Raw genomic sequence first — 232,680 nt, 5'->3', positions numbered from 1 at the left:
TCTTCACAAGATACCAGTTGTAGATTGGACATGCGGATCAGATCTGTATAGAAGCTTCACCGTTAGAAAGACTTGGATACATATCGGAACGTATATGTTACTGAAAAAAATGTGATATAAGGTGTTTGTTAAAAAATAATAATAAAAAAAATAAAATAAATCTGATCTGCCTGTGTTCGGGGAAGCATACTGGTGTTTCCTGAGAGTCCTGCTTTTTAAGTAGAACTAGCATTTCTCTTAAGGTACTTAATAAATCAGAACACAACTCCTTAGGCACTCCCAAGTAAATCACTACCACGAATGTCACTAAAGGCTGTCTTTGCCCCATAAACAAGCATTTCCCCTTTTTGTGAAAGGTGAGTGCTCCTTCTTCCCCCAGGCCCTGTGAGCACACTCCATCCCAGCCTTTACATCCTGAAGCGCAGCTGATTTCAAGTACAGCCTGATCAGATTTCCATCCACCAGGAGACTTCTCAGTGTCCCCTTGGCCACATTTAGAAGTTAACTGGCATTGCTTTGATTTCATGCCAAGCCTCCAGATTTTTAGGGTATTTAGAGCTTTGTAAGTTCATCTTCTTTGTAGAAGTCCAAGAGGCAGGTTTCTAACTGGCTGTTACTGTTATGCTATCAGAAGAAAACAAAAAAACAATCTACAAAGTAATTGGAAATTGTATCTAAAATGGACACTTTGAATTCAGTGACCTTATGATTTGTAACAGGAGAGGTTAATAACAAACTAGCAAAATTTCAAGAAACAAATCAACTTGCTTGATAGGAGGGAACCCTAGACTAACCAAGGCAAAGTTTAATTTAAAACCACAAGGGGAAAAACAACCTTTCATGAATATATCAGCTCCATTGTCCACGTAGGATTCAGTTTGTTTCCTTCATTAAAATTTTTGTGCTTGTGTAAATAATTAGTGGCATTACAAAATGACTCCTTAGGAAGAACTGGTGAGTTTGTTAATTAGGAAAAGGATTTTAACCAATTTAAGTGATATTCATAATGCAATTGCTGTAATACGGTAAGTACTCACCTCACCAGGTAATCATGACCGTATCAGCATTGTCTTACCCCAGTCCTGTGTAAGCACAGGAGCAGACCCCAATGTATGCTGATGAACGTGACTCATATCCTAATATGCAAAAACATGAAAGCAAGCACCCAAAGCTTCTACAGTAAACATGCACAGGGCAGACTAGAGTGGGATTCATCGCCCAGAAACGAAACATTTGAAGTTCAGAGGCACAGAGTGACATAATGTCCTGCATCACAAAGGTTACTGTGTGTTAGCTGGGCTGTGGGAGCCCTGAATTGTGGGGTTTTTAAACAGGTGCAAAATGTTTTGGTTTAATGCTGTTACTGTAGGCCAGGTCAAATTATTTTGCATGCTTTTTGCTAGGTTAAGAGGATGCACAGGGAGAGTTATCACAGCTCAGATGGGGTACAGTAAGTTATTAAGCCATGATTATGAACTAGCTGTCATTTACCATAAAAAACAAACAAAAAAAACAACAACACAATACAACAACAACATAATAATGAAGTGCAAATGAGATGCGGGCAGCACTGTATTAGCTCAGTATTGGGAATCATGCAAACAAATGATACATCAAACTGCTTATGTTTCCCTGACTGCTTTCCTGCTGATTATTTCAGGCCAGCCTTTGAGTCTACAGAATTAATTAAAACAATAACCATTGGCTTCTACTTACTCATGAAGCGAGATGGTATTTAAATCCAGGGCTCAGTACGTACACCACAGAAAGGTAAGGGAAGAATGAGGTGTGTTCCTGTTTTATTTTTTTTAAGAAAAGCACTTTTATATAAAAGCTGTTCTACAGATACGTGCAGATAGTTTTTCATCACAAAAGCCAGTTAAAGATTATGAATTACTTCCATGAAAGGCATTTTGTCTGCTCATGGCAGTAAGCTGCATATTTTTTGAAACGTAGTTTTTATACTTTTGCTTGTCAACTATGTGTGAACAGAAAATTTATTAACCATATTTTTTTTTCCAATCTGCTGTAGCAGATTACAACTATACAAAACAAAAAAATCATGCAGAAAATGCAAATTTCAGTAGCTTGCATAAATATCCACACAATAGTAGTATCAGCACTCAGGCTGAATGTATGACTAGAACTTAAGACTTCTCTCTTGGGAAGTAAAGACTTCAATACTGGATGTTAAGAAACTGACATCTTATTCCTAAGTTTCTTGTTGTATGGGCTAAGTATTTTATATTTAACACAAGAAGTGTCTGTGTTCATGTATTTTAAAGTGACTGTAAGAATGCGTACACAATTACATAGAAAAACAGCTTGTCTTAAATGCAGAGAGAAGGGAACCATGAACATTGGTTAATACAGTGGAGCAATTTTGTGCATACACTCATTATTGATATGAGTAGAAACCTTTTAAGTCATTGACCTGGATACTATGGATGTGTTGCAAGCACTCTCCAAAGCAGTTGTGCCTGGCCAGAGCCAAGATGTGCACTGATGAGGGGAGGCCTCATGGCGGCCTGCAGCTCCCTCACGAGGGGAGCGGAGGGGCAGGCGCTGAGCTCTGCTCTCTGGGGACAGCGACAGGACCCGAGGGAACGGCATGGAGCTGGGACAGGGGAGGGTCAGGCTGGGGGTTAGGGAAAGGTTCTGCACCCAGAGGTGGTCGGGCACTGGGACAGGCTCCCCAGGGCAGTGGTCACGGCACTGAGCTGCTGGAGTTCAAGTGTTTGGACAATGCTCTCAGACACATGGTAGTCCTATGTGGAGCCAGGAGCTGGATTCAATGATCCCTGTGGATCCCTTCCAACTCAGGATATTCTATCATTCTATGATTGTGCTCACTCCAGCTTACGGTCACAGTAAAGCAGAGAGAGTAGAGTTCAAACAAGTACACACCCATATATATGTATAAAAGTTCATGCAGAGTTCAGGAGAACAATGCACATTGGAACAACGGAAAAGAAGAGTAGAATGCAAGATCCTGTTAGACATGCACACATGTGCACACACACCCCAAAGCAAACAACAAACACAATTCCTTAGAGCTTGGCTGTACACAAAATAGAATTTAGCAAAGAATAAAATCACAAAATTATAAAGACTCCTCAGAGAACAGGTAGATATTATAGTATTAACTCTAATCTACATATGGTTTAGTTCAATCATATTTTCTCGTAATATAAAATTTCACATATATTAGTATTGCTTAATCCATTTTCCTTCTAGGAGAATATAGCAAACAGTAACACTGCATCTCTGTCAAGTGAAATCGTGTTAGGCTATATGAGAAATAGGAAATCCTTGCACTGAAAAGCTATAAAATGTCTGAGTTGAGGAGTTCCTACCAAAACAACGCAATACTAAACAGAATAATTACCAGTACAAACCTGATACGTGCCCAAAACTTAAGCAAGCTGAGGCTGATTGAGTAGTTTCCTGAGTTTGCAACTCAGGTAGAAATTCTTGTATTACATTTCATCAGTTTGCCCACTGTTTCAGAGCTCTCTCAATCATCACTACTACTAGCATCTTGATTTTCTCTTCCCCCTCCATGAAAAAACCCTCAGACCTCTGTTGTGAATTGTTTCTAAGGATTGTTAGGAAGATTACACAGAAATCCAGGCTGTAGCTCTCCCCTTAAAATATCCTTTCATGGGACCTTTCATTAGCTTTGAAAAGATGGTGATTTTCTTCTATTACAGAACTGAGAGATAATTGTGACTCAAATTCTAATTATATTTTGTTTCCAGGCGCAGAATAGGAACTGTTGTCAGCTACAATATAAAAATGTCAAAGGTCCACACTGTAAGCAGTTTTATTCAGCTTATATAACAGCAAGTAGTAATAAACAGAAGTCTTTGTGCAAAAAAAGTGTAACAAAGTAGTCCCATTATTAAAATTAAATTGGCATTTTTTTAAATTCTTATTAAAAATACACTCATTGAAAAAGATACAAAGCTTTATAAAGACCAAGCTGTATTCCTTCTAACAATGAAAGATAATAAATATGCAAATAAAATAAAACCTTTTTCATTTGAAATGTTTTAAAAAATTAAAACTTTCAGTATAAAAAGTTTCAAAGCATGCTACTGTGCTTGAAAAGGAAGTCTGTATAATTACACTGACCAAAGTTCTTCTGATGCTTGCATATGTGTATGCATGTGTTATCCAGTGTAATGTTTTTCTTGCAATCAGAAGTGCTCTCTCTCCAGTTTCTAGGAAGGTGTGGATAGCAGGTAATCTACTTGCCAGATTTTTCCAAAACCCATTCAATCACCTGGGAAAATACATGAGAAAATTATTCGCGTAACTCTTACTATTGAAAGCAACTTAAGAACATCTGAGACATATTGTCAATTCTTTCTTGACCTGAAGACCTCTTGTTACTAAATGAGATTTAAAAGGCAATCCATTCAATGGAGAAAGTTTTTAATAAACTGAGAAGATAATGTTACCTCCCAAGAATTGTATTTAATTGAACAGAACACTTGTCTTTAGAAAAAGGCATTTTTAGATCCCCTGAACTGAGCTACCTCACCCCACGCTGTACAGTTTTTTTATAAGGTAGTTTCAAAATATTCTTTATTAGAGGGAGAGGTGGCCAGTTTACAAGATGCCCAATTTTACTGCTGTTGACAATGAGGTATTAATGTTCATATATAAATTAATGTTCATACTACTGACCGGTCTCCCCAGACAAAGACTGCAGTGAGGAACAGTGCATCAGCACAATATCCCAGTCCAGGACCAAACAGCACAACCCATGCAGTTTTTGAAACCTTATGATCTGTAGGAACCAGTTCACAAGGCAAAACAGTGCAGAACACAATACTGCCCTGGCAGGATAAAATTCTGTAGGGATTTAGCAGTTTCACTTAGAGTTTTGAGCGGAGACTATTTAACTAACTCTGTTCAAATCCTTATGTTTAATTTATAGTTTTGAAAACTGCCCTGTAAAAATGCAAGATCGTGTTATCCAGAATTTAAATCAAATATTTACTTACTTTCTGGAGGACAGGAGTGCTTACTCCTGTTGTTTGCTCTGTGCTAGCGTTCACAGAAGCACCCCTTTACACACAAGAAAACTCATTTGATGTCATTTCTGTTTATAGTTATTTCTAAGCTTAAAATTACTGTGTTTTTTTTCCTTATACAGAATTTATTTCCTTTGATAGATTCCTCTATTGGTACCTAAACTTTGAAGACAAATGTTATTTCCTTGAACACAAAGAAAGAAGAATTCCTAATGATTTTGTCTTCTCTCCAAGGAAGAAAAATTTTTTTTTTTTTTTTTTTTGAGTTGTGGAAAAATTTCCTTCATCTACATTTATCACTGTGACATAACAGATAGACTGTATTCTAGCTAGAATTGCCAAAACACTGATCATATGGAACGGAAAACTTTGCTTTAGAGAGAGTTTTTGTGAGATCAGAATGCGAAATGACCCACAGCCTAAGGAATGCTTCTCTTCATCTCCTAAATTTGTGGACCAAACCATCCTACAGCCAAGCAGCGGCAGTTGGACTTCGCCTAGGCTAGTGAATAGAAAAATATATGCAAATCAAACAAATGCTCTTACCTGTTTAGCATTATTATTTGCTGTTTTCTTCATTTCATCAAGAAGTCCTCTAGAAGTTTTAAGATCCTAAATATGAAGCACAAAGCCACTGAGATTAGTATACTCATATCCTCATTATAGGTGGATGATGAGGGGATGATGAGAGCCCTAGTTATCTTGGGGAATTTAATCCTTTCATGATTTTTTTTTTCAGAACTACAGAAAATCAGATTATTTGAATTCACTTTTTCTACAGATTAAGTAAATCTAAATTCACTCCAAGGGCCGTAACATTTCCTACAGCAGTCCAGCCCTAGTACTCAAGTGTGACTAAGCCAGACCTTTCCTTACTTTCAAAGTTCTAGAAATGCAGTTTTGTTGTTGTTTGTTTTTTTAAACACCAGAAGTTCTTACAGTCTTGATTGAAATCTTCCACGAACATGGAAATCAACCATCTGTTTAGACCACAATACAGAGTTCTGGCAAAGAACAGAAAAGAGGACTTGGAGGAACAGAATAAATGCAGGACGGGAATAATCTAGAGTGGTTTGTCTGCTTTGCCATTCAATTTTCCCAGGCTAATCCAAGCGCCAGATTGCTTGCATAGCAAGCATATAACACCATTGTCTGAAGAGAAACTAGAAACATGAATCTACTACTAGTCTCCAAAGGAAAACTGTGTCTATGATATCATGCTTCTGATCCATGCAGCACAGTAAAGTCCTACAGATCTGGAGTACAGTGTAAGAGAACAAAACCCTGCCACAACTCTCTAGAGCAGCCTTCTGAAGAAAAGGATCATTGTCTCATCTTCTTTTACTCTTCATTTGCAATGGAATCATTAACCCATCTGAATTCGCTTCCTCATCCCTACACACGGGCTCTGACTTCAGATGAGATCTTCCTTCAGGGCCTATTTTGGGCGGGTCTTGGGAGTGCTTACCAAACGAGCGAACAACTGTCCTCTAATTATTTAAGAAGCTGCTGCTCATCAGCAAGATGTTATAATGGTCTGTGTCAGCTTGTAGCCCTCTTCAATTGCAGAGCAACTTCATTTAGCTTAAATCATCTTCCCTGAAGCTCAAGCTAAACTGAGTTTGTTCACAAATGGTGGTAGGCTAAATGCATGCAGACGAACAGAAGAGCAGCTCAACTTGTGAAAAACAGCTTGTTAACCCAAATACTGTAATTGTACTCAATTTTGTGCTCAGGCTAAGTAACATAGGCTCAAGCATTAACTGACAAAGTCCCCTATGTATTGTGGAAAGAGATGCTCCTCATTATCTCCTAAAAATTAGGTTGATGCAATGCAGCATGGTGCTGCCAAGTCAGCACATCAGATAGATTGGCAATGCATTTACAAGAATTTCTGTGACCACGTCATGGCCCTGGAATTTCAGGTACCATGAGCTATTTACCCAATAGCCTAGAACAAGGGAGAAGCTGAGCTGTCACAGTGAAGGACAAAGATTACTTGGCATGAAGTTTTTTTTACTGCAATCTTTCTTCATTTGTAATCAGTGACCAACTGACCAACATACACAGCCTCCGTTCTGACAAAAGAAATGTGATCGTATTCTACAGTTTTATATGAGCTAAGAATTTGTTTCCAAAAGCTGCAACAACAATTTGTGAAATATATATAAAGGCAAATATGTAAAGCTACATTTACATAGCTCATTATACCAGTATTTATGACAAAACTAAGTTGATCATCAATTTGGAGACAAAATTATTGTGTTACAAGCAGAGACAAAGGTAGTACAAAATACAAAAAAAAAATGTAGGACAACACAGGACACTGACATGACTACATCTATACTTTAAAAAAGTAACGCACACAGGTGAATGTAAGCCAGCCTACACTGCAGTTCCACACAACTATATGTACATAAGTTAATTTGCATTCATCTGATGCTCGTTCCCAAGGGACTTGGCAAAGCAAGGGTAAACATGTCTTTGAAACTACAACATTTAAGTTCAAGCATTGGATTCTCTAGTAGAATCATCTGAATCATATCTCACTTTCATTCATCTGAAAGTGAGATATGATGGCCATAAAACAATTACAATTACAAAAAGAAAGCAGTTGCCTTACTGGTTACTTTTTCTTTTTTTCCCTCTGGCATCTCATCTAGCGCCCCCAGGATTTGCTAAGTTCCCACACAGTTGAGAGCAATTCTGCTTATCATGTGAATCACCCCAGATTCTATGAAAATGAACTTTATTTACACCTTGAAGACAGCTATAGCTTACAACAGCCCACAGATGATCTCATACTCTAGTCTCGCTGAAGGAAGATAAATTAGGAGAACCTGATGTCATGAACATTTTTTTTCAGTAGAATATAAACAGAAATCTATGGCCCTAAGCTATCTACAGCAGTACGGCAAGCTATATAGTATAAACACAACCTTACCTACCTGAACATTGCTTTTACATGTTATCTAACACACATAAAAGACTAGCGATTTATAAGGTTTGAAAACAAACAGTAAAACACCAAAATATACTGTAAAACTAGCTTCTGCACTTGACAAGACCACAGGTTTCTCCACATTCTACACATACTAGTGACATGCCACTAGGAAATATTAGCACCATCAGGTCTAAGTACACCCAATCTGAAATTGCATTCAGAAATAAATTCATTCAGTTAAGCACAAAGAACTGTAAAAGCATGCCTTCTAGTTACCTTTAAGTAAAACTTCGATATCTCAAATAGACGTTGGCTGCATGATTCAAAGCACTTGTGATCCTCTGGAATTCCATGTTTTTGAAGAGTCTTGGCTACCACCTCCTTCAGCATCTGGGAAACAATAGAAACACACTCAAAGCTTCATCCCAATTACTGGCATGAAAAACTGTCCAAGGAAAAACAAGCCACCCTTCTTTATATCTTCCCAACAAAGATCAAGACACAAGAGTCTTAATATATTGAGAAGACTGAAAGACAAAAAATCCTGATCTACTTTGATGCTGCCTCTGTCATTAATCCATCAGCCAAATGCCATCAACTCACTGACCAAAGTTAGGCAGAGCTATTTAAAGCTCTATTTCCATTTCTTTCACCTCAAAAATTAACAAAATGCTTACGTGTCAAAGACATGTAGAGAAGCAGTAACTATCCACACGGGACTTCAAAGACAAGAAAACTAAATTGATAATAGCATGGGTTTTCTCTTCTCTGAAATACAATCTGTATTACTTTGCTTTATATCGATATTTTCCTGTTTCATGCATGCATGCAAAAATAAAATCCAGGTACTACAGTCAAATTAGAAAATTTACTTTGTCATTCTTTATAACAAAGGCACTTAAACTCTGCTGTAGGTCTGAATGAGTTGCAATTTATGCTTACTAAGGTCTTCCTGACATGCCTTTGACACTACAGCAGTTACATTCAAGCATTGTCTTCTCTAGTAAGCAGGGATTAATTTAAAATTATCACCAATACAGAAAACAATAGCTGTTTTCTGTGCTGTATTTTAAAAGTGAAATTCCTACTATATACTGGTATTAATTTAACATTATTGCATCAATGTATTTAAATATTATCTCCGTTAATGGATTTGTACAACTACTGGAACACCTTTTTATCCCCAGAATAGTCCATTCTTTCACAATGACTTTCATCTTTCCACCAGAGTTTTCTCTGGTGGCTTTAGGTTTTATATTCATTTTCTGAATTTCATAACTCCCATTCACTGATATCTATTGCCATGTTTTTTTATTCCTATTTGTTATTTCTTTCAGCCTTAATTCCCTGGACGTGACATAATAATAAACCTTACAGATATTTTCACTCACTGCTTTTGGAGCACTCTCCTCAGTGCCTTCAGGATTCATTTACAAGAAGTTAATAGAATGAAATTTAGCAGTAACAGAGATGAAGACACAGTCCACATTTGAGTTAAAAGATATTAAAATAATAATTAAAAAATCAATATACAAAGAAAGAAATTAGGCAGACCTTCCCCCCACACACACCCCCAAGCAAACAAAATAAACCTTTACCCTTGTATGTTTCTGAGATCTTGATTCCTTAACTGGCTTTGAAGTCTGGGATTCTGTTGCACTTCTGTGACTTGCTGAGCCAACCTTAGTGGTGACTTTGGGGAGCTGACCAGATTGTTTCAACTGCACTGAAGTTAAAGAAACTGATCTTTCAGAGCGTTTCCTTGTTACCACCACTGTACTGTGACTTCCACTACCTCCGCTTGCCTGGGAGAGGAGAGAGTCTGTACTCTCAGATTTGGTTAGTCTAGAGAGGGAGGGAAAAAAAAAAAAAAGAGAAAAACTTACAGATTTTGTACTGATTCTTCTGGTAGCATTGTTTCTGCTGTAGAGGCAGCTGCATAATTGCCTAGCAGACTATACATAGAATCATAAAGGTTGGATAAGGCCTCCAAGATCATCTGGTCCAACCACCACCCTACTGCAAAGACCATCTCAAAACAGCACATAGCATTCTAGTATTACCCCCAAAAATTTGTGTATTAGAAGAACACTTACTGATTCGGTTTCTGATACTTAGAGACCCATTGCATCTCTGATTAAAAAAAATAAAACTAGAAACAAATTGAAGAACTAAGACAATTAAGAAGAGAAAACTCTTTGCAAGGAGGACTAGTTTTGCATACAGACGCTTTGTCTAGACAGCCAGAAGAGCTGAATTTCTGGCCTTCAGTCTCAGGATAAAATGAAACATCTTGAAACTGCCAAATATTTTTTGGCCTTACAGGAATGTCACAATTGATCTACTGGAAATTGGGCATTACAATGCCACTAGAACAGCGTAATGTTTGATCCTTCCAAGAGTAAGAGTGCTATCCTGAAACACCAATTATATGACATGCTAAGCATAATCACATCTTTTTTAACTACTCAGTAAGTTGTAAAAGATGCAGATATTACCAAAACAATACCTCTGTTAAAAAGGTAGGTAGCACACTTGTGACCAGATTGCAAGGGGATATTAAACTGGAGTGAAAGCAAAGTGAAGCGTTACAGTATAAAGGTATAAAGTGAATTCAGAAATAGTGTTACATGGCAGTTTTTTTTTGTTTTTTTTTTTTTTTTTTTTTTTTATTGATGCAAAGACTTTGCATTTTCAGAGTGAGGTCAAGGTACAAACAGAAGTACTAAAAAGAGAATTTTCAGTAAATATTTTAATAAACAAGGCTGTCAACAAGTTTAGATTTTTGTGGGTCATCTTATACTAGAAGTCCTTTGGATTAGGAATTCAGTCATTCTGTTTGTACAGTGCTTGACTTTCTAAACCTTTAGTTATTCCGGTCCTAAATGAGGCCGTCACCTTTACAGAGGCACTTTAGACTTTGCAAGATGCACTCACAAATCTCTTAAATAAAAGGTGCCTGTGCTGCATGGTTTTGATTAATCTAATGCTATCAATGGGAGGACACACTTGAGAAAAAACGAACTAACAGAAGAGGATTAAACAACTAAAACATTTGTCTAGATAGCTTCACTAAAAACATTTCAAGATGAAAGAAAAGATGCGTTTCACAAGAGACTACTGAAATATTTCATACCAAAGATTTATTTTATTCAGTGCATTACCTCTTCTTGGGATAAAAGCAGTCCAAGTCTTTTGATCTGCGTTTGAGCCTTGATGCCTCTGTTCTGAATTCACTTTGTAAAGACTCTCCATCGGGGACGCTTCCAGGCTCTGACAAGACTGCAGGAGATGGGAGAGGGCTCAGGACAACCGGCACAGGGCAGCACTCTTTGGTGCAAGTAGTCTGAGTTTCATAGCGAATAAGACGAGTTTGAAGTTCAGCATATCCCACATCTCTCTCTAGGGCTTTTCTGTTATCTAGACAGTATCTAAAATAGAAATTGGAGAGAAATCTGTGAGAATCTCTGCTTTATTACAGTCCAAAGGAAAAGAAAAAAAAAAAAGAACAATTTACTTTTGACTGTAATATAATCTCCAGCACTTCTTTGTTTGATACATTGTTCTGAAAGATACCTTAAAACAGCCCCACAAATTAAATATAGCTAAATCCATCAGGTGTGTGTTAAGTCGAACTGCGACATATAATTTAAATTTTGTACTATTTGTAAGTCTTTTCCTTGACTGGAAGCTGGCAAATGTTCCAATTTTCAAGAAGGGCAAGAAAGAAGACCCTGGTAATTATAGGCCTGTCAGTCTCACTTCGGTGCCTGATAAAATTACAGAGAAGATTATTCTGGGAATTATTGAACAACACCTGAAAGACAATGCAGTCATTGGTCACAGCCAACAGGGGTTCATAAGTGGAAAGTTCTGTTTAATGAACTTAATTTCCTTTATGACAAGGTTATCCATTTAGTTGACCAAGGGAAGCTAGTAGATGTAATTAATCCTTTTGGATTTCAGCGAAGTTTGTTTCTCACATTAGCCTTCTGGACAAAATGTCCAGCATGCAGCTAGATAAGTATGTAATAGGATGGGTGAACAATTGGTTGAAGAATTGGACTCAAAGGGTAATAGTAATTATTATGGCACAATATAGGAAAGACACAAAACTATTACAGAAAGGGTTAAAAAGGGATGCAAAAAATGATGAATGGTCTAGAGGGCAAGATGTGTGAGGAGGCACTGAAGTTTCTTAGTTCAGTCCCGAGCAGAGCAGGCTGAGGGGAGGCCTCATGGTGGCCTGCAGCTCCCTCACGAGGGGAGCAGAGGGGCAGGCGCTGAGCTCTGCTCTCTGGGGACAGCGACAGGACCCGAGGGAACGGCATGGAGCTGGGACAGGGGAGGGTCAGGCTGGGGGTTAGGGAAAGGCTCTGCACCCAGAGGTGGTCGGGCACTGGTCATGGCACCAACCTCTTTAATTCAGATTTTACTGCCTTTCGTATTCAGTCTGTACTTAACAGATATTACCTCTATTAATATACTAAACACTGAAGAGGAAAGCTCTAAAACCAACTCTATGAAGAACCCAGCACACCATCATGGATATAATATCTTCCAGACCTCAGGGCTTGCAAGCACTCATCAAAACTTTGAGACCCAGATAAAAACAGGATATTTTATATAAAATTATACACTCTGATATAATAGCATGATCATGGAATATGCCTCAGTTTTTCCCGGTGACATCCACGATACTTGAAACAAATATTGAAACTTAGATGATTTCTCCTCATTTATTCTATCTTCTGTAAGAGGAAAAATGCAACTTTCCTATTCAAAGCAAACAAAACCCACCACAACGTGATTCTTCAGTGCATATATCATAAGAGAATTGTATAGGAAATAGCTAAAGAAAACATCCCAAAGTAAAACATATATATTTTGCAGGTTTTAAGCACTTAATGAATACCAAAACGCAAGGACACTGACATAATTTTACGAAGAGCCAGGTTCTGCCAAAAACTAGATTGCTGTGAGATTTCACTAAGTGAGTGTAAATAAGAGGACAATCAGGCACAGCAAGTGCTTAAGTGCTATTTAGTACAAATTCTTTGCTAACTGCACTCTTTGGAAATGTACATTTAGCTTTGTCCAAGACAAGCACCACTATATGAGAGATACACATTTTTAAAAGTGCTAACTACAAAAGTATCACTGAACAAGCAAAATATACCCTAGCTTTTCATCTTTCTATTGATTAGGAGGATTAAATGGTTTAATCAATCAAGTGAAAAGAAGAAACTGTATTAAGACTGCTGGGACTGCAAACAGATCTATAACTGCAACATTTTTTTAAAGCAACCCCACAGTTTTATATAATTTCACATTTGAATTTGAAAGAGGACAAAAGAACAGCGCTAATTCACTGAAACATACTCAGGAAATTACAATACAAAACACATGAACTCTTTTCTTGTATAAACTATTTGCAGGTTTCCTTGCAAGAGCCCAAAATGAAATTTTAAGTAGGTAACTTACATTACCTCTCTACTGCAGAACAAAACATTATCATACAAAATTATTCTATCCATTACTCAAACAAGCATTCTGAGAAAAGTGATCTCTCTCTCAACCCACCCTACAAACTACTTACCTGTTTCCTATTCTTGGAAGCCATAGACACATTCTTTACTTTTATCTCCTCACAGAGAGTTACATTAAATTACTAGATCTGATTTGTACTCTTCCCCCCCCCCCCCCCCCCCATGTTTTCATATTCAGAAATTCACTTTTCTAATAACGTACCACTGAATCCATTTCTACAGCTGATTAAGACTTTCCACTGGAAATAAATACATTATCTGATAAGAGTAAGTTCTGTTAACTTACAAATTCCAAGGTATTTAACTTTCCTTATTTATATTCTCAGTCGCTTGAGTAATCACATTCCCTACAAAGATAAAAATGTTTTTATCTTTAGTAGTTAAGTTCCCATTTTACTCACTCTTCTTTACCTGCAATTACTTTCTCTTTGCAACACAGGATCTTAGTGTTTGGCACAGGTTCATTACACCAGAAATTTTATTAAATAACTGCTACGTCTGGTTTTGTTGACAAAACTCTACTTCCACGTATAAATACAGCAGCTATGCACATGGAAACAAATCACAACTGCATGGTCCGAAAAGCAACTGCTTCCAAAAGACCACGTGCTCCCTCCGATACTCCTACAAGAATATATTCCAGTCATAAAAATCAAGATTCTTTCCTTTTTACACAAGTTTCCACCACCTCATTCTACTGCTTCCCTCCCTTATTCCTAGCACATTCCCCTCATCACCTTAATATGCCAGGGTCTCCCATCTCCCCACCACACCCAGCTCTCATTGTGGTCTCTACCTGTCATTTTTTTTTTTTTTTTTTTTTTTGCTATGACTAGAGGTAGTACAAGCTGCCCTGTACCTAATTTAAACTCTCACATGCACTCCTTGCTGAGGTCAGACAGGTCATCAAGCTACCATATTCCAAGTCAATGGCCAAATGGTTTTTCTCCTACAGCTGGGAGGATGAATTTCTCCTATCTACCCAGTTGTCTCCTTGTGTTCTTTGTTAGATTTAATTTAGGAAGGCTAACAGGCTCATGAGTTACCACTTAGAAAAAGAGAAGAAACAGATAGCTGAAAAGAGAATGACTGCTTCATTTCTCCAGAGAACATGGCTGAAATTACCACATTTTCAACACAGGCTTAAACAAACTGTGTAAAGTTGATAGGAAAAAATACCAGTAGTATCATTAGCCACATGCTAATAATTTCAAAATGCAACTTTAGAAGAAGGCAGAGATTTGCATGAAGACCAGACTGCATACACTTTGTACCCAATGCATTTCTTAGTGGATATCGTATCACAGAATAGTTTTCTCATGTACTACTCCAGTGATTTGATACGTACTAATGAATCCTCATGCTCTTGCCATTTCCATTTCTGACCTCAGGTTTTCAGAGACATTGGTAATATACCGCAGTACAACTTAGGGAAAAAAAAAAAATACAACCTCTACCTCTCTACATTACCATCAAGGCAGGAGTGTTGCAATTAACCAATTAACCCAGTGAATCAAAGTTTTCCATAATTAATATTCATATTGCTTGAAATGTTTCTTCTTCTACCTTGACAGGAAATTGAAAAATAGTTTTTGGGAAAAGATGTGAGAAAACTTACTCAAGTCCATGATAATGGCACCCAGCTGCTTTTTCAAAAGGCAAGCCTCTAAGTTTCCGAGGAGTAAGCTCTGGTGTCAAAAGGAATGCATTTTCACTGAAAGGAAAAAAGTATAGATGTATTTTAAATAGTTGTAGTCAGGATAAAGTATTCTTTACAGAAGTCAAAAACAAATGCCTTGACATGGGAAGACCAAAACAGCATGTCCTGTAGCTCATGAAGGCCCTGAGACAGAGCATCATTGGGAAATTAAATCTTTATTGAAGTAAGAATTTCTGCTCAACTAATTACTATCTACTGAACTGTTATTATTACAGAACCTTTGATGTTTCAACCAGTTTAGAGGTCACTGCTCGAAATAATTTATCAATAAAACCAGGCAACTATCACATTTCACAACAGGGCACCTGAACAAACAGAGGAACCAGTAGCTCCCATTTCTCAATCCAGTGCTATAATCTGCAAATTCCTTTCTTTGAGCTTCAAGTTGTTGTCTCTCCTAACAGTCACCTTTCCCATGCTTCATATGAATGTGTTTGAAAGTATTTCAATGGAACAAGCTGTAACAAGATGGAGAGAACTCACTGCCAGATCCTAGCACATGCTGAAAAGTCACATCCCAATTAACTCTGAAGTAGGGAAGAAATGAAGACAAAAGATGCAGCAGTATCTGGAACCTATATATTGATTCAGGTTTTGTCATTCTCATAGATTGTCTCTGCACAATTACCACTGGAAAAGTTATCTGGGAAAAACATCCATGAAACCCAGGTTGGTGAATCTAGCAAGATGACTATTTAAAAAGACTATCAGCCAGAACTCCAACCTGTATTTTAAGCTCAGATATGGAAAACAAACTCCTTTAATTCAACAGTCTCTCTCTCAAAAAAAAAAAACAAAACAAACAAAAAAAAAAAAAACTTGTGTTTAGTCTGTAAAATTTTGGGCCTGTTTGAGACACTGTGCTCAAACATTTACTATTGCAAAGCTGCTGGTTATTCAAGAGAATCTAGCCAGAGAGCCTGCTAGGAGGTTGGGCAGCTCAAAGTAGAGTTCTGCTGGACACAACAGTAATGGCAATGTGGTATGTCAAAGGGAACTGTCCACTATCTTCCAGCCAAAAATCTCATTATGGGTTTTCACAGGTTTTCTGTTTTTTGTTGTTGTTTGTTTTTTTGAACCAAGCAAAACACATACACAGAGTATAAGTCACTGCCAGACCCTATAGCCTTCATGTAAAAACATGTAGTTTATTTTTTATCTAATATCTTGATTTTGGCTTTTTACTTCCCTCAGATCTCTAACTTGAACTATTAAGCAAGCGATTTGTGTTACAGTAAAGGACTTCAAAGCAAAGTTTTTCTAATCATCCTTTCTTCTGATAATTGACAGAAATCCAAGCAAATTGGGCCCAAGCCTCTCAAATTCAGACTTCACTTAGCTATGGCTCAAAGCAAGTCATTCGAAACAATCAAAATATTCTACACAGTAAATCTTCTCTGGGGGGTTTTGAAAAATCAAGGATTAAAAAGCATTTTTGTAGTGAACAAATTATTAACTTCTTTCCCACACTGCTAAATGGAATGAAAATATTTAATATTATAGACAAAATCCTAAATCATTTGCACTCATTAACTAACAGCTCTGTAGGACACTCAACCTTCACTGCTTATTTTCTACCTTACTTGAGTTATCTGCCCAGAACACCTTTTAGTTAGTTTCAAAACTTCAGTAAGTACTTTAACAGAAGTCTCCTAAGTCATACAGAACTTGCCCTTCTCCCTTGCCCTTTTAATTTATTACATATAATGAGTTTTATAAAAGGACCAGGGGCTGTACAATAATTCCATTAGACATTCTATTATTTAACATTAAGAAGGTCAACAAATAACTCCAGTGACTGCAAACATCATCTGCTTATCTAGCAGTTTTTTGACACACTGCATGAATAATACAGGCTCTGACTCTACAGACACCATCTGACTGTTGTGTAGGTTGGCCTTACTCTAACAGATGTTTAAACTCTGAAAATTATTCCTTTAAGTAATATCAATCTCGCTGCTGAAAAGGGAGCGGTCAATGCAGTAATACCAGCAGACACACTAAGAATGAATTCTCACAAAGCAGAGCAGACAAGCTTCCTGTAAGAAGCACCTCAGCACTTAAGAATATCTCAGCATGACAAGAGACACACATAGCTAAATAGGTTGGCTATTGTCCTTTTAAAATTGTAATTAATATTCTTCCTACTTAATCTCCTTCTCAGTAAATGAAGGAAATCACACCAATGAAACTGGGTTCTGCTGTGCTAGAAATACTCTTTTGGAAACGATGTGTGGTGGCAGTAGTTTGTAGAATGGCAAATGCCATGGCAAAGTCTGGTGCCACACTTTTGCACATCAGGCATTTCTTTTTTTTTTTTTTTTTTAATTTTTTTATTTTTATTTAAATGCATACAACCAACATCATCATCTCTGGCCATTTCAGACTCAAAGAAATAAATAAATAGCAAGACTAACCATAGCAGTTGATTGCACTGGCAGGTATGTGATGCAAGATGTTGCAAGTTACAAACTCAAACTTTGATTCTGTCATTTGGTCATTACTCTCATTCTCCTACATCACTCCTGAATATGGTCTTCAGTGGTTTTAATATGCTGAAATCATACCGTTTGGGAATCTGTAGTGGCTGAAGATCACCAACTGGCAGCCCTTCTGGTGTGAAGTACTTGAGCAATTCTTTAGCATCGAGCAATGTCAGTGACTCCCGCTGGCTATCTTTATGCCCCAGAAGTTGTTCAGATGAATGTGCAAACACAGAAGCCCTGGGGGAAGAAATAAAAAAAAAAAAAGAAAAAAGTAAATACTAATCTAAGAAAATAGTGTGCTTTTTTTTTTCCCCAGTTATTTTGTCCTTTAAGAAAAAAAAAAAGCACTGCTGCTCTGGAGCAATTAAACGTAGCTTATTTCCAAAGTAAAATAAACAAGATTGTTTCTTGAGAACATATGCACAAACCTTCACAATAAAATACATTTGATGGAAATTCCTACTGAAAAAAAGAAGTAATTTCTTCAAGTTTTTATAACTTGAAGTACAACATGGGAAGCACGTTATTCATTCCCTTTTTCCATTTATGGATTCTAAGATAAAAAATGAGTTTCCATAAAACAGAAACTTGTAACACACACCAAAGGAACCATAAAGACACTACTGCATATAACTTTTCACTCTATTTTTTCAAGTTTAGCAAAGTTCTCTTTTCTACTGCTAGCCACACATTTAAGATAAGTTAATGAGAAGGAAGAAACTTACCTGTTTGAGAAACAAAAGCCAAAATTTAATAACAACAACAATAAAAACTATGAGAAAGCACAGATCTAATTTATGATATACAGGACTCCAACCTAGGTCATGGACATCTATGGTATTTGAAAGACAAGAATGGGGTAGAAAAACTGTTTTACAATATTTACGATTTATTTATACTGCTGTGTTTGTTGGGAGAAAAAAAAAAAAAAAGCTTTTGTATGTTCTTCTTGTATGGCTGAAACCTAGGGGTATCATTCTGATAACTCAGCTTTGGAACTATGCTACTTGTAACTAATTTTCAGCTGTGTTTTGTCAATGAAAATAAAAAACAATACTACTAAATACCAAGAAATTACCCCAAAACAAACTTGGAAATTGACAGTGTAAAAAAAACTTGGTTTTAAAGTTTCCTCTAGGGAACGTGCTTTGGCAGAGGGAGCGGACCAGATGATCTCTTAAGGTCCCTTCTAACCCCTACAGTTCTGTGATTCCTCTGAAAGACTGTCAATATATTTGAAAACAGTTTACAAAATGGATATCAACACACATGGTTCATTTAGAGTGATATTCAATGCGCATTATGGAGAAACTCTCCAGTATCCAATTATTACCTCATTTTCTGCTTGATTTTTTCAAAGTTTTCCAAATTCTGAAGAACATGCCTTTCTGGCCAGTCCAATGGATTCAACTCCATTAAATCAGATTCTGCAAGAAAACACCCACCATGAAAGCAAAACCATTACAGTTTGCTCATAAGAATCAGGATGCAATTTGTCTCCAAATGCAAGGTAATTTATACCATCAACCACAGAAATACTAGATTTGTGGCTCTCAAGATTGTTTTTTTCTGCCCTTGTCACCAGCTATGATCCTACAACTACGCACATGAACTTTACAGGATCTAACTCTACAAAAATGAGACAGAGAGGAACTGGTCATACAAAAAAAAAAAAAAAAAAAAAAAGAATACCAACATTTTCCTTGAAATACAGGAGAGTCAAGAAAGAAAAGACGCATGCTTTCTTAAGATATTTAAACACCTGTACCAGAACGTGGGTAACCCATAACAGGACTAAATAATAATGGCATAAAGAAAATCAGCTTTGTGCTGTGGTCAAAAGTATTTTCTGAATATTTTTTTGGTCAAGAAAAAGAAAGGAAATAGTTAACACAAGGGTAATTTCAGTTTGAAAAAAAGCCTAGAAGGCTATTTTAGTTCTCATTCCCTTCCCCACCCCCTTCTGTTATAAGACTTTCATTCTTCTGATAAAAAAAAATTGAAAGCAGGTTTGAAAACACATCAGAGATCTTTTTAAAGAAAGATACGTACCAGAAGCCACAGTACATGACTTAGTTTTATTGGCAACCTTCTGTCGAACAGGTTTAGGAAGACTAGTGTCGCACAGGTCCAAAAAACATTTTCTTGTAAGTTCTAACAAGTTTTTGAGTTCACCAGCTGAAATAACTGGAGGTTGCTTGGTCAATTCCTTTCTCTCTATGAAAGGAAAAAGGAAGAAAGGAAAGCTGCTGCATTTGTTCAGTAACAAAGAGTAACTGTAGCCTGCTTAAAACAAATAAACAAATGAAAAAAAAAACATTTACTTGACATTAACAACATTGTTTCCTTTAGCAAGGTGCAGATGGTTTATTCCATAGACAAGTAGAATTGCTGAAACTACATGTGAATCACCCTTTTAATGGTCTTAACTTCTATATATGTGTATTTCTCAGTACCCAGTTCTGAATCCTACAGAGATAAGCATCTGGATTTGCTGATCTTAAATATGAAAAGCTCCAGTCTGCAGAGCCTCCTACAGGAGGCTCACACCCACCGCATAGCTATTTGTACTGCTGTTGCAAGAACGTGGCTTCTGTATAACTGATTGCTTTTTCTGGGCTCTTTGGTCAGAATATTAAGAGTCAGGTCATTCTGATATGATTTAGGATGACTACCAAATGCCAGCTGCTGCTATCCTGTCTTCATTCTAATGGAAATGGGTGACCCACCCATTACAAACTAAAACACAAGCTCTGAGGCACCCCCAAGCTCAGGGTTATAGTATAAAGGAAACCTAGAATGACTGAGGGGGGCGTGGTGGGAGGCAGACAATAAACACAAATCTTATTTTCCTTAAGCTGGTGTTCTGTTAATGATAACACACTTAGGTTATCTTCATAACATGCCATTTTCAACAATCTCTCAGATTTTTTTTTTGTTTTAATTGCGTTTCTGAGTAATGGATTTAGATGGAAAAAGTCAGGACATTCAAATTACTTCTCTGCAAAGTCATGAAAATCAACAAAAGATGACCTTTTGGTCGGGTTTATCATGATCCATCATTAATAATAACAAATCCCCAGTGCATTCTTCCCCTCTGTTAGTCAAGACTTTTGCAAGAAAGAATAAATCAACAACAACAAAACCCATAATAATCATTTTTGTAAAAAGGCACATCCAGCAGTAAGGTTTTTTTGTGGAAGAGAAAGCATTAAAAAAAAGCATAGAAAACCACAGAATTATTCTGAAATATTTAACGACCACAGAATTATTCTGAAACTATGCTCAAACTTTGGGAGTATCAGTGTAACAAAGACCCAGTAAATGAAAATAAAGTTCAGCTTTCTCTTTTCCCCAATATTTAAAAGGCATTATCTGACACACAATCATAGATATGCTGAAAAGTTTCTTCTTTAAAGCTTCATTTTTTCCTCACAAACTGACCGGCTTACCTCAGTTTTGTAAGGAGAGCAATCACATTCAATTTGAAAGAGACTTTTTTTTAAATACTTGTTTGAGAACTTTCGGTACGCTCTCCATTACTTACTTAGATACTCCTTCAAGGCAGATGCTTGGAGACAAGACAGTTTCTTTTCCCTCTGTACAATCTGCTTTCCACAAAAATGTGGCAGAGACTCAATAAAGTCAGCCATAGGAAAGCCTGTGCAAATTAGGAGAAATCTATTATTAAGTATCTCATAAGACTTCGGAGACACTAGGTCATTACCTCTCAAGAAAGTTTGCAGGAGGACACAAACACACCAGCTATACACATTTCATAATCCACAGAAATAACTAGATTTTCAAATACATCAAGTTTTATAGAAAAAGCAGGAAATTCAATTAAGACACTAGGAAGATAACTTGATATATATGACTGGCCATCAGTTTTGAATTTCTGTACAAAACCAATGTAATGATAATGCAGTTAACATGACTGACACTTTTAAGGAAGGTAAAAAAGATCATCAGCTTGATATTAGGAAATAAAAGTTTTCTCCCAACATATAGCCAAGGACTTTCAGTCTTCTGACATACTACTAAAGAGATTTTAATTAGGACAAATAGTAACCAGTCATATCCATACAGATTTATTTTAACAATAAGGAAATAAGAGGATACAGGTTATTGTGTTCTTTTCTTTGTCAGTTATTGAGAGCAAATACATGAATTTGCAGAGCTTTCTAATACACGTAGTAATAACAGGACAGCTACTCGAAGATAACTGTTCATGTACTTGTTCTTATCTAGTGGAGCTTCCGATCATCTCCTAGCTCATATTCTAATCACTCTGTGGTAATATCTGCCAATTATCTGAAGACACGCTCACAAAACTCAGCTTGTCTGCTTGCTTTGTAGCTTTTATTTTAAATCAATGAAATAGGTTTGTCGATAGATAATCGATTAGATTTTAGGCGTGGGCTGGTCAGTCTTTACACCAACAATGCATACCTTTAAAGCTTAAAGGTTTTGTATATTTGATTGCCATTCATATTTCCTTGACTTCTCTGTACAATAAACGTTTACATTGCTGCAACCACTGACAGTTGGTTGAAATGACTGACTACAACTTTAAGCAGTTGATTTACAAAATCCAGTAATAGTAAATACTGTGAATAAATGGATCTTATTTTTTCAAACTGATTAAAAAAAAAAAAGTATTTCTGAAAGAATACAGGTAAATTCATCAAAATGTAATGTTTTCTTCCTTTTAAGGCACATTGGAACAAATAAAGGGAACATATATATTTCAGTAGCATTTGCCTGTCTTCAGGCTTTCTTAAATAATTAAATACTTACTTGACTCTGTTTCTTCTGTGTTTGTCTTTAGCTTTCCATTTACTGCAGCAAGAGTGGCCATACCATTGATTTGAGTAGCGGAATGAATCAAGGTTGCTTTACATCCTCCAGAGCCATTGCCTTGTAGCAAGAAATAATATCGGCAAGATTCTCCTTTCAGTTCAATTTCTGGAACTTAAAAAAGAATTTAAATTAAATTAAAAGAAAAAAGAAACACAACGAGGACATAAGATGCCTTCTTATGGGTGTTCTACAGTTTAAAACAAGCCATAACACCTCATCAAAATTCTTTAGCTTGCTCTCTTTTGTGAGAAATCTCACTAACTAAATCTCTCTAAGCTTTTTAGAAGACACACTATGCATAGACTGTACTTACCTTTAAAAAAAAAAAAATGTTTTTTTTGGGGGGACAGAACGCAAATTAAACAAGCTACAGAAGCAGAGATGAGTTAGATTACATTGCTGGCTTTAAGCACATTACCTGCACAGAACTTCTTTAAATGCAACATAGGCCAGCTTCCTACTGGAGGCTACAAAGTACATCTGGCAACTGAAACCATCAACCAAAATAAGGTTTTTAACAGAGCTTAGTAAAAGGCAACTCCCCTGCAAAGATATATTGTTCTGTAGTAGAAATGTGGTGTTGGGGAAACAGTGTGCCACATACGCAATGATAGAGTAGGGTATTTAAAAGGTGCATTTCTGCATATGCAGATTGAAACGATAGTACGTGTTCTCTGAAAGAACATACATCTGTAGAAGAAAGGAAATAACGTACGCCTTCTTTCCAATAAAGTTATTCATTTGTAAGTTTCACCCACTGCTTTACATTTCTCATGCAGTCTATGCACAAATAAACACATTTTATTTTTATACACAGGCATACACTAATTACTTTTTAAAATAAATTCATGTAGGACTTGACAACATTAAAAGGATGTTTTTGTGATCTTTTGATGAAAAAAATGATGGCATATTAGTAATGTAGAGATTGAGAGAATGAAAACTTCTCAGTGTACTAAGTTTTAAAGTTCAAAACAAATTCCTAAAATATCTGCAGTACTGTCTCAACAAATAACTAAAGAAGAGGTCGAAGCTTATTATTATATACTTCTGTTAGTAACAAACAGAAAACTTTCCACTATGTAAGCTAGAGAGGGAATGGAACAGAGAAGTCCCTCTACCAGAATATATAAATCAAAGAAAGAAAAGAAGAAAAACAAAAACAGAACTTCACTATAGTCCTGTTCTTCACTCCCCTAGTCATTTAAATATTTCTCTTTCCAGGTTGTCTTGGCATCTGAAAAGTTGATTCCTCATGGGAAAGTTTTTTTTTTTTTATTCCTCATTTTAATCTGAATGGATATTTGAGAACTAAAAACATGAAGAATTACACCTCCCACAGATTGGAAAGATTACTGTTCACAAATCCTTAATATAGTCAGATTAGTGGCAACCACTAGAAAAGAGTTTTCAACTTACCGAATGAATATGTTTAAATGTGCATGTTTTTCCTCCTACTTAAGATTTTGCTCTAGAAGCTTAATGTGCAGAGATTAGTTTGATCTATAAACCACCAGCACCCAATCCATAGAATTTAATTCCTTGCTTTATTATTCTGCTCTTCCTAATTCCTCTTAATTTGTTTCCTGTCCCCAGACCTCCAAGAAAATCAGCCTTTGCCAGCCATCCACATCTATTTGTTGCAAATTCTACCTTTGGTTGCCAATAGAAGAGGTCACAGCTGCTTGGAAAATGTGAATTATGTATTAGAAGACCACAAAAGCACGTAAGAAGGCAGAATGCTACAACTTATCCTGTCTTAGATAAGTACTTTAAGCATTGGGCTATCACCAAGCTTCTATTCAGCCTGATGAACCTAAGTCACTACTTGTACAATGTCTCCACTTGCAGGGCAGCATGCAGTAGATTCTCACCTAAAATACTGGATGATTAAGAAACTCCATCCAACCTTGATCTGCACTGATTCTGTTCTCTCACTTCCTGAATGAAATTTCTAACCACTAGCATGCTGTGTAATAGGAATTGGCTTCCCTCATTATACCCCACTGAGGAAGAAGCAGCCTCAGATTCTCAAAGCACTATATTAGACACATTGGGTCTCAGGTGAATGGAGGCATCCAGCCTTTCCTGATGTTCTGTATTTTCCCTGGAAGAGACTGAAATTAAATGCAGGTGCACTTAAGAACCTCTGGAACTGAGATGAGAAGCACTTAAATGAAGTGCATTGGATTTCCACCTGCAGAAGCACCATCTGTGCCCACAGGTTGTACAATCACCTCAGAAAAAGCATGTGGAAGCAGGATCTTAACTGATGGACGAGACACAGAGATGGTTTAAAGGAAATGCATTGATTCCCTACAGCTCACCACAATGTTATTTTCAATTTTCCTCTGCAACTGGTATGCATAGGCCAACACACATTCACCAAAAACTTTTGGGCAAAGATCACAATCACTGACTTAATTTCATTGGAGAAAAAAAAGGAAACCCAACTTTATAGAATATATACATTTTAAACGCATATACACATAAAATATACTTGTAGCTGTCTTTGTTTCACTCACCAGTAATGTTCTTAGGTTTCCTAGCCATATATTCCTTCCATTTCTTTGTACTCAGCTGGGCAGGGGATGGGATCACTATACTGCTTACATTACATGGCAATGCAAATAAAGCTCCCACCTAAATAATGACAGCAAATATAAGACAAGCAATATTACTGAAGCCTACTTTATATTTCATTTTGAGCCACTAATTTGGCACTGTTTCAATTGTACTTCAATTAAAAGAGAAGCCTGTTTATTCAATGCTTCTTTTATTCACATCAATGGAGATGGAATACCATCTGACACATAAGCTGTAAAAACTGCTTGTTTTTGCTCCAATTGAGAGAAAACTAACTGTTGAATCACTTATTTTATATATATAAAAATACTATTTATGACATTAGTATCAGTATTTTCACATTGCAAGCAGTTTTGATTAGCACAGATTTATTTCATAAACATTACAAAACTTTCTTTACATTGTTATAAGCATTCAGGAAGAACATTTTAAAACTAGTATTGTAGCTATGAATAATACTCTAATATCTGGAAGAAAAAGGTAGGCTTGTAAATGTTTCAAGAGTTCTTATACAAAATGAGAGTAGAAATGCAGAATGCACATACAAAATGAGAAATCTTACTATTTCAGACTGCTTTTTCATTTTATAAGCTGCGTGAAGAACTGTCTTTTGCTAAAAAGCAACTGAATTATTATAACATGGAAATATCTGTCATAGCATGAATAAAACTAACAACATATTTTGGAAGATTGAAACCTCGCTGAGTTAAAGAAAAATCATTCAATGGACTTACGAATTGTCAGGACCTGTACAGCATGTACTTTTAAGTCATTTGCCTTTAGTATACTGAAAGAGCCCACTTAGAGATGAGGTATTAATATATTATTTCTGTATCTTTTACGAGTAATACATAAGTCTTTGTTTTCCTGCTAAACTTACATAAAACAAAACTTTACCTTCCCAGATAGAGAAGAAATCTGATCTAAAAGCAATGCGGATGTCTTCTTGATATTCTTTCTTGACAGGCTCCTGAACAGAATAGGTTAAGGAAGGAAGCTTAACTTCACAACGAACTGTATGCATTTGTATTTTATAAACCATGTTACCATCTTATTTCAAGTAAGGACTGTAAAAATATAATATTTAATACTTAGTACCACAAAATATATTAAGCTCACCCTTCCAGACAAAACAGTACACTTGGAGATGCTTGAAATATATGATGAAATATACTAGTGACACCTCTCATATAAGCAGACATTAACAAATAGTTGTATTTGTTTTCCAGTACAAAAAAGACAGGGATCTCCTGGAAACAGTCTAGTGGAGGGCAACAAAGATGATATGGGGGCCTCAATCATTTCCCCTATGAGGAAAGGCTGAGAGACCTGGGTCTGATCAGCCTTGAGAAAAGAAGACTGAGAGGGGAGCTTATCAATGTTTACAAATATCTTAAGTGTGGGAGATGAAAGGATTTGGCCAACCTTTTCAGTGGTTTGTGGGGACAGGACAAGGGGCAATGGCCACAAAATGGAGCACAGGAAGCTCTGCACCAACATGCGAAAGAATTTCTTCACGGTGAGGGTGACGGAGCACTGGGACAGGCTGCCCAGGGAGGTTGTGGAGTCTCCTTCTGTCTCCTTCTCTGGAAATACTCAAGGCCCGTCTGGACACCTACCTGGGCAATCTGCTCTAGGGAGCCTGCTTTGGGTTGGACCTGCTGATCTCTTGAGGTCCCTTCCAACCCCTACAATTCTGTGATATATTCAAGTTATATATTGGCAGGGTCATACAAGCTAAGCTACTATTGTAACATCAAGACTAGTACCCGAAGTTTCAAACCAATATGAATACACTTTGAAATCCCTGCAGTATACATAACTCAAACCAAAATTCCTCTGCCATACCTTGCCTCAGATTCTGCAGATTCTGCTTAGGGTTTTTTGAACTTACACACCAATAAATATTTCTGTTCTTACCCACAAATAGCATATCCATCAGTAGACAAATTATATGTGCAATAAAATAAAAACAAAAGCTGGTTATTGTTTGTGTACTTTACATTTCAACATAAAGAAATCTACTTATGAAGACACAATATATGACTATTTCAGCAGGCTGGTATGAAATGAATCCTTGCTACTCCTCATGTGTTGTTTAGATAGTTAGATAGCGATCATATTCTTTTTGCTATAAACCATTAGTAGGTTAGAACTTTTTTTTTTTAAAAAAAAAAAAAAGGATACAGCTCAAATTCCAGATCTGATACAAAAAAGGACGGTAGTTCAGAGAGGACAACCATCTGTAGAAATTCTAACGCAGGACCATAGTAATGAAAAACCTGAAAAGAGATTAAATACAGAATCTATAAGACTATACGTGACATGATCTCAGTAAAACTTTCTCATATGTTTTGCTGGACACGTGTCTTACAGGTACATCTGAAAAAACGTGTAAAGGAATAAAAAGAGAAATAATTCATAATACCATGCTAAATAATTATATAAAAACAGGGAAGGTATTTAATTCTACTTAATAATACTTGCTTCTTAGAATTCCAACCCTGTGCATCACACAGGTTGTTACTCTTACCCAAATTCAAAGAAAAACAAAATCTATCGGGACCAGTTAAATGCAATCCCAAATGCACATATTTTAACAGTGAAAATAATAGTCTGTTAACTGATGTCAGTTTTCATAAACAAGAATTTTTGTTTTCATCAACAAATGCAGAGTTCCCATTATATTTCTACTTCCAGGGGAAAACATGAAGAAGTAACAGTAATTTCCAAAAATCGTGTAGTTCCAAAATGATATCCAAAAGTTTAAATAAATACAGAATTCAAATATTATTTACATATTTTAAGCATTAAGATTGAATAAAGTTTAAATTTCTACTTTAAAGTAATTTTGTTATCACATTACTTAAGAGCAAACACATTTTTAAGGACCCATTTTATGAACACGCGTTAACAAAAGAAGTATTCCTCAACCTTATGCAATCCCTACTTTCACGTTTAATTTTCAGTTACTAATTTTCTCAGGAAGGTAAATCAGACGAATTCTGGTGGCTCAAAGAGCCACCAAGAATAAGACATACCTCTGGCAAAGCATCAGTATTCCTATATTGCTGCTCTTTTTCAAGAGCAAAGCAAGAATTTAAATGTGAAGTGCTGAATGGCTTTACTGAAGTGCTCTTCATACAAAATTCTGGAAACCTGACTTCTGATGCAAACTGAAAAAGACAATAAAATTTAGCCAGTTACTTATATTATTAAACAACTACTATTAGATTTCTTTTCACCTTAACTGCAAAATTAGGTAAAAAAAAAATGGATTTAGGTAACCAACTACTATATCCAAAACCTCAACACGAGAAGTGTAAACAAAGTCTTTCAGAATCACAAGCCTTTCTGCCTTTGCAGAAGCACTAGATATGTTCTTGCAACAATGACTTATGGAGCTATATGATAATGATTTGTGATAGAAACAAAAAATAAAATCTAATTTTGAACAAGAAGTTCTAAGGCAAATATTTCAGACGAGAATGCCTGAAGTTCACATTTAGATGCCTTAATATCATTTATCCTTTTACCAAGCAAAAAAGCATATTTTTCCTCCCACTACTCAGATACATTGAACCAAGTATTTACAAACGTAATGTCTTTAAATTAAATTTGCAAAACCAAATTTGAATTAACATATAAAATGCAGTGTACTACACATGGTATAAATGATATACAAAGATGCTTTAAAAAAAGTTTTTTTCACCTTTCTTTCCCATATCTGAATCTTTCCCCTCCAGAGTTCTTTGAAATCAATAATATTCATGACATTATCTGAAGATACAAAGTCTGCCGATAGGTAGTCTGCAATCTTTTGCCAGCTATTGGAAAAATAAATAAAAAGAGAATTAATCTTCCTGAATTTAACATTACATATTATCATGCAGTGCAATTTGATGGAATCCTGGTTCAGACTGTAAGTGAATTGTTCGTATCCTTCATGAACGTGGCAGCAAAGAACTTTGTCAGACAACTAAAACCTCTTGCAATGGCAAGCTGTAGGCATGACAGAGTAAGGCTGGCTGCCAGAAGCTGAAGCAGAGTTAGGTAGCCATCACTGGGGCTAATACTGGTCCATCTAGGTGGTTTTTAGTTAGCCTTATAAGTAAAGAGGTGTCTGCAGTATAATTATTAGCCAAATGCTGGGAGAAGGAGGGAGGGAAGGAGGGAGAGAAAATAGCCAGCACCCATAGGTCCCCTTAGCTTTATCTTTTGTGAGAAACATCAGCACCAGCAACACAACAGGAAAAGAAAGTACAAATTTTCATCAGAGAAACTGAATGCTCAAATAGCCTCATTTTACATAAAAGGCAGCAGAAAAAAAAAGAAGTTCAGTCAAAAGCTGGCTGCACAGAAAGACATCTCTGAGCACTGAGGTGAAGCATTTATAGAAGTCACTGCAATCACTTTATCTTCTTCCATATATATTAGGAAGCACTGTGTTGGTGGTATACTACCGATTCTTATCAAGGACCAAGCATTCAATTGTTTCATTTAATCAGTTTTGTTAATTTAAGATTAAGCTCTACCACATAATCTGCGAAGCAGACTTGAATCTTTTGGGTGGAAGAAAAAAAGGTGGACAAGGCCTTGCCAAGTTATTAAACACCCACACAATGCTTTACTGCACGGGAGAAAAAAAAAACAAACAACCATGGTTTACATCAGACACATCATGGCCTACTTATATCATTCAGGAGAGGACAGGAAGAGATTAACTTCTATTTGACTTAATTTCAAGTTGAGTAGTTTCAGGGTTAAAAGACTCCTCAGAAGCATACAGGAAGTAATTGAACATTTATATATCACTTTTCAAGAAGAGACATGACAGGCACCTTTTTTTTCTGCCTCCCCCAACTTTCTCCACTAAATGTTATACCAAAGGTTAGCAGTTTGAAGTCAGACCAGCAGATTTATACATTTGTTTTTACAAAAATTTGAAAACTATAGCCAATGCAATTTCATGCATAGCACGGTACGTCAAACCTTCAAAGCAGAGCACACACACTGAAGACATTAGTGATTTAAAGGAAAGTGAAAGACTTATTTTCTGCTCTCATCAGAACAGGTACTTGGGTTTTTTGCTTGCCTCTGCTGTTAGGACATGCGTTTACAATAAATCAGTATCAGCAATTCCTCTCCTCAAACAATAATAGAAGACAAATCTATGTATTTGCAAAGAATATATGTGAAGTACTAAATACGTTTCAGTGTTTTCTTTTAAAATATCCAAACACAAAACAAGAGTGACCTTGTTTGTAGACCTAAAATGAACAGCATACCCTTTAGAGTCATTTGCTGCAATGGTGATTTGCGCAGAGTGCCATTCTTTCAGGTGTTTCAGGGCACCAATAGCAGGTAAGCAGTCTTTTAACTTGGGTGCATCTCGCTCTACTGCCTGTAGTATCACATCAACCATTGCTCTTCCTGTAAAAACAGTTATTTATGACTTAAAGTATCATTATTCAGTAAACGATTCAGTCATTAGAAGATAGAAAAATAATGATTATCATTGACTGAAGTGAAATGGGTTTAAAGATCAACTTCATCTACTTTTGGCAATATTTAAAACACTTTTCACACATTTTTAGCTCATCTTTGTTCCTCTTGAATTAGCACAAAATACAATTAAATATTTTGTCATTCACTCACTCACAGCAGTTCCTTCTTTCCTTTCTTACTGAAACCTGTACTGATTAGAGTCCTGTCTCCAGTACAATTGTGCTGTTTACCTCCTTTCAACACTTCTAAATAGCTTATTTCTCATTCTTTCCACGTTCAGTTTCTTTGCTATTCTAACTCAACTACTGCAACATTACTTAACCCAAACACAAAAGGTGATACCCATCTCCAGTTTACAAAATCTGAATCCAATGTTTCTCATCTATTTTCCTTCACAACTTCTTGGCTCTCACCTGCTAACAATCAGCTGTAACATCTACACTTTCAATTTTATTTTATTTCTTTAGATAAAAAACTTCTGATGGTTGCCTGTTGAATTTTGCTTATTGTCTATTACTACTTCAGTGCCATTTCATATGGAAAAAAACATTACATAAATAACTACCTTAATCATGATTGAAATGTAGTCTTCCAAAAAAAAAGAATCAGCAAACTACTTCCTAAACTGATCTGCAAGGCCAATCACGCTCAAGTTCCTTAAACTACTTGCAAGATCTGCAAACAAGTTAATTCAACCAAACTAATATCCTCTGTTTTTTCTTGTGTGTGTGTGTCTTTTTGTTTTGTTTTTCCATTTGACTATGACTTTACCAGCTGAATTCTTAGACAAACAACTAACAAGATAAATTCCAAATTAGATTGCTCTTTTAAAAAAGGTTACCTGGGGCAGGCAACTTGTCAGCTAACTGATGCAGGCTTTCTGCAGCTTCATCATAAATGCTGAAAATGAAGAACACCATAGTTGGAAACTAAATATAAACAGTCATTTAGAAAGAAGTTACAAGTAACGAATGCTAACTGATGTAAATAACTTATCTTTAAAATTCAGCACAGACTTAATACTAGGCAATGAACTATACTTATCTCCCCTTTTACTGAGGCAGAAATAAATTCAAAACAATCTGCAGTAAAATTTGAAGTAGGATTTCAGACAGCCTGCTTTCCCTTAGCAAGAGAAAACTATCAGATGTTAGAATAATTGTTCTGTTATTCTATAAAAATCATTTGTAGCTAAAAAGAAACAACAATTAAAGCTATGTTAAACAAAGAAATATCTTCAGTAGTAGGAGTGGATTGTTCATAGTTAACTATATGCTTGGTAATAACTTTTACTGGTTGAATTTTCTCAATTCCCTTGGGTTATTACTGTTAAATGTCAGCTCACTATACTTGCAATAAAGATAACAATATGCATACTCAGTCATAGACAGTGACTCCCTACTGTTATTGTCTTCTTCCTCAAAATTATGTATGGCTCCCAGACATTCATCAATACTTGTTTGGAGAGAGTCTTCATTATTCTGTGTGTCGGAATTTATTTCCTCCCAGTCAGAACTGCAGAACTAATAAAGCAAGAAGAATTTGGAACACTACAGTTTTAACTTGCACTAGGCAGAGAACTGTGGAACTTACATTATGAAAAAAATATTTCTTACCTGATAATAACCACATATAACATGACTTGCAAAATACCATTTCCTTATGCCTGGGATACCAGCCAATGAACATGCTGAAAAGAGACACAACAAGGATTTAAAATAATCAATCCACTACAAACTAAATGTACTAAAGCAGATCTTCAGAACTCCATTTTAAGATGATAAAATGATTTAATAAATTCTCATGGTGTGGGGTTCTGAATTGCTATCCAACAGAAGCAAGAATGCTTCCACTGAAAAAAACATAGATCACAGGAGTAACAAAAATCATAGGCATGAAAATATCAAGCTGCACGCTGACATGAGAAACAAGCCCTTTTCTACTCTCAGTCAGTCTTAAAATAGATTGAAATTTGTCATCCTTTCAAAACACTTGTCTTTCATTTCCAGTGCCTGGTATATTTAATCATCTGCTAACAACTGAGCTGCTAAAGGAAAATCAGTTCACCATAGAAATGGTAGCAGCAAGAGCAAAAGAAACTGGATTTCCTCAAGTTTCTGATTTGTTTCATGTAAATAATAAATTTGCCTAGGCCAATTCCTTGACAACATTTGGCATATATTACTATGCTTACCTGGGAATGTTCTTGCATCTGTGTTTGTAGATGAATTACAGTTTTCTTTCAGAAGTTTATAAACGTTTGCAGCAGTCACAGCTGGAAAAAGAAGATTTTCTTAAATCCTCTGACTTCCAGAAGGTAAATCTCGCTTATTGCAAATGCGGTTTAAAGTTCAGTTTAACATGAAAAGTTTTGTTTAAAACAAGTGTCAAGTACAGATTTGCAGGAGTCTAAAAAGACTAATATAAAGTTCTAGTTAAACTACTGGATATATAGATTTACAAGCTGATGAAATGGGCTGATAAGAACCTCATGAAGTTCAGCAAGAAGTGCAAAGAACTGCACCCAGGAATATACAACCCTGGGCACCAGGAAATGCTGGGGGGCAGAAAAGGACCTGGGGGTCTTGGTGGACACTGTATTGACCATGAGCCAGCAGCGTGCCCTTGCAGCTAAGAAGGCTAATGGAATTCTTGGCTGCACTAGGCAAGCACCATCAGCAGGCCAAGGGAGGTGATCAGCACTGGGGAGGTTGCACCAGGACTGCTGTGACCAGACCTGTGCTAACTGGTACAAGAGAGACCTGGACGTACTGGGAAAAGTCCAGTGGAGGGGCACAAAGATGAGGCTGGAGCCATCCCTTCTACAAGGAAAGGCTGAGATAGTTGGGACCATTCAACCTAGACAAGAAAAGGCTGTGGGAAGATCTTATCGCGATATATCAGTATCTGAAAGGAGGGTGCAAAGAAGACAGAGCCCAGCTCTTTTCAATGGTGCCCAGTGGCAGGACAAGAGGCAATGGGCACAAACTGGAACATTGGAAGTTCCCCTGAACATCAGGAAGCATTTCTGTGCTGTGTGGGTGATCAAGCACTGGCACAGGTTGCTCAGAGAGGCTGTGGTGTCTCCACCTTAGTGATCCTCAAAAGCCACCTGGACGTGGTCCTGGGCACCCTGCTCTGGGTGTCTCTGCCTGAGCTGGGGTGGGACCAGGTGGACCCCCAGAGGGCCCTGCCAGCCTCAACCATCCCATGATATCTCTGAAATCTTCTAGTTAGCTAACATCAGTGTTTTAGCAAAACTCAAATAACCTAAGCTTCTGAAGGCTAAAGTCGTTAAAGCCTTCTATTCTGAAAGGAAAAGATTTTTATCAAGGTAATAATCATGAAAACAGACTTGCACACAGACCATAGACCAGAAAGCATAAAGAAAAAGTCTTCGAGAACAACCCCCGAGGCGTTTGAGGCAGGGGCATCGCTTAACCGGGTGAAAGCACACGAACTTAAGGAACATATCTCTCGGACACACACCTACGTGCCCCAGGAGAGCCGTACCGAGGCTAATTCCCCCTCTCCAGCCCCCACGATGGAGGCTCCCGCTCCGTGCCCTGCCCCGCGTCCCCCCCCTCTTCGGCGGCAGCCCCCGTTCAGCATCGCCCCCTTGATGCAGCGCTACCTGCAGCGGGCTCCGCACCGCCCTCAGCCCTGCGCTCCCCCCAGCTGAGGAGCAGCACGTAGCGGTCCATGGCCGGCCGAGGACGGGCAGGGAGAAGGAGACGGAGGAGCCGCCGCCACCATCAGGGCTCCGAGCAGCCCGCGCTGCCCGCCCCTGCACCGCCCCTCGCAGGGCGATGTTTCCGCTTCCCGGGGCCGATGGGCTCTGTTTCCCTTCCCCTTGAGCCGCAGCGGCCATGGCCAGTTACACCAAGGCTGCCCAGGTGAGCGCGGGGCTGGCTCTTCAGGCGAGGGGACACCGCGGTGGCCACTGCCCTCCGTGTGGCGGCGGGCTGCTGGCGGTCGCCATTTTGTGGGGGTGAGCGGGTGCCATGGCCGGGCACTGCTCGGCTGGCCTGGGCGCTGCTGGAAGGAGCAGGCAGTGCCCGCTGTGGGGCTGCTGGGGAAGGGAAGGGGGCTGAGAGGGACAAGGCTGCCCGCTGAAGGCGTATAGGGTTGTTAGTAGGCACAGAAGTGTGTTTAGGTGTTGCTCAGGCAGCCCAGAGAAGCTGTGGATGCCCCATCCCTAGAGGTGTGCAGGGCGAAGCTGGATGGGGCTTTGGGCAGCCTGGTGTGGTGGGAGGTGCCCCTGCCCATTGCAGGGGGGTGGAACTGGGTGGGCTTTAAGGTCCCTTCCAACCCAAACCATTCAATGAACTACTCCAAGCAGCAAGTGCAGCACAGTAGGTCCTAAAGGTGCAGGAGCAGGTTGTCCCTGTGCTCCGTAAGATGAGTCAGTGGGGAAGAAGATCGTTGTGGCTGAACAGGGAACTTCTGCTGAGTGTCCAGGAGAAAAAGAGAGTTTGTGTCTGGTGGAAGAAGGGGCAGGCAACACAGGGAGAGTACAAGAAAGTTGCCAGCATGTGCAGAGAAAAAATCAGGAAGGCCAAACCACTGTACAAGCTCAACCTGGCCACTGTGCTTAAAGATAACAAAAAATGTTTTTATAAATATATTAATGGCAAGAGGAGGACCAAGGAGAATCTCCATCCTTTACTGGATGCAGGAGGGGAATGTGACTACTGAGGATAAGGAAAAGGCTGAGGTTCTTAATGCCTTCTTTGCATGTGTCTTTATTAGCCAGAGCATTTATCCTCAGGGTACTCAGCCTCCTGACCTGAAAGTCTGGGATGAGGAATAGAACACCCCGCACACACACACAGTTCAGGTGGAAACAGTTAGAGACCTGCTGCTCCGTCTGGACTGTCAGAAGTCCATGGGTCCAGATGGGATCCACCTGAGGGTGCTGAGGGAGTTGGCAGATGTGATTGCCGAGCTGCTTTCCATCATCTATCAGCAGTCATGGTCATCCAGAGAGGTCCTAGATGACTGGAGACTTGCTAATGTGACGCCCATTTATAAGAAGGGTCATAAGGACCTGAGGAACTACAGGCCTGTTGGGCTGACCTCAGTGCCGGGAAAGGTGATGGAACAGCTCATCTGGAGTGTAATCACACAATGTATGCGGGACCACCGGGGGATTAGGCCCAGTCAGCATGGGTTCATGAAAGGCAAGTCCGGCCTGACCAACCTCATCTCCTTCTGTGACCAGGTGACCCACCTGGTGGATGAGGGAAGGCTGTTGACATAGTAAACCTAGACTTCAGCAAGGCCTTTCACACAGTCTCCCATAGCATTCTCCTGGAGAAGCTGGCAGCCCATGGCTTGGACAGGTACACGCTTTGCTGGATTAAAAACTGGCTGGATGGCTTGGCCCAGAGAGTAGTGATGAACAGAGTGAAATCCAGCTGTCAAATGGCCACCTGTGGTGTTCCCCAGGGGTCGGTGTTGGGGCCCATCCTCTTTAATACCTTTATGGATGACTTGGATGAGGGAATCGAGTGCACCCTCAGTAAGTTGCATCCTGAACATGAGCCGGCTGTGTGCCCAGGTTGCCAAGAAGGCCAAGAGCATCCTGGCTTGTATCAGGAATAGTGCAGCCAGCAGGACCAGGGAGGTGATCGTCCCCCTGTACTCTGCTCTGGTGAGACTGCACCTCGAGTGCTGTGCTCAGCTTTGGGCCCCTCAGTCCCAGAAGGACATTGAGGCCCTGGAGTGTGCCCAGAGCAGGGCTACGAAGCTGGGGAAGGGCCTGGGGCACAAGTCCTGTGAGGAGCGGCTGAGGGAGCTGGGGGTGGTTGGTCTGGGGAAGAGGAGGCTCAGGGGAGGCCTCATTGCTCTCTGCAACTGCCTGAAAGGAAGCTGTGGGGAGCTGGGGGTCGGCCTCTGCTCACAGGTAACCAGTGATAGGACCAGAGGGAACGGCCTTGAGTTGTGCCAGGGGAGGTTCAGGTTGGAAATGAGGAGACATTTCTCAGAAAGAGCAGTCAGGCACTGGGACGGGTTGCCCAGGGAGGTGGTGGAGTCCCTGTCCCTGGGGGTGTTCAAGGAAAGGTTGGACGTGGTGCTTAGGGACATGGTTTAGTGGTGACATTGGCAGTAGGGGAATGGTTGGACCAGATGATTTTGGAGGGCTTTCCCAACCCTGATGATTCTATGATACAATGTCTAGCACTGTGCTCTACCCTAATGCTACATGATGGGGTGTTTTTGAATATTAGTATTTCTTATGGTGCTTAAAATGTAAAAGAATGCATTGATCAAATCAGAGAAGCTAGATTCATTTATGCTAGTGTGTTCTTTTCCTATATTAAGTACCACTTCTCTTTCTCTTTAGCAATGGGCTACTTTTGCCAGAGCTTGGTATCTCCTAGATGCAAAGATGCAACCACCAGGAAAAATAGCAGCTGCGACTGTAATCAGACTTGAAGGCAGGCATAAACCTATTTATCATGCACTAAGTGAGTATTGCAGTACACAGAAGCATTTTTAATGTATTTTTCTTTTAATTTCATTCTTAAAAAACAGTGCTTTTTACAAAGTTGCATTTTTCAGTTTGTAAATTATAAAGGGTTCAATTTCATTTCCCGTGTTTTCCTTTCATACCTCTCCAGATGTTTAGGTCATTGTCTTTACCAATCCATATAAAGCTTGTTACTAATTCGTTATTCAATTTTAGTAGCAAAATTATGATGGGATTCAGTTGCCTCAGTTGTTATTTTTTTAAGTTTGAAATGTGTTTTGTTGCACTGTTTTTACACAAAAAAATAATTCACAGTGCATGTATTGAAACACCGATGTGATTCTTGATTAGATTTTTCTGAATGCTACAGTTCAGTAGTTGTACAGCACCACAGCCCCTTGGAGCAGTTCTTCATTCTGAACAACGTGCAAAAAAGTCCTGTGTGTATGAGCCAGGAGACACAAACTGGCACACAGGAGGTTCCCTTTAAACATCAGGAAGCACTTTTGTGCTGTGCGGGTGACAGAGCACTGGCACAGGTTGCCCAGAAAGATTTTGGGGTCTCCCTCCATGGAGATACTCAAAAGCCATCTGGACATGGTCTTGGGCAGCTGGCTGTAGGTGTCCCTGCTGGAGCAGGGCTTGGACCAGATGGCTTCCGACCTCAGCCACTTTCTGACGATGAGACTAGAACCTGTCTGATTTTGAAATAGGAGACACAATTATTGATGAAAGATATTTTCTTGATTCAATGAAAAAAAACCTTGCTTATCTACTGTTTAGAAGATTCAGCACTAAAGACACCTTGCTCATGATTGATAATACCATAGTGCTTGTCTCACTGTGATGAGCATTTTATAGATAATAAATGATAATCCCTGTTCAAGAGGCTTTACTGAAACATAAAGAAGCATTAAGCTTTGCTCATACATGTCTAATGTAAACACTAAAATTATACTTGATTTGATTGTCGTAATAAAAGGTAGTATTTGTAGTTTTTGGAAGATATTTAAAAATACCCAAATACTGCTACTGCAAAACGTGCCTTATCCACAAGATGTCACTGGAGTCTAAGGATATCTAAAAAAAAAATAAAACAGATGGAGGGGAAATTCTTTTGGCTGTCCCATGGGAAAGATCTTTGATGATTTTATGTTCATGAAGTTATAAAATTCTAGAAAGCCATTTCAAGGATAACTTCATTCGGTCTAAAGTATTCTATAAATCAGTACCAAATGCATTACACCTGAGATTGATAGATTGCTACCAGTGGGAGACATTTGATACTCTTTAAGGAAGCAAAGGATGGTTGAATTTATGGTTGGTGTGCTCAGCATGTCTTTCTTTTTTCCTAAACTAACAACAAATATTTTAGCATCTGCGAGATAAGAGTTCCTTAGGCAGAATAAGATTGTGAGGCATTTTGGTTTTCTGGGTTGACAGGCACCTTTCCATAAAATCATCATTTATTTATTGTTTTGAAAAATATCTGGAACTGAAATTAAGCTGTGGGTAGGGAAAAGAAATAAATATGTTTTTATGTACGTTTATTTTCTGTTTTAGGGATAATCTTTATTTATTCTCCAAAACGTTGGACTTTTTAGATGTTGTCAGGCCTTAAAAGGTGATACAAGTCTTGTTCATGAGATTTGAATCTGAATTTTTTTGCTTTCTTCTGCACCTTCCCTTCCCTCTATTCTCTTTCCCTTGCATTCTGTCTTTGCAAACAGCTTCACAGTAAGGAACCAAAAATAGTGAGCTAGGTTTTTCAAAAATTGTGTAGTCTGGTTCTTTGTATTGAATCATAAGCAAGTGTAGGCAAACCACTTGTGTTATTTGGGCAGGATTTTCTACGCGAGCAGCTGTTCTCTGCATCCTCAGAGAAGACTAGGTTAGATGGAAATGCTCCACAAGCCAGATCTGGCCCAGGTACTACTCTTGCTTGCAATGTTAGCTTCAAATGGCTCAAAACAGTAGCTCAAACTCGTAATGAAAGAATTGGCAAGTAGGTTGTCAGTCTTGTAAGCTAACAGTTGATGGTGTCTACCTTCAAAGACCATTTCGTCCATAATTGAAATGTAGGAGGAAAAATGCACTTATGTGAAGCCTGTGTTTTTATTGTGAGGTAGGAATTGCTGGAAAGTTACAAACATTCAGTGACACAGAATGGAATCCCTGAGCAGGTTAGCTTCATCTGAAGAGGTGTAACATTTACATTGTACTTAACAAGTAGCATATGCTATAGTGTGAGAGAATACTATGGCCTTGGTTTTGTGCATTTCTGGAGAAAACTATAAAAGAGTAATTCTGGATATTACATCATAACCTGAAGGAAGAGTTTTCTTGAGTAATCTTTTTCAGAAGTAGGATGCAATTTGTCTTTGTGCAGCTGGTAAGTATTTTTGTTGTCTTCCTCTTGAGAGTGGGTGTCCCTGAGGTGATGGAAGCAATGCTGTTAAAAGACAAGTGGAGACTAATGTATTAATTTGAAATTCTGAATTCTGTTCATCAATTTGGTCTAATATAAAAGAACAGGTTGCAGTCATTATTTGGATAGGTTAGTTTTTAACTTGGCTGCTTCATGTTGTTTGCAATGGATTTATCAGTGTATAGAATTGTTAATTCAATATTATTCAGGTGGAGAACTTTGGGCAAAAATTTCCATAGATGAACTTATTCTTTTCGTTTCCCAACAAAACAAAAACAAACAAACAAAAAACAGCAATAACAACAACAGCAACAAAAAAGGCACAAAATCCAATGTCAACTTCCTGGCAAATGCATTTAGACACAGTGTTTTAGAACAGATCTGTCAGTGGTGAAGATGATAAATATCAGAGAAGATACTGAAATTGTGTTTGAGCTTCAGCTGTAGTTGAAAATAGAGCAGTAAAGGAACAGAAGATTAGAAAATGGTAGAAAACTTTAACCAATCGAAGTTTCACACCTTATTTATTATATGCTCATGCGAAACATGAATATTCTATTCAGTTCCTTCTTTGTGTAGCTGCTTTGTAACCTACTAAGGAATGCTGTAATCAAAGGAGTTTTCAAATGCTTTTATTCTAATATTGTGATGCCTAAGAAGGTGAACTTTGGACAAGTCATTTTGCAGTTGATTCAGTGGGTGGTTGGTTATAGCTTGTACAGCTGATCACAATTACTTCTAAAATGAAAAACTCCATTTTTTCATATTTTCAACGTATTTTTTTAGACAGTAAGGGTTGTGTTAGTACTTCACTAGTAAATAAGATCAGTAAAGTAACTATTCCTGGCAAGGTATTGCTGACAGAACATAAGGCTTTGCAATTAAAAAAAAAATATTACAACAAACAGTTGCTGTTAGTACAGGAACCAGTAAATACATGTCTGCTGTAACAGTCACTTTTGCTTGATTAATGAGAATGTGCTGGGGGGGGCTGATGTTTTTTTTTTTTCCCCAACAGAGTTGATTTTTATTTGAAATCTCTTTGCATCTTAGATACATTGAGCCCTAGGCTGTAGTTCTTTAGTAGAACTATTTTACTTACCCAAAGTGTTCAGTCCTGTGGTAAACATTGGCAATGTTTTATAAGAAAACTAAAACATTTAGGATTGTTGTTTAGAGCTTACCTTTTTTCCCCGAATATTTAAAACAGGTTCATATGCAGCATGTGTTGTGTTGACTAAGATAAAATACTTGCTCCAAGGCCAGGCAACTGGATCTTAGGTGAACATATATACACCCTTTGTAGCTGTTATTTTGGTTGATTATTCTGGGTTCTCTTAATATTTTCTACTGCTTTCTACCTTGTAGGTGACTGTGGAGATCACGTTGTCATAATAAATACAAGACACATTGCTTTTTCTGGTAACAAATGGGAGCAAAAAGTATACTCTTCACATACTGGGTAAGGCACTTTGTAGTGATGAGCTGGTGGTAAATTTAATGTCATTTTCTTAAGAGTTGCAGTCTTTTTAGCATATTGTTTCAAAAGGGAATTGCAACTTATGTGTTTGTTTTGTGCTTGCATCTGTTACAATGTTTAAAAGTATGCAAGACTTTTTTTTGAAGTTTATATTGTTAGGGAAATAATCTGATTTAGTCTGTTTTAGCCATGGCAATGGAGTAAACTGACAGATTGGGTAGACCACATTATTTTGTGTGGAGATTAAGCAAAGATCATGACTATTGTATCTATTAAGCAGTAGAAAGCTTTCCTATTTATATGTTTAAGAGGTATACAGATGCCAACTACAATTACGTTATCCTATTTAACACTTGATACCAAGATTGATACGGTCTTGAGTCAAGGAACCAAAGAAAAAAGAAAATGTGCTTCGTGTTGGATATCAGATTTAAATTTCTCCAAAATAACTGGAAAAACTGGTAAAAAATGAGATACTCTGAAGAGGTACCGATGTATACAATAGTGTGTAGGATATTATTTTGTCAGATACAGCTTCTTTATAGATGGAAGTACAATAAACAATTACAGCATGGATCAGTTCAGTCAAACAAGAACAGTCACTACTATTTTATGCTGTGGCAACACTAGATAATTATTCCCAAAGTGTTAAAATGTATCCAGTTGGGAGATTATTAAATCAAGTTGAGAAAGCTAATTTTGCTGGTATTGATGTTTCAGTCCCGAAGTTCCTTTGAAGTTCCTTTTTTGAGTTGCTGAGAAGTTCTCATCAGAGTTAATGGAAATTAAGGTTTTTTTCCTCCCCTGCTCGTAATGACTTCTTTAAATTTTTCAATAAGAAAGTGAAAGCAATTGTGCAATTAAAGAAATACTTAAATCTGTACAGCTCCCTAAGTGGACAGTTCTAATAATGTTGGGTTTATTTTCATTTCAGTTAGGCTGATTCCTAGTAACGTAATTAAATGAAAGGAATCTGTTTTACCTGACATCTGTTTGCTTTCTTGCACCATTTAAAGTATATGCTTAAATGTAAATTAGTGCAACTACACCATTTCACTAAGACTAAGTAGGTCAGGTTGATGGTGGACTTGATGATCTTGAAGGTCTCTTCCAACCCAGATGATTCTATGATGCTAATATACTCTGATATTTGTGTTAACATCATGCTTGAGCATATAGCACTAAGCCTGTATGTTTCTTCTGTTTCTCTAGTTATCCTGGTGGTTTCAAACAGGTGACAGCAACTCAGCTCCATTTGAAAGACCCAACTGCTGTAAGTGCTTTGTGTTTTTTCTTTTTCATTTGGAAAGTAGGTGTGTTTTCATTTAATTTGTTCCCCTAAGCAGAATGGGTTACTCCTATCTGTGTTAAATGTGATTGTGAACGTTTTATTAATGGGGCTTGGCTTGTTGACTGTGTTCTTGGACACAGCGTGTTTTGAGGGTCAGATTGTAGGTCGTGAATTTTTGTGTTTCATGCATGCTGTCCAAATGAGCAAATCAGGATCATTTGCTTTGCCCATTTTTGACTGATTCACTTGCTTTTAGTTTCAAAGGTCTGACCTTTGTCATTGTCAAAGTGACTCAGCTTAGACTTAGCTAAGCAGTGCTTCAGTTTAACAACCCTAGCAGATTAAGAGCCAGCAAGAGTAAGGGTAAGATTAAAAATATTAAAGATAATATTAAAAAGTGTTAGAGAGTACACCTGCCTCCTTCTCCCGTTAGAATTCAACTGTAGGTTTTGTTAAATGATTTATTTATTTACTGAGATCTTGTCTACAATGCTGCGTATTCATGGTCTATGAGAGGGTTTGAAGTGGTGACTACATTGAGCTTCAGCCTCTTTAGTAAATGTCTGTATTGGACCATTATTAATTCTGCTGAACAACAGTGTTGTTGTTACTAATTAAAAAAAATAAACAGTTTTTGAAGTTTTGACTTCAAATACTTTGCCTTGGGTCACCTTATATGTAAAATATTAAAATACTTCTTCCTTTTCTTAGTGAAATTGTCTGCTGCAAAATTATTGGATTTTGTCACTGATGTTTTTAATCTGTGATTCAGATAAATTTGTTGGGATAAATTTGTTTATCCCAAGACTTTAATTTAAAAAAAAAAGTCTGCCATAAGAATTTATCTACTTTTTTTTATATATATATATTATTTATTTAAAACGAAATGGTGAAATAATTAAATCTTGCAGTTCAATAATACTTTCTACCTAGAATTGTTACAAAGTGCTTAAATGCTTTTAAGAAAAGGCTCTAACACAGTTGTAATTCCTTTGGGTAGTTCCACGTCTGAAACATTCTCCAACTTTTTCCATTTGAGCTTCAGACAGAAGCTATGCACTGGGAGGCAGTGTAACACAACTTGTTTGTTAGTGCCTGAGAATTAGATGTTCTATAAATTACCTACTGGCATTTGTTCTGAAATACCTCTTTTCTTGCCAGACTCCTAGATGAATTTCTGTGCAAACAGAGGAGGATTAAATGCATTGCCAATAACTAAAACATGTTGGACAGAGATTCGGCAAATGGTGATGTGGCTCAGGACTTGGTCTAATTTAGCAAGAGAAACTTTTTTTTTTTTTTTTTAAATAAAAAAGCAATTCTGGATAGCTCTCAGCAATTAACTCTTTAATTCTGTTGAAGTGCTTGAATGTCCCTATTAAAAAGTAGTGGGTGGTAATTTGGCAGGATATGTTCTATATGTGCAGCGGTCACAGTTTTTGGCTAGTAAAGGTTTTTATGGCTAGAAATATTTGTTTACTGTTTTGGTGTGAAATCTACTGGGATACGATGAAGATGGAAATTAGGGTGGTGATTTATTAACATGTTTTATTTTGGGAATCACGGAATAGTTTGGAAATAGAAGGGAAAGACCTTAACGACCACCCAGTTCCAGCCCCTTGCAATGGGCAGGGACACCTCCCACCAGCCCAGGCTGCCCAAAGCCCCATCCAGCCTGGCCTTGAGCACCTCCAGGGATGGGGCATCCACAGCTTCTCTGGGCAGCCTGTGCCAGTGCCTCACCACCCTCTGAGTGAGGAATTTCTTCCTAACATCTAATCTAAATCTCCCCTCTTTTAGATTAAAGCCATTACTCCTTGTCCTATCACTGCACTCATTCTTTTTTAAAGACCTATCTATATAACTCAGTACTGAAAAATAATTACCATGCAGAAGGCCAATGTCTAGCTGAAGCATCATTTGGTTCTTCAAAATACCATGGAGACTTAGGTAAACTACATTGTTTTCACTTTTTTGAATTAAAAAAACAAACTTTTTTTTTTTTTAATTGTGATAGATCCAATTGCTGAGAGGCAGTAGAACTATATAGGTTGTAGGAAGTTGAATACATCTTTTTCTGGAATCGGTCTTCATACTTTAAAGCATTGTTTTCATCCTGGAGGCTAGTACTTCTTTTCTGCCTGTGGTCCTGTTATCTCCTGCTAGCTCATCCTGATGGCTCTTCATTACAGGAGTCAACATTAATTTTGGAAAAAGTATCATTACAAAAATTAAGCCATTACATTCTTGGGAGCAAATTAAAATGGCTGTAATGAATAATTTGATACAAAATGATGTAATTTATTTGCAGGGAGGACAAAAATCTCAACTATAGTTGTTGGAATATAGACATGTTTATGGCATTATTGTTAAATAATCGTCCTTGGTCAATTCCTGTTTTGTCATAAGGAGGAAGACAAACATGATGATCATCTGATAATCTCACTTAACGTAGTTCAACGTCGTTGTATTTATCTCATTAACTTTGGACCTTATATTTTTCCCCCTTATGCATGGTAGTTAGTGCTTGAGAAGGATTTGTACTGAATTTTGAATGTGTGTGTATATGTTGGTTTCTTAAATATGATCATAGGGTGATTCAGGATGGAGGGAACCTCTGGAGATCCCTAGTCCAACCTGCTGCACTATCGCCTTCCAGGTCAGGTTGGGCTGGTGGGAGCTTACCCAGCCTGGTCTTGGAAGCCTCCAAGGACAACCTCTCTGAGCAGCCTTCTTCGATTGCTCAACTTTTAAGTTGAAAAGAATAAAGAAAAAAAAAAAAAGAGGTCTGTGTAGTTGATGTTCCATGCAGGACTTACAGTTCTGTGTGGATTGTGCCAATTTTTTCAGCAATTTGGAAACTTTTGTTTTTATAGAAATGTACGATTCTTGCCAAAAAGATATCAAAAGCAAATATTCTAGCACGTTTTTGCCTTTAACACCTGTGAATCCCTTTGGGAGGTGTGGGGAAGGGGATGTCTGTGAATTTCTATAAAAGTTCCACTGGTTTCAGTTGTCTGCTCTTCTGGAGAATACCAGGGAAGAGCCCTCCTCTCTTAGGCTTGGCCAGGCTGCTCCATGCTCCAGGAAGTGTTTAATAAAGAAAAAACAGCTTCGTGTTTCAGCATTTTCTTTCTCTTTCTTAGATACAGTGTCAATTCTCAGACAACCCATAGACTAAGGTATTAAACTTGTTCTCTAGGTGCAGCAGAGCAGCTTGTGGCCATACAAAATAGTCCCTCTCTTCATCAGAGTAATACAGTGTTAATACCTGTATGGTACAGACACTACTTTAGGATACGTGGTAGGTACAGCATTAATTTCCATTGTAAGTTGCTGAAATCTCATCTGAAAGGTTTAGTGTGCCTCTTCCAAGGAGTCTCAAAAATAAAGGAAACAGTTAAACTCCTTTATTTGAGGCACGGGTGTTTGGAATGCATAGACATTTCGTGTTTTTGTTGTTTTTAATAGAACTTGAAGCAGTTTTGTTTAGCTGGAAAAATGCTAATAGGTACAAGACCAACGTTTTCAAAATTAGGCTTCAGCGTAGTTGTATGGGAAGATAAGAGATCACGTGTACTTTTTTTTTTTTTTTTTAAACTGTCACAGATATGAGCAGGAACAAAATATTTGGAAAAAGCTTTCTGGAAAAATCATAAGATTTTTAGTTAAAATGCCTTCAGAATATGTTGACAGATTTAACGTGCAGAACCAGTTAATAGTCCAGTCAGGATAAAATTTCCAACCAATTTCTATTCTATTTCAAGTTTTAAAAATAATCAAAACTTGGCTTTAATTTTTTTTCTTATTTAGTTGCGCCAGAAACTCCCTCAAAAAAGAAAAACCACGTTTGGCTAATACCAAATACTTGGTGAGAGGACTGACCTCTGCAGCATTCAGAGGCTGCATTGCCTCTGACAAAGAAATAATGAGCAATAATTACTCGGGAGGAGCGACACCTGCTAAGGCAGATTATGAAGCCAGGGTCGCTCTGCAGATGCACGCTGTGAGGAAGCCTCGGGGGGTGTCAGGGTTTGGGTTTGTTCAGCTGCTGGCCCTGGTCTGAAGGGGCTTAAAACATTCCCATTCTCCTCTTGAGTGCTCTTTAGCAACCACTAACATGTATAGGCTTGCTGTTATATCTGCATAATAATGTTCTGAAGAAAAACTTGGACAGAAAATATGTTTAAACCTTGCTGCTGCTGTTTGAAAGCCTGTTTTCTTTCCATAGAGGAAAGTAAAACATCATGGATACAATGTACATATGTACATACATAAAGCCTGTTACTGAAACACTGCATAGTGCATTTTCTTGCACTAAATAAATATGTGTATTTTTAATTAAGTAGAGCAAAACTTGCATATGCTTACTAATCCAGACTTTGAAGTTAGTCTGGCACAGAGGGGGGCTGTTGTATGGAAGCCGGTATCTTAAAACATCTAAGTAAGACTTACAGCTGGGTGGGTCTTTGACTTCAAATATAAATACTTCCTTGTTTAAAAAAATAAATCTTCATCTGTTTCTTACATGAATTTATAAGGTATAGATATTAATTTAAAGAACAAATGAAACTTCTATGTTTTTAGGTGCTGCAGGTGGAAGACAGGATGACATGCAGTGGAAATTCAGTTCACCTATGACCCAATTATTCCTATGGTAGTATTAAGGGTGATCACTTTTGCCATACTACTCGTGTGACTCTGTAGAAGTGGATAGGTGAAGTTCTCCTTATTCTTCCTTATTCTTTTATAATACACGTAGTGAAAAAGAACAATATCCTCCACAGACCAGAAGACAAAGAACTGGTAGGAGGAAGATACAATGTCAAACTCTATCTCTGGAGAACTTAATACCTGAAATTGTTCCAGTGTTTTTTTCACTAGGGCCTGTCAATAATCACACTGTATCGTTCTCTGGAGTGGCCTTGTCCTTTCCATGTTCTATATAGAGATGCTTCCTGGTGGTTATCAAGCTCAGTTAAATGTAAGTTGGGAAGTGGGAGAGACTATGTCAGGGAAGTCCAGTTTCCTGCTGGGTGGCAGGCAGGCTGGCATCATCTGCTTAGCAGTGGAAAAAAAAGTGAAAACACTTCCATGTTAGTCTGTTGTCCCCTGAGGCTGTCAGTTCTGCAGTGACTACACATTAAAAATATTTCTTGGTTGTTTAACTTGGAAAAAAAAAAATCAGTCATTCTTTTCCAGAGTGACTTTTTAGTAGACACCTTGTTACAACTGGATTGTTCTTTTTATAATGTTTCTTAACAGAAAAGCAATCGGATCAGATTTATCAAGCAGGTGTGTCTACAAGCAGAGTAGACCAGCAGCTCGTCTAGTTCAGTGACTTGTTCCAGCAGGTGTCTATGCCACATGCTGCAAGGAAGATGAAAAATCTGGCACAAACATCGGTTGCTTGAAGAAGTTAAATATTTAATAACGTTCAATGAAGTATTTTGAAGTCTCTTTACTGGAGTGAAATCATGCACAGGGTCAAACGTGCAATATGCGACTTGCAGATACGTGGAGATAGTTATTTAATGAACTAACACTGGTTCTGTCACAATCTCAAGTAATTTTTAGATAAAGAAAAAAATCACTACTGTTAGGCAACATGTTATGAAGCTTCTGTACCCGTTGTTTTAGATCTAATGTATTTTGAATTTTGCTTTCTCTTCTTGTGTTTGTTTTTTCTTCTTTTTAGCCAAATAAGTATACAAAATGGGAATTACTATGGCAAAAGGGCTGCTCAAAATGAGCTGTTGGTAATATCCACATGTGTTCTCGCAGCGTTCCTGTGTCTCACCTCGTATTTCAGTATGCAGTGAAGGTTTATTTTCTATCTTACCTTTGTCACATGATGTGTTGACAACAAACTGTGGTTTGCTGTGAAAACATGAATGGTTTTTATCTTTAAAACATTAGCTTTCATCTTACATTTTTTAATAGTTTTTATTAGAGAATGTATCAACACTATAGATTACCCTGCCTGACCTGATGTATTGCTTCTGTTATCTCAGTTCATTCTGCTTGTCTGCAGATCTCTGGTACTGGCAGCATAACATCCAAAAATCTTCATGATGTTGAGACCTCAGAGTTTCTCAAGGCATATAGTGTATGTTTGTGAGGATCTTGACACAACGTTATTGTGTCTTAAGTTCTGTCCCCAACCTACAAATAGCAAAATGAAAAAAATATTGGGGCCAAACTGAGTGTTCACTAAGTTTGGAATCCAAAACAGGCGGAGTGGGTTTACTTCTGCTTGAAAAATTGCATGTTGGTCTACTCCTAAATGATGTGCTACCCTTCCTAAAGCCCCTTCTGTCTCCTACCTTTGCGTGCCTTGTTTTATGTACAAAAATATTCCTCTTCTGGCTGGAGTCCTAAACACTGTGTTTTGTGTTTAAATTACAGCCATCTATATTGGAGTCCAAGAGAAATCATAAAGAATTATGTTACTTTTCTACAACCACCATCTAGCGTAGATGCACAAATTCTGTTCTTTTCTGATGCTCAAAAGTGGGTTTGTTCATCTGGAACTAATAGCAAGGGAATAAATCATACATATGTACAACGTGATCATGATGCTGCATCTTGTTATATCATCTCTTACAGAAACGTCTAACACAGCAAATAACAGCATTTAAACTAAATGCTGAGGCCACTTGGTAGATTTGTTAGAGCCTAATTCCTTTTTTTTTTTTTTTTTCAATGATGGTGTTGTGGTTTAGCCCATCAGGCAGCTGAGCACCACAGAGCTGCTTGCTCCATCTCTCCTTCCCCACAGTGGGACAGGGGAGAGGGGGGAAGTAAAGCTTGTGGATTGAGATAAAGACAATTTAATAGGACAGAAAAAGAAGGGAAAATAAGAATTATGATAAAGCAGTGTACAAAGTAAGTGATGCACAGTGCAGTTGCTCACCACCCACTGACTGATACCCAGTGAGACCATAGCACCCCACCAGTCTCCCCAGCTGTCACTGCTGAGCACGATGCCCTGTGCTGTGGGATGTCCCTTTGGGCATTTGGGGCCAGCTGTCCTGGCTGTGTCCCCTCCAGCTCCTGGGGCACCCCCAGCCCCTCGCTGGCAGGGCAGCACAAGGATCTGGGAAGTCCTTGGCTCTGGGTGAGCACTGATCTGCAACAACTGAAACTGGTGTGTTATAGCATTGGTCTCATCCTAAATCCAAAATACAGCACCATACCAGCTACTCGGAAGAAAATTAACTCAATCTCAGATAAAACCAGGACAGATTTTTATATAAATGTATAATCTAATACCAAAATAAGGAGTTAATGGAAGCCTCTTAATTCGTTTCAAGTTGCACGATTATGTGCAGTCACCCACAATGCAAAATACAGCTCTAATTTCTAAGCAGAATTTTTCAATATGACTGTTAGAGTAAGAGTTTATACAACTGAGAGTAAGCGTTCCTTCTTCCAAAACAGTAAACCTGTAATGCTTTCTTAATGTAGTGCCAGAGTTTCTCAATGTGGAAGAAGTTGACTTGAAAAGAGGTTGAAAGACTGGTAGAATGGGCAGAGGGAAACACGGCTCGCCTTTTTCATGTTATTTGTAAGCAGTCTGATTTTTTTTTTTTGTTACCATGTTCTCTTTCCTCAGATCGTCAAGCTAGCTGTTTATAGAATGCTTCCAAAAAACCTCCAGAGAAGAACTATGATGCAGAGGTTGCACCTGTTCCCAGAAGATGTAAGTAGTCACACAGTTACATTTTCATTCCTTTTTCCTTTGGAGGTAAAGAGGGATCATTATCAACAGCAAAACTTTATTCATAAGGTAAATCAAGAAAAATCAAGCCGCTTTTTGTTTATGTATCTACAAATACTTGTATATGTTGATGCTCTTTTCTTTATGTCACAAAACTGTGAGATCTAAGACACACATGAGATAGTTTTGTGACTTTAGGCTTCATGTGACATGAAGAATGAAGTAGGGTTGATAAATTTTGGTCTGGATTTGGGAAGGATCGAGGTGTTTTTATAAACCATCAGGTAGCTAAGGCTGTTCTTGCTCACCACAGGTTATCCCAGAAGATATAGAGAAGAATCTTCTCCAAGAGATTCCTCAGCCACGTGCAGTCCCCAGGAGGTTAGATGAATATACACCAGAAGAAATCGCTGCCTTTCCAAGGGTTTGGACTCCGTAAGTATCTTAGATTTTTAAAATGGACACTTGGACTGAGTAAATACGGTGTTGGCTCTTCACACTGAGTAACAAAAAAGGAATTTTTTTTTTCTTCATGCCACGTTTTTTTGGTGGGAGGAGATCATTCAAGCAAAGAATGTTCATATCGGGGGGCGGAGCCAATTTTTTCATATTTCTTGCCTTTTTTAAAATCTAAAAAATTATTTTAAGTAAAGCTGTTCTGATCTTCATGAAAATGTAGTTGAGTAAATGCTTACTCAGTTATCCTACTTGAGTTGTCAACTGGTAGTCATAGCCAAAGGAAACACTGTGCAGTTCTGTGAGGGAATGATTCATTTTAATTAAAAAATAATAATCTATAAAAGAATCTTCAGATTCTCTCTAGAGGAAGGGAAAGAATTCTGCTAAACTAGACCTTGGAGAATGGGTCTTTGGCAGGGATCATACTACGTGTTTATTTTGATAAATAATTTCTTTTCAGTGCACAAAACCAATTCCACAGTAGTTGTGTGGCATGTTGAGTGTTTGTGGTTTGTTTTATACCACCGCATGAGTCAACCTGAAAATAATGAAAATAATGCATTATAGTTGGGACATTTTCTGCTTAGTAATAGTGTGATGTTTTTCCTGTGGTCATTCTGAGAGCCCTAATACTGGGCTTCCTTTAAATGTCAAAGCCAAAAAGTGGGAATGAAGCAAGTGGACTAGAGTTGTCTTCCAAACAAGCAGGACCAACTTGTGCTCTTCTGCTTGTTTTCAGCATGTAGAATTTGATAGGATTTTTGGTAAGGAAAGCTTAAACATCTGTCGACTGTTATATGGAAGGCACCTAAAGTAAGTGTGGTCTGCAGGTCTCTAGGCATTCATTTGTGACAGTGTTTGCTTAATGTGGGTTGGCTTAGGTCTTTTAAGGAACGACATTGACAGCTGAAGATGATTTTGGAAATTAGTTACATCTTGTAGTACTTTTCCTGGGTAATACTTTCAAAAATGTAATTAAAATAAACAAACAAAACATAATTAGGCTCCTAGTTCCAGAAGATGCTGAAATAAAGCCTGTGCATCAGTTCAGACTGAGGCTCCTCAGTATTGCAGCCTCTGCTGTAATGGGATGAAGTCCAGTAATGCTTTAAGACCTCTTCTGGGTGGACATAGGTAGACTGATCTTGATTTTCTTTCCAATTATGTCAGCATGCGCATTGCTGTGTTGTTTTTATTACAACGACTGGATGCAGTTGAAAACTCAGAGATCTATCTCATGGTTCCTGTGAGATCTCATTGGATTCACCCTGAAGAAGTTCCAGCTCTGCTCAAATGAGCAGAATTCTGCACTGCATTAGAGTACAGCTGAGGAACTGTTCGCGCGGTGTGGTGTACTGTACTCTCATGGAACAGTCTTTAGTACTTAGGCTGACACAGATAATTACATGATAACTTAGCAGTGAATAAGAATTTGGCACTTAAATTGAACTAGCTAATTGGGAGTGTCCCTTCCATCAGAGAAAACATGCTACCAGAGCATTGGAAATGCTTTTCTTTGTTCCCACACGCTGCTGTAATCTGCATGAGTTCATCTTCTCAGTGCTGGGCCACCCTTATTGAGTTGATTTATAGCTGTATGTGGCTGAGAACCTGATGCCTTCTAGTTTAGTAATTCCTGTCAAATTAAGTCCCCTAATAATTTCATGTCAGCATTGAGGAGGCTTCCCTCTTCCCCCATTTCTTTGCTGTGCGGTCTCATCCTGATCAGTTTTGGGGAAGTGCTCTCTGAACAAGTCTTTTCCTCCATGCCAGTTAGGGAGGTCGGGCAGTGCTGGTGCCACAGAAGCCCTCCAACTGCCTCAGGTTTGATGGCTTTCAAGTGTGATCGTAGTGCTGCTTCTGTGGGGTGAGTGGGTGACTTCGGTGGGCATTTGTGGCGAGAAGAACCAGGGAATAGGAGGACCTGGAGGGGAAAAAAGAGCTCTGGAACAAGAGTGTGTCAGAGCACTGGGTTCCCCTTCAGCCAGCTGCACTAGCTAGGGCCTGTTTAAAAGGCAAGAGGACATAGCTAACCCTGCTGCTGTTCCTTCACCCTGTGTGGCTTTTGTGCTCCTCATACCTTCTTTTCTGCTCTAAGGAGCTGCTAAGTCCAAGCAGAGAGATGAAGAATGGAAGTGGTCATCTCCCATCTCTCCGCTAGCCTCAGGGTGCATCGGTGTTGCCACTGCTGCAATTCTGGCTTCTTGTCCTGGCCTGCAACCAGCCCGTAATAGATGTCGGATACTGGTGTCAAACAGATGAGCTCAAATTTAACCTCCAGCTCGCTTCGATATTAGGCAGAGTTTCCAATCTGGACTAAATGAGAAAAACAATCATGTTTTTCTTGCTGACTGAGGGAATAGAAGTATCACGGTCATTCTGCAGCACTGACAGTGCGGTGGGGATCCGACTCTCGTTGTGAAATAAGAGGATTGACCAAATTTGGTGAAATAACTTTCTGATTTGGTAAGTAAAACACCAAAGTCTGTAAAGGGGGACTTACTGTGAATCGTAGCACTGTTCTCTCATTAAAGTGCCAGCTGGAGTATCTTAGAATAGACAGCTTTACAGTGAAGGCACTAAAAGGAAGGCTGTATAAATACCAAGCTGTACGAAACTCTGCTCTGAACTTTTCCAGTGGGAGCCCATGGAAGAAGTCGTGTGCGCTTTATTCCTGTCAAAGACTGTAGAAGCAACAAAGATAGAAGTATTTACATGTTTGTTTGTTTTAATGGTGTCAGCTTTTTTAGAGGCATATAGCAAAGAGAATGTTTTTTTAAATGAGCCAAAAAATGGACAAGTTACTGTAGGCAGCTTTGCACAACAAACAAAAGAGAAGATGGAATAAGGCTGTATAAATGGGATAATCTGCAGTTTTTGTTGTACCGAAAAACAACATCAAAATTGTTTCAGAAGGGTTTTAAAAGGGAACATTGGTTTGTTTGTTTTTTGTTTGTTTGTTTTTTAAACAGCTGTTCTCAAACACTGACAGGACTTGAAATCCAAACGTTGCGCTAACACATCTGTATCTTGGATTGCAAAACTGACTTTCTCTTCAGGTTCTGAGTGATTTTATTCTTTCCCAGCTGACAGGCTGCCCAGAGAGAATGGGGAATCTCCAGCCTTGGAGATGCTCACAACTTGGCTGTGCAGCTTCTGAGCAACCTGATACGATGCTGAAGTTAGTCCTGCTTTGAGTGGGGGACTTGTGGTCCCTTCCGATGCAAGTTGTTATATGGTTCTCTATCATTTATGAATTATACAGACACACGTAGTAGAGTAATATTTTAATAATCTATGTTTAAAAAACCCAAAGTATTTTTTATCAGGAGTGTTAGGTCTATTCAGCTTTTCATTTGTTACTTTCTAACAGAGTCTTACAAGTGTGGGTGTGAGCACAAAGCACAGAGATGAACAAATAGCCTTCCCTTGTTCTCTGTGTCCTGTACTTGAACTGCATTTGGGATATGTAGGGGCTGTACATTGACTGCTGTGTGCTTCAATTTGTGAGCTTCTGCAGAGCTCACTGGTAGCTTCCAATCAGTGAGAGCAGAACTTGCGATTAACCAGAATATCAAGGGTTCATAAAAACTGTACTTTTTTCAGATGGTTTTAATAAGTCTCCCTGCCTTAAGTGATTTTTGTTTCTATCCTTCATGAAGTTCTGACCCAGCCACTGGCCACTGTTTGACAAAAGACAGAGGTTGAAGAGAATGAAAAGTGATTAAAAAATAAGGAGAGGGAGATTCTTTGTGTCACGCCTTCTTTTTTTTTTTCCTAGAAGAAAAAGATTTAGTTGATATTATCCCTTTAAAAATAGTTGTATCCTTCAGTGGAAAAGATCAAATTTAAAACCATAGCTAGATGAAAAGTATTTAAGGACATAAAGGAAAATACAATTATGACAAGAAAATTAATGTTTAAGGTTTTATGTTAAAATTTATGCCCCAAAAATGTACCTTACTGAACATAAAAGTCGTAAGACAGATAATAGGAAACAAATACAAGTTCAGTGCATGGGAAGAAGTTGCTAGCATTAGGAAGAAAGGAGCCTTTTTCTATTTAATCTGAAGTGGTATGTAAATAATTTTCGTTCTGAGTGTGAGGAGAACATGCTCAGTGTTACGGTTTCAATGGACTTTCTACCTGCGTTTTTATTACAATGTCTTGCTACGGATGGTTTTTAAAGGGTATTTTTCTGTAATTGGAGACTGATGCTGTAGACAAATATACAATATCCAAGTTGAGCCATGGAGCAATGGTTTTTAAGGAAAGCAGAGGTCTCAGTGTGGAAACCTAGCCAACAGTTTGTGTTTTTCAGAGGGGGCAGCCTTCCCATCACTCCTCCTTCCAGTGCCACACGGTTCATGATGGGACAATAGGCTGGTTTCTGCTCCATGAAAACAGGGAATTTCTGAATATTTCCAGTGAGAGGGATTTTATTTGAGCATTCTTTCCTTTTAGCCTTAACCTGATCCAGTTGGCTTCCCAAATGGTGCAGAGCTGCTCTCTTAGATCTTTGATGGAGAGAGGTCTGAAATAACAGTGGTGAAAAACCTTATAGGTGCGGGGAAGTGAAACTGTATCTTTCCAGGCAGATTTAAAGGGGAGAAAGATCAAAAACCAGTTCCTTTGACCGAGTCTGAGTTTTTTTTTCCACAGGTTCTTACCGTGAATGAACCATTATTGCAAGGGTGTTTGAGGTTTCAGATCAGATGGTTTTTAATGGGCTTCAAACAGAAACCATCACAAAATTCACCAATCATGTATGACTAAACAAACAGTTACGTTTCATACCTGTCTTCTAAAGGCAGGAATACATCAGATTTATGTGTAAATTTTCCCATTAAATGCCATCTAAAAGTTGTTTAGCCGACTGCATAGATATGTTTTCAGACAGTAAACTTCTAAAGGCAGGAAATTTAGTTTTGAAGAAGCCTTTTAAAATCACTCGGACAAAAATGTTACCAAATACATAGAAGACCTCTGTGTTGTTCTAGCTAGATGGATACACTCCTAAGAGTTTCCCTTGAGGAAGCAGAGCATGCTGACTTCCAGGAGAGCTCTCAGGCTGTTGCTGGTGTGCATAGTGAGTGCCTGTTCTCCTGCCAGGCTTTATAGGAGCTCTCCGTGGACCTCGCTCTGGGCCAGACAGCCTCTCACTTGTCTTTCTGGAAAAGAAGTCCTTGCAGGCTTTTGACATTTTTAAAACTTGAGGTATTGTAAACTCTGAAACTTGGTTTAAGAAAACCAAACACCTTCTTAATGTTTATGTTTGAGTAACTTGCCTGATTCCTGGCCCCCTTCTAGGTAGGGGGTTGCAGAGCCTGATGTGAAGCCATAAATTCGTTTCAGCAGAGCAGTGTGGGCTGGGCACAGTCCCAGTTCTGACACTGAATGTCACCCGTATGCTGATCCACGTGGCATGGCACACAGGTTCCTGTTCATTCATTAGCAGCACTCTGTGGCTTTGAAAACAGAAAAATGCCATGTTATGGGGAAGAAATGTTTGTAGATGATGAAACACGAGGGTGTTGGGACACCTAGGAATGGTGGATGTCTCTGAGAACCCTATTACGCGTTCTGTGCCAATGATATCGTGGTCATAACTTCCTTCTGCAGTTCTTCCCTGGCTTTGTCTTCCTCAAAGCCAGCCTTGCCAACCCTAGGAACCTGAAGTCTACTGCTGATATTTCTAGTGAGTAGCTTTGTAGGTACTGGTAGACTGAAAGGCTCTCACATTAAGAGATCTCAGCCACAGTTCTCCCTTCTGTTTGTTGTCTTACAAGGTAACTGCAACAATAGTTACCTTGCCCAGTTGTACAGTTTCTGGTGTAAGTTCCTATTTGTGATCATTACATCCAAGAAATAATTTGGGTAGTAAGATCTGAAAAGGAAGCCAGAGATATCCTGGTTATGTGGCTGAACTGATGTTATGAAGGTCATATAGTGCTTGCAGTCTTAATTCATGAAGTTTTTTGGCTGTTAATTTCGTTATTTTAGATACACAAATGACAGTTGGAGTATCTCCAGTGGTGGGCTGTGTCACAAACATCATAACTTTCATTTAATACCAATAATTAATTTATTTAAATTAATTTAATATCTGTAAAATATTTTTTGTTCTACAGTGAAATAAATATAAGGTACGGTATATGTAAAAGAATGGGGTGTTTGTTACTCCAAGTATCTGAAGAAGCTCAGTGAAGACCTGCACCAAAGATGGTGAGGACTTGAGCTGCTTTTGTAAGGGCCCGCTCAGGTTTATAAATGTGTTCTTCCAGCTATTTTCATAGTTTCTCCAAACTGCAGTGCCTGCGGTTGGTGTGTGCAGTGCCTCCCGTGCTTGCGCTTTTCTTCTCACCTTGGGTGTTTGTGTAACAGGAACAAGTACTGCCCCTTCGGCTTGAGTGCCCATCTCTCAAAGAGCAGGGTTGGCAAGTATCAGTGATCAGCTGCGATGGCCAACACAAACTTCTGTGAAAGACTTGAGCTGCACCAGGCTTAGTTTTTCCTAAAAACACAAACTGGATAGACGAGGAAAAAGCTCTCCTGCCAATATAGCCCAGTCCTGTTCCAATGTACTCTTGGAGGAATCCCTCTGGAAGTTCATTTTCTGTGGCTTTTTTGGTTCTTGGTAGGAATTCCAGTAACTAGCTGTAAATCATTAACCCCCATTAAAATTTGAGAATTATCACTGGTAACTTTTTTTTATAGTAAGGGCATAAAAGTATCCCACAATTTCGTGTTGCTTAGCAGAAGGCTGAAGGTTACCACATCTCATATTTCAGGCTACCAGAGCTGGATCTAAATTCCCGTGGACAAAAAGCCACACACTTGGATACTTAAGAAGAAAATTGCTCCCTTTTACAATAGGTTTTAACTGCAGGAGGCAACTCAATACTGATTGAGAAGGGTCAGTAGCGTAATCATCCTACAAATCTGACAAATCCATGTTTAGAGTGTTCAGCCTGTTAAAATTAATTACTGGCTTTTCTCTAGCACGTATAAAATAGCTGATACTACTGATTCTCTTACCCTTTACCTGAGAGCAGCTTACATTGTAGCTAGAGGTAGAGCTGAATGTAAAAGATTTAATAAATGAGTAACTGAAGTTTCACTTCAGCAGCCTGAAGAGGCTTTTAGAAAGAAAATGCTAAAGCTGCTTTCCCCTTTCCCTGAAATCTGTTGATCTCATATATTTAAAAAAAAAAAAAAAAAAGGAGAAACTAAATTAATGGAAATTTGACAAGCAGTATGAGAACAGCTGTATGTGATACTGTTGAACTACTTGCCCAGATGAAAATGGAATTAGAATTTTTTTTTAATTACTCTTTTATAGATGTCTAAACGTATTTGCTTTTTTCGCTTCTGGTGGTGACAGAAAGTCTGGAAAGCGTTTCACCGTTCCTTTACCCACTTCTCTGTTTATTTGAAGAATAACGTAATTCTCTGGACAAAGCCAAGTGTACAGTGCTGTTCCTTCTACAGCCCTACAGTTTTTAGCAGAATATATTTTTAAAGAAAACACTTCCACTTGCAAAAAGCATCATCTTGCTAAGATGAAGTTTACGTGTACATTGCATGGATTGAATTCATATCATCTTGCAAACAGAATTCCTATCATCCAGGTCAAAATCTGGGATCAGTGGCACTTAAGTAGCTTAGTTCAGTTCTGCTTAATTTGTTTTTAGGGAAACTGGGATTGTAAGCAGCTTATTTTAAATTTTAATTAAACCATTCCTCATCTCACTTAGATTACCTAAGTACATATTAGCATTGGGTCAGATAACTTGATTTACATAGACTTCTTAAAATCAAAACAAATGCAAGTTCTACATAGAAAAATCCTAAGCTGAAGTTGAGGAGCACAAAAGATTTATCTAAAGCTTTGTATACGCACGGAGGAGTTAGTCACTGTAGGTGATGTTAGAGTACCAAAAAAGCCACCTTTACTTTGTTTTTAAATGCAGCCACTGTTATTGTAGCTTATTACCAGATCTCTAAGCAAAATAAGCTATATTTGTAAAAATGTTTATTAACTCAGCTCATAGTCTGCGGGAGGACTACGCCAATATGGAAAAGGTTGTTTTGACCCCAAACAGAGCACGAAGTTCACAGTTCAGAATAGGTCAAAGTGCCGATTGGAAATGTAATGATAGTTCAAATACCATTGGTGGTTTCCCCTGATTATTTTACCAGAGGCATAGAGCAACTCTGGGCTGGTAGGTACATCTTGAGCAGGCAAACAATTCCGCTCCCCCCCCAGCTGCACACTCAGTCGATGTTTGAGTGTAACTACATAATTTATTTAGAGAGAATGAAAGCCACATCTAATCCGTGGGGTTTGATTTACTAGTGTGATTAGTCAAACAGATGAAATGTGGGCAGAAATTCCCTTCAGCAGTTGTGCGCTTACCTTATAGCTATTTACTTTGGCACAACTTGCTAAGAGTACCTGAAAACTACATATTCCTCTTGTTTTTGAGTAAATTTTGGCTCTGTGTTGAGGTCTGTCCTTTAAGGTTGTCTATAAAAAAAAGAGAATCTTAAGATGCTGAAAATTTTATAATTATATTTGCAAAATAATCTTTAGAAGTATGCCAGGTAGACCACAAATTTTCTTCTGTGTTTACTGTGTAACAATTTTATTCAAAACAAAATCAACTGTAGCCTTTTAGCACCAGATGAGGCTAAAGAAACACCTGTGCAGAATTGCCATTATTAAGGGACAGGAGAGGTAAGGCAGAAATTCTCTAGGGTGTGCAGCTGCCTGTCATCAGCTAGCACTAATGCCACGTTCCTGGGACTGATTTCCCTAAATACAGAGAAGGACTTCACAGGTGTCTGCTGTCTGAGTGAGTGGATCAAAGGCTGGCTGAAGACTAGACACTAAGTGGGGTGATCTACCCACCAGATCCTTTCACTAATTGGTCTTCCCCTAAGCTGTTAGAAAACACCGTGCTTATAAACTCTCAGACCCTGTGTGTATGAGCCATTTTTGGTTAACTGCAACAGTATTTAAACTACATTTCTTTGGCTGAAAAGCTGTAAAACTCACAAGTTTGGAGAGATTTTAGCCCTGTTCTTACAGTTCTTGTCATCTGTATAGGAAAATGGTGCAGAGCTGCTGTAAAACTGCAGCCATCCTGAGGGGTAGCACGCTTAGCTGGCTGGGGAGCTTTCCACTTCTTTGCAGGAAGCAGATAGATTTTAGTAACAAAAAAAAAAAAAAAAAGAAAGAAAAAAAAAAAGAGAGAGAGAAAGGAAACAAGCCAGTGGGAAAACCTATCATAGAAGCCAGAGACCTAAAATCCTCTGGCAACAGTAAATCTTACCACATTTTGATAACTTTGAGTTACAACTGATTCTTTATTTTTTGATAGATAACCAGTGTAAATGGGCAATCCTACCAGGCATGGGACTTTTTCAGTTGTAAGTAATACTGAGCATAGCATAGACTGTAAATGGAAGAGATGGAGGTATCTTTAGTTCAGGATGGGTATTAGTTGTGTTTTTATTTTTCAAGACACCTGGAGTGCTTTTTCTCATTCGTAGAAGGAATGGAGCCTTACCAAAATTCAAACCTACAACTAACCTTTTCAACCTCTGCTTTCACGCCACTGCTTTAATCTTAGTGACAGTTTATTAGTGTGCAGCATTAGTTGGCTGTGAGGCACTGACCTTTTACAGGGCTGGTGCGAGGTTCAGTCCTTTCTGAACAGTCATCCTTGGTGGTGGTGAGGTTGCAGAAAGCACAGGGAGCACCGTATCTCTGGGTCACGTTCCCCAGTGTTGAGATAATCGCCTGCAGGTGAAGAGAAAAATGCAATTTGAGATCTTCAGTGCTTCCCAACCAGGTGTGCATTGTTGCTGAGTCAAGAGCAGGTATTGGCAGGTCACTCCTGCAGTATTGACAACCTTATTCCTTAGCAGAGACTGCCTTGAAAATACTAATTAGGCATCACAAATACATGCTTGTAATTGCACGAATGACTGTAAAGACTCTGTGAAATTTGACTTTGTAAAACTTTTATGAAATGCAACATAAAACTATTAGCATCCTTTTTTTTTTTTTTTTTTTTTTTTTGAGATTGAAAGAAAACCATGTTGTCAGGAGATATTATCAGCATGTAGTTGAAAAAGCAGGCAGGTAACTACATTTTCTCCCAAAAGGAAAAGCAACATCTATTACAAAGTGTTATCAAAGCATTTAAAAGCTCAAAGAAACATAATAATTTGGGTAGAAATGCATAGTTTTGAAGAAATATTCTAAATTATTAAAAATTTAGATTTTTTTTTTTAATTTTCTTAAAATTGAGGTACTGTAAAGGATTATAAAATAACTAGTTTACTTATAAAGCAGGTAACACCGTGTATTACAACAGAGCCTTAACCTTATTTCTCTAAGGTGAGTAATGCTATTTTTCATCTGTCTGCTGTGAGGACGGCCTTACAAAGTTTTCAGCTAGATATTGGGCTATGAAGTTGGCTGCCTGTATATTTTTGGAATCGAAACAGTTCCAGTATTACACAGACCGGTGAGTACTTTGATCTGGCTTTCACAAACAGAGCAACAACGCACACTCCCCCCGCCCCCTTTATTTTTTGTGAGGATGTTTTAGCTCCTCAAAACATTGCTAGGCAAAGGGAAACCTCTTCCCTGGAATGTGCTGACAAGGATTTAATAAAGATGGAACTGTGTGACCAGTCTGCTCGGGCTGGATGGAAATAAATGTTCGCTACGGGAGTTGGAAGTTGAACACATTTCACTTTTGGAAAGGGTCTTTGTTTTGTCCCTTTTGACAAGAAAAATACCACGTCTTGTTGAAGAATATTGAATTTTTGTTGTTGTTGGGGGGAAGGAGGGATCTCATCAGAGTTGCAGCAAACAGGTTTCTTTGTACTGCTGGTTAGCTTGCCATATTAGGAGCCTGGGCTTACAGCTTCGTGGGCATTTCTTTGGGCAAAAAGGCTGTTGTTAAGTATCATCCATTACTTCTGCCTTCCCATTCTGCTTGTGCAGCAATGGTATAAAGAGCACCAAGGAACTGGCCTTGATAATGCTAGCCTTGTTTTGTGCAGCCCATGGACAGGCCTATGTTGGAGTTCTTAGGGAAGAACAACACTTAGGTTACTCTTCCATGGTATTGTCACCAAAATCCAGTATTGCTTTAGCAAAGGTAGTTTAAGCTCCCTTTGGGAAAAATAAATGGGTCCTGCCTCTCTTCACTGACTTTCGAGATGACTTGAAGCGGCTCACCTCCTTAGGCTAAAGCTTGCCAGTGGGAATTCTCTCTTCGGTGTCCAGGCAGATTTCACACACTGTTAGGTTTTTGTCTGAAAAGCAATTCTTACTGTATTAGGGCAGACCAGATTAAAGCTATGTATGTAGGTGAATGGTATCTGAAGCATTTGCACATCTGAATTACCCCTTCCAACTCACGTTTTGAGAGAGAATAAGTCAGTTTTGGGCTTGTGAGGTTTTTCTAATTGTTCTATTGTTTCTTATCACTAGAAATAACCTTGATGTATAAGGTGTCTTCAGAATCCCTTATATATGACATGTTATTTCTGAAAGTTTAAATAATTAAATCCTTATATAATCTAGGGTTAAATAATTTAAATTCTTAATTCAACTTAAGTTTTAGTCTGCTTCCTACAGAACAATGATTATGCAGTGTTACAAGGCCACAGTCTGGTGGATGAATTAGAGAAACGTGATGTGGCATTGTGCCTTTTTTTTTTTTTTTTTTTAACTCAGATGATTTATGTAGCATATACAACAGCCACATACTGCTGTCAATGATAGAGCTTCTCTAATGCAAGAGTTATGGTGGAGGCTGGAAAGACACAAATTGTAGGTGCATGTAGCTTTCATGTTAATGTTTTAAGGAGACATTTGGCTTATTTTGGTAAACAATTAGACTTATTTTCAGATATTTTTTTTTTTAATTCATGGAAAAAGACTCTTGATATTGCACTGTCTCTGAATATTGTAGAATGGATTAACTCTTGCTGAAGCTATTATCATTAACACCTATCATTGGTTAAAATATAAGAATAACAAGTCTTTTTCAAAATAAAGGTGAATACAAGACTCTAAAAATTGACTTATTGGGGTTGAGAAGCTTCGTAGGCTGTTGGTTTACAAAGACGTGTGGTATATGTGTGTGTGTAAGAGAAATCAGATTATAAAATAGACTGAACCAGACTGAGTGCTCCTTATGAAAACCTTAGCTTGTGATCTACGATTTTGCTTGAGTTATGACTTGAAGTGGGTTACAGAACAGAGCAGTTTCCTTGTAAATGGGAAACCTTTCTTGGTATATTTGATTTCTTCAGCGTTCAAGAGCGTAGGGCTGACATGCATATGAAAAGATAAGGTTTATGTGGCTTACCTCAACTCTGAAGAGTTTTGGGAAGAAGCAAGTGCTGTTACAGTGGGGACCCCTGGGAACCTTCTGTTTTCTGTAGCAAAATCTGAGCCTCTGAATTACACAAATAGACAGGTTTACCTATTTTATAAGGCAGTGACTGGATAGGCATCAACTGTATTTCTCTTATGTTAGCTGTGAGAATGGAAAAATGATTGGGTAGTATAAGAGATTTAAGATCTGTAATCAGACCTCGGGGACAGGTTTTCATTTTCTAACCTGTAAAGTATTTGTGTGGGAAGCGCTGAGATGCATGGCATTATTGGACATTAGTTGCTATTTTGCCTAGAATTTTTTGGCCTGTCTGGATGTTTATGTGCAGTATAAGATGTTAGTGGGACAGATCTTCTTGATGTTTCACTGGCAGGCATCCAATGCACAGCCTACTGTTGCATATTTTCAGTGAACCCATAATACTTTGCCTTTCAGCATTGATTTCAGAGATGCTACTTCACAAATGCTGCCTCCTGTTATCCCCCTTTCTTTGGAGTCTGCTCTCAATGTACAGCAAGCAATTTTTTCCAAGAATGCTACGAGTGAAGGCTGGAGTATGGGTAAATTTCTGAGCCGTGTCTTCAAGGAGATGCCATTTCCTTTGTCCCAGATGCATGACTTCAGTGCTTTGCTGAGGAAGCACGAGAGTATGACCGTCCAAGAACAACACTTGCATAGATTTATGCACTTTATCAATGAGCAGTTACCCGTTGTTTATCACAAGTGGTTCATAATTCTCTCGGAGTGGACAAGGTTTTTGTGGGTTCATATTCTTCCTTTGACAGTATTTATAACACTTTTACCAAACACGGTGTTTCTCAAGGCTTAGCTCTCCTAGTGCCAAGGAGTCTAAACACAGAGATTGTGGCCTCCAAATGCCAAGTACCAGTTGGCATAAAAGCCTACTGTGACGTTAGAAAAGGCTTTAAAAACTCTTATATTTGTTCACACAAATGTTTCAGTGTAGAGAATTCAGCCTTTAAGCTTCATTAACTTCATAAGGCTGCAAACTGAGGCCAGTGTTTTCTTCGTTTAACTTCAAGGCAAGCATTAGGGTTGAAATACCGATTGTGAGCAAGAGAAAAAGGATTTTCACCCCAGAAAAAAAGTACTGTGAGATCCCTAGCTCTGCAGCACTCCAGTGTAACTCCAGATTAAAGCTTTAGATGTGCCAGTCAAAGAAAAATTATAAATAGGAGGACTCTAAAACAGAGTAATAAATATGAGCTGCAAGACAATGATGTCTTTACCATGCAGGATCTCTAAAATCCTTCAGCATTGGCTCACCTGTCTAGGGTGGATGCGGTGATAAAACTTTTAAGTCACTGCTGAGAATTTTTCAAAATCCCCCTCTCCTAATAGACTGCTAACGCGTGTGTTATGTAGTGAAATGTATATTCGGGCATGCAGGGATTAATGAAAGGTGGAGTATTTTTGTAGATGGACATCCAGGATTCTAGGAGATAGGGACATTTTATGATTCTTTAAAGACAAGGTGGTTTTCATACTGCAAAGTTGTTCTATTTTTTTCACTTTAAAATTCATATAATCATCAGATTTCCTGTGAGGCACTTGAAATAGCGGGAGGGGTTTTGATCAGATATTGGGAAGAATTTCTTAGTGGAGAGGGTGGCCAAGCATTGCAGCGGGCTGCCTGGGGAGATTGTGGAGTTGTCGTCTCTGGAGGAACCTGAGAGACATCGGGATATGTTTAGTGCTGGACTCATAGGTTGGGCGATGGTTGGACTTGATGGTGTTGAAGGCCCTCTCCAACCTGAATGGTTCTCTGGGGTGTGTTAAACACGGCATTGCTAGCCAGCTGACAGGAGTGCTTGTCCCTCTATGCTTGGTGTTGTTGCGGCCTGTGAATGTGTAGTATCGTAGCATGTGTATTTTGGGGCTCCACAGGGCTTCCACAGAAGGATAAAAAAAAATACTAGAATGCCTCCAAAGGAGGACACCAAAGATGGTGAAAGGACAAGAGGGAATGGCCTGTGAGGAGCAGCAGAGGGTACTGGAATGCAGGAGGCCGAGGGGAGGCCTCATGGCGGCCTGCAGCTCCCTCATGAGGGGAGCGGAGGGGCAGGCACTGAGCTCTGCTCTCTGGGGACAGCGACAGGACCCGAGGGAACGGCATGGAGCTGGGACAGGGGAGGGTCAGGCTGGGGGTTAGGGAAAGGTTCTGCACCCAGAGGTGGTCGGGCACTGGGACAGGCTCCCCAGGGCAGTGGTCACAGCACCGAGCTGCTGGAGTTCACAAAGAGTTTGGACAATGCTCTCAGACACGTGGGTTAATTTCTTAGGTAGTCCTGTGTGGAGCCAGGAGCTGGATTCAATGATCCCCGTAGGTCCCTTCTAACTTGGGATATTCTATCATTCCATTGTTTGAAGAATACTACATCTGCAGTGCAGGATTTTAATGACTCACTAAGTATTAGGAGATTTTTGTATGGCTTCTCTGTGGCAGTCTGAACTCTGTCTACAGAAGGAGCTCCCAGATTCCATTGCTATCTGGTTTTAATTTGCATCGATCAATAAAATTAGTAATAAAATTTATTACCAGTGTCAAGTTAGTTTGGATCCCTGATGCAGATGGCAGTTTCTCCTGCAGTCCAGACTTTGTTTTCATTCAACTTCACAGAGAAGCCACCAATGCAGTATCCCATTACATGGCTACAGAGCTTGCTATTGCATCTCTTATAGCTCCAGCGAGGCACCGTTCATATCTGCCTTTTTTAATTTGTGTCCGAGAGAAGCAATCTGAAGAGCCGAGAGCACACGGCTGCCATCTTACAGCAGTTTGTATCGCTGCAGGCTGTGTGTGTGCTGCGACGAGCAGCTCCTTGGTGCTGTGCACCCACAGAGTGCATCCAGGGCACGTCAGAGGCCATCAGCCTGCACCGGTCTCTGTTGGAAGCTACCGAGTTAGGGCAGAGCCCCAGCTTTTCTCCAGGATCTGTGAGGGGTAGGGACTCCCAGCCTGCCCCAAAACTCAGTATTCTTACACAAAATACTAACCTGGCCTGATCCCATGCCTTGTAGGCACAACGTGGTTTCTATGGCCAATGGATGTATGGCAGGCAGAGTGGGGGACACACACTTGGAGAGGAAATTGCAGAGGATTACAAGGAGCAGTCTAGTCTGTTGCTCGGATGTTTTCCACATTTTTTATTTAAGAAGGAAGGATTGCAGAATCTTTAAGATCCAAAGTAGATTTTTCTTTGTAATCAATTTTAATTATTCTGCTGGTGTTGTGGTTGGGCTGTTACCTTAAAACTCGAAATCTTGTGCAAAGATTATATATTTATAATAGATGTATATAGTATATGCATTATATTTATACTTTATATATATACATATGTAAGTGGAGACAAATTAGTATAAGAGTTTAAAGTTATTTTGAGGCTGCATTCAGCCAAAATTGCTCTTTGCTTTGCATAGGGAAGTAGCAGTGGGTTGTAAGAAACACCTTGACCAACTCACTAGCCATGTCATCTGTACATTCATAGAGGTATTAGTAAAAACTTCTTGATCTGTTTAGTCTTTTTTTTTATGTAATCTGGAAAATACTTAGCAGCACTAAAACTTCAAGCACAAGAATACGGAAATAGATATGGCTATTACTACATCCCTAAAGCAAACTCACTGTAGCTTCCATATATTTTCTTAACAAAGCACTTTTCTTTTTCCAGACCTAAAGATTTTCGAAGGAAGTAATAAAGGAAGAAGAATTGCTATCAGGAATGTGTCTCCTCCTTGAAAAAGAAATCTTCTAACGTGGAAAAAGACACATCTGTGCATCTCAGACATCTCTTCTATACAAAATATTTTTGTCAGGTACTGGCAAAATCTACTAGGGTAGCTTATAAATATTATTGTATTTGAAACAGCTAAGAATGGGTATTACACTGTTAATATCACCTGTACTTTGTGTTGTATGTTCTGTTATTTGTTAATTAAATGGGTTTTATTACGGTTGTTAAAGAATTGGTTTTTTTTGTTGTTTTTTTTTTTTTTTTAATATTCACATCTCAGGGAAAACACCACCTTGTTTCTTGAAATTAGGTTTCTCACTCTAGAAGTTGAAAAACTTGATTTTCACCCAGTAAGGACAGTTAATTATGGATTGAAAACCAGTGACTTGACCTGTTTAACCTATTATGGCTGTAGAAGTGATCTTGCATGGTTTTTCTGAAAGCTTTTTCTAGACTGTGGGGTGTACACGTAGTGTGAAATGAATGGTGAGATTTTGCTGAATGTGCATCTGTGCAGACCTGTAGTTCCCATAACTTTTTAGGTGAATATGCCCACTGAAAATATTGTGGTGGTGGTGAGCATAAACTTCTTCTGGAGCCAAACTAAATTGAAAAATAAAATAATTTAAAAAAATAAATAAAACACTAGTCTTCAAAGAAAACAGAGCACATACCCAAATGTGTGTGTGCACATTGTAGTCATTGTAGTGTGCACATTGTTAGATGTAAGAAATATATTAAAATACGCATCTTGGAGTGAGAGGGTGGTGTGATTTGTGGTGGTCATTTTGTAGGTCCTGTAGGAGTTTCTTGGCCTTCAGCAGTGTTCTAGAAAGAGTTCTTCTGCTCAGCATGCCTATAGCTTAGTCTCTGCCTTACGATCAAAAAAAAAAAGCATTGGTCACTGACCATGATCTCTCATCCTGAAGGTCTGGCCATCTCTTGATAAGGTGTGCCATATGGTGTGCTTACAGCACTGGAGATAAAGCCAACGGGAAATCAGTCTGTACTTCCACGAGACCTGTTTGCTCTAGGGAAAGAAGTTGCAGCACTTTACAATGTCAGGAGATTGAAGGATTCACAGGTGACACTGCCTGCTACACTGAGAACAAGTTTCTCTCTTCCAGATGTGACCAGATCACAGTTGCTTTTCTGCAGGTAACTCTTGAACCAATTCATTGTGTAAATAAATGAATCACTTATTTTTCTACTACTTATGTAGTAGAAGATGCTGATATGTTATCTTCCAAATTTTACAGTGTTTGGTGAGGAAAATTTGTGTTTACTATGTCCGTTTTGTACAAGGATTGTGTAGGAAGAAAACCACTGCTTTATTTATGACCTATTTTTCATATAAGTATTTCTTTAGTATTCGAATGGGCTTATCCTGGGAAATACTTCTACCCAGTGAACTTGCCCTACTCAATTTCCAGTTCAGTAACCAAACTCAGTTAAATACTAAAGCATTTTTAAAAGTAAAAGATTAAAATAAACACTTTTTTTGTGTAAGGACATAGTACATATTTTGTAGTTAAGATCTGGGTGGCATCAACTATCTGTGTGTTACAAACTTCACAGTCAGCAACTTCCTTTTCTTCAGCTCTCTGGAAAAATATGAGACACTGCCGATAATACAGTGACTGAATTCTGGAGAAAATGTTGACCATATGCGCGCCTCTTACTTTTTTTGGCAAATAATACAAATCCTGAATAATATTTTTATATCTTGGTAGTACCCACCAAACAGTTACTTTTTATTACCAGTGCATACACAGTTAACGGAGGCCCAATGCTACACAGAGTGTTCTGGTAACCCCCAGGCAGCCCCTTCATTTGCTTAATTCACCGCAGGTACTGCCCATAGGCAGGGATGGAGGCTGGCTGCGCATGCCCTGGTTGGGTGAGTGTCCATGGAGCAGGCACTCCCTGGGCTAGGGGTGCCCCAATTCCCAGCCCAGGTGAGACAGGTGGTGGCTGTGGGGAGTGCAGTGGAAGGAACACCTGCTTTGCAGTATTAAACTTCTCAGGAGAAAAATACTGGATTGTTTCATATCCATACACAGATACTTACATTTGTACCCAGACAGAGTTTGAGCTTATCAAATCCATGCAATGTGCTCTGACCACTGTGTATAATGCAGTGAAAGTTTTGTACTTGGATGTCAGGACAGCCTCTGGTAAACGCACTTGTGTACCTGTAGCTACACCCATTTCCTTGATGCCACAATACTCTGTACAGTGGGGTCATCACCAAGTTATCTTACACTTTTTACCTTCCACAAGAAAGTGGTGGGAGATAGGGGTGAGCAAACTAACGGGAAAAAAAGAAACAGGTTAGAAAGGGATCTGGATTAACACAGTAAAGGTATGCAGCTGTCTCAGCTGTCTCATTTTCCCCATAAGCTAAGGCTTCTGGCAGTGGCCAGCAGCAAAAGCTGACATGTCTTTCCCTGCAGAGGTGAACCTGAAGCTCATTGGGGCAAGCAGAGACACAGCCCTGGGAGCCACAGGTCAGCCTGGCCATGTCACTGTAGGGCTGGATTACAGGTACTCAAAATCTGTGACTTCATTTTAGACATATCTACATTTTTGAGCTTCTACTTTAAAACCTTCTTTGTTGCTTAGGCTCAGTAGTGTTGTTCAAAACTGTTCAGTGACTCGCTTTAAGATTTATTTATCTGCTTTAACATTAATTGCTTTGTTATCAAGCAGTTGGGTTGGTTTTTTCTTTTTCTCTTCATCAGATGGTCCAAGTTGCCTCTGCAACTGTTCCTGCCAGTCTTTTGACTTTGGCATGTTAATATGCAAAAATCTTGGCTCCACAGGTGATACAATATCCTTATCTCATATTTATTCTCACCACTTCATATATTTTAAAAATAAGGCTAATACTGTTTCAACTAAGTGCCTGTAACCTTTAAAGTAAAACTGTTGCACAGCTGTTGAAAAAGGGAAACACGTTTTCTTCTCTTTAGGTTCTGTCCCCTGAAGATCTAGACAACTGTTCAAAGTTAAAAATTAATCAATTGTAGAATTAACAATATAAAAGCTTGCCACTTTTATTTGCATACAAAACAGAAATGAAAGAGGTTCACAATAAATTATCAGTGTACTCCCACAGAACATTCTTGTGTATTTATATAATGTGGGTGAAAAAGAATTGCATAAACATAAGGCTTTGCAAAGGGGTAATAGCTGGGTGTAAGGAAACCTGATTATGCATTGTTCTTCGGTGAATTTAGTAGGGTTACTCCGCAAGTAAAAGCAACTCATCCAAAGCTAAGAGAACAGAGTCAGCTGGATAACAAACATGGACCTTCCCGAATGGTTCTGTACAGCAACTTAACCAGATGAAGATTTTTTAGATGCAGTTTGAGTACTGTCTCAAACAGTACTCTGGAAAAAGATCTACAAGTGATCCTTCCCCATCATCTAGCACCAACCCACTAACATACTAAGTTTCTGGCATGCAAGATAATCACCTTTATTTTGTGTGTCAGCTGGTCACGTACATTTATTTTCCTTTAACATAAGAGCTTGTAAACATCTTCCATGACAGGTCAGATACCCGAACAAAGGGCCAAATATAGATGCACATAAAACATTTCCCTTTCTGAACAGTTCATTGAGAGGGCTTTTTTCCATTTGCCCTTTTGTGCACTGGAGCCTTGACGCTTCTCTTGGCTATCTTCCGTGTGAAGCGAGTAATTCCCGGGGATCTCAGTTCAACGGCTTCCATCTCTTCTCGAACAGGAGTAAACTCTGGTTGAGCAAGATGAGGTGATGGATAGGAGGACTGGGAGTATGGGGACGGGAGGGGGTAGGACCCGTGAACTACATACGGCTGTTGCTCACCATCATAAAGGTCCTCGGGGTCATAGATTTGGTAGGAGTTATGTGGCAACTGCACTACGGGGATGTCTTGATCGGTTGGCTCACCGTATCCACCTTAACCCACCACCACCAAGAGTATTCATATGGTTAACATGGGAGAAGGGGAGTAGAAAATTAAAGCATTCATTAGGAAATTGACACATATTTTATATATATATATATAGCGCATGTGTGCATAGATATCATCTTTAAATACACATTTTTATTCACATAAAGGAACAGTGAAAACATTTAATAAAATTAATAAGCTGGAGCAATTGGAAACCCACCAACAGACAGCCAAGTTAGTTGGAAACCACCACCAAAATTTGTCTCATGTCCAGTTGTAATACGGTGCTTATTATACACTGCACAATCTGCCTGCTTTAGCTTATTCCAATTACGGGCTAGAATATATGATTAATGGGCAAAATGGGTCAGGCAATAACTTTTAGCAGTGCAGGGAAGCTAGGTGCATGTACAGCTGCCAGTAAGTTCATTAGTGGTAGTCAACATCGTTGATGGAAAGCACAGAGAAGTTCAGCATCCATATCTGACCTTCAGCCAAATGAGAACTGAACCAGAATGAGTCTTTCACCTTCTGGATTGGTAGCCATTGTAAGGGATGGGGCCTTCGAACAGGAGATGAACAACAGGGAAGGGAAACGAGGAGGAAAGGAGAGGAAGAGACGACAACAAAAACATTCACGTGAGTAAAACGTACGAATCAGTTCACGGGCAGATTAAATTGTAAACATCAAACAAATACGCCTTATGCATAACATTTGTAGTAACTAGTAATTTGCTAAAACAAATTTCAATTTTAGGTTGGGCAACACCACTTTTGGTAATTGTGTTAACTTCCTCCCATGGCCTTTCCGTGCTCTAATGAAAAGGAAAGTAAGATATACAGAAGACTTAGAAAGAACCACTTTCTCCAGATCGTTTCACTTGTTAATCACGGACACGTGCACCCCTGTTTCAGGTTACACTATTACAGGTTTAGTAACGTTCATGCTGTCATGCCATGAAGAGGAAGTGGAGCGACACGTTGTAAAAACTACAAATGTTCAGCTCCGCCGTCACGAACATGAGGAGAGGGGGGACTCAACACACAGAGCGTTCAGTTGAGGTGGAGCAGGCTCGTGGACTAACACAAAGAGGTACAGGACAAAAAACCCAGTATGCTTCATCCGTTTCACAGGCCTGAATCAGATGGTGGACTCTGCTGGCTGCGTGGCCCCACAAAGAGCAGCGGCGTTGGACATGCGTGCGTGTAGGGAGCCAGCCGCATTTTGCCAGTAGCCTCCAGCTTACTTTGGCTGTTAGGACACGGTCCTTTTCCTCGCCACCCCACCTCTGAAACCGGGCGGCTCCGACCGCAGCCTACTCACCTCCCATGCCGTACCCCGCGCAGGAGGAAGGGTCGCAGTACCCCGGGGGGCCGGAGGGGCCCTGCGAGCCGGGGGGCCCCGTGTGGCCGGCGGGACCCCGTGGGCCTGGGGAGCCGGGGGGTCCTGGGCTGCCAGTTCGGCTTTCTCCTGGAGGCCCTGCGTGAAACGGGGAGATAAACGCGTGACTGGCATCTCGTAACAGCAGCGGGTCCAGGCTGCCTTGGCAGCACCGCAGGCCTCGTGCTAGGAGGAGACGGCACCGAGAGCACATCCAGGAGGCAGCCTGAGCGCGGGGGCTGCAACTCCCTGCTCCAGCTCCCCCAGGCACGCCGAGGGAAAGGCTCTAGCCTCTTCCCTGTTCCTGAGAAGCCGCCGCGCTGGCTGGTGCTTTGTCTTCCGTGCCAGAGGCAGCTTCTAGCCAGAAATTTATACTAGTGTTTCTACTGAGCACGTTTCACCAAGTGCCAGACGTTTGGGAAGGCGGCTTCGTGGGGGAGGACAGCCCTGGATGCCAGCATGGCTCTCCTGTCCACCCACTAGTGCTGTGCCTTGATAGCAATCCACTAATGAAAGAATATCCTGACAAAGTCAGTGCAATTTTATGCTTCTTTCAACAGGATTTGAGTATCAGTCTGTTTTTTCAGGAGCTAAATCTAAATCCCTTTGATTAATGTGCTGAATTCACGTACATTTCCCTCTCAAGTTACAGTTAGGTATGGCCTTGGGTCAATGAGGAAACAAACGCAATCAATCCAGATTAATTTTTACCTACCAGACACTCTCTCTGAAAAAAAAATACTTAAAACATTAAAAAGGAGGGGTTTGGAGAAGCAACATATCACAGGGAAAAGGAAAATTCTTGTGTGACTGATGACACCATTGTGCATCATAGTAAGAGCCTTACAACAGTGGGGTGCCTAAATGCCACCTTCTTCGCTGCATGAGCCCTAAAAGTGGAGCCACAAAAATTCCTAGGTGCCTTGCAGAGGGGTGAGAGCAGTGTAACCCAGCTGCCCCAGCCGTAACGACCTTACCTGTAGATCCTGGTGGGCCTCGGGGTCCTTGAGTTCCAACACCCGGGTTGCCTTTTTCTCCCTTCTCGCCCGGTAAACCTAAGGAAACGGCACTCATCAGAGCCACATCCCGCACAGCGCCGTGCAGTGGTTAGGATTTAACTGGAGCTATGGTTCCATCCATTACTTTTCACTTAAAAACAGATGAGAGAGGAGGAAGAAGGTGAAGTAGAGAACTGTTAGATTCCTTTTTCCTCCCTTCTCCGATAGCCTCTCAAGGGAATCACGGTGTCCCTGGGGTCTTAACCATGCCTGCTGCCAGGGTGGATTCATCAGGGTGGTTTACCAGGGCACAGACCAGTTTCCAACTGCGCTTCCTGCTGGAAGGCTGCTTCTGGACTATGCCAAGTTCCAACTATAGTAAGTCAGAAGAACTGTCCGAGCCTCACAAAGCTGTCTGTAAACTGTGGGACCCAGAAAAATCAGATTTTGAACGCTGCAGCCAATTTTCCTTCAAGCGTTCACCCACCAACCAGTGGTTCATCACAAGATGGTTCCAGAAGAAAACTGAAAGTTATCATCAGAAGGCCTTAAGCTGCTGAAATGCAAGAAAAGTCTCACCACAGCCAGAACTCATCCCCCAGTTGAAGCCCCGTCTAAGCGCTTCACAGTCACAAAACTTTATTTTCCAACACACGCTGCCATACGGTTGTGTTCCTGCACTTGCTCATGGCCCTGAATTTCTATCATTGGGGCTGATCCGTGAAGACCACAGGTCTAGGAATCCAGAAACAGCACGACATCCTTCCAGCTTTCCATCTCCTGCTCCTCTACCACTACGGCATCCTATAAAAACACTTCTGCATGCAGCGATCACAATGAGCGGTGTCGAACTGAAGTAGGTGTCAAAACTACAAATTCCAGACCCTGAGTTTCCACCGGCGACTTGGAAACTCTCATAAAGTCTGTGTTTGATTTGGATGGTTCAGAGACACAAAACCCGGGCTGGTTGTGGGACCGTCCCCCCATTTTCCAGACCTCCCAACGCTGGTAATTGCTCTCACTGCTTCCACGCTTTCAGAATGAAAGCCAGCACAGAGCACCTTCGTGAAAACAGAGTAGACAGAAAGAAGTCCTGCTAGCCTCGCTGAGGCACGCTCTCCGATTTCAGCTGACTGGCCTGCTGCCGTCCCTTCTGCTCAGGTAACTGCTGCATCGAAGGAAAAACACCTACGAGGCACCTCCCGGGTGACTGTGTCCAGACTCTCGTTTTTACAAGGAGCCACAGAAGATTTTTTTTTTCCTTTCTAAGCCAATTTCTGATGGATGCAAATAGGAACAAGCTTTAACGGTGAAAGATTTTGCAATTAAGCCCAGCACTGACAATGCATTGCTCTCCTTGAGTTTGTAAAATAAGGGTGTACAGGAAAGCAATCCAGTGGGTGCCTGTTTGTCTCACGTTGGTTGTTGGGCTTTCGATGGAGGTGTAAGCAAAGGGGGCGTGGGTCCCCATGTGGCCCCAGGATAAGGAGCTCTCTTGGTTCCCTGGGGGCTGATACCAAGACCTGAAACAGAAAGGGAGACAGGGAAACCCCTGTTTCCTGCAATCTCTTCCCCAGCTGAAGACTTCAGAAGCACCAAGACCCCACGCAGCACCCTCGGGGACTGGACAATCAGAAATCACAGCAGGGAGGGGATTTAGGATCCCCTGGAGAGTTCTGGGTCTGCTGCTGAACATGTGGCCACATGGAGCACTGGGGCCCTCAGCACAAGGACATGGACCTGTTAGAACAAGACCAGAGGAGGGCCATGAGGATAACCAGAGGGCTGGAGCACCTCTCCTATGAAGACAGGCTGAGGGAGCTGGGGTTGTTCAGCTTGGAGAAGGCTCCAGGCAGACCTTACAGCAGCCTGCCAGTACCTAAAGGGGGCTACAGGAAAGCTGGGGAGGGACTCTGTGTCAGGGAGAATACAGCCTCCAATCTCCTGAAACGGTGCTCTAACCATCCGGTCATGAGAGCAAAGCTGGAGAGGAACTAGCACCCCCTCCCTTCTCTCAAGCATCCCTCACATCTCATCTTCCAATTTTCCATCTTGTTTGTACACAACTGCTTTCTTTTACAACTAAATCAGTTCCCACCTGGCTTTTACAGGCAGATAATGAGAAAGCTCTGGCCAAACTGCAAGATTACTAAAACTTAAGTGAAAGTGAAGGAGTCTTAAGTGTTTCAATTACTCAAGCATCCTGAAATTTGCCAACATCTTTTCTTCTGGGATTCTTAGCGATGTAACTCTTGGGATTCCTGTTCTCTGAGAGTGGCCTCCCGCTCCAGTACAGGCCTCCTGTTTGCAATCTAGCATTTAGTTAGAGCACAGACTGCAGTTTCAAGCTGCAGTGCTGTTCAGCACCTTTGATGAATGACTGCACTGCACAGCCCATGGCAGGAAGCAGTCCTAGGTGGCAGGGAGATGCTCTAATCCATTTTTATAGCACAGGGGGAACCTGCCAAAAAAACACATCTTCTGTGAATTCCCCACATTTTAAAGATGACTTTCTCATGCAAACCTCCTGTCCTGCATTCCAAATGCAGTTTCCAGACATCTAAAATTTGCTTAGCCCCTTCAAACACGTGGAGAGTCTCCTCTGCAGTTCTCTACTTTTGCTGCAGGCTTTTTAAACAAGAGGAATTCATCGAGATTGTCCCTTTCCATACGTGCCCTGTAAGGAAACGCTGGCCGTTTGCAAAAGGCACAGCGTGTGTGTGTGTGTGTGGATTGCTTTGATCATAACGAGACTGGCCCACGATAACCATGTGGGATCTACACTGATATTTAGTGTGACTGTTTATCCGACGTTATGATAATATTAAATGGTGACCTCAAAAACAATTGCCACAATATTTTCAAATTGCTGCCTTCCATGCACTCAGTTATTCTTTACACACACAAGTACACGCAGCCATACACGATGTTCCCAGGAGAAATTCCTGTAAGCAGTGATAAAAACAGAACAAATCTACTCGGGCTAATAATAAAACGCTTGCCCTGGGACACGCTATGAAGCTCTTGCAAGGGGCAAACTTTCTTTGAAATCACGTGGATATCCAGTTCCTAGAGCAAACACACTGGAGGCCAAAAGACAAGTTTGCTTCAGGTTTCTCTCAGTCTGCTTTCCAGAAAAGTGTACCCAAGTGGAAGAGAACATAAACACTGAAGCAAGAATAACCTAGTCCTACGGCAAACCTCACACGAGCTAAAATCAAGCACTGGGAGCTCCACTAACTGGCTTCCCACCAAAGGGCTTTACTAAGCATAAGCAGATTCACATGGCCATGGTTAGCAGCTCCCTCCTCTCAACGACATTCAGACTTCACACATTTCTCTTTACACTGCCCAGAAACGACCTCACTCTCCGTGTTGGTTACTCCAGTGGTTAATCCCTGGTAGGGATAAAAGCATGCATCAAAAATTGACATTTGGCTTAGGGTGGCTTCAAATCCTAGTAACTGTTTACAGGTTCATGCCTGGACATACTTCAGCTACACCGTCCGTCTCTCCCCTTCCAAGTTAACTGTTTTTATGTCTCGTCCCTAGCCAAAATAAGCAATGGCTTGGGTTCAGCCCACGGAGATCACAAGCAACTGAAATCAATTATTTCCAACTCTGCTAAAGATCTCTCTGATAGCATCAGTTATTAAAAACAAAAAGCAAGATCGTGAACACATTCCTAGCAAAGAAAATTAAATGTGCATGGCTTCTCCACAAAGAAAAACCCAAGGTATTGTTCTTTAAGAGAATATTGTCATTTGGGAAGAAGTGCATATACAGCAACTGAGAAAAATTAAACTGGGACCTAAAATCCTCCTCTTTTAAAGATGCTCAGTTGTAACCACAATACATTATAACACTAGATGATTTATATTTTTTTTATCTAGATGAAGCTAAAATTGGAAATAAAAATATTTCACTCTACTGGCAAAACTTTCTTTTAATTCCTTTAGAACATTGCCATCAGAACCACAAACACGTTTAACTAACTCCTTCCTATAAAGTCAGGCAGCAAACACAGATGAAGCTGTACTTGACCATACTGACATTCCACTTGAGAGCCTGGGTATTTGTTGTATTTTGGTAACAGTGAGATGGAGTGCGTAGCCTTAAGTTTTGTGCATCACTTCAGGACATGTGATAAGGGCTGAATTCCACCCAGTGGCAGGACAACAACTGCATTTTCACAGCATTTGGAAGCTAGAAGTGTATCAGTGTAACCTTTACTATGGATTTTATGTTATTCAGAAAAACACAGAAGTATTATAAAAATACCTGAAAAAAAGATAAATAGAAAGAAATTGTACTGAATCTTTGCCTTTTTATATTATTTTGCAGAAGCTGAACTACTTCCTGAGCACCCAGAAGCCAGACACTAGCTATTTAAGTCCCAGTTCATGCACACAAAATCAAAACAAAAGCTGTTGGAATGAGCTGAAATAAAAATAGAAACCAGTGCTGCGAACTAGTTAAAATAACAGAGATCAGTGCTGTGAATAATCAGTTTGGATGTATTTTTTTCCAGCTCCTATGTTTATGCAAATATGTAAAACAGCGAAGTCCTAGTAGTTTATCTGGGATTAGATATCATAACACATAAGACAGTGGGGCTTCCTTGATCTTTATATGACTGGTTTGATGGTCTGTTGGGCCACCACTAAGATGTTAATACTGCTAACAAGCATATAGGGGTTTCCAGAGATGTTTCTGCTCACGTTATTAGAAAACTGAGTAACAAACATGTTACTGTGATCCTTATCCTTTCACTGACGTCAACACAAAAGACTCTGTGAAATGAATCTCTCAAGAGAATGACTTCTCCTCCTCGCCGAGGTGGTCCTTCTTGGAATGACTAGCTCCGTGTAGTCCTAGTGAGAGACCACATTCAGGAATGGGACAGCCTGGACCTAGAAGTTCAAGTGGAGGTTTCTAACAGAACTCGAAGCCACTCTCTCGATCCAAGCCTCCTTCCAAAAAAATCTGATTAAAGCCTGGCAGGCTGACAAGGTAAACAAGGGGGAAGAAGCTATTGGCCGGGCAAATTAGCAGGGACATTCGCTGTTCTCGAGATCTTCCACTGCTGACATTTTCCAGTAAAGCTCTCTTCGGTGCCTAATTTTGAAGCAGTTCCACGCGCTGCCTTCCAAGGTCCCCACTTGTCACAGGCCTGGACTGGATGGGTGGTGGGCAGGAGAGGGGAGGGAGAGGAACTGGCGAGCCTCCCCCCACATTTTGTCTTCCTGCTGTAACACCTTTCCGTTCAGTTCAGAGCCTGTAACAGGTTCTTGCAGCAATTCCAACAGCTCAAACTCAGAGAAAATACAAACAACACCCTACTAGATGAACAACTGGGTCTTTTTTCCCTTCCAATGCCTATTACTCTTTAGCGTGCCCTGCTGACACTGCTGTCACTGTTCCAGTGCATTTTCTGTATTAAGGATGGAGGCTGACTTCTCAGAGTTGCTAATCTGGCACTGCTCTTAACATTAAATTAACCTCACATAGAGCCAAAAGCTGGTGACATCAGTGAAAAGAAACACATTGTTCCCAAAGACTCCAAGCGGCTGGCTGGACATCTTCATGACAGGACTGTAAATCGGGACTTGCAGAACAAGTAAAATGCAAACAGTGCTTCAGAAGACAGCAGGGGGTGATGGGTTTCGAGTCCATTTACCCTCCTCTCTGTAGTCACTGGGAGCTAAAAAAGCTTCCGTCCAGAAGCAGAGCAATTTTTATTTGTTAATTCACTGTATATATAACTAAGAATGAAGCGAGAATTGGGAATGCGCAAGAAAAATCCAATCAATCTCCTCAAACACGAAGCTGGTAAAAATAATTTCTACTTTTTGCTGCTGTGGTTTGGAGTTAGCTTAGAGCAATCCCTTAGAAAAAGACTCTGAAAATGTCAAATCAAAATGTATCTTTCTGTTAAATAAACTGCTATTATATCATCATGCATCAATCTACAATTTCAGTTGTGTCTGAAGAAATTAAATCCTCAAGACTAATAAATTAATCCTTATTTTTCCCTAGGTTCTGAATGAGCTCCTTCCAAGTTCTGTTCAAGGCTGTAGTTATGTGAATGTCCTAAAAACCATCCTCACTCCAAATGAGCTAGCTAATTACCTTGTATTTAAGTTTACACATAGATTCTTCATTCTTAAAACAATCTTCTTTTAAGCTATAAATACAGTAAAAGACTCTCAGTTTTTGGCATCACACTTCAGGAAAATCTGCAGCGTTCTGGCTGACTGATTATATTTCTCGAAGCATGCTCGATAAGAGCTTGCTCTCTACCAAGTATGAAACTCCCCACAAGCACAACCTGCCAAAATCAGTCCCTTCTAACATCAATTATCTATAGAGACAGTAAAAGGAACATAAAAGCCACATTGAAGTGCATTATTTTGTTATAACCACCTCATACTTTTTTTTTAACATGCTTTTACTCTTTCATTACTCACTCTCTTGCCAATGTTGATGCCTGAAGATGAATATTACCCACAGCAGGTTAGCCCCCACCATGTTCCATTGATGTGACTGTATCTAATCACTCTTTGACTTCACGGCACTACAACATGCAGGTCTGGGGCTCAGCACAACAAACACAATGGGCAATGCGCGCTAAATACTGGATGGGTTTCCCTTTTTATAGCCCATGCTTTTGGTTTCTCCATTCTCCAGTAAAATATTTAGTGTGCTTAAACAATTCGTGCCTGAGAGGCCATTTAAAATACATGAGTATGACTATGGAAGCAACTACCCTGAGATCTGCATTTATTCTCTGGGTCACTTTTGAAATCAGTTCCTAACTTGTTGCCTCTTCCAGTTTTCTTTCATCTTTTCCTCTGCCCTCTCCTTCAGAATTCTTTCTGGACAATGTCTTCTCTCAACTGGAGCAGACAGCACCACGACTGAGAGGCCAGGACCCAAAATCTTGCCTCTTTTTTACAGAATTAGAATTATGGTCTTGAGGAGAAGAAAGGACCAAAAAACCCACAGGTCTACACAAAGACTTTATCTTCAAATCAATGCTTTAACGCTGGCCATCATGGCTACTGAGAACTAGAACTACTGAGTTCCCGAACTGAAACGCCTCCAAAATAATTTGCTTTTAAAATTCCAGTTGGCAGATTTTGTAACAGCAATGCCAATTCATTGCTCTTGAACACCACATTTGTCTCTTGGGCTTTTGGTCACTTCCTTGTGTGAGGGTCTTCAAAGCACTTTTACAAACACGGACTCAGTGCTACCTCTGTGAGGTTTGTGCTACGAAGATTGCCAGGGTTGTGTAGAGAGCAAACCAAAACATGGAACTTGTTTCTTTATTATACGACGCTGGAGGAGGAAAGGAGAAAGGGACAGAGCCTACAAGTAAGAATATAGAGAATTCTTGTACATGAACAGTTCATTATATTATTTCTCTGTGATCTCACCATTTCCTGTCCTTGATCCCCCTAATCCCTCATAGACTACGATTTTTTCCCTCTTCTGACAAACTTGCTCCTTTCAAATGACCATAACTCAGAAATCTTCTGATGGACATGTCCCAAGCTTAGCAGAAAAGCTCAATCTTTCTGCAACACAAACCTACCAGTTTTGCAGCTGACCTTCTCCAATAGCTCCTTTGCTTACACTTACAAACCTCCAGCTTATTGCACAGTCCTACAACAATGCAAATGTGACGTGCACAATTAGATACCACCAATATTCAACACAAGTCATTGAACTTGTCTGATCCTATCAAATCACACATTACCTTCATCACTAAGAGCTTTCATTATGGTCTGTACTGAGCTCAACAACCAGCTAGAGAGAAAACTTTGTCCTCAGAAAACATTTATCCAGGAGACAAAAGCCACCACAATGTATCAGGAAAGAGAGGTATATTTTTGTATACGTGAAGCACAAAGCCTACCTCTTTCTCCTGGTCTTCCTGGTTGACCAGGAGTTCCTGGAAACCCTTGCATGCCTGGTGATCCTTGCTCACCCTGGGGCCCTGGAGCCCCTGGCCGACCTGGCTCCCCGGGAGGTCCTGCAATGGTTCGTGTTGAGACAGACTGGCTTGGAATCTGGTTCAGGATTGAGTTATATCTGGCCATATGACCTGTCAAGAGAAAAATGTCATCGTTTTCAATTTGCAGTGGAGAATCTGGTTCAGTGAAATTTGAAAAGAGCACTGGCAGGTCCTCAAGGCTGTGGCCTGTCGTGCTGGGGAACTTCAATAATGTGAAGTTCTGTGTTGTTGATGGAGAAACTGTGGTTTAGGGAATATATAGAAAAGGCGAAGAACTATTGTCTAGAATCTCATTTCCTTGCTTTGATGGGGTTTTTGGTATTTTGTCTGTAAAATTTTAAAATTGTTACCACAAAAGCTTCTGTATACTCTAATAACTTGGAGACAATTCAAGGTCTTTTTTAAATATCTGATGGTAATGAGCTGTAGTTGGACACAAATTCAGCTGAACATAAATCTAATTGGACTATAAATACTGACAGCCTAGCCTAAAATGGACAGATCCCCATGAATGCTCAGAAAAGCGTCATATTTATAAGCAATTGTGGCAGGAAGAGATGTATCCTAGAGATAGGAGCACATGAACTATCAGTTACTTACCCTGGATAAGTTGTTCACACACTTGACGAGCAACAGCACGCACCATTGCTTGGGACTGGAGATCACCCTGGATAACAAAAGCAGCAGTGTAATACAGTTTTACATCATTTCTGTCTTGAGAATGCTCAGTGCAATGAAAAACATTTATTACCCCTGAGAGATTATATCCTTGCAGATGAGAAAAAAAGCCTAAGAAGTTTAGGGATTTCCCTGGTTGCCATTGCTGTTTTTAGCCAGCAAACAGAGGTCTGAGAAGATAACCCTAGTGAGAGATTTGGGAAAATGCTTAATGCCACATATTTCTCACCTTCAAAATATTAATATAGCTATATATAAGGCAGTGACTGGAATAGAAGGAAGTTTGCCTGATTGCACAGGAGAAAACTATTGTGCCTGTAAACACAGAGAACAATAAATCATCGCAGAAAGCATTTTACAAAATACAAGGCCAGAACGGAAAAAATATGGCAGCTAACAAGTGAGCACACTTACCCGCTCTCCCCTTTCTCCCTTAGGTCCAGGAGCACCCTATGGAAAGATTCAATACAAAATTAATTCTCATTTTGATCCATCTTAAAACTTTTAACCCTTAAATATTGTCTCCCTTGCAACATGAACAAAAACTAACAAAGGTTTCAGGAAGCTATGTAACAATAAGAAATATACTTTTTCCATTTCAGTACTCATAAAAATGTTCACCTTTGCCAATTACATGGAGAGTATACGACTTTCTCAGGGGTTTGTCACACACTGAATTCTCTTGTTTAAAATGGCAGCAAGGATAGGCCACCAGGAGATATACTTTCATGGCTCAAATGGGTCTAACATTAGCATTGAATATGAAAGGCTGATGGGAGACAAAAGTTTGTAGCATTTGTAGAAAATTTAGTATGACAGTCAAGATAATACTGTCATGCTGGTAAGGATCATTATGCATTGGGACAAGATACATGGGGCAGTTACAACCTCACCAACGGAGGCTTTGGGGGTAGGCTAAATATCCCTCAGGAGCTCCCGAAGCAAGGAAAAGTCTGCATGAAGAGTTAACCAGCTGACTGATACATGCTTAAAACATAGTTTTTATCCTACCCTGGGAGGGAGATAGGGACCTATGAAGACTGCAAGATTATTTTTAGGCCTATTTTATATTGCTCTATTTTGGGGAAAGATAGTGATTGAAATTCAATTAGTTTTCACCTACCTAACTGTTTTTGTAGAACTACTAAACATTTGCAGTAAAGGTCTTACATGGCTCACAGGAATATCTACACTCTAGGAGATTTAGTTGAATTATCTGCAACATGTGTTTGGATATGGATTGAACATGTTATACATCGATACTAATAAGTTCCATAGCTCATCAAATCTTACTAGATTTCATGATTGCACTTAGAAACTATGCAAAATTGGGCATGAGGTTATTACCTTTGCTTACACATTATTAGTCATTTCACTTAACCAAATAAATATGCTTGCATTGGACTAGGTCTCCAAAGCAAAACGGATTTTGAAAAAATAAAATAAAATCTGTTTTAGAGGTCCACTGTAAATCTTCTAGCTCTGTCGTTTATGTAATTTATAAACTCATTTTATAATTGGATTATTTTCTTCTAGTTAAACTGTTTTATTTGATAATAAATGAAATAATATTTGAAAGAAGAACTTAGTGTTCGAGGTTCTTAATACAGACTTTAGGTGGAGAGGGTGTAATTCTGAATGGAATTGCTGGTCAAATTTCCCACAGCTGAAATTTAGAATACTATTACAGAAAAAGCCCTGATCATTAGTCAGTTGCCCTGATGTAAACACAAAGTAATCACTAAAGACAGTTTTTTATTCATACAATATTTTCACAGTTTTAAAGTCAGAATAAAGTTATTATGGAAATATTCAGGTTAATCAAAAGGCACACTTTAACTTGTAAAGCAAAGGAATAAAAGGAGAAAGCAATGACACAGTGACTACAAATTCATATACCATTATGTTTTTACTTCCGTGATTTAATCTTTTCTTTTGACACTCTCATACCTGTATTCCTAACACTGTATGTAAGATCAACAAATAAATTAGGTATGAAAAATGAACCAAGAAAGACCAATATGACATTCCGATTAACTAGCTGCAAAAAGATCGTAAGCTATAAATCCTGAGGAGTTCTGAAAACAGTGAAGCCAGGATCAGAAACCAATGAATGCACAAGAGCGAATATATTCATATTAATTTATTTTACTCACAGGAGCTCCAACATCACCTTGTGGCCCCTGGCTTCCTGTAACACCTGGAACACCTGGAGCACCAGGTATGCCCTACAAGGAAGAGAGAAAGAAAATGCTTATTGGTGATGGCAATTAACATTCACGAGGCCCACTACGAGAAATACTGTGATGGAGAGAATGTCCACAGAGCAATATTCTTTCACTTAGAATTTAGGGATCATTTAGAGATACAATGTTAAGCACAGGTACATATTGAAAGAAGAAGGTCACACCTTTCGTTGCAAAGTGCGATCCTTTACAAAATCCTATGGCCAATGATTCAAATAAGAGGAAACTGAAGCAGACCATTTTTCTTTTTTTAAACATTACTGAAATTGAAATAAATAAAAATTATCCTCACCCCTCACCCCCCCCCCCAAAAAAAAAAAAGATTAAAAGTTCCATTTCTGAATTTCCGAAAAATTATTAAATCTGCTTGCTGACCTCTACCTCCTGCTCTATAGAGGAACCAAATATTAGGAACCAAACGTTAGGCATAGAGTTCTATTTATTCTATGTGATTAGCAACACGTGTCATTACAGAATGACAGAAAAGATTTGGAAAGTACGTTAAATAGGTAAAACATTTTTTAAAAGCACTAAGTATTAATTTAATTTTTGCAGTGCCAGAAATGAATGTAATTTAACTGCAGCAGAAAAAAACTTCATCGACTGCTCCTTACCAAAATCATGGACATGGAAAATTTTTTAGTCCTGTCCCGATAGCAATCAAGGTAGCTGCTGACGAGAAGCAGCAGTGACCTAATCCAGCCTGTTGTTCAGACAGAGTGGAAATGAAGACAAACAAAAGCAGGGAACGCAGGGAGTGTGAGATTCTACAACAGTGCTGAATTTGATCTTGATCAGGTTCTTTTATACCTTCTCCACACAAAAGGAGAAATGCTACAAATGGTCTTTCTGTGGTCACAGAATCACAAATGAGTCCTAAATTGCCAGTGTTTTTGTTTAATTTATATATACACCACAGATTCACAGGCTGCGAAATTGCTCATACCATGTAACCTGTTCTTAACATCTGTTTCTAGATGAACAGGGAAAAATCTTATGCAATAGAATTTTCTCATTTCTGATACTTTTTAATAAAATAAAACATTTTAATAAATTCAGTGAGGTGCTGTGAATTACTACAAAACAATGGTTTCCATTCAGAGCTCAAAAAAATAAGTGAGTCTTTTACAATTACTGAACTGTTTTCTTCTGTTATTTTTAAATTTGGGAGTTTATTACTACTTCAATTTATTAGTTCAGTATTCAGAAGAAGAAAAGCAAAAATCAGGAGACTGTCCATGGGATTTTAATTTTTTAATATCTATTTATTTCAATCAGTACAAACTCTTATGTTTCCTGATGTGGCCAACTGTAACAAAACAACTTCATACTGCCAAGTTATAGTGTATATTGTTTGTATGATAAAATCCTTTAAAATAGTAAACACAAACACAGATGATTTTTCCACATTAATAACAAAATTTTAGGTCTGGATTTTGAAACCCTTATCCAGATGATCGTGGATTTCATTTGATCTACTTGCAGAGAAGGGGACTGTGCTCAGAGTCAGCAGAAATCCAGGCATTGGTTTTACATATGCCATATCACAAATAAAATAGGTTGTGCTTCAATATATCTGCAGTACTCCACATCTTCCTGGTATATTTGAATTGTTCCTGACCAACAGGTTACCACGGACTGGGCAACCCCAGCAATTGTTGGGCTGACAGATAATTTCCCTTCAGATTACAGGAGGATAACATAGAAACCTTCTCCCTTGACTCAATTGAGTATGAGCTAAGTAAACAGCATGAGGATGGAGTGAGAAAGGTATTTCCAGGGAGCAAACATGGTAGGTACATCTAGACACAGAAAGTTCTGCCAGTTGAAGACCAAAGATGGTAGGAAAGAGAACTAAGACACACGTGTTGCAGGAAAAAGAGCACCAAGAGCACAGCCCTGAGAAAAGTACTCGAGAAAAACCGACTTGAGAGGGTGGTCAGGCACTGGAACAGGCTCCTCAGGGAAGTGGTCATGGCAGCAAGCTTGCCAGAGGTCAAGAAACATTTGGTCAATGTTCTCAGACATAGGGTCTGATTTGTAGGTAGTCCTGTGTGGAGCCAGGAGTTGGATTCCATGATCCTTGTTGAACCCCTCCAACTTTGGATATTCTATGATTCTCTGATTCTATGCATGGAGAATACTCAACACCATCAGCAGTTTTACCTAATTTAAATCTGTCAAAAAGATATTAACCTTGCCTAACCACCCCAGCAAAGAAGAATGAGACTGATTATGGAGGCAACATATATCTTGCTTGGAAGGCAGAACTTCAGCTGTCTTTCTTGATTACTCTATGAGATTATCTGAATACCTGCACACACCTCCAGCCACAGCAAATCTGAGCAATTCACTTCAACTAACAACCCTAACTGGAATTTCTTACAAAAAAGAAATTCTTGCCCTCAATGTTAACAGCATTAATTTCCCTTATATAGTGCCATTATTTAGCTCAAGAACAAACTACCAATCTCTTTGCGGAACTCTCTCTCCTTCCCATGGGAGCCATTTTTTTCTCGAGCTGAGTGAGAACGGAAAGCAATGACACTGGACAAGCAGCTCTCTGCCAGCCCTGTGAGTCATGAGAATTTCAGCTTCCAAGGAGAACCCTTGGCCTTGGCCTATCCACTGATGCCCAGATAACAGAGTGACCCATAATCCCCCAAAGTCCTGCTTACTTGTACAGCAACAAATTCCATGGGCAATACTCACCACTGGGCCAGGAGGTCCTTGTGGGCCTGTGGGTCCATCTTTGCCAGGAAGGCCCTAGGAAAGAAAAAAATGTATATAATATTATCAGCTTTTTATAAATAATTTGTTAATCTGTTCCATTTCATCTAGAAGGATATCTCTCTCTCTTTTTTTTTTTAATCTTTTTTTTTCTTCTTCTTAAATTAAGAACTGGTGGTAGTGTTTTTTTAGAAGAAAATCCTCTTATTTGCCCTGGGGAGGGTTTGTTTCTGGAAAGGAGCTATAGCATAGCCAATACTTTAAAAAAATCCAGCTATAGTCTCACTGGATATTTGAAGTAAGAAGTAGTAATACAAAATCCTTTGTAAAGGCACTTTTCACCTCTGGGTGAATTTCTCTTATAAAGCTGCCGTAACGTGGCAGATGAGAGGGGTACATTGGCAAACTTCTCTCCAACAAGATGCATCCTGTTCTCACTGCTTGCAACTGTTCGCAGTCCCATGGATTAAGTGCTGAAAGATGGTAACTGCGAGTATATCTCTCTGCCCAGCAATACTGTACACATGTACAAGCTATCACAGAGGTCCTGACTCAGGAAGCAGCATAATGAGAATTCGATAGGAACACTCATGTGGTTTACATTATGAACATGCTTCAGAGCTTCCAGAAATGAGAGCCAGAAACTAAAGATAACTTGGAGACTGGAAAGCAAGCAAATCAGAGAAGAAAGACTGACCAGATGTAGAAGAAAATACACTATCAGTAAAGTATTCTTGCAAATTAACCAAAGTACACACTTTGTGTCCACATGCTATAAAGCATGGGTTTCTGAGCAGCCTAGTGATAAGTTAATTACTTAATTAATATACAAACCAAAAAGGAGAAATATGACCTTATTACTGGCTCAAGACCAGAATCTGGACATATAAGTAGAAGGGAAATGAGGCTTTGAAAGTGTTTGTGCTCACACACAGAGTAAAGAACATTCTAGTTCTTGGTATCCTGTAGAGCTTCAGAAAAAAAGATTCTTTTTTGTTTCATTGTTTTTTTCTGATTTTTTTCTCTTACACTATTTTAGTAATTAATATGGCATGAACTAGAATTAGTATGGTTTACGTAATCTAGAAACTGAATCAAAACTGCTTTCATGTGGCATAAATAAATGGTTTGGGAATATTACCTCTCATGTACCTGGGAAGAATTGTTCTAAATTCTACCAGATGGGCATTTCAATGGTAAAATAAGCCATATAATCAATTCATGTTATGTCAGCTATGCATCCTTTGGCTTGATAAGGAGATACTTTCCTATTTCATAGCATAGCCAATGATTTCTGAAGCTTCAAGGTACAAAGCAGGTCCCCCATAACAATAAGAACAAAAGCAAACGTAACACCACAGTGGCACTGAAATAAAGATACCGTAGCACAGCAGTTTTAGGACATATACAGAGAAATGGCTGCAAGCCCAGCTCAACCCAAATAAATTTCCACAGTAAGGAAAGCACGTTCAGACTTCAACATTGGTATTTCTAGAGGAAACCAAGGAATGGCATGAGAAACTTGAAGTGCATTGCAAACGATGAAATAGGTTTTCAGACCCTCTCAGGAAGAAGCATTTAGTTGAAAAAATTCAATGACATCTGCCAGCAACTTTATAGTAACATTGAAGCCCCTATAAGATAACACAAATTACACTATCGACATGTTTTTGTAATCTGTATCACCGTCAGGAAAATTGATACCTTCACATTTACATGCATATTTCATTTTCAAAGCAAAATTTTACATCTCCACTTATTTTTGATCAGTCCTAATGCAGGATGAAAATTGGTTGGACCCTCCTAAGTGCTTAATTTTCCTAGCGGGGAAGGAAATGGAAAGCCTTCCATCGTCTAATAGGATCTAGCATAAAAATAACACTGTACGTCCATCCCTTCTCCCATCCAAGTTAAAGAGTAGAGCTAACAGTACAATCACAAATATCACATTTTCTTTTAATATAATTCACAATTTCTTTCTTCTATGCACTGTTCTTACTTTTGGCTGCTCAGGAATCATCTCCCGTCTACTCTCCTAGGATTCATTTCTCTTGGCACTGTGTCTGTATTTCTTGGCCACACAGAATCACCTCCTACTGTACTTGTTAATCGTGCAATTGGCTATTTATAAATGAAGTCAAAGAGAGATTTGATTCACAGGAGAGCATGGAGATATCTGTTTGGTCAGGTTAAAGGCCAAACCTCTTTCTTTATGCTGCTCTGATGTTACTCAGATCACCTGATGGCCAGAAAGGATCTGATACTCGTTCTCAACTTGTGAGCAGTGAGTAGAGGAGATTAGAAGGTAACAGGAAACTGGCAGACAGACTGTGAATGTATTTCTTCTGGCTCTTTCTCCCATTATTTTTGGTCCGTGTAATGCAGAGGAAATACAGCACTGTGAGAATTCACAAGCTGTATTCAGAGCACTGAAGCCTTAAAGATGTTATTTGCTCTTCCATTTGCTGAAATTTCTTCTTTGCTTAGCTATCTCCAGAATGCCTGGAGGGACTGCACAGCACGACAGCACTTTATCTCTGATGGGGTCATAGGCAGGATAGGAATGACTGTGTACAAGGACACCAATGGGCCACTGCATGAGCAAGAGCAGGATGGGAGAGATTTGGATGCGTGACCTCAAATGCAGGGCAGTTTAGACTCAAGATGAGTATTGCAAGGTCAACTTGAACTGGAGCATATTTTGCTAACAGCATGAAAAACAGTTGTGGAGAAAAAATATAGCTGCAATGATTTATTTTTATTTTTTATTTTTAGAAATATTATTATTATCTGGAATACAAATGGCATCACGGAATACAGGCACCACCTAAATCCCTATAAAACCTCAACCCTGTCGAAGACAGTGGAGACTGCCACTGAATTCACTAGAAACTCTTCAGCTTTTGGTAGCTCAAACTTTGTTTGTGGAGAAGCGATTGTTCAAGTAGGACTAGCCACTGGCAAAACCTCAACTGAAGCTACCGAGTTCAGGCTTGAAGGACCTCCACGTACAGCTTTTGAATATGTCTAAAAAAAAAATGAGTGCAAGCTGGGACCAATGACTGCTTCACCTTTCTTTTCTTCTTTTTCTGATTAAAATTTCAAAAAGTAAAGCTCCTCCTCTCAAAACAACCCCCCATCAGAGAAATGTTACTAAACACTTTCAGTGTATTAATCTGAGGTGTAGCTCCCAAAAGATTTTGAACCAACACGAGCTATTTTCAATTAAAGCTAACTCAGAAAAAGAGCAGAAATGTGGCTTTTGGGAAGCTTTGCTTAGAACACAGACCTTTTATTCAATCACAAAAGGCTAGTTCTGTCTCAGCACACAATCAAAATGTTGACTGAGCATTTCCTCTCTTCCTTGTGAAACTACCAGTGCTGTCTGTGAGCTGATAGTCTGAAATCAATTCCTTATTAATTCTTCATAATTTAAAACATATTTCTTGCATATTTTCATTAATTACTCATGTTTTAACTTCAGTGTTTGCAGTGTGCTACTAAAATGAAAACCTGGAAGACAAGATTCCTTTCCTTCTGTATCTGCATCCCTCTGACTGTGCTTTTGCTTATAAATTAAACAGATCCCTAGAGCAAAAGACGTGGCACAGCTCCTATTGACATGCATAGCTGCACTTCCGCGCCTTCCTGGAAAAGAATCTGTGGTTCCTAGGGGACAGCAGATTGAATGTGAGTCACCAGCATTACTCTGTAACAAATAGGACCAACCACATTCTGGCTGCAGGAGCACAGCCAGCAGGTTCAGCAGCAGGTTCAGCAGAGCCATCCTTCCCCTCTGTTCAGCATATTTAAGACTACTTTTGGAGTGCTGTGTACAGTTTTGGTCTTTCCAGTACGAGAAAGATCAACATACTGGAAAATGTACAATTGAGAGCCACCAAACTGGCCTGGAGTTGGAGCACTGGGCATATGAAGACAGGCTGAAAGACACTGAGCTGAACATGAGCCAGCAGTGTGCCCTTGCCACTACGAAGGCTTGCAGCATCCTTGGCTGTGTTAGGCAAAGTTTTGCCAGCAGGTCAATAGGGGTGATCCTTCCCCTTTACTCAGCACTGGAGAGGCTGCACCTAAAGTGCTGTGTCCAGTGCTGGGGGTCCCAGTCCAAGAGAGACAGGGACACACTGGGAAGAGTCCAACGGAGGGCTACCAAGATGGTCAAAGGACTGGAGCATCTCTCCCATGAGGAGAGGCTGAGAGAGCTGGGACTGTTCAGCTTGGAGAAGAGGAGGCCCAGGGAGGGTCTCATCAATGTGTATGAAGACCTAAAGGCAGAATGCAAAGAAGACAGAGCCAGGCTTGTTTTGCTGATTTCCAGTGTCAGGACAAGAAGAAATGTGTACAAACTGGAAGATGAGAGGTTCCATCTGAACATCAGGAAGCACTTCTTTACCACGTAGATGACTGAGCACTAGCACAGGTTGCCCAGAGAGGTGGTGGAGTCTCCGTCCTCAGAGACATCAAAAGCCACCTGGACATGGTCCTGTGCACCCTGCTCTGGGTGTCCCTGCTGGACCAGATAGACCCCAGAGGGCCCTTCCTACCTCAAACATTCTGTGATTCTATGATTAGGTTTCTCTTGCTGCAGCTGTGTAGATCTGTCCTCTCAAGTGGCCTGCATTTTACAAGAAAGAACGGGGATTGCAGTTGTGACCTAACTTTGGATAGTAGCCATGGAGATATGGGAAAGAGAAGACTTTTCCCCTCTCTACCTACACATATAAACAAAGGTCAGTCTCAGTCTGCTTCCAAACTTTATATTCTTGGCTGAAAAAGATGAACCAAATGCACAAGAGAGTCTAATTACAGCCCATGTACTCACCAGGAGCATGACATCAGTTTGGATTCTCTAGCATGTGCAATTCAAACTGTATCTTTCAACAGGATAGCCTTGGGAGAGTTGGTAGAGAAACACAATCTGTTCTCTTTAGTAAAACCTCTCTATGTTGCCAGCTACAAATATGGTACAGTAAGAGTGGACACCAAACAACCACACCCCGGCTATAAAATAAAAAGAAACCTTTTTCTACTTTATAAAATTTTTATGACACTCTTTTATAACCAGGATCTGATGAGAGGGCAGGAGAATGTTCCTAGTCCAGATTCTGAAATGTAGATTGAAACCAGTGACCAGACAGGTTTAAAAATATTATCAGGGATAGTCAGAAATTTTGCTTTGTTATCACAAAATACATTTCTTCCTCTGATTCACCTTTCACACCGTATTTTTGTTACATCACACTTTTTTTCATTGGGAGGGTGTTTCATTATGAAAACGATCTTTGTATGAATTCACACCACTGACAGGGGAGATGCTGTAGTTTTCCAATGAGCTATTAAAATCCAAGACAAGCAAAATAAAATAGGGATTAAAAAGCAGAAAGACTTTTTTCTATATTAATGGCTGAATTAAAATACTAAAATACTTTCTCAACTGATTTCAACAATAAGAATAGAATTGATGAATGCTAGAAATCAAAACAAAAAGGAAGGAAAAAGAATTGTAAAAGTGAACTGATCCCAAGCACCAGCAACTGGAGGAAAAAAAGCTTGATTCCAGGACTTCTTGAGTCTAATATCACATTATCCCCAGTTTAGTGAAGCTCTCAGAGATCTTCCAATAAATAACAGTCCCAAGCTTATCTCCCATTAAAACTGGTGTGATTTAGCCATCTGTTTAAGTGCTTTATGGCACTGGTTCCATACTATAAGTAAAATATTTCAATGAATAACAAATACTAACAAGGAAATGATGGCTAAGTTTAGAATAAGAAAAAAATCTCAGTTCTGGTAGTTTCTGCAAAACAGTTCGGCACCTTGGCAAATGGGTGGAAGCCCAACAAAGGAAACATTATAAAAAAAGGCAATTTACTTCTAAGGAATTTTCCAGTTCCCCTTTGCTGCTGCTGCAGTTACGTCTTTCATAATTATGCTTTTCTCCAGTGGTTGGCCTTCAAAGAGACTGCAGTGAAATCATTGGTTTGAATCTTCACCCATTAAAAGCAATTTTATGTTGTCATAACTTCATGGGAATTAAATGAGTTAAAACACCATAAAATTAGTCTCACATCATTGTTTGTTGCCATAGAAATAATTGCTGCTGGACAACGTTGCATAAGGGTCACACTGAGACATTAGCAGGCTAACAGACCTCATTCTATGTGATTTAGGCTGTTTATCCAGTTCCTTTGATTAATGCCAGAAGAAAGCGAACACATGAATCAAGCATGATTATCTGTAAAAAACGGCGATTTCTTTAATTGCTCTGCCTCATTATAGACAACACTGGGGTCTTCTATAAAATAAGCACTGCATGCCCTTTCCAGGTTGTATCAAAAGCCTTTGCTACCCTAGTCCTAGTCCTCGCCCCCCCAGCTTTTCTGAGAAATATCATCTCTCTGCATCAACCTGTTGAGTTCCACATGTAGGAAAACCAGACCACTTCTGAGCTGCTGGCTAACAGAAAGACGTGGAGGCTGAGTGCCTCTACTGCTAAAGACAATACTGGATACAGCATAAAACAAAAATTCTGGATGCTCTTTGCCCTGAATTGCAGAACGTTTCTTTTCACTAGCGATCAGAAATGCAGGAAGAGGAAGCACATACCACTCACATATACAGTTTCTAAAAACAAACCACTTCAACCTGGCTACAATCAAGATTAGACAAGCATGGTGGCAAAAATCCAAATGTCCATTGGGCTCTGGGTCTTTATTAACCTGGGGATGAACAGGTGATGCCAAGTTTGGGGAATTTAGGGGGAAATTTCTTTCTTTGAGATAAAAGCATCCATGCATTGCCTAAATTCTACAGTAAATTCAGCAGAATAACTTACATGCTTAAAGCATGTGCTTAAATTCACAATAGTGGACGTATTTAAGCATACCTTTAAACTCATAGCAGTGAGCTCAATACATGTATCACTACAGGTTTTTGTTTTTTATAACAAGTTTACAGGATAACGCCAGAAATCTAAGGAAGGTCCAGATTTCTCAGAAATTAAAGTTACATCAAAATATCCAAACAATTATCATAAACATGCAAATCTTGTTGAAGGGAAGCTGAAAAGTCATACTTAATAGAGAACTTCTGCTGTATACAGTAACAATGCTATCGTACTCTGATACCAATCACCTGCCAGCACCTGGCTAACAGTGAAGTGAAAGGCCTTCCATGGAGAAAGTTTGAACTGCACATATGAATATGATGATTTATATTTTTTTACTCATTTCTACGTAGACTATATGTATCTTCATCTGCCCTACCAGAAGCAGAATTAGGTTGACAATTTCCATACTGTCATTCAAATTTTCCTTACTTCAGTAGTTTCTACAGGTGTTTACGTTCCGTATTAAATTCCCTTGCAATCATCTTTATTATTCATTAATTACCCAGAAAGTAAATTTAGATCATTGCACTACATTGCATGCTAATTATGCACCATTTTCCCACCATCTAATTTTAAATGTATAAGTAAATGAACTAACTGACAGTGCTGGGCACAAGTGACCTCTATTCCTATGAAGTGTGTTAAATACAAACACAGTGCATGGCTCCCCATTACTCGTCTAGTATTTCCCAACCTTGATTTAGTAGAAAGGAGTCTCCACCCTATCTCTGCCTTTTCTGATGACTGGCACAGAGTTACAGGTCTCCAGATACAACAGAATTTATGTGACATAAACCATAATAAATCAGCCCCACTGGGAAACACATTCATCATGGAATGGAAACTTAAAACAAATGCAAAATTGTTCATTTTACCTTACCCTTTGACCTTGAGCTCCATCTCTTCCAGGTGAACCTGAGGCTCCTGGGACACCCTGAGCATTATAAAGGGAGGGCAAATGATGAGATCAACGTAGCAGAATACAACAAAATCACTTCCCAGTGAAACTGTATGGCATGTTCTTGGATAAATGGGAGGAACTAGGGAGTTTGATAATGGGTGGGGCCATAGGGGAGATTTAGTAAAGAAGGTATTTCTGTGAAATGAGAGATGGTTAAACACACATTATTAAAAACCACAGGCTTCACATTCCCTAGTGCAATCCTCTGTTAGTAACATTGACAATTTAGTCACATCAGGCTTCCTGTGCCACTAAGTTGTAAAGAAATCCACATCATCACAGTGCTTTGTCAATATAACTCCACTGCAGTGTCTTAACCTAAAAATGGAACTTTTTCTCTCTCTCTCTCTACTTTTCTCTCTCTCTTTTTTTTTTTTTTTTCTAAAATGGAGTCTGCTACCATATTGTTTGAAATCAGTGCAGTCATATCAAAGGGGAAATACATGTATCTGCTTGAGTGTGATTTCAAATTACATCCAGCAGAGCTTCACGTTGTTCAGATGAAATCTCACTCTGGCTCATGAAGGCTGCAGACCAGCAGTCTGGGACCATTACTGTAGTGGTCCAGAAGACTGACAAAACTGATTTATGAGGAAGGACTGTATGAGTTTACTATCCCTAGAACATATGAACAAGAGGGGGGAACCTGGGAACAACCAACAAATACTGGAGGGATATAATCAGAAGAAAAGTATTTGAAAAGGGAAGAACAAATGACCCCAGGAAGTAGCGCTAAGCTGGAACGCAAACTCCAGACCAAATGGCAGACACCAAATTGAATAAGATTAGCTGAAATTTACAGCTTTCTAAGATGCTGATCTTGTGAAAGATATCATAAAGAACAATTGAGTGACTGATCCATCCTCCTACATAATTTCAGGAGGAATTTGCTGAGTTTAAAGGCAAACCAAGCAGATGCTACCGATTATTCACTACATAAGCAGAAATCTAAGAGTCCATAGTTTCTGAGTCCATGAAGTCCCTGTTTTTAACAAGGTCAAGCAAACAACAGCAAACAACTGGTTCTTCAGGTCCTGAATGATTTAGTCACTGCATACCAGGACACCTAGATTCCTGCTCCTAAACCTCCACTCAGATTTAGCACAGCAACACACTTCTTGGCAGCTTTGGATATGTGCCTTAAATTCAAAATTATGCGAATTCAACATTCAAACATATTAAGTGACAGGTTGAAGAATAACTTAGGGAATACCTGCAGGCCAGGAAAACCAAGATCTCCCTTCTCTCCCTTTTCACCTGGTGGCCCCTGCCGATTAAGAATCACACATTGTAAAACAAATATATGGTTATTTTCCTATTTGCAATAGTTCTTTTCAGCATCTTTATGAAAAGAAAAACCAACCAACAACCACGCAAACAAACAAAAAATACTTTTTCATTTTTAAATCAAACCTCAATTTGCAAACCTGTAAGTGAAGATTAATGAATCCAGAAAATAAATAAAATAAAACTCATTTTAAAAGACTTCAGAATTAACCTGGCAAAACTATACCCATTGTGTTACAAAAAAGGTAGCTGTTTTCTCTTCTGCTCAAAGGAATCCACTTCAGCCCTCAGGAATATTTCCTATAATGATGAATCCTCTGGATTTCTATGGAATATATGTATGATAAAGATAAACTAGATAAAGAACTAATTCTAATTAACTTCTATGCAGCAACACCATTCGTCTACTAAAGAACCATTCTTATAATTAATGTATTCTGTATTATTTTCTGATGAGAGCATCACGAATATTCTGCTTTGAGAAATCATTTCATTATATTCTTACAGCAGTATTGTAAAAAGAAGAAAGAGCATTATACCATAGTAAATTTGGGAAAAAAAGTCTAGCAGAAAAACATACGTATCTGGTACTTCTCAAGATTTGTGTGTACCCATCTACTGGAAAGGTATATAAAATAAATTAGTCCTGCTGGTACATTATTCTACCAGTGGGTCTTTATGACAATATTCTGAGACTTATTTCACAACAGCATTGCAAACTCTAATTATCTCCTGTGATGACAGACTCCTTAAATGCAGTGAATACTATTGCTTAATTTTGGCAGCAGATACGGTGTTCTTGCTTGGATATACCTTTCAAGTCAAAACTCATCTGCAATGAGCAATACCAGAACTTGAAGGTATCATAAAAGATCAGTATTTTGGTTTGGGGCCATGTTACAACCCTCACCACGACTCTTTTTCCATGTCCCAAGGCCTGGATGCTCATACCTGGGTCATATTCTAAAGTTGATCAAATCCCTCCAACCACCTAGAAGTTCCTATCCAAATACAAACAGAAATGCTGGCACTGCATGCACTTCCACTGTAGGTTAAACCCAGATCTGTGATTGCAACTCAAATATTAATATTCAGATTCTGGTCAGGACTCCAAAAGGTATTTCTCTCCAATCTAAGATAAAGCCCTGTTCCAAACATTACAGAAAAGAACCCTATTCCTTTAGTGAGTCTCACTGGAAGTCCTTGAATAGAAAGTCCGCTGGGTCCTTGTGGTCCTGGAGGTCCCTGAGGTCCAGGAACACCAATTTCACCTCGAGGTCCATCTGGTCCCTAAAGTTGTACAGAACATAAGTTAAACTCTCATCATACGGACAAAGGCAGCTTCTGTTTAAAGAATTCAGTGACTCAAACACATCTGAAATAGGACTTAACACTTGAGTGAACAGTTAGGGTTCCATTTGAAAAAGGACTGGTTCCTCTATAAATACAAAAAAAAAAGAAAAGAAAAAAAAAGGGGGGAGATTTATGCTGTGATAGTAGCATTCTGAATTTTATTTATTTCATCAAGGAACAAGCATGACAAGCAATTGTTATGGAAAGAGATGCACCAAATGCCAATGGCAATTCTCTATGCATTTTCCCCAACAACAGCAGAGGCAATCTGGGATTTATTTCACGGTTTATGTGCAGCAGGGAAAAAATGAGAACCTGTGCATCTGACAACAGTAAAGTGCTGTGCAAAGTACCTTTGGACCTGGATCTCCACGATGACCTTTGGCACCTCTGACACCTGGGCCACCCTGTAAAGCACAAGCACAGGATTTGCTGAAAACCAAAACCCTCAAATAAACAGAAATGAAATCCAGAACAGCCCAAAGAGTTCATTCTTGTTCTTGAATCATAGTGAATATCCTGTCCAGATTCTTCCAGTGGAGTAATTAAACTGAGAACATATTGAAGTGTGGTCATACACAGGAGTGGATTTAAACACGTATGTAACTACTTTCCAGAGCCAAGAATGCACACCATGTAAGCATCACAATAACACTGAAAGCTGCCATAGGGATGGAAGTGCATACATGTGGTCATGGGTTCCCCTCCAGATGCCGAAACCTCCTGCACATCTGTCTGCCCTCCCCAGGATCACCACATTGTTAAAGGCCAAGTTTGCAATTACTTAGGAATATTTTTCACCAAGGACAACTCCAGGATCTAGTTGATCTTCCATGATTAAATGTAGAGCTACACTTAGGTAAAATAATCGTTGCCCATGTTTCTCTTTTTTTTTTTACATTTTTTTTTTTCAGTGGTGCCTACATCTGTTAATCATTTATTAACCAACTGTTGACTTTTTTATTAGTATCATCTGAAACACTGGAGTTGTATATACCTATGGATGGCTGCCATGAATGTGTTTTGCATATACATGTTGGATGTGCTTTGTCCTCTAGGACAGTATAAATAAAGATTGTTTTTCACTTTTTTTCAGATCAATTTCCGTCTTCCCCCACTTGAGTGTATTGCTCAGTCTCTTGGGATATAAGCATTGCAGGGACTTTGCCCTTCTTTGTACTCAAAAAGGACCATGTACAGCACCATAAGTGAACGGTGTTATTTTAAATAGGAATGTCAACTACAGAAATGTTTGGTTGTACCAGAGTACTCCTGCTCTTCAATGAAGGTATCACAATACAGTCTTTGTGTGATCTCAGTGAGTTTTCTACTCATTGTCCCTGTTCCTTCAGCCTTCTCACTTCCACTCCACAGCTCCATAACCACAACCCATTCTGTTGCTGTCAAGGCCCAGCTCCAACATAAAATCTTATCCCATGCTTTTAACAGAATCATGTTCCAGTTGCTAGTTCCCAAATTCCAGGTCCTCACATTTCTGCATTCCAGTCCAGTAGCTTCCCTCTGCCCTTTCTTCTACCTCTGCCTTTCTCCTACCTCTCTATCAGATTAAAAATTCCTACACAAATGCTCATCAGAGTAATGACAGCTATTTAACATAATCACACAGTTTTCTCCCATTTTGTTCTCTGAAACATTAACTTTCTTTTTTTACTCAGTAAGGATATATATTTAAAAATAGCCTGATGATGACCCATTAAATCATATGATGATGACCCATTAAATCATATGTTTTAAGATTCACAACAAGTTTCACTTAGCCATGTTTTGAACCCAGTAACCTTTGCATCATAAAATCCTGAGTTCCAGAAGAGCCTTGATTTAAGTTGAAAACATCACAAAAGCCTCCCTTATTTTTCTCATAAACTTATTTTGGTAGTTAAGCCCCAGCACTACTAAACTTGTGTGACTAATTTCACATTTTTCATTACTTTGACTTCAAGTTTTAGCCAAGAATTCCTGTTATGTCTTTTTCTGTTATTTTAAAATAACTTCTTTATAGACAGTACTTTCCCCCAGAAACAGTTCTTAATCAACTGTGATCAATTCACATCCTTCTCTTCTTTTTTTTTAGTGGTTAAAACCTATGAAGTACTGAAAGTTTTCATTGCAATTAAACTTCTCCAGTCCTCCAATACTGTTTTTTGTCTCCTTCCTCACCTTCTCCAGTTCTGTAGCACTCCTCTCACAATGAAGGAATCAGGTTTGTGTGCTATCTTAGTTTTACATGGGGGAACTCAAACAGCATGATCAAATTCTGGCAGATTAAGCCATAAAAACAGTAACCCATAATGAAAACTGCCAGATAATCTTAACTCTAAACAATACTTTGTCTTACCCAAAATGACCCACTTTCTAAAAGATCTTAAATAATGTATTCCAGAGATACAGTCCCAAACAAATGGAAGCCTTTTATTGTGAGTCTTTTTTAGTATAATGTTTAAAACTGGCTACATGGAAGAATTCTGATCCCTAAAACAGAAAAATCCTTGGCTTAGAGAAAAGTCACATGATATTTTAACAGCTTGGAGCAGTATTGACCAGACATAGCACATGTGACTATGTGACTTTCTGACTCTTGGTTGGCTCAGAGACATACCCTGTTAATTATTTATTTTTTTGCTCTGCTTTTTCCTAGACCTCTTACTTTTTTTTTTTACTTTTTTTTTTTTACTTTTTTTTTTTTTACTTTTTTTTTTTTTTTCTTTCCTGAGCTATGCCATTTAATTCCCTGGCAAAATAAAATACCACTCATAAGAGGCTGAGTTCCAGAATCACATGCTCCCCTGACCAGGCAATGATTTTTCTACTTGATTTTAAATTTACTCTTGCATAGAACTATCCTACTCAAAATACTCCTAATCCTAAATATAATAAATAACAGTACATTATTTTATTCCCGGATTGAGCTTTGGCATTTCTTGATCTGCATGCATTTTGAACTGTAGCAACACACATCCTTCCGATCACATAATTTTTAAACATGTTTTATTTTACTGTGAGATGTGGTTAAAGGACTCGTGAATTATCTCACTGTTTTTTTCACAGAAACAATCTGGACACCAGTACATGGGAATTAAAACCTTAATCCATACTTGATTCATAACCTACATTCAAATAGAACAGAACAGAATATTTTTTTCCTTGTTCAAGATACACTTCTTCAATGAAATGTCTCCTGAGTTGCTTTTAAAGTTTTTGTACCCAGAGCTTGAAGAACAGTTCTTGCAAAAAGACTAACGTCTGAGTTGTTGCTAGGATAAGCATCTGCTGGGATCTAACATGTGAATAGCTTATGTGCAAGTTAATTTTATTGCTGAACATGTATCTCATGTAATTTGAGTACTTTCAGAAACTTGTTTTCCTTCACGTTCTTCACTGGCTCTTTACCTTCAAAACATGCTCTTGTAGCATCCAGAACACAGTAAGAGCAGAGAAACATAAAGTTCTAACTTGTTCATAAAATGGCCTTATGTCAACCTTGCCTAGTAAGCAGCCCTAAAATGGCAATCAGAGTTCTCAATCTATTTGTAAAAGAAAAAAATACATGACCATTCTACATATATTCTAGTTAGGATTCTCTTAAACTAAACCAGTAATACACCACTGTAAACAAAGCCTACAACTTTTTTAAACTGCCAGAAATCAGCCTTGTGATGTGAGATTGAGTTATCTGACCTTTATCATCCATATCTCAGTTGTCTGGTTCGATCTGACACCTTCCAAAAGCCAACATAGAGAAAGGGAATTTATCCCCTAAGATACTACACTGAGATGGAAGAAAAAGTTAAACAATTGTCTTCTAGAGGAGACTGTCTAGTTCCACTTACTGGGTGACGGAAGTTTTATTACAGCATATTACTTGACTTCTTTGCTATAAATGGAATGTCATTTTTATCCCTTTGCCAATGCTTGAAACCCTAACTCAATCTTATTAGTTATACAATGGCAGTATGTTCACATGTCTTGGATAAAGGTGGCCACTGCACAATTTGGTACAGTTGACTAAAACCAGAAGAAAACCTTACCGGTGGTCCAGGAGGCCCAAGAGGACCCTTATTAGCTTCTGAACAGGAACAAGCATGAGGAAGGGCAGGGCAATTTTCCTCATCTCTCTAAGGAAAGATCAAGATAGGATGAGATTGATGTCTTTGATTCAGAAGTTAAGAATTTTATTAATCTAAGACATAATACTGCATGGGTGCCTTAAAAGCACCCACTTGATTTAGAAACATACATCACATTAACTACCAGTAGGACAAATAATTCAAGTACACTTGGGCTTTTTTTTGAAAACTCTTAACCATCTATTTCATTAAAATAATGCCTCAATAGAAGAAAAAAAAAAAAAAAGAGAGAAAAAAAAGTAAATTCTACAGTTATTGAAAAAGGTTTCTTACCAAGCCAGGAAGCTCACAGCATTTGTCTCGATTGGCCCATGAAGTAGCACAAACAATGTCAAACATCTGTAACTGCAACTGTTTTAAAACAAAGAGGTTTTAAAAGATGACTGTTAGTTTCAAGATCAGTGCAAAACAGAACCATCAGAAAGAAAAGCAACCTTCATTCAAGCACTCAGTCTAGGCAGAGGAAAGGCTACCAAACTTGTTCACAAGTTAGAGCAGCTAGCCACAAATACTCTAACTTAAATGGTAAAAGGTTTGTGTTGTAACCAATTTGTCCAAACTATGAGCCATGATGATGACCTAACTACTCAAGGTTAAATGTTATAGACATTTGTTTGATGAACTCTACCTCCTTGATTCAATTCATGATTTCATCCAATGGTGCGTCTCAATATTTTTTTTCCAGCAAAAGAGGCACCAAGAAACAGGCTTAAAAGAGTTTAGCTTCTCAAAATTGAGTAATTTATCTTATCCCATTGGTCTGGTGCTCAGATTTTATCTGGGACAAGGTCTCCTCCAGCCTATTGCATACACTGGAGCTGAGCCACAAAAAATATTTATCATCGTCTCCAGTTCTATTTTATTTTAGAATGTGCCCTCTCTTATCCATATTAACCCCAGGCAATGAATGTTTAAGCATGGTGAAAAGCTTTCTCAACACGACAACTTTGGTTAGAAAGAAAAATTCCTACCTCATGTCTGGGAACATGGTTTGGACAAGAATTTAATCTAGAGAACACACATTTGGTAAAAATAACAGCCATTAGGTACTCAGAAACAATATACTAAATAGAACTCAATGGCAAAACCAATTGTCTCCATTATAGCACTGAACTGAACAAAGGGGTCTAGAGAGATGAAGCTTTATGCAGTTTCTATTTCTATTCTTTTTCCATGCCTCATTTATGTGCATACTGAGTAGAGAAGGGAATGGAACAGAACACTCCATTAAATTAACCCCACATGTTAAAAATATTGAGGAATGGCTAGCGATAGAAGAATGATCTTTAGTTTTGCTCCTATATTCATTTAAGCAATTGCAAATGATTATTTTAAGTGGTATTATATTAATGCTAGAACAGAGGGAGGAAATTAAAGATTTTCTTAAAACTCCATTGCTTCTAGAGGTATTAAAATGAAATACAAATGTGCACCTTTGGTTTTGCTTCATTTTTTTCTTACGGAAGTCAACTGTTATGTTTTAAACAAAGGGATACTTTCATATACATAGCATTTCTCCTTATCTGACAGCTGTTTTGTAGACATACCATACTACAGATACAGACATATCTGAGCTGGCTCCATGTTCAACAACTTGGGCAGCTGAAGTGCAGCATGAAGGTAGCTTTTGGACATTTGGGTTTGCTCCACAAAGTCCTATCAGGAGTCAAATAAACCCGTTTCCCTACCTATGTCAAATACAAGCTGGCTCCACGTAGAGCTTCTTAGATGCCTTGCCACTACGTATCCCTGGGCTAGTTCCAGGAGCACTCATTACTCGAGCAGGGTGTCACATGAGCATACTGCCCTGGGACTCAAAATGATGCTGGGCATTTGCATGGTACCACACTTGAGCAAGAAAGACATCCCCAACAAGGAATTCAGAAACACCTCAGCTGGTTGTGCAGAAATCAGTTCAGGACCAGAGGTAATTAGTATTGCCATTTTTTCCATGACCCAGTCCATCCCAAGCTGTTTTCTTATCCTGAATAACGGAAGGCTTACATTATTGGCTAGATTTATGCAGCCCTACATAGGCATGTATATGCATTCATATACTGGATTTGACAATCTAGAGATCCATAGTAACAAAATATGTTGGTGTAAAATAAAGACCAAATAGACTTTCTCTGAATTGCTGTATTCACCATCCAAATGTTGAATGAGTCAGTATTCTTATTTTAAAATATTATGTGGGTTGCTCTGACTCAAGCTAAATAACTAAACAAAGCTTTCTTTGCTACTATTAGGCATTTATTCATAAGTCTGTGTATTCATGATTTTGCTTTCTAGATATCCAATATTGCAAGCAGAGCCAGTAATTCAGAAAAGTCTGCCCATCCTTATCTAATCAGGCATGGTTTTGTAAAACTTTTCCAACAGCCAACTACATCACATCTTACTTCTTTTGACAGTACACACATGGAGGTAAAAATAAATAAATAAATAAATAAATTTTAATGAAAATTAAATATTAATAAAGACAAAGTTTGTGAATTGTATATAAACAATGTTTTAAACCTTGACTTTTCATTCAGTCTCACTGAAGGAATAAAGATCATTACTTGCTGCTTGTCAGGGACAAGTTTCCCTGCTCTAGCTGTCTGGACTTTCTAACCTGGAGATGCCCTCTTAATAAGGATTGATAAAAGTGTTATGAACTTTTAGCTTAATCCTCTTTTTATTCTATCTATCTCTGATAAATTTCTGTCCATTCATTAAACTGTAGAACACTGTATGCATTGGTGGGAAAAAATATTGATTTGGGAGATACTCCCTCAAAATTGTTTTGTAAATCCTAGAATCATAAAATATCCTGACTTGGAAGGGACCCACGTGGATCATCAAGTCCAACTCCTGGATCCACACAGGACCACACAAAAATTCAGACCATGTGTCTGAGAGCATTGTCCAAACACTTCTTGAACTCCAGCTGGCTCAGTGCTGTGACCACTGCCCTGGGGAGCCCATCCCAGTGCCCGACCACCTCTTGGTGCAGAACCTTTCCCTAACCCCCAGCCTGACCCTCCCCTGTCCCAGCTCCATGCCGTTCCCTCGGGTCCTGTCGCTGTCCCCAGAGAGCAGAGCTCAGCGCCTGCCCCTCCGCTCCCCTCGTGAGGGAGCTGCAGGCCGCCATGAGGCCTCCCCTCAGCCTGCTCTGCTTGGGGCTGAACAAACCAAGGGACTTCAGTGTTCCTCACACATCTTGCCCTCTAGATCATTCACCATCTTTGCCTGCCTTTGGACATTCTCTAACAGCTTTATGTCATTTTTATATTGTGGAACCCAAAACTGCACAGAGCACTCAAGCTGAGGCCACCCCAGCACAGAGCAGAGTGGAACAAGCACCTTCCGTGACCAGCTAGGAGCGCTGTGCTTGATACTACCATGGTAGTGCTGGCCCTTGGGGCTGCCAGAGCACACTGGTGAACTCATATTCAACCTAACAACAACCAGAACTTTTCCAGAATGCTTTTCCATGGGGCTGCTCTCCAGCCTCCCATCCCCCAGTTGGGACATATAACCAGGGTTGTCCCAGCCCAGGTGCAGAATCCATCACTTGTGCTTGTTAAACATCATGCAGCTGGTGATAGCCCAGCCCTCTAATTTGCCAGGATCTCTCTGCAAGGCTGCCCTACCCTTGAGAGAGTTAACAGCTCCTCCCAATTTAGTGTTATCTGCAAACTGATTTAGTATACATTGGAGTCCTGTGTCCAGGTCATTTATGAAAACATTAAAAAGAACTGATCCTAAAACGGAGCCCAGGGGAACCCCCACTAGCAATGGGACACGAGCCTGATGTAACCCCATTTACTATTAACCTTCAAACCAAACGTATCAGTCACTTGTTCACGTATTGCATTATGGTTTTATCTAGCTGTATGCTGGACATTTTGTCCAGAAGGATACTGTGAGACAGTATCAAAAGCTTTGAAATTCAGGTGATTTAATTGGTTTCATTTTTAAAAAAATACACTGAAAGCCTTCTGACAATGTTAGACATTGCCATGTAAGCATGGTCAGAAGCAAATGTCCACAATATTATTCCAAAGTAACATGTTGCCTGTATTTTAAGTAACACACATCCCTAAAACTAAAATACAAGCATTTCATGAAAACATAGCTGGTGAAAACAGAAAATTTCTGAGCAATCCAAAAATTCCAATGCTCATGTAAATTCAAAATTATTTTCAAAGTTTTTAGAAAAAGTTATTTTTCTCATATTCATGGCTTTATGAGCCCCTTAAAACTGTGAATATACTGGGACAGACTAAATCCCAGTACCCCATTTTCAACAATGGCACGACTGAAATCTAAGGAAGCACAAAGATGTAAGTCATACTTCTCCCTTACAGTCTACTAGCATCCCATGACATTCAGATCAGGGATTTCTTACCCCAGATTTCTTTCTCCATGGTTAGTAACACCAACTATTTCCCCTCCATTAATTTGTCAAGACATCCCTAGAATCTTACACACTTGCCTTCCACAAAATTCTCATTACTCATTACTACCTGTTGTGTGAAGAACCACTATCCTGCCTCCTACCAGTTTCCCTTGATGGCCTTTAACTTTTGTAAAATATAAGAAACCACCTCCTTTCATTCAAAACTTGTGACTATTCACACAAATTCTTCTCGTTATGAATAAAACGTGCAAAATGGAGACATTAAGGCATGGTATTTGCATGCTTTCTTGACCTGCTTGTAACTTGGTATATGTGGTAAAATTTGATGGCAACTAAACAGTCATATGGATTAAAGAAGTTATTTTTTCAGCTGCACATTTGTTGTCTTATATAAGCTTTACAGTTCATTTGAACAAAACCAAATTTTTCAGTGAGTGGGTAATCTGACTTATCTCTTATAGATTCCTTGGTTCTAACAAAAGACACCATTTCTTTCCACTTCTCTTTACAAAGCCTCCTTTAATTCCAAGTTCTTCTACATTTGCTTTTTTCTGTTTCTATTGGAAAGTGACTACAAAGGTTTCTCTGTGTAATTGTCTTTACAGGCTTGGTATAATTATTATTCGTAAGTTTAAGCCCTAAAGGCTCATTTTTGTACACAGAGATATACTCTGAGGGCTTATTTTTGACTAAACAGAGTATCTCCATATAATAACAAGTAAATACATTTTTGAAACCTTATTCCTATTCAAATCAAGCCTTGAGTTCAAGGTTCACATTCTATGCTAACCTCTTTCTAGGGTCAAAAAAGTTCAGAGAAAACCAGCAAACAATGCTGAAAAGCAAAGCCTTCCCAAGATCCTCACCAGACTGGCAAGTCTCCCGCAGCAACTAAATGTACCTTGAAAAACAGAAACAAATCTTCTTAAAGACATCTGAGGCAAAATGACCTACAGGCTGCCATGCAAATTGAATGATGAGTTACTGCTGCTAGGAGAGTAATTTCAGAGGAATTAAAGAGTACCTATCTTAGGGAGGATCTTTCTCATTTTCAAATATCTTAATATTTAGATATTGAACTCATTAATGATTCAATAAGAAAGGGATATGCTAAGGCAGTTTATTTTGATCTGCATCAAATCAGTTAAATTATTTAATTAACAGACAGTGTGCATGGGGGCAAAGTGTAAGAAGGAATAGGAGACATGAGGAACAATTATCACTACAAACAAAATCATTCCAGGCAAGTGAGCTATACATTGTGTTACTGCACTGTGTAATACAGTTTTGAACACACTGTGTTTGTATATCTTTGAGAATAACATCTGAACAATGATTTAGTGTATTAAAATATTTAAAATAGATTTTGCTTAAGTTGAGAACTGTTGCAGGTTTTTGCAGAATTTCTGAAATGATGGAGCTTTTCTGTTTCAAATAAAGTTAATTTAAAGATAAACTGCAAAGATCCCAAATGCTTGTTTTTAGGATTTTCAAACTATTTAAAAGCATTCTTGTTCTACTCACTGGCACAGAGTTGTCTCTTGGTCCTCTTGATCTGACCATTCTTCCCAGCACTTCTATGCCATCAGAACTAATATTCCCTGCTGCATTAATGGTCTTCTCACCCACTTCCTTGCAGTCAATAACTATTTTGGCCGTAGTCTTGCTGATAACAACATGCAACTAAGTAAAAGAAAAGATGCATTAACATACAGAAAACCACATAGGATATATTAATTTGCTGGGCATTTTTTGAAATCAGTTCCTAATTTCATGCTTGCTATCAAAACTGAGACTGATCCACAGAAAATAATGTTGATGGCCTCTAGAGGTCCCTTCCAACCTGAATTACTCTATGATTCTAGTCTGTTTAATCAATATGGCTTATTTCTCTGCTTATGGAACATCTGCGTAAAAAGTGGCAATTTTCATAATTTACTCAGGGAAAAAATAATTTATTCCTCAAAAAAAGGTCTACATAAGGTTCATATACCACACAGATCTCACAGAACCTTTGATTTGTGTGGTCAGTAATATTTCCTGGGCCTTGTACAATCCTGCTGCGTAGCACTGGATTTCACCTTTATAGCTGCTTGTAAAGCCAAAACTAAGCAGCAAAAGTTATTCTGTAAATTATACATTACCACACAGGAAAACCCTTCACAATGAAGTTTTTACACTGAAAAAATATCAAATCACATCAAATGCAGCATAGAAAAGAAGAGTACAGCAACAAAGATTTCTCTTTCTGCCTTGAAATCGCTCTGTTGTCCATTGTTGATGCAGCAGAGCTGTTCCCAGCAGAAGGGCGTGTATCAACTATCATGATTTTTTTGTTTGTTTGTTTTAAATATTATTTTTATTTTGCCAGGGACAGTCCAGATGAAGAACTTGTAGAAATGCATCATCTGCCCTATATCAGTATCCTGCGCGGAGATCAGAGCCCAAGGTGTGTATGAGAAAGGGCCACAGAGAACTCCCGTAGCTGCTTTGTTCTGGGCTCAGCTGGAGTTTTGAATTTGATCTCTTGTAGCTAGGATCATCATTCAAAATGCAGAAAAATATTTAAAAGGAAAATTTGCTATGGCCTCACATGTTTTCCCAAAGCACAACTTAAAAGAGTCAGTATTAAACTCCTGTTCTGACCTGCCTTCCCTTTCTTGCTCCTTCAACTAAAAAGGAAGTGTAGAGAAGTTAAGCTCTGTGAATACTATCCCTCAATTCACAGTCTCCTTTCTTCTTTATTTCTTTTTTTGTTTGTTTGTTTAGTTTTTAAGGACATAAATATCAGGAATAAAAGTGAACCAAAGCGCCTTCCACAACAAATATGTGCTACAATCTCAGCATTACCTCATCTGCTTTTGGAAAGAATGTTAAAGGATCTCTTACAGCCAAGATAAGTTCAACATGTCATACTCCTGTCATACTCCCTTAAAATATGTTTAAAAATAACAACTCTGAAGGATAACTTCTTTGCAGGAGTTTTTCTATGCATTTTAGGTAACATTTCCAATGCAAACTTAAAAAGGAAAAGCCAATTTCATTCTAAATTACTTTTCAAGGCAGTATTTTTAATCAACTCTAAAATAGAGGCATAAAGCATGAGAAAATTGGTCACATCAGCTTCATCATGAAAACAAGTATTAGTTTAACGTTAATTCAATATTGCAGAGAGACTTAAGTTTAGTAGATGATTCTGAACATACAAAATATATTTCTTTTTGCAGTGTATGATCATATGAAAGAAGAATTCAAAACACAAAAAGCTCTCATTTAGACTGCTTTTTTTTTTCCTATTACCATTACTAACCTTATGAAAACTCCCATAAAATATCTTCCTTATTTCAGGACCTTCAAAAGTCACAGTTTGAAAGTCTCCTTTGTAGTCATAGTTAAAGAAAGTCAGTGTTTTACCACCATCTGTGAGAAAATAAAAATAAGGGCTCTGCGTTAGAGGAAGAAAAGGCCTGATAAATTATTTGAAAAGGTCAAATTTATATTTAACAAAGAAAACCAGAGTTGTCAGTTGTCTTTTCTAAGACAAGATATCAAAAAATAAAACATATGTTGTAGAACTGTTTAAGAAAAGGAATTCCATTTTGCTTAACATTTTGAAATATGATTATCTTATGAATGAATAAGAAAATAAAAATTTTGTGTGGAAAAATAATCATGTTAATAACAATGGGTTATGTTTTGGTTGAATTCACTATTTTAATTCAAATTTAGAGATAAACATAACCCAAAATGTCTTAATAGCACTTTAATAATTCAAACTCAAATGCCCCTAGCTTAAGAGAAAGGCCAGAAGTACAACTTTGTGGGCCAAGGACATTTACCTAAATTGTCATGTGTGCTAAGTGACTGCAAAAATATTTAATTATCTAGATAAATCTAGGAGTTGGATTGTTTGCTGAATATAAGCGTGTAACTATAAGCTGTTAGACTTGACAATTGATTGGTTCACAATTAATCAAATGTTAGTAAAACATGTTCTTAAGTGATATAGTGATTCAAAAGTAACGAGTTGTCAAAATGCTCTTTCCTGGTTTGACAGGAAGGATAGGTCAATATTTGGGAGTCCACCTCATATGTCTACCTGATCCTACGCTCCCACTAGCTCTCTGTAGGATTTGCACAAGAAACTGAGGCACAGATCCTCAACCTAGATAAATGCCTAATTCTCACCTATGTCAATATGACATAACCAAAAAATTCTAGGAAAGATGGAAGGATCAGTACTAATAAATCGTGCTTTAAAGAAAAATTAGCAGCTATAAAGCACAGCTATCACAGTACTTGCATCTTTTCAAAAGTTAATATCGAATCATTCTAAATTATAAATTATATATAGCTGTTTATAGCCATGCAATTCCAATCAAGAAGAAATGAAGAGTCATCAGGAGTTCATTTCTCTAGCTCTAAACCTATTATCTACCAGATTATATCGCCTGTACATACACCCTGCCATCAGTACCACTGTTATATATCAAGACAGATTCTGTTAGAACCAGATTTGGAGCAGTGGAAACTTTAAAGCAAATGAGTAGGAATCAGATCTCATTTACATCAATTTTCATCAGGTGCAACTCTATGGTTTTCAGTATCATTACTTACAATTTACAGCAGTGTACTCAAAATTTGACTTCAACTCCAAATTAAGCTCAGTTACATTCAACACAAAAAACATCCACCATGACCATGACCTTCAAAATTCAGGTAGTTGTTCTAACAGCAGATTAAAACATTGGCAGTAATAATTCTAGACACAGAATGAACCATTCATATAGTTAAAGAAAAAAAATCACAGATAAGATGCTGTCTAAAATACATACTGTCTAAAATAACTCCAACCAGTGGTTCATATTGTTCATTTAAAATCTCCCAAAGAGCAAATGGTTCTTGAGGTGTATCAGGAAGTATGCGAAAGAGAAACGTGATGGTGTAATCAGAAGGGAGACCTTCAGGATGCAAATACCTGTAAAAGAAGTAATGTTTTTTAAACTGAAACAAGCATTAAATCTGGTGATTTAACTCATCAGATGTTCATTTAGTGCATTTCGTATCATTCTACATTTGTGTTTGGAAATCAAGAATGAGAAGCAATATGAGTGTTTGCAAAATCTAACCAACTAGATAACTATCAAAAGAATACTCAGGGAAAATGAGGAATTTATCTTTTCTTTATCTTGAAGCTTAAAAAGTTGCCCTGAACTTTTTTTTAGTAAATTTGGAGATCAAATCAGATGTCAGTTTGAAATAAAGTTGAAATTTATTATATTAAAGGCTTTTAAAACATAGTAGCCATGCACAAGACCTTCACCATTTTTGGAATTAACAGACAATGAAAACAGAAGTTGCTTGGAAGATCTGTATCAATAGAAGAGTCCTTTGTCATTAAATAATGGATAGAAATTAGGAACAACAGACAATATTTCAGGATGCTTTATAAATTATAGGGAATGCCGTTTATAAGTTTCAAAACCAAAATATAACACTGTGCAGTCAAAACAGACCAGAAATACCAATATACAACCCAGTCTCCTAGAATTATTGTGGAAGATATAGGAAGTTTATGATATAAAAGAAGCATGTTATTTCATTTCCTGAAGCTTGTTATTTAGTACTTCCAATTTAATTTTACCTTTTATTGTCAAATCCCAAGGTGGGACTATAAAATGTCTGAAATGACTGTCTGTATACTGAAAATGTTCATTAGCCTAATTCCTTAAATCATGGTAAAGGGATTTGAAGGAAGCCTGAAGTTTATATAATACATTTATTTTCCCAAAATATGATCCTTTTCACATAAAGGTCTTCTGGCACTTTTAATATGTAGAGATATGTGTCATTCTGGGAAAAGAGTTAAATGTGATATATGATCAATATATTCCACACAATGGTCTATAGAAGACCAAAGGCAATATTGTACTGTACACTTCCCAGAGAGAAAAGAGAGATGGAATTCAACAGTTGTAAGAAAAAAGCCTTAAAGTATGCCCATTCTAAAAAGAGATAACAAACCAAAATTCAAAAAGCAGGGTGGGGAAAGCACGATGTTTGGGAATACAGAATAGGAGAATTAATGAATTAATAAAGAGCATTAATGGCATTGAGTGCACAGATGAGATGAGAAAAAAGAAGTGGTATTATTCAGACGTACCTGTAGATTGTCAAGAGAAAGGTATTCTGAACCACGAGAGATACTGAATGCCTAATGAAGCAGTAATATTGGGCTGAGGTGGCAGCTAGGTAAGAGTATATAAATGCAGCAGATCCGATCAGGAAGAAGCAGAAAAGGAAAAAGAGGTGAGAAATGCTAATCCCTAGAAATTGCACTCCATCTAGACTCAGAAGGAAACTAAACAGGGAGAATATGACACAGCTCCAAGAAGCATGGCTGCAACTGTGACATAACAGGATAATCATACGCAAAGATGACTTCAAATACAAAATAAAAAAAAAACATTTCCCACTGTTGTTCTTTCTTATTTACCTCAGCTAAGAAATCCTTAATCCTGTTACCACTTCCCATGTTTAATCCAGTAAGGCCACTGCCTCTGTGCCACTGGTGCCACTTAACACAAACTGGGGAGACTGGACAAGGTGGAATCAAACATAACGTGCACACTGCTCAGAGAAGAAATGGAGATTTTCCCATCACTTCCTCTCTGAGGAGCAAATGTACAAGTTCCCTAGGAGGTTTCCTCACTGCCTTCTCCACATCTCTGCCAGTACATAGTCCTTGATACTGAACTACATCCTGGCTCTCAGGAAGGTACTGGGACATGTTCACACACACTCACTTTAGCATTAGGAGTATAACCTTGTTCTGTATTTAAGGATGGATATAGATTGATTCAGTAAGGGACCTAAAGCAGCTTCCTACTCCAACTCAGACTTCAATTCTTTCTCTTTCACTCTCCCTTTCCACTCAGTTTGGGTGAAGGTAAACCTTAATAGACTACCAACAGCTTCCAGGATAATTTCTAGTGATACCCTTCCTAAAAATAGGCCATTCTGCACTCTGAGACCTCAACCCACTTTCCATAAGTTATGTCTTTCTTTTAAGTCTTTCACAAAGCACTACTGATATATGCATGTGTGGAATTGCTAGGTGCCAAACTTGTACATGCCTGAAATTGGCTCATAGAGGAAACTCCAAAGAGCTAGTGAGTTTACCTACTTTTACCCAAAACTGTTATTTTTGAAGAAAACTGGTTGAGGACTTGGGACACCAAATGCTCTTTCTATTTATAAGGTAGATATGAACTATCCTCTCTGCTCTTCTAATGTGAAAATACCAACCCTTAAAATGAATAATTGCCTGCACTGGACAAGCATCTTTGTGTATTTTACAAATATTTACATACAAAGACATACTTGGTAGGTTGGGAGACCAGGGCATCCTTGTGCAGTCTGTAGCATGGGTAAACGTTAAATGTGCCAGGTTCCATTGAAACCCCTTCAACACCTGAAAACTCCTTTTCAACCAAGCCAAACATTTCCATCATTTTAAATCCTGGAAGGCACCAAAACATACATTCTATTAATTTAAATTAAATTAATACCGCATTACAGGAAAGAAAAAAAAGGACAAAGTCAATTGCATCAGTTTCTTATCACCATCTGTGTAACAGCTGTTAACATAAAGGGAATTTTATTGCCTAACACTGAGAAAATAACGTAATAAAAAATCCATAAATCCCGAACAAAAACAAACACAAAAATAGTGTACCTGCAAAATTGTTGCCATCTTTAGTTACCAGTGGACAGGCTGAAAAAAAAAAAAAAGGAGAGACATTTAAGGATATAAGAGATGTTCTATTAGGTCAAAACAATGGTCTACTCAGCTCAATACAATCCCCAACCGTGGCAAAAGGAGATGCTGTTAAGGAAATACATGCAAGTCTGGCCACCTTCCACTCCATTCAGTTTTGCTCCTCAGGATCCACAATGGTGGTATCAAAGTTGTCAAAGGGTATATCTCTGCATGTTCCATATAACATCCCTATCTGTTGTCCATGAATGTTCAATCTTTCTACAAACCTGTCTTCAAAACCTCTTGTGGCAACAAATTCACTGCCCACTGTGTAAAAAAGTATTTCTTATATTAGGTTTTAACCAAATGCCCCCTGTTCTTTATCTGTGCATTTCAACCTAACTTCAGCTCCAGCTCAATTCCTTCAGCTGGAATCCTCTGTACTTTTTTGAACTTCTTCATGAGAGACAGACCAGTGGTGCACACAGTCCTTAAGATGTGTGCACTCATTTAGCTGTAAGTCTGGTTTTTATCCCTCTTCTGGCAGGTAAAAAAGCACGCTAATCTCTTCCAGGAAAGGCGGCTTGGGAAATCAATAAGCCTAGATGCAGGGTGTCAAATACGGCACCCTAGGGCACTTATCTTTGGAGATCACTTTTGGAATACAAGCTTAAAAGACAAATAAATGCTACCATTGAGTATTCACAACATTCAAAGTTATCCCTACCATTGAAAGTAGACTGTGGTCATAAACAAAGAATTGCTGGGATACAAGCAACTGTCTTGTGTTCACCAGCTCTGACAATTCCCAGTCCCATGCACAAGGACTCTGTACAATCACAGGTGATTAACATCAGCTATACACTGCCTACTTCCTGGCTTACACATATTGGGGGCATACAGCTAAAACCATGTGAATTATTGACCTCTAACCATTAGGTGTTTTTCCAGAATGTCTTCCCCTTCCTTTTCATACAAAGTCTGAATCGTGGCATTATCACAGATTTCAGAGTTTGGGCCTGTTCCACTCTTTTCCATAGGCCACAACTCTTCTAGTTACTATGATAGTATAAAAATTAACTTTTGGGTCTCCAGTAATAAATTAACCTTGTGATTGGAATAAATAGGAATGTAGCTAACTCTGCTCCTACAGATGGTTAAAGCACACAAAATACAAATGCAATTAACTTTTTATGACTAAATTCTGAACCATTAACAATGTTTTGAATTTGAAGAAACTTTCTTACAGCCAGTGAATCTATTCTAGATTTATGGCAAACAACCATTAATTATTTTGAAGTCATAACAATTTCATCTTGTTAATCTTCTATGGAAATAGCATTAGAGTTACAATATCTGTATTAAGTTATGCTTAAAAGATCTATTTTCAAGAATACCTCTTAAAAAGGAATAGTTACAAACCCACCCCCCTACACACAGTATTTAGCATTTATTTCAGAAGCAAGTATAAATCAAATGGCTAACTTGCTGATGCAGTTTCACAAACAAAAGTGATCAGCTCATCTTCGATCTTTGTGAAGGCATCAAAGTCATCCACAAAGAAGACATGTCTTCCGCTGGGCTTGCTGCCAATATTAACTAGCTCTGAATAGTCAGCATCGGCTACTCCAATAGCAAAAAAGGTAAAGCCTGTAAAGCAAAAAAGAACACTCTAGTGAGTCATTTGAGGAGTGGAAATAAAATATGAACACAACGGTATTTGCATTGGCTCTTTTCCTGATTAAATACAATGATGGAAATTTTATTATTACCCTATCACACAAGAAAATGCACGCATGCAATCAAAAAGAAAGGTAACGTATTATCTGTGAGGTATTTCTTTTGGCTACTTGTGCTTAATCAGTTAATTAAAATTAATATTCAAGTGTTTTTTTGAACACATATAAGATTACTCAGTTGTTTAAAGTTTCAGCATATGTTTAAGTGCTTTTCTAATTTAATGTTGTGCTGTATTACAAGTAAAAATCTCCATGCATTGAGTATATCATAAATACAAAGCACAGACATTAATTTCCTGTAGGTTTTTCACAAATTCTGTTCTGTGCCATATATTAATCAGAATATTGAAGCTACTGCTGTCTCATGAGTGAACACTGAAGTGCGTTCTCATTTCATCAACAATTTAACTGCACTGGTCAAATCTGTTCTATGTATTCAACATGAACGTATTTTCAAATTTGAGCCTGACTTAAAAGACTTAAATGAATGAAATGAAAGGAAATGGGAATCATATCCTGTATGTTTGATGATCAGCAAACTAACCAAAAGTTTTTCTACATTTTCCTTCCCATAAAACATAAAGAAAAACCCTGTCTGCCTCAGCCTGAATATTGTTAATGGACATGTATGGCCCAGACCCAAATTTACTAGAGTCAAAGAGTATTTTCTTTAAGTTCAAATGAGGCCCAGGGACCTTTATTACCTTCTGCAGAGCTTTAAGCATAACAAAACTTTGATTTAATATATTATAACAACAACTTCATGTCTCATCCGACATCAGCATCTCTTCATGCTAGTCTCTATCACAGACACAAGTCAGTACCTGCTCCAACCTAGCTGCAGCCTGAGCAGGCAACATGCACAAAAGGAAATGGGAGGCAGAAAGTTATTTGTCTAGGGTAACTAGGATGACATGTCCCAGTCAGCAACTGAATCCCCATGATACGCCTTTTCCTCTCAAGGTCATTCCAAGTCTAACAGATACTAAGGCAACCGCAAAACTTACCTGACAGTTAAACATGTTTTCATGTTTATTTGTTTAGGGACAGATTCCAGTTTAATGACAAATGGCAGAGGTTGTTTTCTTGATTGCTGTTTAAAACAAGTTTTCCATGCTCTACTATTTTGCAACATGTTATTTGCAAAGGCACTGAACTCAACATCTAACAATGATACAAGCAGGCAATGAAGCTCAACGACTACATTGGATTTCAGTAATCAGTAATATGCCCTGATACCTTCATAGCTGCCCACATCTAAAGGCAACTTAAAAAGCACAAATCTTATTTCTTCTTAGATCTCCTCCAAAAAGAATGATTGTGGCTTTTTTTTTTTTTTCCCTGTCCTTAAGTTTCATTCTGTGTGGTGCACTGTGTCCTTAGGGTTTTGATACAAACCTTAGTATCAGTCATTTCTACTTAACCAACTTTACATAACCAATAAAATTCATATAAAAAAACAAATCCTACAGGCAATTATTGTAAGATGAGATCAGATTAGAACCAGCAAAAGAACATGCAGAAGAACTTCAAAGGACCTTTTGTATAGAAAACAAAACAGTTCAATTTGCTGGAACCATAAGACTACATTTCATAGACAACAGCACAGTTTCTTAGGATCATGCCCTCTAAATACTTCATTATGGGAACAATTCCATTAACTGCTGTATGATTTTAGAACTGCTTCCAAAATGAGAAACAGTAATATTAATCACAAAAATATATCCAGAATCTAACCATATCCTTATGATATTCTGAGAATCTCAACATTTGCTGTTTTATTTAAACTTGGAAATTATTTGGGAGCAAAAATTAGCCTTTTATTTTGTCTAAACATACGTAGTTATGTGTAATGGGAAAAAAATGAAAATGAGAATAGTTCTTAAATCTACACATTTTACCATCTAGCTGCATTTCTCTGGAGACTTTGTTCACGTCGTCCTGTGATCGCCCATCAGTAATGACAACCAAAACCTTTGGAATGCCCCTTCTCATGCCTGCCTCTCCAGTGAACAAGATTTCTCTCGCATGTTTAATGGCTTTGCCTGAAAAAGAAAAAAATGACGATGTACTTTCACTGTGACATCTATTCGATTTCTGTTGGCTTTTCATACAATGTCAGATATCAATTAAAGGAGAAATCCCCACATACTCTGTCTCAAAAATGTCTACCCAGAAGTATGATTTAAGACCTGAATAATTATCATGGGACTGAAGAAAGCTGAGGACCTAGCTATAAATGGTTTTCATGAGGAGCTGTTGTGTCCTCAGCAATCTATAAGTTAGTGCATTCAGTGGGTGTTAGAGATTCAGAAGCTTAATTTTGACCTTAACCTTTGAAAATATAATGGCTTCAGCCATCAGTTTCTTTAATCCAGAAGATGAAGTTCAAGAACATGACATGGTTGGAAAAGGGTACTCTGCAGGTTAGAGACAACAAAATAGTCTCTTTCTACATTGTAGGGCACGTCCAGGTAGCAACTGAAAGTGCCATGGTAGCATTTTCTTGAGAAAATCAAAAACATGTCATTTTGATCCTACTGAGATTTGATGCAATGCAACAGCTGCTAGAAATTTCTGTGCAGCCTCAGAATAATAAAACATATGGTTTCCAACTCAGACTTTAACTCTTTCAGTTCTCATCTTTAATTTCCTCACATCAGAGTGCTATCCTAAGGGATTAATTAAAATGTAACAACCTTCAGTTAACAGACCTCTTCACCCAGCCCAGTCTTAAACATACCACTGAGGTTTAACTGTCCTGGCATTTAACCAACAGACCCTCCACTCTGTCCACTATTTTCCTACATGCTCTGCAAGGTCCCTCCCATCTTCTCCCTCCTCTCACTTTTGCTCTTGCCAAGTTGATTTCAGATTACTCCCCATTTCAGCTTCCACAATCCCCAAAGTCACTCACTTCTGCCTAACTCGCTCTCCCGTCCTCCCTCCCTCATTCTTGAACTCACTGTTGGTCAGAGGGGCGAGTGCCCAGCAGTAGGTGGGGAGGGATGTAAACCACAAATTCCAAAGACTTTCTAATGCCAAAGCACCACTTTTCATCTCCAGGCTGGAGATACAACATTCTCACCGTTTTTGCACTGATATCTTAAACTACTTCACAAATGGAATCAAAATGCTGTACAGAGAGCAGCAGGAAGAAAATCTGCATCATAACCATGACCTTTCTCACCTGTTTTTGTATTTCCTCCTTTGTAGGCTATTTTCTGAATCGCCTCAAGAAGAGTCTCTTTCGTTTTGTATGCATTCAATTTAAATTCTGTCCTGGGATCATCACTGAATTGAATTATTGCCACCTGTGCATACAGAAGATGTGTTCATTATTAGAGCACCAGCCAGTGCATCAGCAAAAAGTAAGCGATCAGAGCGTTTAAAACAAGGATTTATCTCATAACTTTGCTTTATCCTTAAATTGAAGGCAGAACTTTTTTCTTTTTAAAAAGCTTTCACTAAATAAAATTTAGTTTTACTCTCTGCAGCTTTGGCAGTCACCTGATACTTTCTGGTTTCATTTTGCAGCAAGCAGGATGAGAAAAGTAATACCCACTTTGGCAAAAATACTCCCAATCCAGCCCAAAAGCAAAATCCTAGTTACAGTACACGTGTACAGTTACTCACACACACAACTGCAGGGACTTTATTCAGTCTCCATGAACGAATAACAACTTACAGTTAGGGAGCAACACTGAAGCAAGTAATAGAAATATGCAAGAACATATTCTGAAATACTGCCTCTCCCAAACACGGTGCTATTTGAGTCCAGACAGTGCACTTCAATATTCTATACTGAATCTCTACAATGCACAAAATGTATTAAACTTCGCAGTCTGTAAGTGGTGTTCACAAGTTGAAAGGAGATACTCACATGCTTAAACTAAACATGCATGATGTACATAAGCTTCTGAAGCACTGTGAGTGATAAATGAACTAAATTAACCTTTCGTTTTTGTTATCAATGCCATTTTTAGCTTATTTAGGCATAAACATGACCAATTCAGAGGTGACTAAAGTGATACTTAGTCTTCATGCTAGCAAAATTCATGTCATGAATTTTACCATATGGGATGTATAAACAAGATACTAAATGAATACCATCATAAGGCAGTTTATGTTTTCAAAAGAATTGTGAAATGATGTCAATAACTTTTTTCTGGTGCTAACGTCAACTGCCCTGTCTAGTGTACGTGCCCTCCCTGTCCCTTTACATTGATTACCTGTGTTCCATCAGGGCCAATCTTATCCAAGGCTCCAACAGTGCTATACAGAAAGCTAATTATTTTATTAAAATTGTCATCTCCAATACTCCATGACCCATCCACCAGGAACGCGAGGTCAGCTTTGGCTGCTTTGCACACTGGGAAGGAAAAGCAAGTGTTCTAGAATTAGAGCAACACCTCAGCTCCTCGGGAAATCTCATAAATTACTTAAGAAAATATTACTGTGATGAAAAGCCCTTTTTAAATGTTAGTTAATGATGCTTTAGCACACAGACCTGCTGGCACTGATTTCAGTGCAGGTGTAGAACCAGCTGAGCTCCACAAGGGGCAAATGATGTGCACTGACAGATCCTATCACAGAATACACTTTCAGGCCCTAACAGTTATTTAAAATCTGGGTGACCATTTTTATTTAGGTTGTTAAATAAAGTCACACGTGCACTTATACAGTCCCAGATTCTTTCCATGACACAGTAAGCAATAGGAGAGAATCTGTACTCCACTATAGAGGCTCCCTGTGGAAACTCCTCTGTAGTGCCTAGTGCTCACCCCTTTATAACTGCAATATTAAGGAACCAGGTATCCCCCATATATCCCCCATATCATCTTATTTCAGCATGTTCTTGTGCAAAATAGTCTGCAGAGCTGCACACATGCCCACACAAGTTGCTCACTCTTTCCTGGAAACTGGGAAACTCCAACACACTACAGAATCCAAGTCTATTGCTCAGGGTCAGAATCAGTCTCAAAGCAGGGTTGGTTTTAAAACATATTTCATCTTGAAGAAAAACATTCATCTACATCCAGAGACTGGGACAGGAAGATACATACCTGCATTTCTAGTTTTCTGCTGATTACTACTTGGATTTAAAAAAAAGAAAAATGATGCTATGCAGTTCTAAAACACACACACACAAGGTCTTTTTTTTTCCTGTACTCAGGGATTAAATTCTCAAGTGCTGCAAGCCACTTCAAGCTGATGGATTTGGCCCTCAGTCTCCAACAATAATGCTCCCCTCACAGAAATATTTATGAGACTGTACAAAACACTACACGTTCAGTTGATAAATAAAAGGAAGTCTACATTTAAAGAGGAGAGCCTGAACACAGCCAACAATTTTGTCATTAACTAAAGTAGACATATTTTTTAAAATCAAGCTGTTTTAGAAGTTTAATTACCCCTAGGATATCTGCTTCAGTTGCAAAACATGTATGGTTTAGGAGTTGTGTAAAAAGAAAATCCCACAGACATTAACCCTCTTTTCTGCAAATTTCAACAATACAATAACCATTGCAGACTTCTGGCTCATTAAGTTTAAGCCAGCTGCCTTAACAGTGTAGTCACAGCAAATGCATTTTGAAAACTGATCCCCAAAGCTCTAAAAATAGTGTCAGAAGCAGCTAATATTGCATCAACACCTTAAAATTATTATAAACCCCCACAGGCAGCACTTACCCTCTTTTGCAGGAGGGATTGTAGGTGGTGGAGATGTTGTTGAAGGAGAAGTTGGTGGCTGAGTTGGAAATGGTACTTGAGAATAAAAGGAAGAAATATAAAAACGCTTGAAAGAAAATCCCAATATGCTTTATCTATATTGAACACAGTATTTTCTACTCGTCGTCACATTTTAAATTCATGATCTCTAACTAACTAGTTATGCAACTGGAGAAAAAGGCAGATGAGTGCATGCATGCAATGTCTTCATCTAATGAGCACCTGAAAAAGGATGGTACTATTATAAAGCAATTAGTGGATGCATTTCATTCTGAATGACACGATGTGTTGCTGAATTACTACAGGAATTGTCCATTTTTGTGTTTCCCAGTGTAGCAGACCATGTGGCAGCACCATTCTTGACATGGTATTCTTAATTCATCTTATAAAAGGTCAGAATCCTTTTCCTTTCTGACCACAACCAATCCTTCATTACAGAAGGTAAGTCTCTACCCACACTGGGAGGAAGAAGAAATTAGTCCTGCAATCCAAAACTCGGAGAGATAGGGCAAGTGCAAGCCAGCGCCTGCAATCCAGAGCAAACCACAGCCTGTCCTGATTAAAATTTTCCTGAATTCTGTGAAAGTCATGTTATGTTTTGCTTATACATGTCTAGTTACGCTTCCAGCTAGAAATGCAGCTCCTAGCACAACTCCATAAGACTGTAGCTTCCTTGTTTGCTGCAACTTTTACGAAGACTGCCACAGAGAGTTTCTGAAGAGTGGTTAATCTGTCTCTTCCTTCTCCTAAAAATAAGCTTTGGAATGACAACTCCCCAGAAACCTCATTGACTACATGACCACTGACTGACAGCTTTGCTGCATGCAAAAGTTCTGTTCAGTCTTTTTTAATTCAGCCTTGGCTGAATTCTCAGAGATAACATGCACACATGGTGACTTCCACGTCTATAGCTAAGGAAAAGTTTCCACTTTGGTTCAATAGCTTTTTTTTCAAGTTTTGTCAATGCAATTGTCATAAGAAGCAACAGGTGACATAACAACCTCATTCCTTCTAGTACAACTACTTGGTGTTTGCTATATTTGTATATAAGTCCTTATGTAAGTCCTATAAGAAAACATTTATCACTTTACTCTCCAACTCCGTAAGTATGGAGAGGTGAAGTTGGAGAGTAAAATGATAAATGTTTTCTACCCTGAGAGAAGGGTAACGGCACTGTGGTGCACAGTAATGAAGTATGAGAAGTGGATCACCTAGACTGAAAGCAGGCTTGAAGATGATAACATTTGAGTATGTTTATTTCATTCTGTTCACCCCATATTTTCTTTTACAATATTCTGAACTCATGAGAGCAGGGTCCTGCCTTCATAAACGGCTGAAAGGGTTGTGTTTGTTTGTTTGTTTGGTTTTGTTTGGTTTTTTTTTTTGCCTGTCTCATGGTACTGAGAATATTACTAAAAAGATTGCTTTTTCTTCTTTTGATATACATGAGTAGACTGGGTTTCAAAGTCCCATTTAACTGTGTATTACTCAGACACCACACATGGTGAATTTTTTTCTAAATGACAAGAGCTGCAGCATATAAAACAATCTCTACTTCTGTTTCTGTTTGCTTTGTTTTTCTGTATTTTTTCTTTTTATAAAGTCACAGACTTTCTGAGTATCCCCCAGCAGGCCATTTTATGAAAGGATCTAATCCACTGTCCCTGTTTCATTCTCATTAAGAAGTGCACTGCAGTTGCTGAATGTGACTTCACAAATAATACAAAGCAGTGGAGTAAGAATCCTCTGAAGAAAGCAGCCTTTTGTGCACTTCTGCAGAGGAGTCACATTGTAGCCAAAAAATTAAAATCTCAGCTAAACGAAACTGTGTAGGAACAGCACATTTGTAGGCAAGAAGCGAAAAAAAAAAAAAAAAGCAGAAGCAATCAATCATTATTGTTGCTAGCTGAACTCTGATCTGCTTTACTTACATGTTGTCTCCATGATGCTTACAGCAGGGCCCTCTATCTCCTGAAGCTGTGTGTGGACACTGATTCTATATTCAGTTCCAGGCATTAGCTCAAAGAAACAATGTCTAGGCGTCCCTCCACCAAGATTTACCTCTTGCTTTTTCCCATCTGGAATCAAAAAAGAAATCATTAAAACATAGTATCCTTTGCTGTTTTATTGAATAGTGCAATGTAAGTCTGAAATTAGAAGGCAACATGACAGCAGATGAAGGACAAGTGGTTGACATAAATCTATAAACCACATGTTGCCTTATTTCTTGAAATTCATCTCTGTGCAGAGGTCCCTGTGACATTCCATCCTTCATATTAAGTAGGAGCTGAGGGATGTGTCAGATATCTGCAGGAAAAGAGATGAATTTCACCCCTTGCACTGAAGCTAATAAAAACACTAACACTGTCATCAATGGCCTTTGGATCTGGTCCTAAATTATCAGAGTCTAATGAGGAATTGTTGCATTATGCAATTCCACAGCATCTTTTGTCTATGCCTCTGGTTCTCAGAGTCTGTAATCTGCTTAGTAATTGCAAAAGAGACTGAACTACATATTGTACTCAAGTTTCCACTAGTAACCTTTAAATATGTTGGTTAAGGAATAGGGTTTTATAGGGTTTTCAGATCAATTCTGTTACATTCTGAACTGGAAAACATGTTGACAATGGAAAAAGCCTAGATGCTGGAAATAGCTTCAGGCATATTTTAATAATAAAAAGAAAACCTTCAGCACAATTCATAATCTTGTAGCAGCAAGAAGTATTACAGTGAAATATACAAGCAACTGCTCTCACTTTCTACAGAGTATAAACACAAAATGCCAGTCATTCACTGCCAAGTGAAAAAAAAAAACATCTGATGCTTATCAGGATGCATTAGATTAGTATAAAAATAAATGATCACTGCCTGGATGAGACACATACCCTATCTGACAATCAAAATTCTTCATGATAGATGTTATTAAGAGGCAATTGTTCACACTTCAGCTCATTTTGCTCATATTTAGGCTCTCTTGGCTCAGTTAAAACAATTCTGGCTCAGTTGAAACATTTCTGGCAGTTATATAGATGAGGAACGAGGTACCAAGAAAACAGAATACTGTCTAGCTCCCAGCTGAGAAGAAAATCTGTGCTCTCTTGAGTCAGCAAAGACCTCTGCTTTCAGAACAGCTTGTCTGTATTTCAGGCCTTCAAATAAACCATATCACCACCTATTTGCCATAGCACAGCAATGTCATTATTCTTTTGTAATCAAATTAGTAGTACTTTTCCTGATAACTTTGATAGATGCCATTAAATGTTATTAACTACACTTCTCTCAAGTTATCCAAGCTTCTAATTTGTCACCATTCAAAAGATCATTCATGTCTACTGGGGCTAAGAAAATCACTCTGCACAAACAGTGACGTCTCCATAACTTCTTCTGGCTACATCTTAGAATCACAGTGAAACAGAAGAAAGTGTATTTCACTTTCCATATAGCCTTTGCTAAAAGCATCAAGACACCACGTGTTGCCACATAAAAAACATCTCGTGCTTATCCAGATGCGTAACATTACTGCAATCTGCAATTAACAATCAGCTGCAGGAGAACAGACAACTGGACCCTCTTCTGTCTGTGATCATGGTCTGGATTTAATCAGAGCTTTCCCTTCCCTTCTGCCCTCCCCTAATCCTACAGAGTGATCCCTGATGGGCTTATTTACAATCTTAAATGCATTCACTTCATTTTTTATCCATCTTCTGTCCCTTACACCAATGAAGAGCTCACATAAGCACCTATCTTCTACTGACAGATAAAACTCAAACCAATAAAAAGGTCAAGTTAACATCTATTTGATATAAAAGGACAGAGATGTCCTGAAACTTTCAATGTGTAGATAACTCTTCCTTCTGTCCATCATTTCCAGTCTTCCCAGAGCTAGTCTACAGGTCCAACCACGTACAATTTCTTAACTCATGCAATTCAGTTCTCTGGGTTGGGCTGCAAATGTACATCAAACGATTTAGTAACTTACCCACAAGTGATTCTAAAACTACTCTGTATGCAGTAGCATGTCTGTGAAGCTGCCACTGAGCACAGAGACTAGTCATGCGGACTTGATATGCATCCAGATCTGTCACACCCAGGTACACTGAAAATTAAATATTAAAAAAAAACAAAAAAAAGATTTATTCCTGTAATATGACACACAAGAAAAAGCAATAACAGAATTTAAAAAGTCATTTTTAACAGATAATTTTAAAGGCTGCTTACAAAAAATCATCAATAAAACTAAAAAAGGGAGGAAAAAAAAGGGGGAGAAAAAATGTGAATTTTCAGATCCGAATTTTGGAACTTCAGTCAGTGTAGTTAAGACTAAATAATGAATGCTGCCAAAAAGTCAGTCACTACAGATCAGTATAAAAATATTATAAAAGCACTATTTCTGCACTATAAAGCACTATAAATATTGGCAGAAATATATACCAATATATATACCAATATGAATATTGGTATAATTAATATAAATATTAATTATACTTTTATATATGGAGTTAGAGAAGAAAAAAAAAGAGTGAACAGATTTTCCATTACAGAGGTTTGTATCTATTGTTAAGCAAATGTTCTTCTTCACTCAGAGGGTGGTGAGGCACTGGCACAGGCTGCCCAGAGAAGCTGTGGGTGCCCCATCCCTGGAGGTGCTCAAGGCCAGGCTGGATGGGGCTTTGGGCAACCTGGGCTGGTGGGAGGTGTCCCTGCCCATGACAGGAGGGTTGGAACTGGGTGATGTTCAAGGTCCCTTCCAACATGAGCAATTCTATGATTTTATGAAATGTTTGGCTGGTAAATAGTGTCATCTGGTTTATGATCCCTGTTTTGCTAATATCCAGTAGATTGTAAAGCACGACAAACTTTGATTAAAAAGAGACTTCCATTTCAGGAAAACAATTTGCACATAACTGAAAAACAATTCCATGTGAAATTTTATTCAGGGAGCTGCACAAAGCTACAGTTACAGTGAAAAGCAGCCTGTAGAGATCTGAACAGCATGAAATCATTCTTACAGGTTTTGGCTACGCCTGTTAGGGCATCACTGAAGCCTGTTGAGTATGAAGCAAATACTTTCACACTGTACTCTGTTCCACTGAAGAGATTTAGAATAAGAATGGTATTTATATCATCCCCTACAAAGGTCTCCAACGCAGGACCAGGGACTGCAAAAAATGAAATAAAAAATTAGAAAAGAATTTGCCCATCCACCAAATTAGCAGGAATAAAAATAAATCTTAGGACTTATCCAACATTACATTCAATCCTAAAGTTACTGCTTTTTCTTTTTTCTTTTCTCTTTTCTCTTTTTTCTTTTTAACATGCACAAAGACAGACACTCTGCTCAGAACAGTGTACAGTCCTTGTATGGACAGAAGACCCAAACCACTTGGGAAATTCAGCAGTGGGATTCATTAGGGCAGGGCTAGACACTGGCATCTGTTAAAACTCTTTTGTTCTGCTTCAGTGACTTACTATTGCCCTAAATAGGATGCCAAAGATCCCCTCAGTTTGATGGTGTGCCAGGACCAACAGGGGACAGCAGATGCCAGCCAGCAGAACAGTCCCTAAGGGGTTCTTATACAAAAACATCTTTTAACACTGCAAAAATGATAATGAAAATAGAAAAGCATAAAACTGTACCAAAACAGAAGTACAAATAGTTCCCTTCTCACCTCTCCTAGCTGTTCTGGATAGACTTAAGAAACAATAGCATTGTCTTTGGGTGGTATTTTGTCTAGCTGCAAGGTGCTGGTGAGTAGATGCAGCATAGACAAAATGGTCCGTGAATAAAAAGACAATTGTCTGTAAGGCAGGAGTAGGGCAGAAGTAAAAGTCAAGAAACCAAAGCTTTATTTTTGTTGTAAGGAGAAGGAACTCGAAGGAAAGGAGGACCACAGAAGAGAGGTACAGGAAAAGGAAAGGCGGCCTCTGAAATAAATAGGAGTCAGGGTAAAATGAAGGACGGACTCAGAGAGTTGGGTTTGATCAGCCTTAGGAAGGGAAATCTTAGGGGGAATTTTACTGCTGCCTACAACTATGTAATGAGAGGGAGAAGAGAAAACAGAGCCAGACTCTGAGGCAAACAGGAAGATGACAAGAAGAAATAAGCAAAATTTGTAATGTGGGAAATTTTGATTAGATATTAGGAAAAACAATTTTACAGTAAGGGCAGTCAAAAATGGAACAGATGCCTAGGGAGGTTTTGAAATCTCCATTTTTGGAGATGTTACAAACTTGATTGTCCAAGGTCCAGTGAAACCTGTTCCAAGCTAGCCTTGTTTTGATCTAGGAGCTGGAAAATATGATCCCCAGAGATCCCTTCCAACCTGTATCATTCTCTAACTCTGCAAAACTCTCATATTCAAAAACTGAGACATCTAAGTTAATAGCACTTTTAAAGCTGTAACTGCAAGTGTTAGATTTAAGTACATAACTCAGCAAAAGATGATGTTACAACATAAAACATTGTACAGTCAAAGACAAACGACATAAAAAAAATCAGTTTAAAAACTCACTGTTTATAGGTTTGTAGACAATTCTGTAACCCATTGTTGGTGATGGTGGGGCATCCCAACTAATACGTAATCTGTTGTACCATTCATCTGAGACACGTAAATTTCTGGGAGCAGACAAGGGTACTAAAAAGAAACCACAGTGAGCCTTTACAAGTGTAACTCATACAAGCACATGCACAGAACTCAGATGTGTACATGAAAATCACGAGATACCCAGTACTCTCAAATTTATGGGCAAAATTACCAGGAAGAATCAAATCAACATTTGAATCAACCTTTGAATCAAATTTATCCTTGGAATTATGCCAGTGGATTAATGATGATGTATTTAAGCAAATTATATCAATTTACTCTAAGGGCTGATTTCAATCTTTGAAACAAATTCAACAAACAATGAATTTCCAGATTAGTTTCCAACTTTGTCCCTAGTTTTTGTTTGGTTGGTTTTTGTTTGTTTTGTTGTTTGCTTTTTTTAATATCAGAGATAATTAACTTTCATTTATATAGTTTCTTTAAATCCAAGTGCATGAAGTTTTTGAAGTATAAATGAACACTTACACTTTCAAATTGAATGATTTACAAGTGATTTACGTGTCTGCACAAACATCATTTCAATTTAGGCATAAACTATGTAAATTAGGATAATAATTCAATGAAATTATACTACCATGACTAGCAGTAAGCAATGAGATGTTTTTCTACCAATATACTTAGAGAGGCAACTTAAGTTAGAGCTGAGTAATCTTTTGGTAGTTGTTCAGAACTCTGGAGATAATGCAACTACTTTTATAAAAAGCTCAGCAGTATTTCTAATGACCTTTTGGATGCAATGATCTCACACAACAGAACATCTAACAGTACAATGGCTGGCTTGATACTATCCCAGCAGGCACAATTTACATTATTTTCTGTATTAGCTGGGTTATCCTTGGTGGGTTATCTATAAAAGACTTACCAGTTTTATTACTCAATAAGTTTCTGCGTATTCACTGTATTTGAACATAAAATACAATCTGTCAACTAGAAGCAATCCATTGCTTATAAACCGATGAACTGAGGTTAATATAAAGCTCTTGCGTCACATATATCACACAAAGTAAGCCCACATTTATATTAAAATATATTGCTGCAGTCAAAAATGAAAGGCCAAAAGAATAAGCCTTTCTTCATACACATCCTGGCCAAAGATCAGCAGAAAGTTTGTACTTACATGTTTTGCCAGGAGCTGAGACACTGACTCCTTCTCCATCCGCATAGATGGGAGTAATTGTGACTTTGTATTCTGTATCAGACAGCAGAGGCTGAAGTAGAAGAGTGTTTTGTCTCCCAGGCACCATTACCTGCATTGTCAGAATACCAGAAACAAACCAAGGTTAATGTTTAGGGCCAAAACCTTTTAATATCATACATGTGACACTATTTTTCACTGCTACAGCTGTGGAGCTTGCATTTTCAAATATTTTTGGCACTGTATTGTAAAATAAAACAATGAAATCGTCACCTCTTTTAGCAAATCTACTGATTATACCTGAGCAGAATAAAAAAGAATGTGCCTGTGAAACACCCACCACAGCTTTGCATTAAAAGCTCCATAGACCACTGGTGTCATATTCATGATTAGTACTTAAACAATTGTATGGACAAAATAAAGCCTCTTATTTTATTTCTTCTTGACATGAAAGTGATTGCTAAAGCCATTAACAAAGGCTGATTGTTACTTTCTTTCTTTGGGGACAGAAAATCTTCCTTCCCTGTTCTAGAGCAAATTAAGCATTTTAACACAGTGCAAGGTTTCCTCAAAGCAGCTAATCCTGGAAACCTACAATGAATGACTGTATATTGATGGGAGCCACAACAACTAGAATAGTAGAAGTGCCCAAGAAAAGCCTGGAAATCTTTTAACTTGTCAGTAAAATTTTAATCTCAGTGAGCCTCAGAAACCTGAATGGGAGCTACCTGGCACAGGAAGAGGACACAGGAAAAGGGAAAATACCATCCTCTATTTCCTGCACCAAACCTGTTTTCTGAAGTAGTATTATTGGAAGCAGCAGTCCCAAAGTTCAAACTCTTATTTTGGACCCTCCCTGTCCCATGTCCACCGTGTGAACCTATTACCTGAGCCAGGAACCTCATACATTTGGCAAGAAATTGAAAGACCTCTAATGAGCCATTTTAACTCAAGGGGGAAAAGCAGTCAGTGAGCCTCAAGGAGTTTTGGTGGTTAAAAGAGGATGCATGTGATGATGGCAAAACAAAATTTCCTAGAAAAGAAGAAAGCTCTCACCAGATCTAATGCTCCAGGACACATTCAAACTACTTCTAAGTTTGTCAAGTGATGCACAGAAAGACATTAATCTAGTACACCCAGGTGTTGAGACTTGTCAAAGAAATATTTCATTTGTTTTTCAAAAATTGAAATTATATTAGGACAGGATGATTAGCGCATGACAGATTCCTGTGCTAAACTCCTCTATACACATACTCAAAACACACGTTTCTGAAAACCACCAAGTGTTTAGGTTTTTAAAAGAGGGCATGCAACCATTAAGAAGTCTCTCTTTTCCACATCTGCACATTAGTGATCTTTGGTTTTCAACAACGAGCAACATTCTTGGCTGTAAGGAAGAAAAAAGAAAAGTGGTCCTTCCAGCATGTACAGCACACCCATGAAAGAACATGTAATTTAGGGCTTAACCCTTCTACAGTGAAAAGTATTCATTTTTTAGTCTTTGATTTTCAGCAAATTGTGTAAAGAATTAAAAAGCTTATTAATACTTTTATGGAAAGGGAGGAGTAACTGAAATTTAAATGACAGAAACCTGAGCCAAAAAACCTACACATCCACTACACGCCACAGTATATTTAAGACCAAACTCCACAAAACTTTTGGGTTCCGTTTGAGAAATGTAGTTAAACTTATGAACACTACTTTTTTAACATCCGTGTTGCACCTCTCAGATACTTGAAGCCAAATTACAAACTACCTTCCTTCAGTTTAAAATGTTCTTACTTTTAAGCATGATCTTAAATAGTTCCTTAATCTGTAAAGTATTTGTGCACACGATAGATTTCAGAGATGAAACACATGGTTAATCTCTTTGTTTGTGACCAAAGCTATCACTTGAGTGTGTGCTTAAAGTTAAATCATTTGCAGAATTAGAGCTAAGATACCTACCTAATCTTAAGATTTTACGATTTTCTTCAATGAGGTTTTGAGTCAATTCACAGTTTCAATAACCAGAATTTAAACTCCATTCTTGTGGTTTTAATTTCCTTTTAAAATTATAGTAAGTGAATATTATGATTCTATGATTATAACAGAACTATTTATATAATGAATTTGATTAGGCTTTCCAAAGCTGAAATGGTATATCTAGGATCTAAATTTCAGAATTTTTAGATGAACGGTGCAACTTTGCCACTGTATTATATACTGTATTATCATATAATCAAGATAAATTCATAAAGCATTTTTCCAGTCCAAAAGGAAACCACTGCATTAAGAGTTCATTTGCAGATTATAGATGAAAGATGGCTAGAAGTATTTTTCTACCAAGCTCGCATAAAAGGTAAATGAAAGCAAATTGAAAAAAGACTGACACATTTTTCTAGAAAAAATAAAAAGATATTCAATTAACTTATTCTTTTAATATTTTTAATTGATATAGTCTGATAGACTTCAAAAATAATATCACATCATTTCATTACTGCTGTCCTACAAACAGAAGTGAGTCACACAACAGACACTACTGGAACTCTAATGAAGGAGGCTGATATAGGGAATATTTTTACATTCTGAGCTATTGACTTAGAAAATAACCCTGAACTATACAATTTAATCTGTTTAATACATCTACGCACAGCTATCTCAAAATTCTATAACCTAGTGTTTGTGGAAGCCAAGAGCTGCAATATTAAGATTTCCCCAAGGGGAAAAAAAAGCATATGGCCTCCCAGCATTCTGAGATTATCTCAACAAGTCTAAAATCTTAAATTAATACAGCTATAGTTTAGGGCTTCATTTTTTATTATTTGATATATGCACAAAAGAGTACACAGAATCACACACGTAATATTCTTCAGTCTTTCAGGTATTTTCCAAAATCTTGATCACCACAAACGTTTTTTTCAGTAAGACAATGTTAATTTTGATCATCACATAGTATAGAAAAGTAACAAATATAGTATTAGAAAAGTAACAAATATTCTTAGGCACTTAGATTAAAAACTGCTGTTGCTGTTTTGGCATATTCAGAATATGTAAGCAGTATGGAAGGTCTGTATTTGAACTTAAATTTCACTGATTTGGAATAAAATGAGAATGTTAAGAAAGGAACAAAATTGTTGAAGTCAAAAGAATTACTTAAGATTGCCCTGAGCAAAACTTTAAGGATTGTTAAAACACAATCTGAGAATAGCAAAAAGGCCTAGGAGTTAAAAATACAAACAAAACAGTTAAAAACCTTACACAAATTTAAAAATAAAGGAAGAAGGGGCAGGCAGCAAGTCATTTAACTATGAGTCCTTCAAATGTGCATGACTGTACCTTGATCACGCATTGGACTGCCTATGGCTGCTGTGCATCAGGTCTCTTAGGACTAAAACTTTGAAGTTCTGTCTTACAGTAATGCTAAGCATGAATCATTTACTAGTCGCACCAGGAATGTTGTGTAATGAGAGACCATGCCTTAGCAATTATTAAGCAATCATTAAACAAACTTTTCAAGCTTATGAAGTCAATTCACAAAAAGCCATACAGACCATTCTTACCGCTTCCTCGGCACGGTCACCATCCGCAGTGAGATAGGTCACTCTGAACTGCTGAACATTGTAATCTGAAATGTCCCATACCACTCTCAGACTTGAGGTTGTTTCATCATCTATAACAAGGTTTCTGACTCCTGTTCGAAAAACTGTTTGAAATAATAATAATAATAATTTAAAAAATATTTTATCAATTCTAGTTTTAGATTTAAAATTGTGCTAGTTATCACCAAGTCCATCCTAGGGCAGACCCACTCAGTGCAGTCCTACTTGGGCTGAACCACATAAAAACTCTAACAATTTAATAAAATACCAGTTATCCTATACTGCCATCAATACATATGACCCCATTTGCTTTGTTTATATTACTCTGCTTATGAAGCTTTCTAAGAATCAAAAGCTCACTTCAGACAGAATGTTACAGAAGAGAAATAATGTAGAACTTTTGATCCATAAAATTAAGTTTTCTAAACTCTCAAGAAGACAAATACAATCTTCAAAGCTAAGCAAAATTCTAAAGAGCATTCATGCTCATATTTATGAGGGAACAGTAAAAAGAGAACTGGATTTTCCAAATTAGTCTCGGTCTCAGCATTGCAATGTAATATTTCTGGAAGCATTCAGAGTCCCTACACTGTGCTGGCTCGTCACCCACATGTGGCAGATGCTGGAAGCTGGCTACACACAGCAGGGTGGTGGAGGAAAGCGACAGGGTGTACCTTTCCATGGTGATTTTCCTCACCTGGGATCTATACCTCAACAAGATCTTCCATAGCAGTGTGCCAACCACACAAACCACAAGGAACTGGGGTTACCAGCCCCTCAGTATTATCACAGCTCTCTGCTCCTATATCTGGGTGTGCTAGGCTGCAGGAAGCCTCAGCTCTTTGCCTTCAGCATTTGAACTGTTGATATTTATTCCATTTACCTGCTATGGTGGGCTTAGGAGTCGTGGTACTGGGAGTAGTCACAGTGGTAGGTATTGTGGTCGTCCCTGCAACTGAAAAACAGTACTCAGCTCACAAACAATTCAACAAGATATGGAAGTCAAAGTATTTATCTTGGATTTCTAACCATGACAATGAAAACTATGTGCTCACACCTACGAGCATCCCACACACTTCAGGCCTTTCAGAGATTACAAGGGAACTATTCATTTAACTTACTTTAGGCACATATATTTGCAGGATTAGCACATAGATCTGCAGATAAGGAATAATTATAAACTGTACCATTAAATAAGAATATACATAGTCTACGTTTCTGGCTGAGCTTCCATGACTTCCATGACTTCCACTTTGACCATTTGTTAAGGTTGTCATATTAACTGAAACAAGGACTTTGTGAGGATGCTACACTAGTGTCCAAGGAAAAACTGAAAGTACACTCAGCACTATGCCAGCATCACTTGGATGGACAGTAAGGTCTCGTCTTAAGAGAATATTGAAAATTAAGCTTGTGATTTATAAGAATCAAATATACATGTATTTTTGAATTTACACCTTAAAAACAGATGTTAACTATCCACCAAAAGAGAATGTGCACATGAAATTTTGAAGAAACATTTCTTCCTCATTGAAAAGGAAAACAGAAATGATCCATATGAGTTTACAGCATGCCAACAAGTATCCTAACCTGCACTTCAACAGCAATTTACTGGTACTTTAATAGACTAGATAAGAAAAACAAACTTCTTTCCCCATTAGATCTCCCTTTGTATGCCAGAAACTAAAAAAAAAAAAAAAATATTGAATTGGTGCTTTCACATAATCTTACAAAAAGCATTCTTTTGCACACACACACAAAAAGATATCCTTCCAGTAAACTCCAAAAAAATATTTTTTTAGAGAAAAATAATGTCAGCAGCCAAGGGCAAGTTATCTTTCATGTCTGACAGTGCCTAATGTAAAGAGAAAAGACATTCTTCTTTTTTTATTAAGTTGAAAACATTTATGCATGAGCTTGATTAATGCTAATTTCCACAAATAGTACAGTACTCCAGAAATAGACTTGAAAAATTAATACACTTTTAGATTCAAACAGTTTTAGAGATGGGCATGGGAAGCACGAGTTACTTAGAGAATGAGAGAGACAAAAATCACATAGTAGATTTATCAAACACAAATGATGCATCTATATGCCCATGTCACTCAGTGTGTCACAACAATATTACTGAGCAATCTAACTGAAACTGCTTGCCACTGTTTCAGTTATGACTATAAATTACACTGTATATGATTTACAAGTTTTATCTTTGTTATATTAATTTCACAGGCTACCTGTGTAAACTTTCTGGACCAATATTTTAGCCAAGAGTAAACACAACTCCTGTGAGTGAGTATAAATTACACAAATAAGAAAGAAAAAGACATACTGTAAATTACAAACATCTTCAATGAAATTCCTGAACAGGCTGCCCAGGGAAGTGGTGGAGTCACCATCCCTGGAAGTCTTTAAAAGATGTTTAGATGTAGAGCTTAGGGATATGGTTTAGTGGGGACTGTTAGCGTTAGGTCAGAGGTTGGACTCGATGATCTTGAGGTCTCTTCCAACCTAGAAATTCTGTGATTCTGTGATTTTAAAACACTTATTGCCCTCCTCCCACCCACAGTCTAATATATCTTCTAATGGGGAACACTATTCTGAGACTAAATAATGAAATGAAGAATGTCTTTCCAGATCAATTGGTTATTAATACCACTGCTCAGAGAGGGAGCCAAACCATCATTTTGATTCGATGCCATCTACAACATAATATTAAATAAGAATAGCACAAAATACAGTCAGCAAAGCCCTGCTGCTAAACCACCACATTCTTCAGTATTAGAGCTATCCAAAGATGGACTATATTTTAAATATTAGATTTATACTTTAAATTTAAACCACTTAAACATCTCTAAAAATTGTAATCAAGACTTTGCCTTACATGTAGCTCCAAGAACAGCAACAACTTCGCTCTCAGTTTCATCATCAAAAACTGCCAGCAAAGAAACTTCATATTCCGTGTTGGGCAACAAACCTTCAATAACATAACTGTCTGCATCTCCATTTAAGACAACCTAAATAACAAAGCAAGAATAAAGACAATCAGTTCTACATTTGATTAATCTATATGAAGTGACTGCAGTCAAGGAAAGAAAATAGATTTTCCTTTAAAATAAAAGAAATCTACACTCAGATATGCCCAAATCATTTATTAGGTATGTGGAAATAAAAATACTGTTAAGAAAACTAAAAAAATATTTTTTATTTCATGGCAGGTTTGATTATTCTAATGTGCAATCTTATACTTTCAACCAGAATTAATAAATTCCTGAAGCTGAACATTAGCATTACCTTTAAAAATCACTACAATTCAAAACATCAGTGAAGGCTATGTAGCAATATAGATTAACTTCCATTCATATTTCTACCATCCAATAACACTGTTTCTATACTGTATTTATAATCTGCATTATGATCACACACTTTTGAATGCAACGTGAGGTATACAGATAAACGCACTCTACAAGCAATTGCAATAAATGTAAAAGGTTACTACTAATTCCACCAAGCCCTAGTTACCGTAAGTTACTACACACTTTCTGCCACATCAGCTCATCTGGGGTAACCACTCATAAGAACAAACATGTTTACCTCTGAGGGTTTAAACAGAGACTCTTTGCCATTTTTACTAGGTCTGTTTCATTGTGATTGAGCATGGCCAGGGAGCACTCATACAATCATTGTCACTGGCAGATTTGATGACTGTACGCATGAAATGCTGATCTGGGCAGGAAACTGGTGGCAAACAACTGGAAATTTAATAATTTATCCTGCTAACAAAGCCGGATCCAGAAAGGGTGTCCACAGTCAAAGAAATCAAATAGATTGTATGCTGTAACCAAAAAACCATTTGCAGCAGACCTGGGGGTGGTAGGAGATGCCTCACTGAGAAGTTGGCTATATGTCATGGTGTCTTTCTACCTACGACAAGCGGAAGATTCACAACATTGTAAATTAATGTTTACAACGTTAACTGTAAGCAGAAGGTATTACTTTGGATTTTTTTTGTGTTTCATTGATTTTTATTGGAACAGGTCAAAAGACGGGCAGGAGCCTGAGCAGTAATTGCATTGAAATGGGCTGACTGGTCTGGGGAATAATTATTAGTTTGTGCAGATAAATATTCTCATAAAATAATCTGTCTTTGGAGTAACACTGGCAAGTTTTTAAAGGTGGCCACTGTATAACTGGAATCCAAATAAGACTTAAATTGGAAATCAAATAATATACATTTGCAGCATAAAGTCTACTACAACAGCTATTAATAGTGAACCACACTTTATTCTTTTCATGGCCACAGATTTCCTGAGTTGACAGATAGGCACAGTCCAGGGAAAAAAAAAAAAAAAAAAAAAAAAAAGAATACCGTGGGGAAGAGGGACCCATCAAATAACCACAGACTTTTTGGACTCAGATAAAGAAAACAAAAGGAGAAAAATTAGTTGGGCCCATGTCCTCTACAATTATCGAATAATGAAATAGGCAGCCCACACTGTGTACTCTGGCACAGATTTTCTTGGGAAAAATTCAGAAATGAGCTTGAGAGAATCTAGCTTTACTCTAAGCAGGTACAATTAATATCTTCCTTTCCAGTTCCCCAGAGCCTCTAGTCATGTGTGCCATCATGAAATTTCTATGGTTACCATCTTACATGTAAATTTGGCAAACTTTCTGAAGCATAACTTCTACCACCCACCACCCCCTGCTAATTTGGCCCACAAAGAACAACACACACACAAAAAGAACACAAAGCCCTGAACTTTCAAGTGGAGAGGACAAATAAGAGAAGCAAAAATAGCAACAAACACAGGAGTATAACAGCATGCATTTCCTACTTCTGCCTACAAATAAAAGCTCACTCTTAAATTTATTCTGGCTCTTTAGTACTAACACCTCCCTGAACTCTCCTCGCACGTTAGTAGTGTGAGTGAAGTGAGCTGAGAGGTGTGTAATTCTCAACACCACTCTGTGACCCCACTCAGCTAATTGGCAAGTTGGGTCTTGGGAGAAAGAGAGGGAGAGCATGTTGTTTCTCTGCATGACTGATCACTTAGCTGGGAAAGAAGCTTAAAGAGGCAACAGCCTGGAGGTATTGTGCCATCCTAGGCCTGACCCCATTAGAGAGGTCATGCAAGGAGAACAAGAAAGCAGCTTGGGTATTTTTAATATTTCAACATACAGAAAATATTAGGGCCTCCAGCAGTTCTTAATGAAGGCAACAAACAAGAAGAACCTTAGAAGTTCAAATATTTCTTGATCACTAATTCTCACGCTCTAAGGACACCACAGATACCATCTCACAAAAATAAAAATCATATTGCTTAAAGGGGTTCAGTGACAGCTACTCACTGGAACTTAAAAGAGAAATGAAGCAGTTCACCTACTGCAGGAGAATGCTAGGGGATGACCTGTGCCCACTCGCTCACCTGTCAATTCCTTCTTTTCCTTGCTCATACCCGTAATTTCTTCCAACAGTTTGCAGGACTACCTCTTGTCAGGTGAAAGAATCAGGTAAATTTACAGAAAATGCCATATAACCTAATCTGGAAAGACTGCTTTCTGCCTTAATGGATGAAAAAAACGATGCATGAAATCGAGGCAGAGGTAGGAAAGGTCATCTTTCCCCATCATGTTTTCTACCCCGATCAACAGTTTGCAGACGTGTCCTCTCTTCTCAATGCTGATGCCAACTGAGCAAGATGTATGAGAAAGTATAAAAGACTGAGGAATACAAAAGAAGCAAAAACTGTGAGTGAATAAATAATGGAGGAGAGGAAATGAGAGACTATGAACAAGAAAGATTTGGGAAAGGAAGATAAAGTGTCTGTTAAGAAATACTTGGAAAAATTGGGTAAAACAGAAAAAGCCCAATGGCAGCAAAAATAAATTGAAAATTCGAACTGATGAAAATGGCATTATGGAGAAGATGCACAAGGGATTAGAGAAAAAAAATAGAGCGTGGGGAAGAAAAAGAGAAAGAGCCATTATGAGGGGAAAAAGGGGGACAATCTAATAAATTAACTATATGTAAACTTTTAACTTTCATACATTTCATAACTAAGGATTCATGGGCAATTTTAATGAGGCCAGTTTATTAGACAAATGTGGAGCCTTATGTGAGGATATCACAGCTCTGGCTTAATTACCATCTTCTTCAAAGCAAAATGAAGAATATGAACATTTGAAAACCGAAGTAGCATCAAAGAGCAAAGCTAGTTCTATGCAGTTGGCACATTACAGACTACACTGATTTTTCACAAAAGATGTCTTCTGTTTTCACTTCCTCTGCAAAAAGAAGCCGGAATATTGGTTTGATCAACGTTTGGAGAGCTTTGCAGCAGGACAGATCTTTCTCAAAGTCAACTGGCCATAATTAATTGGCAAAAGTTGAAGCAAAGGTGACCTCAGAATAGAATTCCCTCTTCTATTTCACACCCTCAGAGAATCAAGGCAACTCACCTCTTCAGATTCTCCCCCATCCAGAGGAATCCATGCCAATCTGTAAAACGCAATATCTGAGGATGTGGGTTTCCAGCTGACCCTAAAACTATCTGTTGATGCTTCATCAACTTCCAAATGCTGGGGAGGTGGAACTTTTTCTGCAAAATATTATGCAAAAGAAATGTGAAATTCAATTATTCTCTAAAACGTAGATGGCAACAGCAAGGAGACACCACTTTACCTGCAGCTTGTTATAAGGAGTATAACATGGAAGGTGGATAACAAAGGCACATGAGATTCTTTGCACACTTATTTGGGAAAGTGTTTTTGTGATTGAGGAGGGACATACACACAGTACAAGCTATTTATCTACTCTAACTGTACAGGCCTTGTAATCCTCTCTCCAATGGAGAGAGGCAAGGACCTCCATGCATCCACCGTCAGAAACAGTTTCTATCACTGGTCTTACTTTCCAGTGAAGTAAAAAAGTTTAGAAATTCTTTCTTGGAAAGCCTTCAAAAGTTAAGACATACATACTTGTGGTAAAGCTGCCAGTAAGTGGTTCAGATTGTCCTTCATCATACAGGGAGAAAATAGCAACTGTATATTCCGTAAGGGATGTCAGACTTGTTAAGGTATGTGTTGAAACACGATCAACTTCCACCTAGAGAAAGCATAATTTGCAGGCGATATTGAACAAACACTAGAAATAAAGAAGCAAAGTTGCTTTATATTTTCATGAAATTCTGAAAATTTTCTGGGTAATAATGACACAGAAAGAGAATGTCATATAATTAGTAAATAAATTCTGTGGAACTATGAAGAATGATAATTTCAAGGCACCAAAGCTGACAAAATTAATTAAATATCCTAGCTTATGACAAACTAGAGGAAAGCAGAATTCAGCCATAGTAAACCCAACTCAGGAACACAGGAATACAGAACTGTAAGGAAATTTTGGGCTATTGAATCCAGTCTTTTAGTATTTTGGGTAATTTTTGCATAAACCAGTATGTTCAACTTTTGTCATGAGAAAAGATGACAGTTTTATATGGTCTCTGTTGAGGAAGCAGTTAACGTGACTTTGCAGTGAATGGATCACTCAAAGCTGTATAAGCTGACAGTTTGTCAGTCCAACTATTCAGTGTCATGGTAGCTCAGCACCACAGGGGAAATGTTACCAGTGCGAAGTTAATAGAAAAAATGCCGCCTGCTCTTTGAACAGACACAAAGGAATAGTTAAGAGGTAGGTAAAAACCTACTGAACATTCACTCACATTATAAATTACATTACCACAAGCCTGAGATGTTCAAAACCATTCTCATAGAATCACAGAATATCCTGACTTGGAAAGGACCCACAAGGATCATCCAGTCTAGCTTCTGGCTGCACACAGGACCACCCACAAAATCAAACCACATTTCTGAGAGAGAGCATTGTCCAAACGCTTCTTGAACTCTTGCAGACTCAGTGCCGTGACCACTGCCCTGGGGAGCCTGTCCCAGTGCCCGACCACCTCTGGGTGCAGAACCTTTCCCTAACCCCCAGCCTGACCCTCCCCTGTCCCAGCTCCATGCCGTTCCCTCGGGTCCTGTCGCTGTCCCCAGAGAGCAGAGCTCAGCGCCTGCCCCTCCGCTCCCCTCGTGAGGGAGCTGCAGGCCGCCATGAGGCCTCCCCTTGGTCTGCTCTGCTCTGGGCTGAACAAACCAAGGGACCTCAGCCACTCCTCATACATCTTGCCCTCTAGACCCTTCACCAACTTCATAGCCCACCTTTGGACACGCTCTAATGGTTTTACTTCCTTCTTATATTGTGGCACCCAAGACTGCACACAGCACTCTAGGTGAGGCCACATCAGCACACAGTGGAACAGTCACTTCCCGCAACGGGCAAGCTCCTGTGCTGACATACATGTAGTGTCTAACAGACAGCCACCTTATCTATATTAAAAGCAATCAATAGGAAGAGGTCAAGTAATTTCTGACTGAAATCTTAAGGGACCTAGCAGAAGGAAAAGACATAACACATTGCACAGGAATGCTATCTTCTAAACTCAGGAATATAAATATTTCATCTAATATGTAAAAAAGAACAGATATGCCCCAGAAAATAAATAATAATAATAGTAAAACTAAAACAAAACAAAATCACATGATCACATATAATTATATATATATATATATATATTTTTTTTTTTTTTTTTTTTTTGAGGTTTATGCTGCATATGACAACTTATTTTGTATGGAATCTGGACTATTTTAATAATCACACCATCTTACCATGATTTTATAAAAGATTTTTTTCTATATTTGTTTGGGTTTCTGTATGTCAGCAAAGCTTGTGTTGTAGCTTGCAAGGTAGCTTTTATTTACAAAGGTTACATTTGATAATTACAGAAGTCTGTGGAGGCCTGAGATTGGTTAAGGGAAAGAAGGAGCTAATGATTTACCTCATTGGTTTCCGTTCCATCTGTTTTAACATACATGATGCGATAGCCTTTCACATTTTTGGAAGCAGGATCCCATGTTAGTGTAGCACTATTGTGTCCAACATCTGAAAATCTCAAATTCGCTGGGGGACTCAGAGGCACTTGAAAAGGAAAGAGATACAATCATGGGTTTAGCTGTGAATCTTTTCATGCCTTGAAAATAAGCAGCGCATTTCCATTTAAAAACCTAAATGACTGATATTTATATTTAAAAAACCCTTCATCAACGAGGCTACACATGTACTTAAAGACAGGTAATAAGGCTTAGCTCCTTGCTGAAGCAGAACTTTAAGTCTTGGTCAGTGTGTCTCACCTAATACTGAAAAAGAAATAATGTTCCTGCTCATACTAGATATTATAGCAGGAGCTAACTTACACAATAGTTATAATAAATTATAAATTAGTGTTTGTATTTGTAAATTAATGTAATTCAACTAGATCTGTACCTCATACTTGTTTTTGACTTGTTTTTTTCCATAAGTATTCTATCAAAAAGATTTCCTGACAGGAATATTTTGGCAAAACATTTTCTGAATATAAAAGTCCCTGACATAAGGGAAAGTTTGTCCAAAAGCATAACTAGTTCAGAAGTTGAAATTTTTATTTTTACTGTTTTATCTCTGCTTAACCTTTCCCTTTTCTTACAGAAAGGAATTATTCTCTGTGTAAAGGCCACATTTGACTGAAGCTGCTTCCTAACAGCAACCCCAGTTAAAGACATATTTATATACTATACAATCCTTGACTGCCATGAGCTGGAGGAAAGTTAGGTCATGCAAAAGTTGCAGATTGCTTCCACTTTTCTATCACCCAAGAGGAAGCAATTTGTGCTATCTCTGTTACTCTGAGCAGTAGGTTCTGTGTTACCCCAACATCTGCTTATTTTCTCCAAGCTGTGAAACTTCTCTCTCTCCATCTTGCCTTCATGCACACACTCCTCACCAATCCACATGGACAGAAAAATATCAACACTTCAGAAGTTGTTTCCCTCATGCAAGAGCATATGGGAGAAAAAAAGAAAAGAAAGAAAGAAAAAAAAAAGATAAAAACGATATATGGGTTCTTTATTCAGGTCATATAGTGACTCAGAATCTGAAAGCAAATGCCTAACCAGATTAGGAACAGTCAAGTCAATTTGGCTATGAGGAAAGAGAAGATGAGAACAGATTGGAATTATACTAAATGGCTTTGCCACACTTTCTGGCATGCGATATATTCCTCTGAGTCAAGTAAAGGGAGTATCACGTGCTGGCTTTCCTTTCTACTTTCTGTCAGTCGTGGAATTCACTTCATTTCACCAACCTGGCCATACCACAAAATGCTTCAGTCTCAGCTCTTTCCTTTTGGAACATAATCTCCTGACAACATTGCTCATGACCAGACAGGCAGCCCTGCTGCCAAAGTTATATGATATTTACAGTGAGACTTGGGTAAATCCTGCCCCCTCCCCCCCCCCCCCCCAAATGCTAAGTCAGAATGGGCTCATTGATCATGTCACATCGTGGTACAAGACAGGTTTCACTAGAGTGATTAAGATGACTGTGTGTGTAGCATAATTTTTAATAAATACAGACCATCTGATGCTACATGTAATGCTACTGCAAATTAGGCAGATCCCTCTCCAGGCAGATGCATGGTACAGGAAGAAAATACTAGGCAGCCTGTTCTTTAGTTGAAAGATAGAAATAATCATATTGAAAGAAAAATAAAAATAATAATAATTAAAAAAAAAAAACTTAAATCTGAATCCAGACAGGGAAGACATTACTGAACATTGACTGTGTGTGAAGGGTATGCTCACCAAGAGCTTTCTCTCCTCCTAGACTGCCCCAATGCCTGATCAATCAAAGCCTCTTAGAAGAGGCTTATTTGAATAGCTGCATACAGAAGGTTAGAATTAATCCTCTTTCTTATTACAGTGCTAAAGACTAGTCAGAGTTGGCTGCACCGTCACCTTAGAAATAGATGAAGGTTGCAGGGTTAGTTTTCTTTTTTATTATTCTGGTCTGGTAATAGCAATGATGCTGGTCTGACTAACATATGTTACTAGCTTCTGCAATCAAACACTGAGGTCATGATTCCTCAGCTTGTGCCAATGTATCTGGAATTTGCATGTGATCTTCCATCCAATGTGTTAGCAAGGTTTAGAGCTGTGCAACCTCCAAGATCATATGACATGAAGTGAATTCAGGCTGGCACAGTCATAAACTACATAAACTACTAGGAAAAATGAAAAACAGATATTGACCAAAAGGAGGGAAAAAAAAAAAAAGGAATGAGAGACACACAATAGGAGAGAGAATGACACAGAGAGAAAAGTCAAAGACTTGATTCTCCAAGTGTTAAGAATCTTCCACACTTTTAGAGTCCACAAACATTCCCAAGTTGCATTAATTGCCTGTCTGTGCTTGTCTGTCTTGAACTGTTCAATAGCACTTGTAGAACTTCTCCTACCATTACTCACTTTACAGGTCATTGCTCTGGCCCTTCTCTTTCTTAGCACTCACATGCCTGAACTTTTCTCACCTATTAAATGTAAGCCACTTTCACACTGGCCCACTCAAGCCAGGAGCACAAAACAAGGGGAAGCATTCACTCCGCTGCTGGAAGCAGTAGAGGTATCACTAAATGCAGTGCCAGAAATATCCCTGCAGCACAATTGCTTATTTTCAATTCCTTTGTCTTCCAAATTGCTGAGGCTATTTAGAGAGCCGACATACAGTGCTGTGTACAGTTAGTAAAGGACAGAATTTAGCTGGCCGAACTCTTGCTGCTTATTAAAAACACATCATCTATCATGAATGCACAGGCGCTTTCCAACCCCTCGTTTACCAGATGTTAAGCAGTGGGGGTTGGACAGAAATCTTCCCTTGCTTCTTTTCCATCTGTCCTGACTCCTACTGAGCCAGAGGAACGAACTTCTCCATCTGAGCAGACTTTCCCCCACACACACCTGGTACTCTGGCTATAGGAGACTAAACAGCAGTCTCAGTTTAGTTCTACATTGTGACCTTCATTCACTTTCAGCACGTTCAAAAAACTACCACTAGTTCCACTGAAATCAACGGGGATACCCATAGTATTGCTACTGACAAGAGAAAAGAGTTCAAATCAGATTTTAAAAGGAGATGTCTTTTCGAATATGTGCAAAGACTGTTGTGAAGTTCTGTTAACACTGAAGTGAATATAGGTACATGCTACCCACGTGTAGTTTCTTGTCCTGTAAGGGGATCACTAGCTTCTTCTCCAAACATGGCATAAACTGTGACTGTATATTCTGTATTTGGCAATAGTCCATCCAGTTCAAGTTCTGTGGAAGCCTCCCCAATTTTTATCTAGAAACACCAAGAATAAAAAAGACAAATTATTTCTCAATTAGCTCATGATGGGAAAGAATACTAACTACACACTTGGAATTAAACTTGTGATCAAATACTTTGCTGAGCATTTTTCTGATATTGTGCCTGATCTTGTCCCAAGATTTGGGGATTTTGCACAATTATGAAAAGAACAAAATTGTCAAAAGGCCAAAAGCCAGCTCGCAGGTAAGAAAACTTTGAAGGTAATTAGTCACATTAGCAATGACATAAAAGACCTCTCTAGAAGGTGCAGCTCCTGTGCCCTTTCCATTCCCAGCTACATCTTCTTTCATCTTGTAGTGGGTTTACGTGGCACGGTTTTGGTAGCAGGGGGCCATAGGGGTGGTTTCTGTGAGAAAGATCTAGAAGCTGCCCCATGTTTGGGAAGGGCCCCATTGTTTTCCAGAGCTGAGCCAATAAGCGATGTTGTTTTGCGCCTCTGTGAGAGCAGATTTAAGACAGGAAAAAAAAACGCTGTGCCACACAGCAGCCGGGAGAGTCAAGGGAGTGAGAAACAGCCTTGCAGGTGCCAAGGTCAGTGAAGAAGGAGGGGGAGAGGTGCTCCAGGCGCCGGAGCAGAAGTCCCCTGCGGCCTGTGGTGAGGACCATGGTGAAGCAGGATGTCCCCCTGCAGCCCGTGGAGTACCACGGTGGAGCAGGGTTCCACGCTGCAGCCCGTGGAGGAGACCACGGTGGAGCAGGTGGCCCTGCACCGATGGAGGCTGCCGCCTGTGGAAGACCCCTGCCGGAGCAGATTCCGGGCCGGACCTGTAGCCCGTGGAGAGGAGCCCACGCAGGAGCAGGTGACCTGGCAGGAGCTGCTGCCCGTGGGGGAGCCAGGTTGGAGCAGTTTTCTCCTGAGGGATGGACCCCGTGGTACGGACCCATATCTGGAGTAGTTCTGGAAGAGCTGCTGCCTGTGGGAAGCCCACGCTGGATCAGTTCATCAAGGACTGTATCCCGTGGGTGGGACCCCACAGCACAGGGGACGAGAGTGACTGAGAAGGAGCGGCGGAGAAGAAGCGCTGTAGACTGACCATAACCCCATTCCCCTGTTCCCCTGCGCCTCTCGGGGGGAGGAGGTGGAAGAGCGTGGATGGGGGGGGAAGGTGCTTTTGGTTTCTTTCCTTTGTTTCTCACTTCTCTAGCTTGTTAGTAATGAGCAATAAATCTTACTATCTGTCTTCTTATGCTGAGTCTGTTTTGCCCGTTACAATAATTATTGCGTGATTTTCTCGTCCTTATCTCAACCTTTGAGCCCTTTTCACATATTTTCTCCCCATTCCTCTTTGAGGAGGGGGAGTGAGAGAGCGGCTGTGGTGGAGCTCGGCTGCCCACTCGAGCAGAACCACAACACATCTTCAGTCTTTTACAGGAGAAATTAATTTCTATGCAGAGCAAGGCTCAGTTTTTCTGCTTGCTAAGTCAGGCGTGCATCACTTTTCATTTCCACCTCTTCAATGAGAGCCACAGCAACAGGAACTGACTTATTTACTGGAAAAAAAGTCTTTCTTCAGGGTTCAGCTCAGATCTACTGATTCAGCTAGGTTTCAGGGAGAGACTTATTTAGCAGAGAACACAAGTCTATGCGAGCTTTTGGTAGCTTCCTACACTCTTTCACACACAAGTGTGCATGCCCTAGCATGCTTTTAAATGTTCTTGCTTGAACAGAGATGCTATACATAATCTGAATTATACATATAGAAACTTGAACTTAAAAACTTTTTAAATCCTGCCCCAAAAGTTTCACTGGAACCATGCTAGAAACTATTTTTAGTCTACTGCTTTTAGTATTTTACTTACAGTAGAAGGCTGCAGTTTACCTAGTCCCTTTTTTTTTCTTTCTAAAGATATTTATTAAAAACACTTTTGATGGAAGGCATTATTTTTAAATTAAAAAAAAAAAAGTAAAAGTTGAACGGAGTTAGAACAGAATTAGAATATTTACTTTCAAAGGTCCCAGTGAGTACAAAGGCTTAACTTCAAGTTCTTGTGATATCACACTTAGGAAGTAATTTAGATGTTTTGGGTTTTTTATGAGTGTTTGCTTTATATAATGACACAGTATCACCTCTTACCATTTCAAAATAGTCACTTTAATTCAGCTGAAATTGTTGTATTTTTTGACAATGACATATAAAAATAATCAACTGGTACTTGCCCTCTGTTCATAAAGTCTAACATGAAATACTTAAGACAGTCGTGGAAAAAAAAAATATTTGTTGATAAAGTTGAATGTTAAAGGCCAACTACTATTTTATTCTTTAAATATTTATTTCTTTAATACTTGTTTTTCAAATGAAAGCTCAGTACATCACCTCCTTTTCATCTGCAGCCAATCCTTCTGTCAGAGGAGCGTACAGGATCATGTAACCTGTGGCACCCGCTACTCCATTCCACTTAGCTCTCATGCTGCTGTGCGACACATCGTACAACTGCAGATCTGATGCCATTGGCAAGGCAACTACAGTAGAAAAAAGAGACAGGCACTTCAGTTGTCTCACATGAATAACCAGATATTTTACAAGCAGTTTATTTTACTGCAGGAAACACAAAGGAAAATAGCTATCTCCAGGCGTGGAAGTGCTGTCTGTGTGACACAACTATGAAGAGCTGGTTAATACATAAAAGACTGCAGAATTACAGAAACGAGGAAATTACAACCTAACCACGCCTGGTTATGCCAGGGCAAAGTTTGTCCCTACAAAGCATTGCAGCTCTTTGTCTTAATAGCTTTGAACTTCTCAGGTGGGAGGATTTCAGTTCTTTAAGCAGCAAATCGCTCTGTTCAATCCCACCCTCCCTTCTCCCTGATCTGCACAAAGATAACCACTTGCTATTGAAGAATGGGCAAGGTTGCTACACGGAACAAGTCCCCAGAGGTAGCTTTTTTACAGCAATAACTGCCAAGCCTGTGTGTGGGAAAGACAGCCTTGATGTAGGACATCACGGAGGAAACCCTGAATAAGTAGATTACACACAGCAAAATATTTTGACTACAAGCTGTTGTTTTTAGAGCCTTGAGTGTCCAAACTGACTCCTGGGCCTGTGTCAGTGGGATTATGCAAATACAAGCAAGATCACCCACTGCAAATCACGGTGGATGCTGATGTGACTATATAAGCAAATGTGCCCTTCTTCATTGTGGTGGCAAATTTTAATCTGTCAGTATCTCACATAAAGGCAAGAATTTAAGCTACATTTTTCCATAGTTTTCTCCACTGGGATGGTAAAACAAACAAACAAAACTTTTAAACTGCCCATATTTTATCATCCGGAGTGATTAATACTTGCACATGTCAGGCTGTCACTTCTAACACACTATCAGATCAGTACTCCATGCTGCATGACCTTGGGGTGTGATCTGAGCAGATCTCACAAAGTCATCAGGGCTGGGCTCAGTCAGAACTTGACTAGGTGACTTCAAAGGAACACCAGGTGCAATAGGAAATGATCCCGTTGGCGCAGTACGCGTCTCTCTTCTCTCTGCCTCAATAAATTAAACCATTCCCAGCACATGGGCTAAAACACAGCTGGAGATGACATTTTGGGAGACTAAGACAAAAATACAGGCTCAAATAATTTTATATGATCCTATTTTATTTTCGTATTGGAAAGATTAGCTCGACAGAGAATCAAAGAATTGTTGAGGATGGAAGGCATCTCGAGATCACCTAGTATAGTTTCACTGTTCAGTTAGGATCAGCTACAGCCAGTTGATGAGGATCATGTCCAGTAGGGTTTCAGATATCTCTACAGATGCAGACTCCAGTCTCTCAGGATAACTCACTCCAGTGTTTTTAACCATGACAGTAAAAAAGTGCTTTATTTTGTTTAGATTTTATTATTTTTAATTTGTGCCCATTGACTTTTGTCTTGCCAGTGGGCACTACTGAAAAGAGTCTGGCTTCCTCTTCTTCATTCCTTCCCATCAGGGATTTTAGCAGGTTTATAAGATCCACCGGAGCCTTCTATTCTCCAACCTCAACAGCCATAGCTGTCTCTCCTCTTATGAAAGATGCTCCAATCACTAATTAACTTTGTGGTACTTCACTGGACTCCAGTAAATCCATGTCTCTCATGTACTGGGGAGTCCAGCAGTGGATGTAGCATTTCACATGTGGCCTCACCAGTGCTGAGCTGAGGGGGAAGGATCACCTGGCTGGCAATGCTTTGCCTACTGTAGCTTCAGAGGTGGCTGACCTTCTTTGCTGTGAGGGTGTGTTGCTGGTTCATGTTCACATTGTTGTTTACCAAGGTCCTCAGGTCCTTCTCTGCTGAGCTGTTTTCCAGGCAGCTGGCCACTAGCATGTACCAGTGGCTGGGTTTATGCTTCCCCAGGGGCAGGACTTTGCACTTCCTTTCTTGAACTTTCTGAGGTCAAAAATGATTCTCCTTTCATAATTCCATGCTGACTACTACCTTCCTGTCCTTCATGCATTTGAACAGGGTTTCAAGAATTAGTTACTCCATTATTTTCTCAGGCATTGAGATGAGGATGACCAGCCTGTAGTTCCATGGGTCCCCTTCACAAAGAAATAACAATCACTTTCTTCCAGTCTTCAGGAACCTCTCCCAGTCACCATGACCTTTCAAAGATAATCAAGAGAGTCTTCACAATGACCAGCTCCCTTAGCACTTACAGGTGCAACCCATCAGGTCTTGTGTCTAGTTTGCTTAAGTGCTACCTAATCCTGATCCTCCTCTGGTGAGGGTAGGTATTCTTTGCTCCAGACTTTCTCACTGATCTCAAGAGCCTGGGACTCATGAAGGCCATTTTTACTGATAAAGACTGCATCAGAGAAGGTATCAAGTGCCTTTGCTTTTACCATGTCATTTGTCACCAGGTTCCCTGTCCCCTTCAGGTGTTAGCTGATGTTTTCCTCGGTGTTTCTTTTGTTGTTCATGCACCTGCAGAGTCCTTTACTGTTGCTCTTCACATCCTTTGCCAGATTAAGATCCAAATTGGCCTTGGCTTTCCTAAACCTATCCTACAAGATCAGACAGCAACTCTGTACTTTTCCTGGGTCACCTGCCCCTGCTTCTACCACTTCCTTTTTATGTCAGAGTTCAGTTATGAGTTCCTTGCTTACCCATGCAGGCATCCTGCCACCTTTGCTTGATTTCCTACTTGTCAGGATGGACTGTTCTTGAGCTTGGAGGAGGTGATCGTTGAGTATCAAGCAGCTTTTCTAGACCCCTCTTCTCACCAGGGCCATAATATTTGGATTCTTCCCAGCAGATCTCTGAAGAAGTTGAACACTGCACTCCTGAAATCCAGAGCAGTGACCCTGCTTTTTGCTCTCCTAACTCTTCTTAGAATCATGAACTCCACAATTTCACAGTCACTGCAGCCAAGGCAGCCTGTGACTTTAATATCCCTGATCAGTTCTTCCTAGTTTGCAAATATCAGCTTCAACAGAACACCTTCTGTTGGCTCCTCAATCATCTGAGTCAGAAGGTCAATGCACTCTACAAATCTTTTAGATTGCTTGAGCCCTGCTGTTTTTCTGCCAACAGACGTCAGCTATTGATATATTTCATATTGACTTTCTGGCTCCTAATTTTAACATCAGACTTATTCTTTATTTCCCTTCCTAATATGTGTAATGTTTACTACAGAAAATAACTGTATTTTGTATACAAATATATAATTTGTATTCCTGTGATCTATAACAGCACTTAGTTTGAGGTACTAACATGGTTTTCCTTACAGAACCCCAAACTGCAAATGCATTCATTCTAAAAATATCCCAAGTCATCATCTGACAGGTAGAAAATCAACTGAATCATTGAAAAAGCAACTTACAGAAGTTACTTTGAAATACTTGGCACTGGTGGGAATCACATGCAGGTAATTTCTGGTCCCACCTAATACTCTACTTATTAGATCATCTTCAACCACAAACCTTATTTATAAAGCTTGGCTCCCCAGCCAAAACTGAGGAGTGTTCTAATTTAGCATTCAATACAACTGACTTCAAAGTTCAGCCCAGAGATAAATAAAACTTATCTCGGCATTTAAAAATCTGCAGAGCATTTGGGCTTAGGAATTTGGCCCAGAATTAATTCAAACAGGAATAATTTAAGACAAATGCATTAAAAGAAGCTGATGTTTAAACAGTGTGATTAAATGCAGAAAATAAATTTCCTAAGAAACATGGTTAGGATACTCACGTGTAGTTTCAGTTCCACGAAGGCCCTCACTAGCAGCATTTGAGTATATAGCAAATACAGCTATCTGGTATTCAGTTAAAGACATCAGGTTTTTCAGAACTGTTGTTGACACACTTCCATCTACCACAACCTGTTTAGAAGAAAGTTCAACTAAATATGCATATGGCAAACTAACAATATTGATATCTAATCATTAAATCTCTTTTTCAAGTGGTTTTTAAACTAGAATCTAAGAATCAGTGTGCTAGATTTCAATTCTAGCACATTTGGATTTGCTACTGCTACCTTTATGTAACAGTAAGGCAACTGAAAAAAAAGAAAAAAGAAAGCAAGTATGTACATAATTCAAATGTTTAGCTGATATATAAGTAGCTATTCAGAATACAGGAACCATTCAAATAAAGTGCTTGCAATGCAGTTTAACTCTGTGTATTGGTCACTTTTTAATATTATTTCTACACCTTCATAAGTATTCCTTTGGGACTATATATGTAAACACTGTACTACAAATTGACATTACTGCATATCCATGCTAAATGCAATGTTTCTACTGCAAAAAGAAATAAAATATATCTTTAATAAAATCCTTTTGCTCTTTTGCATTTCCATTCACTTTTGTGAGTTGCCAGCCAAAGCCAAAAGCTTGTTCTACTGCATTTTTTGCACATCTCCAAAATGCCTCTAAGTCCTATGCAAATAAATACCTTGACATTTTCAGCAATCAGTTGTAGACATCCCAAAATATACATCCATATTTTCTTCCTTTTATGTATCTCTCTTCTTAGAACCAAAAATGCGTCTTACCATCAGTTCCTACCTCTTCTGTTCTTGTAAACAGAATGGTACAGGGGAAGTTGATAGATTTGTTTCAAGTAACCATATGTGTAAGCAAAAATGCAGGCACTTAACTGAAAGTACAACTCACACCATTCCCCAAAAGTACTCCCATGTTTATAGCACATTTACTTTAAATTGCATGACAGATAAGCAGCCTGGCCACTACCTAACATTCCACTCCATCTTATGTGTCCATATCTCTTTTTTACAGTGTGCTTCACGTTCACACAGGCTATTTTGTGGTAGATTTAAGTAAGACCAGGGATTTTCTGTCTGGTTAGTTCTTCCTGCTGTATTATAAACTTCTGGGAAGCTTGTACTCATATTACCTCCTCTGGTTGCCCTCCTCGAGTGGGATAGTACACAACTCTGTATTTTTCCACTTTGCCTGGTGCATGGGTCCAGCTAACGCGGAATCCTCTAGCTGTTACTTCAGATGTGACCAAATCCGTAGGAGCCCCAAGCAAAGCAACAATTGTTCCTAGGTTAGAAACAACATAGTTTATTTATTTTTTTTATTCCTCTCTGCAAAATATATATATATATTTTGTTTTCTTGTATTTATTGAAGCTCCAAAGATCTCTCCTCATCAGAAAATCTAATGCCAATCAGAAAATCTACTGCCCGTTCATATTATTAATTCTCAGTGGAAACAAAGAACTAACAATATGAATGAATACTGCACAGAGTTTTCACTGGGACTAAACCTCCCTTATATCAAAGAGGCAAAAATACAAAACTAAACCTTCCTGCCCTTCCTCCCATCACTCTTTCAAGCCCATTCTCTTCCCTTTTTATTTTTTTTCAGGATGTCTTCTTCCCAGTCATGAAAAACATGCAAGTTTTAATCTCTCGTGTTCCTTTGCACCTTTGCAAGTTGGAAACTGATATGCTGCCTGTCAGCAGATTGAAGAGATGTAATAAATAGCCATCTTCTCTGGCAATCATTCCCTTCCACAAAGATGCCTCAACTCTGTATGTTTTTTCCATCCTTTCCCTCTCAATTTCCCAGTTTACTGCTTATTCGCCCCGCAAGACACTGTTAATATTTTGTATTTATTCCAGTTTCCAGATAAATTAAAGAGTGAAAAATGCAGTGAAACCTGACTAATACACATTTTTCACTGCACAGGTAGGAATACGTGTGAAAGTCAACTTTCCTTACTGGTATATATTACAAGCATATTGAAAAGTCACTCAGCAGTTCTGTGATATTACAGAATCACAAACAAAGCAATATGAACAAACTTCAGTGAAGCCATTCAGAAAGAATTTCCTCTGGTATGACTATTTCTCTGACAAATTGTGGAATTTTATCATAGATATTTCTTTTGTTCAGAAAAACAAAAAATTATTGTAGTCAGAGAAGGCTTTTTTATATATAAGAACAGTGTTCTCCGCCACCACCTTTTCTTATGCTCTGAAATATATTTTAGAAATGTATTAAAGAATAAAGAGGAAAAAATATATATCATCAGGAAGGGACAAAGCAATCTTAAAAGTTGAAAATTTTGAAAACTTATGAGACAATAAAAACAGTGAGTTAGGAGATGGAAAGCACAGCACAGACATAACAATTCCATGTGCAGCTGTTAAAGTAATTCATCCCCAAATCTGTGTGTTATGATTTTTTTCCCCTTACCCACTACTTGGAAATAGATATAGCAGAATGAACATGTGTAAATATATATATATGTGTATATATATATATTTGTATTACAAAAAATCATAATATTTACCACTATCAAAGACAAAGAGCAAAAGTTCAAAGCTATCAAAGCAAGAACAAAGCATAACTTCCTAACAATATACCTTCTTGTAAGCAAAATAATATACAGCTTGACATAAATGCCAGAAGCCAGCTTGGAACTGCAGGTATTCAGAATAGGATTTTGAGCTATAAATTCATACTAAATTACGTTAGATTTCATTTCTTATTCACCTTTGATTTCCTTTTCCTGTTCCTCTACTCGTGAGCACACTGTTCTAGTAAGACCTTCAACAATAGTGTGCATGAAGTTGAAGTCAGCAACGTTGTAGACATGTGTGCTGTCAGGTTCAGAGGCAATCTCTTTGAGTTCATTTATGTCTGCATTCTTCACACCTTTCATTAGAAAAAAAATAATAAAATATTTGCAACAATAACAACAACAGAAAAGCTTGCATGCACAGGCACTCATAAAAAGTGATTTTTTTTTCCATTTCTTTAATGACCAACTACGAATACAGCTCTGTCGTTAAGATATTACTTCAAGAAGTTAATTTCTGCCAGTGTACACTATTTTTTCAGCTGTCTCTTGATAATGTATCATGCATGTATCATGCTAAATTCATGTTATAGTTTCATGTATTGGTAAACATATTAAAGGTTTAAAATAATGATTATACTTAAGGCATGCAGATAAAAAAAATAACAATTAATGCACTGGGTAACAGATACAAATATACCAGAGTTTAATGGGACACTGTATGTGGATATGGCAGAATACCCACCAATAGCAAACAGCTCAATGCCAGCATCTCGTAGGTTTTTAGCAGGAGGGATAACATCATCCTGGGACTTCCCATCGGTGATCAATATGCCAATTTTAGATACCCCAGGCCTCGCACCTGCTTCAGGCTTAAAGCTGTTTTCCAAAATGTAAGTTAACGCAAGACCTAAAAATGGAAACATTTTAAAAGGGAAAAACATCCATTATTTTTTTTGATATCACAGTGTTTATATTTCCACTCAATTTAAAAACCCTGAGAAACCTTTTAATAAAGAATGATTATGGAAAGAGAGCTTATTTAATAAAGAATATATTCCAACAAGCAAACTAAACGGCTGTGGTGACATTTCATTTTTAGCAGCCTTTTGATCAATCAGTGTATTTTAAATGGGCAATGGAAGCCTAAATTGACCTTCCAATGAATTTATGATTTTTCCTTTTTGCATTCCTCCAATCATACTAGAGTCTCTCTGTCCTTCTCTCTGTCCTTTGTCCCACTGCAATCACTTCTACCAAAATAAGGGCTGTTGAAGAAGAGAAGGATAATCTTTCAGATCCTTTCTCCCCTTTTCTTCCCTACCAAATAAAAAAGGCAAAAATTTACTTGAGGGCATGCTTGCGTATTTGAATATGTCATTCTCCTGGCAAGACAGCCAGTATTACTAATAACTACTTTGATGATAGTGGAGTTGCACTGAGGCTGTATTTTTCCCAGGGTGACGGGCATCCTCCATTTATCTATCACTGAGTATCTTCTTGGGTTTTAATGCTCTAACTACCAAAAGGTCAATGGAAATCTAAAAGCCCCAGGTGGTCATTTGAACAGTTACTATTGCCAGTTGTCAGATATTAGAACAGCATTCTTTCCTTCCCCAGAATAAGCTTTGTGCAAGAACAATACGAATGGATTTTGCATGTTTTCCTAGCAGGTTAAAGATTTTACTTCAAGCACACAGAGTCCACGTACACTTTGCTTTATGATTAGACTGTCCTGACTAGAAAGATTCCCAGTGAAGCCAATGAGACAAACACTTCAGAAAGACTTCACAGACAAAGCCATTAGCAAGCTGCAAAATAACCATGCCTTTTAGCCTTCACAAGAAGATACAAAACTTCTTAGTTCATGCAGCAAGATGTGTTTTTGAACAGAAGGCTAAAATTTAAACATATACTGTGCTATACTGTACCTGTTAACGTATTCCCTCCTTTATATGGTAGATTGCGGACCGCATCCAACACCGCATCTTTTGTGCCGTAGGCATTCAAATGCCATTCAATGCGAGGATCACCACTGTACTGGGCAAGACCTAATGTACCAGAAAATAAAGTACTGCATTAGACAACACAGAATTTTTTTTCTGAGTGTCTGTACTTTACATACTTGGTTACTAACAGCTTGCTACTGTAACAGGAAAACTGTACTGCTTGATGCCAAAAAACCTGCATTATGTTGTTCTTAGTGGCAGCTCCTCCATTTATTTTCAAAGCCTTCCTTTCAAGTGCTAAACTAAATAAATGAGAAGGATCACGCAACGTTTTCAGAGGTTAGTAAGATTCCAGAAAAAAAAAATGTTTTTTTGAAAAAGAACATTTTTATTTAATATGTTTTAGAACAGACTAAAATGTAAGTAGCAGAACAGAAATGTAACATCTGAGCCAGTTAAAACCACCAGAAGTCATCCACTGGCACGTTCTTCCTTTCAAAATTAAACTGTAAGGATTTGATCTAATGCTGATTGAAGTCAGGATGGCTTTTTCCACTTTTTTTTTTTTCCACATTAGAGTTTGCTTAAGCAGAGTACTACAGTAAACTGTGAATAATACCTTCATTAATGTTGGAAATATTCTAGTGGTATTACTCCTATTGATACAAGTGGGAGTTCTAGTTGTTTGCTATTAGTGAGAAAAATTAGGAAGAATCTTGCACAAGCAAGCAGCATTAAGCTGTTAATGATCTTGAAACCATAACGTTTTTTACATTGCTGCAGAAGCACTAAGAAAAACCATGATACCTTACCTACTCTTGTTTTCTCAGATCCCACATTGAAAGCAGAAACCAGATTTTCCAGGAACAGTCGAACAAGTCTGAAATTGAATCGGCCGATACTCCAGGAACCATCTACTAGAATCACAATATCTGCAATAGCTGGAGTTTTGCATGTAAACAGGCTTCCTGTAAATCATTAAAATGAAAACATAATCTTTAATTCAACAATAAAATTGCAACTAAATAAATTTAAAACTTCTTCCTCCCAGTAAGCTTAATACCTAAAGCTTTCTTCCAAGGGCAAAGTGAAAAATAAACAAAATCCCTAAATATATTTGTCCCAAATCTAGTAATAGAACACTTTGGCCATTATCTACTTTGATTATTTTTTTTTAGGTTATTCAAAATTACTTTTGGGAGACCCACAAAAAAAGTCTAAAAACATGATTCTTCAGAAAGAATAAGTTAACCATCATATAATGCAACCAAACCAGTTTTCATTTTCATTATCAAGATGAATAATTCCATACATGGTATAGAATTCATGACCTTTAGGTGTAGACAACCCAAAGAGTAAAACTGAAAGTCAGTTAAATATGCTGTATTAAACCTAAGTAGGATGCACTCAACAGAGCAAAGTTAAAATATAGAGATTCAAATTCCCAATCTCTATGTTAACTAGCACCATATAAAGACTGAGTCAAGTGCCTCTCTTCTAAATGTATGAAAAAGAAGCAAAAAAAATAAAGGAACAATAAGAAATTAACAGAAAAGATCTGATGAGAATCACCAGAGATGCTTTAGGGTTTAGCTTACCAATGAAGAAATCAGAGGAAATGGGTGTAGAGTTCAGACACAAATTTCAATATAAGCCAACAAGAAGGCTTTCAGGGAAACAAATTCCTAATAAATTGAGAAGTCTAAGAAAACGTTCCATGTTCAGTTAGGGAAAATGACTGGAAGGCAGGGAAGTGGAAGGTATACCATGGAAGAGTGTAAGGAAAGGTTTCCATAACCTCAAATAGAATAGCCACCACCTACAGGAGTAGCTGCATGACTGTAACAGTAAGGTAGTGTATGAAGGGGAAATGAATGATGTTATGCAGGTACACCAAGCAAGAACCTGTGTTTGAACTCTAAAAATAGCAAACCACCTGCAAGACTGACTACAGAACAAGGATGGAAGCAGAAAAGTCAAAACAAAGCAGGTTAGTGGAAAAGGTCTCATGCATGACCAACCATTTAGGCAGGAAAAACACGTCCCTGAACACAGAAAAAGAAACCAAGGCTGATTAGTGAGGTAAGCTGCATCTCAACTTCCATCATCAGTCTCCTCAGGGTCCACTACATAAATTAGCTGACTAAGGCTATTAACATCAAGGGTGATATACTGACAGCAATGACCAACAGAGTAAAGAATTCTTAGAAACAAACTGATCTTGAGCACAGATGCTCAACAAATAGATTTGTTGAGAATTATCAATAAGATGTCCAGTTATTTGCTCCTTTTGAGGGAATAAACCACATGGTTAGCAACTCAAAACTTTAACATCAAATTATAGTGACAATCTTATAATTAAAAATGAAGTGATAATCTCACAGACAAAAACAATCTGATGTGCAGAAGGACTTAAAAATTATTAGATTCTTACTGTAGTGTAAATCCACTGACCAGGAAACCCAATCCATAAATTTATAGTTAATATCTTACACATGTGCTAAAAATGTCTTGAAAAGAGACAGGAACATTTCCTACGTGCAGTTAGCAGTGTAGAATGAGTTCTAAACACATGACAAAAATTCCACTTACAGAGATGCCAAAACAAATATTTTATTTTAGTTTTTACAGTACAAGACAACGCTATTTGAATTGGCAACACATTGTAAAATGTAAACACTGGGGAACATTTAGTAAGCATCACAAAAATCTTAAATTGGAGGATAAATCCAAAGGAGGTCCAAATCTTTCTATCATTGAATTTAATAGGAAAAAATCCATTGATTTCAACAGGAATGAGATCTGCCTTTTTGTGATTTAATAGGAACTTACTGGTCATGGCAAAATCCGTGTTTTAATTATCTTTGCCAAATAAACTTCCTGTTAATCAGCCCTCATCACTCACAGCATTTGTCTTCATTAAGCATAAAGTTCAATTATGCCATTCTCACACTGGCCATGACTAGCTTCTTAAGCTTCAAAATAGCTATTGGCAAAGTTAACACTGCTCAACACCAGCAAGGATGACAGAACTGGACCCCTGATTCACATCCAAGCAGCTGCGCTGTAGCACAGATGTACCTTTTCAGTATGATCCTGGTAGTTTAATCATATAGCCCAATGAGGAAAACAGGATTTGCATGGCTGTATTTCCCTTCAAAACTAATAAAGTCTTAGGCTTACTACGAAACCCGGTTAGTACCCTAGGTCATACTCTTTTCATACCAACAGGTTTTGCCTATAGGGCTTCTTTAATACTGTAGGTATATCTTTGTGAATAGACGTTTTTATTGGTTTTAGTAAACCCATTCAGTGCAGCAAAGGCCGAAGAATAAAGAAAACAGTAACAGCATTCCTTTCAATACTTTATTTCCACGTCATCAGATCAGTGCAGATAGCATCATTCAATTATTTTGGTTAAAATAGCGTGTGTGGTTTAATCCAAGACTGTACTGCAATGCCACAGAATGTGAGAATATGATTCTTTCTTCGTAGAGAGCAGATACTTGTTGAATCTTTTCTGCATAAAACTTTTAGGTTTTGTTACTTCTGTACACCCACTATTTGCTTATGTTTTCTCCTTGTTGTACTTAATAGAATTGTAGAAAGGTCCCTAAAATGGAATAAACAACAGTGAGATATTAAATAGAACAACATGCTGTATAGAAATCTTTAAAACCTGCTAGGAACACAAACACCATATATCATCCCGGTTTATAAAGTTATTCTAAAAGACACAGTGTGTAGCAGCTAATTTACACACCCCACCGAGAAGAGCCGGTTTCCATTAACAGCTCCAGCAAAAGTCTTTTTCAATAATCTCTTCAGACCACCATACAGAGTCATGGATTCCTATGGTGCTGGAGGATAATTATGAACTTTTCAAATATCTAAACAAAACTTTAATGGTTAGTTTTCTCAAAGACATTTCTTGAACAAGGATGACAACATATAATTTCATATGAAAATGCTTCCAGAACTCAGAGCTTTAGCCCACTACAAACTTCAACACTGTGAGCAGGTTGTGCATATTTTCCTTTCACTCATTTATTAAGAAAATAGTGGTGAGAGAGAAGGCACCGCTTTCCTCTGATGTACAGAATACTCACCAGCTCCAAGAGTAGGGCAGCAGGGAGGTAACCTGTTGCCTGATTTTGTAAAATGTTTCCTATGATTCAGCATCATTCTACTTCTAATTCAAGTGCTGCATTCCACAACAAACAGTAACAGAGGCTGCGATTTTTGGATTAGAGAAAATGACAGAAACACAAACATCGTAAAGTCAAGCAAGCTCCATATTTTACAGCAGCAACTGTCTTCACTGCATCTGCCTGCCATGGGTGGAGGAGTTTCTTGGGGAGAAAATAATAAATTCATGATCCTTCCATAACAAATTTACAGTCTTCCTAGTGTCACTTGGCAAAAGGAATTTGCCATTCTGTCAGGCAGTTCACTGAGGAGGAAGGCGCTCGGTCTGCTCATTTCCTCATGAATGAAGGGAAGACATTTAATGTGCTTAGAATTTCTCCTCTGAAGACACCACCTATGAGGCTCACAGCAATGTATTAGGAGAAGGTCTTCACACAAAACCTGCTTCAGTATTGCCAACAGCCTTACCTTCATCAGAAAACATGGATCTTGCTGCCTTTATTTCAAGGAAATCTTTCAAAGAATAACCAGCAGTGAAGGAATTTTGCATCTACCCAATGAAGTTCCCTGCCTTTGATCTCTCCAGGCTCCAGACGTTAGAGATGATTCATTTGCCTGCATCTCCAACGCGCAAGTGCTTATTGAACTACCAAGACTCATTTCAGAATTTGGCTGCCAGCGAGGCCAATGATGGCAATGCTGAGAAAATGGTCCAGCTTGATCCTCCTGAGACAGAGGGAGAGTTACTGGAGCATGCAAAATGTGACCCCTGAGACAACCCGTTGAAGGAAATGGAGAACAGAGTCAGGGCTGGGAGGGGCTCTGGCAGCAGTGAGGATGCACGGAACAAAGCAGGGTCTGCAAGCTTCTGAAAACACTGGCACTGCCTCTCTGAGGCTCCGTTTTCAACCTACTGTTATTCCCTTCTTCGCACATGCACTCAGGGAGTGAGATAGCAATGTCAAAAAAAGAAGCCTAAATAAAAAATAATACAAGCCTTACTAAGAAACAGACAGAAAAAGTATGATTTTTAGACTGGAGTAGTGGCTCTTTGACTCTTAATACTACTAATCCTTGAAAGTTCTTTGAATGGCAAAGGAAGAAGCCGCAAATACAGGCACTGCTACACAGGAGGACTCCATGCCTTAGAAGAACCTGTTCAGTTTGCATCCAGCTATGATACGTTTTGCAGAAATATATTTGATATTTTTCCTCCCTTTGGTCCGAAACTCCGTTCGCATTTTCAAGAGCCAAAACACACACTTCAGCTAGGACAAGTGAAGACTATAATTCTTACTGAGTCTGCAATAAGTCGTTTCCTTTCTCGCTCCCTGTCACAGTGGAAAAGGCAAATAATGTTAAGGAATATGGTTCAAGTGGAGGTCAGTAATGATACAACATGAATGGGAGACTCCTTCACGGAGTAACAAAGCACAAAAGGCAAGACACTTGACAAAAGTGAATAGAAAATAGCTCAGTAGTGTCCGACAGCACCACAGTTGAGCAGCAGCACCACTGAGGACAAGGGCAATATAATTCCACAGCAGCAAAATGTTACTTCTATTTTTAAAAAGGGTTAAAAAATAGAGGGACGTGGAGCAGTGTTCAGCTCCAAAATGCAGCAACTCACCAGTTCACGCTTCTGACACTGATATTATTGCACTGTGCTGGTGATATCATCATTGCACTTAGACCTCGGTTTAACACATCCCATATGTCAGGCTAAGGACCAGACAAATGCATACAGCACAAATGCTTCTCTTTGAACTGGATCCAAGCATAGCTTGAATCTGAAGAGCTCAAATGCTGGAACATCGTTAGGTTGAAAGAGCAGCCCAATGAGGTCAGAAGCTCATCTCTGCTCCCTTAAAAAAAAATAAAAATCAACGCACAAAATAAAATAAAGCAGCCAGCCCTTTCCCATGCACCTTGCTCTGTTCCAGAAAAAGACTCTTGCCCAATTGGCAGCCCTACAAATTTCTTATTTTGGAGAGTTTGAATCTTAAGGTCTGTTGTGTCTAATCATGTTTGGAAGATTTTCTTTTCATTTGACTGTTAATGCTGCAGTTCAATACCTGCTTAACAGCAATTTGCTTCTTTCAAGAAGTATGCAGCCATAAATACATGTCATTATTTAAAGTATGCCTTTTGAAAATAAAGTGACAACACTCATTCGCAGTAGCTGCCAAAAAAAAAATAAAAATAAAAATTAATTTGTTTACATTAAATAGCAAAAAATCTCAACTGTGAGAAAAGGAAGCATAAAGCCCTTTTCTATGCACCTTTCCATGCCCACTGCATGACAGCTGGACTTCTGCAGCAGCAAGCCCTATCTTACAGAAATTACCAGAGCTTTCTCCCTACACAGCATTGTAGAACTTTCTTCCTATACCCCAATGTTTTAATTTACTTGAGAGGCAGAATAAATCTGGAGAGAGGCAGATAACTATGAAACAAAGTGCCATTTCTGACTGATAGCACTGACGTACCTATGTTTCCAGCAGCTTGCCAACCAAACTCTATTTGTGTATCTTGACAGAAAAATGAGTTAAGAAATCACCCTGTCTTTTAACTGAGAGTGCAATACATTTGTATTTCTCTTCCAACAGGCAACATGACAACAGAGAACAAAACACAGTGCTGAAATCTTTCCTGAAACTGAAGGTAAACGTGGCAAGACATTATGACCATTAAGCCATAATGATTTACAATGGAGATGTTCCACAGGCCCTCCTATGAAGCACATGAAGCTAAAGACACTCGTCTGCAGATTACAGTGATAATTCCCCACTTCTCTTTGCTCTCAGTCCTGCATCTGTGAGCATTAATGTTTTAAATGAAACAGCTGTCTCAAAGTCTAAATGACTTTTCAAGGCAGAGAACTACATATTTTTATTACTGTGGTCATACTTATCCACCACTCCTGTGTCACAAATACTCCATCATTTGAGTTATTTTTCCCTTTGGTTTAGTGAAGGGTGAAATCCTTGAGACCATTTTCTCTGGCTATATCTAGAAGGCAGTGAATCAGGGGACTGCGGACAAAACCAGCGCTCAGAAATCCTGAAGGTTAATTAAGCTGTAAGTCCAAATCCCTCTAAACCATGATAAAGAGCTGGTCTGTATCTGAGCTTGTAACTAAGATACAGCTTTAATGTATCAGGTAAAATGACAGAAAGAGCCTGCCTGAGAGAACAAACCGCAGCTCTACGAAGGTCATTTACCCAGACCTCACTTTACAGCCCAGCTCTGTAGAGCCAGGTGCACAGTATGTTGTGGCCAGCTTGTTCCAGGAGAAAAAAAAAAGGGATGGTGGAGTAGAGTTACAGTACAGAAGACCTTCAAATTCAAGTCCCTTGTATTACTCAAGCATTTCTTGAAATGGTATTAATGTAACCCATGTCTATGTTTGTATAAATAAATATGTGGGATCTTCAGAAGTGTCACTAATTTTGGAGGTCATGTGCCAACCTACAAAAGCCTTGAATGAAATTCCTGCCCTGTCAAATGTAACAATTCCTCCTTTGCCTATTTTACAAAGGTGTCTGAGTGAACACCCTATGCACAGAAACCACAGGCACCCAGAACCACAGTGTGGGGAGGTGGGAAGGGATCTCCTGTCAGGTCAGGTTTGGTGTCTCCAAAGATGGAGACCCCACAATCCCTCTGAGCAACCAGTGTTTGACCACCATCAGAGTATAAACATGCTTTCTCATATTTTAATTTAGAGTTATTTCAGTTCCTGTCCACTGTTTCTAGTCCTTTGAGTGGACACTACTGAGAAGAGTTTGGCTCTGCCCTCTTTAGTCCTTCCAGTGAGTATTTCTACACAAGGTAAAGAACCCCCTGAGCTGCTTTCTCTCCAGCCTGAAAAGTCCCAGCTCTCTCAGCTTCTTCTCACCAGAAACATGCTCCAAGCACTTTTTAATTGTTTCAATTAAAAAATGAACTTTGGTTCTCTTTGCAGGATTCCCACCCATAAATCCATGCCTTTCTTGTCCATCCCAGCACTGGACCCAACAGTCCTACCCAGGGCAGGATTTTGTAGTGCCTTTTACTGAGGTGCGCGAGGTTCCTGCTGGCTTATTTCTATGGCCTGAGGGCACTCAGGACGGAGCCCAACCATGCTGGTAGATCAAGTACTCCACCCATTTTTCATCATCTACAAACTTGTGGAGGTACCCTGGGGTACATCACTAGTGACTGGCCTCCACCTGACCATCATGCAGGCAGAGATCACAACTCGCAGGGCTTGGCAGTTCAGCCAGTTTTCCATTCACCCCATTATCCACACACCTCCCTCACACCTCATCAGTTTGTCTGTGAAGATGTTATGGAAGACAGACCTTGCTGAAGTCAAAGTAAACAGCATCCACTCCTCCCCTTCATTCACCAAATTAGTCACGTCATTGAAGAAAGCTATCAGCTTGGTAAGGCATGATTTCACCTTCATAAATCCACGCTGATTACTCTTAATCACCTTCTTGTCCTTTATACTTTGGAAATGGTGCCCAGGAGAATTTGCATCATCACTTTTCCATGAATCAGGGTGATGCTGCCTGGCCACTAGTTCCCTTGCCCTTCTGGAGGACAGGAGTGACATTTACTCTCTTTCATGTGTCAGAAACCTTCCCCCAGTTGCCACAACCCTTCAGAGATAATTGAAAGTGGACTTGCAATGAGATCGGCCAGCTCCTTTACCCCTTGGGGCATCTCATCATATCCCATGAACTTCTGTCTGTCAGTGTTGTTTAAATGTTCCCAGACTTGATTCTCCTCCACCAAAGATAAGTCGTTCTCACTCCAGACTCTAATGATTACATTGCATATGGTATTTTTTGAAAACATTGTCCAGAAACAACCTAAATGATCAAAATCTGTAAGAGTGAATTTAAAATTTATGCTAAAAAAAAAAAAAAAAGAGAGACAATTATTTTAATTCATTCAGTCAAATCAGTGGTTGATACCCAAAGTACGCAACTGCTATGGGAGCTATAAAAACCAGAGTGTCTGAACTATCGCAAGGTACAGATTGTGCTTAGACATCTGGGTTTGTTTTCAGTTTGGCCATTAGCTTGTTAGTAACTTAGTCATAATCAAAACGAAACTGCTGACCCTAACCTAAAACCACATACTTCAGTACACACACTTACATCACCCTGCTGCCTGAAGAGCAGGCTGAGGGCAACCATATAAAATGCATATTATTTATTAAAATAGTTCAGTGGAGCTCAATAGAGGATCTTTTCCAATGTTTCCAAGCAATAATTGTTCAATATTTAATAAATAATTGGTCAGTTGTTCTTGCTCAGTTTTTTTCCCAATAAATAATAATCATTGCATCACAGAGATATAATTACAAGCTATTAGGTCAGCTTTAGGGTTTCCCTCCCCCCATCTGTTTTCCATTCCCAGATTAATAAAACAGTAACAGTTGCAAGGCTGGCAAAGGACCTGTGATTTAGCTGAGACAAAACATGAGCTTCTGAGTGTCATTCTCCTTTTTTTTTAAGATATCGCCAAGCATAACTGCCCCACCAAAGTCATAAAAATATCTCAACCAACCTCTAACAGATACATCATTATTGCTTCCAAGTGATGTGTTATTACTACTTCTGAAGAGAACAAAGAAACACTAAACATTACGAAACTCAAGGCAGAAACATCTGCCACAGTTTGACACCACCTGCCTGCCCCCAAGGTATGGAGCTAAATTTCCATGCCGAGTGTGAAAGGTGTTGGGGGCAGGGAGAGAAGAGACGAGATACGGGTGATATTTCACAGGCCACAGCCAGTCTTTCTGCAGGAGTTACCATCCCTTTGCTCACAACTTCCAGCTCTCCTCCCTCCGTCATTCTTTTTAGATCAGTGCAAAAGACAAGCAAGTTTATCGTGTATTTTCAGTGCTACATAAACAAACAAAAACCCTCCTGAGGCTAACATTTACGCCTAAAACAGCTGTTTGCACCACTGTGTAGACCTGCTGACTTCTTGGATGCAAGGAAGCAGAATATGCTCAAGCACTGGTCCCTGGAGGACTCCAGGAGAGCAAGGTGAGAATACCACGGCTCCATTCACTGGGGAATAATGAGCCAAAAACACACACAAAGCCCAGCAGCTGGATGAGGAAAAAGGTCTCTCTCATTTTAGCAGACAGACGAGCACAATCAGCACAGATAACCAGACAGGCGAGATGGGTGAGAACATCTTTGAGGAGGGAAACAAGGACTAATAAATTCTGTTTCAGCTCCTAACCAGCACCTTTAAAACCAAGAGGCACGGCTCTGCTGTAACACCAAGGCTCACTAAGCACAGGGCACCAGGCGAAGGGTGCTGACACGCAGACAGGCCAGAATCAGAGTCCTGCATCACCGGATCGAGAAGGAACGCGGAGACCCTCTGATTACACAGTGAGGGTGGCAGTGACCCTGAACTCATCTCTCCTGCTTCACGTTGATCACCAGCGTTGGTATCAGATGAATGAGACAGGCTGTGAAACAAGACTCCCCTCTCAAAGTGGTAAGGAACAGCCTTGAAAGGGAACTTGTACAGCTAACAGCTCAAAAGAAAAGACTTGGCACCTCCTCGTTGTATTCAAGACAAGGCCATTTCAAGGATCACAGTCCCTGAAAACAGATACTAAAATGTTATCCTTAATCTCCTGTGTTGTTGTCCTGAGCATGGAGCAATGCAGGTTGTTCATCAGGGTACTCAATGCAACTGGAACGTAAATCCACGATACAGGAATCTGTTGGTGAATGCCTCAGTCCCTTAGGATTGCAGCTTTCTTACAAGTCTTCATCTTGCACTTCAGCACTTATTAAAGAAGCAGAGGGTGCTGATGCAGTCTGCTACTGCCTCTCCAAACCTTTATTTTTATTTTTTTTTGGCTCTCCCTTCCAAGATTGCCACACAACATTAAAAAAAAACGTCCGGAGTTTCAACACGTTACTATGTAGCTTCAGTTTCAAAGACCAGGTAGTGTCTTTCATCAAAGACAATCATCACTCATGATATACAGAGATATTTACCTAGCATATACAGAGTCATGAGCAAGCCTACAGACTTCAAATTGTGGCATTATGAGAATTCATGCTGCCACAGGATGAACTGTTAAGGAGTGTCTCAGCTTAGTAGTAACACAAGTATTTCAGTAATGAAACATGTCAACACAGCCCTGAACCTGGCTGAAGGTAGCAGTCTCTTGCTGCCAGCACAATCCAACCGTGCCAGCACACTCCGTGGATTGGAGGGATGCTCAACAGCTAATGACCTGAAGAGATGAAAAGCAGCCTGAGAAGAGAAGGAAAGCCAAAGCTTCAATTATCAGTCACTCAAGCATGGGAATTGCAGTCTCCCGCTTCAGGTAAGAAATGATTGCACAAAGAAGCCAATGCCCTGAGGAAAGCTACCAAAGAAACAAAGAGCCCAGATGGGAGGGTGTTTGGTTGGTAATGATTCAGACTTACCTAGAAATATGTGATTTCCTGTGCTGAGATATGAGGATACACGTCTTGTAATTGAAGGGTTATGAACCTGAACACCCTGATACTACGAACTAGATCATTTTACGGCGAAAACAAAACTTACTTTAGGTCCAAGATAGGATGTGTCTCTTTTTCTACTCTGACAGAATGGAAAGAGAATTATAAGGTGTGTTGTTTTTTTGTTTATGACCATGTATATGAACTTAATGAACTGACAGAAGACGAGCAGCAGAGCTAAGACGAGGAGCCAGGAGGTAAGTGGGATCCCTGCGTAAGAATGGAGGCTGACCTTACCTGCTAACACCAAGCTTTTCCTTCCCTGAACAATGCAAGAGTTTGCCTGACATACACAAATTAAGGAATATATCCAGCAATCTCTGTATTAATACACAATTTCAAAGCAGGCTAAGGTAAATAAATGAAATAATTCACAATTTTACAGATGTTGTGTAAATAGACAAAGCAGTTACAAAATATGAGAGACCCTGTTAAATCAACCCCCCCCCACACACACACACACATATTTCTCTTTCTCTCTGATCCTCTCTTTCCTTATCTCACTTCAATCAGGGATTCCTTCTGCCATGGTCAAAGTGCATTTCTCAGAGCGAACCCTTTCCCAGTTCCACCCTTTACAGCTACTTTTGGGTTTTCCCTTTCCATCCTTCTTTCCCTCAAGAACATAATTCTCTTATGCAGATGATTGCAACACATTTACAAATAAACTAATGGCCCTTTACCCCTCGTAGAAATAAATGCTGCAAGGTGTCATCTCTCAAACTCATCTGCATATTTTTCCTCCTTGACACAACAAACAACAAGAACTGCCCTCTTCCATAACCTTGCTTCTCAAGTGGCCAGCAGAAGCCTACACTATAAGAAATATAATTCACGCAGACATCTAAGATGCAGAAATAGCAGAGTTCATCTAACTTGATTGAACCCAGTTCCAGCCCCCTGCCATGGGCAGGGACACCTCCCACCAGCCCAGGCTGCCCAAAGCCCCATCCAGCCTGGCCTTGAACACCTCCAGGGATGGGGCATCCACAGCTTCTCTGGGCAACCTGGTCCAATGCCTCACCAATCTCAGAGTAAAGAATTTTTTCCTAATATCTAATCTAAACCTATGCTCTTTCGTTTAAAGCCATTTCCCCTTGTCCTATCCCTACACTCCCTGACACAGAGTCCCTCCCCAGCTTTTCTGTAGGCCCCCTTTAGGTACTGGAAGGCCTCTGTAAGGTCTCCCTGGAGCCTTCTCTTCTCCAGGCTGAACAATCCCAACTCCCTCAGCCTGACTTCATAGGAGAGGTGCTCCAGCCCCTCGATCATCCTTGTGGCCCTCCTCTGGACTCAATCCAACATTCCCATGTCCTTCTTGCGCTGGGGGCTCCAGAGCTGAACACAGCACTCCAGGTGGGGTCTCAAGAGAGCAGAGCAAAGGAGAATCCCCTCCCTCGCCCTGCTGGCAATGTTGCTTTTGATGCATCCCAGGATACGGTTGGATTTCTGAGCTGCAAGCGCACATTGCTGGCTCATGTTGAGCTTCTCATCAACCAACACCCCCAGGTCCTTCTCCTCAGGGCTGCTCTCAATGTCCATCTCAGTACTGATATTTCCTATCAGGTTTTCCAGTAGTGGGAGGCAGGAAGCAAGAGTCTGCTGAAGAATTGTGGCCAGGTCTATAAAAGCATTGCTATTGAAAAAGGAAATCCAAGTTGCAAGTAGTCAAAGGATAAAAAGGCTTAGCTATGTCCTCCAGAGATATTCATAGGACGAACTCTTGGAATAAACACTGATCATCCAAAGCACAGTGAGCTAAACTTTCCAGAAGGTAAAAGGGAGTTTATTCAAGAGTTTCCCTGCAAAAGAGTCCTTCTGGATGTCCTCCAGTGACTCAGAAGGAGTTCCAAATGTACAAAGCTCTTCATAGTGGCTCATAGGTTTACAGACTATCATGGAAACTGAAAGGATGCCTCTCATCAAATTCCACCTGGCTTGGACGGGATATCCTAAATTCAAAGGTCAAAGAAAGCAGCGTTATATTCTGGTAAGTCTTCAACTCCTGTTTTTAACCAGGTATTTGCATCAGCTGAAGTTGAGGAAGAAGCCATCTCTTGCGTAGTAGAAGTAGAAACCAATCACTGTCTAAAGCAGCCACCATGCCTTGCCCACCTAGCAAGGATGGGGGCTGCAGATAGAGCTGCTGGGCAGGTTCTAAGTGAAGTCTGGAGCAGAGATCTTTTAGCACTACATCAGGATGGTGATCTGACCAGCAGTGAAGTCACTGACACACCAAGGTCCAAGCGAGAGTCTTATTGGCAAAGACCAGATGGGCAGGTGCTGTTTCCATTAGCAGGAGCTGAGATGAATGCATCATGGATCCTCCACTTGAGCTAAGGTTCAGTAGAAAAAAGCCTTAGATATTATCCAAATGTAAAAGTGAGAAAGATCAAAATGGGGCTATAATATTGTTCCTGTGGCTGAGCAGTCTCAGAGTACTGAGAAGAGTGTGGTGAGGGAAGCACAATTAAAAACGCCTGTCAACGTTTTGTGGTGCTCCAAAATGTCCTAAGAGTATGGCAGCATGATCCAAGCACTTCCCAGTCTTCTCAAGGGATGCATGGGGATCTGAAGTCATCCCCCTAAAGGTACATGGATAATAGATTCATTTTTATGTTGATATTACCTTTAATTGAGCAGCAAATGTTACAAGCAGGTGTACACCACACACACAAAACCTATTCACAATCAGGTCAGCCAAGGGACTTCATCTTACTGCTTGCAAGACGGTGCTGAAAAGTAATTTTTCTACTAAATTACTAAAATATTCCACTAGTTGCTAACCACAAAACTCAAAAGTAAACTGAAAAAAAAATAAAAAAGAAGAAAAAAGAAAAAAGGGAGTCCTGAAGTAACTATAACAGCCTACACAAAACATGTGTACCCAGTTTGAAGGCAGCTAAATGGCAGCAAACACGCACCCTGCTTCACACACAACAAGGTGATGCATCCACATTCCCCCTACAGATGCTGCAAAGGTGAAATGTTCAAGTCTTGGTATGATGTATATACATCCTTTAAGGATGTGCAGGCTGTACCCTAATATTTAGACAAATGCAATCACTAATTCTTAACTTTATTCTTCAATGCAAACTTTAATTTACACATGGCCAAAAATGAACCCTATCATGCTGAAGTACTACACAGTGTTTAAAGAACTTTTCACATCTCCCACGTAGGAAATGCATCCATCTACATGCTGCAGTATCTAAGAAACTAATGCTAAAAACTAACAGCCAGGGCCATGTATATACTTTGTATTGGGGGATATAGCAGACATCGTTGAGCTAGCTAGTTCTGAGCAGGCTAGCACATATACCAGTGTTGTGGATGATACAACTGCACCGCTGTCAGCTTTGTTGTAAATTTGGCTGCATCTAGTTCAAGCAACCCTTCAATATTATACTGCACTCCACTGGAACAACAATAATAATAATAGTTAAGTAGAAACTTGATCAAAAACTCATGGCTTATGAAATACTAATCACAGAATTATGAAAAGCTACAAGATACGTCTCTGGCGACCTTGGGCTTTACCTACTGTGCAAGCTCAGGTCAAAGTAGTTCAGTGTTTGCCTCTTGTACAAGTCCAGCACAGCCTCAGAAACTAAACGTTAATTACAGGGGTATCTTGCTGGTACCTTCCATGATCAGCAACATATTTTTGTAACTCGTGCTTACATCATAGCATGGTCTAGATATTGGAGTAGGCATTCAAAAACAGGAAAACACAGTCTTCCAGCATAGTTCTGGGTCTGCTAACACCTCTCACATAAGAAGGAGGTCACCACCCACATGGTATACGATAAAAAAAAAAAAATCTAAAAAATCATATTTTTCTCTATTGCTCTGATTGCAGTTGGCCACATGTCTTAAAATTGGATGAATGTATTTTGGGACCTGGAAATAAAAACTGAAAATGAACTGGTAAATAGGTCAAAACAGGTTAAACTAGGATGAGAGGTTGTATTTTACATTTAAAGAAAATTCCATTAGAGCATTAATCCTGGAATCACAGAGAAAGACAAACGTCTCACAGGCTGTAAGACTGCAGAGAAGGAAAAAAAAAGAAAAAAGAAAAAAAACAACAAAGAGGAGTAAAGGGGCAGGAAAGAGAAGACAGAAAAGAAGTCATCCACATTAAAAACCACAGACAAGAAACACAGCCCATGAACAATAGTTTTATTGTGCAATGAAGAAATGGAATTCCCTTTCTTCCATCTGCTGTGGTCATTCTGGAGTATTAATTTACCCTTATACAATAAATCCATATTTTTTGCCATCTTGGTTCAGGCTTCTAATCCAGTTCCAGGGAGAGAAATATAATGCATTCATGAAAATACAAGTGAACCTACAGAGTATTAGGCTATGTGCTTGCCTTCACACATGAAGGAGCGCAGACCTACAATGCCAGTTGGAAGAACCTGAATAACACCCTTACAGGGTTATTCCCACATCCATCACAGAAGAGCCATCAGCCCATGGTCCTGGGGTGAAACCATAATGATGACCAAAGGAAAGGCTTTTCAGAGCACCCTTCGGACTGATGGGGTTACTGCCTAGGAGATAATGAGACTTATGAGATGCAGGAAATAGTATTTGGGGATTGTCTAAGTCTTAGCATGATAGGTTTAGGGGAGGAACCAAAGAGAGGGAAAAAGAGGGATCAAGGTAATTTGGGAAGGAACTACCATGAGAAAATAAAAAGATAAAGTAATAAAAAGGGTCTCTTCCACATATGAAGGTGGCTGGTTAGTACACTTGCCTAGCCAAGCCCTGTGCCACAGAGCTTGTCCCATCTTCTCATTAAACTCCTTTTGTAATTAATTTTCTAGGTGAGAAGCTCTCTATTCTGTGTGCATGGCTGTAGGTCTAAATGACAGCTACCAAAGTCAGGCACACGAAATTGGGTGACTTACGGTCTGTGATGCCAACAAGTGGAACAAGTGAGGCCTAAATGCCAACAAATGCAGCAGGCATGGCAGGCCACAAGCTCTCGTGCATCCACGGTGCCAGCAACAGGAGAAGCAAGGGTGCTTCTTCTAGGTGTCAGCAGGCTAAGTGGCTCAGAAGCCATGTACCAAAGCAGCCCTAAGCCTGGGCCAGATATCTGTGTGTCCGTATGAGACAACTGGAGGAGCTGGCTACCAGAGGGACTAAGAAGTCCAGGTCTAGAGAGATTTTGGCCTGGAGGTCAACTGAGACCCAGCTGCCTGGGCGTGTGTCTGTCTGCTGACGCAAATGGAGATCCAGGGGTCAGTTACCAGAGGGATCACATTTCCCACTAACAGGCTTTCATCCTGATCAGCCAGAGGTGAAGAGGCCACTGATGTTTTTGTCAGTGTGAACCCTGTCTGCTTTTGCTCATGCTGACCTTTGTGGCCGGACATGTATTTATGCATTTTACTGTACTTATCAGGACTACTTGCTCAGCTTTGCTGCTGGTTGGATGTGGGGACATGGAGCTACAGCAGCGCTGCTTGGCTATATTGGGCTGCTGGATCCCGTGAGCCATAACACGACACAAAAAGAACTCACATTGAAAGTGGGAGAGGGAACCCAAAAGTAAGGTTCAGTAAACCTTACTTTTAGCCTCAGATTGCAGAAGCAGATTAGCGTGCAAGACTGAGAAGCTGCTAAAGACTATATAAGAGGAACAGAACAGCACTGGGGAAATATACCCACACAAAACAGTTATGATCTCTTTCTTCTGGCTTGTCATAATGCAAAAGCTAAAGTGCCCTCTGGAAAGCTCAGGGAAACACTGTTAATAAGGCCAATTAATTACAGGTTACACAAAGACACAGTTAATGAGTTCTGTAGCCTCAGAGTTCAGTAAGCAATAAAAAAAATAGAAAAGTGTCATAACTAAACCCAACATTTGCAGCAACGCTAGCCAGGATGAAGTGAGTAAAACTTGGAAACAGCCAACGGAGCAGGGGAAGTTCAGAAGGTATTCATTCCTGTGGCTTCGTCAAATACCTCATGGCACTAATTTCACACTGTCTAGTAATACTTACTGAAGCATCTGACATTAACTAAGACAAGTTAATAAATTAGATGATGAGTCTTTTCTACCGAGAAGCATGTTAATATACTTCTCTGTGGACTTTTTCCAACGCTCTTTAATACTCAAGAGCTACAGAGTGAATGTCAAGGCTCACCTGCAGAGGTGATAGAGGTACTGGAAGAAGAAAGCAAATCAGAGTATTTTTCAAGTTTACTGCTCCTCTTATTTCTATCACTATCCAAAGACCAGCGTGACCCCACTGCAAAAGCTATTATAAGACACATCAGATACATATGCCGTGATATTTTGAGGAATGATATGCCTTTTGCATTGTCTGATAACGTGCACAGCAGTGAAAGAATGAAAAAAAATATTATAGAGAAAACAGGGAAAGGGTTGAGGCAAGTGGTTAATATTTGGGGTTGTGTTTCCCACTAAGTTTTTCATTATTATTATTTTAATTGGCAATAAATTAAGTAATTTTTTCACAAGTCAAGTGTATTTTGCCTGCAATAGTACTTGGTAAACAATCTCCCTGTCTTTATCTCAACCCATGAGCTTTTTCATTCCTGTTCTTCCTATTTTCTCCCCATCTTCCTGGAGAGGGGAGTGATCAGGCACGTAGGTTGGAGTTTGGCTGCTAGCCTAGGCTAACCCATGCCAACTCACAAATAACCCCCCCAAATGAAGTTTGCAAACAAAAGATAAAATTGGCCCTTACTGCTTTGTTGTTTTCATTGAAATGGTTGGCTAAAAACATTTCAGACACACTGAAACAATATAAAAAGAAAGGATATAGTCGTATACTTGCCACAGGATATAGTCAAAACTCTGATTCTCCCTTCCTGAAAGGGATTTGATTAGAGAATCACTTGCAGAAGCTCTATGAGAAACTGTAAAACATCTGAGAAGGCAAAGAATGTATTAACTCCTTTCACTGTACAGAAAGGAGCTTTGTACATGAGGGAATTGAGTACTTGAACCTTGGCACCTCTCCAAATATCAGTGCATGCTGAATGAAGCTGAGTCTGTGAACTTTATCTCAACAGAGAGAAAGAGAAAAGGCTTCTGACATGATTGAGTGCAGAGCAGCGATAAATCACTGTGCTGAAAACTGACAGGTTCTGAAAAATATAGGAAGAAGATTCAACACTTGAAAGTGGTTGTTCAGAAGAGCTAGAGGAGGTTTCTGGAAATCAAATATGAAGTTAACATTAGATGTATGAGTGCTAGACATTAAAGGTGAATTAATTTGGCACAATGACATTACTGAATATACACGGGAGGTTTATTTGAGATAAGAGCACAGTACTTAAAGCAGGAAAAAAAGGAGTCAATCTTTTCAAACTACTTGAACGGGCAGTACGCAACAGATGGAAAATTTAATCCGGGTTACTAAAGCTGCTGGAAAAATTAATAACGAGCCACACAAGACACTGACAATTTCATAAACTGAATTCAAACTCGTTTAGAAACGCACAAAAAAGGTAGATTTGGGAGGTTAGGAGAAGATGCCCACACCTCCCAGAGCTAACTAGAGCTTCAAGCAGTTGCTAATCAAATAGGGGACAGCACTGCAGAACCAGTCCTCCAAACCACAGAAGAAAAGAAGAATGAGAAACCATCTGGAATCATTAATATAGATATCCATCTTGCATTTTTGAGTGAAGAATTGGTTTCTGTGAGTAGAAGGCTTATGGTGAAATCTTTGTTCCACTGAAATTGAAAGTGAAATCTGTTTTATATTGTGTGATCATGAAGAGAGTTATTAGCTAAGTATTTCTAAATGACAAATTTTGATGATGATGTGCCTTTCATGCCTTTCAAGAAAATTAGCAGGATACGTAGAGATCAGACAGTAAGAGTTATCGTAATGCATACCCTGGACCTGCCATTATTGGCAGCATCCACGTGCTTTTTCCATATATTTTAACAAATTTATTACTGCACCTTAATAGTTGCAGTATTATTGACAGAGTCCACATGCTTTTTCCATAAATTTTAACAAGTTTATTACTGTGCCTTAATAGCTTTGCCCCAAAACATGCAGTTGAAATTATCTAGCCTACTAAAATGCCAAATTGGTCTAATATTCACACTGGAGAATTTTGCCAGACAGTTCTCCACATGGAGAAGACAGACTGATGACCTTCGCCTTTGTAAGGCTTGCAAAGACACTCCAGCCTCTTATATAATGATCCTTCTGTAAGATTTGGGGCAGATGTTCACAGAAGACACCTTCTTACTTCAAAACTTGGCACCAATACTTGCAGAAATGGTTAAATAAGCTTTTGCCATCCGTTCAGTCAAGCAAAAATAGAAGCCATAGCCATTTCCTGACAATACCAGTCCAGACAATGATTGCTTTCAAATTGATTTGTGGGTAAAGATTGCTCCATTTTCAGATAATATATTATACTATATTATAATATTATTATAATATATTATACATTTATTTCATTGTGTGTTAACTCCTAAAGTCTCACCAACTTGATCAAGGATATAGTACAGCCATAGAATGTATCAGAGTTGCTATTAAATCCATCAAATTTAGCCATAACACTAAATTGTTATGAAACCAATTAACTGCTGGCCTGAATTCATTTGGTCATACTCAGATCATTTCCTGTCAAACATCTGCAGAGGATCAAGTTATTCTTCATGGTTTTACCATAAAATTTTGCTCTTATTTCTTTACTCCATTTCTTTCACAGACTCTTACCGATTAACTTTTTTCATTCATTGATCCAATTTCAGTCTGAGGTAAAACAGTCTTTACACATTAAACTAGTAAAGTTTTGATACCATTTCTCTTTATGTATCAATTTTGAATCCACTTCTATTCCAGCTATGCATTTTTTGCTGATGCTGTTATTTCTGCACAACTTTTTTTTGCTTGGACTTTCACCCTACTCCCACTGAAGTCACTCAGTTGGAATCTCCATCACTTTGAATAATCATTATACTGTGCAAAGGGAAGAAATATGCAATAGCTAGACAGTAGGAAAAAAAGAAGTCTTATTACTTTACATTTCAGTATAGCTGGATTGGGAATGGGTTTAAACAAAAGCAAGAGTTCATACAAATTAGCATAGGCTTGGGGTTTTTCTTTGTCTATTTTGCTGATTGAGAAATTTGTAAATGTTGCATTTCTTTCAAACATATAGCCCATTTTTCTAGTAAAAGATGTTACAGTAAATATAAATTTTCACAAGTGCTAGATGAAAGTCTATTTTGCTCTGATACAATTAAAGAGGTTTAGATGAGTAAAAAGTTGGAGGGGGTGGAGGAGAGTTAAAGACTTTGCAAGTAAACAAGAATCCTGAAGAGGAAGAGGCTGCAGATCCAGTCTCCTCTTGCCAACTGCATTTTTGCCCCTACTGCATGAAAAAATCATAAATCCTCTCCCACAGTCTGGCAGACACTTTCCTCTGTCTGCATTTAATCAAGATTTTCCTATTACAGGCCCATTTTTCCCTCCTTCAACTTTTATCACTTGTCCTTCGGTAAGAAAAAAAATCATATTTTCCTTCTTTGCTTCTCTCATTTCTTCCATCTCGATCTTGTTCTAGACATGAAAAAAAGATCGCTACCCTATCATACACTTGCAGGTATAACTTTCTTCTTCTATACTAAATGCCAATTAACATTTTATCCAATGCACCCAATGTCATAAACTTAAGGGTAATTTGGCTCGAAAAAATGCTGCATGGAAACAAACTTGTATATTGCAAATAAATTCAACATGGCACAAATACATGTGCTAAGAAGACAATAATCACTCAAGTGAAAAACAAATTGCATGGACTTCATGAAGTTTTGGATGAGGTCTCTGATACTTTGTTACCAGGACACAGAACAAAAAGGGACTGGAGAAATGGGAGCCTCAAAACCATCCAATTTATTCAGAGAGAATAAGGTCATATCAAGCTTTTCTCTGTGCTTGTTCTGTACATCATAAATAACTGCTGAAGGGAATAATTACTGTTGGGTTTAATTCATAAAGAAGACGCTATTTGAATTTTAGAGAAATGGGAAACGAACACATTAAGCTCAAAATAGATACTATTGCCCATTTCAGATGAGCTTCTTCTGACAAGCAATATTGCATTTCACCAGAAGATTGGCTCCTTGCAACTAGACAAAGCAGACTGTTTTTATTCCCTTTCAAAATATTCCAAATGCTTTCATCATATATAAAAACCCACATTAAGACAGAGGTATCAAGTTATCACGTTCATAATTATAAAACTATACCACTTTGACTTTAGGTGAGAGTTAATAGTGCAAGTCTGTCTTGCAGGCAAGACGACATGAAATCATATTTTTTTTCCTGTATACATCTCTATATATATTTATATATATAACATGATTATATAAGATTTTCATACATTATGATTATTTAACCGTATTTAAATATACACCCCCCCACACACAGATACATATAAATATGCATACACACACTAGGATTTCTTTTTTTACTACTCAAAGTGCACCCAGTGGAGAACTACAGGCAGTATGGTGTTTTTTGCCTTTTTTTTTTTTTTTAATGCAGGTTCAAAACCTGCTTTTATGCTATTCATAGTGGTATTTAGTGCTTACTGTATAAAGTGATAAAACAGAACACAGAACTAAAAGCAACCCCTCTGTTGTAGCAACTCTCCAATATTCCTGAAAATACTGATTCTTCCCTTCTGTTTAACTTAATCCTGGGAAACAGATTTAAAGTAATCATTTAAATAAAATCTATACAGTGGCCAAGTTAAATAAAGAAACTGATATCTATCAGAATATCACACAAGTCCTATGTGGTATGATCTGACCTTCTGGAGCTGGTTTACTCGCGTTTGTTTTTTCTGGATCCTTCACCTTGGATTTACTTGTTTCTTTTCTTCTCTCTATATCTTTAACTAGAAAAGTAAGGGGAAAAATAAATCAGTCAAACCAGAAACAGTGCAAACAGAAGCGTGTAATTTTGCTCTTCCAGATAGAGAAGTTTCATGCATATCTTGCAATATGCTTAGGTGACAAGTGAGTGTTACCGGGTTTTCTTTCCCTCCCTTTGGGTTTATTATTTTTACAAGTCTGCCCCCATCACCATCATCATTAAAGTTCTGAAAAGTGACTCTCCTCACTCAGGAGACTCCAACTACAGTGACATCAACATCTAAACCCACAATGACAAGAGCCAGCGCTGGAAATACATCCCAGAAAGCTGGCAAAGCTAGCTGGGGAAAGTCCAGTACTGCAGAGTTCCACTGCAAGTCATCCAGCACAAAAGCACATAAGCCAGCTGTTACATTATCCTCTTTAAAGAACCCGCTTAAATCCCATGCCCAAACCTGTGCTCAGGGCACCAAATATTCCCATGAAAGCAAAGTTGCTCCAAAGCTCAGACTTCAACAGTTTCTTCTCCCGCAAGTGGGTGGAATGCCTCACTTATTATGTCCCAGGTTTCTCATAACAGCCTAGCAGAACCCAGCTTGATTAGCAATTCCTGATATTATAATAGTAGCCAGTATCTACTCCACCATGGTCTGAAAGATTCTGGCAAAACCACTGCTAAAGTCACATACTAGAAAAAAAAATAACAGAATTTCTTTAGAACAGTAATTGGTTTCAACACCCCAGCTATCTACAATGGCCAAGAAGAACTTGAAAAAAAATATATATATTTCACAGAAGATAGAATTATACTCCAATTAAAAGCTTTAGTTTATGTAGCCCAGACTTGTGACCAACATTCTTTCAAGTAGACACTGAATCCTAGCCCAGATGAGAGTCTCTCCGTGCTACATTCCTCACAAAACATTGTGAGAGTGTGAAAGAAGGTTATCTGTCTCTTGAAACATACAACATCAAATGGACAATACACGTATTCTGTTTTGCAGAAGTGAAACCGAAGCCAAATGAATTTCACTGATTTACCCAACTGTACATGGAGTATCTGGAACAGCATTCTCTCAAGTCCCAACCCAAAATATAATTACTTGACTATTTTAAGGTCTTATGAAGACAACAAACCATCACCAAACCTCTCAGTGTGGAAAGCCTCTTGCAGAATTTACAGCCTTCACACTCCAGGTATAGAATAGGATACTGGTGAAAAAAAGTAACTGAGGTTTTTACTCCGTTCCAAACTAATATATTGTGTGTAGCTGTAGCTCACCTCTGTCTTTTGGGAACGGTTGTGAAACTGATTCAGAAGTAAGTTAAGTCTGCAAGCTTACTGAGGAATCAGCTTTTACCACAGCACATCTTGGATATCAGTTGTGCTACAGAAAAAGCCATGACGACATCAGGTCTTACTCAGAGGCCTGGGTTTAATCCTTACATAAACAAGTCTCCAACTAAAATAAAAGAAGTAAATTTGGCGGAGTACTACTAGGCCAGAAAGGATGCCATTGCTTAGCAACTAAGAGCATTCCTTTGAATAAAGTCTAAGAGCAGCCACCAATAAGGAGGTGCTGGTGGCCTCTTCTAATGCTAGTGCTGGGGAGGGGCAAATCTCCAGAGAAATGGTTCAAAAGTTTGAAAACGCTCACAGGAGATAGGCCAGTCACATGCTGATAGAGAGCTTTGGTTTGGGGAAAGCCCTTTCTAATTGTCAAAATCCTAACCACATAAGAAAAACAAACAGGAAGACACCAGTTTTACACAATGAATTTAACTATGTCTTCATGGCTGGATCCTAAAGGAAGAAATTCCCCAGTGACCTTTGTTAATTATGTACTATATATAATGGCTTACAAGCAGTGCCAGAATAAAAGAGAACCCTTGACTATATAAAAGGAATACTCTTTTAAAAATAAAATCTTATGGTAGACTTGAGAAGAATGCTTTGTGCATCAATTACAACACAACAGCATTAAAAACACACTTCCAGTGCACTAGAACGCAGCATTTTCTCAAAGCTTTGGACTTGTTTGACCTTTTATCATCTTGACAATCAGTGACTACTTGTCAGAGAAAGGGGAGAGAAAACATGGAATAGAGGATCAGAGAAAGGAAGTCTTTGTACACATGTTGTACCTGGTTTTATTCATGCAAGGCATCAGATGGTCAAAGAAACTCCAGTCTCACTGAGTGCTACATGCTTTCTTTGGCAGCAAAGGAAGAGAGTACTGAGTAGAACACAACCCCCACATTGTTAATTCAAGCTGCCAGCTCTGCTTTTCCTTTTTCTAGGAATAGAGCTAGTTTAAAAAGCAACCACACCTAATATTATAGAACTTGGTACGACTTTCTGTGGGCTGCTCTTTAATGCTAAAGTAATCTGTGGTTTTGTGGGTTTCCTAACTGGGATGGTACTTAAAAAACACACAGTTGCAGTGACAAAAAGCTAGGAAGACTTCTGTCTTGATTGGCCAAGTTGACACCATACTTAACTGAGCTGTTCAAAATGCAAATCATGAAAACTCAAGTGTTTTGCCTGTGAATTTTTTGTAATATTACCTTTTCACTATGATACACATACAAAAAATATGTATAGGTCAGATAAGAGTCTTAGGCATAATCTGTAAACATATTTGACAGCTGAAGACCAGTAAGGATTTGGCCTTTCATAGTATCATGGAACAAGCAACTAACAGCCACTTGGCACAGCTATAAGAATCTTTGAATAAAAACAGTTGAATGAAAGGAAGGAAACTTTTTAATGCATCAGAACATAGCACTTCCCTTCTTATTTCTGCTCACTGAAGATTCTCTTCCATGAGATACTGGTAAATTTCATACAGGAATAGGAAAGACAGGAATCCCAAACCAATAAAAACAAAAATAGCCCAAATTAAGAATCTCCTGTGCAATTGCAACTGGATTAATCGAGACTTCCAGCTGCAGCTGCATCAGGTAAAAATCTGTGACTCTGGTCAGCCTTACATCACAGAAGAAACTGGTTTTCTATTATCTGGCTTTATATCAGAGCTTGCTATGGTTTCATAAGTTACACTGAACAGCTGATATACTCTGCACATCAGGTATAAAAGATACCTACTTCTGAACTGGCCTTGGGCTGGCTTACTCTCCTTGTCATCACTGAATGCAATGATCTGCAGGGCATAGCTTTGGTCTGGAATAAGACCTTGAATAATCGCTTTGGTAGCAGTGTTTTGAAGAATTAGTTGATTGGTTTTTCCACCTGTAACAGAAAAGACAAAAAAAGACACATACATAACTTTGCTTTTATTGCAGTAAGGTAAATGGAATGACTTAAAACTACCTCGAGCTCTACAAAGACCCAAGTGTCTTCCATTACCACTTTTGGAAATATCTAGACAGCCAGGCCAAAGAACATCCCAGAAAAGCAAGAAGTCAGGCAGCCTGACCAAAGACAGAGGCCAGAATTTTGAATATAAACACTCTAAAATGAATCAATCTGACCTTGTACCTGGGTCCCATGGAATATCCAACATACCCAGCATAACTATTCAGACAGAAATCAATATTTATCAATAAGAGGAAGCAGCTTATGGAAAGCACAAAACCAACTCATAAAGCAGAGAAGTACCTTTTATAACAAGAAGTACAGACTAAAGATTAGTGATAAAATAACAAACCATGTAGGTTGAAAGGAACCTCTCAATGTCTCTCAAAATCACCGAATGGTTGAGGTTGGAAGGGTCCTCTGGTGTTTTTTCATTCAACCCACCTGCTCAGGCAGGGCCACCTACAGCCACATGCCAAGGACCATGTCCAGACAGCTTTTAAATGTCTAAAGAAATGAGGCTCCATAACCCTTCTGGACAATCTGTGCCAGTGTTTAGTCACCCTCACAGAAAGTGTTTCCTAATGGAACACCTCCTGTGTTACAGTTTGTGCCTTTTGTCTCTTGTCCTGGCATTGGGCACCACTGAACAGAGCCTTGGCTTTGCCTTTTCCTCCCTCCCTGCAGGTATTTATACACATGGATAAGATCCTCCCTGACCCTTCTATGCTGAACAGTCCCAGCTCTCTCAGCCTGTCCTCAGGGAGATGCTCTGGTCCCTTCATCATCTTGGCAGCCCTTGGCTGACTCTCTCCAGCCGCTCTGTATCTCCAGTCTACCTTCCTGCTCAAAGCAGGTCTAGTTAGAACAGGTCACTCAAGACCATGTCCAAAAGAGTTCTGAATATCCCCAAGGGTGGAGATTCCCCAACTTTCTCATGGTTGCCTGTCCTGATATCTGACAAGCCTCATGGTAGAGGAAAACACCAACTTTTCTCAATATCTGACTGGAATTCACATGCCCCAGTTTGTGTCTATTGTCTGTCACTGTTGCTACACACATCTGAGAAGAGTAAGTCATCTTCTTTTCTACGTTGTCCCTTTAGACAGCAGTAAGACCTACCCTGAGATTTCTCTTCTTAAAACCTAATAAACCCAATTCTCTTTGTATAACTGTGTGCTCCAAGCTTCTATCTTGGCAGTCCCCCACTGGCCTACTCCTGTACCTCAGTGTCTTTCTTGCAACACAGAACCAAATTAGGACATAGTACAAACAAGTGCAAGTCAAGCAGGCACCAAACACAGGGAACGAAAAACTCTGAACCAGGTGAATATGCTTTTGTTGGTACAACCTGTTGTAGCATTGTACTTCTTTACTGCATGAGCGTATCGCTCGTCCTTGCCTGCTGGGACCCCAGGTCCTTTCTACAGAAGATGGCTTAATACTCCGAGAAGAAACATGGTTATGCTTGCTCTGTTCTCCAGCCCATGTTTCCCAGTGTGACAAAAGAATTTTATAACTCTTCTATTTACAAAAGAATATCTGATAGTGTTGATAGCTTTTCCTCCTGGCTTGACCAACTCACAACATCAAGTAGGTCATCAACTACATGGATGAAGAAAAGAGAAAACACAGCAACCAAGCTCACAGAGCAGCTTAAGAAGCATCAGAAGACATCATTTAAGCAAGAAAGTCAGGATATGGAGAACTCACTGTACAGTGGAATTATAGGCTTTCTAACGTTTTATGTTACAAAAGAGACAGAAAGGCTGATCAGTCCCTTAAATGAAAGGCAGAATTAATTCAACAGACAAAGGGAGCATAACACACAGATCTGAGAGCTTTTGATCTATGAGATGAAACAAGAAACATGAACTGAAACAGATTAAATATGGAGGCAGTATTTCATAATAGAGAGGAATGGAGTTTGGGGTGAGAAAAAAAATCTTTAAAAACCCAAATCGAAACCCAAAACTTTTCCAGGTAAGTAAACCATAAGTAGTGTTAGCCAACTTCCTTTACAGTATGCAATATACCAAAGACATATATTGAAAACTAAGTCAATTGCACATTTGCCATACCCCATACATTTAATTATCTATATACAAGGCAAGTGTATGGAAACAAGACTGCACGAAAGGTCTGAAGTAACAAGATGGGTCCAGAGAGCTTCCAGCAGTATAAATGCCATGCAGCATTTCATTGTGTACCTCCTTGCATACCACTGCTACTTTAGGCCCCAGGAAAGTACTTTACCAGCTGTTGAAAAGCCCCATGCTTCAAATGACAAGGATTTACCTGAGCTTCACATCATGAGCTTCCTTCTCCCACAGATCTACTTTCAAGCTACCAAAACTGCTGAAAATACTTTTCTCTCCTGGCCATCCATGTTGCCTGCTGCTCAGCCCATTAGAAGTTAGTGCCAGCAGTCTGAGTACAAGGTGAGAGGTGCTGCGTCCCAGTTCCTTGTGGAAGCCCCCCCACCATGGGCAGACAAGTGCCCCAGAAGTCTCTCTCCTGTTCCCAGTTTCTCAGTCTGCTTCTTTTCACTTCTGAGGGCTGCCTTTTTGTAAAGCATCATCCCTCACATGTTCCTTGACTGGTTTGGAGGGCAAGCCACCCCTTCTGGTTTGCTCAAAAGTACTTCAGGTACCTCCTGCTAAACACACAGGGCCTCTGTTTTGTTTTGACTGGCCTCTTATGGCAGGGAGCTGTCAAGTGTGGTACATCATGCCCCATGGGCTTGCACACCACTCTGTCATTGGCTGCCAGTTCTGGCCTCATCATTCCAGCTTGTTTGTTTTGTTTATTTATTTATTCTCTGAAATCTTATTGGTCTTTTCTGGAGAGCTCACTATGAGAGAAGACACAAGGAGATCCACCTCAGATCTTTTACTGGAACAGGGTTCCTGTGTTCTCCCTTGAATACTTTCCTAGGCCTCCTTACACCCCACTGGAAGAAAGGTCAAGACAGATGGTCAGTGACAATTCCCAAGGATGACGTATGAAGCTTATCCAATATCCACCTCCTTCTACTTTAAGCCCCATGCCTAGGACAATCCTGTGGCAAGTCCAATTTCTCTCTTTTGTTGACCAGTAAACACTCTTATCCACAGGCTGCTCACAATTCCTTGGTTCTGAAGGGTGACTTTAGCCTCAGGAAAGCTTCCCGGCCCCAGGTCTAGAAGACAACAGTCATTTCACCTTCCAAGAGAACATACAGGCTTTTGGTTTACCTGAACTTGGAGTGACAAGCAGCTTATATCCAGTGAATTGCCCTTTGGGGGCTTTCCAAGAGATCTGTACACTGTCAGGAGTGACTACATTATATCTTAGTCTTGTTGGTGGGGACACTGCAAGTGGGGAGAGAAAACAACATTTTAAACTCAAATAAAAGGCAATCATCAATTTTAAACAAACATTAAAATAAACATATAGGAAGACAACACACATTTTTAATGATAAAGGATGCAAGTTATTCAAAATGTCACATACATCAGTTTATTAGTTTGTAAAATGACAACCCCAGGTGCACTACTTCCCTCAGACATACCTTTTATCTCTTTACAAAAAGATACTAACAACCTAACAGCAGAGGACAAAGACAAACAGGGTTAGATGTTAAGATTCTAGTTTAGCAGGCAAAGCTGGTAATACAAATGCTCTTTGTTAATACAGGGGAATTAAAATTGCTCTCCTTGCTTATGCTGACAATGTGTGTTACCTCGCCTCCTTTACTTCTCATTACCGGGGGTGTTTCCCCACATTTAAAGTAACTCGGGGCCAAATTTTCAAAGCCTTGTGAAGACACAGTAACCAAGAGGAAAAATAGGCATGCACAGAGCAGAGGGAACATCAGCTGCCCAGTTTGCAAACCTAGCCTCAGGGATGCACACTTTCCCAGCTGCAAGCACTGCTTTGGTCTCATCAAGACCAGGACATGTGCACAGGCTGGGCAAGATTTAGGCAGGGGGCAATCTGGAGGCAGTCACTAAGTTTGACCTCTACTTATTTTGTGCCATCAACTAGGTTTCAAACAGAAGCAGCAGGTGAGATGAATAAAAGCATGAAATGAAGAAAGATGTGACTTTTCAGGGAAGTAACACACAGAGGAACAAAAGGTAACAACCCTAGGTTGTTACTGCAAGCTCAGCAATGCTGTGCCCATGTACATTAACTGGCAAGCTCCCCTAGACTATACCCTAGACGGCATTTCTCTTCTGCCCCAGGGAGCCACATCCCCCTTCACAGCAAACAACTGAAGCACTGCTGCTGGTTGTGCAGCCTGTGGGATCCAAGGCTGTCAATTAAGGGGAATCTTTATACATTTCAGTAGGTTTTGGCCCACACAGAACTAACTGACCTAGAGAGAAAGGCAGCCAAGGAAGTTATCCAGAGGCTGAGAAATAAAAAGAGTTAAAAAAAAGAAAAAAAAAAGAAAAAAAAAGCTTAGCACAGACTTCCATTGACCTTAAACCCTCCTTTTCCCACTACCTTCATAGCCCACTGAACTTCTTCCTTAATTTTTAAGTCCCTTGATGCCTCTGCCACTACCGGCCTTAAGGTTTCTGTTGGTATGTCCAAGAAAGAAGGGAAGTTATCTGAAGAGGGTGGGAGGAGTGGCTATTTCTTTGCTCCAGGGCCCAATGTAGTTGACTAGGCCCGTGCCCATGTTTTCTTGGTCTACTACATATTATAAGTCAATAGCACTCATGGCATTTCTGAGATTTAAGGATTACAGCATATGGAGCATCTGAGCCTAGAGGCAGAACGTGCTATCCAGGAGTCTCTGGCCTCTCCATTTGCCCTGCTGCAGTCAATGCAGCTCTGGCAACAGCAGCAGCCAAAGACCTGTCCTCGATTGATTACTTTTTCCTACTTGTATCTTTTTCCAAGAGTTTGCTGAAGAAAGAAGGAAAGAGGCAAGCTGTATTTTTTTTTTTTTTGACATTTGAAGGTGTTTTTAATGCCATCTAACATTAAAAATATTTTGAGTCTCAGAAGTAAAGTTTAATACAAGAGATTTATTCCCTGTATGCAGCCTATCAATCCCCAAAGGACAGAAAAAGAGAGGATACAAGCACCAAGAAAGCTTAGCAACACTTCTCACACTCAAAGATTTGAGAGAACAAGCTCAGGAGAGAGGCAAAAGGATGAAGAGAGCAGGTGGCACACCAATTTCACATACTCAGCATTGTTCTGGTTTGCAGCACTGGGCACACATCCAAACAGTGCATCTCCCCATTTGCTGGGCACAATCCTGTCAGACTGAGCCTTCACCCTGCCTGTCACCTCCCTCAAGTTCAGAAGAAGAGAGGCTGCAAGTAAGAGCATGTGCAGGAATCGCTGCAAATCCAAGATCAGTTCTTTGAAAATTTGGCCCCTGTACTGCAAAAATATTTCCCTGGGCAGGCTTCTGCAAGAGCATTCAGCATGCTATAATTGTAATAAAATGACAGAGACTATGGCAAAAAGTTTTGAAAGCCAAGCAGACTGTAGTTATGGATTACAGCTTTTAATTCATTCTCAAGATTCAATCCATCTTTGAGCTACACATAAATCATCATGACTTGGTGCTGAATGAACAAGAGTGACAAATCATACCTAGAGGTTTGCAAAATATGCACTTCCTATCGTTATTTATTTTGTCTAAGAATGAGCAAATAAGCTTTTTACGCTTGCATACTGTCATTGTTCAAAATGCTACACATTTCACTGGGATTAAGTGGTAAATTTGTACGGGGATTAAGAGGCAGAACTGAGGGCTATCGTAACCAAAAAAACATGGACTAACAAAAAAAAAATCACGTCTTAGAATTTCAGAGTTTTTCTCTGCCATCTTCCTCCTTCCCCTGTCACTCCATCCAACTTCAAACTTAATTTATGAAAGCATTTTCTAACAAAGAGGCATAGTCCTGGCCTAATCACCATCACCAACTAGGTAAATTTTGGGAGCCCCTAAAAAACAATCACAGATCTTACAAGCAAAGAAGGACACAGTCACCAGAAGTCGTTCTGTATACTACAGTTATAATGTGAAAAACTAGAAAAGTTGTGCCAGAATAGTCTTTACATAACTAGTCAATCTTCACTCGGTACTTTTTGCATCAAAAGTGACAGCACAGGGGAATGGACATTCCCACACAGCAATTAACCATAAGGAAAAAAAGAATTTTTCATCAGACAGATACTCAACTGTGTCTTAGTTGTGCAAAGACTAATGCTCTGGCATAGAAAAGTACATATAATAACTAAGGAAGTTAAAAATCTAACACTTGAACAGACAACAAAATATTGATGGGAATTACTACACATTCACCAACCTGAAGAGGGTATCTTTATTTCTTTGGACCTTTTTTGGCTGTGGAACAAAATCTCACTTCTTGCAGAAAGGGAAAAAAATTAATCCAAGCTGAGTCAGTTAACTGATAAAAATCAGTAGCTAAAGCTTGTTAAGTGGTTCTACAGGAATGCAAAAGTGAATGGCCATCAGCAACATTAGAGCAGTTACCCAAAGTAACAGTAAAGACAACTTCAAGGCTTCGGTTTGTGGAACCAGACAGATCAGCACTCCAAATACATTATTCTTGTGGACAAATGGGGAAAGAGTGTTTTGAACTGTTCGGTGTTTTAATGGAAAGGAAAAATACCGATAAACTGTATACCTGCAGCTGTCTCAAGGGCATCCAATACTCTAAAATTGGATACTAACTAAACCTTGTGGCTTCCAATGTACTTTTTTCTTAAGAATTGAACAAGTTAATATGCATTGCAATTACATTAGTAACACATGGAAAGTATTGCTACACGAGGACAAGTTTCCATCTTTAAATATAGAAGGAAAATACTTAAAATAAGTCACTTTATGAACAAATGGAAATTTCTACAGTAGTTTTCTTGCCCAGCACTTTTTTGTGTGCTATGTAAGAACTGAAGTAGATGAAAACTGGATTTTTTTGTTGCTGTTGTTTAAGTGACATTATGTTGGATAAGCAATAAGCAGCAGTGAGGAAAGAATAACTGTTGTTGAGTAAAAACTGAATGGCGTTTTGGTCTATAAGACATTTGAGCAATAAACAAGATAAAACCACATAGCTCGGCGCAGATAACTCCTCGGTTGAAATAAATCAGTTGTAGCTTCAGGCATGTTCACTTCAGTCTCCCAAACGTTTTCTCCTTTCCAAGAAGTCACATTGCACACCTTTAACTGAGCATCTTTGCCAAAGGAAGGAATCACAAGCTGGAACTAAATCCAGCTCTTCCTACACCTCGACAGAGTGTACATCTTCGTAAAACAGACAAATATGGTTAGTGCTGTATAAAATTGTAGACAGTTGGCCAGCCGCATGAAGAGTTTACTGCAAGGGGTGGCAACCTTATGAAAGTATTTGAGAAGCATCTTACTAATTCAAGTGTAGCAAGAGATATTTTTATTCTGTGAAAAGAGATTAGACTTCACATCACCTCTTTCAGTAACAGCACAGTCACGTTAGGCCAAGGCTGACAGCATGCAGTAGCTGATGCTTGCTGAAAGAGTGTAAGAACAAGGGAAGTATTGTTCTTTATTCAGCAAGTACACCAACTCTAGCTTGTTGCTGGTGTGGTGATTGTGGAAAAACTCTCTCTGACCTTCTTCTCATTGTATTAATAGTTTGAGAGTTTTCTCCCTTACAAATGACAGATTAAATCAAAGCTTAAAAAAAAGTAGTGGGGAAGAGTACGCTTTTCCAAGTGCATGGAATTACATACAACTGTGGATGAACCTCTCTCCCCAGTGCTGCTGTGCAAATCTTAACCATATGTAGTAGGACTGAACTGCACAGACAGGGGACTGACCATATGCTTTGCTTTATCGGCTCATTAAGTCACAAACATTCTGGCCCTCGTTTCTGACCAGAACTGATGTGTTGAACATTGGGAACACGTATTTCTTCGTTCACCTCACATCGCCCACAGTAAGTATTGCTGCTAATTGTCCCTAAGTTCTGGGATAGGCTTGTAAAACACTCACGGATGCCCAAACGTCAAGCCAGCACTTGAGTGCCACGCGGACTGGACAGCGCTGCTGCTCGCTTTTACAAGTCAGAAAGCCTCACTTTGACACCAGTCTGAGTGTGCTCATGAATAATGCATTACACAAGAGCCTTTAGAAGAGCTCCAGGATCACATTCTGCTCCCAGTTATGCCTAGGCAACCTCATATCAAAGGGATTAAATAAATATAATGTTGAGAGAAATGTCCTTCTTCAGGAATCATAAAAACTTGCTGGCATTTTTCCTCCCTCCTTCCCCAAGCAGTATGATAAATTTCCTCGAGAATCATACCACTGTCCATCTGATCCAGCAAGTATGTAAGCTTAACAATCTCAGCAGGATTTTTTAATATCCACAAAGGAGATTAAAAGAAAAAAAAAAAACCTGCAGAAGTAGTCTGTGACATTTACCAGTACTGTGTAATACTGTATGATCTAAGTGTTACATGAGCTACTGTTCCAACAAAGAAAAAAAAATTATATTCCATACAAGCTTAATACCAAGGCTGGTAGTTCAAACTTCCTTGATTACATAGGGGGCAATCACAGCAATTTCTAATCAGTACTTTCAGGTAAATAAAAGTAAAAAATGTCCTGTAAAATTCATTTTGAGACACCTGAACTTGCAAAAAGAATGATTTATGTTATTTGAAATACATGGTTCAAAAAGCACACATGAGCATGTAGTTCTTCGATCCCAGAAATCAACAAAACTGCATCATTTCAGTAATACTGGGTCAGCAGCCTAGTATGAGGAAAGAAACACTTGCATTTGGAATAAGTCTATTTCTGCACATCAGAGTGATCTAGTGAAAAACTCCATCTTCTTACTTAGCACTTACCTTGGCCCTGGGCGTCACTGATGGAGTAAGCTGCTAAAAACGCCAAGAGGATGCAGCTCTGTACCTCATACCAACAAGGCATCTTTTTCCCCCTTGATGACCACAGTATCAATGAGCCTGAAAACACACAGAACAGAAATATTTATTAAATTTGTAAATCTAAAGTAAACACTTTTCATTAAAGTGTGAGCAAAATCTGGATTCCATTGGAAAAATAACTACTAGGAGTTTGCCATGGACATCAGTGGAGCTAAGATTTCATCCTGGAAGCAGTTTATAAACAAACCATATTTTAGTTGAGAAGGACAAAGAAGCACGTTCAAGGCTCTGAACAGTTCTAAAAACTGGTCCCGTGTAACCAGAAGAGTATTAATCATTGCATAGCATACATTAGCATTGGAAGTAGAGTTTGCTATGCATAACAAGGCAAAATGGGTATCTCTACAGAATCCAGCATTGCAAACACCTTACCAAGGCACCTGTGGTAGAGAATTCTGAATCTCTAGATAAAGTAGGACTTTAACCGCTATCTACTTTATATCTAGAAAGCATCCAAAAAGGGATATTAAGTCATTTATTTCATGACTCTGCAATTAAATTTAAATAAGAAGTGTCCTGCAAGCCTACCATAAAACATCAAATATGCATACTTCATCTTCCCCAGTGAACTAATTCACTGGTCAGTTCAGCTGAGCAATTTTGCACATCAGCTGTCAAAAAAGGCAAAATTTGTTCCGAGGAAATGCAAGTCCTCCTCTCAACATCCTCTGTGTTTCCTATTTTTATCTAATTGAGCTTATTCTGAGCTCTCTGTTGTACTATCTGGCACAGTGACCAAAGCAAACAAGTCAGAGGCATACGGGGTATCAGCTAAGTACTAATTTTATCTGTGGGCAATTCCATGGTCAAAAACATCTAACTTAATCCATTAGAAGCATCAGAACTTCAGAGTGCAGCACTGTATGAACACTGAAGGCAGTTCTAGATGAACTGACAGGGTTACCAGAAGCAACTCAGGTGCCAAAGTTCAAGTTCCAGGTGGGGTAGTTTATCTGCCCAAGAAACTAGGTTAAAAACAGTACAAAATTCTTTATCTGGACTTGGCTATTAATATTGGCCAGTAGAGTTACTCAACCTACATAGAAGCACCTCTCAGGACACATCATCTTCATGACATCATGCTTTTAAATGTTTACCTATCACTCAACTTTACTGCACTAGTTTTGGTCAATTTTCTGGGCTAGGAAGAAGAATTTTTGCTGCCCTCTCCTGTTAGTATTTTACTGGAGACTTAATTTTGTCAAAGACAGCATTTGAAGGTTTACTTTGGTAAACTTTGGTTTACATATTTCTGCTTTGCAAGTCCCTCCCCTTTACCTTCCATGTCATTTTCTCTAATATCCACAGGATAACAACACTTAATTTACCTTCCCTGTTTTCAATGTCTTCTGAGGAAGGCGTAATGTGAATGGTCCAGCCACTATCTAATAATACAAAAGGCAGACTGAAGTACCTCATTGAACAGATGAGAGGATAACCCTACATTTCCTTCTCTCTTGTAAAAGATGTTTATAATTTGCCATAGTTATCCCAGTCCTTGGTGTGTCTACCGTCACAAATCCCAATCATGGATATTCGGTAATCCACATCAAAATATACAGGTGGCTTCATCATTTGTGGTTCTATCCCACAGGAGGTTTCCTAAGTTTTAGTCAAATTATCAACAAGTTTCACTTTACTCAGATACACATTTTGAATCCATCTCTTACAGCATGAATCTCTCAAGACAGAGGCAAATAACTATATGTAACAACAAAACCTTGCATCCAAAACTGAGGTATCGCTATGCCCAGTTCTTAGGACACATCCTCCAGATAGAATTCAAAAACCCAAGCCAAGTGCCCAGGCTTTCTACTACACAAACACAAGGAGTTGAGCATCCAAGGACTGGATCCAGATGAGCCAGCATCAGCAGGCAGTTGCCTAGTGACAGACAACAGGGAAAACAAAGAGAGCTAAGTCCTGACCAGCAACCCTTGTGCAACTTGCGTTGTGTATCAAAGCTTCAGGTTGTATTCCTGAGGTGAGGAGAATCATGTAAATGTTGACTCTTCAAAGGACAACACACAACTCATTCTTCAATTCAGTCTCCACTATGTGTGAGTTTCTTTCCATATAACAATCCAGATATTAAAGTAGCCACTCACAGTGGTGGCTCAGCTCCCCGTTTGCTAGTTTTGATATAAACCCTCTTCCCAGATAAGGGCTATAAATACTAACTGACACGCAATGCTGTGTACAAACACTCTCTCCCACTCATTTTAGAGAGCAGCAATCACACGAAGAAGGTATGATTTATTGACAGAAACATAACTGATACAGGATAAAACACAGTCTAGGCACAAGCTGACTTCTGCAGACCAGCACCTCAGGGTTTGCTCCAGGAGGAAAGGCACACAGAGGCAACCACGAGTCTGCAGCCACCTTGTGGCTGACACCATCAGGGAAATCAGAAAAGCCATCCCATTCCCCCTGCTTTTTATGTATTTCTCCACTATTTGGTGGAACAGTTCTCCAACTGAATATCTCTGGCAGCAGAGACCCAGCTCCAGGCTCCCCTTCCACACCAAGAGCCCGGCCGATGAGCCGACCCCTGCTGCTCCACGGGCACTCGCTGCTGTGGTGGCCTCGTCTCCTGTCCCAGGAAGGGGAAGGTTTACACACCATAGGCTGCCCACAGCATCCACACAAGCCACCTTCTCCTGGGGGATGAACCTGCCTTTGAGGCACCCCAAACTTGTTATATGGCCACCCTGCTCCAGGCAAGACCCTCCAGAGGAGCGCCGTGTTTCTGGGTGCCAGTTAAACTCAACCAAGGAGCAGAGCCCGGGAGGCTCAGCCAAGGAACAGATCTCGAGGACCAAGGAGCTCAGCCCTGAGGAAACCTGCCCAAAGCTGCAGCGCTTTCACACACCTGGCCGGCTGTCACATCTCGCACTGCAGCGCTTAGAGCCACCCTGTCACACCACAGCCTCAGTGAGACACCAAAGGGTTTATAACCCATATCGTGGTCGCTTATTAGGGTGCAGCGTGACCCAAGTTTCTCGGGTCGACGTCCCACAAGGAGGAGTGGGAGCAGCCCCAGGGCAGCGGAGGGCTCTCGGGGGGCACCCCGCTTCTCACAGCACCCTCTGTGGTGCCACCAAGCACCCCGTTTTAAGGCGACATTTCCCCTTTTCGGTTCAAAAAGGGGGGCAGCAGGGGATGTCTGTTGTCCCCACCGATTTGGGGACGGACCCCCAGGGGACCCGGGCGAAGTCCCTTCAGCGCCCACCGCGACGGGGGAACCGGGGGGAGAGACCTCCCTAGGGCCGCTGAGGGAGGATGTGCCCAGCCGGACCCTCAACTTTAAGTGCGTTTTCTTTTAATAAATTCTAATTATCCTTAAAAATACGGCTTCTGCAGTTTTTAAGGGGCTCCCCCTCAGGCTCGACACTTCTGTCCCCTGCACCCAACAGCCTCGCCCGCTCCCTGCGGCTCCGCTCCGGTCCCCTCCGCCCTCCCCCGGGGCTGTCCCCACAGGTGGCTGCGGGACACCCCCACCCTGTGCCCGGTGAAGCTGTTCTGGGCTCAGAGCCCCCCGGGGCCTCGGAGCCAGCCCCTGCCCGCCTCTCCCCACCCCTCCCGGGGCAGCACCGACCTGGGCGGGCAGCGGCGGGCGGCCGGGGCTGGGGCTGGGGGTGCTGCTGCGCCGCGCCGCTCCCCTCCGGCTGCTCTTCCCCTCGCAGCGCCGCATCCGACGAGGAGGGAGGGCAGGGAGAGGAGGCGGGCAGTTATAGAGCTGAAGGTGGAAAGAAGGGGGGAAAAGAGGCGAGCACCGGGCCCGCCGGCCAGCCCCCGCCCCCGGGCCCCTGCGCTGCGGCGGGAGGGTGCGGCCAGGTGCGGGAGGGGCCGGGCTGCGCCTCGCCTCACGGCACCCCGCTTCTTCCCTCACGGCACCCCGCTTCTCTGGTGTACCCCACTTCTCCTGTCAGCATCATGACCTTCTAGTGCACCCCACTTCTCCTGTCAGCACTCCAGGTCTCTGGTGCACCGCGGTTCTCCCCTCAGCATCCTGGTTCTCCTGGTGCACCCCAGTTCACCTAGCAGCACCCCAGTTCTCCTGCTGCACCCCGCTTTTCTGGTGCACTTTGGTTCTCCTGGGGCACCCCAGTTCACCTAGCAGCACCCCACTTCTCCTGTCAGCACCCCCTTTCTCCTGTCAGCACCCCACTTCTCTGCTGCACCCCCATTCTCCTGACAGCGCCCTGGTGCACCCCCCTCTGGTCCTGCTCCCTCTTAACTCCCTCTCCTCCTCCCGCAGTTGCTCGTTCGCTTCGTTATCAATGATTTAGAAGGTGCCTGCCCCACAGTGTGGCTAGGAGTGCTATTTCCCCCAGTGCTGGTTATTGCGCTGATGGATGATTAATCGGGGAAATATTTATAATAAAGTGTTCCAGTGCTTGTCTGGCTTAGTATAAAGCTTGATTAAAAGCACTGTAGTACATGTGCACATTTTTGCCATCTATGTAGACACAGCAATGGGGAAGTGGAACTGCAGAACCTGTATTCATACACAAATTTGGCTTACCTCACAGTATACCCTACTGAATTTACAATTAAGGCTACTACTCATGAAGTTTGTAAGTCCCTAGAATTTAAGAGGTGAGTGAAAATACTCATTTCAATGTGCCTGATCATCTGTATAAAATTACAAATGAAATCACTGAAGGACTGCAGCTAAGAAACAAGAGGCAGAAGTGAAAAGAGAGACGTGCATTGCTTTGTTCACATAAGTAGGACTCCTTTTGAAGTAAGGGGAACACCGTAAGTCTCAGGTAGACGACTGTGCCTAAACTCCATAAAGCAGGACCTTCTGTGGCTGGGTAGGGTTCCCAGTCCTGCAGACTCTTGTCCAAAGTCACCTTGCACAGATATCTTTCTATGGAAACTACAGAAGTGTGTAAGCTTTAAAGACACTTTAAGTCCTGTGGTTTCATATAGCAAATGTTAAAAAGCATTCCTAGATGTTGTTCTGTGGTACTGCCAGGTGTGTACAATGGCTAATGCTTTGTACCAGCCAAGAAGAGAGTAGCCTGCAGGGTAATGATTCCTCTGAAGCCATAAAATGTTCAGCTCATTGATGCTAAATGTGACACATTTTATACCTTTTCAGTCCGTAATTTATGTACTTAGCTAAATAATAGTCATCAGAAGACAAGGACGTAGATGGATAAGTCTGTTTGCAATACCCTTGAAGACTTTGTAAAAGCAGAGAGATAAATCAGCCTAATCCATGACTGCGTGCTGGCTCGTGTATTTCAGGGCATGACAAGGAACAGCCTGCCAAAGGGAGAGTCTGGCTCCCTCTCTCTCTCTCTCTCTCTCTTTTTTTTTTTTTTTTTTTTTTTTTTTTTTTTTTTTTTTTTCCCATGTATTTATACTGTAGTATGCAAAGTGCATGAGCACCATCCTGTGGCTCCATCTAGCCAGGGAGCTACACTGAAAAGTCCTGATAGATTTCACTGACCAGTGACCACATTTTGCTTTCAAGGGAACTCTGAAGGTTTTTCTTGTATCAGTTTAATTTTCCTGATTCACAATATCATTTTGTACACCACTTATCCACCTTGTAGAATATATCCTGCTTGTTACCATTGAGCTTTACTCAGCTTGCTCTGGAAAGCACAATAGAACTCTTTGCACAATTATAAGGAAGAGCTCATGTTTTTCAAAAGTTAAAGCTAAACATTAAAGTATAATGCTTCTTTGAAAGAGCTCATACATGCTGCACATCTGGAAATATATTAAGAAATACAGTAAGATCACAGTGGTGACATTTGCACAATATTAATGTGCAAATGATTTACCAATATTTCCTTCTTGTCTTCTTTTTGGGAAAAAAAAAAAAAAAAAGTTTCAGAAGAAATTTACTACCCATGGCTCGGTGCCATGGATTTACTTTTCACTGTTTTGACTTGGCCAAGCCTCTGTGATTTCAAAAAGAGCAACAAGAATTAATAGCTGCTGTGTTTTAAAAGTATCCAAACCAACAAGATGATGACCATCCTTTGCTAGGCTAGTATAGATTCCACAAAATTTATATCAGTAGGATTACACGGGAATTATATTGAAAACACAGCTGGAAACAATTCCACTAATCCAACTCAAGTGCAAAAAAGATCATAATTAACACAGACTGGTGAGCTCAGAGTGAACTGGACTGAGTAATTGTACAAGTGAACCAAGTAATGAATCACTGTCAGCAGAATTTGTGGGATCTAAACGGAAACCAATATAATGGATATCTTTGGTGGCTGCAGGGAAGAATTACTTTAATTAGTGATCCTCTGTTTTTTAGAATATCTTCTGCTTTTTAGAATTTACTTAGAATATTTCTCTTATTTTTTTCCATTATAGCAATGAATGCAATATTCATTGCAGTGCCTAGTGCCTTTTTTTTTTTTTTTTTTTTTCCACAAGACTTTCAGAAAATGAGAATGTCAAATTTCAAGGACATTTTAAAATTGCAAATAATTGAAGCCTGATTAGGTCTTGTATTCTTTTATTACAATGACATTGTAAAAGGTGAGTAGTGTTTTTACCTCCTAAACTCATCTGTCTTACAAAGAGATGTTCATTCTTACATGTCCTCTCCCCTCCATTAACCAAAAACTCATCACACTCGGTGTTGACTATAGAACATGTATTTGTGTGACTAGAGCCATTCCCTAGGTCTAACAACAATTCCTAGAATTTTGTTTTTTCTGTTAAAAGAACTAAAGTACACAAAGACAGAGGTAATACTGGAAGTAAAGCACAGTTGAATTTTCCTTTAAATTTTGGCAGTTCTAACTAAATACGGTGGTACATACAATGCTCTTTGGAAGGTGCTTTTGCCAAGATCAGTCTGTCAACACTTGAAATAATTAAGTGATTTATGGAATCATACGCTGAGAGATCTGAGAAGGACTCAGGACTGTATTCTTCCCAAATTAAAAAAAAAAAAAAAAAAGAAAAAAAAAAGTAATGAAAAATGTAATTGTGATACACTATCTTAGCATATTAGCCATGCTTGCTTCCTCAAGTTTCTTGTCTTTAGTAGCTGAGACAATTTCATCACTATTTTGTGATATAAATATGCAGTGAAATGACTTCTGAAAAGGCTAGCTCTGTTTTGTGAAATATTTTTTCTATTGACTTTTTTTACGCAACAGCTGTTTCTCTGCTATCAACCTCACAAATGTGGCATTTTACAGCTCTGTTTTCAGGCAGAAACTGTCACAGAAGTCCAGCTTTCCTTCATTATTGGTTGGCACGTCTGATGAGTCATTTTCATTTCCTTGATATTTTTTAGAAGATTTCAGTGCTGTCAGCACTTTGGTGAGCTTCTAGGTTTATTCATCTGAAGTTTATTACACATAATGAGGTAAGTGAAAGGGATATGTAGGAAGTCTGATTGATGACATGGCCATTAAAGTGTAACTTTTCAAGTGTACGGTGGTCCTGTTCCTCAAAATCTGCAAGAAAGGGAGCAAAGCTGGGAAGAAATGAGTACAGAGGTACAGAAAAGTAAAAATATTTTTCAGTCATACATTATTCTGTCTGTCTTTCAGTATGAGGATTCCAGAAAGTAATGTGAAGCATGAAGAGTTTAGTGTTTGGTTATGTTAGTTTTTTATTCTGCATCAAATCAGATCTTTTTTGTTTTATACAGTGAGATTCATCTGTCCTGGGTTTACACTTCAACATCTGAGCCAGGTTGCTTGGCCAGTGCTGAGGAACAGCCACATTACCTGTATGAGCCTGGAGACGTGGCCAGGAGCTAAGCTCCCTGAAAAGTGCAGCTTGTGCAGATCCATTCTGGGAAGGAGCTCAGCCACGCATTACAGTCTCTGAGCAACAGAGGGGCTCAACAGTTCTGCCTGTTGAGAAACTGGAGTCCCACCTGCTAATTCCTGCACCCATGGCTTCCTCACAGCAACAGAGAGCAGGAGAAGTGATGTTATCCTCTTTAGTGTACGTATGTGCTCACACAACGGCAGTCCGCTGTACCTCACTGGGCAGGGAGGGTTCATGCGTGTTCATTCTCCTTCAGAGCACAAGGAGCAGGATGTTTGAAGGAAGAGTTTCCCAGTGTCCTGCTGAGCAATGCTCTGGACCCATGAACATTACACAGGATCACAGAATCCTTGAAGCTGGCAGATCCTGAGATCATCTAGTCCAACCACGGTCAGCTAGAGCAGGTTGACCAGGGCTATATCAAGTTGAGTTTTGAGTAACTCTAAGAATGGAGACTTTATAGCATCTCTGAGCAACCTATTTCAGTGTTTAATCACTGACATAGGTTGTTTTTTGTTTTGTTTCTTTTCTTTTTTTTTTTTTTTTTTTTTTTTTTAAGTGTTTACTTGTGTTGAGGTAGAATTTGCTGGCTCCTGGTCAGCTTGGTGCCTAACAGGACCCCTGGCAAAGCTACTTGCCACACACTTGACCACCAGCACAAGCTGGTGCCTGAGTTTATTCCTCCCCAGAGGCAGGACTTTGTGCCTCCCTTTGCTGAATTTCATGAAGTTCCTGTTTGGCCATTTCTCCATCCTTTCAAGGTCCCTCTGAATGGCAACACAGCCCTCTGGTATACCAACTATTTCTCCCTGTTGTGTATCTTCTGCAAACTTCAAGATGTGCTCTCCACCATCAACCAGTTCATTAATAAAGATTTTAAACAGATTAGCTCCAATACCAGCCCCTGGGGTACATCACTACTGGCTGGCCTCTACCTGGACTTCACGCTGCTGTTCACAACCCTCTGAGCCCAGCAGTCCAGCCAGTTTCAAGTCACATCCCTGTCCACGTATCTAGCCCATACTTCATCAATGTGTCTACAAGGACATTACAGGAAACGTGTTAGAAGCACAGCTAAAGTAAAAGTAACCATCGTAGCAGCCAAAATGCAAGATCCAGAATCACTGCTCCCATCTGCTCCTGGGCTGCGTGCTGAGACTTGATCATCAACCAGCCTGAGATGGGCAGATCCTGGGATGCTGCCAGCACCGAGGCAGGGGCATGCAGAGGGAAGAAGACAGAGCAGACTTTGTGGTCCTTGGATTTACCACCAGCTGGAAATAAGGCACAAGTATGGCTGGCAAAGGCGAGCACGGATTTCTTTCCACTGGGCAATGCTGCGGTGCAGATTAAGTTGCAGCCCACCAGCCGTACAATCTGGCACAGCGAGCAAGGGGTTCACCGTGTCTTAATGAATAAGCAGAAGACCTACAGATTCTGGCTGTCTGTGCCAAAAGTAATTTTCTTTGGAATGAAATCCAGGCTGGAATGGATATTTAAGCCCAGTAGGAGCTGGAAGCAATACCATTGTGGTCTCTGTAATATATACCTTGAGTTATGAATACAAGAAATGCCTGCAACAAGAATTCCTTTCCAAATGGCATGCATCATAAGCTATTACCTGAAAGAAGCAGAGCTTCTCATCTATGTCCTGCTGAGCTCTTGCCTGAGCTCCTACCCGGTGTACTGCCGAATGCTACAATTACACCTCTGCAGGCTGGTTCCGTCTGCTTTGAGCACTTCTCTGGTCCACGTGTCCACGAGAGTAAAATTCTTAACAAGAGCCAGATTTGTTAAATGCTGCTGATCTTGGTTTTCCATCTTGCTTATTAATTAATTTATTAATGATGATTAGTTGATATATTAGTATAATTGGTTATTATTAACATTAATAATTTTAATTAATTTAAAACTACGAGTTTTCTCTTTATTTAATTTGCAATTTTTAGAAAAAAAAAACAAAAACCTCTTTTCATAAGACTCCAAAAAATAATTACTGAGTTGTCTCCTAAAATAATATCACGTGATAGCACACTGTTATGTTTTGCAGCTAAACAAACACCCGAACAAAACTCTCCTTTAAGGCAGAAGTTTATGTTGCTCACAAATTTTATTCACCAAAAATTTTGTTCCATTTTAAACCATTGCCTCTGTTTTTTTCTGCTGCTTCTGTTTTGAGGGATTTAAAGTGGATGAAAAAAGAATCAGAATTGAGTGCTTTGTTCCTTTATATTTCATATTCTTGTGAGTTTTTTTGAGTGCTTTGTTCCTCTATATGTTTCTGTATCTACATATTTAAGAATTACAACTGGAATATTCAAGAACAAACTTGGTTTTCCCATATTTATTTAAGCAAATGCTAAGCATAAAAAGTTAGCTTTCCACAAATAAAATATTGAATTGACCTTAACATAAATTTTATGAAAGCAAAGTGCTACTGTTTTGTAGTTGCTACAGAAAAAGCCATTAGTCTTTAAAAAAAAATGTAGCCCGTGTTTCAGAGTAATTTTATAGAAAACGGAGGAAACCAAGAGAAATATTAATAGTTTAACTTGCTGAAAACAGCTCAGTTAAATTGCCCCCACTCAAATACTGAAGAGATTCAGTATGCCTTCCACTTTTATATGTCAGGGGCATTTAAGCAGCTGAAATAACTGTTGGTTAATTAGTCCAATAAATGTCAACACTCAATATCTGTATACTGGAAATCTCACTTTAGCAGGTATGAAGAGGAGAATTTACAGTTTTAACTTTTTTTTTTTTTTTTTTTCCCAGTCATGAAGCAGTAACAGATGGGGGCAGTCTTGGACAAAAATCTCTTTGTGCATTTACAAACCTCTATCTTGCTAGCTTCTGAGCATCCAAATTTAGGCACTGTGTCTGTTAAAAGAGACCACTTCAATAGCCTCCGTTTTTGATCTTTATTTAGTGGTGAAGACCTGTATCACTCAGCTTGTGAGCAAAAGGGCTCCACTCAGCCCTAGGCAATTCGTAGAATGCTTCCCCTCACAGGAAAAGGTTTCTATTAAAAAAATTTAAAAAAAAATAAAAAAAAAATCATTGCACAACTTTTCAGGCCTAAGCATCATCTGATCACTGGAAATTTAGTCTTGCGTACACAGAGCCCTGTTTAACAGCAGCTTCTGAACCCAACTCTCATCTCCCTCTGGAAGCAGCAGAGATTTCTGCACTCTTGACAAGATCTAAGAAGGAAGATGCAGGACAGATTCCTCCCTGTCTGGAAGGTGGCACCATGCGACAGGCTCAGGGTTACTGCCAGCATCGCTGAGAGGTGCCTGCACCCTGCAGCTGCTGTCAGTGAGCTCTCCTAAGGCTGCTGTAACCATTTGCTGGCTCAAGATTTGCGGAGAATTGCTCAGATAAAGACAAGAATTAGGCACAGTTTGGGTTCTGCCCTGCACGTGCTAGCAGAACTAACTCTCTGTGTTGTGTGTGCACCCAGGAAGTGTTTGGACACTGCCCATTGAACACGATCTAAGTGCTTTAAATATGAAACCAAAAATAAGAGGAAACTACACAGGAGGAAAGCAAGCTTCTGTTACTTGCCTTAAACAAATAGTCAGGAGTAATTGTGCTCCAAAGCAATTGATCTGATGGCTTAAAGAATTACAGGGTATTGTGACAAAGATTGTGAAAGCTGAAAAAAAAAAAAAAAAAAAGGAGAGGCAGTAGTTTCCTACCACAAAAAGCAGATAACATCTTGAAAGATTTGGGGTTAACCTTTTTTTTTTTTTTTTTTTTTTTTTTTTTTCCTCACTTTGAATGCTCAGAGGTCATATTTTGTGCACTCGTGCAAGTTTTGCAGCATCTGGATCTTTCACTAGATAAGCTGAACATTACCTCAGTCCACGTACTACACAAAAACAAGGTGTAAATAGGACATTCAGCCACACTCCACAAATCTTGCAACTCCATTTTCCACTACTTGCTCATTTACTCATTTAACTGCAGTGACTGACGTTTCATGTCAGGCTTTTTGACAAAGTACTGTAATCAGCATGTGATCTTGGTGGTTTGTTTTTCTTTTTTCTTTTTTTTTCCTGTTTTCTTTAGATCATCCATGGGGGTCTGGTTGCAACCTTTAATTTACTGATGGCATCCTTCATAAATACTGGTTCAACCATTCTTGTAATATTGGTGCTGCTCACAGTAATATTCTTTATCTTAGAGTTCACAGAAAAAAAGCTTGTCCCTGTCCTGTTTCAGTTAACACAGTGCTTAAGGTAAGACAGTTTGCAACAGGGCTAGCAGGAAAATAAAGCCTTGAAGAGCACAAGGTTTCTTACAGTGTGATTGTCAGAGGCACTATTTGAATAGTAAAAGTTCTTCACAAGCACAAACAAAACCTCTGTCCCAAGGCTTGCAGTCTCGGAACATTGGCCACTAATCAAGTATTTTCCCTCATTCAGGCAAAATTCAGTCCTTTCTACAACAGTCAAGCATTTTGTAGAAATTTATCATGTCTCAAGGTTGCAACATATTTCTGTGTATCACTGAATAAATGAAGGGAAACAGAGCTTTAACTTAGAGCAGATTTGCTTTATAAAAGAATTCTTTGCCTGCAAATCAGCCCAGGCCATCTCCTACAGCTGTGGCAGGATCACAGTTTTCTCCGTGCCCTGTTCCCACTGTAAGCCCTCTTCACACACAGGATGCTCTGCAGGATTGCTGTGTGCAGTTTGGCTGCTGCTGTTCTATGCAACATGGTGTGAGATACAACACAGGGCGATGGTGCTGGAACAAGTCTCCAACTCATCTCTGCCACCCAATGCAGAAACAGGAGAAGCAAGAACAGGCTATGTTGTTCTGCTGTCTTTAAGGAAGAATTCTGGGGAAAAAATGCCTCTTAATGTCCTAGCTGTTGTACCTGGAGCCTAAGCCCTGCTTCAGGCCACTGTAAACTTCAGAGTGTTGATGATGATAATAATAATAGTTCCGCACACATAAGGAGTTACTGCTGTTTGGAACATCTGCCGTGTTAAATATTTGAAAGGTTTGGCTCGGACAATCAGTTCTTAAATGTGTTCTGAATGTTTTGAGCATACAACGTCTGCAACGACAGCAAGCATTTCAGTCCTTGTAGTAACAAACCATGTGTTTGTATTGCTTCTACAAATGCTGGTTTGTTAGAGCTAATATTAGTGTGTGTAAGAGACTGAGGAGTCAGCAGCTTAATTAAATCAAGATTCATCATGATCTTACTCTATCCTGTTCAATTCTTTTTCCCGATGCCAGGCAGGTGAAAAACTTCCCTCCTTGTCTCCCATCCCAGACAGGCAATGTTTAAAAATGACCGGTCCCAACCTCTGTGAGAGAGTCAGCCTGGTCTTTGACTGACATCAGTCTTTTGATAGTTCTCCCTCTCATCCTCATTGCCCTCCTCTACTGACAGCCTGGAAAGCCTGGCTGGCAAGCTCAACAGGAGGACAGTTTTGTGTCTTTCACCTCTGAGCCTTCCCCAGTGAACTAATTCTTCAGAGATCCACCTAAGCTCTGCAAACCATCAGAGCCTACAAATGGGACTTGAACCTGTGTAATGATAAAAGCAATTCAGTTAGGATTTGACAGTATTCTGCTAAATTCAAGAGCAAAACTCATTGGTAAGGAAGAGGGAGGATAGGATCAGATCATTTCAAAGGGAGCAATAAGCACCTTTGAAATTCAGTAAGCTTCAGGCTCGGCTCCCACAGATAGCAGCTCTCTCTGAGCACTTCCCCACTGGTTCGTAGAGAGCTGTCTGCATGTCTGTCAATTGGCTGTTTCTGTACTGTGTTGGAAAAAGAGGCATTTTATTACTGAAATCAACTGTGAATCATAAAGGTGCAATTCACAGAACCATGTTCTGCCCTTCCATGTGGTCTAAAGCTCATTTTCTTCACATTTTTTTTTATTGTATCTGACGATAGTTTAAAAACTTGGGTAGTTAGTACCTGCATCCCCCCCTTCAGAAGAGGACAAAAAAAAAAAAAAAAAAAAAAAAGGTGAAGGACAGCTTTGTTTCTTTGTTTCTCCAGTGTCCCACATTTTTCCTATACTTTATCTTAAAAAAAAAAAAAAATCCACCCGTGGCCTTTTGCCATGTGCAGAAAGTATTACAACCATAAGGCAGGGCAGATAAGTTCAGATTACCAAGTACATGCTGTTCTTTTTCAAAAGCTTTCCTCATAAAACTTATGAAATATTTCATGGTATATACAATTTTCTGAATTAAGGGGCAAATGAACACCACAAGTGTGCAGTGCAGTGCTTCATTTTTGGGTTCACAATATTAGGTCGTAGCCTTGTGTGCCACATTTAAGGTAATATTTGAAAATAAGGGTTTGAATGAGGCTGGTGATTTAATGATGCTTTTGTGTATCAGTGGAATGGCAAAATTCTGTATTGGCAATAGGTACAATGAGCACTCATTTTCTTTTTTGTCATCCTTTTTGCTAGAGTGATTTAGAGAACCACCATAGTCAAACCTGTGCTTCCCACACTGAATAATATTTCTTAGTAAGTCTGCATTCGGTGGGCAAGTCCAGTTCAGATGTACAAAACAATTTCCTAAGTATTTGCCTCTTATCTTTCTGCCAGTAACTGGTCAGATTGTAATTTTGCTTCTGCTTTTATATTTGTGCCATTTTTATACAGTTCATGCAATTCTCTCTGATTTTCAGCTGGGTAAATAAAGGAGAACCTCACCACAAATATTTACATTTGCTATTGTCATTTGCGTAACTGCATTCTCAAAGAGTTTTCAACGCTGTTTGTTAAACTGCCCCTGATTTTCTGCCAAGCAGGGCTTGGCTCTGCCACTTGCTCTAGAGGGAGCCTCTGGCTTGAGAAGATGGGAGGCAGGGGAGGGAGAGGAGCTCTGAGGGCTGCGAAGCTGCAGAGGCTGCAGGTTGATCCGCCTGACAGGTATCTGGCAAACCGGGACCAGAGCCTGCCAAAACTGAACATATGGGCTTGCAAAGAACAACTTTATGGCTAGAGAAGATTCAAAACACATAAAGAATAATATTTTTTCCACAGCCATGGGTTGCAGCCAATGGGGGGACCTGCTGTCCCTCTGCGTGACAGGAGGCTTGAGGCCTTGCTCCTGCCTGGAGTCCGTGGGGTAAAGGGTGCTCCAGTGGGCCAGGGGCTGGATGAGGACTTGGCAGAGCAAATTCCAGCTCTGCTCCTCTGCAGGCCTCCTGGCTTTTGGTATCCAGGCTGCCCATGTGGTATTTAACCTTCCAGGGGTTTCGGAGCTTGCCTGGAGACACTTGGAGAGTGGCAGATGTGGGAGTGAGGGACCTGCGGGCCGGCTGCTGGTTGTAAAACCCACTGACCGTGAAGATGTCTGAGAGATCTAGTGGGACATACACAGGGTCTTTAGGTAGCTACAGATGAAACCTTAAATGCTGGTGGCCCTCTAAACACCTATATGGGTTATCAAGTACTTTTAATGGATTTATTTTTTTTATGTCAGCACTTAAATTGTCCACAAATTTCACTTTGACTTCTTCATTTGTTTTTGGTCACTGTCTCTGTCCTCCTTGTGCTACAGAGGGAGAGCAGAAGCCCCCCATGTACCAAGGACTGAGGTGCCAAACCCTGAGATATTTGACTGCTGGTGTCGCATGGGACATGGCAGGGAGATCCACCACCAGCACATATGGGACAAGTAGAAATGCTTCAGGACATGTGGGAGCCACAACACCTGCCATAATTGCAAGCAGTGGAACAAAACTCAGGTTTAACTTCTTGTATCCACCTGTGCTTCCTCTGCTCTCCTCTGCTGCAGCCGCAGTAGCTGCCACTTTCTTTGATAAGTCTCGGCTCCCTGATGGCAGCAGGTTGCCGCCCTGCTGGGACTCAGTGGGTGAAACGAGCACTTTTCAGGACAGATTAAAAACAGTACCACCCAAAAAGCAGGAAGAGTCTGCTGGAGCATGCAGGGAGTGATTATGTACGATCGTTTGTGTATACAGATTACAGCTCAGCTGACAAATGGCTCTGGTCTCCTTGATAGGCAATTCAGAGAGAAAACTGTTCTTGGGTGAGAGGCCACTTTGCAGCTTGACAAAAGGCATGAAGAGAGGAAAAGAAGGCCCATTACATGGGAGATTTAATAATAGTACATCATCACAGCCAGTTCTGTATGATACAGTTATGCAATGATTTCTCAGAGAACTGGCTAGATGGCCAGGAAGTCCTTTCCCATAAGCAACACTAATTGAATATGCAGCTGGATAACTCCAGCAAAATGACCAACAATAAGATGGTTGAATTAGCTGATATTATGAGTGTGTGTCCACACCTCATTGTCTTACACCATACTTAAGTCATCCTTATGGACTTAATCTCCAGATGTGATTTGGAGAGGCATGGCTTTCCCCATAGGTCCTCTCTGCCCCATAAGAGCATCTTATATACCCGAAAGCATCTTCAGTGTCACTCGATATTTAAATGTATGCAACTGCACTGAGCCCCTAGATTCTTATTCCAATGAGATAAGTAGTAGATGCCATCACTCCACTGCAATGCTTTTTTTAGATTATCTGCAGATGGAGGGAAAGAGCCCTGCATTAAACCACATGCCAAAGGTCATCTTTGCAATTACAAGTCTATTGTTAGGAGTTAATCATGATAGCTGCTGGAAAAGAAGTATCATCAAGTAGCCTTTAAAATGTGGACAATTTGCCCCTAATTATATGATTTTTGTTCCTGTATTATGTTGCTTCCTGAAGCTCTGCACATTAAGACAACATTGCCTGTTTTTTGGTTTATATGCTTCATTGCTTGGTTTTGTGTGTGGCTTGTTTTTGGTTTTGTTTTCAAAAGAAATAGTAATCAGTGAGAGTTAAGATGTTTTCTGTGTCTTCATCACCCAGGTACAATTTTTGACTGAACCAGAAGAGAACAATTTTTTCTGTAACTATGAGGTCAAGAGGATTTGTATCTAAATGGCCTCTGGAAGGGAATACTGATGCTGCTATAGAAAGGCAAATCAATAACCCTTGGAAAATAACCTCTTAGGAGAATGAACAATAATACAATCATTCGGATACATGCACAGCAGGTAATGAAACATTTTTAGAAAGTGTAAGGCAGATTTCATCATCAAAATTGAATATTTAAGAGGGTAACTCAGTATGCTTTTATAAAGGCTTCCTTTAAGTGTATTTTGCAGTAGGTGATTTGTCTGCTGGACTGTAATGGAAAATGAATTATTGAATTTTTTAAATATTCAAGAGGATCTTGTGGATTCTGGAAAAATACAAAGCACACACACATCCCAGTCCCCGGTAACAAAAGCGTGCGTTAAGTTATCTTCAAAAAGCAGCTGAGCTGACAATGCCTATAAAACAAAACAGGCAACAGGAAAATGTAACATCAAGATCTTAAATACTTTCATGTTTCTTCCTTTCCAAGTTAGCCCACAGAATCCAATAGGTTCCATGTGCAATATTTAAAAGAGTTTCAAGAAAATCTTATCTTGTTTCCAGAAATACTTTGCCGGTAAAGCAAGGATTTTGAGAACACAAGTTAAATGGATTCCTGATCCCGCAAACTGCCGAGCACTTCTTCCAATGGAATCACTTAATCTTTCCCAGGCTTTGCTCAACATCATGCTTAATTAAACTTTTGCTAATAAACATGAAGGGCTCAATTTAGCTCCATAGCTAGACTCCATTGACTGAGTCGTTGTTCAGTCAAGCCCACTTATCTGCTTGTGTATTTATTTTCAGTTGATACATGCAGTGTTTGCACGTGTATAACTATTTATATGTATTTTTTAAAGAAATCCAAGCTTTAGGAAAATAAAAAAACTTTACTTACTTCACAGTATAAAATTGCTTTTGTAAGGAGATATTTTGTCTCAGGTAGCTTTTTTTTTAGGCCTGAATGTTCTTAAATGCAAATGCATTAATTACAACTTTATTGAAAAAAAAAATAGGGTTAAGAATGTAAATTGTAAATTTAGCCATGAAATACCATATTTTTCTGCCCTGTGATGCTGTTAAGGTACATGACAGGGCAGTGGCACCACACCTGTCTGATGACTGCTCTTCTGAGTTAGATGTTCCCTTTGCTTTTAATTTAAAACCAGCAACAATAATTTTAAAACATGCTAACTTGATGCTATGCAAAAGACACGGCTTATATGCACTACATATTTTCCAGCTACGATCTAGTAATGAGCATCATATTACAGCTTTTGCTCAGTTAAAATTTTCTGAGGTAGACTCAATAAAGGTTTCCCAACAACGTGTATGTATGAACTATTATCCTATGAGTTATTCATGGGTACAAATGGGGAAGTCTCATTTCTGCTAATTGCAAATTCCACTGGAAAAGTAAGAAGGAAAAAGAAGCATTTACTAATTGGAAAAGCATGGAAAATAGGGAGAAATATGTATTTTACTGTTTAATGCAAGATACTGTAAAACCTGAATAGGAAAACATAAGATCTAACAATTAAATTCTTCAGTCATCCACTGTTTGCGATTAGGACAGGAGTTTATGTGGCTGGAAGCCCAGCTCTGGCTGTGAGGCCGTTCTCCAGCTGGGATGTGGTAACCACCCATAGCTCAGCTGCAAAGGAGCTTCTCAGAGGAAAGTAGCAAAGAGGCTGTGTTAGCTCGTCCAGGGGACGAGTAAGAGTGAAAGAAAGCAGGACCATCAGCACCATTAGCGCCAACAGCACCATCAAGAACCAACTTTTTAAGCTGGGACAGGAAGCAGCACCATTTGAACCATGTGGCAAAAGGGCTGGAGGAAAAGGAAAGAAAACTAAACATGTCCATCCAGCAGTGGCAGCAGCAAAGCAGCTGGGTGGATGCAGACTGTCCTTCACACCACTGGCACGTTTGAATTTGCAGATGTGTAAATTCAGAAAAGAAGTGGCAATTGCTGTCTGACAAGGCAATTCAAAAGGCCAGAGGCAGCTCTGTAACTTCAGCAAGAGCTACAGTGGTGTGGGATGGGAGCCCTCAGTGTGCAGGACATCAGTTCTCTGTAGGAGGCAATACAACAATTTGTTCTACCTCATGTTTGTCTGTTTCAAATAAATGCTCCTGAAGCCAAGTGTTTAATTCTGTAAGTCTGTGCTTAGGCAACTTGACTTCCAGCACTACTGGAAATGCACGGCCCGCATGGACGAATGTACAGGTATCTAACTGCAAAGCAACATTCTTCTAGAGGACATTCGGTTTGACAGCTATAGCTATTCCCTTCCGAATATTTTCAAATTTTACTAGAAATTATGAATATAAAGACTAAGTATACATGAAACCACATCTGTGGTAAGTTCATTGTATCGAGTCCTATGAACACTGGTTCATAGATACTTTCTTGCGTTAATGGCTCAGTTGAAAGACATGTATGTAAATATTTATTTCTGTACAAGTTCCTAGAGAAATCTAATGGTTTAAAATCACTCAGCTTCCCTGTAACATCAATGATATTTTTATCTGCTCTGTGTGTACACAAAAGGAATTATTCCATTGATAGTTACTTTTTCACAAGTGACAAGTACAAAATACCACCTCACTCACCAGATAAAGAGAGAGAAGAGAGAGAGAGAGAGAGAGAGAGAGAGAGAGAAAGAAAGAAAGAAAGAAAGAAAGAAAGAAAGAAAGAAAGAAAGAAAGAAAGAAAGAAAGAAAGAAAGAAAGAAAGAAAGAAAGAAAGAAAGAAAGAAAGAAAGAAAGAAAGAAAGAAAGAAGGAAAAAGAAAAGAGGTGATTTATGTAAATCTTTAATGGCTGTTTTATAGTAAAAGGTTAGAAGTTCTCTCACTTTGTTCGAAGAGTGCTGTGGTCTAGCGTTACTTATTCATGTGACATACACATGCTTTTTCACTTACACAAGTGGTTTAGCTTTAATTATACACTGGGAAGAAAATAATCGTAATGGCAACAATTGATTTCTCACTCTGTCTTTGATTAGGCAAACGTTTTGGCAAACCATATTACCTCAGTTTTTCCTCTCTCTAAATTTAGAAGAATACTAATTTAGCACAATTATCTTTAGAAATTTGTGTTTAATTCCCAGTTTTATCTGAAATTACTAGAGCATTACCCCATAAGATGATCATCCTGTCTTCATCCACAGGGAAAAGGAAACCTCCATGCGCGCATAGCTGTCAGTGCAGCTGAAGAAAGCAGTCAGTCACTCATTCTTCTTTCCTAATCCTCCATTTACTCTCTCTGGCTACGTCTGTATCTGTGAATCTTAGAATCATAGAAAATCTTAGAATCATTTAGGTTGGAAAAGACCTTTAGGATCATCCAGTCCAACTGTTAACCTAGCACTGCCAAGTCCACCATTAAACCATGGAAGATTGGTACAGGGACCACCATCAGGTTGCTACAGGGACCCTTCTCTGGTCCTAAGGCCAAGGGGCACAACACAGCCAGCCTCTGTGCATGAATTCTGATCTGGAGCTCTGTTATTCTCTGCCTACACACCAGCAACTTTCTCAGAGGTGCTAACCATTAAATCAGTAGTTGTGGGACTGCCTTTGACACATCCCTAGCACTCTGCAGCTATTAGTGAGGATTTAACCACAAAAGGAAGAAAATACCAAGAGAAACACTCCTACTAGATGACTTCTTCCTCCCAAACCTTATGAATGTCATCTCACAAGAGACAGGAGAAGTATGGATCCACTGGTATTGCAGATGCTGCTATGACACCACTATATTTTTTCAATGCTGACTATTTTATTTTCTGCTTCTCTCGAGACCTACACAGCAGAAAATTGCAGTCAGGTATAGCTGAAGTGGGTTGATGCATGACAAGGAGTCCAATGCCTTCAAGGCATTGAGTTAATGCTCCAATTAGTTTAAATGCTACTTGAACTTAATTAACTATTATATTGCTTGAAGATGTTCCATAAATGAATTGCAAATGTACATATGCAGAGGAGTGGCACTAATCTATGTTATTAAAAGATTTATGAAAGGATCTCACAAGGCTTTCTGGTTTCTTGCTTCAGTCCACGCTTGATATTCTTGATCATGCCTTGAAATTCCTTACTTTTGCGAACAGACTTACATTTCCCCTGGTCCTTCGCAGGGAGTCTGCTTCTCTATTATATTCAAAATCCTGTGCCCTCTGAAGTGCATGAGAGTTTGACACTGGCTCCTGGGGGATGTCTCACAGGGCGTGTAATCACTGTGTGCAGACAAATCGCAATTTAATTGGAAATGATACATTTCACAACTTGTTAAATTCGCATCCTTTTTTACAAAATACGAACTTTCATTGCACAGATCATTTGAACACCTTTGTCATATTGAAGGGGGAAAGAATTAATTAAATCCTGGATTGCCAATCAAGTTGAGAAGACAAGATGGAAATCCCCATAAAACAATAGGCAAGTAATGGTGCTCGAATTGTGATAGAGACTAATGGGTCTTGCAAATGAAAATGCCATATCCAATCTGTAATATAATGATGTGCACAGATTTCTCCCTGCCCCCATTCCCACTCTTTTTACTCAAGTCTAAAGTGCACTCTGTAATGCATTATTAAGCTAAATTCTGACCCAGTTTCTTAATTATCTGTAAGCTACAGGGAACTTGTAGCAGAATATTAACTAAGGAAAGAGATGTAAGACAGGAGAATCCACAATGGTATTAGAGAGAATCATTAACATTTTGCTAAGAAAATCCTTCACATTTTAATATTTAACCTAATCTAACACGTAGAATTTATATTTTAAAGGGGTACAAAGTACATACCGGCCAGGCCACCAAAACAACCCTGGCAAATAAGAAAAGAAAACAGAAATAGTTGGGGAAGCATTCCTGGATCCACAAAACCCAAAACCTGTAGCATACTGACACATTTCTGGGACAGCAGGATTTCCCCCATCTATTCTTAGTGGATACCCTTGACAGTTGTTACCATCTCATGTAACGTTATGTGCTGCACTATTTATTTTAGATGAACTGTATAAAATCATCTGATGAGGCTTATACAATGTGTGCAGTTTGGGGGGTACAACAAGGAAAAACAACTGTTGTACTACACGACAGCTTGAAACAATCTTCCAAACATGTTTGTGCCTACAGGACTTTAGTATCAAGTTAGTGGTTTCAATCTTATACCTTCCTGCAAGGGTACATAATAGAGGAATAGAAGAAGTTTTCTTGGTTAAAAATCAACCATGGCTATACTGTATCAGAATGAAGAAATACCTGGACTTCTACCTACAAATCTGCAGGCATATATAATTATGAATGTTTATTGTATCTCTGACAAAATCTGTATAAGTGTTTCAGCAACTGAAAAACATACTGCAAGAGCAATATATTTAGTGAGAACAGCTTTTAATACAAAATATTTTTCAAAATTATTTGAGGGAAAAATACTTTCCCCACCCCAAAGACGAAGGATTTTTGGTATGCTCATAGAGAAGGTCAAGCTTTAATTGTAAAATTTAGACAGCAGAGAAAGACTGCAAGGTATACTTATAATTCTATGGACAAGGATGTATATATTCAGTTCAAAGATCAAAGAATGTCCATGAAGTCCAATCACCATAGGATTAAGAAGTCACCAGCTCAGAATAATATAGTATTTTATATATATATATATTTTTTTTAAAGATTTGTTTCATAAATTTATCATCAAAGAAATCTTACCATTTGAAAAAGAGTAAGGAGTCAGTTAAATACATTTTTTTTATTAGTAATAGTGTCAAATGCAACTTATGTGGCAAGTCTGTAGTTTGCAAAACATTTGATGATTTGAAAGTGCTAATGAGCTTAATGCACATTCGAGTACATTGCTTCAATTTGAAGTGTACTTCCTCTACTGGAGCGCTTGGATGTATCATTGCTAATACTAACACTGCGAATTTCCCACCTCAACCCGCTAAATATTATTCTCCTTCTAGGAATAAAGGTGTCCAGAAATTCTCCAAAGTGACAAACAATGAGACCGAGACACCTTTCCTTTACACGTAAGAAAACAAACAAACAAAGAAAAAAATCAACACTTTATACTTCAGTACCTACATCTGTGCTTAGGCATTTAAACAAATCGCCTGATTTTCAAAGGGCAGATTGTTTTACTTTGTCAAAGTAGCACATGCTTTTTGCACTTGCATGGTCTTGTATTTTTCTTTTAGAATACTCATTGTGCTCTATCAGGCCTGAACATCCACGCCACGGTATCCTCTACAGAAAATGAACTTATTTGTTTCACAGAGATGCATTCACAGTTCCTTTGTGTCCGACTGCAATAAAGCCAGCGTCTAGTCCCCTTTCCCTGACTGGAGGATGTTTACCCACGTAAATAAGTCACACAAACCGCCTGTGACATCCTGACCCCACAGTGTGTGTGTTCTTTCATCTCCTGAAGTGTTTTGATCCAGTGGTGGGACTGCGAGGAAATCTGCACGGCCGCTTAGGTGGGAAACCGCTCTGACGGATGCAGCCATGGCTGGAGAGACGACCTAAGGGCCTTTACCTCGTCTTCATCAAGCAAAGCAAAGTCCTCAGTGAAAATATGCTGGTATCTATTGCTCACTTCTCAGCATAATAACCAGTGCTATTATTGTTAAATGAAAGAGAACCCCCCTCCCCCAAAAGCAAAATCATTTCTTTCGACACAGCAAGTTTTGTCTCCTCGTGTCATGCTGCTTCTTGGTTGCCACTGTTTCTCTCACAGAAATGTCCAGGAAGAGATCTTTTCTTCTCAGGACTCTATTTCTTCCATCACTTCCATGACAATCGTTCGCGGGCCAGTCAGGATGAGATTGCTCACTGTCCTGTAATCCACGTGGAGAACGTTGAGGCCATTGACAGAAACGACGAATTGGCAAACCTGGGGAGAAAGACAAGCAGCAAAAGTTATGCACTAGACTTTTTGTGTCAGGTTACCTACAAAGACATCAACTCCCAGGCATGCAAAACCTCCAGAACTCTTTGTGCGGTCTCAATCAGTGCTCTTAAGAAAGATACAGTCCTTAGAATTAACTTGGCAAGATAATTTTTCTTTTTTTTTTCTTTTTTTTTTTTTTTTTAACTTTTAAATATCACTACAGCTTTGAAACCTGTGGCATTTTGAAGTTCTACATCAATATTTTTTCTTACAACACCATATCATAGTGTGCCTTGCAAACACTATGGGACAAGACAGCTCTGGCCATTGCAAACAGGTCGTTGTTCCATCTGAAACGGTTTAGACAGTTCTTGATAGCCACAGTAAAAATGTGCATCATGTTTCCAGGCAGAGCCTGGATAATCACAGAATCACAGAATCACAGAATTTCTACGTTGGAAGAGACCTCAAGATCATCGAGTCCAACCTCTAACCTAACACTAACAGTCCCCACTAAACCATATCCCTAAGCTCTACATCTAAACGTCTAATGATCTCACTAGATTCAGTGCCAGAACCTCCACCAGTGCACAATGAACCCAAAGGATCCAAATTCTAGGAAATAATACCATGGAAAATAAAATGCCACTGTCATTTTCAGGAGATATTCCAAAGTAAACTTAGCTCATTGTACTTCTTCTGTGAATGAATGGTTTTTGGTTTTCTTTGGAAAGTATGGATCATTAATTAATTTCAAATATGCTAATATTTTGTTTCTAAATATCATAAAAAATTCTAACGTTGAAAGTTTTGTATCATCAGAAGTTATTCTCTGTCCAAAAAGTCTTGATAGAAATATTTGGACCAACTCTATCGTGCATTTTAGCAGTGCCCAGTGCCAGGACAAGAGGCAATGAGCACAAACTGGCACACAGGAGGCTTCCCCTGAACACCAGAAGCATTTCTGTGCTGTGTGGGTGACAGAGCCCTGACACAGGTTGCCCAGAGAGGCTGTGGGGCCTCCTTCTAGGAGATCTTCAAAAGCCACCTGGATGTGGTCCTGGGCACCCTGCTCTGGGTGTCCCTGCTTGAGCTGGGGTGGGACCAGATGGTCTCAAGAAGGCCCTTCCTACCTCAGCCATTCTGTGATTCTGCATCTTAAAAAAGTTAGGAAAAGTCAGAGCAAAATGTCACATCAGCATTGTAAAGACCTGACAAGGAAAAAAAGATATCAACATTTATTCCTCGAAAACATTAAGCCTTCTCTGGCTGTAATCATATTATAGTATTTGTTCAAAATGTCAGAAATGTGTTGTGTCTAGATCTGTTTTTAATGATAAAAATATGGAGCCTAAAGCAACAGTTTCAATGTGTTTCTGATGTTTCAATGAAAAGAATGCATTCCCTAGAAAGTTATCTTCCTCATAACTGATCTTGAGTCTGTATAAACGAAGCTCTGAAGAGCATATCACTATAGAAATTCTCTAACTTTATGTTTTTACCTTTTATCTTTATGCAGAAACACAACACAGAGATGTTTGCAGCAGAGGTGGGAAACAGCTCTGCTGTCTTACATTGCTGCCCCTAGATCAGGTTTTCTCACAAGCCCAACCATTCAACTTGTGTGCGTCAGCGACCTTCCCTCCCAAGTAAAAGAGGGATTCAGTGTGGTGAAACCCAACTCGTACTTGTGCAAAATGTACAGAATGCAGCTATCAATGTTCCATTTAAGGAAAATTACAGAGGAAGCAAAGCCAATCCAAAAATAAAACATTTCATCAGAAATGATACTGATGTTTTTAATCTCTGCTCGTTTGGGCCTACACACAGGAACAGCAGCAGCAGCCCCTAAGGGGATGGCAAACTTCTCTTGTACCTTACCCCTTCAAGAACTGCTGTGCAGGGCTTGAGGTCCTGGAAGTCTGCCTTAGTGGTTGGTGGTCTCAAGTATGGCAATCAGCTCTTGGCCACGTCCATAGCAGCACAACTCTATCTTTCCTGTGCCTTCATACACTATTTCAGCTGCACAAAGCACCGTACAGCTTTTGCATGCAGACAAAGCTTCCTGAATGTTAAGGCTTTTGATTGAAGAGGTAGCCCATCATCCTCTTCAGCAAGCCCCAATTAGCATTTAAGAGATATGTTTAGTTTAAAATGCAAATTTTTGCAGTATCTATAGGTCTCACAATTCCCAGTGGTATTTCCTAATGCTTTCTAGGGCTTTCCAAGATTGTATCAAGTTTTACTGAATTATAGCTTTGGCTCCAGAAGAATATTTGAGTTGATTTAAAACAGACCTGCAGAAATAGCATTGTCTCTTCTGGCTTAATGCAATTTTTGGAAGTTGAATGGCTGACGTTTGTTTTGCTGCTGCCTGTTCTCAGACTTCTCGAGTTACTGGAATCCCGATGCATGGGACTCGTCTTTGGCCAGGGACAGGCATGCAGGCGTGTGATGGAGAAATCTGCATGCTGGATCGTGTGAGGGGCTCTCGGGGACCCCGAGGAATGTCCCTGGCAGAGGAACGGACCTTCCAGACTGGCCAGCCACTTGCACCAAGGGTACAACTGTATATGTGGATGGGCACCACAGCAGCCAACAGCAAGCCAGATGCCAAAGAGCAAGCATCTCATGCCAAAGACCAGAGCTGACACATCTGCATTCCCAAGGTGTTTGTTTCATTGTATGCTCCTGACAGTAGAATGGCAGCAGTGTGTAGGGGCTGAGAACAGTCCTCTTCATACCATCCTCTGCACTGGATCCAACTGGCACTTTAGTTTCACCATTTTCAATGGATAGGATCAGATGAAAAAAACTCCACCCAAGCCAGGTGAGAAATGGAGAGAGGCAGCCAAGGCATAGAAGAAAGAACATCTGCTCTAAAACTACATGAAAAGAGCTGTAAGGAACAGAAGAGAGACGATAACAAAGCACCAGAGCTTCGGCTACCACGAATCCTTCCCCAAAGAAGCCAGCACAGTGCACTGATCTCTTGGTGGTGCCACAAAAAGAGTGTGAGAGAGACAGAACCCACAAACCAGCCCAGCTGAGTATGTCAACCCTCTTATTATCTCAGGAATTTTCTTAAGGCAGCTGGTTTACAAAATGTCAATGATTTAATGCTGCATTTATAAAAACACATTTCAAAAAGCTCTAAGTGTTCGGCTTATAACTACAGCTGCTAAGGGCTTTGTAACTATAAACATGCACAATTTCTCTGTAGCTTTCCACACATCAGTAACTATAATAGATAATAAACCAAAGTTAAAAGAGTCTCAAAGAGCCTTTTATTGCTCATTTCCTCATAGCTCTCCAAGGAGCCTGACAGGAGATAACCATCCATTTTTATCCCTCAAACTTCAAGAAATGACAAAGCCCAGAAGAAATTCCAACCATTTTGTTGGGCAGGATGTAGTGATATAAAAAAAAACACGTAAATAGTAACAGTTAAATTAAGTAACTCTGAAATGAAAATACTTAATTATTTTTTAAAAATTATGTTAATAAACATTTATTGTTAACTATTTCTGCTTTACATTATTGTTAACTATTTCTGCTTCCCACCCTGACAGACAACAGCCCACAGAAGTATGGATAGGAGGAAAGGTATGCGTGCTGTGGGTTTTCACTGGCTCGTACAGAAGATTTAACCAAATCCAGGTGTTCCCAGGAAAAGAAAAACTTCAGCTTTGGACTTCAATTTGGCCAGAAAGGATCTGGAAACCCTCTGCTTAAAGAAGTCAGCAAAGATGTGTCATGCCATTCCACATCAAACTGAAGGCAGCAAGAAGAGGAATTATAATTATTGTTACCACAGTGTTTCATGGCCAGAATGAGGAGTCTGCTCGACTGGGGGCTGCACAATCTTTCCCCCATGGCTGGTTAGCTCCATGACAAGCCTGGGCGGCCAGCTCATGCTTGGTCTTGCCAAGGCAAGGTGAGAAGGACTGTGAGATGCTCCAGGCCGATATCGGAGACCTGACAGCACAGCTTGGACAATAGTAACGGGCATGAGCGTGGAATTACACAAGTTCAGACAAATTATTTAATAAATAAATTATTAAATTAAAATATTTAATAAACAAATTTTGCAATAAAAACATTGCATAGCTGTCAGTAATTCTTACCTAGCTGCCTGCCTTAGGGTTAATATTTAACAAATATTTAATTTTTAATTTATAGTGAATTTATATTTATAAATGCTACTGGAATATTATGTTAGGATAGGCTGTTAGGCTAGATCCCAGATATTCAGAGGCTGTGGTATAGGCTTCAGTCACCTGTCCTTGTGGAGCCAGGCCTTGACTTCTGGGCCTTTTATAATTTAATATTTTTAAAAATCCTTACAGAAATAGTTTTACTGTTCGAGGTACCCTTTTTAGAGGGCACTGTGAAAGATAACCAGGAACTAGAAATTCCCACCGCTGTATTTGGCTTAAGTGAAAATTGCAAAGTTCTTGTGAAAAGTCCTACAAAGAACATTTAAATGTAGAGACGCAGTGAGTGTGGCTGCAAATCACTGGTGGGGCTGCAGGCAGCAACCACACGAAGCCCACAGATAGCATATCTCACAGCAGTCAGATAAGACCGTGATTATACAGTCACATTAACTGGACATCAGTCTAAAAGGAAAGCACAGCACAAAGGGTTTGGCTCAGAGGATCCGCACTCTTGGGTGCTGCCCCATGAACACCAGATTGTGCAGTGACACCTTAAAGGTGGTTGCAAAGTTGCTGTTTTTCAGCAGCACTGGTATTTACCCCCTCATCCAAGCGGTGAGGGGACCATGCAGGGTCTAAGACTGCATTTTAGGAAAGCCCTCCAAGCACACGTGTTTCCCCATGTCCCTGGGCAAGCAAGGGGCAATGTCTGAGGGCTGCCATACACCGAAAGCTGCCCTGGCACCAGGCAGTAACATCGCGGCCTGCTTGTTTCCATCGCAGGTGTGACTGGGCCTGTACGTGTGGCAACCACATGAACAGAAACCTTCACTGGCCAAAACTCTTCATACAGAGAGAAAAGGGAAACCTGGATCTGATTTCAGGCTCCAGAGCAGCCAGGATTTCGCCCTGGGCCCTGCCCAGGCCTGGCACAGACCCCTCGCAGATCCCTTCAGGACCAAGGTGCTCCAGAAGGGATCAGCGCCTCGCACAGAAACATGGAGCTGCTGGGCAAGCTGTGTGCTAGTCAGGGACAGACCTGGCCCTCTGCTCTGCTTGCAAGCACATGGATTTCCATATCGGATAGCTTAGGACATGTTCACTTGCTTATTTTTTTATGATCCGAGGTGACACCAAAGCTACACAGATAATTTTTCCTTTGAGATGAACCATTCCCAAAACACATGGAAAATTGTTGGGTTTTTGTTGTTGTTGTTGCTTGGTGTTATTTATTTATATATAATATATATGTAAATATATATAATTTATTTTTGTGTATATATATATTTTTTGAAACCTTACCAGCATCAAATAGAAATTCTGAATTCAGGCAAAGATAGGAGTCATTTTCAAGCCTGCAAAATTCTCAAGCAATTTTCCTAAGAACTAAAATAAAAGCTTCTAAGTATAACTCCTTTCAGACCTGCATAAAGAAAAGTGTATTTTGACAATTTTACAGAATAAAATTTACAACGTAACTATTAAAAAAAAATATTCCAATGTAGGTAGTTTTGCTTTTCTTCTTGCTAAAGAAAATTAAAATCATATCCATTAAAGAAACAGCCAGCTTCAATTTCTTTTATAGAGATATCCTCAATAATTGCAACTAAATGTTCTTTTTCATGTGCTGCTAATCCTACAGGGGCAAGGATCAGCTGGCTCGTTAGAGTAGCTCAAGCTTCTGATTGTTTCATGATGGTGTTCTGCAGCTCGCTGTGATCTTCCAGAAGAAAAAATTCTTCAGGTGTAATTTGGAAAACCATGCATTTCCTATGTGTAATCTGCAGGAGAGAACTGCAAGATCCTCGCTTCATTTAAACCTCAGGCCATGCTGTCAGTATGTAGCCCTCATTACAGGCACCTGTGCAAACTGTGGCTGAAGCACAAAGGTTTTGCAATTAGCACTGACCTGAGTGCAGGAGGCCCACTAAGCCAGGCTCTTCACACTTGTCAACCACTTTTAAAAACTCTGGGCCCAGGATAGAAACCTTCCTGTTTTATTCCTGTGGTACGTTCACAGCTACAGCCTGTGAATATTACTTATCTGCTGAAGCTAAGAAGGAAAAAGCAAAGCAAATATATGTATATATATATATATATAAACATATATATATATTCTTTACCATCACTTGTTTAAAAAGGCAATGCATCTGCTTTGGCTTTTCTTGTTTTGCTGGCAGATTTCAGCAAAAGAGGACTTCAGTGCTACAAACATCTGAAATTCAGCTTTCCAGCCTTCAGCAAGGAGGAAGGGGACCTCCAGGCTTCCAACATTTTAAAGGAAGAGCTATGCTTGAAATGTGGTTTTCCCTCCCTCACACTGCCCCTGCTCCTCCGGGACTCCGGGAACTTGTGCTCCCATCCCTGCCTCCTGCGCACGCTGGAGCTCCCGAGCAAACAGATGGAAATCGAGACGTGCTTTTCAAAATCAGATTTTAGTATGAAATATGAAGGAGTTGCGAAATGAGGGAAAGTAAACACTCCCATCTAAGGCCATAATTTTTTTTTGTCACAGAGGAACGAGAACTCTTCCACTTCTTACTGCAGTTGCCACTAAAAAAAGCAGCTACTTACAAGCAGCAACCATGCAGGCTTGCCCTGTCAGTTGTTACACGGCCGAAATAACCCCCCTGAGCTAATTACCACGTTATCACCTCCTGGCTCACATGCCAGGAGCCAGGGTTTAGTACACAAAACATTTGGTAACACTACCAGAGGAAAAGGTTTCCTTTCCTTAGGGATTAGAGACCTAATCTTACTTTTAGAAGAAACATGGGGGGAAAAAAAGGGTTGTTTATTAGAGGCTGGACTGTCCAAGGACTCCACATCATGATACACCAAACCTCCTCCAGAGCAAGAGGAGGAGGACACGGCGCAAAGCCCGCGCTCCCCAGGGCGCTCCCATCCCTGCTGCAGCCCGTCCTTCATGCTGCCTTGGGAGCACTGAGCCAAAACAAGGCACCACTATGTTTTAAGCTTGTGCCAGCAAAAATAAATAAGCAAAAGGACTTGTCTCCAGGCAAAATAAGTTCTCTGATATGCCTGACACGACTGGAGGAAGGAGGCAATAGATGCGTATCTGGCTGGAGGCAGACGGAAGGAGGGGGGTGACACCAAGATGAAGATGGGATCCTCTGTGGGTGCACTTAGATCTGCATTTAGATCAAAGTGCACACTGCAGAGCAGGTTTCCAGATAGCTGAAAGTGCCAGTGAAATCAATGGCAAGATGGATGTTGGGTCAGGAGGAACAGCCCCAGGCAAATCTGAGGCAGCAGAAGTGGAGGTGAAGGAGGAAAGTGGAGCAGAAGGTGGAGGAGATAGGGCGTGGGGATGAACTTTTCTTACAGCCTCACACGCACAGCCTGCGTTTGTGCTGCTACACGGGCTCTGCTTTTTGAGTAAGCAACCCACAGCCACAAAGCCCAGGAATCGCCGTGCTCAGCAAACAGCCCAGGCCACAGAGATGCTGAACTTGCTGCCACAGAAGAGCCCGGGCACACGACTAACCTCCTAAATAAAAGCAAACACAGGCGGCACTGAAGTATTTGCTCCCACTCGTGTGATCTTTCCACTGTCACATTAGAATGAGGAAAAGAGATGGAAATCAGAGGTCCTAAATTTCTTTTATTTTCTTTTTTTTTTTTTCTTTCTTTTTTTTTTTTTTTAACTGCATGGCACTGGAAGGTTAAAGAATCAGGCAGGGTCCTTTTCAGCAGAGCTGAGGTTACAGCACGGAACAGAATAAATTGCAGCTGCGTGTTCAGCTCTGTAAATATCTCTGGCGAATGTGTAATTGGCTGTGGAGTGGGGTGGGGTGGGAGTAGGCAAGTCTCCAGGTCTTGCATAAACACAGGATTTTCTCTCCAGAGGGATGCATTTCTTGTTCGATCTTTACACCAGTGTTAAGCTGGCTTTCTGTCCCAGCACCGGGTGAGAAAACAGCTACTAGCAGAGTGTGGTATGGTGCACGGCAAAGAAAACCGACCACATTTATAGCTCTGCAAACATAACCATGTAATTCCATGTAATTCTGGCTCTGCGTCTTGATCTGTGGCTGCAGTCTGGTATGGATGGTTTGAGCAAAGCTTCACTACAGGCTACCTAAGTAGGAATTTCTCTAGTGGGAAGTTTACAGAAAGCACAACTTTTTAATAAATTTTTTAAGGGTCTGCATTTTTATAGTATTCCCAACTCACACAAAAAAATCAGAAATTAAACAACATTAATATAAAAACTAATTCAGACATATATTAATTAGTTTTTCATTGACATCATTAGATGTCAATGAGTCTCATCACTGGTTCAGGTGGCCTTTCTTTTTTTTTTTCACTGGGGATAGAACGAAACCATTGCTGGACAAATTCCTCAGATATAGCACACAAAATAGAGGGTGAAAACAGCCCAGGAGAACAACTCTTGTTTGAGAGCAGGCAGCTTTCAATCTCCATGCAAGTCTCAGCCCCGCAGAGCCAACTTTTGCTAGCTGAGGCAGTGTGTGCCCCAACGGGGCAAGGTCTCACCAAGGGAATTGCCCACGCAGGTAAATTAAAGCTACCTGTAGATACCTGCAGGGCAATAAAAGGAAAGGCCTGACACCCTGAAAAGTAAATATTCCACAAATCAGGTACAAGGGATCAGGGAGATACAGGTCTCTACTTCTGGTGGCCCTACCTGGGCAGCGGTGTTACGTGACTGACCCCACCTGAGCCCGAGCAGGAGATGCCCATGGGTGAAGCCGAGCTGGCCTGAGCCACAGCAGCAAAGCAGACCAGTGACTGCATGCTTAACTTTACAAGTATTTTTATTATACGGTGTAAGCTGATACCTACCACAGAACAACCATGGAAATGTGAAATAACTCAGACTGCTGAAGGCGGCTCTGGGTGAAACGCTGCACTGGTAGCAGGACAGGAGGTCTTAGCTGAGACATAGCTTCTTTTTATTCTTTGCTTGACCTTTCCATGTTCTTTTTTTTTTTTTTTTTCACAATATATTTACACCTATCCTAGAGGTATAGCAGAGGTGAACTATAGAGCTAGAAGACAAACACACATCATGAATTAAGAACTTTAAAACTATTTGTCAATTTAGTTGCAAGGTCAGATGTAGTTAGGCTAAACTAACTGCGTGTCATTAGTTCAGGTCCCTTAATTACTTAAACAACAATAATCCCTATTCCAGCCTGGACCAGGGGGAGGTAAGGGCAGCCAGAGCTGTGCAGGGCTTCCTGAGCACCCTGCGCTATCGGGAGCACAAGGAGCACGAGCGGTCTGCGCCGCTGGAGACAAACAGCTGCTCTCTGTTTTCACGGACAACAGTGCGATTGTTTCGCCATGTGTTTGACTAGCTAAACAGAGCCCTGGCTTCAACGCAACATGTTTCCCCAATCAGTCGCTTGCAGCAGGAAAGGAAGCCAGCTTACGTCCCGAAGAGCAACAAGAAAGCGTGGCTAGGAGTGTGGAGAAGGCGCCCGCGTCCCCCAGAGCACTCAGGGCCATGGCCACGGTGCTGTCATTGAAGCACCAGCTGAGGACCCCTTCAAGGCTTCAAGGGAAGTGGGTATTGCCACTAAAGCTCATAAAACAAAGTGCATTTTCATTTTGAGTCCACAGCAAGAGCAGTTCAAAATTTGTGGTTTTTTTTTTTTCATATTTTAGCCGCTGCATAAATCCAGTAGTGGGTTAAGTTTTTCGGATGGGACTACCCTTCGGAGAGCTTTGGCTACCTAGGAGTGACCTGCAAGAGCCTAAGAAAGCTCGAGCAAGGGTAAGATCACAGCTGTTCTGGCTGGCACTAAGTCTCGCCATTAAAGAGGCTATAGACCCTGCTGGAATTTGGAAGCTGTATCAAAACACAAGCCCAGCACTGTTTCACAGCGCAGCTGAAACCAAGGCTGCTTTCTCTCCTTCTGAATGCGTACAGCTGTAAGACTTCAGAAACAATCGAGAAAGTCCTTTCATAAGCACAGGGCGTTCAGATATCTGGTTCATCCTGCCATAAAACCCTACTTACTCAAAAAGGGGTTTTCAACGTACTTTTTATTAAAATAATTTGGCTAATTTTAAAAAATCCACTGACCTCCGATTATGAACATACAGACTTTTTTTTTTCTGCATTGTTTCTGCTGTTGATGAAAAGGAGCCAATGCACAAACACAAGTACAGTAGGCCACTTGTTGCCCAACAGCGTTTTAAGTAGCCGACCCACAGACAAGGTCAATTCTCATGGTAATTCCACCCTTGGGAAGGCAGAAGGAAGAGCTCTGAGATATCATGAAACTTTCTACATTTGCATAAGATTTCAGCTGTTGGAAAGAAAAAGAATCGTATTTTATTGCCCAGTAAAACTCTCCCACTGTGTTAAAAGAGTCTTTAGAAAAAAATCACATAGAGTTACTGGAAATATAATACCATTTCATGACATCTGTAGGCCAAAATTCAGATCTAGGGTAAGCCAGTGCTAAAATTGTATTCTAAAAGTTTAGGGAAAGAAAAGGTAATTTGCTGTTAAAGGTGAATTTTGTACTCAAAAAGCTAAACCAACTCCTTCTTTTGTATTTTACACAGGAATTCCCACCACCTTAATTCTTTCAGTAGATTAACAGTTTCTCCATAATGACTAACATGGTTCCTGTTCTTCAAAACCTTAAACAACTGCAGGGAGAAAGAAGCAAAACAAACCAAGGAAGTGAGCAGAAAAAATGGAGTTCCACCAAGAAAAGTAGGAGTGCAGATTGCAATTTTGACATGTCTGAAGACTGCAGGAGCTTTATCATGGCTTTAAAAGAACCTGAGTGTTGTACCTGAAGTCTAATGATATATTAGTGGAAAACAGAGTAAAGCACAGAAGAATTTTGGTAAAGACTAGAAGAGGCTAGAATGTGGTAGCAGAGGAAAAGGAAAGCCTTTAGCTAGCTCCAGAACAGTTATGACCTGAGCAGGGATGGGAGGATCATATACCACAAAGAAAGTATTAATGCAAACACAAATTCATCACCAAAAGGAGGAGGATGGCTTAGAAAGAAAGCAGTTGGAGGAACTGAATTTTGAAACTCATGGAGCTGTGCAGGTTCACCACTGCTGCACAGAAGTCTCCCTATCTTGTCTGTAAATTTTGGCTCTAAGACTGGGAAACCTAGACCATATGCTCTTAATCACAGCCCCAGGGAACAAAAGGAGACTTTAACAGACCTGGAGGGTTTTTCATTTGTACTGGTACCATAATGGATCTACTCGTCAGATTCTTCCACTGTTGCAGATTTGCTGGCATTGTCCATCTGTCTGATCCCATGTACAAGAATATCTCTGGATTCTGGCAGGAAGATGGTTGAGGCAGTTGTACAGAGGATTTGTGACAGGGTAAAGAAGAGAATCCAAACCCAGTTTGTCTTCAATGTGGCCACCATGGGGCAGGTTCAACCTGCAGGGTAGCGTCAGAATGTCTCTAAAATAGTCTCCTGCCTCTCTGAGAAGTCCACAAGTTACACAGCTCCCACCACAGAAGAGGAACAAAACACCAAGTAGCCGGTGCAGTGAAGGGGCAGAAGAGAGACTGATTAGCAGCTCATCAAATCCTGCACTGAGATTCCCAATGACAAGGGAAAGGGGGATTGCTGAGAAAACCTCTCATGATTTCAATCAACCCAAAGACACCGCGCTAACGCAAAGGATGATCAAGGCCATAAGGACTCCGTTGTTGCACTTGTAGCATTCTGCAGTGAAAGCAAAGGAAAGATTTGCCAAACCCTGTCTCCTTTTGGCAACCAGACAAAGTTCTGGCAGTGACACACAGTGCAGCTCCCCAAATCACATTTTCCTTTGTTAAGAGAAGCCCTTAGCTTGGTGAGAGAGGTGAATTGACAAAACTCTCAGACAGAAGGAGATGTGCGAGATACAGCCCGCTTCCCAGTACTCATTTTAAAAAAAGATTTTGCTGCTCCTGAAATGCTCTGTCCAGCATTTAACTGCAATTAATGTTACTCGAGGGCATTCACTTTGTGCAAACGGATCCCAAGATCCACGATGGCTCAATTAGACCTCTTGAGTCCCACGCCATTTCCATGAACACACAGTGCATTGCTCAGATGTACTGCTCAGGAAGAGAACTGTGTTAGTATCATATTTTTGCAAGGCAATAATCATGGTATAGTTCAATTACCAAGGTTTTAGGGTGCATCCAACCTACTTAAAAGAGGTCATAACAAACTCAGGAACTACTCATTTAGGTTAATGAAACGCACCCACTGGAGACGGGAACTTTAGGACAACTACAGATGCATCACCTCAGCTAAGCAGCTAACTCCTTGAGCAAATAAATGATGACCGCAGACCAAAATGAGAAGGAAGGCACAGAGGAGGCAAATCCAAGCACAGATTCATGCTTCGATCAGGAAAGCATGCTGTTAAACAGTTGTCAAGGACAACCAGCCACTAACCCATTTTTCACATCAATGGCAGAGTTGAGTATTCAAATATTTGATCTCTTCCAAGTTCTGTTGAATCATCACATTACTAACACAGCTGTCTCAATACACCTTTCTTTAGTCTTTTAGAATAGGTTTTTGCCAAAGACTAGGTGGAAAGAAAAGCACCTAAAATGTTGACTGTTATGTTCTTACCTTGTTCTTAACATGTCCCAACTAATGGGACAAACCACTCCTCTTGAGCATGACTCCTGAGATATATGAGGCTATTGGGTACCATCCTCTCTCCATCTCTGTGTTCAATATTGGCATATAAAATCTGAGGTTTACAGCTGCATAAAGTGAACACTGAGACTACAGCCTGTTCAAATTTTCTTTGGTTTCACAAAACGGGAGTAGATTTTAAAGTAAAATATAAATCGGGTTCTTTAAAATTAGATTTCTCTGGAGTCAAAGTTAGGTGCTTGAATACAGCTACCACATTTCCATGGAGGAGAATGGACCTTTATTTTATAGTTTATAACTAAATACGATCAAAAATATAGACACTCACTTAGGGAGACATGTTTGAAACATATATACATCTATTTTCAAGCACCACACTAGTGGCATTCATCACATGCACATTTAGCTCTGCTGCTTCTCTATTTATGGACAAGCTATGAAAGCAGTTTGTCAGCAACTTTTTTTGAGTGTTCACATTACTAAATACACTCATTCTGAATTCACTCTAATGTAATTATCAAATTCAGCAGCTAGCTGATAACATGGCTAAAGGAAAATACCAACCTGCCTCAGTGTTTTCATGCTGTAATTGAAAACAGATGGCAACTCATGTAATTTATGCTTTTCTACAATCAGTAACATGTTGGGATAAGATAAGAATTCTAAGACTGAATTGCATCTGCTTCAACAACACCATATGCTAGTGCACAGTATAAATATTTATCCAGGCCTACTTCATCTTCTCATTTAAAGCTCAGTCAGATGAGATAATAAAAGTACCCTTTGGATACCTTCAACTAGCACCGAAGCATCTCCCCAGTGCTTTAACGGGTTAGAGTCCCAGCACCAAACACCAAAGTATCTTCCCTTTCCTACACTTCATCGAGAGGTTTAAATGGCAGCATGTTCATTGCATCTTATTTATATAAGTCCCTATCTTCAAGCTCCAACTAGGCTGCCATCAGGAATTACAATTTTCTCACTTGTGATGTCCATGATCCACTTTTCCCACTATTCTGTAGAACCTTGGAGATTGGCCACAGTCATAAATGGGGTATTTATTTTTTTTTTTCCAGGGGGAATAAATGTTCTTTGAGGGTTTTCAGACTGGTTATCTTAAACAGCAATCACCAGGTTTGAGGTCAGATTGGCAAGGACCAGGGGTTTTGCATTTCTCTGCAGCACGGGGTACTACATTCAACCTCCCAAGAATTTCACAGTTCAAATTTCTTGCTATTGCAGGAATTGAAAACAGTGGCACTCCCTCTGATATCACATGGGTTTGACTCCCTCCTCACTCCCCAAAGGCTGGCACCTTACTACGTGTAGCTTTTAGTTCTTTACGTCACAGGCTTATAATATTTTGTGATTGTGGCTGTATTTGGACTCTGTGGACTGATCAGTTAGTGCCTATCTGAGTGTGTACTGGAATTGATGGCCTCGACAGACCCTGACAACAATTATTTACCACGAAACAGTGGCTACTCAATAGTGGATGAGATTTGGCTCTTACCCTGCTAGTGAGTTCACTTGAATTCACTTCTGCAAAGGTTAGAGCTGGTCACTGGTTTCTCCAGCCAAAAGGAAGAACAGATAATCAGCAAAATTAGCGATTAATTTATCTCCTCCCTAGGCCTCACACCAAGCTTGGTCTGCGACATTTGTCACACTCTGCTGCAGTGATGTCACACTAAATAACAACGTGTAAGGTCTAACTAGTTTGAAGTCAAGTTGTGGAACTTTGCAAAAACACTTTTACCTTAAAAGCAGAAATCAATTTACAGAATAAAACACTGAAGAAGGGGGACGAGATTTTTTCTGACAACAACTGGCAGTATTTAGTGGTGCCATTTGCAGAGGCCTGAATTTTGCAGCCAGTCAGTCTGGAATATTAAAGCACCCTCAGAACTTCTAAACCCTGCTGTTCCTGTCTTCCCTTCTCAGTCTGCTGACGACAGCAGACAGCAAAACAGAGCTACAAATAACTTGGACGTACGCATCACAACACTGGCTCCTTTCATAGCCCTGCGTCGCCTCCAGCTTCTGCTTGTTAATGCGCTTACAGCCGTAACGATCCTCCAACGCTGCCACAGGCGACTGCGCTTCAGCGAACCAGGTCTAAAAATACTTTAATAAAGCTAATTGACAACATACTTATTAAATTATTTGTTCAGCTACAAACCTGGAACCCCAAGCTGTAAAGGGTAATCCCATTTACCAGGCCCAGAGGAGGAATCGAGACTTAAAACCACAAAGACAATACTCTCTTGCACCTCTTCAGCAGACTGAGCTAATAATTTTCATAGAATTAAATTGTCTTCAAATTACCCCAGAGGAAGATGTCACTGTAATGAGGTGGGGTGTGCTGCCATGCCAGAGGTGGGTATGCATTTTGGAGACCTGGGCATCCCAGTCACTCCACGCTGTGGTGACCACACAACCATTGAATGTGGTCAAGCGCTCCATGGCAAGCTCATTGAAGTTTCTCCTGAGGCTTTCCATTCACGGAGCTTTGAAGAAGGCCGGGAACCCAGCCAAGTTCAAACTGAAAACGAGACACCACAGAGTCCTTCAGGTAGATTGATCCTGTAACATTTACTGCTTTATGTAATATGCAGTGGGGTTTTAACTACACAAAGTGAGATCCTACAATGAGACAGCAGGAAGCAGTCCTCTTGCAACACTTTGTCCAGCATAATGCAAAGACGGGAATATAATGCTCTCAAAGAGAGATAAGTGCAAAATCACAAGCTTTACAAATACAGACACTTCCAGAACTGATTACACTGGATACATCTCCTTGGGAGGAAAAACCCTGCTGATACTGCCAAGAACTTTTCTACAAACTGCAATGCCAAGCCTTGGCTCTTCTTCAAATTCTTGCCCTTTCATCATAGCCAACTTTCCTTGTTAGTGCTCCTTTGGTGTAGCACTCCGAGCAGCACTGGCAGACAAAAGCCTCCTACACCAGGCCACCAGAAGTTACCGCACCGCGGTCTATTTTCAAAATGCTCCACCTGCAGCTTCTACAGGGGGGAAGGCTTATTTTCAAGGAGCTGTCATGGCAAAGCCTGTCATACGATTCCTTGAAATCTGCCAGATTGAAGAGTGCTGTAAACAGATGGATTAAGTGACATAGATTTTTAAAAAATTCAAATACTGCACTAGAATTTACATACCTATTGCCATGGGAACACCTCAACACACACACAAAAAAACTTATTTTCAAAGGAAAGTGGCATATCTTCACCAGGGGCTAAACGTGCTCAGCATTTCTGAAAACGGGGCACTAATTTTGGTGTCAACACATCTTTGGTGTAACACATGGCCATAATGTTTCATGCACAATTCTGTTCTGAAAAGGGGTTTTGTGTAAGGATCAGACCTTTGCAAACAATCAAATCCATCCTTTGTGCAAATTCGGGGCAATATATCCCAGTTTTACTGGCTGAAATACCATTTACTCCCACTAGGACAAGGGAGTCTGACATTCTTATGTTGTGAGTGGATCAGATAAACTCACGTAACCCCATCAGAGGACGTGAGTGTACCAAGAGCAGGAATGGAAGACAGAAGGACACGGTTTGGTACACAAAACCAGTTTCAGAGGTGCAATACAAAAACAAAATAAACAGGCTTAGCTCAAATGTCCTACTGCATAGTTGTCAACACAAAGGCAAAAGTAAAAACAAAACCAAAGCCCCACTATATTCAGCTCTAAGCTTCGAAGTTCAGAAGTGAAAACTCTAAGATTATATATGACGCTACAGTGTTATTTTTACAAGTCAAGTTTCAGAATAGATCTACTCTACTGCTGGCTGCTAAATTCTGAGAGAAGAAGATACTGCAAGGTACTAAACTCTCAGTTTCAGAATCTAGAATGTACACATGCATAAATTCACTATTTTTAAATTTCAGTCCTGTATATTTTAGGCAGGATTACTTTACAAAAACAATATTCTTCCTATAAAAATTATAAATGCATATTATATTATATTATATTATATTATATTATATTATATTATATTATATTATATTATATTATATTATACTATATTGATGTATTGTATAAAACATAGGAAGAAATCCAATTCCCTCTGGAATGGAGCTGGTTGCCAGCAGGATGTGTCAGGTGCTGCCTGTACCAACAGGCTCTGCAGCCTTCTAGGGCTTTGGCTGCCCTTCCTCAAGGGAAGTAAATGTTTCAAAGACAGAACGTTCTTGCTAGTTTCATAAAAAATCATCAGCCACAGGGGAGAAACTCCTATTGTATATTCACTAAAGACAGAGCCATGGCATATCCACCAGCACCGTACAATGGGCGGGACAGGTGGCATATGCTGGGTGGGTGGGAATCCATCGGTGAGCATACTGGGAATGGCAGACAGATTATAGAAAGCAGGATAAAATTAATAAATGAATGAATTAATATATTAATGGGAAACTGGGCTGCTCATGGAATACACCTGAAACCTTCACTTGTGTTGTTATGGTACAAGAAAACAGGACATAAGCTGCTCATTTGCATCTGGCTCAATCTGGACACTGGAATAGGTGCAGCAGCTAGTTTCCTTTTCTTGCTTTTATACGTTCCTAGCATAATGCTTTTCTTTTATTTTTCTTACTCTACAAGAGAGTGACTAATTCACAGATATATACAGGACATGATCCAAAACAGCAGGTAAGTCAATGGGCCCTGCATTAGCAATACAAGAGCCTTCAGGTGGAAATTGTATTTATTTATTTTTAAATCATGTATGAAAGCATTTCAACTCTTCATGAAATATGAATGTCACACATTCTTCTTTCCAAAACATCTTGAATTTTAACTGCTTTACAGTGACCAATGGGTTACACTAACTTCATTGTGAATAGGTATGCCTGGCTTCATCTTCATATATAGGCAAAGTGCAGAACCTGCATACAGACCATTCTGCAATAAATTACAAATAAATTGCAGAATAAACTGGAGGTGGAAGGCTAGAATGTGTGCAGAGTTGGAAAGAAGTGGAAATAACAAAACAAAAAAAAAAGAAAAAAATCATGAAAGTAACTTGGAAAGAAGAGCTGAGTTTCACATGGGAAAGGGACTTGAAGACTTCCCATCCGTGGAAATGTTCAAGGCCAGGCTGGATGGGGCTTTGGGCAACCTGGTCTGGTGAGAGGTGTCCTGACCATGGCATATGGTTGGAACTGGGTGATCTTTAAGGTCCCTTCCAACCCAAACCACTCTGTGATTCTATGGAGAACCTCTAGGACAGAAGACAAGAAACATAAAGAAGACAAAAGGCAACTGAAATCAGTGATTAGAAATGCCTGAAACTGAAAGACATTCAGCCCAGGAAAGAAGAGCACCTCTCACTACCCAACTACAGGCAGCCCAAGACCTTCAATTAGAAGCCCAGACATCCCAGTATAGCTTCCCAGTTTGACCACGCACCTTCATGCCCGCTGCAGCTGCTGGCCCGCTGGGATCCACAGCCTGGATGTGGCAGGGCTTGCTGCCCCGCACCACGAAGCCCCAGCCAACCGCGTCACCGACGATCTTGAAGGAGAAAAGAAGGAGGTGAGCACTGGCCCCAAGACACATCTAAATGGTTCAGGAAAACTATTTTTTCAATTCCAACACGTAGTAATGAACTCTGTGTGATAATATTTTATCAAAGCCTGTGTACAGGCTGCTGTATCACATGTGGGAAAGGCGCTATGTATTTTGGTTTCAATTAATTTTTTGTTGAACTAGGAGGTTGCAAAAAGCAAGGCTTTCAATGACGAGGTTCAAAACTCTTTTTAGAAAGGCTTCCTCTAATACTGAATCAAAATTTCTGTCCCATCATAGTCTAAGAAAAAGTATACCTGAGTAGAAAACTTCAGTCTGGGTAGATAATCCATGCCTACAGCAAGCACAGTACCAGAAGCACAAAGTTTAGATGAGTTTGTATAATAAAAATATTACTGGCTTTATGTAATTTCACACCCTATTTCAGTCAGCAGTACTACGCTGGCAGAAAGACAGG

At 39.5% G+C, this 232,680-nt stretch overlaps 4 protein-coding genes across 12 annotated transcripts in view; 1 reads left to right on the top strand and 3 right to left on the bottom strand.

The window, feature by feature from the left end:
• Positions 1-3,810: 3,810 nt before the first annotated feature.
• Positions 3,811-34,479, bottom strand: MTBP (MDM2 binding protein). Its single transcript, XM_068672575.1, has 22 exons — positions 34,336-34,479; positions 32,896-32,976; positions 32,318-32,391; positions 32,079-32,224; positions 31,543-31,601; positions 30,482-30,626; positions 28,906-29,020; positions 28,235-28,369; positions 27,381-27,475; positions 26,091-26,163; positions 25,133-25,250; positions 22,545-22,718; positions 21,292-21,405; positions 19,797-19,961; positions 19,078-19,171; positions 17,826-17,981; positions 15,157-15,252; positions 11,154-11,420; positions 9,588-9,834; positions 8,266-8,379; positions 5,592-5,657; positions 3,811-4,288 (listed from the first exon to the last, which is right to left on the bottom strand). Exons 1-22 carry the CDS (start codon positions 34,403-34,405, stop codon positions 4,253-4,255), a joined length of 2,640 nt encoding a protein of 879 aa, XP_068528676.1. The 5' UTR covers positions 34,406-34,479; the 3' UTR covers positions 3,811-4,252.
• Positions 34,459-66,975, top strand: MRPL13 (mitochondrial ribosomal protein L13). 2 transcript variants are annotated; one of them, XM_068672578.1, is made up of 7 exons: positions 34,459-34,597; positions 37,051-37,174; positions 40,973-41,066; positions 42,297-42,357; positions 49,994-50,080; positions 50,412-50,533; positions 66,681-66,975. In XM_068672578.1, the coding sequence occupies exons 1-7, from the start codon at positions 34,571-34,573 to the stop codon at positions 66,703-66,705; spliced, it is 540 nt and encodes a 179-aa protein (XP_068528679.1). In that variant the 5' UTR covers positions 34,459-34,570; the 3' UTR covers positions 66,706-66,975. The 2 variants fall into 2 exon arrangements, with proteins under 2 accessions (XP_068528679.1, XP_068528680.1); XM_068672579.1 differs by lacking the exon at positions 66,681-66,975 and adding an exon at positions 52,656-52,987.
• Positions 66,976-69,786: 2,811 nt separating this feature from the next.
• On the bottom strand, positions 69,787-194,002 carry COL14A1 (collagen type XIV alpha 1 chain). Of its 7 annotated transcripts, none has more exons than XM_068672571.1 (49): positions 193,842-194,002; positions 190,142-190,258; positions 184,504-184,620; positions 181,058-181,201; positions 177,885-177,971; positions 156,168-156,323; positions 155,338-155,457; positions 154,152-154,316; positions 153,601-153,762; positions 151,988-152,139; positions 150,822-150,951; positions 146,963-147,108; positions 144,491-144,620; positions 141,247-141,386; positions 139,334-139,460; positions 138,815-138,954; positions 135,237-135,369; positions 133,239-133,310; positions 132,308-132,459; positions 128,757-128,886; positions 127,547-127,669; positions 126,044-126,193; positions 125,014-125,130; positions 122,966-123,112; positions 120,996-121,070; positions 119,537-119,676; positions 118,495-118,618; positions 117,206-117,349; positions 115,051-115,215; positions 113,542-113,580; positions 113,187-113,325; positions 110,639-110,781; positions 109,114-109,223; positions 107,328-107,486; positions 101,669-101,746; positions 101,297-101,383; positions 97,604-97,657; positions 97,092-97,187; positions 95,824-95,877; positions 94,530-94,583; positions 86,725-86,778; positions 83,923-83,994; positions 82,181-82,216; positions 81,689-81,755; positions 81,089-81,178; positions 80,990-81,007; positions 73,045-73,122; positions 72,011-72,166; positions 69,787-70,691 (listed from the first exon to the last, which is right to left on the bottom strand). In XM_068672571.1, exons 2-49 carry the CDS (start codon positions 190,221-190,223, stop codon positions 70,366-70,368), a joined length of 5,580 nt encoding a protein of 1,859 aa, XP_068528672.1. In that variant the 5' UTR covers positions 190,224-190,258; positions 193,842-194,002; the 3' UTR covers positions 69,787-70,365. The 7 variants fall into 7 exon arrangements, 6 of the variants coding, with proteins under 6 accessions (XP_068528672.1, XP_068528673.1, XP_068528674.1 ...); XM_068672572.1 differs by having other exon boundaries at positions 69,787-70,505; positions 70,599-70,691; positions 80,990-81,178; positions 193,842-194,001; XM_068672573.1 differs by having other exon boundaries at positions 69,787-70,505; positions 70,599-70,691; positions 80,990-81,178; positions 132,317-132,459; positions 193,842-194,001.
• An 18,336-nt stretch (positions 194,003-212,338) lies between these two features.
• DEPTOR (DEP domain containing MTOR interacting protein) overlaps positions 212,339-232,680 on the bottom strand; it is a 75,655-nt gene continuing 55,313 nt past the window's right edge. For both annotated transcript variants that reach the window (XM_068672563.1, XM_068672564.1), the window contains 2 exons: positions 232,104-232,208; positions 212,339-213,858 (listed from right to left, as the gene is read on the bottom strand). In XM_068672563.1, coding sequence (XP_068528664.1) covers positions 213,730-213,858; positions 232,104-232,208 — 234 coding nt within the window. In that variant the 3' untranslated portion in view covers positions 212,339-213,729. The remainder of the gene's footprint in view (positions 213,859-232,103; positions 232,209-232,680) is intronic.

The sequence above is a fragment of the Anas acuta genome, chromosome 2 (genome assembly GCF_963932015.1).
Source record: "Anas acuta chromosome 2, bAnaAcu1.1, whole genome shotgun sequence".
NCBI lineage: Eukaryota > Metazoa > Chordata > Aves > Anseriformes > Anatidae > Anas > Anas acuta.
Note: the sequence above shows the minus strand (reverse complement) of the source record. Positions and strands in the feature narration are given on the sequence as shown.

Coding starts and splice junctions, on each gene's coding strand:
- MTBP (XM_068672575.1), bottom strand. CDS start 34,405: ATGGACCGCTACGTGCTGCTCCTCAGCTGGGGGGAGCGCAGGGCTGAG. Junction 31,602..32,078: donor GAGTCACTGTCTATGACTGA/GTATGCATATTG, acceptor CTTCATTTTCAG/CATTTATGATGAAGCTGCAG. Junction 4,289..5,591: donor CAAATAATAATGCTAAACAG/GTAAGAGCATTT, acceptor GTATTTTCCCAG/GTGATTGAATGGGTTTTGGA.
- MRPL13 (XM_068672578.1), top strand. CDS start 34,571: ATGGCCAGTTACACCAAGGCTGCCCAG. Junction 37,175..40,972: donor ACCTATTTATCATGCACTAA/GTGAGTATTGCA, acceptor TCTACCTTGTAG/GTGACTGTGGAGATCACGTT. Junction 50,534..66,680: donor TTTCCAAGGGTTTGGACTCC/GTAAGTATCTTA, acceptor TTCTTTTTCCAG/ACCTAAAGATTTTCGAAGGA.
- COL14A1 (XM_068672569.1), bottom strand. CDS start 190,223: ATGCCTTGTTGGTATGAGGTACAGAGCTGCATCCTCTTGGCGTTTTTA. Junction 138,955..139,333: donor TACTGGCAGCTTTACCACAA/GTATGTATGTCT, acceptor AATATTTTGCAG/AAAAAGTTCCACCTCCCCAG. Junction 126,194..127,546: donor TGTCTACAAACCTATAAACA/GTGAGTTTTTAA, acceptor CATTTTTTGCAG/TCCCTGGTCCTGCGTTGGAG.